The 280,654-nt window shown below is 40.5% G+C and overlaps 2 protein-coding genes, 1 non-coding gene and 1 pseudogene across 3 annotated transcripts; 2 read left to right on the top strand and 2 right to left on the bottom strand.

Moving 5' to 3' along the window:
- Positions 1 to 4,202: 4,202 nt before the first annotated feature.
- On the bottom strand, positions 4,203 to 45,303 carry RNF2 (ring finger protein 2). Its single transcript, XM_068986113.1, has 7 exons — positions 45,259 to 45,303; positions 13,317 to 13,405; positions 10,543 to 10,703; positions 9,720 to 9,935; positions 7,251 to 7,523; positions 6,266 to 6,437; positions 4,203 to 5,997 (listed from the first exon to the last, which is right to left on the bottom strand). Exons 2-7 carry the CDS (start codon positions 13,401 to 13,403, stop codon positions 5,896 to 5,898), a joined length of 1,011 nt encoding a protein of 336 aa, XP_068842214.1. The 5' UTR covers positions 13,404 to 13,405; positions 45,259 to 45,303; the 3' UTR covers positions 4,203 to 5,895.
- A 6,851-nt stretch (positions 45,304 to 52,154) lies between these two features.
- On the top strand, positions 52,155 to 100,673 carry LOC138090293 (small ribosomal subunit protein eS4, X isoform-like; annotated as a pseudogene).
- On the bottom strand, positions 63,215 to 63,323 carry LOC138090944 (U6 spliceosomal RNA). The gene has a single exon (XR_011145912.1). It is a non-coding gene; the product is annotated as a U6 spliceosomal RNA (small nuclear RNA).
- A 9,203-nt stretch (positions 100,674 to 109,876) lies between the features above and the next one.
- Positions 109,877 to 279,247, top strand: NIBAN1 (niban apoptosis regulator 1). Its single transcript, XM_068986341.1, has 15 exons — positions 109,877 to 109,989; positions 183,326 to 183,456; positions 188,440 to 188,571; positions 196,023 to 196,137; positions 200,179 to 200,346; positions 253,472 to 253,587; positions 259,910 to 260,014; positions 260,337 to 260,499; positions 265,734 to 265,921; positions 268,806 to 268,967; positions 270,294 to 270,404; positions 272,152 to 272,259; positions 276,009 to 276,120; positions 278,082 to 279,031; positions 279,062 to 279,247. Exons 1-15 carry the CDS (start codon positions 109,935 to 109,937, stop codon positions 279,245 to 279,247), a joined length of 2,802 nt encoding a protein of 933 aa, XP_068842442.1. The 5' UTR covers positions 109,877 to 109,934.
- Positions 279,248 to 280,654: the final 1,407 nt, after the last annotated feature.

Below are 280,654 nucleotides of genomic sequence, written 5' to 3'. Positions count from 1 at the left end.
GCCCCCTGCATTGGGAACATGGAGTCTTAGCCACTGGACAATCAAAAAGTCCCTACCATCCTTCATGTTTCATTACGTAGTTAACTTTACCAGCGCTATTTATGTGGATTCAACTTACTAACGTCCTTTCATTTCTGCCTGAAGGATTCTTCAGTATTTCCTATAAGGTAGGCAGGTCTGCTACTGACAGATTTGCTCTGTTTTTGTGTGTGACCATCTTAGTTTCTTTCATTTTTGAGGAGTAATTTTGCTGCATAGAGAATTTTAGGTTGACTCTTTTCTTGCAGAGCCTCTGGGCCTCCATGACTTTCCCATGAGAAGCAAGCTGTTAATCTTATTAAAGAGTCCTCATATGTGATCACTTTTCTCTTGCTGTTTCTCAAACCCTGTCTTATTTAGCACTAGTTAGGCTTCTCATGGGGTCGCAAAGAGTCGGACACGACTCAGCGACTGGACTGAACTGAACTGAACTGAGGCTTCTCAGATACCCAATTCTTTTTTGTAAAATTCTGAAGTTTGGGGCAATTATTTCTCCAAATATACGGTAACCTCTTTTCTTCTCTCCTTCTGCTAAGTCACTTCAGTCGTGTCAAGACTCTGTGCGACCCCATAGACGGCAGCCCACCAGGCTCCCCCGTCCCTGGGATTCTCCAGGCAAGAATATTGGAGTGGGTTGCCATTTCCTTCTCTCCTTCTAGGACCCCATTATGCTATTATACTTGATAGTGTCCCTGGGATCTCTGCAGTTTTCCCCCTTTATTCGTTTAAATTTTATTTCATATTGCAATATAGCTGATTTACAATACTGTGTTTCTATTCCTTTTTTTCTGATTTGGCTACTCTCAAGTAATACCTCTGTTCAAATTTGTTAAATATTTCTAGCAGTTCAAATCTGCTTTTGAGGGACTCTGTGGAATTTATTTCACCTGTTATAGTTTTCCAATCCAGGATTTCTATTTGCTTCTTTTATCATAATTTCTTTTTATTGTTATTTATTTGGAGCAAGATTATTCTCAAATTTAGCTTTTAAGACATGGTTTCTTCTAGTTCTCTGAACAAGCTTTTAAAGGCTAACAAAATTTTACTTAATAAATTCAACACCTGGGCTTTGTCCCAGACACTTTCTTTGCAAGTCTTGTAAATTTTTTTGAGAACTAAACATTAAAAATAATATAACATGCCAACTCTGAACCCAGAATCCCTTCCCCTCCTCAGGTTTTGCTGGGTTAGAACTTCTTGGACTGACTCTGTAAAGCCTGCATTTTTTTGCTGTGTGTGACTGTTTTATTCTGTTTTGCTAGCTTAAATGTGAATGATCTTTGCTCAGTCGTGTCCAACTCTTTGCAACCCCAAGGACGATAGCCTGCCAGGCTCCTCCGTTCATGAAATTCTCCAGGCAAGAAAACTGGAGTGGGTTGCCATTTCTTTCTTCATTTTGTTAGCTTAGAGGTCAGCTAATGATTGGACAGCAATGTTCTTTAATGCCTTTAAACAGTTAACTCTCCCAATCTTGAAGAAGTGCTCTTTGAAACTGTTGGGCTATGCCTTTAACACTTCAACATGCAGTTTACAACTCTGCCTTAGCTTTCACTTCCTACTTACAGAGCCTCAAGTTCTGTCACAGATTAGATTAATGCTTTCATTTTTCTTTTGGGTATGCATACATCTTATCCATGCAGCCTTCTAGATTCCCAGGAATATGCTGGAACTTTTCAAACCCCTCTACAGGCACAACTTTTTTTTTTTTTTGGTCAGCATCTGTTTAGCCTCAACTGTTATCACAGCCTCAAGCAGCTTCTATGGTAAACAGGCTAAAGATACAGATGTTTGCACAGAGTGAGTGGAGTCAGGTCAAATAAAGACAAAACTCTTAAGAACACAGAGCTTTTCAGTGAGGTCAGGTCAAATAGTGACAATTCTCTAGAGTGGGCTTTTTGTGGTGCTTCAAGTTCCCTCCAGTGGTTTAAGAGGCTGCTGGTTTTAACAGTTGCAAGGTTGCTCATTTTCAAAGCTGACCTGGAACTGAGGAAAGATGGACAGGGAAATTTAAAATGTTACAAACCATGTTGTTACAGTTTCTGTTGAATAAATGCTTTTTAGACTACTGGAAGCTTTTTGTTTTGTTTTTTTTTTAGAGTTCTGACAAAGCTGATTTTGACAACTTTTAGTGTTATCACTGTTTTCATGAACAACATTTTCAGCAGTCCTTACTCCATTAATTCAGAAGTTATCAAGGAAGCCATTTTTATAGTTACCACGATGGAACACTAGTTACTTTTCCTTTCTAATAATTATGTTTCTAAGATTAGTAAACCAAGTATTTCTAAGTAGAAATGTGGTGGGAATTTAAAAGAGATCTTTTCTCATTTGGCATTTCAATTATTTCATGTTTAGTTCTCCAAGTTGAGAGTCCTAAGGTACAAGTGAAATATTGTCATTCCCAGTGTTCAGAAGACTTAAAACGATAATGTAAAACTAATTACAAAGGTACAATAATCAAAACAGAGTGGTACTGGCAAAAGAAAAGTCATACAGACCAATGGAATACAAGCCCATAAATAAACCATGCTATATGTATGGTCAATTGATTTTCATTAACTGAAAATTAATTAAGGCTGCCAAGACAATTCAGTGGAGAAAAGGCAATCTTTTCAACAAATGGTGCTGGGGAAACTTCATATCCAAATGCAAACAAAGCTGATTTCTTATCTTTTGCCATATATAAAACTCAAGATGGAAAAAAAGACCTAAACTCTTGGAGGAATATCTTCATGATACTAGATTTGGCAATGCATTCTTATACATGATACCAAAGCACAGGCAAGAAATAGAAAAATTGGAACTTATCAAAATTAAAAACTTTTGTATATCACAGGACACTTCTGAAAGAGGGAAAAGCCAGCCCACAGAATGGGAGAAAATATATGAGTAAATCATATATCTGATGACAGATTAATATCCAGACTATATTAAGAACTTCTACAACACACACAAACAATCCAATTAAAAATGGGCAAAAGACTTAAATCGGTATTTCTCCATAGAGGATATACAAATGGCCAGTAAGCATGTGAAAATATGCTTAGCATCACAAGCCATTAGGGAAATGCAACTCAAAAACACAATGAAATAACACTTTATACCCATAAGCACAGCTACTGAAAGCAAAAACGGCAAGTGTTAGTGAAGAAGTGGAGAGAGTAGAATCCTTCTGTATTGCTGGTGGGATTGTAAAATGGTGCAGCCATTGTGGAAAAGTCTGAGGTTCCTCAAAAAATTAAATATAGAATTAACGTATGATTCAGCAACTTCACTCTTAAGTGTATACCCAAAAGAACTTAAAGAACTCAAACAGATACTTGTACAAAAATGGTCACAGCAGCAGCATTCACAATAGCAAAAAGTTTCCATCAATCTAAGTACCCATCAACACATGGGATACAGTGGAATATTATTCAGCCATAAAAAGGAATGGAATTCTGATATATGCTACAACTTGGATGAACCTTAAAACCATTATGTTATGAAACATTAAGACACAAAGGACAAATGCTGCAAATGCAACATGATTCCACATATATAACATGCCTAAAATAGTCAAATTCAAAGAAAAATAGAGTTTACCTGGGGTATATCACTTATCAGGTGCAGTTTCTGATTGGGAAGATAGTTCCAGAAACAGATAGTGGTGATGGTTAAACAACACTCTGAATGTATCTTAATGTCATTCAATTGTACGGTTAAAGTGATAAATTAGGTTATATATAGTTTAGCATAATATTAATAAATTTTAAAATGATAATGTACAATCCAAAGTCTCATTTCTCAGTTGAGAAGGTGGTTATAGAAGTTACTTGGATAATACTTTATGAAACACTCATAGTTAATAGTATGTTTAACAGTACCCACCCTCCAGCACACACAAACATACATACACATACACACACACACACAACACTATACACTCAGTGCTCTATCAAACACCTGTAATTATATTTTGCAAAGGATTACACATCCAGTAAATTCACTAATGATGCAAAGAATTTATATCCTCCCATACTGATGGATAAAAACACATACATTCTCTGAGCACAAAGCTTATATTCACAAATAACTTTTTGCTTAAAGACAAATGTCAATAATCACAATGGAAATTTAGTTGTTTAATGCAACCACTAATCTAATATCACCAATAAAATCTAAGCAGTTATATCACAAAACCAGGGTTATATTCAGTGGACATGCATTAATAATCTATACAATTTAACATTACACCAGAAAAGGAACTGAATACAAAATTTTCCTTGATATTTGGTGGTTTTCAAACTTCATGGCACAGATTACCAAAAAAAAAAAAAATTGTAAAAACAGATTTTAAATATTTTCCAAAAAATGGTAAAAAATTGAACAAGCCTTTAAGTTTTCATATTGGGGTGAATATTTAAAACATCAAGCTGGCCCCGATCTGTCAAAAATGACAGGTAAATATTTACAACGACTAGATAGGCTTTCAGTTACAATGGTATTGGAGGGTAACTTTCCCCTGGTAAAAACCTTTTATGGTTAATTTCCCAATGCAAACATGTTTTCATAAATACTGTGATAATATAAACTTGGAAACATACCTGAAATCAGGACAGGGACAAAAAAACACAACACAAGTCAATCTTATTTCTGACCTGTAATCATAAAGCCTTTTGGGTCCAAACACCACACACTGTCCTTCATTATAAAACTAAATTAAGAAGAGTAGAATGACTTTTACCATTCTGGCTGACATTCTTCTACAGAATTATCTTTTACTACACATCAAGGCAGGGTTCAAGCTCCATTAGCTTGCTTCTCTAGATACAGTGTAATTAGCAGAGCACCAAATTTATAAACTGATATGGCAACCCAAAATGCTAAACACACTTTTCAAACAGAAGCAAATTTTCCCTATTGTTAGTTCTATGTGCCATGTTATTTTTGAAACTTATGCAGCTACCAATAAGAAAAGAATTAGGGAAGCTCTGAACATATCTTGTACTTTTCATCAAGGCTAAAGTGCAAAATATCTCCATGTCTCTGGTATTTTAATAGGAAAAAACATACACATAATAAAGGAAATGAGGTGACAATAAAATACAAAGAAAAAGATTTCTTAAAATACACCCTTGCAAAACTACATAAGAACAATTAAATTTTTCTTTCTTCAATGAAATCTGTGAATGAACCAAGTTCTCACAGAACTTGAGACCTTGTTTGGTTCTCTTTCCCAGGATCAGAAATTCCAAATTTAGAGGGACAAAAATGGAAGAAAATAACATTGCATGACAATGGACACTAAGTTCATAAAGAACTTTTCTTTAAAAATGAGATATTATGGAAGAAAATACCATGAAAATAATAATCCTATGAGAATTGTTTTTTAAGCACAGTAAATTTGAGCCTTGGTCTTCATGAAGATACTACAGCTTATATAGAAAACTATAAATATACAAGACTCCAGGAAAAAAAGTCAAAATACATATTTGACATTCTGTAGGCCTAAAAAACTTTTGAAGGGAGGGAGAAAGATGGCCAACTGAATCTTCACTCAAGAATACAGAACTAAGAAAAATTCCTGGGTCAAAAGCTCCAAGATGCTCCAAATGGAACCACACTTTGTGAAAACATACAATTTAGATATACTTTTTAAAGGAAAGAAAAAGTACTGAATAATTGCAGTTTCTTCCAAAAAGGAGATCTTAAATTAAGGGGAAAAGATTCTAATAGTGTAAACGAATCTGGCTCAGAAAGAAAACTGAATAACATATCCAATGTTCTGTCCATAAAAGTAATGACGGTACATCTTTAATATTAAAGAAATAGGCTATAAAAAAGTTCATTCTCAGAACTGGTTTCAGTAAAATCTCATTTGTGCTCCTTTGTGGGTGCATAATAAAGTTCCATGGGTTTGTTCACCTTCCAGTATTTCTCACTGACCAATTCCAAAGAAAAAGAGCCATTTAACACCTAAAACAAAAAAGAAACAATTATGAAAACTACTCCGAGTACAAAATAGTGAGATGGAACTACATTAAAGTCCATCTGAAAAAAAACTTAGGATAAACTTGTTGTCATTTATACCATTCATAAAAGAAAAATGGATATATCAAGTTAACTACTCTGCTGCAATTTCTCTTCAGTCTACGCACCATTTTATTAGGCCCCACCCCACAACTTGCCACTCAGATGCTCAATGTGCCCCCAATATCAACAGCCTATTATTTTAAATACTTACAGTGAACTGGCCACTGGCTGTTGCTATGTAAATGGTATACTGCTTCTCACTGGCCGTATCAAGGTTCATCTGGTTTGATTCTCCTTTGCTTCGAAGTTCTTCTAAAGCTAACCTCACAGCCAGATACTTGGATAAGTGATCAACAGTGGCATTACCTGAAGTCTTTATGTATCTGGAAAAACAAATCATTAAAACCTTAATTTCTAGATTAATGATAAAAATGTATGTAAATTATAAAACACATTTCCAAAAAGCCATACAAAATGAAAATATCTCAATTATTGACAAAATAATATCAGAAATTAATTCCTCTATTATCTAAAAATTTCCTACTGAAAGGTACAGAAGAGAGAAAGGTACAAGCTCACATCAACCAGGCCATGAAAGCTCTACCTACCTCACCATCCATAATATATGACATAAAATAACAAAAATCAAATAGAAATACACACTGTACAAAGAGGAAAAAAAGAACATACCACTCAACCCCAATAATCAGTTCTGAATGTACAGCAGCAAGAATACTAAGAATATAAGCAAATTTCTTCTTGTCTAAGAATTAATTTTAGGTTTTTCAGAATGAGCGTTAAGGGCTAATTTTCAGATGTTTTTTAAAGCATGGTGTATCATTCACTCACTCACTCAACCTGATGCGTATCTGTACTTAATGGCAGGTAGTGTGCTCTCTGGAGAGAGAGAATAAAGCAGCCATGCTGGCCAGCCAAAAATTTTAGAGCATTATTGTTAAGACATTTAAATGATCCTTTCTCCTCCTCTGCCTAGGAGGGTCATTCCTTTCAGATATGCATCTATAGACGGCAAGCACATGAGGAATAAAAACAACAATGCAGGCAGCTAAACTATCCAGCTGGCCTCTGGCAACAATGGGATGACAAATATCACCCTTACTTCTTACCTGAAATTGCTTTCTAACTCCAAAGTAAACATTCTAAATTCAGATAATCTGAAACTAACCCACACTTACCTTGTCTGTGCACTGTCATCTTTTTCCATAAGTGTGGGATGAGGCCTGAACACTAATTCAATTTCACTAGCGCCGTCCATTACTGGGTCAATTGCCACTGTTGCATTATTATTATCAAGCTCAAGCCCGGAATCATCAGATGTTTTGGTCCGTTTGTTACTAGGTCCTGCTTCCTGATTGCTATGCGTGGACGCATTACTACAGTGAGAACTGTCTCCATTGTCTTCTGCTCCACTACCATTCTCAATCTGTTGTTTCTTACCTCGCTGTAATCTAGTTAAGAGGAAAATAACACAAAAACAGGTTGCATCAAATTTACATGTAGGCCTTCTCCATGCATCAAGTTAGAAGTACATTTATTGAAGTTACTAAATTCTAAGTTCCCTGGTAGCCTAGAGGTTAGGGTTCCAGACTTATTGCTGTGGCCTGGGTTCAACCCTTGGAATTGGGGAATTGAGATCTGGAAGCCATGTGGACCAAAAAAAAAAACAAACACCTAAATTCTAAAAACATCTTAGTAACTGAATTTGCTCCAAGTTGAATAACGGCATCTATTTCCCACATGTCCCTGAAAAGTTTAGGGAAACATACACAGGCAAACATTTGAACAAATTTAACAAATATTTACATTCACTGAAAAAATTTCTTTTTTGATTATAGGGACTACTGGCAAATACTTACTTACATTTGGAGACTTTTCTTATGAGATTTTAAATCAAAAGAAAGGTATGATTCAGATATGTAAGCACTCTCTGCCTGTTGACCTCACCCAAAGTCAGCTAATGCAATGCAAAATTATTCTAATACAAAAGATGAGATATCTAAATACAGAGCATGAATACAGAAGCGTCTCTCTAACAAGCTCAAATACTATACACTGGTAATTGGGCAAGGCGCTTGATGTACACCTTATTTATTCATCAAAACAACCGTCAAGGCAGTTAACAATACTCATTTTATAAGTGGGGTGGAAAATGCAAACTTAGCTGACACCTGAAAAAATAGTGTGTGCCATGCAGATTATCTAGAAGAGGTTCCTGAAAGACAGAACAGTAAGTATAAAGGCGCCAAGGCAGAAACAAGCTTGCTAAGTCTGAAAAACACCGAAGAAGCATTAATAATGTTGTTAACAACTGAACAAAGCTTCTGTCACATACTCCCACCACTAGAAATGTTCAAGCAAAATCGAAAGTCTATCCATAAAGGATTTCACAAAGAGGATTCTTTCTCCAGGTAGAAGACTGAAGGTCTGCATTTCAGAATCACTTCTAGAACCTTTAAATATGAATGCCTATTCCCCAATCAAAGATTTTTATTTACTTAGCCTGAAGTGATAACTTTGAGGCTCTAGGATTCAAAAACTTCCCAAGTGATTCTGATGTTCAGCCAAGGTGAAAGCCGCTAGACTGGGACGTGGCTTTGGAAAGTCCTGACTCTCCCTGAGGCCTAAACATGTAAGGAGATGTCAGAGCAGAAAAAAGAATGGGGGTGAGGAAAGTGCTCAGACTGTATAGGGCTTTGGAAGCTACCATTAAGGTCTTTTAGCCCGACTATGAAGAGAAGATATTAGAGGCCTCAAAGCAAAGGAGAACTTCGACCTGACTTTCACCTTATCATTCTGTCTGCTATGCTTTGAATAGATGGTATGGCGATAAGCATGGAAAGTAGAAAGACCAATCAGGAGGCTACTTCAATACTTCAAACGAAAGACAGTGGCTGCTTATACCAACGTGGATGTATTATGGGAAAAGCTAAAAATATATTTACTTGCAGACTGGTATACAGACTGGGAAAAAAGGAGAGAGATTAAAAGTAACCCCAAAATGTTTGGCTAAAGCAAGTGTGATGATGGTGTTGCCATCAACTGAAACAGGCCAAGAAAGAAGAGAAGTAGGGGGTGAAAAGCGACAATGCAGTACTGAACATGTTAGGTGTGGAGACAAGAAACAGCTAACGACATACAAAGGGAACCAGGAGAATACGATCTCTTGAGAGACAAGGAAAGAAAACCAATCAAAGAGAAAAGAGAAATTAACTGTGTAAAATATTAAGTGAGATGAGATCTCAGAATCAGCGACTCCATTTTTCCACATGGAGGTCAATGATAACCTTGACAAGGGTGATATGAGGAGTGGGGGGTAAACCCTGACTGGGGGAGTTCAAAATGGGAAGAAACTGGAGATGGTGAGCACAGACAACTCTTATGAAGAGAAGAAGAGAAGTACAGCGGTGAGTGGAGACAGAAGTGGGTATTATGAGAGGTTTTTGTTTTGTTTTTATGATTCTACTTTAAAAGGAATCCCCTATTACCCCAGGAGACATATATTATACCTGCATGAAAAACTAATTACACAGAACTACTGTTGGTTACTGCATTTTATCTTTTTCAAAATGGAAGGCGGTAAGTAAATTCAGTCTTTAATAAAACACTCAGAAAAGCGGCCACCCTCTCTGCCTTCTCGCCCGTACCTGTTCATAGCCTGAATCTTCAGTCCCTCCTCAATACTGTGGCTGAGGGCCTGCTGATTATTGTGCTTGTTGATCCTGGCTAATACTCTTTCTTGATGAGCTTCATACTCATCACGACTTGGATAAATTTTGCTGATGAGTGCATCGAAGTTTGGGTCTGGTCTTAGTGATCTTTTGGAAACTAGCTTTTTCCGACAGGTAGGGCATTCTTTATTGCTAAATAAAAAGAGGGAAAAGAAAATATAAGTAATGCCAGTATCTTTGGGCTGAAGACAAAAATAGCCAGCTTCCAGATTAGTATCATCTTTTCCCAATACCTTTACTAAGTCACAGAAATTTAAACTGATTAACCTGACTTTCCTTGAATATCTGACTAGTGGCTATAAGCACGATCTTTGAAACCTGAGATACTCTCTACTACTTGCCAGTAGAGAAAAATCTAAATAGTTCCTTATGATAATTTATATATAACCATTTTAGAAATGAAAATCTAGTCTTTCCTAATATAAAGTTCCCCTTTCTGATATCCATGCCATATAAGGAGAAAACTATCCATTAATACATATTCATGTTATCAATTATTTTATTGAAATAGCTTTCATCAGGATATTATTTTATATACGTAAGAAGTAGAAAAACCATGGTTTCAAACTTTGTAATTTCCTCAAAATAAAAACTCATCCTGAAAAGCTTCTACAATTATATAAAACCAACTGTTTCAAAACAAAGATTCTCTAACAATTACAACCTAGACTTAACATAAAGCACTAGAATATGGTCCTCACATAATGTAAATACCTAGGTGTCACTCATTTTAACATACCCACTTCTGAGGGCTGTGATAATGCAGTCTGCACAAAAACGATGTAAGCACTCTTTTGTAGTCATGGTGTTCTTCAACATATCCAAACAAATTGGGCACATTAATTCACTGTGTAGACTTCGAGGTGAAACCACAATTTCTAAGCCATCTGTTATTGCCTCCTGTAAAAACATCACTTTAAAATTAAATGCTAATTTTTTTAAAAAAATTATGGACAAGTTCAAACATATAAGAATACAGAAAAGACAAAAATGAACACCTGTGTAGCCATCATCCAGTCACCATCACTGTCAATTCACAACCAATCTTGTTTTATCTATAATCTCCGTCAACTTCCCTCAGCCCCAGCACCAAAGCATTATATAAATCTGTTATCATAATGTTAAAGATAGCTTATCGTATATTTAAAAGATAACTAATGGTACATTAGCCTGGCGTAATTTTAAAATAGCACTAAATATGGAGTCAGATGGCTTAGGTTCTAGTTCAACAACTAGTTCTGCAACTCTAAATATTTTAACATTATCTTCTTACCTGCAAAATGAGGACGTTGAAGCTAAAGGAACCCTAAAAATTCTTCCATCTGCGAAAGTGTACCATTTTGATAATAAACTATATATTTCATGCCATCCATTAAAAGATTTTAAAATATGAATTTAAATATTCTCTATGCACAGTTCAACAGGATTTTGCTTTAAAATCACTTTTTAAACCTTGAAAAATCTTGATCCACAGAGCAGTTTTGTACCAAGTGGTCAGGTTGTCAGGCTAACCTACAAACTGATTTAAACTATAGCATATCTGTCTGAAGTAACAGGTATTAGTATTTCTAACTGTCATGACTAAAACTGTTATCAGTGAGAAATGCACTTGGAGTTCCAATGTAGAATTCAGGCCACATCTCCCAAAGGCACAGATCAGCGACTCCTACTTTCTGCATCACTACCACTACCTACCCTTCCCACAAGGCGGCACTGAGAACAAAGGCACCAATACAGGCTCCTGTGGATTGAGGGAAGAGGTAGTTAGTGGCCATGAAGAGGAGGATGCAGGTAGAAATGAGGGCTTCCAACAGGGTTACTGACACTTCCTATTTCCACTGGCTCTCCATCATATTTGTGTTTTCTCTTTGGGGTCAAAGATTGATGACTCCACAAGAAAAGACAATGAAACTGTAGATACTGTCCCTTATCAAGTATCTATTTCAACCTTTAATATGTACACAAACTTTTGACTTAGGAATTATAACCTCCATTTTATGAATCACACAGGGTATGATGATGACCCAGCTAGTAATCAAGCCTGTCCCCCTTGGCCTCTTGAAAACTTGCCTAGCAAAATCCCAAGCCTGGATAAACCATCCATCTAGGTTTGCATTCCTATACCTGTGTATCTGTGTAGCAATGCAGAGGGGAAAGGGGGAGGGATCACACAACCAGACTGGTATCAGTAAAAACTCACTTTTCTTTTCACTACAGTGTTTTTCACACCTTTTCTTCTATCTGCAGACCTTCTATCATGTAAACGTTAAACAGATTACCTTACTTCATTAAAAGAGAGCTCTCATTTTCTCTCTACCTGATCTTTATGAGGCATCTTCCTCGTTCTTATTACAGGAAGAAAGTACATCACTTCCTATCAAATGTACGTTCCTTTCTACCTTCTCAAGCATACTCCCCTTTCAATTATTCTGTCTGCTCTCAGACTTCAGCAATCTCTCCCTCCTCACTAAATCAATCTGGATTAACATAGGCTTGCTGCAGTGAAACGTGAACCTTAGAGCTGTGTACAGAGGGAGCTGGGGTGAGAGTAGTTCCACTTCTCACTAACAAAATTTAAAACTTCCTGATTCTACGTTCCCCTCAAGTTTTCACTCATTTCGGCATCTCTGCACAGCCAAACTTCTCTAAAGCATTACCTATTCACCTTCACCTCCCCTCCTCCCTCTTTAACACAGCACAACCTACTCAAGGGAATTTTTTCTTCTCAAGGGTTACCAACTATATACTGCCAACTCGAACATTCACTCTTGTAATCCTCATCTTACTCATCCTCTCAGTAGCACTGAACACAATAGCTGCATCCTCCTTGAAACACTCTGTCCTCTTTTTTATCTCCTCTCCTCATCTCCCATTTTTCCTTCCATTTCTCTGGCTGTTCCTTCTCAGCCTCCTTTCCTATTACTTAATTTCTAAATGCTGAAGCTCCTCTGGATGAAGTTCTGAGCCTTCTGCTCATCTCTCTCTAGGTAATCTGGCATTCCTGTGCTCAAAATGCACTGACAAGTCCTGAAACTTTATATTTAGCCCAGACCCCTAGGTAGCATTTCTGCTTGTCTTACAGGCATTTCAAACTTTCAGACTTCAGTTTTAAGTTTTATCTCCTTCAAACTTGTTCCTCTCCCAGTCTTTCCCGTCTTCACCTTCTCTAAATAGTCTTCCCTAGTTACCCTGTTATTATTACAGCATTGAGGAACTTTCCTATATATAACTTCTCATATGTGTAATTTACTTGCTTGATGTCTCAACTTCCTGAGCTGATGCCACATCTGTTTTATTCACCACTTTACCTAGTCCCTAATTTAGGACCTGGTACACAATAGGCACTCAAATTATTTCTTCAATGAATGGTCAACCAACATACACAAAAATTAGGACTATTTTGTATATAAATGTATTATTACGGTTATGGTCTTTCAAATCTTCATTTTCTAAAAATATATTCCAGTTTTCATATGTCTCATATTTTCCCTAAATTATCTTGGTCTACATTACCTGAGGTGTTCGTTGTAGTTCATATAAACTGAGCTCCCATGTTTTGCTTAATGGCTGAGTTCCATTTGTCTGCACAGCCTGAGACATTGCTGGGAATAAAGAGGAGAGAAAAATAATTTTAGTATCTGAAAGGGAAGTAAATCTCAAAACTAATTTTTAGACATTTAAATCCTGACAATAATAGTAAAAAAAAAAAAAAGTTACACACTGGTTCAAGAATGGAAATGAAGAAAAGCTCAAGAATATTTCCATTTATAAATACAAGATACTTGACACCAAGAGGCTATCACTGATCTCTGAACATCTAACAGCCTGCATACAGAGAATGCTTCATTATTACTCATGTATAGAAAGTCCTCTTCACCCAAGATAGCAAGTATCTTTCTGAAACTAGTGGTCAGGGAATTTAGAACTAAGTCAGGAAAATGTCAAGACTTTCAGCATGGCCAGCTGATTCAATTTTTCCCAAAGACACAGAATCTGCCTTCTAAGCGCTTTAAGCCCCGGCCATCCTGCCTCTGCTCTCACAGCTCCACTCATGGAAACTCCCTTCAGCTTATACTTCAGAAAGCTCCTCCTAGTGGTGAGTCCAAAACTGCTAGCTACCCACCCCTACAGCTTGCCCTCTAGAGGCAAGCTGATTTAAGTCGAGCCATTTTTCCACACAACAGTCTTTCAAACATTTGGATACTGTTATCACATCCCACCTGATTTTTCTCTACTTCTGGCTGAATGTCCTAGTTCCTCCTAGTGCTCACCATTTGATACAATTTCAAGGTCTCCTTGAGTTCTAATTATTTAATGGAACACTAAGGGAGGGAGAGTGGTCCAGCAGACAGTGAGAAGGAAAAATATCACACTTGCCTAAAGACACAACTTTATCACAGTACGCCATATACTCTACACTGGCACATAAACAATGAAGGACATGATCTGTATCCAGGATGCTGAATTTCCCACTTTTAGCAGGTAACCATTTTAAAGTATCTGCTCAAGACTCCACCTAATGAGCAATTAACTCAACTTTGTTGTGATAAGTAAAAGCACTTCACTGAACTTTAACCTCAATTCTGCTGCTGCTGCTAAGTCACTTCAATCGTGTCCAACTGTGCGATCCCATAGACGGCAGCCCATCAGGCTCCCCCATCCCTGGGATTCTCCAGGCAAGAACACTGGAGTGGGTTGCCATTTCCTTCTCCAATGCATGAAAGTGAAAAGTGAAAGTGAAGTTGCTCAGTCGTGTCCGACTCTTAGCGACCCCATGGACTGCAGCCCACCAGGCTCCTCTGTCCATGGGATTTTCCAGGCAAAGAGTACTGGAGTGGGGTGCCATTCTAGTCCCCTCTAAAATTCAATACACATTGTCTCATTGACAGAAAGCTACATTTCCACATGAAGTTTCTCCTTTGTCCAAGCAAAAATGTGAAATGTTCAAATTTTTCAAATTTGAGTGAATCATGGATTTTGTTTATAATTTTGAGGCTGTCCACTGAGTCTACCCTAAAGACTTGTTCATTTGGCTTACTGGAACTAGTGGACTCCCAAACAAGCAAAAGCCTTTTGTCCTTGAACTAAAATTATCATTCAGGTCCTGTATGATCCCTGATCAGTGTCCCCAACAGTAATCTGAAATCTCAGCAATTTTTCTCAGCTATTATAGCTGAGTTGCACAGTCACTAGACTAGCTGAGTTTGTTAATTCTATTATTAGTATCCTGTGGTTCTTTAAGTATCTCCCTGAATGCTTTAACTCCATTCTCTGAGAATCATAAATTGAAAGAATTTTGTGAAAGAAACTTCTCCTTGATGAAATACTGTCTTTTCTGTATCATTCAATCTTCAGAGGATGAAATGATGGCACAGGCTCTACTAACTGCTATGTAGTTAAACTTTAGCAGCCAACGGATACAACAGACCCAAGAGACCAGTGTCTGCTCTCTGGAGCAACAAACTTTGCTATAAGCCTCTCTAAAATCTTTCATAGGAGATATCTAAGAGACATCACTTTGTTTAATGGAGGAGGCCTTTCTTCATTTCTGTACTTGGGGACTAAGGTTAACATTTCTGTACTTTAGGGACTAAATCATGTTTTCTAGCCACCACTTTATGGGCTTCCCAGGCGGCTCAGTGGTAAAGAATCCGGGTGTCAACGCAAGAGACAAAGGTTTGTTCCCTGGGTAGGGAAGAACCACTGGAGAAGAAAACAGCAGCCAACTCCGGTATTCCTGCCTGGGAAGTCCCATGGACAGAGAGCCTGGTGGGCTACAGTCCACAGCGTCACCAAGAGTGGGACACGACTTAGCAACTAAACAATAAGAACCCACCACTTTATGAGCATTGCTTGATCTTACTATATGCAGTGTGTGTTATCAATACAACTAAAACAAGCTCTAGAAAAGAAAGGAGAAAAAGTACCAAATATACGACAGCCAGTCTTTCTGACTGGTATGCTGAAGCCTTAAAATTAAACTTGGACTTCAAAGCAGCATGGCTTTAAAGACTCTCTAGCAAAGAAAAAAGCATTCAGATTATCTGAAACCTGCCGTCCTTATGCACCCAACATTATGTTTTGGCATCACCACCTTTTATACTCTCTGTTCCCCTTTACTGCCTCCCCTGAAATTCCAAATGAACTACCTTTTCCTCAAGGTTTTCCCCAAGAAAACAACCAATGACCCATACCCACTTAAGACTGCTACAATGGTAGATAAACCAATGGAAACTAAAGTAAGGTACAGTTCAGGTTAACAGTCATAATAAAAAACTTTCCAAAACCGTAAGGCAGAGAGACTAATGGCTGCTACTGGATTTCATTCTGTTAAGACACCGTTTGTCCAGGAATCCCAGGCTTATATTAATGACTCCATTTACTTGTAGCCTCTCAGATGAATAAGTGTTGAAAACTGGCTGGAAAAACAGAAAAAAAATAAAGTACAAAACACTCCACAGGAGACTAGGGAATGCAAGGGACTAGAAAAAGCAAGAAAACAAGAGTGATACACAGGCCTTTTCTGATGCCTTTCCTTTAAAAGTCAGACTAAAATTCAAGGTTGTGAGCAAGGAATGGAACAATAAATAGGAAACAAAAGAAACTGGCATCAAGGTGTGCAACCTGTATTGTGGGACAGGCTCAACAGATAATGTAAAAAGAATCTGTCCTTCTTTTTCTTAACAGGCTAACATCTAAAGTACAGGATTAAAAAAAAAAAAGGACTGGAAATTTGCAAATTTCCATAATTTCCAACACAGCAGTTGAAAATGTGAGAAGACCTTTAGAAAACTGACAAAGTACAAACTAAAACAAACATATGATACTTCAGATTAAAAAACCAGAGATCCTTTAGCCTCTAAGTTTCAAGGACCTATTCGTAAAGATACTGACAGATACAGCAATCAGAAAAAATTAGTGGAAGAGGCACTGCTCCATATTAGCAAATAAAGGGTATATGTGGGGTGGGGTCGGGTGGGATGTGTGTGTGTAAAGAACAACAGCCTCAAACCTACCAAGGATGCAGCTCTGAAGCTGACTCTGGAATTCACTGAACTCAAGGTAAACTGCCTTTAAATACAGCTTCCCTGTGAACACATGTGCCACGTTTCTACCATAAACTCTATAATAACACAATGAATCTATCAGAGAACTAAAACTACTAAGACAGGAGGAATTTCTCAGAACTCTAAATCCCAATGCATGTCCCAACACTGTTACCCTGGGGTCAACTATAAACAGAACACTCCTTTCATCTGTCTGTAAAATGCTCCCCCAGCAAACTAATAGGAACTGTCAAATAAAATATTCTCCTAAGGCCTTTTTCTAGAGATATCAGTTCTGCTGAACATAGCCAAATTTTATCTGATTTGGGTATTTGTATACTTGTGGCAACTAAGATTTAGAAAGTAAACCACAAGTTAGTTGTAGTTCCAAAACATCACAGTATCATTTAGAAAACCAGGATCAATATGACTTTTGAAAATTTTCCAGTCTTTCTGTTTGAATCTGTATTACAATCAATCATAAGTTCCCTGGTAACTAGTCTTAAATGCTATGGCATGGATACCATCTTACCAGATAACACAGTAGGTGTTACAAAAAAAAAAGAAAAAGAAAAGGATACAATCTTGCTGATTACCAAAACCACTATCTCATTTTTTTTCTTTTTTAAATTATGAAAGTATCACAATTACAGGAGATTTGGAAAATACAGAACAAGGTTACATATGGTTCCACTATATATTAAATTATTTTTTAAGTAGATTAAGATTTTTTAGTTGGAGTTTCAATATCAAACTCTCAAAATTAACAGAATGAATATAAAGAGAAGTAGAAGGATACAGCAGACCTGAAAATCACTATGAGAACCAATTCAACATAATTAAGATTTCTACAGTTTGCACACAACAGTGGGATACAAGTTCTATTTAAGTTCCCAGACAATAAACTAGGAGGCATTGGAAGATATCCATGGACATAAAACAAAGTGCAAAAATTTCATGGTCTAATGGTACTGAAACAGAGTCTGTTCTCTTATCACTGTGGAATTATGTTAGAAATCAGTATTGAAAGACATTTGAAAATAACCCACGTATTTCCAAGTGCAATGTGACATTTACCAAGAGAGATTTTTGACTTTGCCACTGAAAGCCTCAATAAAAGTTAGAAGTCCAAGAAAACACAGAGGGTGTATCTCAATTTTTGAGAACATGTCAGCAGTGCAGATATCGACAATGTTTAGTCACATCTCCTGTGATCTGGCCGAGGGTCAAAAGGGGATCTGAGATGAAAACTTCCTTTGACTCAAAACAATCCACATATACAGAGGGTAACTATAAATTCTACTTTGGCCTAAAGCACATGAACTACATGTATTCAGGAAGCTCAAATTCCCACTTTTGGCAGTTACACAGACAAGCTCCCCAGAACTAGTTCCTCTTTGCTTTTAGGTCAATATATATTTTTTCACTTAAATTTAACCTAAATTCTATCCTTCCCCAAATCATATACAAACTTTCCCCTTCTCGGTTTAGTGACAAGTTGCATTTCTGTCTGCAGCTCATTCCTGCCCAAGCCAGGAACAACATTTAGCTTGCTTTTCAGGTGAGAATGAATTGTGACTTTGACGACTGGTATTTGGGAGTCATCTAGGTATTCATACTACTGACATATACACAGAGCAAAGAAAGAGAAAAGGAGTAAGAAGGGATAGCCTAGATAAAAACTACAGTCTGAAAGACTGGAAAGCAGAGCTGAAGCCCGTGAAGGAGGGAAGCGAGGTGTCAGACAAAGTAGATTCTTTCCAGCGATAGGAGATGATTACTGCCCGAAGATCCTTGCCACAAAACAGAAGATCTAGGTCTACCCATGGCCCAACCCCCACCTAAATGACACTTCTGAATAAGAAAAGAGAGACCCAAAACAGAAATGTTTCTTGCACAAAGTAGATACTCAAAGTTGTGATGCGAATATTAGCATTACAGTTCAGACAAGATAATTTTAGCAGTGACAGAAACAAAACAAATCCTGAGAAAAGATCTAGTCACAGTTAAATGTTGAGAGTTCACAGCTTCAATAACCAAAGGGAAAATATCAATAGTATATTCAGAACGTTCTTTGAAGGACCATGAGTATCTGGCTTTCATGCTGACTTTCCACACTGTCACATATGGCAGATCACAAAGTCCTTTTGTGGACACTCAATGTCGTTTCAAAAGCTTTTTCAATACAACAACCTCAAGATGATTGGATGGCATCACCAACTCCATGCACAAGAGTTTGAGCAAACTCTGGTAGATGGAGAAGGACAGGGAACCTAGTGTGCTGCAGTCCATGGGGTGGCAAAGAGGTGGACACGACTGAGCGACTGAAAACCACCACTCAACATGTGACTCAGTTCAGTTCAGTCGCTCAGTCATGTCCGACTCTTTTGTGACTCCATGGACTACAGCACAGCAGGCTTCCCTGTCCTTTACAGAGCCTCAGAGCTTGCTCCAACTCATATCCATCAGGTCGGTAATGCCATCCAACCATCTGATCCTCTGCTGTCCCCTTCTCCTCCCACCTTCAATCTTTCCCAGCACCAGGGTCTTTTCAAATGAGTCAGTTCTTTGCACCAGGTGGCCCAAGTATTGGGAGTTTCAGCTTCAGCATCACTCCTTCCAATAAATATTCAGGACCGATTTCCTTTAGGATGGACTGGTTGGATTTCCTTGCAGTCCAAGGGACTCTCAAGAGTCTTCTCCAACACCACAGTTCAAAAGCATCAATTCTTTAGTGCTCAGCTTTCTGTACAGTCCAACTCTCACATCCATACATGACCACTGGAAAAACCATAGCTTTGACTAGATGGACCTTTGTCAGTTACATCTCTGCTTTTTAATACGCTGTCTAGGTTGGTCATAGCTTTTCTTCCAAGGAGCAAGTGTCTTTAATTTCATGGCTGCAGCCACCATCTGCAGTGGTTCTGGAGCCCAAGCAAATAAAGGCTGTCACTGTTTCACTGTTTCCCCATCTATTTGCCATGAAGGGATGGGACTGGATGCCATGACCTTAGTTTTTTTGCATGTTGAGTTTTTCTCAACACTACTACTAAAAGTAGTTTTTCTCAGAGGCCACTACTAAATGCCTTTTTGCAACAAGTGACTACCGCATAAAGAAAAGGGCAGAGAAGGGAAAAGAGATGAAAACTCCTATGCATTCTACACAAAGAGGTTTACGAGCTTATCTTTCTCTTTTCAAAAAAATAAGAAAAAAGGCTAAGACTTTCATCTCCAGTTTTGCATGTAAAGCTGAACAGACTGAAAAATCGACTACTCTTCCAGGACCCATAAGTGAGGGGAGGACAGACGGATCCCGATTGTCCCCAAACTGGAGAGACAGAGACTGGGGAATCTCAACACCGCACCTGCAGGAGGAACCAGTGTCGGGGGGAAACGCTGAACTGTACCTGAAAAAGCCTTGCAGTATGCCGAGTGCGGACAAGTCTGAGAGTTAAAAACTTCAGGAGGACCTAGTCACAGGGAGGGGAGCCCCCCAAATAATGTCACATTTGCCTCTAGAACCCCAAACAGATTCCCACAACAATTATCAGAGAAAATTCCCCTCATGCTTCCAGCAGAGAGAGAGGGAAAGGAAACCATTTTAAAATATGCCAGAGCACTCTAGTTCTTAACAAAGCCTGCCCTCAGAGAAAACTAGGTAACCAGAACCTAACCTGCTGGGCTATTATAAGAACCTAAGTGACCTGGGGAAGGGAAATAACCAACTCCAGTCCATTCTAGTCATCCTGTCCCACCTAAAAGGGGTTTAAAAAATTTAAAAAAACACCCATTAGTGAAGTTCACAGTCCAGAGGAATAGATTCTGAGACCAATTATAAGAGTACAGAACCATCACTTTCCCCCAACACCTCACCAGCACACTACTAAAGGCCTTTTTCCAACAGTTGCTTTTACCCAGTACAACATTTAAGCATGCTGGCGATAGAAAAAATTACAAGGCATACCAAATGACAAAAACATAATCTGAGAAACAAAGCATCAGAACTAGACATGGCAAGGATACTGGAATTATCAGACAAGAAAAAAAAAAGACATAAGAAAATTTAAAAGATAAGCCAACTGACAAAGAAAATATTTGCAACATACATAATAAACAAAGGTCAAAATCCATAATATGTAACAGATCCTGCCCTAAGTCAATTTAAAAGACAACTCAATATAGGCAAAATGATGAATGGGTAATTAACGGGAATTACCAGTGGCCAACAAAATTAAATCATGCTTAACTTCACTACAAATCATTAAACTGCAAATCAAGACAATGTTATCTATATATGCTCTATTTTTTGGCTGTAACGCTGACAACAATTAAGATGATTGATAATACTGTTAGAAAAGGTGTGCAGAAACAGGAGTTCTCAAATCACTGGAAGTGTACAGTGGCATGGTTTTGGGGACAGAATAATCTGGCTATTAAATTTTTATCATTCTGACACAAAGAATTTGGTTGCTAAAACATGTCTTGCAATTCAGGCTTTAGGAAAAGTGAAAAATTTTTTTAAATGAATACAAAAATTAGTTTTCAGGACAAAAGTATATTAATCCCCAACTTAGAAATTAAAATTACTAAAGTTTTTTCCATTAAAAATATATTATACTTATGTGTCTATATTACTGGAAAATGTGTACTTGTGTACTAATTCAATTACATTATGGATTTGTCTTTTGGAGACTCATCTAGGGACTTCAGACACTAATCATAACATCGTTGGGTTTCCCTGGTAGCTCAGTGGTAAAGAATCCACCTGCAACGCAGGAGTGCGAGTTCAATCCCTGGGTCAGGAAGATCCCCTGGAGAAGGAAACAGCAAGCCACTCCAATATTCTTGCCTGGGAAATCCCATGGACAGAGGAGCCTGGCAGGCTACAGTCCATGGGGTCGCAAAGAGTCAGACACGACTTGAGCAACTAAATACACACGAACACACACGTTGTGTATAACATGTGTGTAACATGGCTGCACATATTCACTTAGTAGTACCTGGCAAACAAAGTAATGTAAAGGCTCTCCAAAGTGTCTTTTTATTCCACCCCATCTGTAACCCTCAAACTGGTCGAGGGGAGTATTAAAAAACCATATACAAAAAAAAAAAAACCACATGGACATTGTTACTGTTTAGTCGCTGAGTCATTTCCGACTCTTTTATGGTCCATGGACTATAGCCTGCCAGGTTCTCTGTCCATGGGATTTCCTAGGCAAGAAATACTGGAGTGGGTTGCCATTTTTCTCCTTCAGAGGATCTTCCTGACCCAGGGACTGTACCCACATTCCCTGCATCTCCCGCAGTGCAGGTGGATTCTTTACCACTGAGCCACCTGGGAAGCCCCTATAGACATTAAATGTGGCAAAGAGCAGGCTTCATATGAAAAAAAAAACAGAGGACAATACTAATACAGGTTCCATTCAATTCTTTGAGACTTCCAAAACCCTCAAATTCCTTGACTAGGCTACATATTTGCTCCCAAGATCATTCTCTGGCTCCCTTAGAAGGAAAACAAATCCACTAAACCAAAAATCCCTCAAGCATAAAGTCAGCAAACTCTATACTTTAGGGATATCCTTGTTATAGTAAAATAAATGAGACACCTAGAAAGCACAGTGTTCTTTGGAACTGGATCAGCTTGAGTTTCCATCCTAATGCTAGCAGTTACTGGCTATGGACCCATGGGCAAACACTCAAGGCTTCATCTTTTAATCTGCAAAGTGACAAGTCTTTTCAGGGTCATTGGTAAAGCTGAATGAGATGGTCATAATAAAATGTGTGGCATTTTATAAATGATAAGTCATAAAACTGAAAAGAGATAATTTTCTTTGTTTTAATAAATAGGAAATATTATTTCTTAGGCTCCCAATAGGTGAAGTACAAGGGGAAAAAATGATTTAGACACCAACATTAAAAATCAAAAACTTTACATAGCCCCCTTTTAAAAATAATTATTATTTTTGAAAAGACATGTTCATGGGGTTCTCATTCCCATCACTTCATGGCAAATAGAAAGGGAAAAAGTGGAAGCAGTGATAGATTTTATTTTCTTGGGCTCAAAAATCACTGAGGATGGTGACTGCAGCCACAAAATTAAAAAGACACTCCTTGGAAGGAAAGCTATGACTAACCTACACAGTGTATTAAGAAGCAGAGATGTCACTTTGTTGACAAAGGTCCATTGAGTCAAAGCTATGGTTTTTCCAGTAGTCATGTACAAATATGCGAGTTGGACCATAAAAAAGGCTGAGCACCAAAGAACTGATGCTTTTGCTGGAGAAGACTACCGAGAGTCCCTTCGGACTGCAAGGGGATCAAACCAGTCAATCCTAAAGGAAATCAATCAACCTTGAATAGTCATTGGAAGGACTGATGCTGAAGCGCCAATACTTTGGCCACCTGATGCAAAGAGCTAACTTGTTGGAAAAGACCTGGATGCTGGGAAAGCTAGAAGGCGCGGGGAAAGGGGGCGGCAGAGGATAAGATGATTACATAGCATAAAATGGACAGGAATTTTGAGCAAACTCTGGAAGACAGTGAAGGACAGGGGAGCCTGGTGTTCTGCAGTCCATGGGGTCACAAACTGAACAACAACAAAGGAATGTAAGAATGCTTCAGCATGTGCCTTGTGTGATTAAAAAATTTTTTAATCAACTGACAGGCTTATTTGCTCTCAAGAATTTAAGGCCTTTTCTATAACAAACAGAAGTTACCAAAAAGGGCAGATGTGTCGTTGTCTATTGCTAGTAACCTGTATGTAGATGAATACTAAGAGTAGTTTCTGGAAGCTTAACGGAAAAAAAGAAGTTATTAGAAACATTTCTGGCTCAAATCGCACTAGAAACTTGTGGATTTTTTTTATAGAAGGGGGGCACTAGATGGCATAAAAAAAGAGCATCTTAAACCACAGCTTTGAATAACATATAGACATTCAAATGCATGTTTCCTGAATTATCCTTCTCTTTCCCAAACACATATATAATCTTTGAGAAGGTGAAGATACTATAGGCCAGGTATACCGGTGTCTGATCATTTATGATATAGGGCTAAAGTGCAGAGAACCGATACAATCTTCATGCTTGGGCACACTCCCAGTAAACCAGTCTCAAGTCTCGAAGACTCCCTGGCACAGCTGGGTCATAAAAACTCCTAACTCCATTCTCAATAAGAGTCTCAAGTGCACATTTTCTGTAGCATGGGTGAAAGAATTCTTATTAAATAGCAGATGCACAGGCAAAAGGGCTGACATTGTATCAAAATTTTCGGAGTCTAAACTGTACTCTTACCAAAGTGGAGCTATAGAACAGCCACCAGGGAGATTCCAGAATGAATAAAAACTCTTCTCCCCTAAAGGAGCTTCTAATATAATATATTTTGAGCTAAACCTCAGAGTTTTGTGCCTAAAAATGCTTACCAGTTGCTTTAATCATAAAAATTGCCTGGTCTTTTCAGAGTATCTGAAATAGAACTAGTCTAAGGAGTTCTGCTCCTTGCCTCTTCCAGCTTGGAGTAACTGCTGGTGTTTCTTGACCTGTGGCCACATCATTCCAATCTTTGCCTCTGTGGTCATACCGCCTCCTCTTCTAAATGTAAACTCTCTGTTGCTCTCTTATAAAGACACATGTAATTAACATTTAGAACCCACTCAGACAACCCAGGGTAATCTCCTTGTATCAAAATCTTTAACTTAATGACATCTACAAAGACTCCTCCCCTCTAAAAAAGTAACATTACAGATTTCAGGGGTTTGGATGTAGATATCTTTTTTTGGGGAGGGGGGGCAGGGGAGGGGTCCATTTTTTAGCCTACCAGGATTGCCAAAGGTAAAAGTTACTATATAATCAACCCCTCACAGACAACACTTATATCTTTATTCTGTATGTGATTTAAGGTTTTTTTAAAAAAAACGGTGAACCATATATCAGTAAACACAATCACTTTTAAAGTACTTCAGTTCAGTTCAGTCGCTCAGTCGTGTCCGACTCTTCGCGACCCCATGAATCGCAGCACGCCAGGCCTCCCTGTCCATCACCAACTCCACGTCCATCGAGTCCGTGATGCCATCCAGCCATCTCATCCTCTGTTGTTCCCTTCTCCTCCTGCCCCCAGTCCCTCCCAGCATCAAAGTCTTTTCCAATGAGTCAACTCTTCGCATGAGGTGGCCAAAGTACTGCAGTTTCAGCTTTAGCATCATTCCTTCCAAAGAAATCCCAGGGTTGATCTCCTTCAGAATGGACTGGTTGGATCTCCTTGCAGTCCAAGGGACTCTCAAGAGTCTTCTCCAACACCACAGTTCAAAAGCATCAATTCTTCGGCGCTCAGTCTTCTTCACAGTCCAACTCTCACTTAGATTATCCCATTTTCCTAGAAAGCATCTTTCTTTCTTCATTTGCTTGAGATCCCTACCAGTATGAAACAAAACTATGAAACTCTTTTTCCCCCTATATTAAGAAACTTATCTTTTTCTTCCATGGTTATTGCCATCTTTGAACATAAAGTAAATAAAGGTCACATCAAAATTAACTATCCCAATCTTTAGCATTTTTCTCTTCCTCTTGCATTTCATTATACAACATGGGAATGAACAAACAATTTGTTTCTTAATTAAAACACTGCTTGCTCAAAGGATACAGGTGTTAAAAGAATTTAGAAATTTATTCAAGACTAGACAAACCATGGAGCAATAATAAATTCTGAGTAAGCAATCCAACTGCCATCATAACACTGCCTGCAGTAAGCATCACCTCATAAAAACCACTCACAGCATTTTAATCTAAAGCTACAGCTGTAAGACAGATACTGATTTCTGTAAGCTTCTAAAAATGCAAAGAAAGTGTTCTTTATTGGAAAAGTTGTTTTTGGATTCAACATCTGGAATAAAAAGCTAAATTACTTTCAGTAACCCAACAGCTATATTTAAAAAGAAAAAATAATCAATTCCTATTTGGATTATATCTGCTCACACTATGGAACATAGAGCAGGAACCTTTCAAAGGTGATTTACCACATCTTCATTATCCAGTCTTAATTTAAGTTTCTGAGTACTGTTGGTAACAGACTTAACATTTTTTCGTCTCTATGTAAAACTAACTTATTGTCACAGGAAAAATAAATGCTTTAAGATATTTTTAAAGCATTTAAAATGCAGATCTAGATAATTTAGTGTAATCTGTGCCCTCCTATGATACTTCTCATTACTATCTCACCTCCTCTAACATTACTCCTTCAGTTTCCGCGCCCCTACAGATACTTTCTTAATAGCCCAAGTCAGTCTTTGCCCAAGTCAGTCTTTCCCCAAGACTTCAGAATGCATCAAGGGTTATTATCAGCCAACACCAGTTATATGAGCAGCAGCCTTGTTTTCATTCTGTCCCTTTGTGTATCCATCTGAGACATTTTGAGCTGTGATATTAGAGAAGACACCTGGGAGTCCCATCAACAGCAAGGAGATCAAACCTGTCAATTATAAAGGAAATCAACCCTGGATATTCATTGGAAGGACTGATGCTGAAGCTCCAATACGTTGGCCACCTGATGCAAAGAGCCAATTCGTTAGAAGAGATGCTGATGCTAGGAAAGACTGAAGGCAGGAGAAGGGGACGACAGATGAGATGGTTGGATGGCATCACCGACTCAATGGACATGAGTATGAGTAAGCTCCAGGAGTTTGTGATGGACAGGGAAGCCTGGCATGCTGCAGTCCTTGGGGTCACAAAGAGTCGGACACAACTCAGCAACTGAACTTAACTAATCACAGGGGTGGGCTTCCTAGGTGACTCAGCAGTAAAGAGTCCACATGCCAATGTAAGAGACACAGATTCGATCCCTAAGTCAGGAGGACCCCCTGGAGAAGGAAACGGCAACCCACTACAGTATTCTTGCATGGGAAATCCCATGGACAGAAGAGCCTGGTGGGCTACAGTCCATAGGGTCATAAAAGAGTGAGACACGACTGAGCAACTAAACAATAATCAGAAGCGTCCTTAAAAAAAGAGAAGGCAATGTGATGGAAGCAGAGATATAAATCAAAGAAAGAAATCTGAAGATGCTATACTGCTGGCTTGACAATGGAGGAAGAATTTGTGAGCCCAAGGGCTGAAGGTACAGTAGCCTCTGGTAGGCTGCAGTCCGTGGGGTCACTGAGAGTTGGACACGACTCAGTGACTTCACTTTCCACTTTCATGCATTGGAGAAGGAGATGGCAACCCACTCCAGTGTTCTTGCCTGGAGAATCCCAGGGACGGCGGAGCCTGGTGGGCTGCTGTCTATAGGGTCGCACAGAGTCGGACACGACTGAAGCAACTTAGCAGCAGCAGCAGAAGCTAAAGAAGAAAAGGAACATGAATTCTCCCCTAAAGCCTCCAGAAGGAACACAGCCCTGTCAACACCTTGATTCCGCAAGACCCACTGTGAACTTCTGGCTGTCAGAACTGTAAGCTAACAAACTTGTGTTATTTTTTAAGCCACCATATTGTGGTAATTTATCATCACAGCAGTAGGGAAGTAATATACCACCTGAACCCAAATTATCAAGAGAAAGCCAAAGGAGAGTGGGATAAAGTGAAAAAAATATGAATTTTAGTTAACTTGTCCAACAGTCTTATCTTCTGCTAGAAGAAAATTAATGCACTCACAGGAAAAATAATCTTAATCTAGAGATGCAGTTCTCAAATCTGGCTCCATACAGGAACCACCTGGAGAGCTTTAACACAATTCTGATACCAAGGTTCCATTTCAGACGACCTGAATTATCACCTCTGGGGCTCTTGGTGTAGTTAGAAAGACAGCCACAAGGTTTTTATGAATAGCCAGGGTGGAGAACCCACTGTTCTAGCTAAAGATTAGTTTTTAGTGATCCAAGGAAACTTCTGAGGTTTCCAAATGGTACAAGTTCCTGAAATTGTCCCCCATAAAGATGTGGCTCACCATTCATTAAATATATGTTTTGTTGACTTTATATCTGACAGTAAGAAGTTGCCTAGGCAAATTCCTAAAGGCAAAATTACTTGCTCAAATGGCAGGTAATTTTTTTTATTCAGACAAATACTGCTAAATTGCTCGACCACCGTACCCTTCTACCAATTAAGAATCAGCAACACTTTGTTTAAAACCCTGCCCAATTTGATAGATGGAAAATAATATTTCATTGTTGTTTTCATTTGCAAGCTTCAACCATGAGTGAAACTGAGTACATTTTCATAGCTTTACTGGCCATTTTGGGGGCTCTGTCAATTACTTATTCATATTCATTTCTATTAGTTTTTTAAAAGGTAATTTGTAAGAACCTTCTCTGCTAAGGAAATCGACCTTTTGCCTGTCACGACTGTTAAATATTTCCCCCCAGTTTATTGTCTTTTGCCTTCGGCTTCTTTAAGCCACAGATTTTATTTTTTATATCTTTAATGTATTTCTCTTTCCCTCTATGGCTTCTTTGGACAGCTAACCCATACTCTAAGATTATAAACAACATCAACCATACACCCATACTTTATTCTAATACTTCCAGAACTTCCTATTTTACAATGGGACCTTTTCCCCTCCACCCGCCCCTCACTGTCCAGGTATCATTTACAGTTTAGTTCATCTCTTCTCCATAACTTCCATTGATGGAAGTTATCATGCTTTTAACTTAAAGATGGAAAAGGGGGGGGGAATGTAATGTAATATATAATGTAATATGTATGTGTGTGTACATGAAAAACTCTGACATAAAAGCTTAACACACTTTTTACATAGTCAACAATAAATATAACGCCTAATTCAGGTACAAAGAGTTTACAAACTCCCGTAAGGTTACGGAAAATGAAAGCAAGTATTAGGCACAGTGTCGATTCCTTTCCCCTCTCCAAAGCAACACAACTGTCACCCGGCTGACTTCCTCACAAGCCTTGAGGAATAAAGGCCCCCAGCAGTTCTTTCCTGTGGTTGTCCTCATTCTTGCAAAATACTTGTCGCCACTAGGTGGAGACAATTTTATAATAGGAAGATTGGTTACTGAAACCGGAGTAGCCATAAATTTTCTACAAATATACAGAAACAGTAAAGAAGGTCAGCTTTCAATTTTTGGGTAAACTACAGCTAGTCATTTTAACTGAGGATCCAGTTTCCCTATTTGTAAATTTAAGAATTTATATTAAGTAATACCAAGAGCCCCCTTAGCCCTAATATTTTATAGATCAAAGGCTTTCCTAAATGTCCTTTCCCCAATGGCTCGGCAGTAAAGAATCTGCCTGCCTATGCAGGAGACACAGGAGATGCAGGTTTGATCCCCGAGTCGGGAAGATCCCCTGGAGGAGGAAATGGCAACCCATCCAGTATTCTTGCCTACCAAATCCCATGGACAGAGAAGCCTGGAGGGCTACAGTCCAGAGGGTCATGAAGAGTCAGACTCAACTGAGCAACTAAGTATGTCCTCTTGGGCTAAGAAGGTATTCTACTTCCAGCAACTTCTTTCAACTTGAAAATGTCACCAACCAAAACCAGTCATTTCCTCCAATCTTTTTTTTCAAAGCTGACAAAAAGAGGTGTGTTGTGTATTAAAGTCCACACATCTAACATTCCAGATCATATACAAGGCTTTCTGCACTTCCTCCTATATGCTTCTCCACATCCATCTGGCATGCCTGCACACATATTTTAAACAATGAGCTAGCTATAGATTTTCTTCTGAACTGGTATCTGTGCTATAAGTTGTACATCTGGAGGGGTTTCTTTGCTTTTTCCCTCGTATTATTTCTTTTCTTCTTTGCTCCATTTGGTCAAAACCTTCCATTTTGTTATTTCCTGAATTCTTAGTTGTCTGCCCTCTGACAAGACATTCCCTGCACTTGCACTTCAGCTCCTGGTTCTCATCTGCCCATCTAGATTTTGTAACCCTTCCAAAATTGTATCAACCTCTGCTTGCCTAAGGGGTTCCCAGTCAGCTGCTTCATCCAATTATTGAATCTAGTGAACTACTGGCCAACTACTGATTTACTTAGCTCTCAAACTCAGGCACAATCTAGGTTCTCACCCCCGAACATGCACCAACTCTACCACAAACTGACCACATTCATAGAGAAGGATTAATTTTCATTCTCCCCATGCTTCAAGATCAAGAGACACACCGTACACTGTTAATTTCCTGAGCACAGCAGAAAAATTCTGAGTTCTTAAGTTGAGCAAGAGGAGCTGCCAACTTCATTTCACATCCCCACCCAGATTACAAGAAACTGTAAACAGAGCAACATATTGACGTGTGTGAACAGCTCACTACTGACTGTGGACTACGCTCTATGCCGTCAGCATACATGACTGGCTCTCAATAAAAGCCTGCAGGTTTAACGGCAGAAACAGATCAGTATTTCTATCTCTGAGAGGAAGATGTGAAACACAAGGAAAGCATAAAGCAAAGCCTGAAGATTTACAGATGCTTATCAATAATGGCAAAGCTAAAAAGAGACTAACAACTAATGACTTTTAGTCCAAAACCCCACGTGCCAGAATAGATGTTTAACAACTTTTGAAAAGTGGTATACCTCCTTCTCTTGGGAGGAGAATTGCCCATCAAGTGCAGATTCCTGCCGGAAGGAGCAGAGATGCTGCTGAACACACTTCAGCAAGTGACAACACACGAGGTAACAGCAACGTTCCCTACGTCACAGAAAATAGACCAACAGGGTCTACACTTCTCACAAGGGCATACTTTGTTGAAAAATTAACCTGCAGTAAGGGACTGACACAGAAACTTAAAAATCACATTGAGAAAGAGAAGAGAGAAAGCCGAAGGCTGATGCCTCCACATTCTCCCAACAGCAACTGGAATAACCCTTTCAGAAAACAGCTAGGCAATTCATTTCCAGAGATACAAAACATTCATAATCTTTCACCCAGTAATCCCAGTCCGAGGAAATAACACTATTAATAACAACAGATAACATTTATATTTATCACCCTATATGAAATCTTTCTTCATCCTAACAACCCTATGAAACATGTACTATTAATTCCTTCACTTAATAAATCAAGCCGAAATATAAACAACTAAATAAACAAGCAAGCAACTAGCTTAAAGTCTGCAGTGTCAGAGTAAACACTCAAAACTCAGGTTTGCCTGACTAAGAAGGCCATGCCCTTAACTACCACACCAATTATTATTCCTACTGCAACAGTAAAAACGCTGTCAGCACAGACACATGTTGCATCATCAACAATGGGAAATTTTTTCGATCATTAAAAATAACAATTAGTCATACTCTATGAAATGATCAGTAATACTTATAAGGCAAAGAGATGAAAGAGACAAATAACTGGTAGTTGTGCTACAATTTGTTGTTGAGTTGATTAGTCGTGTCTGACTTTTTTTGCAACCCCACAGACTAGTCCGCCAGGCTTCTCTGTCCATGGGATTTTCCAGGCAAGAATACTGGAGTGGGTGGCCATTTCCTTCTCCAGGGGACCTTCCCAACCCAGGGATGGAACCCGGGTCTCCTGCATCTCCTGTATTGGCAGGTGGATTCTTTACTACTGCGCCATCAGGGAAGCCCTGTGCTACAATTACAGCTACGTAAAAGTTAACCTTTTAGAAGGCAGCATGGAGTTGTCAGGAGTCTGTGGAGAGGGTTTCCGTCCATTTTCCAACTCCTACTACTATTATGACCAAAATACAACAGGCATAGGTTTGAACAGTTTTAAAACAATAGATTAGAGGAGTAAAGAATGTGTTTCTGGTGTCGCTTTGGCACACAGGGTAGACTTTCTCTTGCAGAAAAGCAACTATTATGGAAAACAGTGGCAGGTAGACTGGGATTTAGGAGACCTCAATTCTCATTGTGGGTTCTTGATACAACTTCAAAATGTAAACTGATCTCTCTTCTGCCCTTATCTCCTGGTTTCTGCAACTTGCATAAAAAAAAAAAAAGTTTAAAACTGGCAAAAAGCAGAGCCTGCAGTTTCAAAGGCTGGAGTCTTAGAAGAAAAAAGAAACCAGAAATTTTAAGGATAGAAAGCTGTGTTACAGCTCTAATAAATATAAAGATTAGCATAATCCCTAGATTCATGAAAGCAGCAAAAATTTGGCATAGCTCAAATATACCAGAAATCAACATGACTTTGAACAAGTCAATATACAGCTTTTAATCTCTTTATCTATAAAATGAGCATGTTTTAGGAAATACATACTTATTTTCAATGTCCATTAGGGCAGAGTTTCTTACTCGCAATTAAAAAATATACTCAAATTTGTATATATTAAAAACGTATAGACACATATGTCTACTAGGGTAAAGCTACTTATTATCAATTAGCCTTCAAAAATCTTTATGTGGGTTCTTCAAATAACCAATATTAAGAAGAGAAAACCATAATACTGCTATAAAAAAAGAAGAACTTAAGTAGCTAAAGCAGCAAAACTCATTGTCTCCTAAGGAAAATTTATCCTATATTAAACAATAAATGGAAAGGAAAACTAACATTAATTTGATACAACAGACACTGTTTTCGGGCACTTTTTAAAAATAGCTTTCCCTCTACCTCTACTTTTTAAACAAAATCCTGTAAGTTCATGGCCCTTGCTTAATTTTTCTAAGTCTATATGCCCCTTGAGAATCTGATGAAAGCTAGGAATTCTTATCTTGGGGGAGGGAATACAAAGATAAAAAAAAACACACATACAAAATTTCAGTATTCATGGATCCTTAAGAGATACCTAGACTGAAGGCCAAGAACACTTGCTCCACACTGTCTAAGAGCTCCAAATCTGAAACAAGGAAACAGAAGTTACTGTCTCTTCTCAGCTTTCTTCAGCTATACTACACAACAAGCTGTTGCCAACAATGATGCATTTATTCTAAGCAAAAATAAACAAACAGGACCTAATCAAACTTACAAGCTTTTGCACAGCAAAAGAAACCATAAACAAAATGAAAAGACAATCTACAGAATGGCAGAAAATATTTCCAAATGATGTGACTGACAAGGGATGACATTCCAAAACATACAAATAGCTCATACAGCTAAACCACAACAAAAACCAAACAACCCAATTGAAAAATAGGAAAATTACTGAAATACATTTTTCCAAAGAAGATATACAGATGGCCAACAACCATATAGAAAGATGCTTAACATCACAAATTAATAGAGAAACGCAAATCAAAACTATGTAAGGCACTGTGTTACTCCAGCCAGAATGGCCATGATCGAAGTAAATGCCTAACAAATGCTGAAGAGGATGTAGAGAAAGGGGAACTTTCCTACACTCTTGGTGGGAATGCAGGCTGGTGCAGCCATCATGGAGAACGGGATGGTGGTTCCTCAGAAAACTTAAAATTGAGTTGCCATATGATCCAGCAATCCCAGTTCTGGGCACATATCCAGACAAAACTGTAATTTGAAATGATACATGCACCCCTAAATTCACAGCAGCATTGCTTACAATAGCCAAGACATGGAAGCAAACTGTCTATAACAGGTGAATGGATAAAGAAGATGCGGTGCATATATGCAGTTGACTACTACTCAGCCATAAAAAGGACCTAAATAATGCCATTTGCAGCAACACAGATAGACCTAGAGACTCGTACTAAACGAAGGCAAGTCAGAAAGACAAAGATCCATACGGTATCACTTGTATGTGTAATCTACAATATGACACAAATGCACCTATCGGTAATACAGAAACAGGTGTGACAAAGAGACCTGTGGTTGCCAAGGGGGGAGGGGTGTAAGGGAGGGAAGGACTAGGAATTTGGGATTAGCGCATGCAAACTGGTATATACAGCATGGATAAACAAGGTCCTACTGCATGGCACAGGGAACTATATTCAATATCCTGTGATAAACCATATGGTAAGGAATGTACGCACATTAACTGAATCACTTTGCTGTACAGTAGAAAATAACACAACACTGTAAATTAACTGTGTGTTGCTGTGTGCTGTACTCAGTTGCTCAGTCGTGTCCAATTTTTTGCAAACCCGTGGACTGTAGCCAGCCAGGCTCCTCTGTCCGTGGAATCTTTCAGGCAAGTATGCTGGAGTGGGTTCCCATTTCCTACCCCAGGGGATCTTCCTGACCCAGGGATCGAACCTGTGTCTCCCGCACTGGCAGGCAAATTCTTTAATACTGCACTACCAGGAAGGCCCTTAATCAACTATACTTCAATTAAAAAAAAAAAAAAAAAAAAAAAGACAGGTTTGTTCTTACAAAGATAAACCATGGAGACACTAGGTGCTACTTGTTAAATACGTCCATCTGGCTGCCACAATGAACACTGTACTTCCCTACCATCAACATCAGTACAAAGCTAAAAGGAATCTTAGAATCCAACCACAAGGAAATGAATAAATTACACCATGGTACATCCACTTGAAATATCACACAATCATCAAAAATGTTATCAAGTTGATTATGGATTAGAAAATATTAGTAATATCTAAAGATAGATTTTAAAATACACATAAATTTAGACTTATATAAAAAACAGTTAAAACTATGTTTTAAAAAGCCCAAGTCAGTCAGATCAGTCAGTCAGCTAGTTCAGTCACGCAGTCATGTCCGACTCTTTGTGACTCCATGAATCATAGCATGCCAGGCCTCCCTGTCCATCACCAACTCCCGGAGTTCACCCAAACTCATGTCCATTAAGTCGGTGATGCCATCCAGCCATCTCATCCTCTGACGACCCCTTCTCCTCCTGCCCCCAATCCCTCCCAGCATCAGAGTCTTTTCCAATGAGTCAGCTCTTCCTATCAGGTAGCCAAAGTACTGACGTTTCAGCTTCAACATCAGTCCTTCCACTGAATGCCCAGGACTGATCCCTTTAGGATGGACTGGCTGGATCTCCTTACAGTCCAAGAAGACCCTCAAGAGTCTTCTCCAACACCACAGTTCAAAAGCATCAATTCTTCAGCACTCAGCTTTCTTCACAGTCCAACTCTCACATCCATATATGACCACTGGAAAAACCATGGCCTTGACTAGATGGACCTTTGTTGGCAAAGTAAAGTCTCTGCTTTTGAATATGCTATCTAGGTTGGTCATAACTTTTCTTCCAAGGAGTAAGCGTCTTTTAATTTCATGGCTGCAATCACCATCTGCAGTGATTCTGGAGCCCAAAAAAAATAAAGTCTGACACTGTTTCCACTGTTTCCCCATCTATTTCCAATGAAGTGATGGGACCAGATGCCATGATCTTTGTTTTTCTGAATGTTGAACTTTAAGCCAACTTTTTCACTCTCCTCTTTCACTTTCATCAAGAGGCTTTTTAGTTCCTCTTCACTTTCTGCCATAAGGGTGGTGTCATCTGCATATCTGAGATTATTGATATTTCTCCCAGCAATCTTGATTCCAGCTTGTGCTTCCTCCAGCCCAGCGTTTCTCATGATGTACTCTGCATATAAGTTAAATAAGCAGGGTGACAATATACAGCCTTGACGTACTCCTTTTCCTATTTGGAACCAGTCTCTTGTTCCATGTCCAGTTCTAACTGTTGCTTCCTGACCTGCACATAGGTTTCTCAAGAGGCATGTCAGGTGGTCTGGTATTCCCATCTCTTTCAGAATTTCCACAGTTTATTGTGATCCACACAGTCAAAGGCTTTGGCATAGTCAATAAAGCAGAAATAGATGGTTTTCTGGAACTCTCTTGCTTTTTCAGCTATCCAACAGATGTTAGCAATTTGATCTCTGGTTCCTCTGCCTTTTCTAAAACCAGCTTGAACATATGGAAGTTCACAGTTCACGTTTTGCTGAAGCCTGGCTTGGAGAATTTTGAGCATTACTTTACTAGCGTGTGAGATGAGTGCAATTGTGCGGTAGTTGGAGCATTCTTTGGCGTTGCCTTTCTTTGGGATTGGGAAGAAAACTGACCTTTTCCAGTCCTGTGGCCACTGCTGAGTTTTCCAAATCTGCTGGCATATTGACTGCAGCACATTCACAGCATCATCATTTAGGATTTGAAATAGCTCAACCAGAATTTCATCACCTCCACAAGCTTTGTTCATAGTGATGCTTCCTAAGGCCCATTTGACCTCAAATTCCAGGATGTCTGGCTCTAGGTGAGTGATCACACCATCGTTATTATCTGGGGCATGAAGACCTTTTTTGTACAGTTCTTCTGTGTATTCTTGCCACATCTTTTTAATATCTTCTGCTTCTGTTAGGTCCATACCATTTCTATCTTTTCTGAGCCCATCTTTGCATGAAATGTTCCCTTGGTATCTCTACTTTTCCTGAAGAGATCTCTAGTCTTTTCCATTCTGTTGTTTTCCTCTATTTCTTTGCACTGATAGCTGAGGAAGGCTTTCTTATCTCTCCTTGCTATTCTTTGGAACTCTGCATTCAGATGCTTATATCTTTCCTCTTCTCCTTTGCTTTTCACTTCTCTGCTTTGCACAGAAGTGTGGCAGCCAAGAGGAGCTACCCCACGCCCAAGGTCAGGGGCGGCAACCCAAAGCGGCAGGCTGCGACGGACCAGGAGTGGCGAGAGGACATCTGAGGTCAGGGACAGCAGCCAAGAGGAGCTACCCCACGTCCGAGGTCAGGGGTGGCAGCTGAGATGAGCTACCCCATGTCCGAGGTCAGGGGCGGCAGCCAAGACGAGCTACCCCATGTCCGAGGTCAAAGGCAGCAGCCTAGACAAGCTACCCCACGCCCGAGGTCAGGGGCGGCGGCCGAGAGGAGCAACCCCATGTCCAAGGAGCTGCGGCTGCGTGGGCACAGGAGGGCTGAGAGGAGCTACTCCACGTTCAAGGTCAGAAGGGGCGACCTCGTCCAAGTTAAGGAGCAGTGGCTGCGCTTTCCTGGAGCAGCTGTGAAGAGATACCCACGTCCAAGGTAAGAGAAACCCAGGTACGATGGTAAGTGTTGCGAGAGGGCATCAGAGGGCAGACACACTGAAACTATAATCACAGAAAACTAGTCAATATCATCACACAGACCACAGCCTTGTCTAAGTCAATGAAACTAAGCCATGCCGTGTGGGGCGACCCAAGACCGATGGGTCATCGTGGAGAGGTCTGACAGAATGTGGTCCACTGGAGAAGGGAATGGCAAACCACTTCAGTATTCTTGCCTTGAGAACCCCATGAACAGTATGAAAAGGCAAAATGATAGGATACTGAAAGAGGAACTCCCCAGGTCAGTAGGTGCCCAATATGCTACTGGAGATGACTGGAGAAAGAACTCCAAAAAGAATGAAGGGATGGAGCCAAAGCAAAAACAACACCCAGCTGTGGACGCGACTGGTGATAAAAGCAAGGTCCGATGCTGTAAAGAGCAATATTGCATGGGAACCCGGAATGTTAGGTCCATGAATCAAGGCAAATTGGAAGTGGTCAAACAGGAGATGGCAAGAGTGAACGTCGACACTCTAGGAATTAGCGAACTAAAATGGACTGGAATGGGTGAATTTAACTCAGATGACCATTATATCTACTACTGTGGGCAGGAATCCCTTAGGAGAAATGGAGTAGCCATCACGGTCAACAAAAGAGTCCGAAACGCATTACTTGGATGCAATCTCAAAAACGACAGAATGATCTCTGTTCGTTTCCAAGGCAAACCATTCAATATCACAGTGATCCAAGCCTATGCCCCAACCAGTAACGCTGAAGAAGCTGAGGTTGAATGGTTCTATGAAGACCTACAAGACCTTTTAGAACTAACACCCAAAAAAGATGTCCTTTTCATTATAGGGGACTGGAATGCAAAAGTAGGAAGTCAAGAAACACCTGGAGTAACAGGCAAATTTGGCCTTGGATTGCAGAATGAAGCAGGGCAAAGGCTAATAGAGTTTTCCCAAGAGAATGCACCAGTCACAGCAAACATCCTCTTCCAACAACACAAGAGAAGACTCTACACATGGGCATCACCAGATACTCAACACCGAAATCAGATTGATTATATTCTTTGCAGCCAAAGGTGGAGAAGCTCTATACAGTCAGCAAAAACAAGACCAGGAGCTGACTGTGGCTCAGATCATGAACTCCTTATTGCCAAATTCAGACTTAAACTGAAGAAAGCAGGGAACACCACTATACCATTCCAGCATGACCTAAATCAAATCCCTTAAGATTATACAGTGGAAGTGAGAAATAGATTTAAGGGACTAGATCTGATAGACAGAGTGCCTGATGAACTACGGACGGAGGTTCCTGACACTGTACAGGAGACAGGGATCAAGATCATCCCCAAGGGAAAGAAATCCAAAAAAGCAAAATGGCTGTCTGAGGAGGGCTTACTGTGAAAAAAAGAAAAGTGAAAAAGCCCAAAGCTAAAATTTATTTCCAAGGGGAAATACATCAAAATTTAACAGCAATTAAAATTGAATACTGAAAGCATGATTTTTCTAGTTCTTAAATTATCCAATATTAAAAAAATTTTTTTAATAAACTGGCAACTGAAAATTACTATATCGGTTAAAAAGACAACTTAATAACATCGATTTTTCCCCACTGTCAGCTCTTAATTACTTTTAAAAGGACTGAGCAACATATTGCACATAGGAATTAAAACTAAAAACAACCTATTTAAGAAGTGAATGACAGCTTATGTACTCTGTGAAACTTTAAAGGTTTCAGAATAAAATTAATTGACATTAATAATCATGTTACTTAAATTACAAAACTATAACATTAGTTTTTCAAAAGTTATAGAGACTTCTGGGGAAAAAATATTACCGGAGACTAAACTATGGTTTCCATGGTGGCTCAGATGGTAAAGCATCTGCTCGCAATGCAGGAGACCCAGGTTCAATCCCCAGGTCAGGAAGATCCCCTGGAGAAGGAAATGGCAACCCACTCCAGTTCTCTTGCCTGAACAAGTCCATGGACAGAGGGGCCTGGTGGGCTACAGTCCATGGGATCACAAAAGTCAGACACGCCTGAGCGACTTCACTTTTTTTTAAACTATGATAAATTATGACTAGTTAACTCAAATTAGTAAATGAGACCCACCTCTAAAGACAAATGAAATCGATTACAACATTAGTAAAAGAGAAATTTAGTCTTGCTATTTTAGACAATACTCAACCAGCAATATCCTAGAGTCTTCAACATGTTACCATTACTTTACAATTTGGAAGAGGAAATATTCCTAGAGGTCAGCACCTCACAAAAAATTTAAAAGCTATAAAAAAAATCTTTCCACTAATTCAACAAGGCATGTTTTCTTCACAAATATGTCAATTAAAACTTTTAAGATCAAGGATAAGAGGGTAAGTTCATTAAAACTGAACAACAGATATAATTTCTAATCCTGCTAAATGTATTTTTAAAAGTACAGATTTTTCTCTAAGTGATATTATAAAACAGTATAAATAAAATAAAAATAGGTAGTTTCCAGTAAAAATAGTAATAGCATCTATTTCTTCTACTCCCTCAGGCCCGTCATTTAAACAATCTGTGAAGTGGTAGTTTTGGTCCTAGGTGTATAAATTTCGGGTCTCGTCTCATAAGATATTTAGTCCTGCTGAAAAGAAATTAATGAAGCACACTGACCTTAACAGACAGTTACTTGAGATTGAGAATACTACACAATCGACCAGACTTGGGGAAAGTAGGGTTACAGGACATCCACAATTCCTCCTACACCCCATATTTTCACTCTAACAACCTTATTTTAAATATGGAGACTCAAAAACTTGAAAGGAGACACACAACTATTCCCAAGACCCATGTCAGAGATCACTCACTCTTTCTCTTTCAAGATCCACGCCACAGATCAATCTCTGTCTCTGTCTTAACATACATCCTTTTATATTTACAATGCTGTTTGCTGTTTGCCCCTTTTTACCTACCTCTTATATCTTTACAAATAACCTCCAAGTTCAATGGGGATGCAACTTTTTTATTATTTTTTTTATAGAAAAGAAAATAGGCCAAGATGCTTGCTAGTAGTGGAACCAGACCTAGAAACCAAGTCTCCTGCCTTCAATTCTAAAGCCCCTTCTTCCATGCACAACACTACCCCTCTGTAATACAGCAAAGCCTTCCATAAAACATTTGGCTGGTTTCCAAGACAGCCGTCCCAGGCTGAATTAACCTCTATATAGTAAATAGTATAAATAGTGAGGGTTTAATGCAATTACTGGCATAGAGGCATACATCTTTTTATAAGTGAAAAATCAGTTGGTTTTAAGTTAAATCAACATAGTCTGTGTATGGTGGGGCAAACAAGAAGAATACTCCTAAAAACAAGTCAAAATGAAGTATACAGATCTGCACATCTTACAATAGCTAACAGAGGCAGCATAATCAACACAGGGAGCAGATAAAAAGAAAACAGTGGACAACTAAAAAGAACAATGTGAAAAGAAACTGCATGATGCTTTTATTTTTAGGAAATAAAATGAGGAGCTTGTCTTTTCTTCCTCCCTCCATCCCGAAATAATGGAAATTTTAGAACATATATTAGGCTATAAAATAATAAGAGAAGTAGAAGAGGATTTTATTTAGTAGCCATCAAACGAAATCCCTACCAAAATGGCTGGCTCTGCAATATAACACATCAAAAATCCAAAGTCCTATTTCTAGTTCAGCTGCTGGTAGTATACAGCTTATATGAACCAATTATTTTAAGCTTTCAATTCTCAAATCTATAAAATCATAACACTCTAGCCAAACTATTTGCTCATGACCTTGGAAAGAGGAAACAATGTCTACAAAGGTAATGAGCAATACTTTAATCCCCATTATCCACTGCAAAAATGACTATTTCTCAAACGTCTTCTAGGTGTGAAGTACTAAGCTAGGCTAAAAGTGCAGAGAAAATGTTGGTCTTTATAATCTAAAAAAATAAAGCAAAGAGAAATACTTAACTAAAGACAATAACTGCATGATAAAATTAAGGCATCTCAGAGAAATGGCTTTCACAGGACATCAAACAGAATGAACTTGGGTTTGATCAAGACACCAAACAAAAAGAGTGGTCATTAGGTTTAGCTGGGAAAAGAGGCAAGAAGGCTGCTTGTCCTCTGGATTCCCAAAGCACATCATTTATGTATTACTGCATTTAACACTCTGTACAGTAGTTTGTCATCTCCGCTTAGACTGTAAATTCCTCAAGGACAGAGACTTTATTCAGTTCACTTTTATATTCCTAACCCCTAGCAGAGGATCTGGCACACAGAAGATAATCAGTAAATGTTTTTTAAACAGGCGAGGTAAGGACAGGATTCCCTATCTAAATTATTTTAATCTCTATTACTTGTGCAGGTCATTTACTCCTTGTCTCTCAACTCCAAAATCACCACTCCAGACTGCTCTGTGGTGCTGGGCTGAGACTGTGCAACTGTATTTCACCAATCTTCTGCCACGGGAGGTCCGTGTTAGGCTTTGCCAATTGAGGTAAGAAAGCAATAAAAGGGCTGAGGGGACCTCCTTCTAGTCACTGGCAGCAACAACTGGTTCCAGCCTCCAGCTTCTTTCGGTATTCCCCAGAACTAGCCTAATCAGCAGCTGCACAAGGCTGACCTCAGAAGTTCAGAACTAGGCCAACAGAACCTCTTTCCTGAGCTCTTTGACTGATCACTATGATGTTCTCTTTCTGCTCTTACATTCATCTAACCATCTCCCTGTATTAAAGGCCATCTGTTCAAACTCCTATTGAACTTTCTATTTTGCCTATTGGACACTAATATCCTGTTCTAACGGCTCTCCTCTGAGATATCTTGCTGCTTTATTAAAGGGGAAAGTAAAGGAATTTTGAAATTATTCCTACAGATAAAATATATTTGAGAAAGAATAATGCCAAACCCCTTAAATTTGTGTCTGTTACGTTGCAACACACATATCGCTTAACTTCTGCAATTTAAACTATCCAGCATGCAAAGAAACACAAAAAAAAGAGAGAGAGGAAATGAGAAATACTTAAACAGTTCAGGCTATTCCAAGCACACCCCCTACGTTCTCTCAGTAGAACACAGGCATCCTAGAAAAAATGAGAATACAGCGGCTCTGCGACTCCTCAGTGGTCTCAGTTCCCAAAAGCCTCTCCTAGTTATGAGCATGACGACATGCTGAATGTGACTCTTAAATTTTAAGGATTTTCTTTTTTTTGCTGTATTCAACATGGCCCATAGTGCAAGCTGACTACTTCATCTAGTGTTCAACAAAAGAAACAGCAATCTGTTCCAAAACTAACGCTGAACTGAACTTACTGGTATATTCTTCCCATCCTGAGAGATTTCAAGCATAATTTTTTATTATATGTGATTTTCATTTTACACATTGGCTTTAGCAGCAAACTTTTTCATAAAATACAACTCCATGCTACAGCAGAGACACAGAAAAAAATCAGTCCTGCGGGAGAGCCCCAAATCAACACAACTGTTGAAAACAAATGACCAAAATGCTTTGATATTTTTATATGGTTTGTTACTTCATTTAATAAGATGTCCTCACTAGATAATTTAATCTGAGATTAATTTCAAAATAATTTTTCATTACTGTACTTAATAAACTGAATTTTTAAAATTAGGACAAAATGGCAGATAGTAGAAAAAAGGCAAAGTCAAGCAATAAGAATCTTTCTCAGAATTCTTAGTAATGTATTTATATAGCTCCTGAGCATCCAAAAAAAGTATCACTAGGCCCAGACATATTAGTCCACCTCAGCTGCCTAATAACCATAAGACAAAAGAGAAGTTAAAAAAATTTTAAACTTGAAAGTTCCACTGGAATTCCTCCACATAGCATACAAAGAGAGTGGGCCACCTGCTTACTTAGCACCTAGCTCCTGCCTATGGACATAATAACACTAGTTGCTACTTAACTGCCAAAAGTTTTGTTACCACAGTCAGTCAGTCTATGTAAAATCAACCAAGCTCTATGCCTAACAAGGGACACCAGAGGACCTGTTTGACACATTTGGTAGAAAATATGAAAAATCTGACAGGGGAACAGACAGGATATCTCAACCTACAGAGAATGAGCAGGGTAAATTTTACTGTACCTCTGTACTCAAATTATATCAGGATCTACTCATTTCAATGCAAACAGTCATTCAATACATTACTATAATAGCTTATTGATATAAGGTTTCATAGATAAAAAAAAATAGGAAATTAAATAACTAGTGTCTGACAACAATGTCTTCCACAACATGTCTAACAAATAACACCAATTAAAAATCAAATGTAGATCTGTATACCGGCAGTCTATATAATCATAGTGTTTTTCCTTTTTTAAAAACTGTAAACTGTGATGCATTGTCTAGTTTCCCCAGATTTAACAAGCAAGTGGATACAAAATTCTGAATGCTTTAAATCATATCAGAAACACAGCCATGATTTTAATAAAGTGCTTTTTAATGTTAGCTCACTTCTCTCGCTGGAAGGAATTATGCTTCTGTGCTAATGTATAGAAATGAAACTGTCACTGAAACATCTGGTTATATATTATTCATTAGACATATATCACCTTTACTCCAAAGACTGCATAATATAAACACAAACCACGAATAAATCAAGTTAAAGAGATAGACCTGACACCACATGCTGAAGGTCAGTGATAGACAAATGAAATTCCAAAGATGTTTGCTGACCTGCTCCATATTTCTCTCCTCACAAACCTGGGAGTTAGCAGTCTGAGAGTTCCAACAGGCAGAGGAAAAACTCAAAATTCTCAGTATGTTGAATGTCTGCATTGTCTACATTATGTTAATGGTTCTAATTTAAAATTTTTCTATGCAGCACATTTGAGAACCATCAGCATATTTTTCTAATACTCAAGCCCACTAGCCAGCCTATTCTGGCAGCTGTCCTTCATAAATTCTTCATTTCACTCTCACACCTACTATAATTAACCTCAAATGTGTATTCCACAAAGGTACCTGAAAAAAATATCACCAATCCTTAGAAAAAGGGGCCATATTTGCTGCGCTAGCCTTGGAAAATGAAGTCTTACATACCCATTGTTTTATTAAAAATTACATTAAACGTACAAACGATTTTTTAAAAATACCTGTTGATTGTGACAAGTAGAAATTTTAGGGGGAAAAGCCAATAACTAAGAGTCATATTGCTGCCATTTAAATTCTTGATAAATCAAAGGATGAAATAACCACTTTAAAAACACAAGTTCTACTACCAATCTGAGTTATTAAAATATTCAAAAACTACACTCTTTTGCAAGTGAGGAAAGTAGATTCTCTGCCAATTACACTAAGTATTCTAGCCGATCGTCGTGGAACTACCAAAAGTAGATTATGCAATGCAAATCACACATAATTAGTTTTCAACATAATTCTCAGTCTAAAACACTGAAATCATGTCTCAGTTTTTTTAATTTTTAAAAGAAATAAAGCATATTACGAAAAGGCCGAATGCAAACCTATCCTGCTCAACGCAAACCTATCTTTACACACCTCCGAGGAAGCTGACATTCTCAAACCATTTAACCACGTTAAAGGCACACATTCTCAAAAACTTCGGAGACCCAGGCAGTAGAAACCCAAAAAAGGTTTCAAGGAGATAAGCCTGTAACTGGTCGTCGGGTCCCCCCAAAATAATCGGAATGAACCTCAAAGTTTTAGCTCAATTTTTTTACTAACAGTAGCTCTGGGCGCAGGGAGACGGCTTCACTAGAAGGGAAACGATCCTGACAACCCGGACGAGGGCTCCCTGGCGACACTTGGGGCCAAAGCCCTCGGTGTGCACGACCGGGTTCAAAATGCGAAGCTTCCATCAGGAACAAACCCAGACGCCCCCTCCCCCCACGACTCCTCCGGGGCACCCTCGCGGGTTTGAGAGCGCAGCAACAGATACTCCCGAGCAGCACGCAGCACTCCAGGAATGTTTTCACCAGGAGGGGTCTCCCCGCCGCCTACAGGGAACCCCGACGCCCAGGAGCGCCTCGACACGCCAACCCCGACTCTAGCACCCCGGGGGGAGAGCGGGCTCGGCACACAAAGCGCCCCTACCCCACCCTCACTGCGCGGACACACACACCACACACACCCCCGGCCGCGAGGGGGAAGCCCGAGGGGGGGAGACCCTGCATTCCGCGCGGTTCGTCTCCGGAGAGGGGCCGCGGAGAGGCTGGGGGGCCCCCCGGCCCGGGGAGCCGACGGGGTGCCGCAGCGCAGCCCCGGCCTCCGCGCAGAGCGAGCGGCGGGCGGTTCGCACGAAGGAAGGAATCCCCGCGCTTCGCCCACGGGGGGTCCTCCTCAAGTCGGACTCCCACCCCCGCCAAGACCCTCGAAGAAACGGGAACAATGAGAAGCCGCCTTCCCCCGCCATCCCCGCCCCGAGAGCGGCCGGGGGCGGCGGCGCCATCTCCTCTCACACCCCCGCGGATACACACACCCGCCCCCCCTCAGCCCCGGCCCCGGCGCGGCCGTCAGCGGCCCGCAGCCCCGCCGAGCTGACGCGCGGCCGAGCCCGCCGCGCCCGCGCCCCCTCGCCTCCCCGCGCGTCCCGCGCCTCACCGACTCCTGCCCCAACCCGGGGCTCCGCGCGCCGCGGCCGGAGCGAGACTCGGGCACAAGCCGCCGGCGCCGCCGCACAATATGGCGAGCCTCGGCTTCCGCAATGGAGCTCGGGAAATACAACAGGGGCCGCTCAATATTCATGAGAGACCGAGGGGAAGCCGGCTTGGCCGGCACGGCGGGGAGGGCGGGAAGGAGCGGGCGGGCGGGCGAGGGGGCGGAGGCGCGGGACGGGGACGTGCACGGCGCGGGGAGGCCCGCGGCGCGAGGGGAGGGGGCGCCGCCGCGTGCTGCCGGGAGCGCCCGAGCCGCCGCCCCGCCCCGGGCCGCCCGGCCCCGCCCCCCGGCGCCCTCCGCGGGGCGACGCGGCCCCCGGGCAACGCCCGGATGACGGCGGCGCCACCTCGTTCTCGGCGTTCTCTCTCCTTGAGCTCTCCTGCCCCTGCCTGCGCCCCTCACTGCGCCTCCCTGGCCCGCTGCTGGGGTTCGCGCTCGGACTCCTGCTGTCGCCCTGACTGCCTCCTGTTCTTACCCCCATCCCACCCGGTAGACGTCCTCGTCAGGCTTTCACCTCTAGAACTTCACCTGAACTTCGGCACTCTGCCTTCCCCCACCCCACAGCCACGCTGACACACACTTTCCGTCCTTGCAGAGTGAACCAGCAAGACCCAATTCTAGGGAAAACGACCTTCAATGCTAAGCGTATATTCTTGGACGTCTGTAAGCGTTCTGGTTCTCATCGGCTTACTTACCTTGCGGCTGTTTCCATCCTGCCTCAGCCCCTCCCAGTATGAGCTTTTGAGTTTGAGAATAAGTGATAGATGTAATAGATGTGGTCGTTACCTAAAACACAACCAATTAGTCTACCACCAAGTGTATAAAATGTGAACAGATTAAGCTACAAACAAATAACTGAAAGAGTTCCTGATCGCAAGAGGTACTATTGGTGAGGTGATCTGTTCTCTTGAAAAATAACAATTTCAGGTAGTAAACTGAAGGCACTTGGGACACAAAGGAAGGGAGTGCACTGAGAATTGGGCAAACTAGGTTTTAGCCTCCAGTGTGTCTCTTAACTGTGTGACTTAACTAAAGTACATAATTGTTCTGGACTTTACTTTCCTCATTTGCAGAATGAGAGGATTGTGTTGAATGATTCTTAGGTCCCTGCTAGCTTTTGAACTCTCTAAACTCTCTACAAGCAATGCCAAATAAATGATATGAATTTACATAAGATTTTGGGGAAAGAAAAGGATCGATTCTATCTAGTGTGTTAGTGGAGATTTCCTGAGGAGCTTGGAGTTGAGTAAGACTGTGAGGGATAGCTTTGGATAGGTAGAAAGAAGACAGGCGTTAAAATATTTAAGACAACAGCGTCATTTGCCCTACCTAACAATCCATTAAGATAAACAAGAGCAAAACCAGAGACTTAAAACTTTCACTTACTATCTAAGGAAGAAATGACAATTCTCAGACTCTACAAGCCCTTCAAGGTTAAGCTGTTTTTCCAATGTGGAACAAAAAAAAAGAAAAGAAAATCAGGAATGCTCCTGCCTCTCCCTTCCTGTAAGGGTCCACTTTCTAGAGAGAATGCAGTTGCAGAAGTGTCTCCCTTCTTGGTTCACAACTGCATGTGACATCGCATTAATGCTGTTCATAATTCAGAACGTTTTACTCTAGTGAAAATGCATATGAAACTAACGTGGGGAGGTATGATTTTAAGAAAAAACTCTTTTAAAAAAGCACAGGAATTTTATGGATAAAAGCTAAAACTGTACTTTTGAAAGATTGACAAGAGAATTAGTAGAAAAATGGAAAAGTTATGGGATATCTGGATTAAATGTGATTAACAAGCTATAGACCTCAGGCTAGCATCCTTAATTTGAAAGACACTACTGACAGATTAATGGAGCTCGTATTATCTATTTTATCTCTTCCTCAAAAACTTGGACTGAGAGTGTTATGGATGTCCCCTGACTACATTAATCAGGGAAGGCTATGTTATGGTACAGCAGCAGTCATCTCATCTCCCAAATCTTCATGCCTTAGCACACCAAAAGTTTATTGCTTGTTCATGCTTCTTGTGAATGGGGCTTATTCTATTCCAGTCACTCCAGAAACCAGATTGGCAGAGGGGTCACCCAGAACACAGCAACTGAGTCTCTGCGACAGAGGAAGAAAGTGACTGAAGAATCCCTATGAACTTTTCACATCCTTAGGTTGGGAAGCAAATGTCATGGCCAAAACTAGTTACGTCGCCTTCTCCATCTTCACAGGGCCTGAGTCCTTAAACTGAGGCTGAACCGAGTTCAGGAAAGGTGGTGATATCTGTGAACAATACTAATGTCAGTCATCCTGAGCCCACCAGTTCTGTTTCTAGATATTATGAAAAAGCTCTACGTTTTATTTCATAACACTGGCTCTCTTGAATGCCTTCAAGAAAGGTATGTTTTCAAAAAAAGAAAAAAAACCTCACTGTACTTGTTAAGAGTTGACTATCATATAAACAGAATGCACTTTTCATCTTTCCCCCCCTTTTTTAAATTGTATTGTACATGAAATCAATGTCAAGTCCACAGTCAGTCTATCAATAGTGATTTGACATATCCAGCCTACATTCTTTTTGCTATTTTTTGACACGACGTGAGGGTCACCACTCTCTAAAACATTTCCTATTAACACTCTACCCTCTTGTTAAAGTAGTAATTATGTTTCAACCAGGAAGACACTAAATTAATACTATATAATACAAGTATTTAAGGTGGATGACTAGATGATTTCTAGTTAGAAAGTTCCTTTTCCCTCAAAACTTTAAAAGTAGTACCATGTTAATCACATGGTGAATTGGGTAGACATCTCTGATCATAAAAATCACCTCTTTCCTGGTTTTCTGTTATGATGATACTACAAAATGAGATTAGTTCAGCTTGGTCAACTTTTGTTGAGCATATACTATGTGCTAATACTTTGCAAAGTTCTTGTATCCTAGTTATATTAAGATAACTAGGATACAAGTTCCTTGGGAGCAGAAATCTTGTTTATAAGAAAAAAAGTGTATACCTAGTACGATGTTTGGCATATAGTAGATGCTGAATAAATAGGCATTAAGAGAATGAAAGACTGGGAATCTTTGATCCCAGTGTGTATATGAAGTAGAATAGTTCATATGATCTTGGTATGTCTCACTTTACTGCATAAGAGCAGATATTTTTTTTATCAGAATTGCATTTAGTCCCCTAGAGGCTTTCTCTACTTAGACAGTTTGTCTTAAATGGAAATTCATGCCTGCCTATTCTATATCCACCCCATGGATTTCTTTTCAGCTGTGCTCCAGATATCTAATTGTTACCTGCTTATCTGAGATGAAGATTGCAGTCCATCAGCACTTTGTTAATAAGAAGCTATAGGGACTTCCCTGGTGGTCCAGTGGTTAAGAATACACCTTGCATTGCAGGAGATGTGGGTTCAATCCCTGGTCAGGGAACTAAGATTGCACATGCTGCAGAGCAACTAAGCCCCTGAGCTGCAGTACTGAGCCCAGGTGTCACAACTAGAGTCTGAATGCAACAAAGATCCCACATGGTGCAACAAAGACCTAACACATGCAGATAAGTAAATTCTTATAAAAAATATGTGCTTGATTGCACATGTTTTTTAAAAGAAGATTGTATATATATATAAGCTATGATATATATATATCACAGTTTATCAAACACTTTTACAGTCATTGTTTCACTGACTCTTCTGAACAATTCTCTAAGGTATTCCTACTTCACGGAAGAGGGAAATGTCACTTCTGTGGTTAACTAACTCTCCCAAACATTGAGCTCATAGCAGAGCTGAGACTCAAACCTGGGCATCTGACTCCAAGTCCAGGCTACACTCCCTGATGCCACCTATGCCTTCCCTCTCTGTGCTACATACACAGCTCCAGCATTTTTCTTCTTTCTAACAGGTAAGCAGGCTGAGACAAACACCTCCACAGATGTGCTCTCAACACTAGTGTTTATTCCTAGTGTTTAATCATCAGTGTGGTTCATTTTAAAGAAGCTAGAGACAATGCTATATATAATAGATGCTATATATAATAGTGTATGAACCTGACCTGTTGACAGAAAATCATCAGGTTTTGTTTCTGTATTCTTAGAAAAGTTACATAAGAAAACAAAACTGAAAGGTAGGTTAAAGGACTGGAATATATTGGGATTTAATCACTATAAGAAAACAAAAACAAAACCTGAATCTGCTTGCCAGTGCAGGATATGCAAGAGATACTGCTTGGATCCCTGGGTCAGGAAGATCCCCTGGAGGAGGGCATGGCAACCTACTCCAGTATTCTTACCTGAAGAATCCCATGGACAGAGGAACTTGGCAGACAACAGTCCTGCTGCTGCTGCTGCTAAGTCGCTTCAGTCATGTCCGACTCTGTGCGACCCCACAGACGGCAGCACACCAGGCTCCTTGTCCCTGGGATTCTCCAGGCAAGAACACTGGAGTGGGTTGCCAGTTCCTTTTCCAGTGCATGGAAGCGAAAAGTGAAAGTGAAGTTGCTCAGTCGTGTCCAACTCTTCGAGACCCCATGGACTGTAGCCTACCAGGCTCCTCCGTCCATGTGATTCTCCTGGCAAGAGTACTAGAGTGGGGTGCCATTGCCTTCTCCCAGCAACAGTCCACGAGGCGCAAAGACTCAGACACAACTGAGCAACTCAGCACACACACACACATACATATTTATAATATAATTTTCAAGGGATTCCCTGGTGGCTTAGAAGTAAAGAATTAGCCTGCTAATGCAAGAGACGCCTGTTCAGTCCCTGAGTTGGTTAGATCCCCTGGAGAAGGAAATGGCAACGCACTCCAGTATTCTTGGCTGAGAAATCCCATGGACACCACCACCACCACCACCATAATTGTCAAACTACATCTACCAGCATCTTTATTTGTCACCTTTTCGATTTGTTGTGCTTTCTTTGAAAGGGTGAAATTAAGTAGGAACGTTGTAGGAAGGCCTAAAGAGACCTGTAATTCAAGGTGGCTTCAGGAAGCAGGCAACTCGAGATTTACTACCTCTTCAGCTGAAAAAATATAGCTCTAGCCACAAGCTTTAGTGAAGTTTTATTTGTATTTCAACATAGTGCATTTCTTTTTGTGACACTTCCCTTGGTGTTTTAGTTCATTGTTCCTTTTTATATTCCCAAGACAATCAAAATAATTGGTGCTACTCTTAACTGTTCAGCTTAGAGTTAAACAGATTAAATGAGATGGGCTAGTTAAGCTTTGGGGGAGAACTAAATACTATTGCTATTTCCCTCCTATGGAGACTTGGAATGGTATTTTATATGTCCCAGATGTGGCCACATTCTGCCTAACATCTGTTAGTGCATTTTATTAAAATAATGAACTAGCATGTGTTTGAAAAGTAAAAAGAATGAATAAAAGTTTTCATTCTGATGCAGCTTGACTAGCCAACTGTTTCTTTGTAGTTAATAATGGAGGGTACTTTTGTGATATCCAACTTGATATGTAAAATAAAGTGTGATTTAATAATTACTGGCTTTAGTTTTCTAATATGAAGTAAGTTTATTCTATTCAAACAAACTTTGTAAGTTTTTTTCCTTTCAAAATGTTTACTGAAAGTGGTGAAAACTGTGCCTTGACGTTGATCTGGGAACACCAAGAATAATCCTGGAAACGAACAAGGAATAGATATTAAGATCAAAACTTAGAACTAAAATGGATATTTCTCTGGAAAAGAAGGCTGAAAGAGCCCAAGGGGAAAAGTACAGATGGAAAGTACGAAATATTTAAATCAAGTTACAGCTTGTTCAAACTGCCCTTGTGGATATTTTAATTTTTCCCACTTAAAACAAGCCACGGAAGAATAGTTTTTGTGGGGTGAGAGAGTGAAGGGTAAAGACCCCTCTTATCTAACACATTTCTTGGAGATGTTTTTTAGTAAAGAATTTAAAAGAACTGCTAAATCCCAAGCAGACAAAGAAAATGTCTTTTTATTTTCGACTACTTCAAGATGTAGAAAACTCTGCAGTATCCATCTGCTGAATCATTAGCATTTTATACTCCACAAAAGTAAACCATTTACATATGCATAAAAGAACATACTGAAGTAGGTTATAATTCAGGTAAATATGAAAACCATTCTGGTCAACCAAGAATACCAAGGTTTTATTCAGGAAGAGATATTTTCTAAAGGTTTTAGTCTATAGAAAAATATTTGTTTTATGTTTCATAAACAGTGTATTGAAGAACTGTTAACTTACAGTATTATTTTCATTTCAGGTGTACAACATGGTGTTTTGATGTTTTTATAGACTGCATACCATATATATTATAAAATATTGATTTATTCCCAGTGTTGTACAATGCATCTCTGTGACTTATTTATAACTACTAGCTTGTACCTCTTAATTCTTTTACTTGTTCTGCCCATTCCCCACCCCTACCTCTCTGGAAACCCCTAGTTTGCTCTATCTGTGAGTCTGTTACTTCCCTGGTGGCTTAGACGGTAAAGTGTCTGTCTACAATGTGGGAGACCTGGGTTCGATCCCTGGGTCGGGAAGATCCCCTGGAGAAGGAAATGGCATACTCCAGTACTATTGCTTGGGAAAATCCCATGGACAGAGGAACCTGGTAGGCTACAGTCTATGGGGTCGCAAAGAGTCGGACACGACTGAGCAATTTCACTTCACTTCCTAAAATTTGAAAGACTACTCTGGGCCTGAGCTCAAAGTACATCTCAAAGGACAGCTGTCCTTTCTTCTACCTGATCTAGTTCCTAGCTATATGTCAGCCTATTCATTTCTTGACTTGTCTCTTTAATTAGACTTGGCCATATTGTCATCCCAGCCTTTAGCATGTGGCTTGACACATAGTGAATACAAATGACATTACAGGAAGATGTCACGAATATAGCCTATAGACACTATGTCATTCATAGTGTGGAAAAAAGGCCATCTCTGTCAACAGATACAGAAGATAGAGAGCTCTTTAGTGGAAAAGAACAGAGAAGCAGTGAGTTTTCTATCTTTGGAACTGAATACCCGAGGAATGATCTTGAGTAGGAATGTCATGATATTGTTGCAACTATTCAAAGAAAAATGATGGCCAACAGGAAAGCTTGTTATTGGTGGCCTTTCAAGTCAAACTGCATTAGGATGTAGATTTTAAAGTCTTGTCAAAACATAGTAACATTCCATACCAAGAGTAAAAATTTAAAATGCTATATTTTAATCCTAAATTCCCACTGGAACATGAAGTTTGTTGTTCTATTCAGTTGCTAAGTCATGTCCAAATCTTTACAACCCCATGGACTGCAGCATGCCAGGCTTCCCTGTCCTCCTTCACTATCTCCCAGAGTTTGCTCAGATTCAAGTCCATCGAGTCAGTGATGCCATCCAACCGTCTCATCCTTTGTCATCCCCTTCTTCTCCTGCCCTCAATCTTTCTGAGCACCAGGGTCTTCCAATGAGTCAGCTCTTCGCGTCAGGTGGCCAAAGTATTGGAAGTTTGTGAAGTCTGACTAGTTCTCAAACCACATTTAGTGTCTCTCTCTCCCATTTACTTGCTTAGATTAGCAGTGTGCACGTATGTCCTCTCCCACACTGCAGAGTGAAAGTAGTAGGAGGGCAAAATGTCATTATTCATCTTTCAGCACCAGTCATTATTCACACTTGACACAATGTAATATATATATTGTGCTCAAGCTCGGTCACTCAGTCATGTCCGACTCTTGGTGACCCCATGGACCGTAACCTGCCACCCTCCTCTATCCATGGGATTCTCCAGGCAAGAGTATTCAAGTGTGTAGCCATTCTTTTTTTTTCCAGGGGATCTTCCCAACCCAGGGATTGAACCCTGGTATCCTGCATCTCCTTCTCCCAGAGTAAGGAAATGGCAACCCACTCCAGTATTCTTGCCTGGGAGAATCCCATGGACAGAGGAGCCTGCTGGGCTACAGTCCACGGGGTCGCAGAGTTGGACACGACTGAGCAACTATCACTCACTCCCTCACTCCTGCTTTGCTGCCAGATTCTTTACCATCTGGGCCACCAGGAAGCAATGAGGTAAAGAAAATAATTGCTCTAGATCAGGCATCATCAACAAACAGGAAAACAGAACTTGGAAATTCTTTACTTTGTTTCTAGAGATCTAGTAGTATCAGTCTCAGTCATGTCTGATTCTTTTGCGACCCCTGTGGACTGTAGCCCACTAGCCTCCTCTGTCCATGGATTCCCCAAGCAAGAAAACTGGAGTGAGTTGCCATTTCCTTCTCCAGGGGATCTTCCCTACCCAGGTATCGAACCTGTGTCTCCTGTGTTGGCAGACAGATTCTTTATCACTCTGCCACCTGGAAAGTCCCATCTAGTAGTACAGTAGCCTTGAAACTCAGGGTTTCAAATGGCTATTACTACACCTCAGTCTGTAGTTCCTTAAACATGACTAACCCTTCCTAGTAATAATTTAAGCCAAACAGAGACCACTCAAGGCTTATAGAGCCCTCAAATAGCAACTCTTTAAAAGAGTTTAGGACCTGATTATCTTGGGATTCTCTTCTCCTCCTGCTAAATTATATCCCATGGTCTCTAGGGCAAATATCAGGTGTTGTTTGCTAATTAGAATCTGTAGTGCCCCCTTAAGAGATTCCTACTGATTTAGCATGTGATTTCAGGAAGCAATTACAAATTATAAGCTGAAAATCAAATATTTGAATTTTCCATCTCGTGTGTCTCTATTCCAGGAAAATTTCACCCCAAACTCTTTGTGCTGTGCTAAGTTACTTCAGTCGTGTCTGACTCTTTGTGACCCCATGGACCATAGCCTGCAAAGCTCCTCAGTTTGTAGGATTCTCCAGGCAAGAATACTGGAGTGGGTTGCCATTTCCTTCTCCCTCAGACTCTGTAAGATCACCCTATAGTAAAAAGTTTGGGCAGTATGTTAGGGTGGGTTCAGGAGACTTGACCTTCCTCCAACTATGGCTCAGATGACCCAAGAGGTCATAGCAAAAATTCTAGCCACTGAAGTTGGGGTAAAATGAGGATGGGGTTGTGCAGAAACAGAAGGACTCAGAGACAGACTGGAAGATACAGGTTGTTTCTCCAAAATGGTTGAATGCCCAGAACTGGAGCAAGAAATAGTACGCAAGAAGGAAGAAGTCCAGGAAAGCAAGGCTTAGGATAAGTTTAAAGGGGTGCAAGGCACCCATCTGAAAGTTGAATCACACTGTCTGAATTCAAGAATGTCAAGAATAGCTATCTCTTTGTCTCTTTCAGGGAGAAGAATGACATGTAAGGTGAGAAATAAGGGCAACATGGCTTACATGAGATTGAGGCTGGAAAGGGACACCCTGACCCCACTTCCTCAGGTTGAAAGTGGGTCTCTGAAGACACATGCACAACAGAATCGTTGAGTAAGGGTCATGAGAAGCAGGGGGGCGGTTAGGAAATTTAGACACGTGGACCCAAGCAGTGCACTGAAATTGGAAAAACCTCAGGAGATAGACGAGAAGAATCAGAGAGTGAGTTTAAAAGAGCCAGGGACAACGAGAGCTGAGCATATGATGATTGATTTTCTCTGTGTTCTGACCCTCTCTAGATCAGTCTTTCTTGCAGCTTCTAATCATCACCCCAAAGTTTTGGAATGTCCCAGGCTTTAGTCTTAGGACCTTGTTTCCTGTTAAATTATATCCCCTCCCTGGGTGATTCCTATTCAGTCACATGGCTCTAAGTAGTACCCATACTGACAATTCCCAGTTTTCTCCAAACTTATAAATTTCTGTAAGCTTCCAGAAATTAAGGAACCTCTCCAAGTTTATGTCCACCCCTGACCCCACTTCAGCCTCTCCATTTGGATGTCTAATGGTCATCTCAAATATAAAACACCTGAACTGTGACTTCATCTTTGAAATTGTAAACAAAGAAAAACATGTGATTGTTAACTGTCCTTTTTTTTGTAGCTGTAATGTCTATATTGCTCTACTAGACTCAGTTAAATGAAATTCTTCTCTCTAGTTACTTAATATCATCTAAATAACTCAAATTTAAAATGAATGTTTCCCATATATGTACATATATGTTCATTTATACATTCCCTTAGCAATAGCCTACAGTTAACCAGACTCAGTAATTCTAAGATACATGAGACATAGACCCTATCCTCAAAGAACCCAGCATCTAGTGGGGGAGATGGACACATACCAAACGTGGTGAGACTGATAAACCCCACAGAAAAAATTCTTCCCTGACAGTCATTATTAATTACACACTATGGAACAGCATCTCTCATAAGGCTCCATTCTTGGCAATGTTCGCTTTAGTTCTAGAAATTAGAAGACATGTAGGTAAAGTCACACTGTGCTAATAAACAACAACCTCATCAAAATTTGTACATGTTAGATACTGTGCTAGGGCTTCCCTTGTGGCTCAGCTGATAAAGAATTCGCCTGCAATGCAGGACACCTGGGTTTGATCCCTGGGTTGGGAAGATACCCTGGAGAAGGGAAAGGCCACCCACAACAGTATTCTGGCCTGGAGAATTCCATGGACTGTATAGTCCATGGGGTCGCAAAGAGTCAGACACAACTGAACGAATTTCACACTCGGACACACTAGGGCTTCCCAGGTGGCTTTAGTGGTAAAGAATCCGACCTGCCAATATAGGAAAGGCAAGAGATGCGAGTTCGATCCCTGGGTCAGAAAGATCTGAAGTAGAAGATGGCAACCCACTCTAGTATTCTTGCCTGGAAAATTCTATGGAAAGAGGAGCCTAGCGGGCCACAGTCCACGGGGCTTCAAAGAGTCAGATGCAACTGAGCATATAATAAGAGATACTGTGCTAAGTAAGGTGGCTCAGCACTAAAGAATCCTCCTGCAATGCAGGAGCCAGGAGTTTGACACCTGGGTTTGGAAGATCCCCTGGAGGAGGGCCTGTCAACCCACTCCAGTATTCTTGCCAGGAGAATCCCATGGATCAAGGAGTCTAGGGGGCTACAGTCCATGGGGTCACAAAGAGTCCAACACAACTGAGGTGATCTAGCATGCATGCACTGTGCTAAGCATTTTATAAGCATCATCTCAGTTAATCTTTACAACAACCCTATGAGGAAGTTACTACCATCATTACTACCATTTTATGGATCAGAAAATAGAAATTTAGGAAGTTCTCTTGTGGCTTAGGTTCCAGGCTTTCACTGCCATGGCCCAGGTTCAATCCTTGGTCAGGGAACTAAGATCCTGCAAATGACACAGCATGGCAAAAAAAAAAAAAAAGAGAGAAAATAGAAGTTAAAGCATTTTAATACTTGCCTAAGTCATCTTAAGCAATACGGTGGGCAAATTCATGCCCTTAACCACTAATTTAAACTGCCCTGTCACAAGTGGTAGTCCTGCTTTAACTAATAAAAATAGGGATACTTTTTAAAAAATTGTGTATTAAAATAAGCGAATAGATGCATGAATAATCCAAACAGTGAATATCCATTACACTTTAGTAGTAATCCTGAATTATTAAATGGTATTGGATAAAAAGGACTATAGCATAGGAAGTTGTGAAAGGGTGGGTTCAGTTTTTCAAAGCTCATAAAGACACAGCAGCAGCAATGATGGCTCATTTCAAGTTTTCCACTGATTGCATTTGGAGACAAGTTCTTAGTTCTAAAGCACATTCTGTATGAGCTAAGAATGGAAAAATCATCAGACTTGCAAAGGCTAAAAGAATAGAAGCCAAAGCCCTATGGGAATACAATCTTCCAAATTTATTATCTGTTAGGCATTGATTTATCACATATGGCAGGAATTTAAACCAGATGTGTACTTCATGGAGGAGGCCATCCCATGACAGACAGAGGAGAGGAATGTGACCTCAGCTTAAAAGTAAAGAATCAGAACTCATAGGTGATTCAGAAGTTTCCTTTTATGCTAGTCATATAATAGAATAAAAGCTCTCCAATCATCTTTTCAAATTAACTGCGACTTCACTTCTTAATCTGGAAGTTGTTGAAACTTCTGGCTTTTGAAATGCAGTTATTTTCATTGAAATGCAATTATATTTGAAAAATATTTCAAAGATCTAAGATTTTCTGAGTATCTTTTACTTAATCTAAAGCAAAACATCCTTGAAAAATACAGCTCTGGTATGTAAATATGAATATTTACTGATCCCCATTGTCTCTTTTTCCATCTTGAATTTCAGATATCACATTTCAATAGCTAGAATTCAATAACACATCTTTGTCTGACATCTGCTTTTTTTAACTGAAGTTATAAAAAAAAAGTCTATTCTTTCAAGTCACATTTAAGTACTGAAAGTAATTTCATTTTAAGGATCTGTATCTAAGGGAAAAAGATTATTTTCTACATTAGCATAACATATTTAAAAAGTTATACAATCTTCCTATTTTTCAAAACTTTAAAATTATTAGTAAAGAAAAGATTTCTCATAATAAGTGTTTGAGTTTGGAAACAGTCTTAGAACAAAAAGTACTTAATAGAAAATTTGTAGTCATTGCTCTAGTGTGAGGGGAAATTATCTTGAAAATCATTAGCTAAGCAAAGGTGCTTTTCTCAAAAACACTTGTGATTTAGTTTTCAGTTTATTTTTGCTATTCGTTTAGGTGGTCAGATAAAAGTTTTAAAAGTAATTAATCAATTTAGAATTTAGTTTCTATCACAGGACAATTGATCATACTGGAGAGACATCCACACATGCACCTCATACATTTATATTGACCACTGCTGCTGCTGCTGCTGCTGCTGCTGCTTCTGCTGCTGCTGCTGCTGCTAAGTCGCTTCAGTTGTGTCCGACTCTGTGCGACCCCATAGACAGCAGCCCACCAGGCTCCTCGTCCCTGGGATTCTCCAGGCGAGAACACTGGAGTGGGGTGCCATTGCCTTCTCCGATATTGACCACTAACGAGAGATAATTTGCTCAAAGTTAGAGTGCTCATTGAGAGTTGAAGAAAAGCAGAGAAGGAAGGTCCCTCTCTGTAAAAAGTTATGGTAGGAAACCAAACACATGCCTAGAAGAAGCTACTTGAATGTCTAATTGTATGGCTATAAACTTTTAAAACAATTTCTTCATTTAACTTTCCTCACATGTGTACTGAGCCCTCACTGTGTTCTGTATACTCTTTGAGGGGAAAGAAAATGAAAAAGATGTGTATATGATATGTCTTGCTTAACAAGCCTAAGGTCACATTTCTTTCTTAAGGAGGTTAAAGTGACAGGCAATGAAATACAATATTCATTAAGTGTACAATTGGATGAGTTTTAACAAATGTAGGTGGTGGTGGTGGTCTAGTTGCTAAGTCTATAAAGAAAGCTGAGCGTAGAAGAATTGATGCTTTTGAACATGGTGTTGGAGAAGACTCTTGAGAGGCCCTTGGAGTGCAAGGAGATCCAACCAGTCCATCCTAAAGGAAATCAGTCCTGGGTGTTCACTGGAAGAACTGATGTTGAAGCTGAAGCTCCAATACTTTGGCCACCTGTTGTGAAGAAATGACTCATTTGAAAAGACCCTCATTCTGGGAAAGATTGAGGGCAGGAGAAGGGAATGACAGAGGATGAGATGGTTGGATGGCATCACCGACTCAATGGACATGAGTTTGGGTAAACTCCGAGAGTTGGTGATGGACAGGGAGGCCTGGAGTGCTGCAGTTCATGGGGTTGCAAAAAGTCGGATACAACTGAGTAACTGGATTGAATTGAACATGTCCAACTATTGTGACCCCATGGACCATAGCCCGCCACGTTCTACTGTCCATGGGATTCTCCAGGCAAGAACACTGGAGTGGGTTGCCTTTTCCTTCTCCAGGGGATCTTCCTGACCCAGGGATTGAACCCAGGTCTCTGCACTGCAGACAGATTCTTTACCATCTGACCTATGAGGGAGCTTAACCAGCACTCCAATCAAGTTATAAGATAATTTCATTGCCCCTAAAAAATTCCTTTATGTCTTCCTTCAATCTATTTCCCTTCCCAAATAAACAATCACATTCTCATTTCTTAGAGAAGGAAACGGCAACCCACTCCAGTATTCTTGCCTAGAGAATCCTATGGACAGAAGCCTGGTGGGCCGCTGTCCATACGGTCGCATAGAGTTGGACACAACTGAAGCGACTTAGCATATGCATGCATTGGAGAGGGAAATGGCAACCCGCTCCAGTATTCTTGCCTGGAGAATCCCAGGGACAGGGGAGCCTGATGGGATGCTGTCTATGGGGTAGCACAGAATCAGACACAACTGAAGCGACTTAGCAGCAGCAGTAGCAGCATTCTCATTTCTATCACCATGCTTTTAAAGTCACATAAATGGAATTACACATCACACCCACTAAAATAAAGAATTATACAATATGTATTCTTTTGGGGTGTCCCTGGTGGCTCAGCTGGTAAAGAATCTGCCTGTACTTCGGGACACCTGGGTTCAATCCCTGGGTTGGGAAGATCCCTTGCAGAAGAGAATGGCTACCCACCCCAAATCTGGACTGGAGAATTCAGTCAAGGGGGTTGCAAAGAGTTGGACACAACTAAGCGACTTACATTTCACTTCACTGATTCTTTTACTCTGTGCAGTGTTTTAGAGATTTATCCATGTTGTTAGTAGTTCATTTCCATTTTATTACTGAATAATATTTCTGTATACAAATATAAAACTTCTTTTCAAAACTTCATAATCTTGTTGATGGACATCTGTATATGCTTTCAGTTTTTGGAATAAAGCTGTTCTTAACGCTCTTGGTCAGGTTTTTGTGAAGTGATAATATCCTTCTTTTGGATAAACTAGGGTTGGAATTGCAGGGTCATTAGGTAGTTGTACAGTTTTAAAAGATCCCAAACAATTTTCTGTGGGGATCACAATAAACTGGAAAATTCTGAAAGAGATGGGAATACCAGACCACCTGACCTGCCTCTTGAGAAACCTATACGCAGGTCAGGAAGCAACAGTTAGAACTGGACATGGAACAACAGACAGGTTCCAAATAGGAAAAGGAGTATGTCAAGGCTGTATATTGTCCCCCTGCTTATTTAACTTCTATGCAGAGTACATCATGAGAAATGCTGGGCTGGATGAAACACAACCTGGAATCAAGATTGGCGGGAGAAATATCAATAAGCTCAAATATGCAGATGACACCCTTATGGCAGAAAGTGAAGAGGAACTAAAGATCCTCTTGATGAAAGTGAAAGAGGAGAGTGAAAACGTTGGCTTAAAGCTCAACATTCAGAAAACGAAGATCATGGCATCCAGTCCTATCACTTCATGGGAAATAGATGGGGAAACAGTGGAAACAGTGGCTGACTTTATTTTTGGGGGGTCCAAAATCACTGTAGATGGTGATTGCAACCATGAAATTAAGACGCTTATTCCTTGGAAGGAAAGTTATGACCAACCTAGAGAGCATATTGAAAAGCAGAGACATTACTTTGCCAACAAAGTCCTGTCTAGTCAAGGCTATGGTTTTTCCAGTAGTCGTGTATGGATGTGAGAGTTGGACTATAAAGAAAGCTGAGCACTAAAGAAACTGATGCTTTTGAACTGTGGTGTTGGAGAAGACTCTTGAGACTCCCTTGGACTGCAAGGAGATCCAACCAGTCCATCCTAAAGCAGATCAGTCCTGGGTGTTCATTGGAGGGACTGATGTTGAAGCTGAAACTCCAATACTTTGGCCACCTGATGCAAAGAGCTGACTCATTTGAAAAGACCCTGATGCTGGGAAAGATTGAGGGCAGAAGGAGAAAGGGATGACATAGAATAAGGTGGTTGGATGGCATCACCGACTCGATGGACATGGGTTTGGATGGACTCCAGGAGTTGGTGATGGACAGGGAGGCCTGGCATGCTGCGGTTCATGGGGTTGTAAAGAGCTGGACACTACTGAGCGACTGAACTGAACTGAACTGAACTGAAATAGTTTTCCAAAGCTGTATCACTTTATACTCCTTTGAGTAACGTATGAGTGTTACACTTCTACCACATACTTGCCAGCAACTGGTGTTGTCAGTCTTTAGATTTAGCCGTTTTAGTGGATGTGATGTAGAATTTCAATGCAATTTTAATTAATATTTCCCTGATGATTAATGATATTAGATATCTTTTCACAAGCTTACTGGCCACTTGTATGCCTACTTTTGTGAAATGTCTATTCAAGTCTTTTGCCCATTTTAAATTGGGTTTTATTTTTTGTTTGTAGGAGGCCTTTACATATAATGGTATAATTATATACATTCTTTATTGGATATATGTATAAGAATATTCTCTCTCAGTTTATGGCTTGAATTTTTAAGACTTTATTTTTTAGAACAGTTTAGAAACAAAACTGAGCAGAAAGTATAGAGAATTATACCTCATGTCACTACATATGCACAGCCTCCCTCACTATCAACATTCTGCACCCCAAGTCCGTGGTTTACATTAGGGTTTTCTCTTGGTGTTGTACATGCAAGGGGTTTAGACATGCAGCCACCGCTATAACGTCTTACAGAGTAGTTTCAAAGCTCTAAAACTCCTCTGCTGGTGCTAAGTCACTTCAGTCATGTCCGACTCTGTGCGACCCCATAGACAGCAGCCTACCAGGCTCCCCCATCCCTGGGATTCTCCAGGCAAGAACTCTGGAGTGGGTTGCCATTTCCTTCTCCAAAAACTCCTCTATGCTCTGCCTATTCATCCCTCTCTCCCCTGAACCCCTGACAATCGCTGATCTTTCTACTGTTTTTGGAGTTTTGGCTTTTCCAGAATGTCATATAGTTGGAATCAATTAGTATGTAGCCTTTTCAGACTGGCTACTTTCACTTAGTAATATGCATTTAAGATTCCTCTGTGTCTTTTCATGGCTTGAAAGCTCATATTTTTAGTGCTGAGTAATATTCCACAATTTATCCATTCATCTACCAAAGGAAATCTTGGTTGCCTCCAAGTTTTGGCAATTATGAATAAAGCTTCTATAAACATCCATATACATCCATATATATAACTTTTCAGCATATTTGGGTGAACACCAAGGAGTGCAATTGTTGTATCACACAATAAAAATATGTTTGGGCAGGTACTTGCATGTTTAGTCTTATCCAGCTCTTTGCAACACTATAGCCTGCAGCCCATCAATCTCCATGTCCATGGAATTTTCCAGGCAAGAATACTGGAGTGGGTTGCCATTTCCCCCTCCAAGATCTTCCTGACCCAGGGTTTGAACCCACATCTTCTGTGTCTCCAGCATTGGCAGGCAGATTCTTCAGTACTGAGCCACCTGAGAAGATATGTTTAGTTTCATGAGAAACTGCCAAACTATCTTCCAAAGTCTGCATCATTTTGTATTCCCACCAACAATGAATGAGAGTTTCTGTTGCTCCTCATGCTCACCAGCCTTTGGTTGCTGTTAGTGTGTTATGTTTGGGCCATTCTTTTATTTTTTTGAATTGGAGGATAATTGCTTTACAATGTTGTGGTGGTTTCTTGGGCCATTCTAATGGATGTGTAGTGATATCTCATTGTTGTTTTAATTTGTAGTTGGCTAATAATGTATACTCCAGGAGTTGGTGATGGACAGGGAGGCCTGGTGTGCTGCAGTCCATGGGGTCACAAAAAGTTGGACACAACTGAGCAACTGAACTGAGCTGAATGATGTATGCTACTGCTGCTAAGTCGCTTCAGTCATGTCTGACCCTGTGTGACCCCAGATGGCAGCCCACCAGGCTCGCCCGTCCCTGGGATTCTCCAGGCAAGAACACTAGAGTGGGATTGATCATATTTTTCATATGCTTATTTGCCATGTGTATATCTTCTTGGATGAGATAGTGGTCGGTTTATTTAATTAGATTGTTCTAATTAAAAGAATTTGGTATATGTGTGTACACATTGTGAATAAATTAACACTATCAAGCTAATTAACATATCTATCACTTACTGTTTTTTTGTGTGTGTGGTAAGAATACTTAAAAGCAACTGTCTTAAAAATACGCACCGCTTCTTGAATTCACACATTATCCTTGTGTGAAGGCTGTGCTAGTCTTCTCTGTATCATTCTAATTTCAGTATACAAGACATTGAAATGAGTGCTCAAGATTTCTTTTTTTCCATACATTTTTTCCAAGTGTTGCAACACTATTTGTTTAACTAACTTTCCTATCCCACTGAATTGATTTGGCACCATTGTAAATATTCAATTAAATGTATATGTTGGGTCTATTTTTTATTTCACTATACTGTTTTACACACAGACACACACATTTTATGACTGTGTTGTGTAATCTAGGCTGAATTTCTTATTATATTTTTATTATAATTTATCCAATTTTAAAATTCAATTAAAAAGAAACTGAAACAAAAACATTTTAATGGGTCCATAAAAGCACTGTGGGCCTTGGGCACTGTGTACTGTGCCTGAGAATAATTGGTTGTGGTGGGGATAAAGCTAGCACCTGTAGCCATGCCAGGAATGAAGCACAGGGGCCTGTGAAATTTCTTTGTGAGCACAGGCTGGGCTTGCAGCCCCTGAAAGCATCGGTTTTCTGGTAGCCTGTGATAGGTTACTTTTAATACAGTATTTTCCTCATGGTATCCCTGACCCTTCAGTAAAGTCTTGTAAATATTGAGATCCTGACTTAGTTGGTCTATGGGGAATGAAGGAAAATGTCTTTATCAGTCAGGGTTCTTGGTTGCAAGCAACAGAAGCTGACTTTGGCTGACTGAGTGGAAAAGAAGTTTTATGAAAAGGTATGAGGTAGTTCACAGAATGGTTGGAATGATTGGAACATTAGACTCAAGGCTAAACTTTTAGGAAGAATGCCCAAAACCACATTCCATGAGCAGGTCTAATGAGGAAAATATTGCCACCACTAAGCACTAGAAGTTACAGTTTACCCCACTGGAATTCTATGCCAGGAAAGCAGTTATCCTGCTATCGCTCTAGTCATTAGCCCCAGTGTATTATTTGTGCCGAGAATTCAATCTTGCAGCCCCTGTACTGCTAGTACAGAGTGAGAGGTTGAATGTTTCATCAATAATTACGTAAAAACACTTTGTCACATATCAGACCAACCATAAGGTCTGAAAAGCAGAAAGTGAGAATAGGGAATTTTCCATTTCTTGAGAATTCCTCAAGAAAAAAAATATTGCATAATACATGCACTCAAGAAGCTCAGTTTTCTGAAAGAGAAACATATTCACAGCTACTAGTAAAGCCATTCTCTTTAATAGAAATGAAAAGCTGTGGGAGAAGAGAGGAAAAGACAATTTCAAACAAGGAGTGTTTGAGTCTTAGATCTTGAAGAAGAAGCAGGATTTTGGTTAGCAGAAAATGATACATTCTAGGATAGAGGGAACCAAAATAAGCCAAGTTCAACTACAGAGTGTATTTGAGAAACTCTGTGAAAGTCAAAATCATTCAGTCATGACTCTTTGCAACCCCATGGAATATACAGTCCATGGAATTCTCCAGGCCAGAATATGGGAGTACAGTAGCCGTTCCCTTCACCAGGGGATCTTCCCAACCCAGGGATCAAACCCAGGTCTCCCACATTGCAGGCAGATTCTTTACCAGCTGAGCCACAGGGGAAGCCCAAGGAATTCTTAAGTGTTTGCTATGAGTGGTGGAGAGGCTGTGTGGTGAGATGGAAGGCTGAAGAGGTAGATGACTATTATAGCCTGTGAGCCTTACTTGAATATGAGCTCCAGAGTTCAATTTTCACTCTGGAAACCCATTGGAAGGTTTTGAAAAACAAGAAGGAATATGGTACTCAACTTCATCACTGTGCTTGAGATGGATTAATTATCCTAGATTAGAGGAGTACTAAGAGACTCTGGGGAAGTGATTCAAGAGTTATGTGGACTTTGGACTAGCTTATTCCAAGGTGCTTTCTGACCACAGGACTTGATCACTGGAGACAGAAAGGCAAGGAGATAGCAAAGAGTGACAAAAAGTACTTCAGGAATAAGGTAATAAGAACCTGGACCTGGTGGCAATAGAGGGAGTGGAAAAGAATACAGACATTTGAGAGGCATATTAGAGAAAGAAAACCTGTGTTAGTGTCAAACTGAACATGAGAGTGAGAGGAAGGAGTCCAAAAATTCTCTAGGATCTTGAGTACAACAGAATCCTCAAAGTTCAGGAAGAGCTGTGGGCCTGAAGTCACTGGATTCACTTGGATACTTCTGAAAAGAAAATCTGTTGAGCTCTGTTTTATTAAAACAGCTTAAAAAAAAAACTAGTGGGGAAGTGGGGAATTATTTGATTCTCCAGGAAGCTTGTCTTTCCTCAACAGATGGAGTTGTAAAGCTTGAACTTGGTCTGGGGCCAACCCTCTTCTACAGCAATTAAACCGAGCAAGACACATAACCATAAACTTGACTTGAACCGGGAATGTCACCCTTAAGTTCTACGTGTGAGCACTCAGTCATGTCCGACTCTTTGTGGCCCCATGGACTGTAGCCTGCCAGACTCCACTGCCCATGGAATTTTCCAGGCAAGAATACTGAAGTGTGTAGCCATTTCCTACTCCAGAGAATTTTCCCAAACTAGGAATCAAACTCACATCTCTTCTGCCTTCTGCATTGGCAGGCGGGTTCTTTACCTGTAGCACCACTTGGGAGCCTTAGTGTTTAGTTTTGTTCCCCCAGAAGATTTTACCCTAGATTTTGATGTTGATTTGATGTTGATTTAGATGTTGATTTTGTCCTTAAAATCACCAATTCTCTCTTTTTATAAGACTACCATTTTTCACATCTTCAGCCTGGAGGAATACTAGTATCAAAAAGTGAAGGTCAGAAAAAAGATCAAGAATTTTATCTCAGATGAGTTGAGTGTGAATTAAAGGCAAGAAAACTAAGTGCAATTTTCCAGCAGTAGGTAAAAAACACAGATCTGAGCTCAAAATGGAAATTGGAAATAGAGGTACAGATAGAAAGCCCTGGTCAAGAGCTGAGAGTTAAACTTGCTGGAGGTTCCAATGGACAGTGGATATACTGAGAGTCAGAGGGCTCTGCTCTGTAACTTGGAGCTTGGTCACTTTCATGCAGTGTGGAGAGGAAGTAAGAGTGAATGGATCCAAGAGCAAAAGAGGAGGTGAAGACAGATGAAAGAAAATCCAAGAGACTGTGGGTTCGATCCCTGGTTGGGAAGATCTTCTGGAGAAGGGCATGAAAACCCATTCCAGTATTCTTGCCTGGAGAATCCCATGGACAGAGAAACCTAGTGGGCTACAGTCCATAGTGTGGCGAAGGGTCGGACACGACTGAAGCAACTTAGCACAATGCATGTAGCCTCATGAAAGCAAGGGAAACACCCTCTTCCAAAAAAAGAGGGTGACAATCTATATTGGTTAAAGTTTTTTAAGTTTAAAGGGTTTGTCTAAAGGGAGGCCAAAAGAAAAACAAAAGATAGTACAGAATTTAATTAGGCAGGAAGGAGATTCTTACCAGGTCACAGTAACAATTAAGGCGATTGCTTGTTTAAAAGAAAAAAAAAATCTGAAGGCATATCCTCTGTCTGCTGGGATCTTCAGCAACTCTAACTCTCAGTGTCTGACCAAGACTTTCCAATCTGTATTTCTTTTTCTAGCTTGCTTTCTGATTTCATTCTGTTTTCTGTCTACTTACTAGGTTGGAAGAAAATGGGCAGACAGGAGAATACCCATCACTGCAATAAAGGGTTCAGAAAATTGTCCTACATTAATCATCTCTGATAGACCTAAGTCTATACTTTTCTTGCTGTAACACAGATGAGGACCTTGCCATTTCAGTATTATATTGAGACAGAACCTCTTTATCGTGGATTGTCTTGAGCATTATAGGAAATAACATAATCATATGACATGATGCCTGCCCTCAAAATGCTTATCATCTAGTGGGAGAGAAGAGATTGATATTCTTCAAACAATGCATGTCGCTTGTAAGATTGTAGATGATTGATTTGGCTTAAAATTCTATGAAACCAAAGTAAAAATGGTGGGTAATAGGCAGCATCTAGTGATCAGCCATCGTTTTCTTGTGTTCCATCACCAATTCAGTTCAGTTCAGTTCAGTCGCTTAGTCGTGTCCAACTCTTTGGAACCCCATGAACTGCAGCATGCCAGGCCTCCCTGTCCATCACCAACTCCCAGAGTTCACCCAAACCCATGTCCATTGAGTCGGTGATGCCATCCAACCATCTCATCCTCTGTTATCCCCTTCTCCTCCTGCCCTCAATCTTTCCCAGCATCAGGGTCTTTTCAAATGAGTCAGGTCTTTGCATCAGGTGGCCGAAGTATTGGAGTTTCAGCTTCAACATCAGTCCTTCCAATGAACATATGGATGGACTGGTTGTATCTCCTTGCAGTCCACGGGACTCTCAAGAGTCTTCTCCAACACCACAGTTCAAAAGCATCAATTTCTTCGGTGCTCAGCTTTGTTTATAGTCCAACTCTCACATCCATACATGACTACTGGAAAAACCATAGCCTTGACTAGACGGAACTTTGTTGACAAAGTAGGTGTTTTTTTTTTTTGACCCGCACCACTCATCTACTTCTGCTTCATTGACTATGCCAAAGCCTTTGACTGTGTGGATCACAATAAACTGTGGAAAATTCTGAAAGAGATGGGAATATCAGACCACTTGACCTGCCTCTTGAGAAACCTGTATGCAGGTCAGGAAGCAACAGTTAGAACTGGACATGGAACAACAGACTGGTTCCAAATAGGAAAAGGAGTATGTCAAGCCTGTATATTGTCACTCTGCTTGTTTAACTTATATGCAGAGTACATCATGAGAAACACTGGGCTGGATGAAGCACAAGCTGGAATCAAGACTGCCGGGAGAAATATCAATAACATCAGATATGCAGATGATACCATTATGGCAGAAAGTGAAGAGGAACTAAAAATCCTCTTGATGAAAGTGAAAGAGGAGAATGAAAAATTTGGCTTAAAGCTCAACATTCAGAAAATGAAGATCATGGCATCTGTTCCCATTACTTCATGGCAAATAGATGGGTAAACAGTGGAAACAGTGTCCGATTTTAATTTTTTGGGCTCCAAAATCACTGCAGATGGTGATTGCAGCCATGAAATTAAAAGACGCTTACACCTTGGAAGAAAAGTTTTGACCAACCTAGACAGCATATTCAAAAACAGAGACATTACTTTGCCAACAAAGGTCCATCTAGTCAAGGCTATGGTTTTTCCAGTAGTCATGTATGGACGTGAGTGTCGGACTGTGAAGAAAGCTGAGTGCTGAAGAACTGATGCTTTTGAAGACTCTTGAGAGTCCCTTGGACTGCAAGGAGATCCAACCAGTCCACTCTAAAGGAGATCAGTCCTGGGTATTCTTTGTAAGGAATGATGCTAAAGCTGAAACTCCAGTACTTTGGCCACCACATGCCAAGAGTTGACTCATTGGAAAAGACTCTCTGATGCTGGGAGGGGTTGGGGGCAGGAGGAGAAGGGGACAACAGAGGATGAGATGGCTGGATGGCATCACCAACTCGATGGACGTGAGTTTGAGTGAACTCCGGGAGTTGGTGATGGACAGGGAGGCCTGGCCTGCTGCAGTCCAAGGGGTCGCAAAGAGTCAGACATGACTGAGCAACTGAACTGAAATTGGTATGTGGGGTCTTGGCATGTGGGGTCATAGTTCCCGACCAGAGAAGCCCCCTGCAGTGGAAGCACATAGTTTCATCCACGGGACCACCAGAGAAGTCCATCGTGAGTATGCAGTATGGTTTCAGATTCCCTGGAGAATTCTGTCAGCGAAAGTGCTGTCTTGAAATTGCGTTGTAAAGTATTCAGACCCATTTCAAATGTAATACATGTTATTATTGCTGTGATTACACCCCTACAAGCTCCTGACCACCACCACTCCCATTCCAAATTTCCTCTTTGGAAAAAGCAGCTCTGGTAATAATTATCATTTGGCCAGTAACCATTTCTGTACCTTTTCTTTCACCTTTAAATAGGTTTTGGCTTGTTGTTTGAATATTATTAACAATCTGTGAAACAGACCCTGCTTTAATTTTGACTCTTGAATCATACTGTAATGTGATTTTAATTTAACCATTAAATGGCAACCCATTCCAGTGTTCTTGCCTGGAGAATCCCAGGGACAGGGGAGCCTGGTGGGCTGCCGCCTATGGGGTCGCACAGAGTCAGACACGACTGAAGCGACTCAGCAGCAGCAGCAGCTTTTCAGTCTAAATACACGTTTACCTCACAATAATAGGTGATACCATCTCTTCATAGGCATATGCTTTTATTAAAGTTCTCTGTTGTTGAAAGTACCATCTTTTTGTGGGGAACTATGTAGCAACAGCTGGGCTTGTATTTGGGGGGGATGAAGGGAATGATATAGTTCCTCCTTAGCTTATTATAATTAGAGATATTTGTGTGAAAATAGAATCTCTGTTGCCTAAGTGTTGCTCAGCTCCTGCTGATCAGTTCTCACTCATAGGCATCTTCCTTTGTGGTATAATAGTTAGTTGCTGTGGAGATGATTATCCTGTCATGGAGAAAAGAGACTTATGAATTTAAATGAAGAACGAGCAGCAGGAGCAAAAGAACTATGCCAAAAGCTAGCATTTCATCCAATTTAATTTTCTCTTGCCTTTTAAATATATATTATATCATACAGTTGGATATATCAACTTAAATACTACAGTTTCGGGATTAATTATGAATAATGACAGAAGGAAAATTTAAAAGAAAGGCAAAATATAATGCTAGACATTATATTACACATTACATGTAACATTACATGTTACACAGAGGCTAGAAGGTGCTCAAGTTAAAGCAAACTTGAAATAATAACCATATACTATTGGGCTTCCCAAGTGGTAAAGAATCCTCCTGCCAATGCATGAGACCCAGAAGACGTGGTTTTGATCCCTGGGTCAGGAAGATCCCATGGAGGAGAAAATGGCAACCACTCCAGCATTCTTGCTTGGAAAATTCCATGGACAGAGGAGCCTAGCGGGCTATAGTCCATAGGGTTGCAAAGAGTTGGACAACTGAGCAAATGAACATGGTTTAGATAAACAAACTATTTGAATGGTTCTATTGCAGCATCAAAAACTACTTTTCATGAGTTGCTGAAGTAATTTACACATCATTCAACAAGTAGGAAGCAGAATGTTGAAACAGAAAGAGAACAGACTTTGTATGAAGAAGGCCTGGATGGAAGTCATTGATTTTTGGCAGGCCACTTGACCTTCTTTGAACTTTATCAATTTAAGCAACTATGAAATTGGGATAAATTTGTAGAGTTATTTCCTGGGCTGTTCATCTGGTATGGACTCATATAGCTGTGTACAGCCAATGTCTGTTCTGATTGGTCATTTCATTCATTCTGATAGGGCCCATTCTGTAATAATATTTAATTGGTTATTAAATATTCTGAATGTCATCTATGTTAGTCAGGACAGGGAAGACTATGCTGCAGCTACAAATTTTTGAATCTAAGTGGTTTAACACAATTAAATTATATTTTTTGCTCTCATTGATTCCAGTATGGATGTGGCAGCCCTCCCTCTTATGACTAACAGCTTTCAATCCAAGGATTTTATAGCAGAAGAGGAATGGAGGAGGCGTACTGGCTTTTAACTTCATTGGCCCCTAAAGAGACATGTTTTTTCTACTTAGTGTATTGGACAGAACTAGTCACATGGCCCTAACCTATCTGCAAGGGAGGATGGGAAATGCAAAGGCTATGGAATCATTGGTGAGCAATGTCTTTGCCACATCACCCTGTTTTGTGAGGATTAGATGAAATAATGTATATAAAGGATTTACAGTTGTACCTGAAGAGGCAGGTCAGACCACACAGGCTGACTCAGGTTTAAAGCTTGCTTTGAATGACGAGTGGGTTGAGATTATTTTCATTTTTACCTGTAACCAACAAAGAAGCAGAAAAAAGCATACACTAGAAATTGATCAAGAATACAGGGTAGCACATGTTGAATGCAGCACGCCAGTGTCTCCATCTGCCTTGTTCCTTATGAAAGCTTGTCTCATGTTCAGCTCATGTCTCAGCAGCCCGGGTTGGGGAGGAATTTTCCAGGTCAGAAGAGCCCAGAATAGAGGTTTTGCTACCTCTCCACTGTTTCAGGATGGGCTGGACTGTGGTGATGTGAGGAGTGTTGGGACAAGTTAACAAGTAAAGGTTCACTCTGTTAGCACAGAGGGATTTAATACTGAGTTATAGTTGCCTATTACATAATTTATTCCCTACCTACTGTATCTTTGAGATTGCATTAATCAAAATTTTCCAAGTTCATACTTTCTCTAAGGTAGAATTATAGTGGATGTTACAGGGGGATGCTAAAGAAAAAGAAATTCTAGTCTCTTCTCATAAGGAATTTATAATCTAGGAGGTTAAATCACTATCAGTCAAAAAAAAGTCAACTCAATAAAAGGCAAAACTATACCTATGAAAGAAAGACAGTTTTCAGATAGGGCAACATAAGATTCAAAGATATAGAGAGCAAACTAGTGGTTACCAGTGGGGAGAGGGAAGCAGGAGAAAGAGAAAGAGAAGGGTCAATGTAGGGCTGGAGAACTTTTAAAAAAAGGGTTATTATGGGATTATATGAAATCATGTGTATGAAACTTTTGAAGATTGGAAAGCACTATAGAATTTAAATAATTTTCCACTAAAAATATTTTAGAAATAAAAATAGGGCAGCATATAGTAAGATTGATTTAGAGGTACAAATGACAAAAAAGGAGAGAATAATTACTAGGAAAGTTAGTAGAAGTCAGGCAGCATTAATTCTTCATGGACAATTAAAGAATATTTCAGTTTAAGTTCAGGTACCAAAGCTAGGATGTACAAAGAATTTCAGATCACTTTTAATTACAAAACTGGCCTTGGAGGCTGAAGAAGTTCCAGCCCAGTTGCTATGGATTAGATTTCACCAGAAGTAGCTTGTATGTTGGAGAAGGAAATGGCAACCCACTCCAGTGTTCTTGCCTGGAGAATCCCAGGGATGGGGGAGCCTGGTGGGCTGCCGTCTATAGGGTCACACAGAGTCGAACATGACTGAAGCGACTTAGCAGCAGCAGCAGCTTGTATGTTGTGGGAATGTAATGTACATGTGATATACCCTGAAGCTTCCCAGAAATCCCGAAGAAGACTGGGGAGACAAACCTGAGGTCTTGCCTAGAGAGGGGCTAGTGAGAAAAAAAGTTGCATATTAATATAACATATCAGTAGATTATAGCAATATTTATAGTACAATTGCAATCATTTTCTGCATATAGTTCAAATTTTAATACTATGTTGTAAGCATTTCGCCATATTCTGAAATAATATTTTAATATTTGTAATGGACAGAAAAAACATTTCTCAAGTGTTAGATAATGTGCTGTTGAGAAGCATACATTCTTTCATTTAATTTTTATATCTACATGTGCTGTGCTGTGCTTAGTCATGTCCGACTCTGTGACCCCATGGACTGTAGCCTACCAGGCTCCTCTGTCCATGGGGATTCTCCAGGCAATACTGGAGTGGGTTGCCATGCCCTCCTCCAGATCTTCTCAACATAGGGATCGAACCCAGGTTTCCTGCATTGCAGGCAGATTCTTTACCCTCTTAGCCACCAGGGAAGCCTACTTTATCACCATTTAACATACGAAAAATATGAGGCTAGAAGATATAAAAGTCATACAGCAAGTATCTGCTTGAGTCACCATCAAATCTTAGTATGACTGATCTGAAAACCTACCCTCTAACTAACATATTATACTGCCTTTTCTACTGTCAATGTGCTATCAGTGAATAAATAAATCCCTTTTTAAACTTCAATGTGTATGTGCTAAGTTGCTTCAGCTGTGTCCGATTCTTCATGAGCTTGGAGCAGGAAGCTCAAACCCAGGTTTCCTGCACTGCAGGCAGATTCTTTATCATCTGAGCCACCAGGGAAGCCCAAGAATACTGGAGTGGGTAGTCTATCTCTTCTCCAGGTAATCTTCCCGACTCAGGAATCGAACTGGGGCCTCCTGCATTGCAGGCAGAATCTTTAGCAGCTGAGCTACCAGGGAAGCCCCCTAGGTCCTTCCATGTTGTCTCAAATGGCAACATTTCGTTGTTTTTTTAATGGGTGAGTAATATTCCATCATAGGCTTCCCAGGTGGCTCAATGGATAAAGAATCTGCCTGCAATGCAGGAGATGTGGGAGACATGAGTTTGATTCCTGAGTGGGGAAGATTCCCTGGAAAAGGGCATGGCAACCCACTCCAGTATTCTTGCCTGGAGAATCCCATGGATAGAGGAGCCTGATGGGTACAGATCATGGGGTCGCAAAGAGTCACACATGGCTGAAGCAACTGAGCATGCAGGCACCCACTATATTCCTCTGTATACGTATATACCATATCTTCTTTATCTATTCATCTCCTGATGGACACTTAGGTTGCTTCCACATCTTGGCTGTGATAAATAAGGCTGTAATAAACATAAGGATGCGTATATTTTTTGAATTAGTGTTTTCATTGTTTTTGGAAAAACCTAGGAGCAGAGTTGTTGGATTTTATGGTAGTTCTATTTTTAATTTTTTGAGGAAACTATGTATTGTTTTCCACAGTGGCCGCACCAATTTACAGGGCACACCAACAATGCACAAGGGTTCCCCTTTTTCCACCTTCTTGCCAACACTTTTAATTTATTTATTACTCTTTGATAAGAGCCATTCTGACAGGTGAGAGGGAGCATCTCACCATGGTTTTGATTTGCATTTTTCTGGTGGTTAGTGATGTGAAGCATTTTTTCATGTGCCTGTTGGCCATTTGTGTGTCTGTTTTTGGAAAAACATCTATTCACATCTTCTGCTTACTTTTTTTTAAACCAATGATATATCACTTTTATTTATTAAAAAACTTTTATTGGAGTAGAGTTGATTTATGATATTGTGTTCATTACAGCTGTAAGGTGAATCAATTATACATATATATATCCACTCTTTTTAATATTCTTTTCCCATACAGCTCTGCCTACTTTTTAATGGGGTCGTTTGTTTTCCTGATGTTGAGTTGTATGACTCTTTGTATATTTTGGAAATTAATCCCATATCAGATATATTATTTGCAAATATCTTCTTCCATTCAGTAGATGGCCTTTCTGTTTTGTTGACAGTTTCTTTTTGTTGTGCAAAAGCCTTTTAGTTTGATGTAATCCCATTTGTTTATTTTTGCTGTTGTTTTTCTTGCCTAAGGAGACATATCCACCCAAATACATTTTCCCCCCGAATATTATTAAGATATCAAGATCAATATCAGAGATTGTGCTATTTTTTATTTTAGGAGTTTTATGATTTAAGTCTTTAATCCATTTGAATTTATTTCTGTGCATGGTGTGAGAGAGTAGTCCACTTTGATTATTTTGCATATAGCTGTCACATTTCCCAACACTATTTATTGAAGAGACTATCTTTTCCACAGCTATCTTTTCCACACTGTATATTCTTTGTTATAAATTGCTTATATAAATGTGGGTACATTTCTGGGCTCTCTATCCTATTCCACTGATCTTTGTGTCTGTTTTTGTAACAGTATCATACTGTTTTGGTGACTAGCTTTGTATTATAGCTTGATATAAAGAAGCATGATACTTCCAGCTTTGTTCTCCTTTCTTGTTTGTATTGGCTATTCAGGTCTTTTGTGTCTCCATACAAATTTTAGAATTATTTGTTCTAGTTCTGTGAAAAGTTTCATTGGTGTTTTGATAGATTTTGCATTGAACCTGTAGATTTCTTTGGGTAATATGGTCTTTTTAACAATATTAGTTCTTCTAACCCAAGAGCATGGAAATGCTCTCTCCAACTATTTGCTTCATCTTAAATTTCCTTCATCAGTGTCTTATAGTTTTTGGAATACAGGATTTTTACCTTTTCAGTTAGGTTTATTCCTAGGTCTTTTATTCTTTTTGATGAGACTGTACATGGAATTTTTTAATGTAAACTGACTCTCTTGCCTATTTACTTAAAATTCTTTTCCCCCCAGTTTTATTGAGAAACCATTGACATACTGTATAAGTTTACTTATAAGTAAACTTATAAGTTCACTGTATAAGTTTAAGGCACTCAGCAGGATAGTTCTATTTATATATATATAATGAGATAATTACCACAATAGAGTCAGCTAACATTCATCTTCTCGTACAGATACAATAAAAAGGAGAGAAAGAAGGAAAAAGATGAAAAGGAAAAAAAGTTTCTCTTTGTGATGAGAATTCATAGAATTACTCTCTTGACAACGTTCCTTCATAACATACAGCAGTGCTAGCGATAGCTGTCAATGTCATGTTGTACATTATATCTCTAGTACTTATTTATCTTATGAATGGGAGTTTTTACCCTTTGACCACCTTCTGCCAATCTCCCCTCCCCTCACCCCCTGCCTCTGGTAAACAGTGTTCAGGATTGGGAACTCAGATACACCCATGGCGGATTCATGTTGATGTATGGCAAAACCAATGCAGTATTGTAAAGTAAAATAAAGTAAAAAAAAAAAAAAGTATACAACAAAGCAAAAATGTGATTTTTCTTAATAATAATTGTTAATAAATAAAATTTTAAAAATATTTTGTGTATTTATTTATGGTTTCAGAGAAATAAAAACCTGCCAGGATTTAGTAAATAATGTCTAGAAAATATGTATAGCTCACAATAAAGAAGTAAGTTTATTAGGTGAAAAGCAATTTAAATGTTTCTTGGATGTATTAAAATTACTTGAAACTAGTGGCACTTTTTTGGTTAATAGTGCAATGCTACCTTAACTGTATCTGTTCAACACACTGAGGCACAGTATCTACGAGAGAGCTACCTGAATTCCTAATTTTGGATAAAAACACCCAAAGAACAATGTGTGTAGAATGTGAAAATTAGTAGTACATGACAAAATTTTATTATATTAAGGGCATAGGTTTGAGTCAGAAAAAACAATATTGAATTTATAACAAGTTCTGTCACTTCCTAGCTATTTAGTTTGAGGGTGAGGGGGCAGTTGCTTAACCTCCTTCAGTGTCATTTCCTAAATTATAAAATAGGGATGCTTATATTCACCTGCCACCGGATCATAAGACTTAAAGGAAAATATACACTAAAATGACTACACATAATACATAGCTAATAAGTGTTACCTACTTTATCATCCAGCATGTTCTTGGTAGATAGACTAGTCATTCCAGACTCATCATAATTTGCTTACTTACAACAAGTTGTCATTTTCACTGAGGGTACTAATTAGGTGTGAAGAAAACAATCTGTAGTTTGGGGTTTTCAGCTAATAGTAATACAAGCTAGTCTCTAGAGAAGGAAAAAGAAAACAGAGACTAAAGGTGAAGGCAGTAGAATGGGCAGTAGAATAAAAAATAACTTTTAGAGAATTTTCAGGAAATTAATTGTTTCAAGGTTGACATTTAGATACGGGCAGGGAATTTTGTGCTTTGGGTGGACACGGTTTAGCACTAAACCCTTTAATGTATTTTAATAGCCTCATAATCTCTTAAATAGCTATATGAATTTTATTTTTACATATTTTATGCAGCAAAATAAATCATCATTCAAGTGCTTTTCAATGTGTGAAGTAATGGACTTTTTAATTGCCACTAGTAAATGTCCTTAATTTAGTGAAATCTCTCCCCTGTCTGTTGATAATTTTGCTCTTTGATAAGGCAGAGAATATTTATTTGCTTGCTGGTCATCATCTTTTATAAGCACGGTGATAAGGGATTCAAGAATGACATGCAAATAGATATATATGGAGATTTATACGAGCTGTATCAGGTGAAAAATTCTCTTTCTAAGTGGCACTTGAATTTATCTTATGGAGGGAATTGTCTTACTTTAAGAAATACTTCAATCAACTGCTTAGGGTAAAATGTGAGAATCTCAACAGAGTCAGCAGAAGACATGAGAACAAAAGAGGTACAATACTGCTTAGTATGGGAAAGATGATGTCCAGAGAAGCTAGGAGAAGAGAGGCTGAGGAAGGCAAGTGGATGGCTTGCCAAGTCATCTGTTTGCTAACTGATGCTTATTGAACTTGGGCACCTATCCTCCAGAGACTGGGAGATAGGGGTTATATCTTTTCTGATGACTACATTTCAGAGAGATGGCTCCCAGGTGCATGAAAGACACATTCTTGAGTGTAGAAGACAGATCTCAAAGAGACAGGGAAAGAATTTACATTGTAAGTCCTTTTTTTTTTTTTTTAAGTGAAGTCGCTCAGTCGTGTCCAACTCTTTGCGACCCCATGGGCTGTAGCCTACCAGGCTCCTCTGTTGCAAGTCCTTTTAAAAAGTAAATGCTCTATGGCAGAAATCACAACACTGTAAAAATGGAAAAAAAAAAAAAAGTAAAAAGAGCCCACTCATTGGAGAAGACCTTGATGCTGGGAAAGATTGAAGGCAGGAGGAGAAGGGGATGACAGAGAATGATGGGTGGCATCACCAACTCAATGGACATGAGTTTGAGCAAGCTCCAGGAGATGGTGGAGGACGGGAAAGCCTGGAGTGCTGCAGTCTATGGGGCCGCAAAGAGTAGGAAACGACTGAGGGACTGAACGACAACGGGTGGCTCAGTGGTAAAGAATCCACCTGCCACGCAGGAGACTTGCATTTGATCCCTGGGTCAGGAATATCCCTTGAAGAAGGAATAACTACCCACTCCGGTATTCTTGCCTGGGAAATCCCATGGACAGAGGAGCCTGGCAGGCTACAGTCCATGGGGTCTCAAAAGAGTTGAACACGACTTAGTGACTAAACAACAACAACAACAATCCCTATCTCAGGGCAGGATGACCCTAGCTGACATATTTTATGTATGTAAAGCATTCCTACCTTTGATTAAACTTCGTAGTTAACACTTCAGCATATTAGTAGAGTTATTGGGAGAAAGAATCCTCTTAAATTAGTATGCTTACACAATTAAATTTTGCCTTAATTCTCTGCAGTATTTTATGAATTTGCCCATGTCTTTTAAACTTTCAAGTTTTTGGCATAAAGTTCTTCATAATATTACCTTATTAATTTTTATTATTTACAAAGTCACAATTGGCCTTTATTTCACAAAGTTTCTAGCCTTTAGAAGAGTTTTTTGTACAATTTTTGCTTAATGATGCTATTTAAAGAGAAAATAGACAAATGCACAAATTATGTCCTTGAAGCTACTTCTTTAACTTTGAGGAAATGTAAAGGTAGAAAAGTATTAGTTCCAGAGCCTGAGGAGTACATTTATTTATGTATATATTTATTAAATACTTACTTATTTATTTGGCTGTACCATGTCTCAGATGTGGCATGTGGAAATAGTCTGTCTTCGTTGTAGCTTGCAGGTTCTTTTAGTTGCAGCAGGCGGGATCTAGTTCTCCAACCAGGGATTGAACCTGGGGCCCTTGCATTGGGAGTGCAGAGTCTTAGCCTTTGAACCACCAGGGAAGTCCCAACAGTACACTTATATCACCTGAACTTAGATTTTCCCATTTGGTTGGATACATATTACACCAAAGTGAGTTTCTGAATTATCTGTTGCCTTGCTTTGGTAGAATAATTTTATTAACTTTCTAATGTCTGTAGTAACCATAATTGTGTCTGCTTTTCCATCCTGATATGCTTATTTGTTCTTTCTTAACCCATATCAATAGATGTGTATCAATTTTTTTTTCCAACAAATATATGACTTTGTTGATACTATTATATTTTATTTTGTATTTCCTTATTTTTTCCTTATATTTACTTTATTATGTTCTCCCTTCTCCTTGTTTGGGTTTATTTTGCTGAAATTTTTTCCAACATCTTGAGAAGTCTGCTTAGTTCATACATTTTCAGCAATTTAAATTTTATAATTTTTTCAATTAAATCTATAAATTTTCTTTTGGAAACTTAGAAGTATCCTCTAAGTTTTGGTTCATGGCATTTAAAAATTTCCATATCTATTTCTTTTTTGACCCATGAGTTATTTAGAAGTATATTTCTTAATTGCCAGTTATCATTTTAAATTATTGATTTCTAGCATAGCCATATATGATTTCAGTCTTTTGAAATTCATGAAGTAAAGTGAAGTCTCTCAGTCGTGTCCGATTGTTTGCGACCCCGTGGACTGTGGCCTACCAGGCTCCTCCGTCCATGGGATTCTCCAGGCAAGAATACTGGAGTGGGTTGCCATTTCCTTCTCCAGGGGATCTTCCCAACCCAGGGATCGAACCCAGGTCTCCCGCATTGGAGGCAGACGCTTTAACCTCTGAGCCACCAGGGAAGCCATGATGACTTGCTTTATGGCCCAGTATAGGAGAATATTTGTAAATGTTTCTTGTGTCTTAGAAAAATATTGGGTTAGCCAAAAGTGTGTCCTGGCTTTTCACCATAACATAGTATGGAAAAACCTGAACACACTTTTTGGTGAACCCAATAACAGGTAGTTGATGGTTGTTGGGTCCAGTGTTCTGTACATGGCAATTACATTTTATTTGTTAATGTTATTCAGATCTTCCATCAGTTCAGTTCAGTTGCTCAGCTGTGTCCGACTCTTTGTGACCCCATAGACTGCAGCAGGCCAGGCTTCCATGTCCATCACCAACCCCTGGAGCTTACTCAAACTCACATCCCTTGAGTTGGTGATGCCATCCAAACATCTCATCCTCTGTCGTCTCCTTCTCCTCCTGCCTTCAATCTTTCCCAGCATCATTTGCATCAGATCGCCAAAGTATTGGAGTTTCTGCTTCAGTGTCAGTCCTTCCAATGAATATTCAGGACTGATTTCCTTTAGGATTGACTGGTTGGATCTCCTTGCCATTCAAGGGCCACTCAAGAGTTTTCTCCAACACCACAGTTCAATAGCATCAATTCTTTGGTGCTCAGCTTTCTTTATAGTCCAATTCTCACATCCATACATGGCTACTGGAAAAACCATAGCCTTGACTAGATGGACCTTGGTTGGCAAAGTAATGTCTTTGCTTTTTAATATGCTCTCTAGGTTGGTCATAACTTTTCTTCCAAGGAGTAAATATCTTTTAATTTCATGGCTGCAGTCACCATCTGCAGTGATTTTGGAGCCCAAAAAATAAAGTCTGTCACTGTTTCCACTGTTTCCCCATCTATTTCCCATGAAGTGATGGGACCAGATGCCATGATCTTCCTTTTCTGAATGTTGAGCTTTAAGCCAACTTTTTCATTCTCCTCTTTCACTTTCATCAAGAGGCTCTTTAGTTCTTCTTCACTTTCTGCCATAAGGATGGTGTCATCTGCATATCTGAGGTTGTTGATATTTCTCCTGGCAATATTGATTCCAGCTTGTGCTTCTTCCAGCCTAGCATTTCTCATGAGGTACTCTGCATATAAGTTGAATAAGCAGGGTGACAATATACAGCCTTGACATACTCCTTTCCCTATTTGGAAGCAATCTGTTGTTCCATGTCCAGTTCTAACTGTTGCTTCTTGACCTGAATACAGATTTCTCAAGAGGCAGGTCGGGTGGTCTGGTATTCCCATCTCTTTCAGAATTTTCCACAGTTTATTGTGATCCACACAGTCAAAGGCTTTGGCATAGTCAATAAAGCAGAAGTAGATGTTTTTCTGGAACTCTCTTGCTTTTTCCATGATCCAACAGATGTTGGCAATTTGATATCTGGTTCCTCTGCCTTTTCTAAAACCAGCTTGAACATCTGGAAGTTCACGATTCATGTACTGTTAAGCCTGGCTTGGAGAATTTTGATCATTACTTTGCTAGCGTGTGAGATGAGTGCAATTGTGTGGTTGTTTGAGCATTCTTTGGCCTTGCCTCTCTTTGGGATTGGAATGAAATTAACCTTTTCCAGTCCTGTGGCCACAGCTGAGTTTTCCAAGTTTGCTGGCATACTGAATGTGGCACTTTCACAGCATCATCTTTTAGGATTTGAAACAGCTCAACTGGAATTCCATCACCTCCACTAACTTTGTTTGTAGTGATTCTTCCTAAGGCCTGCTTGACTTCACATTCCGGGATGTCTGGCTCTAGGTGAGTGATCACACCATCATGGTTATCTGGGTCATCAAGATCTTCTTGCCACCTCTTTTTAATATCTTCTGATTCTGTTAGGTCCATAGCATTGCTGTCCTTTATTGAGCCCATCTTTGCATGAAATGTTCCCTTGGTATCTCTAATTTTCTTGAAGAGATCTCTAGTATTTCCCATTATATTGTTTTCCTCTATTTCTTTGCAATGATCACTGAGGAATGCTTTCTTATCTCTCCTTGATATTCTTTGGGATTCTGCATTCAAATAAGTATATATTTCCTTTTCTCCTTTGCCTTTAGCTTCCCTTCTTTTCTCAGTATTTATAAGGCCTCTTCAGACAACCATTTTGCCTTTTTGCATTTCTTTTTCTTGGGGATGGTCTTGATCACTGCCTCCTGTACAATGCCGCAAACCTCTGTCCATAGTTCTTCAGGCACTCTGTCTATCAGATCTAATCCCTTGAATCTATTTCTCACTTCCACTGTACAATCATAAAGGATTTGACTTAGGTCATACCTGAATGGTCTAGTGGTTTTCCCTACTTTCTTCAATTTAAGTCTGAATTTGGCGAAAAGGAGTTCATGATCTGAGCCACAGTCAGCTCCTGGTCTTGTTTTTGCTGACTATATAGAGCTTCTCCACCTTTGACTGCAAAGGGTATAATCAATATGATTTTGGTGTTGACCATCTGGTGATGTCCATGTACACAGTCTTCTCTTGTGTTGTTGGAAGAGGGTGCTTGCTAGGACCAAGTGTGTTCTCTTCAGAAAACTCTATTAGCCTTTGCTCTGCTTCATTCTGTACTTCAAGGCCAAATTTGCTTTGGGGTATTAGTTCTAGAAGGCCTTGTAGGTCTTCATAGAACCATTCAACCTCAGCTTCTTTAGCATTACTGATGAGGGCATAAACGGATTCCCGTGATATTGAATGGTTTGCCTTGGAAATGAACAGAGATCATTCTGTTGTTTTTGAGATTGCATCCAAGTACTGCATTTCGGACTCTATTGTTGACCATGATGGCTACTCCATTTCTCCTAAGGGATTCCTGCCCACAGTAGTAGATCTGAGTTAAATTCACCCATCCCAGTCCATTTTAGTTCGCTAATTCCTAGAATGTCGACGTTCACTCTTGCCATCTCCTGTTTGACCACTTCCAATTTGCCTTAATTCATGGACCTAACATTCCAGGTTCCTATGCAATATTGCTCTTTATAGCTTTGGACCTTGCTTCCATCACCAGTCACCTCCACAACTGGGTGTTGTTTTTGCTTTGGCTCCATCTCCTCATTCTTTCTGGAGTTCTTTCTCCACTGATCTCCAGTAGCATATTGGGCAACTACTGATCTGGGGAGTTCATCTTTCAGTGTCATATCTTTTTGCCTTTTCATACTGTTCATGGAGTTCTCAAGGCAAGAATACTGAAGTGGTTTGCCATTCCCTTCCCCAGTGGATCACATTTTGTCAGAACTCTCCACCATGACCTGTCCACCTTGGGTGGCCCTACACGACATGGCTCATAGTTTCACTGAGTTAGACAAGGTTGTGGTCCATGTGATTAGATTGGTTAGTTTCCTGTGATGGTGGTTTCCAGTCTGTCTGCCCTCTGATGGAGAAGGTTAAGATGCTTATAGAAGCTTCCTGATGGGATAGACTGACTGAGGGGGAAACTGGGTCTTGTTCTGTTGGGTGGGGCCATGTTCAGTAAATCTTTAATCCAATTTTCTGTTGATGGGTGGGGCTGTGTTCCCTCCCTGCAGTTTACCTGGGGCCAAACTATGGTGGAGGTAATGAAAATAATGGCAACCTCCTTCAAAAGATCCCATGCATGTACTGCTACACTCAGTGCCCCCAGCCCTGCAGCAGGCCACCACTGACCCACACCTCCGCTGGAGACTCCCGGACACTCACAGGCAAGTCTGGGTCAGTCCTTCTGTGAAAGTGAAAGTGAAGTCGCTCAGTTGTGTTCGACTCTTTGCAACCCCATGGACTATAGCCTATGAGGTTCTTCCGTCCAAGGGATTTTCCAGGCAAGAATACTGGTGTGGATGGCCATTTCCTTCTCCAGGCAATCTTCCCAACCCAGGGATTGAACCTGGGTCTCCCGCATTGTAGGCAGAGGCTTCACTATCTGAGCCACCAGGGACAGTATTCCTTTTTATAGTCTACTATAATTCTTTGGCTTCATTTCCCAGCAAAATTGGTAAATTTGTGGATTCAGAAGCTCGGTGATCACATTTGCTGTGTGACAAATTTACGTTATTTGACATAAATGTTATATAAGAAGAAATTTAACTCTTAACCAATAATGTAATAATATGAGTGATGAAATATTTATAATGTTCATCTATAAGAATTAAACGGAGAAGGCGATGGCACCCCACTCCAGTACTCTTGCCTGGAAAACGCCATGGACAGAGGAGCCTGGTAGGCTGCGGTCCATGGGATCGCGAATAGTCGGACACGACTGAGCGACTTCCCTTTCACTTTTCACTTTCATGCATTGAAGAAGGAAATGGTAACCCACTCCAGTGTTCTTGCCTGGAGAATCCCAGGGACGGGGGAGCCTGGTGGGCTGCCGTCTATGGGGTCACACAGAGTCGGACACGACTGAAGTGACTTAGCAGCAGCAGCAGGATAACTTTTTTGGAGTATTAGAAATTGCATTGCTAACTTTTAAGCTTTGGGGGTAAAAATATTAACAGGGGGGTAACCAGGAGTGATACATAGGTGCCCCAATTATCTGGCGTAGATATTTGGAGAATATGGCCCTGTACATTCTGATTCATTTTTCTTCAATTATTTATTTCATTTGAATTCACTCTCATTGTGTCTTTCCAGTCTTAGCACTTTTCAATGAAGCTGCCCTACTCATACAAAGCTTCTGTTAATAGAACTTAGCCTCTGATGTTAGCTTCTGAGTATTTCACTCATTCTATCTGCATATTCCTCTTTCACCTGGCTTGAGCTGCCCTTCAGCTCCTCTCTCTAACTTTGCTTGATGACCTGTTTTTTTAATGTTCTTCTCTGACTCATGCACTTTACTTTTCTTTAGATAGTAACTGTGAGTCAGACATCCTGGAATGTGAAGTCAAGTGGGACTTAGAAAGCATCACTATGAACAAAGCTAGTGGAGGTCATGGAATTCCAGTTGAGCTATTTCAAATCCTGAAAGATGATGCTCTGAAAATGCTGCACTCAATATGCCAGCAAATTTGGAAAACTCAGCAGTGGCCACAGGACTGGAAAAGGTCAGTTTGCATCCCAATCCCAAAGAAAGGCAACGCCAAAGAATGCTCAAACTACCGCACAATTGTACTAATCTCACACGCTAGTAAAGTAATGCTCAAAATTCTCCAAGCCAGGCTTCAGCAATACGTGAACCATGAATTTCCAGATGTTCAAGCTGGTTTTAGAAAAGGCAGAGGAACCAGGGATCAAATTGCCAACATCTGTTGGATCATGGAAAAAGCAAGAGAGTTCCAGAAAAACATCTATTTCTGCTTTATTGACTATGCCAAAACCTTTAACTGTGTGGATCACAATAAACTGTGGAAAATTCTGAAAGAGATTGGAATACCAGACCACCTGACCTGCCTCTTGAGAAACCTATATGTAGGTCAGGAAGCAACTGTTAGAACTGGACATGGAACAACAGACTGGTTCCAAATAGGAAAAGGAGTATGTCAAGGCCATATATTGTCACCCTGCTTATTTAACTTCTATGCAGAGTACATCATGAGAAACACTGAGCTGGAAGAAACACAAGCTGGAATCAAGATTGCCGGGAGAAATATCAATAACCTCATATATGTAGATGACACCACCCTTATGGCAGAAAGTGAAGAGGAACTAAAAAGCCTCTTGATGAAAGTGAAAGAGGAGAGTGAAAAAGTTGGCTTAAAGCTCAACATTCAGAAAACAAAGATCATGGCATCCGGTCCCATCCCTTCATGAGAAATAGATGGGGATACAGTGGAAACAGTGTCAGACTTTATTTTTTTGGGCCCCAAAATCACTGCAGATGGTGACAGCAGCCATGAAATTAAAAGACACTTACTCCTTGGAAGAAAAGTTGTGACCAACATAGATAGCATATTCAAAAACAGAGACATTACTTTGCCAACAAGGGTCCATCTAGTCAAGGCTATGGTTTTTCCAGTGGTCATGTATGGATGTGAGAGTTGGACTGTGAAGAAAGCTGAGCACCGAAGAACTGATGCTTTTGAACTGTGGTGTTGGAGAAGACTCTTGAGAGTCCCTTGGACTGCAAGGAGATCCAACAAGTCCATTCTGAAGGAGATCAGCCCTGGGATTTCTTTGGAAGGAATGATGCTAAAGCTGAAACTCCAGTACTTTGGCCACCTCATCCGAAGAGTTGACTCATTGGAAAAGACTCTGATGCTGGGAGGGATTGGGGGCAGGAGGAGAATGGGACGTCAGAGGATGAGATGGCTGGATGTCTTCACCGACTTGATGGACGTGAGTCTGAGTGAACTCCGGGAGTTGGTGATGGACAGGGAGGCCTGGCACGCTGCGATTCATGGGGTCGCAAAGAGTCAGACATGACTGAGCGACTGAACTGAACTGAACTGTGAGTCACAGCTCCCACCCGACCCCTTACCCCTCCCCCCAGGGCCTGTGGAACTGTTCAGACAGAACTAATTCCCACCAGGCCTTCCCATCAGAAGAGGGGAATATTGTGTTGGGTTCATGCATCAGTCCAGATACACTTTGCTCCCTGGTTCTCGGATGAAGATATCCCTAGCAACCTCCAACCTCCGTATGTCTGTCTGCCCTACCACAGAGTTCATAGTTCATCATGGTTTTTGCACTTGACTTTCAGTTCTGGCCTCTCAGTTGATTTATCTCCTTTCTTTCTCCCTCTGACAAGCCCCAGTGGGTAAGCCTTAATAATAACCCTAGTATGCCCTTAATGACTATTCTCTCTGCTTCTATTTCCTGATTTTTAAAAAGGCACAACATATAAAATGGCGCAGTGGGTAAAGAATCAGCTCCTCTGATGCAGGAGACACAGGAGACCCAGGTTCGATTCCTGGATCGGGAATACCCCCTGGAGAAGGAAATGGCAACCCACTCCAGTATTCTTGCATGGAAAATCCCATGGACGGAGGAGCCTGGTGGGCTAAAGAGTCAGACATAAGTGCGCATACAAACTCAAAATATATAAAAAGGAATGAAGCATGAATGAAACTTGAGACAATGCTAAGTGAAATAAATAAGACACAAAGGGACAATATTGTATGATTCCAGTTATATGTGGTACATAGAGCAGTTAAATTTAGAGACAAAGTCATCTAGAAGTTATCAGGGGCTTGGGTTAGGGGCAATGGAGAATTATTACATAAAGGTTATAAGGTTTCTGTTTGGAGTAATGAAAAAGTTTCAGAAATAGCTGTAATGGTTTGCGTAGTGTGGTAGACGTAATTAATGCCACTAACCTGTGCACTTAACAGTGGTTAATATGGTGTGTTTTGTGTCATATATAATTTGCCACATTAAAACCAAACAGCACAATAATAGCTCTTTGACCTTTTGCAGCATCCTGCAGGGCTGTTCTTTTCGTCTGCCTCTGAAATATTAGGATTCAGCAGCTTTGGTCCTTGGTCTCGCTTATCATCATCCGGCCCTCTTCCTCTGGGGAATCTCATTTAGTTTGCTAATGAGGACTAAACCTATATTTTTAGCCTAATCTCTCTCCCAAGTGGCAGACCTGGGTTATTGTGATTACTCAAAATTTCCACCTGGACATTCCAATAGCTCTTCAATCTCATCATTCCCCTATTCAGCTCATCTTCTTCCTCCCAAAGCAGTTCGTCCTGTCTGTCTCCAGCCTTCTGTTTTCTACAACCATGTTTCCCAAACCAAACATCCAGGTGTCTTCCCCTTTCCCCCATTTCCAGGCTCTCAGTAACTCCTATCTTTCTTACTTTACCTTGTGCAATGCCCCACTACATACCCTACAGCAAAGTTAGGCTGCTAGTCTGGCCCTAACTTGAAGTCTGTGCCTTTGGAAATCTCCTGCCTGGAGAGATTTGATCCTTTTTCTCTTCACTCTCAAATGACGCGCCCTGTCTACCTCAAGAGCTGGGTGAAAGTTCACCTTCTTTGAAAGGCTCTTACCTTCTCTTTGCAATCTCTCTCTCTTTAGTGCAGTCATTCTTCTGTCTTTCCTGCCTACGGAAAGTTTTCTCCCAAATCAGCGTAAATGAAATCATTTCACAAAGCACGTTGCAATACATTGCAATTGTTTGTTTACATGTCTGACAGTCTCCTCCACGAGACTCTAATGTTTGTTGATGGGGGAGCTGTGTCCAACTCCCAGCCAGGACTCTGGTCCATGATAGGTGCTCCTTAAAGACCTACGGTGTCTCCCTATATAAACTTGAAAGAATTAGACATTTTTTCTTTTACTTTTCAACATGCTTTTGTTAAAAAAAAATATTCTTTCAATATGGACCATTCTTAAAGCATCCACTGAATTTGCCATAACACCGCTTCACCTTCGAGACAGATGGGACCACAGCTCCCCAACCAGGGATTGAACCTATATTCCCCAGAAGATGAAGACCCAACCACTGAACTGCCAGGGAAGTCCCAAATGCATGTTTTCAACACTTGAGATTCAAACACTTTTCAGAAAAGTCTGTTCACTTTGTGCTTTATTCTCTCTTTTCTGTTCCATATTGCTAAGTGACTGTCCCCTAATTGCTCAGAGCATTGCGGTGTTTTCCTCCAATTATTTTTTTGTTTTTTTTTTTGGTGTGTGTGGCTGCTCCAGTTACTTTCCTGATAGTTCTTATTTCATATTTTAGTGATTTTAAACTTAGTAAAGTTTGAAAGCTTAGGGGCACGTCTAAAGACGGATATCATAATACAATCTGGATAAAACCTAAGGAGTGAAAGAAAAATCCTATGGTATCCCTAAAAGTAGTGCTTCAGAGTGTTTAAATAAATCACATGTGTTTTAGAAATTAAAATGACCTGCAATTAATTCTACTTTTTAAAAATGATGGGTCTTTTTATACTATAATTAGAGACTGTAGGACTTCAAAGCAGATTTGGAATTAACGTTTCTGAATAAATGTTAGCCAGTAAGAGACTCAGACTCCTCATTATTTCAGTCTTCTTAATACTAGTTTATTTTTGATCTGTTGCAAATAGCATAGCTTCTATATCAGTCACAATCCTCCAGAGAAACACAACTTATCAATATATATTAGAACTGGAAATGAATTATATATTAAAACCCATATGTTTTTCCAGTAGTCATGTATGGATGTGAGAATTGGACTATAAAGAAAGCTGAGCACCGAAGAATTGATGCTTTTGAACTGTGGTGTTGGAGAAGACTCTTGAGAGTCCCTTGGAGTGCAAGGAGATCCAACCAGTCCATCCTAAAGGAGATCAGTCCTGGGTATTCACTGGAAGGACTGATGTTGAAGCTGAAACTCCAATACTTTGGCCACCTGATGAGAAGAGCTGACTCATTTGAAAAGACCCTGATGCTGGGAAAGATTGAGGGCAGGAGGAGAAGGGGATGACAAAGGATGAGATGGTTGGATGGCATCACTGACTCGATGGACATGAGTTTGAGCAAGCTCTGGGAGCTGGTAATGGACAGGGAAGCCTGGCGTGCTGCAGTCCATGGGGTTGCAAAGAGTTGAACAAGACTGAGCAACTGAAGTAAACTGAACTGATCTACCTGGAGATAGAGTCTGCAGGTTAGGGGTCAGTCTGACAAGACTATCTGTCCCCACCCCCTAGTTTAGATGCCCATCTCAAGTCTAGGTTGTTACCTGTACTTCTGACCAACTAGCTGAAAATCAAAGGTTCCCTCTACTCTCTTCTTGGGTTGAATTAGTTTGCCAGAGTGTCTCACAGAAACAATTTACTTACCAGATCATTGGTAGATGATAAAAGGGTACCAATCAGGAATAGCCAGAAGGCAGGCATGTGGTAAGGGCACAAATCTTCCATGCCCTGTTCGAGCACCAGTCTTCCAGCCCCTGCAAACTCTCTGAACCCGGTCTATTTGGGTTTTCATGGAAACTTCGCTACATAGGTATGGCTAATTAAATCGTTGGCCAATGGCAACTGGTTCAACCTCCAGCCCCTCTCCCCTTGTGGCTGGCTTTCCCTGGCAACCAACCCCCCTTGCCTCGCACCCTCTCCACTCATTAACATAAAAAAGACATTTTTATCGTTCTCACATTTATGAAATTTCAGGGGTTTTAGGAGCTCTGTACCAGAAATGGGGATGAAGACCAAATATATATTTCTTATTATAATTTACAATGCCACAGTCCCCATATGAATATTTCACTCCCAAAGCTTAAAAGATATCAGTGTAACTTCTGATTAAACAGAAAGTATTTAGGGAATTCCCTGGCTGTCCAGTGGTTAGGATTTGGTGCTTTTACTATGTGGCCAGGGTTCAATCCCTGGTTGGGGAACTAAAATCCCATAAGCCTCATGGTGCTGCTAAAAATGCAAATAAATTTTTGAATGTTTTGATTCTTACAGCTGAGCATTATGAATGTTCTTCTCCCAAATTACTTTACATTTATGTAAATAAATATAAAGATATTTAATTTTAAGGAATTGATTATGGGGACTGGTATGTCTAAAACTCACAGGGCAGGCCAGCAGCTTGGTAATCCTGAAAAGATTTCTATATTAGTCTTGACTCAGAATTCCTTCCTTTCCAGAAATCCTTAATTTTTGCTGTTAAGGCTTTTAGTTATTTGAATGAGGCCCATCCACTTCATTGAGAGTAATCTCCTTTACTTTATCCCTGGGTGGGGAAGATCTGCTGGAAGAGGGCATGACAACCCACTCCAGTTTTCTTGCCTGGAGAATCCCATGGACAGGGAAGCCTGGCGGGCTATAGTCCATAGAGTCACAGAGCTGGACACAAGTGAAGCAACTTACATGCATGCGTGCACTGATTATAGATGTTAATTACATTTACAGAACACCTCCACAGCAATATTTAGACCATTTGACCAAACATCTGGATACCATAGCCTAGCCAAATTGACACTTAAAATTTAATCATCAGCTACCCTAGTGGTTATATTCATCAGCAAGAGATGATAAAAAGCAATAGTATAATCATTCACTGTGTCTCTTAATTTCCCCCACAAAATGTCTAGATAGTAAGTCAAAGAGAAATCTACCAAGCTAAGTCCTAGTGGAATTCCAGACTACTTTGTTGCAAGTACCTTTTGAGCAGCTATCTTAGAGCTATATATTTTTACTTTAAAAGTGATCAGAAATGTGTATAGTGGTATGGCTGTATTATTTTAATCTTACCCTACAGTTTGGCTTCCAAGTTAGAACATTTGCTTGAGAAAGATACTGTAGTTAATTCTGAAATTAGATAGGCAGAGTTCAGGCTATTGAGCTATAGATGGAATGTTTTAGGATTGGCTAATTTCTATGATTGAATAGTTTGTGTACCTCCTTTAGAATATAACCCCTTTCTTATCTACAAAGTAGGCATAACATTTACCTCATTATTGTTGAGAGGTTTAAACAATGTATTGAAGTGTCTAATACAGTACCTCATACACAGTAGGTAGTCCATAAATGTTTTCTTCACTTGTCCTACAATAGTTTTCAGAACTGCAACCAGAGAGAATCTCTAAGCAACGTGAACTCATTGAGCTCAGGAACTGGATAAGAAGACGAAACCTCTTTCTTTGTTGCTGAACTTTCCATGAACCTTAGCATCTCACTCACTTTCTTTTGACTGTGCAAGGCTGCAGAAGTAGAAAGAGGATTACTTTCCCTCCATTTTCTCTCATGAACACAAGTATGAATTCATTCATTTGTCCATTCATTCAACAACCCTTTACTGAATGCCTTTATGCTCCAGGCATCGTGGCAGGTACCGGGGATATGACAGTGATCACTTACTGTGGTCTTTGTTCTTCAGGGGCTCACAGGAGATGATAGGGTGACCAGAACTGCTGACACGCAAAAAACAGCATGGAAAGAGGTAGGTTCAGGGTTCTACTGATAGTTTCATATTTGATTGTGGAAAGGATAATGCTGTTGTCAGCAAGCATTTTGTAAATAATATTTTACAGCTTAAGAAAAACACAACATAGTGAAAGAGAGAAAATGAGAACAATAGATGATGAAAAAAATGTCTTAATGAGAAAATATTTGCCAGCTATTAGTGTTGGCATTTTTATTATCCATCCATCATGTTCCATTTGTTAAATGGACCAGTTTAAATTACTTACATTTCACAGAATAACAAAATTAAGACTTAGGAGAACAGTTTTTGCTTTAAAATTTCTGCTGCTTTGATATTCACAGCAAATTAGAAATGATGCTCATTACCCTTTGGTGTGGCCTTATTCTGGGTCCAGCATTGGGCTAAGCAGTTCAAGCATTCTGTCCTTCAGTTCTCAAAATGATCCCCATCTTGGAAAATAGGAAAGCTAAAGCACAGAGAAGTTAAGTAGATTACTTAAGATTGCTGGTGGAATCAGAGTTTGAACCCAGAAAGCCTGACTTCAGAACTCTCTGAACTACCTATCTTATAGGGAATCAAAAAAAAAAAAAGTCCTAAAACGCTGAGATATTATTATGAATATATATGCAGTCATATTTTATTTTATTAAAAAAGTAGGCAATGCTCTTACATGATTCAAAAATTTAAAGGCATAAAAGGATATCAAAAAGCAGAGAGACATTACTTTGCCAACCAAGGTCTGTGTCTAGTCAAGGCTCTGGTTTTTCCAGTAGTCATGTATGGATGTGAGAGTTGGACTATAAAGAAAACTTAGTGTTAAAGAATTGATGCTTTTGAACTGTGGTGTTGGAGAAGACTCTTGAGAGTCCCTTGGACGGCAAGAAGATCCAACCAGGCCATCCTAAAGGAAATCAGTCCTAAATATTCATTGGAAGGACTGATGTTGAAGCTGAAACTCCAATAGTTTGGCCACCTGATGCAAAGAACTGACTCATTTGAAAAGACCCTGATGCTGGGAAAGATTGAAGGTGGGAGGAGAAGGGGCTGACAGAGGATGAGATGGTGGGATGGCATCACTGACTCAATGGACATGAGTTTGAGTAAACTCTGGGAGCTGGTGACTGACAGGGAGGCCTGGCATGCTGCAGTTCATGGGTTTGCAAAGAGTCGGACAAGACTGAGTGACTGAATTGAACTGAACTGAAAAGGATATGTAGTAAAAAAGCTCTCTCCTGATCTCATCTGTCAACTACCTACTCCCCCTGCTCCGAAAGACAACCAATAAACTTGTATATATTATCAGTTTTTCTCTTTTTACGTAAATTGTAGGCTACTATGTGACCCATTTCATATCTTTCTTCCCCCCCTTAAAAATGTGTCCTAGAGATCTTTCTCTTTTTTTAAACATAAACTGATTTCTGTTTCTCTTTTAACCTTTGCCTAGTTTTCTATGGCATAAATGTCCCATGTGAGCTCATGCATGTTTAGTTGCTAAGTGGTGTCTGACTCTTTGCCACCCTATGGACTGTAGCCCGCCAGGCTCCTCTGTCTGATGCTTTGTCCAGTACTTTTAAAATTACAGTTTCATTTATATGAAGTTGACTTTGCATAAAGTTTGAGCTTTATTTTATTTTTTCCAGATGGCTACCTGTTGCTCCAATAAAATACTCAAAAACATCTGCAACAGTCAGCACAGTTACACTTACACAACAAGAAATCTGAGGTAGGGCTGTTCCAGAGTTGACGGTATCAGTGGTTCAACGTGATTTCTAGGACCCAGATTCCCTTCACATTTTCCATGTGTTGACTGACTTTCCTCCTTTATTCAAACAAAAAATTGAGGGCTTTGTCTCTTCTATATTGTCCTCAAGACACGCTTAGCGCTATAAGAATCCCATTTAATTAGATAAAAGACATTTTTGTACCATTGAACATAACAGATTTGCAGAATATTTTTCATGCTGCAAATTAACTGAAGTAGGAGTCACCTCTATCAACGGTTTCAGTTATCGTGTCCAATACAAGAAATATGACATTATTTTCTATTGGAGGCTATGTGGTTATACTCCAGAATGGGATTTGAGAAAATTGAATACAACTCTGATAGAACTGGCCAAGAACTGCCTCAACTCCTTACCAAATCTTGCAGCCCACCGGCATCTGAAACTCAGCATCTGCATTTCCCTTGAGTCATAGTGGGTAAAGCATCCTTGCCCCAGTCAAGTGCAAAGGCCAGTTCTTTCACACAGCTGTGTATCTTCAGTTATCCCCTTGCACTTATGTATCATCAGATTCTTTCTACGGCATTGTCTGCACTAGCCGTCTAATCTCTCTCTCTCTCTCCTCCATCCCCCACCAATCACCACTCCATTTATCTTCCCCACTCAACAGAAAAATTTCTGAAAGCCATGTTTAGCTTGCTTCCTTTTTGTCCTGCCTCTCATTCTTGCCATAATGCACTTCAGTCAGGCTTTCATTCCTCCATTCTCCCAACCCCACATCTATAAGAGACAGTTCCTGTTAAGGTTGGTTGTGTAGATGTCCATGAAGCCAAACTCATCTGATTTTCCCCTGACTGGTCTGAGAGCTCTTTCTTAGCATCTTTTCTGGCTCCTTCTCCTCCAGCAGACCTCTTGCAAGCCTCTGTGTTTTCAACCTTACTCTTCCCTATTGCCATGGCTTTAAGTATCATCTCTTCACAAACGACTTTCAAATCCATACCTCTTTTCCGGACCTCTGTCTTGAGTTCTAGACTTATTTATCCAACTACCTTTCAGCATTTCCTTATAAGTGTTTAATAAAAATGTCAAACTTAACATGTCTGTTCGTTGTTCAGTCGTGCCTGATTCTTTGCGACCCCATGGGCTGTAGCCTGCCAGGCTCCTCTGTCCATGGAATTTTCCAGGCAAGAATACTAGAGTGGGTTGCCATTTCCTACTTCAGGCGATCGTCCAGACCCAGGGATTGAACCCACATCTCCTGGATCTTCTGCATTGCAGGCATATTCTTTATGGTCTGAGCCACCAGGGAAGCCCTTGACATATCTAAAGCAGAACTAATTATTTCTCCCTTCCTCCCAGTTTATTCTTCCCACGGTCATGGTCATCTACCATCTTCATCTTCATTTGTCCAACTGCCCACAAGCAATCATCAAGTCCTGCAGTACTTACAAAGTATGTCTTGAGTCTGGCTACTGCTCCCTTCTTCACTGCTACACCCTTGCCCAAGTGACCACCATCTAGCCTGAACTACTAAGACAATGTTCCAATCAGTCCCAGCTTCCTGTCTTTTTCAGTCTGATCCTTTCTCCATATACCAGTCTCAGTGATTTTTCTTTTTTTCATTAATCTTATTTTTTCCTTCAATTTTTGTTTTTTAAATGTTAATTAATTTTTAAAAATTGGAGTCTACTTGCTTTACAATGTTGCTTTAGTTTCTACTGTACAGCAAAATGAATCCCCTATACATATACATATATCCCCTCTTTTTTGGATTTCCTTCCCATTTAGGTCACCACAAAGCACTGAGTAGAGTTCCCTGAGCTATATAGTAGGTTCTCATGAGTTATCTACTTTATACACAGTCTCAATAGTGTATATAGGTCAATCCCAACTTCTCAGTTCACCCCCCTAGTTGTCCATACATTTGCTGTCTATGTCTTTGTCTCTATTTGTGCTTTACAAACAGGTTCATCTACACCATTTTTCTAGATTCTGCATATATATGTTAATATACGGTATTTGTTTTTCTCTTTCTAACTTCACTCCGTGTGACAAGGTTTAGGTTCCATCCATGTCACTGCAAATGGCTAAAATGAAAATTAGATTATGTGACTTCTCTCCACAAAACTTATATTGGGGTCTCATCACCCTCTGTAATAAAACCCAACTTCTTCTCTTCCTGATACACAGGGTTCTACAGGGTGTGGTATTTGCCCACCAAACCTCATCTCTGTTCATTTCCTGCCCTTTTCATTCCAGCAGAAGCACTATGGCTGTTTTTCTTTCCAATCAAGCACACCAAGCTTGTTTCCATGTTAGAACCTTTGCACCTGCGCTTGGAATCCTCTTCCTCTATTTTGCATACATGTGTCCTCATCACTCATGGCTTGGCTCAAATGAGAATTCTTAGAGATTCTGTGCTGAGTAATATACTAAATCAGCTGTGTCTTTCCCCATGTTCTGTTATTCTCCACCACAATATTCTATACTAGCATTTTATAGCATCACTTATAAGGAACGGAAATCTCATTTACTCACTGATCACTCAGTCATCACTCTGAATGTAAACTCTTGATGTCAGAGCCTCAGGCTGTCTTATACTCTGCTGTATTCCCATTATCTGAAACAGTTCCAAATATTCATCAGCAGTGAATACTCCATAAATGTTTGTTAACTGATTAATTACCCCATGTTTGTTCTGAACAAACATTTACCTCTTCTGATCTCAGTTCCTTCAATATTAAAATGAGGAAGCCTGGAGAAGAGAATACCTGAAATTCCTTCTGGATCAGTCTGATAACCTACAGTAATTACAGGAAAAATCTTGTTGCATCAAAGATTTGTATCTACTGAAGAGCATCATTCATTCATTCAACAAGCTCTTTTTGAGTGCTGACCATAAGCCTGGGACTGTTCCAGGCATCGGAGGCCAAGTCATAGCCATCAAGGTTCTAGCACATAAGTCTCAACAGACAAACAGAAAACCTATAACATTAATGCTATCCTTGTTTTCCATTTGCTTTTCTACTGATATTTTCACAACAGTCTTCTTGGTACTGCTTAGTTTATCAACACTGGGCTCCCTCTTACCATGGTTAATTTCCAAGACTTCTAGGATTAACTGACATAATTTATGTGGCTATAACTTTAATAGCACCATGTAAAACATAGCCATTAAGGCTGCAGAACTCCTGCCAATCTGACTTAGCTCTAATCCAAACTCTGCCATACTTCCAAATTTAATTGCAGCCCGACTTACACTAAAATTTAAAATTTTATGAATCTAATTTTTTTAAAAATTAGATCAATAAGGAACTAAAATTGTAAACATTCAGGTAGTAACACGTACAGGACTGCTAATTCTCTTGCCAATATTTGAGACAGATGACTTTAAATTTGAATTGGAATTAGTGTACATAGAGAGCCAATCATTAATCAAGTGTCTAGAATGAAAATAAATCACTTTTAAACATGACTGTAGAGAATGAAAAATGATTAAGAAAAGTAAAGCAAATTATTATATATTGTGCTAACTGCCATTTGTTGGCATAGGCTACAAATCACTCATAGAAAGCAATGTCTACTTATATTTGTTTTAATCATTTATATAAAGAGATTTAGTATAGCTACAGAATGTTTTAATCTTGCATACAAGTACTATATGTAAAGCAATATATATTGGTCAAAATGTTTTTGGTTGGAAAGGAAGACAGAAACCCAATTCAAACTTAACAAAAAAAGGGGGGGTGGTATTATTTACTGTTTCATGTAACTGGGAAAGCCAGAACTCAACTAATAGAATGTCATCAGAGAACTCTTTTGTTTCAATCAGAGGCTCTCTTTCTGGTGAACAAATGTTCACTAGCTGCTTTATTGACTATGCCAAAGCCTTTGACTGTGTGGATCACAATAAACTGTGGAAATTCTGAAAGAGATGGGAATTCAGATCACCTGACCTGCCTTTTGAGAAACCTGTATGCAGGTCAGGAAGCAGCAGTTAGAACTGGACATGGAACAACAGACTGGTTCCAAATAGGAAAAGGAGTATGTCAAGGCTGTATATTGTCACCCTGCTTATTTAACTTCTATGCAGAGTACATCATGAGAAACGCTGGGCTGGAGGAAGCACAAGCTGGAATCAAGATTGCTGGGAGAAATATCAATAACCTCAGATATGCAGATGACACCATTCTTATGGCAGAAAGTGAAGAAGAGCTAAAGAGCCTCTTGATGAAAGTGAAAGAGAAGAGTGAAAAAGTTGGCTTAAAGCTCAATATTCAGAAAACTAGATCATGGCATCTGGTCCCATCACTTCATGGGAAATAGATGGGGAAACAGTGGAAACAGTGGCTGACTTTATTTTTCTGGGCTTCAAAATCACTGCAGATGGTGACAGCAGCCATGAAATTAAAAGATGCTTACTCTTTGGAAGGAAAGTTATGACCAACCTAGATAGCATATTCAAAAGCAGAGACATTACTTTGCCAACAAAGGCCCGTCTAGTCAAGGCTATGGTTTTTCCAGTGGTCATGTAAGAATATGAGAGTTTGACTATAAAGAAAGCTGAGTGCCAAAGAATTGATGCTTTTGAACTGTGGTGTTGGAGAAGACTCTTGAGAGTCCCTTGGACTTCAAGGAGATCCAACCAGTCCATCCTAAAGGAGATCAGTCCTGGGTGTTCATTGGAAGGACTGATGCTGAAGCTGAAACTCCAATACTTTGGCCACTTGATGTGAAGAGCTGACTCATTTGAAAAGACCCTGATTCTGGGAAAGATTGAGGGCAGGAGGAGAAAGGGATGACAGAGGATGAGATGGCTGGATGGCATCATCGACTCGATGGACATGGGTTTGGGTGGACTCCGGGAGTTGGTGACGGACAGGGAGGCCTGGCATGCTGCGATTCATGGGGTCACAAAGAGTCAGACATAACTGAGCCACTGAACTGAACTGAACAGAGCAGCTCAAGATTCATGACTTACCAGTTTATCAGCCCAAGGGGAAAGGGAGCAGTTATTTTCCTTTAAAAATGTTTTATTAATGCATTGGCTCCTCGTGGCTGCCTGGGCTGCTCTCTGGTCGCGTTGCCTGGGTCTCTATAGCTTCTCTTGTTGCAGAGCACAGGCTCCAGGGCATGTGGACTTCAGCAGCGGCAGCTCCTGGGCTCTAGGGTCCAGGCTCAATGTTTGTGGTGCATGAGCTTAGTTGCTCCACAGAACGCTGGATCTCCCTGGATCAGGGATCGAACCTGTCTCTCCTGCACTGGTAGGTGGATTCTCCACCACTGAGCCACTGGGGCAACCCAACAGTTCTTTTTCAGTAGCTACAATAGAGAAATCCTGGGCAAGATTCTAACTGGCCCAGTTTGGAAGCAGACTAACAAAATGTATTTCAAAGGCCCTCACACTCTTTCTTCTTCAGAACTGTTATTCTTACAGTGAGCTAATGTTGGCTAAATTTTAGGAGAATGTAATCTGATTAAATTGATCCACCTTAAGGTGTTTAAAAGTGATAGCTTTATCATTTACAACTTAAATGAAATGATAACTGGTGCAATGTCAAAATAAGAAAAGGAATTTAAGGCAGTGTGGATGAAGACAGTTTTAACTGGGTTCAAAAAATTATGCCAGTGTGGAAGAATACCTTCTTTCAAACATAAGGCATAGAAATCTGGACATCTCTGTCCTACTCACACTATTTGTGAGAGCAGAGTATTGGGAAGATGCTGTGAGAAGGATCTGTCCTTGGTTCAGGCAATAAAGGATACATTGTCTGTAGAGAACAAAAAAGCAATAATAGAACTAAGTCAGCTCTTTTTCCTGCCCAGTGCCTAGAGCAGCCACAGCTTGTGCTCCCGAGAAGCACCTGAAGCCCACATCAGCTCCAAAGCTTTCAATGCCGGATAAACTGAGTGGTGTGTTTGCTCCTCGTCCATCTACCATACCATCTACAGACTCAAGTATGCCCCAATAGGAGATGAAATAGAGAAGATCCGTATGCAGAATTTCATTAAGAGTGATAGCAGGAAACTATAAGCAAGGTGAAAAGACAGCCTTCTGAATGGGAGAAAATAATAGCAAATGAAGCAACTGACAAACAACTAATCTCAAAAATATACAAGCAACTTATGCAGCTCAATTCCAGAAAAATAAATGACCCAATCAAAAAATGGGCCAAAGAACTAAATAGACATTTCTCCAAAGAAGACGTACAGATGGCTAACAAACACATGAAAAGATGCTCAACATCACTCATTATCAGAGAAATGCAAATCAAAACCACAATGAGGTACCACTTCACACCAGTCAGAATGGCTGCGATCCAAAAATCTGCAAGCAATAAATGCTGGAGAGGGTGTGGAGAAAAGGGAACCCTCCTACACTGTTGGTGGGAATGCAAACTAGTACAGCCACTATGGAGAACAGTGTGGAGATTCCTTAAAAAATTGCAAATAGAACTACCTTATGACCCAGCAATCCCACTGCTGGGCATACACACTGAGGAAACCAGAATTGAAAGAGACACATGTACCCCAATGTTCATCGCAGCACTGTTTATAATAGCCAGGACATGGAAACAACCTAGATGTCCATCAGCAGATGAATGGATAAGAAAGCTGTGGTACATATACACAATGGAGTATTACTCAGCCGTTAAAAAGAATTCATTTGAATCAGTTCTGATGAGATGGATGAAACTGGAGCCGATTATACAGAGTGAAGTAAGCCAGAAAGAAAAACACCAATACAGTATACTAACACATATATATGGAATTTAGAAAGATGGCAATGACGACCCTGTATGCAAGACAGGAAAAAAGACACAGCTGTGTATAAAGGACTTTTGGACTCAGAGGGAGAGGGAGAGGGTGGGATGATTTTGGAGAATGGCATTCTATCATGTATACTATCATGTAAGAATTGAATCGCCAGTACATGTCTGACGCAGGATACAGCTTGCTTGGGGTTGGTGCATGGGGATGACCCACTGAGATGTTATGGGGAGGGAGGGGAGGGGGGTTCATGTTTGGGAACACATGTAAGAATTAAAGATTTTAAAATTTTAAAAAAAAATGAAAAAAATAAAAATAAATAAATAAATAAATAAATTAAAATTAAAATTAAAAAAAATGGGACAAAAAAAAAAAAAAAAGAGTGATAGCAAGGTCTGCACCAACATAACTTACCCTGCTGGTTTTATGGATGTCATCAGCGCTTATAAAACTGGAGAGAATTTTCACCTGATCTATGACACCAGTGGTTGCTTTGCTGTTCATTGTATTACACCTGAGGAGGCAAGGTACAAGCTAGGCACAGTGGGAAAGATCTTTGTGGGGACAAAAGGAATCCCTTATCTGGTGACCCATAATGCTTGCACCATCCGCTACCCTCGATTCCCTCATCAAGGTGAATGACACCATTCAAATTGACTTGGAGACTGGAAAGAGTACTGATTTAATCAAATTTGACACTGGTGCATGGTGACTGGAGGTGCTAACCTGAGAAGAACTGGTGTGGTCACCAATCAGGAGAGACATCCTGGTTCTTTCAATGTAGTTCATGTGAAAGATGCCAGTGGCCACAGCTTTGCCACCTGGTTCTCAAAAATTTTCATTACTGGCAAAGGCAACAAACCATGGGACTCCCTTCCCTGTGGAAAGGGTATCTGCCTTACCATTGCTGAGGAGAGAGGCAAGAGACTAGAAGCCAAATAGAGCAGTGGATAAAATGATCCCTGGGTGACATGACTGGAAAAGTCTTTGTACTTAGTTAAAGATAATACCACATTAAAAAAAAATGGCTAAGTCATTTTGGTCTTCCCTGGTGGCTCAGACGGTAAAGAGTCTGCCTGTAATGCAGAAGACCTGGGTTCGATCCCTGGGTCGGGAAGAGCCCCTGGAGGAGGGCATGCAACCCACTATTCTTGCCTGGACAATCCCATGGACAGAGGAGCCTGGCAGGCTACAGTCCATGGGGTTGCAAACAGCGGGACATGACTGAGTGGCTAACACTAAGTCAGCTTGCATTTTTGTATTATCATGTATAGGGATTCTAAACAATTTCAGTGATGTAATATCCATCCCCACCTTGATGGAGCAGCCCCACTGTTACGGCATCTCCCTGGAGTTGCTTGTCAATACCTCCTCCCATCTCCCGATTTAAGCACGCTGCAATGGAAGTCAAAGCGCTGGCATATTGCTTTTCACAACTATTGCTACCCGACTAGGAGAATTAATGCATTGTATAGAAAAGAGGGAACTGAGACTGCAAAAGGAAATAATCAAGAGATTATGCTTTACAAAATGGATTATAATTAATGTCAAACTGTGTGTTATAAGCAGTTAGTATAAGCTCGTAATATAAAATAATTGAATTAGTCCCCCAAATAAATTCAACAGAAAAGTCTGTTCTGGAAGAGTAATTCATTTGTCAGCTGAGCAAAAGAAGCTTAGAAGCAATAGCTGAATAATGCCAAATGACTGTTAAACTAATTTAAAGGCAAGCATGTGAATTTGATTTGGACCAGAGTCTCTGTCATTTCCTTCATTTTCATATAGCCCCAGCCCAGCACGGAGTATCATAGCTGGTCCAGCAGGTGGCACTCTTCTCTTTGTGCACTTGTACTAAACTAACCATTTGTACAAGTACAAGGTAGTCTTGCCTTCAGAAGAACCCTATAATCTGTTTATCTATGGCAATAATACAGTCATAGATTTTTGCAAGAGTAACTATGCTGGTCTATTCTTTGTCAGTTGTCTTTCTTAAATCAATCTGCTCTTCCCCAGTAGCATATTAGACACCTTCTAACCTGGGGCGCTCATCTTTCAATGTCATACCTTTTTACCTTTGCAAACTGTTCATGGCATTGTCACAGAAAGAATACTGGATTGGTTTGCCATTTCCTCCTCCCTTTGTCAGAACTCTTCATTATGACCTCTTCATCTTTGGTGACCCTGCCCAGCATGGCTCATAGCGTCACTGAGTTATGCAAGTGCCTTCAACCACAACAAGGCTGTGATCCATGAAGGGGCTGAAATCAAAGACTTGTTTTATTATAGTACATGGACTGGGACTGACGGGAGAGGGTGGATATAGCGGGCAACACTGCCCTGACTAGCATCGTATGTCCATCCTGATAGCTATGAATGTGCTAAAGGTGCCACCACATTGCATCATGGTTTTCCTGATACCACCCATCAGCTCCTGACCCCATATTCTGACCCTGAGAAGGGAAAAGATGCTGAAGAGTACCCCAACCACCATGCCCACAGCTCAACCCTTCACAAAACCCATCTTCATGAGGTGGAAGTAACATGGCTGGAACTGTGCTCAGGGATCCGAGGCCAGCAGCATCTCACTTGTGGCCTTGGTTGCTTTTGGTCTTTGTTAGATTTGAAGACTGGTACATACACGTCTAATTGCCCTATTGGGTCTAGAGTTTGTCATCCTTAGTTTCAAGCCTTTGTCAGTTTCTGTTAAAATACTTTGACTTCTACTCTATGTCTAAGGTCTCACACTGTGCTGGAGATCTACATACAGTTGAGATGATTCATATTTGAAAAGCACATTGAACCGAAGGAATCTTTATAAACTTAAAAAAAGAAGACTTTTTCTAATAAAAATTCCACACATCCTTGGACCTTTTGAAACTTCCCCTCAAGAATCACTGATGAGGAGGAGTTGGATTCCATCTTCTACATATGCTCTCTATTTCAACCAGCTCCATTTTCTACAGTTTGTACCATGAAAACGTCTTTTTTTTTCAAATATACAACTAAAATATAATAGGCACATTGCTTTCCCTTTCAAAATCTGTCCTGATGCCCTGCCTCCTGGAAAGTGTGATTCATTGTACACAAATCAAAGGTGCTAAAATAAGCACAAGAATAAAAAGAATTAACATTATTATGTTAATAAAGCCCATTTTCATTTATTACCTTTTTTCATGCTTGCTTCATTCATTTAGAGATTGTGAAATATATGCTGAACATGTTAGTATTGTGTATTATGTATATAGTCTGATCTCATTTAATTTTCACAGATACTCATTCTGAAGAAAAGAAATATAAAGATTAGAAAATTTAAGCTATTTCCCCAAATCATGAGGCAAGTCAATGTCAGAATGGTGACTGGAGATTCTAAACCTTGTACCTCTGGAAAAGACAGACCATATTAGAGTACTGAAACAATCTTGCTAGTAAGTGTAGGAGCTTCATTTAAAAAAGAAACAAAAAATTGTTCATAAAATGACTTTCAGTAGTTAACTCTATTTTGTACAACAACCTATGAGAGTTTTGTTGATAAAGTTGGGCATTCTTTAGAAATTATACAAAGAAAAGAGGAGAAAAGAGTGCTAAGGAAAGATAGGAGAGGTTCAGAGACAAATTTAATTAATTTTACAGTTTGCCTACAGTTAGTACAACCTTCAAAGATTATTCAAGGGAGAATATAAGGAAATGTGTTTTACTGTGGGGAAGAATCCCTTAGAAGAAACGAAGTAGCCATCATAGTCAACAAAAGAGTTTGAAATGCAATACTTGGATGCAATCTCAAAAACTACAGAATGACCTCTGTTCGTTTCCAAGGCAAACCATTCAATATCACAGTAATCCAGGTCTATGCCCTGACCAGTAGTGCTGAAGAAGCTGAAGTTGAACAGCTCTATGAAGACCTACAAGATCTTCTAGGATTAACACTCAAAAAAGATGTCCTCTTCATTATAAGGGACTGGAATGTAAAAGTAGGAAGTCAAGAGATACCTGGAGTAACAGGCAAGTTTGGGCTTGGAGTACGGAATGAAGCAGGGCAAAGGCTAATAGAGTTTTGCCAAGAGAACACACTGGTCATAGCAAACACCCTCTTCTAACAACACAAGAGAAGACTCTATACATGGATGTCACCAGATGGTCAACACTGAAATCAGATGGGTACATTCTTTGCAGCCAACGATGGAGAAGCTCTATACAGTCAGCAAACACAAGACCGGGAGCTGTCTGTGGCTCAGATCATGAACTCCTTATTGCCAAATTCAGACTTAAATTGAAGAAAGTAGGGAAAACCACTAGACCATTCAGGTATGACCTAAATCAAATCCTTTATGATTATACAGTGGAAGTGAGAAATAGATTTAAGGGACTAGATCTGACAGACAGAGTGCCTGAAGAACTATGGTTGGAAGTTTGTGACATTGTACAGGAGACAGGGATCAAGACTATCCCCAAGAAAAAGAAATGCAAAAAGGCAAAATGGCTGTCTGAGGAAGCCTTTCAAATAGCTGAGAAAAGAAGGGAAGCTAAAGGCAAAGGAGAAAAGGAAATATATACCTATTTGAATGCAGAATTCCAAAGAATATCAAGGAGAAATAAGAAACCCTTCCTCAGCGATCATTGCAAAGAAATATAGGAAAACAATAGAATGGGAAAGACTAGAGATCTCTTTAAGAAAATTAGAGATACCAAGGGAACTTTTCATGCAAAGATGGGCACAATAAAGAACAGATGCTATGGACCTAACAGAAGCAGAATATATTAAGAAGAGGTAGCAAGAATACACAGAAGAACTATACAAAAAAGATGTTCATGACCCAGATAATCACGATGGTGTGATCACTCACCTAGAGCTGGACATCCTGGAATGTGAAGTCAAGTGGGCCTTAGGTAGCATCAGTATGAACAAAGTTAGTGGAAGGGATGGAATTCCAGTTGAGCTATTTCAAATCCTAAAAGATGATGCTGTGAATGTGCTGCACTCAATATGCCAGCAAATTTGGAAAACTCAGTAGTGGCCACAGAACTGGAAAAGATGTTTACATTCCAATTGCAAAGAAAGGCAATGCCAAAGAGTGCTCAAACTACTGCACAATTGCACTCATCTCACACGCTAGCAAAGTAATGCTCAAATTCTCCAAGCCAGGCTTCAACAGAATGTGAACTGTGAACTTCCAGATGTTCAAGCTGGGTTTAGAAAAGGCAGAGGAATCACAGATCAAATTGCCAACATCTGCTGTATCATTGAAAAAGCAAGAGAGTTCCAGAAAGACATCTGCCTCTGCTTTATTGTGGAGAAGGAAATGGCAACTCATTCCAGTACTCTTGCCTGGAGAACCCCATGGACAGAAGAGCCTGGTAGGTTACAGTCCATGGGGTCACAAAGAGTTGGACACGACTGAGTGACTTCACTTTCTGCTTTATTGACTAATGCCAAAGCCTTTGACTGTATGGGTCACAACAAACTGGAAAATTCTTACAGAGATGGGAATACCAGACCACCTTACCTGCTTCCTGAAAAATCTGTATGTAGGTCAAGAAGCAACAGTTAGAACTGGACATGGAACAGCAGACTGGTTCCAAATAGGGAAAGGAGTACCTCAAGGCTGTATATTGTCACCCTGCTTATATAACTTATATGCAGAATGCTGCTGCTGCTGCTGCTGCTACTGCTGCTAAATGGCTTCAGTTGTGTCTGACTCTGTGTGACCCCATAGAAGGCAGCCCACCAGGCTTCCCCGTCCCTGGGATTCTCCAGGCAAGAACACTGGAGTGGGTTGCCATTTCCTTCTCCAATGAGTCAAAGTGAAAAGTGAAAGTGAAGTCACTCAGTCGTGTCTGACTCATAGCAACCCCATGAATTGCAGCCTACCAGGCTCCTCCGTGCATGGGATTGTCCAGGCAAGAGTACTGGAGTGGGTTGCCATTGCCTTCTCCTATATGCAGAATACATCATGCAAAATGCCGGGCAGGATGAGGCACAAGCTGGAATGAAGATTGCCAGGAGAAATATCAATAACCTCATATATGCAGATGACACCACCCTTGTGGCTGAAAGCGAAGAAGAATTTGCCTCTTGATGAAAGTGAAAGAGGAGAGTGAAAAAGTTGGTTAAAAACTCAGCATTCAGAAAATTAAGATTATGGCATCTGGTCCCATCACCTCATGGCAAATAGACTGGGAAACAATGACAGACTTTATTTTGGGGGGCTCCAAAATCACTGCAGATGGTGTCTGTAGCCATGAAATTAAAAAATGCTTGTTCCTTGGAAGAAAAGCTGTGACCAACCTAGACACCACATTAAAAAGCAGAAACATTACTTTGCCAAGAAAAGTCCATCTGTCAAAGCTATGACTTTTCCAGTAGTCATATGCATGTGAGAGTTGGACTATACATAAAGCTGAGTGCCAAAGAATTGATGCTTTTGAACTGTGGTGTTGGAGAAGACTCTTGAGAGTCCCTTGGACTGCAAGGAGATCCAATCAGTCCATCCTAAAGGAAATCAGTCCTGAATATTCATTGGAAGGACTGATGCTGAAGCTGAAACTCCCAATACTTGGGCCACCTGATGCGGGGAGCTGACTCATTTGAAAAGACCTTGATGCTGGGAAAGATTGAAGGTGGGAGGAGAATGGGACGACAGAGGATGAGATGGTTGGATGGCATCACTGAGTTGATGGGCATGAGTTTGAGCAAGCTCTGGGAGTTGGTGATGGACAGGGAAGCCTGGTGTGCTGCAGTCCATGGGGTCTCAAAGAGTGAGAGAACTGAACTGAACTACTGAAGCAAAATGTATTTAATATGCAGGGTGTGTTACAGTATATTGGTCAAATGAGAATGCGACAAACAAGAGGTTCATAATTCTATGACATGCAAAGGAATCCCAAAACATACATACATTTTCGAGGTGCGAGATGTCTATTAAACTAATTGTTCCTTTAAAAAAAAAGATACTTAATGTGAATTATATTTCAATAAAGATGTTCAAAAGGTAACCATTTTCAGTATGTGAAATTTACTTGAAAGAAATGATCTTTAAGAGTATTTTAAGCCCCCAAATATTGATGCAGTACAAAAACTAACATTTCAAAGGAAATTTCCTAAACTAGCTGATTTGAATCACATGAAATTGAATCTGGTTCAAAAAGCTATCAAATTGCTTGGAGACTCATTTTTAGTGTGTGATTAATAAAATGATTCCCACTTAGGATTTGCAAATATTAAATACTATGACTAAAATAATGAATTCCTTAATTTTTTTCTGTAAACTGATTAGGGAAAAAGAGCTTTATTTGTTTTGGGAAAAAAGGGAACAGAAGTTCTTGCTTAATATAATATCAATGATTTTCAAGGTCCAATTAAAATCTACTTTCTCTAGAAAATTGCCTCTCTGACCACTGTTGTCCTTACTAATAATAAAAATCCTAATTTCCATTTACTGAACACTTACTGTGTTCCTAGGGATAGGTTAAGTACTTCACAAACCCAATAAAATTTAATTTTGTCTATACTATGAGGTAAGTGTTATTAACTCTGTTTAACGAATAAGGAGACTAAGACAGGTAAGTTAAGAAACTTGACCCGGCCACATGTTCAGGTCAGGTTCCAGGCTGGAACTGCCTGGTTATAAATCTTAATAACTACACCATACAAAATCCTTCCGTGTACCTTGTTCATTTTGTGAATGCTACAAATGAGCAAAGAATGATAAATCAGTATAATCAGTCTTTTCTCAGTGTATTCCCAAACAAGAGGTGACAAGCTAAAACTCTACTCTGACAGGAGATCCAAACTAGTTCTCTTTAATAAGAATAACAGCATTCTGAGGTATAATTATATCAATTTGTATAATGAAAGGAATTACTTTTCTGAGAAGAATGATATGATATGATACACTTACTGTGTATCATATGATACATTTAAAGTGTATCGTATGATACCCTTAACACTGAAAGCTGACTAGAATATTGAGAAAAGAGTTGAAGACTGAATAGGTCAAATCACTGAATAGCTGGAAATGCTCTTGATCCACTGAGATCACAGCTTCCATTGATTGCAGATTCTTATATTTTATATCTCATTCCTTCACTTATTCAAGAGTTATCTATTGAGCACCTGCTATGTGCTAGGCGCTGTTCTAGGCATCGAACATATTATCAGAGAACATAAAAATCCCTGCCCTTAAGAAAGAAAAAAACAGCAACAACAGCATCAACAAAGACAATCTCTGACCTCATGGAATTTCCATTTCAGTGGGGAAAGCCAGAAAGAAACATATGTCAGATGATGCTGGTTGATATGAATAGGGGAAGAGGAAGAGGGATGAAGCCCGGTGTTTAAACAGGGGGTTAAGGAAAGCATCTCTGATATATTAGGATTTAAGTAGAGATTGAATGAAGTGAGACAGTTGGAAGGGAAGCCATGCGAATTATCTGAGGGAGGAGAGAGCTAGGTGAAGAGAGAGCATGTGCAAAAAAGGCCCTGAGCTTGGTGTGCCCTAGCAGAGCGAAAAGGCCAGTAGGGCTGGAAGGGGAGGGAGAGTGGGTGGTAGGTGAGGGCAGAGAGGAAGTCGGGGCTTGTGTCAGTGACAGACTTTGTGGCTTTTCTCTGAAGGAGACAGACCAGTTAGGGGGCATGTGTAATTATCCAGGTGAGAAATGATGGGGTTGATAGCTGTGGAGAGGATGAGAAATGGTTGGACACTGGATTTATTTTGGAAGTCGATTTGAAAGGATTTACTGACGAACTGGAACTGGAACGTAAGATGTGAGAGACTGGGGGTGAGGTATGAGAAATCTTTGCGTTAGAATGCTAGATAAGTAACTTTGGAGAGAAAAAAGTCCCCCTCAGGGCTGGTTCTTGTGTGAACAGATCGTTTGACCTTGAAGGTTAAGTCAGCAGGAGTCACTAAAATCTGACTGCTAAGAATAGGGAGAGATGAGTGGTGACCCTTCTACCAAGCTGGTTCTTGTTTGGGAGGAGCTGCCAAGCTAAACAGTGCTTGTGGGAAAAGAACAAGTGCCCTTTCTAATGAACTATTTCTAGTTTGTCAAGGAAAGGAAGGGAATCTAAAGATCCCAACAGCAGATTTTGATCAAATCTCAATAAGTTGCTGGACTGTGAGCCTATTGTAGGATCCAAACTTAGGTTCTCTCTATTTTTTTTTTATTTCTCTCTTTTTTCCCTTCATCCTCCACTCCCTCCTTGGCTCAACTTCTTTTTTTAAAATTTTTATTGGCCATATAGTTGATTTACAATGTTGTGTTAGTTTCAGGTGTACAATAAAGTGTATCAGTTTTACAGGTACATGTATTCACTATTGTTTATAGATTCTTTTCTCATATAGAGCACTGAGGAGAGTTCCCTGTGCTATACAGTGGGTTCTTGTTAGTTACCTTTTAAGTACATAGTCGTGTGTGTGTCAGTGCCAATCTCCCAACCCCCTCCCTCATCCATCTGCTCTGTGTGTGTGTGTGTGTGTGTGTGTGTGTGTGTGAGAGTGAAAGTCGCTCAGTTATGTCTGACTCTTTGCAGCCCCATGGACTGTACAGTCCATGGAATTCTCCAGGCCAGAATACTGGAGTGGGTAACCTTTCCCTTCTCCGGGGATCTTCCCCTGGATCCATCCCCTGAAAGGATCCATCCCCTATCCCCTGGTGACTTTAAGTTTGTTGACTTCATTTGGGATTCTACTTTTGTTTTGTAAATACGTCCATATAAACCCTTAAATTGAATTAGCTGCCTCCTAGATTTTGCATGTCTAACAGGTTCTTAGGTGATGCTCCAGAACTGTTGCTTCTGGTACCAAAGGGCAGGGCGTCAAAGCAAGGGGCCCTTGACCTCCACCTCCTGAGAGGTGAGGAGGAAGGTTCCACCTTCAGAGGTGTCCGGTCACCAGGGAAACTGTCCTCTGACCCCAAGGTGAAAATAAGAAGCCAGCGAAGAGAAGAAAAGTCCTTCCAGACCCGACATCCCCTCGAGCTCACCAGTGGAGCGAGGGCGGGAAGACAGCTCCGGGCCGGCCCACAGATCCTTAGAGGGCGCGGACCCGGAGGAGGCGCCCCGGCAGGCCGCGCCTCTCGGAGGAAGTTTGCCCTTTAATTGCAGAGCCCGGATCGCCGTCGCACCAACTTCCAGGAGCTGGCAGCGGGCGCCGACGGGAGTGTCCGTCTCTCCCGCACGGGCAGCCGCGGCGCTCCGCATCCTCCGGCACCGTCACCATGGGCGGCTCGGCCTCCAGCCAGCTGGACGAGAGCAAGTGCGCCTACATCCGAGGTACGCCCGCCGGGGGCTTCCCGGGAGCGCGACGGGTCCGCCCGGAGCCTGGGGCCAGGCTGGGCGCCCGGGCACAGGTCCGGGAGCGGGTAACTCGCGCGGTACCCGCCGCGCTCCCACCCTCCACGGCCGGCTCAAGAGCTGCGGGCGCGCGGATGACCCGGGCGCACCGCCCCTCCCCAGCCAGGCGGGTCCCCCAGCCAGGCGGGTCCCAGCGCCGGAGGGCAGCTCGCCGGAGCGCCCAGGTCGGGGTGGGGTGCGCGGGTCCAGGGCGCATAGGCTCGGGATGCTTCGGACGCGCCGCCGGACGGTTGGGAAACGCAGGTGCCGGCTGCGGGGAGGGGGACCACCCCCCTTGTTTCCGCCACACCGCGGTCTTCCGTGTCAGTTCTGCACACCCCAACCCCCGCCCCCCGCGCAGCAACACCTCGCCCCCCTGTACCTGGCGTGGCACACAGTTCTGAGCCCTTTGTGAACTTGCCGAAAAGAGAACAGGGGGGATACCCCTCGCTTCTAGAGATTTCCCTGGGGATTCCCGGCCTCTTGCGCTGAATTCCCCTCCTGGTGATATTGGCCGGGTTTTGCAAAACGCAGCGTCGGCCACAGCTTCACTTGAGCTTCATAATGTCACTTGCGGGATGGTTTCATCAGAGGCAGCGAGCCAGTGTCATTCCCCTCCCAGGTTTCCCTTCCCGGAGGGGAGGCGAGGGGCGAGGGGCGAGGGGCGAGGGGGGCGGGGGGCGGGCAGGCAAAAGAGGAACACGCGTGTTGTGTAACCGTGACTGAAGTTGTAGACGGAGAGAAACTCACTTGAGCGACTTTCAGGGAAACAGTGATACAGTAGAATGTGAGGCAGAAGAAAATAAAACCCAAACTGAGCTGAAACTGCAGAAAATCATGACTCTTTATCTCCTGGGTGAAATTGGCCTCTTTCTCTTCCCTCCCCCACAAACCTTGCCGACCACCACTACCTAACAGTTGGTTAGCTCGTGAATTTATGTTTTTCTGGCTTTAGAAATACCTGCTAAACTAGTATTATACTCTAGGTTTTATCCTAATTCTGTTTAAAAAAAAATTAAGTTCTTTCTGATAACCTCTTTCTGGCCCCTGAACCATTTCCTAAGAGGGAAGGATTTAGTTAGTATGCTTATTCCGTATTTGCTTGCAGTTACCACAACATTGAAAACCGCTTAAAACGGATATCAAATCAGGGCACGTGAGAGCAATTTAATTGATTTTCCAGACTTCTGCTCTGCTGCTTTCAGAGGTAGATGATCACCAACAGCCCATACTGTCAGGGAGCAAAACTTGGCCAAGTATTCCTTTGCTGTTTATTTAACATGTGGGAAAAGATGGATGATTTATTTATATTAGAAGAAAAAAGCTAAACTAAGTGTGCCTTAGTCTTAAAATTTGGCTACAGGCTTATTGTTGATATCAGTGTGTAGGGGACTGAAAGAACAATGTAATAGTACATTGTGAGAAGGGGCTTGCATTTAGTTATTAGCAAAATAGGTTTATGGCATTTATTTTATAAAACTGTATTTCATTGAAAAGCTTAGAAACACATAAAGTTGTAGCATGGCCATCTATAGCAATCATTAGAAGTCCAGCCATATGAGGGGTTAACTTGCTTGAAGAAGACTTCATGGTTACCACGGTTATTGTTGCTGATGCTAGCATTGTACTCATGTGATAAGAAAATGTGTTACCTTTTTCATTCTGAAATCAAATTATTACACATACAAAAATATGAGATAGCTCATGTACAGGAAGGATTGGTAATAAATGTGTTCTGAATGTATTAAAACTGTAACAGATGCGTGACGGTCATTACATCCTCTGGTCTTGTTTGTTCTCTTACATCTCATTATTTGTCTGGGAGGGCACTTTCAAAATATGTAGGGGTGGAGGCAAGAGAAGAGTTAAAGTTAGAATACCTCCAGAGAAAATGAGAAGTCTCCTCATTCGAGAATACTGGTCTTGCCAAAAAGAGAAAACAGCACTGGAAAAATGCATGGTGTTGTGAATTGTTAGTGCATGAGCAAAAGAAGGTCATGAGGCTGTGATTTCCTGACAGTTTTGAAGCCCCAGATCCCTGAAAAAAAACCATAACCCTGTCTTCACTGCTTTGCTCATCCTTTAGCCCATAAATATTCTCAAGGTTTGATTTAATCGTAAGCAGAACAATTGAAAATATGATGGTAAAGTTTAAACACAATTTTATAACCTGTTTCTCATAAAGTAGCTGCCAGTGAAATAGTATGGATTTGAAAGCTCCTGTAGCTGAGACAATAACTTTCCTTCAAGCTTAATAAACTTTGCCAACATGGAGGATAACTAGTCAATACATTTGCAGTGAATTTTGTGAACTTAATCTTGTACGTGTTGAGAGCAGCTCTATTTTAGTAGGCTGATGATTCTGAATCAGCACTAGCTTCTCAGCAAATCATTTAACAGCTGCCACTTCATTTGTGTGCCTCAAAACTTTGTGTTAATAGTGATCTCTGTCACACAGATATTTCAAAAGTAATTTATTTCTTAGGATTTAGTCAACCTCTAGGTAAAGGGATGTCAGAAGTGTTAAAGGTGTTACTTTGTCTCTAAAGATGTTAGTTTTGAAAATTACTGATTGGCTCATGTTTCTTAAGGACAGAATACATTTTGAGGATAGTGTCTATAAGTCTTTTGAGTAACGTCTCTTGATAAAATGATGCTATTCATAAATAATACTAAGATCAATTTGTAATCACATGGGTGGTATCATCTGTTAGCCTTCAGAAATGCTTTTTAGTATGACCTAAATGGGTTTTTCTTTAAGGAAAAAGAAAGCTCATATAATGCAGGCATCAGTGATCATTTTAGGGCACTTTTTTCTTTTACTGGCTTGTTTTCTTTTCCTTTCAAACTTTTGGTATGCCTAAAAGTGAACTACCGCTCCAAAAACAGTGTTTTCCTGTTAAGGCAATGATTTTGTTTCCTTAAAAAAATTGCTGTTGAATTGTTAATGAATCGAAAGAAAACAAACTTGAAAACTCTCCCACATATGTCCCGTGGAGGGCCAGAAAAGCACTGGAAATTCAGTACTGTAGCTGAGAACTGAAGGCTACATGGGTTCTTGCTGGGGGAGGACACTTCCAGGCCTGGCAGCAGCAGATAGTCAGGAAAACTGACTTCTTATTGCGTCGTCAGCCACACTGAACCTGTAAAGTGGCTTCTTCTGAAATGCTCATAAAGGATCTGATGCTTATAAAGTAAGAAGTGAGTTTCAACTTAAAAACAACATGTATTTCTCTCAGGGAAATTTTCTCCTATTTATACCATAAGGGCTAACTCAGCTGAAATGGGAAATTCATGCTGATTGTAGTGTCTGGAGTGAAAAGTCTGCCTCAGTGAATGGACACTAGGAAGTCTGTGGTCTATGCAACCTAGATTTATAGTTACTAGTCTACACATTTGCTTTTTCTTCACTTGTAGTTTGTTGGTAGGAGATGGGTATAAGAACTGGTCTGATCTTAGAGACCAGTTTATCTCTAGTAATAGTACAGCTGACCCTTGAACAACATGAAGGTTAAGGGTGCAGACCCTCTGTGCTGTCGAAAATCTGCGTATAACTTATAGTAGGTCCTTAATAACTGCGTGGATCCACATCCCTAGATTCAGTCAACTGAGGATCGTGTAGAGCTATAGTATTTACTATTGAAAAAAGTAGGTGGAGCCACAGAATTCAAACCTGTGTTGTTCAAAGGTCAACTGTATGGAACTTTGGGATACAGAATGTGGTAGACACCATTAGGTGCCACCCCAACATCCTTTCCCCATTCCTCTTCAATAACAGAACCCCACTTTTGTTGGGGTACTGAACCTCTGTGCAGCCCTCTGTTTCAGAGAGGTTAGCCCCACTTATGGCTTCTGAGAGGTGGGTGCTGATGGGTCCCTGCCTATCATGCTGTGTCTTCTTGTCAGTGACCGCAGTTGACCCTTGTACAACACGGGTTTGAACTCATGGGTAAGATTTGTTTTCCATAGTAAATGCTACAGTACTCCATGGTTCACAGTTGGTTGAATCTGAGCATGTGGAACCAGAGGTATGGAGGAACTGCTGATACCAAGGAATGCATATATGGAGGGCCAACTGTGTGGAGGGTGGGCACCCCTCACACCCATTCCCCCCCCCCACCACCATGATATTCAAGGGTCAGCTGTGTACAAAGCATGGGATTGTGATGAAATCTGGCCACTGAGACTTGAAGGGAACTTTGCCAGCTGCTTCTAAGAAAATTTTCTTCCCTTTTCAAAAGGGGACAGAGGGAAGAGATACATCCTTCCTCCTCTTCTTTTGGATTTTGTTGCATCTGAAATATGATGCCTAGAACTGCTGTTTGTGTCTTGAGGAGCAGGAAGGGAGCTAGCTTAAGACAGGCGACACGTGGAGCTGTGCCAGGCGGAGGCAGCCTCAGAGAGGAGAAGTTGGAGCCCAACAAACCTCACTGACTGCCTGCCCTACTTTTGGGTACTTCTTGTTATGAGAGATACCAGTTGGGCTGGTAGAGACTGCTAGTTATCCCCTAACATAATATTCTCTTGCTTTTTAAAATGGTGGAAGCTCCAAGTATTAGCTGGCCACATGAACTCCTAGAATAAAGACACTTAGTTGGCGTCTGCTTTACAACTAGATAGGGTCATGTAGCTGAGTTCTGGCTAATGGGATGTAGGCAGAAGTATTGTATGTGATCCCCAGAAAGGGGGATCTTAAAAGTAAAGGGTGTGCCTTTCTTTCTGTTGTCCTCCATGCTGCTGGCTAGATTGTGAACGTGACTGGAGAAGCCGTCTTGGACTATGGGGTGTTCTTTAAGAAGGAATTCATGCAAAGTGAAGTGGACAAAAGGAGCCCAGGTCCTGAGGATTTCATGTAGTAGAACTTCCATACCAGCCTTGGACTACTTACCTCTGGACCATAATAAGGGAGAGAGAAACTCTGTCTTACTTAAACCAGTGTTCCCTGTGCTATTGATGTTATTCACAGTCAAACTCTTTCTAACTAATATAACTGTCTTCTGTTATGGCCCAAAGCATATTAGCCAGTACACTAAGTATAGCACCTTCCTAGATCCTCTGTAAGAAAAAATAATCTAAATAGAGTAGGAAGTAGGTAAGAATTATAGCATGAGTATTTGTCTCAGTCCTAATTTGTAGAAATGAATGAGTTTGCCTAAGAAGTGAGGAATTGCAGTGCCTCAGGTGGAAATAGCAGGGATGGGAGAAAAGGAGAGGACCCAGTATAAATAATGCAAAAATGTGTATTGATTATATACATCTAAATTATATCTTAATTTTAAAAATACCAATCTACTAATGAAGCAACTGAACTGAATGAAGCTGGCAGGAGTTTTGCATTAAGAAAACTATTGCAGATTGGGAATTTCTGGTGGCAACGATTACTTTCTGCTACCTTTAGTCTTTGTGAATGGAAATCAAGACTTTAAGAATTTAATGTGAATTGTTTCTTAATCTAAGAAATCTCATTAAAAATAAGGACACTTGGCTCAGACAAACTGTTTTCTCCTGTACTTGTGGAAGAAAGAGTGGTCTTGCCTCTTGAGTCCCAATTCACGCTTTGATGAATTCATAGAGTCAGATGCTAAATCAAGATCTGGTCTTGATGAAACACATTTTTCTCCTGTGGACATTTGCTATGAGAGAACCACTTCCTCAAGAGTGCTTTAGTAATAGAAACTCCTAGAATGACGATAATGATTTTAAAATTTTATTTATTTATTTTGTGTAATAGTAATTCCTACGATGGCCATAGTGATTTTCATTTATTTATCTTGCTGTGGACTATTGAACTGATTATGGTTTTACTCTGTTATTCTTTGGGATAATTATCTGAACTGGATTCCCAGGTAAGAAGTACAATAGCAGGAGCACAATTTGTGACAGTAGTTTCTAATTCAATCAAAGTAAATGGACTGTAAAAGTTTTACAGAATATTTTATGTGCTGTATGGCAGTGAAATTTGATCCCTTAACCAGAAATTTTATTTTATTTTCTTTTGTCAGTGAGGCTAGCTAACACCATTTTAAGAAAAAAGATACCTACAGCAATTTGCCTTGTGAAATGGAAAATGAAGTCAGAGGTGACGATAAGAATGAAAAGGAAGACAAGAGAACAAAAGAGCACAATTCATCTGCTACAATCTGTTTTAAAGCACTTTAGTAAAATGTGACACGAGAGCTAAAATTCTAACAGTTCCAAACTAAAACACACACACACACACACACACACACACACACACACACACACACACAATCCCAAATGTAATACACATTTTCTCCTTTGAAGCTGGAAAACTCATTTTAAAAAGGGACCAGCAAGTTGCTGCCAGTAAGAAAATGCAAGCCAGTTTATAAAAGTGCCTCTTTTTTTTGCACTATATGTTTTTTTCTCACAGGAGTGAAGAGAAGATTTATATATGAAAGAAATTAATTCATTTTTACAAATTGCAAGATCTAAGATCCAAAGAAGTTTATATTTCTCTGCTTGATGTGTTTGGATGTTGCTGTGGATAGATTAGAATAAATCAAAAGTTTTAAACTAAGAGCCTTGAGTGCTTTTTAAAAAGTCCATAGTCTAAAAATAAATAAATAAAAAGTCCACAGTCCAGAGAAATTTTGGAAGAAGAGTAAAGGTCTCTCTGCCAAACCATGGGGATTTTTTTCTTTTTCTTAAAACCATTTTTATTTAAAAATAAAACATAGGCTCCAAAACCATGTAAACAAATGCATAGCTTAGTACATCATTATAAGGTGAATATCCTGTAGCCATTACCCAGGTTAAGAAATGGAAAGAGCTTCAGAAGCCATCCCAGAAGCCTCCCCTCTGTAATCTCCAAAAAAAAAAAAAAAAAAAACTACTCCCAGAGATTGTTGTTCAGTCCTAAAGATACTGGTCTCACCAGCAGGGTCCTGAATTTTAAAATGCTAGGTCAGTATGTAAAATAGATAGCTAGTGGGAAGCTGCTGTATAACACAGGGAGCCCAGCCTGCCGCTCTGTGATGACCTAGAGGGACAGGATGGGGTGGGGAGGAGGGAGGCTCCAGAGTGAGGGGATATATATGTGTAGTTATGACTGATTCATGTTGTTGTACAGCAGAAACCAATACAACGTGACTCTGTAAAGCAATTATCTTCAAATTTAAAAAAAAAATGAAGTCATTCCCCATGGTCAGATTCTCCATCCTAATTACAGCTGCCTCATGGATTGACAGCTGACTGTTGACAGCACAGTTCCTTCAACAGAAGAAAAATCAAGGTTGATTTTTGAGGAGGGTAGACAAATTTTTTTTTTATTATTATTTACATACCTCATCTGAGAGACAAATGAATAGATCTCATGATTGAAAATACTATTTAAAAGTTTCCAAATTGTGGAACAGAGAATCATTCTCCTTTATGGTCTAAGGATATATTCTGCCCCTAGTGCCAAATAAAATTGAATAGAACTAGCTAGTTTTTTTTTACTAAAAAAATAAAGTGCTAGGTCACAGTTTGCAAGAAAGCAAAGACCAGAGCTTTTTATGGCTTAGCCTTGGAACAGCACAGTATTACTCTGCCATATTCTATTGGTTAAAGCAAATCTCAGGGCCAGTTCAGATGTAGAGGAAGGAACTCCACAAAGTCATGAATACCATGAGTTGTGATTCCTTAGGGGCTGCCAATATAACAAACGACAACACTAGTCATCCAAGATTGTATAGTAATGACTTCCTCACATTTCGTATAGTTTTATCACCCAACAATGTATTTTTAAACACTATAGTTTAGTCTTGCCCATTATAAAAATCTCTCCTGTGGTCATGTATGGATGTGAGAGTTGGACTGTGAAGAAGGCTGAGCGCCAAAGAATTGATGCTTTTGAACTGTGGTATTGGAGAAGACTCTTGAGACTCCCTTGGACTGCAAGGAGATCCAACCAGTCCATTCTGAAGGAGATCAGCCCTGGGATTTCTTTAGAAGGAATGATGCTAAAGCTGAAGCTCCAGTACTTTGGCCACCTCATGTGAAGAGTTGACTCATTGGAAAAGACTCTGATGCTGGGAGGGATTGGGGGCAGGAGGAGAAGGGGACGACAGAGGATGAGATGGCTGGATGGCATCATGGCATCACGGACTCGATGGACGTGTCTGAGTGAACTCCGGGAGATGGTGATGGACAGGGAGGCCTGGTGTGCTGCGATTCATGGGGTCGCAGAGAGTCAGACACGACTGAGCGACTGAACTGAACTGAAATGAAGTTTACTTTAAGCTGCAGGTTTCCCTTACGTCTCTAATTTTTACTTGCAAATAATGTATTGACAGATCTGGACTATTGGACATGTACTTTTCCCACAGTCTGGAAATTGTTCATGGTGCCGTTCCATACATTTCTCCTATATTTTCTGCAAATTGACAGAGGGATATTGAGATGTGATCAGGTTGAGAATTAATACTTTTGTCAAGGCTGTAGGTGGTGCTGTGTTCTTCATTTGGAGGTGCCTAACATTTGGCTGTCTCTTTTGGTGATGTTAGCAGACTCAGCTGGTAAAGAATCCACCTGCAATGCAGGAGACTCTGGTTCGATTCTTGGGTTGGGAAGATCTGCTGGAGAAGGGAAAGGCTACCCACTCCAGTATTCTTGGACTTCCCTTGTGGTTCAGCGGGTAAAGAATCTACCCACAATGCGGAAGACCTGTGTTTGATCCCTGGGTTGGGAAGATCCCCTGGAGAAGGGAAAGGCTACCCCCTGCAGTATTCTGGCCTGGAGAATTCCATGGACTGCATAGTCCATGGGGTCGCAAAGAGTCGAACACGACTGAGTCACTTTCATTTTCACTTAGCAGTTATTGATGCTCATTGCTGAGACCCATTAATATCTCTGGGATTGAAGAATGGTGATGTTCTAATTATGTAATTTTGTTTTCATTTATTGGCTTGACCAATTTTATGTAGTGCTACTTTTCTTATTTACTATTTGGTGACCTCATATGATAGTTCACATAGGAAAGGCAGAATAAAAAACTTTACCCTTTCATTTTATTTAACAGTTTTCAAAATAATTTTGGGTTTCCTATCATCCTCTGAAGATTATTAATTAATTTGAAAAATATTATGAACTCATGAGCTTGTTGTAATTCTTATCCTTACTGAAAATTCTTATCCTTATTGAAAATTCCCATCACTGGCAATGAAAGCCTTTTCAGGTTGACTCCTGAGTCCTTTTGAAATTACCCTGCTAGTGTTTGATAGCTTTCTTGTCTTCTGGTAGGTCAAAATGTTCTTGGTTCATCATGTTTATTTCCTATCCCATACTTGCAATAGGCAATGTCTAAAAGAATCCCTGATTTCTCTTAGTGGAAAATGGTATTTAAGAAGACAGTTTTTGGGCCTACAGAGGCCAACTAGGTTGGCCATTGTTTCTGGACCATTTTAATAGAACTATGAAAAAAAATTTGTATCTCCCTACATTATATTTTTGTCTCCTTTTTCTTTGTTCTCAAAGTCACAATAGATAATGGAATTAAATACCTTCAAATTCTACATTATCCCACTTAATACATGCAACTGTATGAGACAATAATGTGACTATTACCACCATCAACTATGATTGCAGAAAACTGTTGAACAAACTGTTTTACAAATTAGTAGGGAGGCACAAGAGGGAGGTGATAGATGTATAATTATGGCTGATTTGCGTTGTTGTATGGCAGAAACCAACACAACATTGTAAAGCAATTTTTCTCCAATTAAAAAATAAATTGAAAAGAATTAGTAACAAAAGTTTTATACTTGCCATCACAATTCTCCAATTTTATTTTATTATTTTGCTGTGTCAGAACATATAACTATTACATTATATTCTTTTTTCTTATTTACTTCTTGTTTTCCAAGTAAATGTTACTTAATTCATTACTCCTTATGCTGATGTCTGTTTGGAATTTGAAGCTCATTATCTAGTAGATTTCTCAAGTAGAGCTCTTTGGGACATAAAGAAGCATGAAGATAGGACTAATTTAGCAGCTCCGTGATATCATCAAAAGTCAGCTATTTTTGTCTTTCTGCTCTCTGTGGGTTAGCACTCCTACTGTTGAAAGATGACTAGAGTAGCGAAAGATACCACATTCTTAAGTAAATCAATGTCCCAGAGGCTGAGAATAGGACTATCTATTCTTTTCGTCGCTTTATAAGAGCAAACTTTCTCCAGCTTCCCATAGCAGACTTCCCTTGATATGTGACCCACTGATCAGAACTGGGTCACGCATTCTTTCCTAAGCCATCACTGGTAATAGTATGGAATTATCATGATTTTGATAGAGTAATCCAGAATCACCCCTGGCTGGGGCCAGGCCCTATCTTCTCTGAACCCTGTGGCTATAGCGACACCTGAACAAAATCAGGCTCACTTGGCAAGGAAGAAGCATGAATGGCTATTATGTGGTAAGTAAACAACATTACAAGTTTTGATAAATGTTATGAATGGAATAAAAAGTGTAGTGAGATTGGAAAACTGATGGTAGGGCAAGGAGATGAGATACTCTGAAGATATAGTGCTCAGCAGGATAAGGAAGAATATTTTGAGCATAGAAAACAGTGTATAGAAAGGGAAGGAGAAAAAGAAACTTGAACAAACTGAAGAAAGGGTGGCATGGGTGGAGTGTAGTGAGCAAGTGAGAGAGTGTTTGGTGGAGGGGGTCCTCATAGCACTCATTACCAACCAACATTTTAATAAAATGTGTTTGCTAGTTTTTTAATGCCTGCCTATCACCGACTTTCACCTTCATGAGAACAGGGTCTTTGTTTTGAGAGATCAGTGTCTGATACATGGTTTGTTACCAATAAATATTTGCTTAATAAATGAATGAAAGGAGAAAAAAATTTAAACTATAGTGGATACCCTAAAAAATAAGAGAAGTATTGAGTTTGGAAAACAAGTACAGGTTGCAAGGCAATGCAAGAAATGACGATAGTAGAATAAGAAATATCTCTTGGAAATTAAAAATCTAATGATCAAGAAATTCAGAAATCCAGTTGTTGCTTTGGAAAACAAAGTTGAGAAAGTTTTGCAAAAATAGAACAAAAAGATCAAAAGATAGGAAATAGAAGAAGCAATGTTAAAAAATATTTAAAAATTAAAGAGTCAATTAAAAAATTTCAGTGTCTGACTCTGAAGCTCTCAGAAATAGAGAACAAAGAAAATGCAGAGGAGAAAATGAGCAGAGAAGTAATATAAGACCATTTTCTAGAACAGACGATCACGTGTATCTGATTTTATAGAGTCAAACAGTTCCTGGAGGTCATCCAGATCTAGAAATAGTTTACATCCCCATCATCCCAAATAGAAGGACATTAGAAAAACAACAATAGCAACAAAATGTAAGAGAAAGATCTTGTAATGCATAGAGCATTGTGTGGGGTCCTCAGTAGTGTGTGTGTGTGTGTGTGTGTGTGTGTGTGTGTGTGTTTTATTCGCTTAGTTGTGTCCCCCGTAGACTATAGCCCGCCAGGATCCTCTGCCCATGGGAATTCTCCAGGCAAGAATACTGGAGTGGGTTGCCATTTCCTTCTCCAAGTCCTAAGTAGTAGTGAACAGAAATTAACTTTAAGCTCTAACACTGGTCTGAACCTGCTCTAATTTAAAAAAAAAAATGTGAAAGCAAACCTCAGAAGGATCAAACTGATCCTAAGTAACTTAACTGCATGCCTGAACAAAGTCCAATATTCCTGATAGGAATACAGTAAAATATATATTCAACAATGTAAAATTCACAATACCCAACATCTGATAAAAAATTACCAGGCAAATGAAAAAACAGGAAATGATCATAACTCAAAGGGAAAAAAATTATCAATAGAAACAGATTTAGGAATTACAGACATGATGAAATCAGCAGACAATGGTGTTAAGACAGTTTTTTAAATAAATATGTTCCATGTGCTAAAGTAGAGGAAAATAACACAATGAGGAGAGAAATAGAACACAGAAATAATTCTTGTCTCTAGGAAAGAGCAATATGAATACTGCATTTTTGGGTCTGTTGGAACAGCTGTTGGAGAATGTAGTTGTACTACCTGCTACCAACATTCTCAGTAGGTTTGGGAGAAGAGTGGAGCAGATCTTCATGAAGAATTGCTGAGATGGGGCTTGTCTGGGGCCAGGACAGATGAGCAGGATTGACTGAGAAATAAAACTGTGGATGTTCTTTCCAAAAGGCCATTGTTAGTGGCAGTCTTGTACCATTACCTTGGGGGTTCACACAGGACAACGCACAGTTTCTAGGACTAGCTTAAGGATTCGTAAGTTTTCCCAATTTGGATTGAAGATGCTTGTTTTTAAGATTATTTCCTACGTAGGTCATGCTGAGTGAGTTAGATAGGTATGTCTGAATAATTCGTCTGTGCTCAGTTGCTTCATTTGTGTCCGATTCTTTGCAGCTCCATGACTGTAGCCTCTGTCCGTGGGATTCTCCAGGCAAGAATGCTGGAGTGGGTTGCCATTGCCTCCTCCAGGGGATCTTCCCGACCCAGGGATCAAATCTGCATCTCCTGGGTCTCCTGCCTTGCAGGTGGATTCTTTTACTGCAGAACCACCGGTGAAGCCTGAATAATGGTCTAAACAAAACAGACATAGTTAGAATAAAGGTAAATTTCACTCACAACATTAATAATATTGTACAATATCTGAAGTAAGTGATCACACTAGTCAATCCTGAAGGAAATTGGTTCTGAATATTCATTGGAAGAACTGATACTGAAGCTGAAGCTTCAATACTTTGGCCACTTGATGAGAAGAACTGACTCTTGGAAAAGATCCTGATGCTGGGAAAGACTGAAGGCAGGAGAAGGGGACAGACAGAGAATGAGATGGTTGGATGACATCACCAACTTGATGGACATGAGTTTGAGCAAGCTCTGGGAGTTGGTGATGGACAGGGAAACCTGGTGTGCTACAGTCCACAGGGTCACAAAGAATGGGACATGATTGAGGGACTGAATTGAATATCTGGAGTATAAATATTTCCAACTGTTTCATTATAACGAGGGATTAAATTAGTAACATTAATTGAAATGTACTCAGTGGTAAAGAATCTGCCTGCCAATGCAGGAGTTGCGAGTTTGATCCCTAGCTCGGGAAGATCCCTTGGAGAAGGAAATGGCAACCCACTCCAGTAATTTTGCCTGGGAGATCCCATGGACAGAGGAGCCTGGCAGGCTACAGTCTAGGGAGACGCAAAGAGTTGGACATGACTGAGCGACTAACCAACAGCAACAATTTAGATTGAAAGCAGCTAAGAATTTTGGAGCATAAGTAAGACCTGTGCATTCAATTGGGATATCAATTCTTAACTAAAAATGATAACTCCTGGCCTGAGGAGTGATAATAACGGTAACAGCAACGTTAAACACTAACATGTATTGAGTGCCTACTCTTTGACAGACAGGTGAATTTCTCAGAGAATAAGCAACAGAATATCAAATGTTCTTCCAGAAACTGCGGTCCTGGTCCACATAGCTTTTTCTTGTCCACATAGCTCCTTTCTGATGAAAAGGAGCATCAGCTTGATAAGATTTGAACAGTGAGTTATTCACTTTATTCATTTCTAGTTTTATTTTTATTTAGTTGCTTATTTTTGATTGTGCTGGGTCTTCATTGCTGTGCGGACTTTCCTCTGGTTGTGGTGATAGGGGGCTACTCCCTGGCTATGGTGCACGGGCTTCTCATTGTGGCAGCCTCTCTGGCTGCAGAGCGGGGGCTCTAGGACTCTTGGGCTTCAGCAGTGGTGGTACTTAGGCTCAGTAGTTAATGGCTCCCAGGCTCTGGAGCACAGGCTCCGTGATCATGGCACACGGGCTTAGTTACTCTTCAGCAAGTGGGATCTTCCTGGACCAGGGATTGAACCCATGTCTCCTTCACTGGCCAGTGGCTTCTACCACCAAGCCACCAAGGAAGCCCAACTTACTTATTTTAAAATGAGATTGAAACATTTACTAAATCCTTGATTCCATAGCTTAATTCTAAATGATTTGATTGTATTTTGAAGTGAATATTTTCAGTAGATGAGATTTTAAGTAGCTTAATCCAGGAAGTAAAATTTGTCTGCATGTTAGCAAACATAATAGGGAATTTATAAATAAGTGAAAGCAGGCATAGTAGGTCACTTTAACTTTAATAAAACGGTACCTTTAAACAACTTCTTCATTATAAAATAGGATACATTTGGAAAATAAGACACAAAAGACTCATAAAGGAAGATTTTAAATTAGAAAAACAAGCATGATAATCTCCTGAGGATTTGCGGAGTCCAAGGCTGGATTCTCTGTGCATTTTGGGTCTGATAACTGGCTGTGCTCCGTTTCTCATGTGGGGACAGCAGCAATGCTCAGTGAAATAAAAGGAGTTCAGACATGAAGTTCATATAATTCTGGGATTTCCCCGTCCTACTGTCAATTTGTTTTTACTATCAGAAACAGTATCAGGCTTTCCCAGCGTAAATAATTGGCTTTCAGACACTGCTGAATAATACCTATCTCACACATTTGTTCTGTAGACTAATTAATGTTTCAGAGTGTTTAAACACAATGCCTCTACAGAAGCAATGGCATTATAATTTGTTGGGACACTCTAGTATTGTAATTAGTGCTAATTAGATACTTTTCAACAGCTTGTGGAATGTACAAATTGTTGCACCTAAGGTATTCTGCTTTATTTATTCGTTATGAAAAAGTCAGACTGGATGGTTTAAATAGGAGCCTTCAAGCAATTATTCTCAAGATTCTGCATACATCCTTCCCCTCCAGCCGGGGGGTGTCAATAGCAAGACACCTTTCTAGGAACTGTTATGGGGAGAGCAGTTCACACAGGCTGCAAGCCCGAGTCTGGGCAGCCCTTCTAACTCAGAGTTCAGTGCTATTGTATTGGTAGTTGAAAATCAGCCATTGTAGGTCTTTCTTTTTTTTTTTTGAGAGTTTACCAGCACATCATTGCCAGTGCCCGTCTCTTCAGTGCATGGAATCTGGTTGCAGTTGTAACCAACTGGCATTGGCCTGAAGCCACGTTTCAGTTGTACACTACAGTAGGCTAATTGCTGAGTTCTTCTCACATATCAGTGACTTGACGTGATAATGATTTATTTCTCACTCATTACACAATCCAATATGATTCAGTGTGGGATAGAGAAGGGAGTTAGGGTCATTCAAGGACCCAGACTCTCTCCCTTTAGTGCGTTGTCCCATGGAGCCTTTTGGCAGTCTGTTGAAATCTGTGGACCTCCTTCTCATAGTAACGTTTTTAAATTAAAAAAAAATACATAGGGTTACAAGGGAAACCAATTTTATTGAAACACAGATATCAACATATATTAAAAACCTGTGACATAATAATATATGTGCTTCTTTATTAATGCATTCAATGATAAGGTCCCGTGGAGGGTCTGATAACCACTGTCACATTGATGAAGTGCTATTGTACGATGTGCAGTTAATGAAATGTGCCAGGAAGAATGTGTGATCTCTGGTGAGGGTGAGGTCACAAGCTCTGTTAAATTCTGCTGTGGTTTGCCTACATTCATAATTGAAGGAAATGATGAATTCGAGTTGGAAGTTAATAAAAGTAAAGATGTTATTTCCCCCCATTCCACTTTTGGACTCCCTGAATTCTATCCGAAGATCCCATAAAGATCCATAGACCTCAGATTAGGAACCCCTGATCTAGTGACTCCTCTATTCTTACGACCACAGAGACCTTAACTAAACACACTGCATATGTCTGTATATAAGAGAAAAGAGACAGTGTTGAATTAGGGGCAAACATTTTATTGACTAGGCCTGGAGGTGGCAGACATCATTTCTGTCCAACCCTTGAAATTCCATGTGACCCGGCTTCCTTCTGTATCCTTCCATTTGGCGATTACCATAAAAAGTCTTATCACTTTGTTGATCATCTCTTCCCTAACATCTCCTTAATATGTTGACCCTAAGGTTTTAATGAATAGTTTTTCTACTTTAAATGTAATCTCACTTTGAAGGTAAGCTATATCTTAAAGGTAAGAAAAATTCAAGCCCTCTAAACTTGATTATTGACTACTTGAAATACCTCTAATCCAAATAAAGATATGATGGAGGTATAAAATATGTATCAAGTTTTGAAGATTTAGTAGAAAAAGGAAATAATGTAAAATATCTCATTAATATTATTTAATAGCAATTACACATTGAAGTAATATGATTTTGATCCTGTTGGATTAAATACATATGTAAATAAAACACATTCAGTTCAGTTCAGTCACTCAGTCGTGTCCGACTCTTTGCGACCCCATGAATCACAGCACGCCAGGCCTCCCTGTCCATCACCAACTCCCGGAGTTCACTCAAACTCGCGTCCATCGAGTCGGTGATGCCATCCAGCCATCTCATCCTCTGTCGTCCCCTTCTCCTCCTGGCCCTAATCCCTCCCAGCATCAGAGTCTTTTCCAATGAGTCAGCTCTTCAGATGAGGTGGCCAAAGTACTGGAGTTTCAGCTTTAGCGTCATTCCTTCCAAAGAACACTCAGGACTGATCTCCACATTAACTACAAATAAAACAAAATTAATGCAGTCTGTTTAAAAATTTTAATGTGCTTCTAGGAAACTTTAAATTATGTTTGAGGCTCATGTCTATGGCTCATATAATTCTTTTAGGCACCTGCTCTTGAATAAAGACTGGTGGAAGATTCATAGAGCTGCAAGGGATCTTAGAGATAAACATCTAATCCAGTCACCTCATTGTGATCTGAGAGACTGTTGCTCCTGTTTGTATAGCTAGCAATGACAGATGTAGGACTGGAACTCAGGTCTCCACACTTCTGGTACAGAGCTGTTTTCATCAAGTCCATGTTATTTCTATCAAACTGAACCAAACCCCAAATCTCTAAGCTTTAAGTTTGAAGACCATAACAGAAAACACTCTAATTCAGAGTTATACATAAAATCCTGAAAATGGCAAGTTTTTCCTTTGAACCTGATGTATTATTCAGCCTCAGGTTCAAAACTTAAGTACAACTTCCTCCTGCTACTGAAGAATCACAGACACAGGTGGGCAGACAGAATGACTTCCTCCTTCATGAACACAGATAAAAGAGGCTGTGAGATCGTTCCTCCCCCTGTACGTCTGTCTCTTGAATGGTTAAGCTTATAAAGAAATGCTACACTCTTGTATCTTCTGGATTTTATCTTAAAGAAGTGGAAACATGTGGAACCCTAATGCTTAACATGATCACCCCTTTCTCCCAGCCAGGAGGAGCACAGTGGAGAGCAATTAAAAGAACTAAACGGTGGGCTTCGTTTTCTTTTCTCCCATTTTCTCTTCTTGGCTCCTGCTATGGACTCTAGAGCCAAATTTAAGAGGATGTCTGGAATCTTTACTGACTTTTTCGTTCCAGAATATTCCTTCCCATGGATTTCTTTCTCTCCTCCAACTCACTCTTCCTCTATGATGCACCAAGTTTCATAGGATCACATTTGGGCTATTATGTATTTAAATAATATTTAAGATAAAAGGTTAGACAAAAACCCCTTATCTTAAATGATGTATTGCCAATACATCATTTTTCCCCCTTTTAAGAGTTTTAAATAATGTAAGTGCTTCTTAAAAAAAATTCTTTGTTTATATTGGCTGCTCTGGGTCCTCATTGCTGAGTGAACTTTCTCTAGCTGTGGTGTCCAGGCTTTTCATCATGGTGGCCTCTCTTGTTGTGCAGAATGGGCTCTGGGCGCAAGGTTTCAGTACCTCTGACTTAAGGGCTTAGTTGCTCTGTGGCGTGTGGGATCTTCCTGGACCAGGGATCAAACCCATGTCCCTGCATTAGCAGGTGGATTCTTTACCATTGAGCCACTGGGCAAGTCCTGTAAGTGCTTCTTGAAGCACATAATTTGTCATTGCAGTTGAAATAACATAGTTGCCTTACTCAACACTCTTTGGAAAGTGTTATATGTCACCTAGACTCTGGGATGTCCCATTTTCTCTGGAGTTACATTTTTCTGCATTTTCAGTAATCTCTAGAATTCTAAGTTCCAGAAGAGCCATAAAGAATGCCTCCTCTTGACCCATGACAACTCTGTGACCCGTTTACCAGCACGTCTCCTGTTTTGGCATTTCTTCTCTTCAGTATTGTTCTTTGGCACTTCCATGAGAAATGCTTGAGGCATACCATAACTACTTTGCTTATTTCAGATCATTACAGTTATTAACATCAATGGATGTCTGAAAAAGAGAGCACAAACACTTAGTGTCCCTTTATGGTTTTCATGAAAATATTTGATGCCTTGAGATCTGTTGAGGACTAAACTCATCACTTCTCTAAGGATATTTTTTTCAATTTTGCATTGTGAATTAAAAGGAGAAATATGTATATATATTGCAAATGAGTGTAAGATGTTTGAGTTTGTAATAAAACATTTCAAAATGGTATTTATAATATGTATCTGTCCCATTTTCAGAAAAGTGGGCAAAATAAAATGAATCTACAGAGCAGATAAATCCTTTTAAAGCTTTCATCATACATGTTACCTCTGCAGCTTTCTTGATTCAACAGAACATTGGCTCTGTAGGTTGACTACTCAAGTTCAGGTACTGACCTGTCACTTGCTAGCTGTGCAAGCTTTTATTTTTTTTAATATAAATTTATTTATTTTAATTGGAGGCTAATTACAATATTGTATTAGTTTTGCCATACATCAACATGAATCCACCACGGGTGTACACATGTTCCCCATCCTGAACCCCCCTCCCACCTCCCTCCCCATACCATCCCTCTGGGTCATCCCAGTGCAGCAGCCCCGAGCATCTAGTATCCTGCATTGAACCTGGACTGGTGATTCGTTTCTTATATGATATTATACATGTTTCAATGCCATTCTCCCAAATCATCCCACCCTCTCCCTCTCCCACAGAGTCCAAAAGACTGTTCTATACACCGGTGTCTCTTTTGCTGTCTCGCATACAGGGTTATCGTTACCTTCTTTCTAAATTCCATATATATGCCTTAGTATACTGTATTGGTGTTTTTCTTTCTGGCTTACTTCACTTTGTATAACAGGCTCCAGTTTCATCCACCTTGTTAGAACTGATTCAAATGTATTCTTCTTAATGGCTGAGTAATATTCCATTTTGTATATGTACCACAGCTTTTAAAGTTCTCGAACATCGCAAAGAATCAGACATAACTGAGCATGCACGCACACAACCTCCACTGACCCTCGTGTCTTCACCTGTAAAATGGGGATCATAGTACTGCCTCAGGTGGCGGTCGTAAGGGTTTCCTGTACTGATCCTTGTGAAGTACTTAACCTTGCTAGGGACTTGGACTCTCAACTGTTAGCTGTTCATTCACTTACAACAGTTTTATTTATTCTAAAACCAAAGTAAAAGATTTTAGATAAATTGTACATTATATAAAGTCCTTTCCCTTTTTAAAAAAATATAAATTTATTTATTTTAATTGGAGGCTAATTACTTTACAATATTGTAGTGGTTTTGCCATACACTGACATGAATCCACCACAGGTGTACATGTGTTCCCCATCCTGAACCCCCCTCCCACCCCTTTCTCTTAAAATTCTTAGTTGGTTTGAACCAGAACTGAACTGATACACATTTTCTGTTCATGCAGTCGAGACTACAGCATGTTCCAAACTTGGTAGAGAGCATGGGCTTTAGGGATAAGTGCGTGACACTCAGCACAGAAAAACTTGCTTAAGCAAGCCCTGGTTCTAACACTTACCATCTGACTTTGGCCTTGTCTTTAGGCCTCAGTTTTCTTATTAGTGAAACAAGTCATTTAATTGATTGTCTCTCTATAGAACCTTACTTAGGATGAACTTATAAAACGTCATTGCACAGATCTATTTTTTATGGTGAGGCATTCATTACGTATCTTTCCTTTTAGTCATCAAATAAAATGTACCCTGCTTCATGAGTTGAGATGAATGAAACAAACTAAACTGCTCTTGAGGGACTTTATTTATTTAATTAAACTTAGAAGAATATTTTTATTAATTAACTTTCTGACTTTTTAATATATCGTTTTCTCTGTATACTTTTCCTGAGTACTTACATAAAGTGAAATGCACAGACTTTAAGGGTGTAGCTTGATGAGTTTTTGCTTAGACATCTTTGTAAACATAACTCATCAAAATGGGCATTTCTAGCCTCTCAGAGAGAACACCTGTTATATACAATGCCTTTATATCTCTAAGGTTATTACTGTTGTGAGAATAATAAGCTCAGAATCACGTTGGCTAGTTTCTCTGATTCATATAATCAACAGTGGAGTCTTATAGACTTTTCTCAGATAAGGCCTCTTCCAAATATCTCTTCTTTTCCATTCTCCCTGCCATCCTCCCAATTAGAGCCTCATTGCCTCATACCTAGAACACAGACTTTCTTCCTCCTTGAGGGACTTTATCATGGAAGTATTGGTGGAAAAATAAACCTAATAAATAGTAAGATGGCATGTGGTAATGAGTATTTTGAAGAAATAGAAGAGCAGAAAAGAGGAGATTGTGATGAGGGCTGCTACTTCAGATAAGGGGTCAGGGACACCCTCTACGACATTTGCATGAAGTGCTAGAGCGGGATACGGGAAGGTCTGGGGGCAGGTACATCCTGGGCAGGGGAAGAGCAAGTTGGAAAGCTCTGAATGTGGAAAGGAGCTTATCCTTTCTTAGGAACAGCAGGAAAGCCAGTGTGGTTAGAGAGGAAAGAGCAATGGAAGGTGGGGGCAGAGAGGTAGGGAGGGTCATATCACAGAGGGACTTAGAGGCTCTGCTAAGGATTTGGGCTTTTACTCTGAAAGAAAAGAGAAACCATGGGGAGTTTTGAGCAGAAGAATGAAATAACCTGATTTCTCTGACTGCTTTGTGGAGAACAGATTGTAAGAAGGAAGTGGGAGAAAGCTGGAGGTTACTTAGGAGGCTAGATCTGTGATCCAGGTCAGGGAAGCCTTGGACCAGGGGGTAGCTGGAGGTTGTGAGAAGTGGTTGGATTATAAATACATATTGAAGATAGAGCTGCCAGGATTTGCTGATCAGGTCTATGGAATCAGAGGGAAGAAAAGTGCTTCAAGGACAACTCCAAGTATTCTGACCTGAGCAACATAGAGAATGGAGTTGCAACTTACTGAAACAGAGAAGTTTGGGAAAAACACATTTTGAGAGTGAAGGGTTAGTTTTTAGACATGATAAGTTTGAGATCCAAGTGGAGATATCAGACAATTGACATCTCTAATAATAACTGCTGTTCATTTATTTTAAAATTTTTATTGGAGTATAGTGGATTTATAGTGTGTGTCAGTTTTAGGTGAGGGAATCAGTTATATACATGTATATATGTGAAAGTGAAAGTCACTCAATTGTGTCCAACTCTTTGTGACCCAATGGACTATACAGTTCATGGAATTCTCCAGGCCAGAATACTGGAGTGGGTAGCCTTTCCCTTCTTCAGGGGATCTTCCCAACCCACAGATCAAACCCAGGTCTCCCGCATTGCAGGCAGATTCTTTACCAGCTGAGCCACCAGGGAAGCCGAAGAGTACTTGAGTGGGTAGTCTGTCTCTTCTCCAGCGGATCTTCCCAACCCAAGAATCAAACCAGGGTCTCCTGCATTGCAGGCGGATTCTTTACCAACTGAGCTATCAAGGAAGCCCATGAATATATCTCCACTCTATTTTAGATTCTTTTCCCATATAGGTCATTATATAGGGACTAGTGTTCCCTGTGCTATACAGTTGGTCCATATTAGATATCTTTTTATATATAATAATGTGTATATGTTAATCCCAATCTCCTAATTTATTCCTCCCTGTCCCTTATCCCCATGGTAACCATAAATTTGTTTTCTACATCTATGACTCTGTTTCTGTTTTGTAAACCTTTAATTACCTGACAGCCTCTGTGTTAGGAACCTTCACAAGTTATCTCATTTAAATCCTCAAAGTAGCTTTCTGAGATAGGTACTATTATCATGCTTCCTTTGCAGATGGTAAGACTTCAAAGACTCAGGCAGATTATGACTGTGGTTATGGCCACATGTATATTAAGTAGCGGATGGTATTCCCTCTGAAATCAAGGTCCTGCTGTTAACACCATCACTGTATTGCCATGTGAGGAAGAGGCTGGGCGTCAGAGTAACCTAGCTGAGTTCCATCAGTTGCCTCATCTTTTTGTCTTAATTCTCATGGATACGTTGAAGGTTGTTGAACTCTGGTCAGAAATATCATTTATTATTTAGGAGCAGAAAGATGCTGATGATATGTATTTGCAATGTATTTTACCTCTGAGGATTACAAATAATTTTTAGTGCCGAATACTATAATTTCAGGAGAGCAGTAAGAACTGTCATCTAATGTAATTATTGTTTTCAAAGGAAATAAGCTTGGATGGTGATCTACGTCCATTATTGTCCTCTTTTACAGCTGAACTCGGAATTTGGCCATGAATTTTCCTTTATGGCATATCCTAATCTGAAACCAGCTTCTTATTTGTGATGCTACGGAGCAAGTGAAGTTTTTCTGTCTATATATCATGATAGCCTTTAGATGAACAAGCAGACATATAATCATGATGTTCTCATTTGCATAAGCATCTCCCTGACAGGTCATCAGATATCTTTATTGTTCTCGGGTACATTTCATGGACTGCTGAAGGCATGCATAATCATCTCTAGTAATTCATCTTCTTACCTAGTTTAATGGCCCCTAGTATATATCGGGAGAAAGATGGAGTGAAAAGTCAGTGTGTCCACGGCCTGCCTTCTTAAGGATGTGGAGTAAATTATAGTGGTGGATAAATTACATTAGCTCTTTCTCATTATTCAGTTATCTTTTGCAAATTTCATCTTATTAGGCTAAACAATGCTTCAGTTCAGTTCAGTCGCTCAGTCGTGTCCGACTCTTTGCGACCCCATGAATCGCAGCACGCCAGGCCAATGCTAGATGACCTAAAAAAAAATTTGTGCACTTTTTCACCAACAGGCTCAGATTCCTTGTTTAGCATCAAGCTAACTGATGGTCAATCATGAGACCATCAACTTTAAATCAGGGAAGACTCCTCTGCACTCAAGATGGATCTAATATACTCCCTCGAGTTGGGGGTGAGGTCCCTTACCTTTATAACCATTGATTTAAAATAACTATCTGGGAAATCAAGCAGGTGGAAAAATGATTGTCTTCAATGAGTTGTTTTAAGTAATCACTCCATTGAATTATCTCTTATTGCTTCTTTTTTGGCCTCTACTCTGTTATGATGATGGCAGTCGAGATGGCGATGGTTGCTGTTTGTTGGTTGCAAGAGCCTTACGTATGGGCTGGTCTGTGGCAGAGCAGAGATCCAAGCTCAGTTATACATAATTTTCTGTAAATATGATCATCCCTAATTTCCAGATTAGGAACTGAGGCTAAAATTCTAACTTGTGATTTTATACTTGAATATGTACAATTCATGCCCCTTAGAATCATCCTAGTTCATTTTTTAAAAATTTATCTTTATTGGTGTACAGTTGCTGTGCAGGGTTGTGTTAGTTTCTACTGTATGGCAAATGAATCAGCTGTATGTATACATATATCCCCTCTTTTTTGGATTTCCTTCGCATTTAGGTCACCACAGAGCACTAAGTAGGGTTCTGAGCTATCCAGTAGGTTCTCACTAGTTATTTATTCAGAGTTTCAATAGTGTGATATATGTCCATCCCAGCCTCCCAATTCATCCCTCTGGTTCAGTTTTGATAGTTACTCTGAAGGACAGCATTATGACAAGACTGAGAACTGCTTTGTTTTGAGAGGAAGTACAGTGTGCCATCTCTCTAGATTGTATTTTGTATGCAAATCTGTATACTGCTAGTCCATATTATGTCACAAACAATTCTCTTATCACCAAATGTTCTTCTAAATGTTTTTCTAAAGCTTGTTTTGTTGGCTGTGGATGATACCAGCTTCTGTAAATTATAGCCTATAATTTATTTAACCATTCTCCTTGTATTGAATGTTCAACTTTTTATTATTTTTGTTTTTTATCATTTTCAAATTTTTGTTATTAAACATAATTTTAGTGAGCATCCTAACACCTGAATATTTACATTTAGGTCTCAATCTGTCTATGTTTTATCCTAACCTGTTAAAATCAGAGGTCGTGATAGAACTATGTAGGAACTCCTATCATTTCTCCCTTGGAATCACTATCTGTGATTGTGTAGACAGAATTACAGACTGTGTGGACTGGAAGGTGCTACTCAACCCTCTTTCAGAGTCTCTCACCCCAGTGTCTTGGCTCTAATTTCTTTTGAGTCTTTTGGAGTCTGCCTTCCTGAAGGCTAGTTTTTATCATCATATTTTCAACCACCCACTACCTGGCTATCAAAAGGGCCAGGACAAGAGCTTTTATCTGTTGCTGTTGGAATGGAGTTGGACTATTAATCAAAAAGACAGTTAAAATAGAAAATCATAAAAAGATACATGTAATTTGAATAGTATTTTAACTTAAAATATATTAATTAAACAAATATATTCAGTCACCAATCTTTGACATAGGGCAAAGGGTTTTTTTTGTACCATCTATAATTCTGTGTCATTTACTATTTTTGTAATTTTCAGTTTTGATTTTTTTTTTTGAGTTGGGCAAAGTGCAGATGGTGATTGCAGCTATGAAATTAAAAGATGCTTACTCCTTGGAAGGAAAGTTATGACCAACCTAGACAGCATATTCAAAAGCAAGAGACATTACTTTGTCAACAAAGGTCCGTCTAGTCAATGCTATGGTTTTTCTAGTAGTCATGTATGGATGTGAGAGTTGGACTATAAAGAAAGCTAAGTGCCAAAGAATTGACCCTTTTGAACTGTGGTGTTGGAGAAGACTCTTGAGAGTCCCTTGGACTGCAAGGAGATCCAACCAGTCTATCCTAAAGGAGATCAGTCCTGAGTGTTCATTGGAAGGACTGATGCTGAAGCTGAAACTCCAGTACTTTGGCCACTTGATGCGAAGAGCTGACTCATTTGAAAAGACCCTGATGCTGGGAAATATTAAGGGCAGGAGGAGAAGGGGATGACAGAGGATGAAATGGTTGGATGGCATCACTGACTCAATGGACATGGGTTTGGGTGGACTCCAGAAATTGGTGATGGACAGGGAGGCCTGGCGTGCTGTGGTTCATGGGTCGCAAAGAGTCGGACACGACTAAGCAACTGAACTGAACTGAACTCAAAGTCTTATAAAGAAATCTGATCACAAAATCTATCTAAGTCTGTTTTTTTTTGTGTGGTTTTTAAGTTTTCAAACAATGTTTACTGTTGAATTGCTTTAACTTAACAACAATTCTGTTTAGAACTCAATCAGAATTTACCAGAACATTTCACTTTGTTAACAATTCTTTCTTTTTGTGCTAATATGTAGTCAGTTTGTATAATATTTAATTTATTGGTCCACAATATCCAGTACAACTGGCACAATAGGTTTGGTAGGAAATACAACAGATGTTTGCTAAGTACATGGCTTGGCAGGTGAGTGGAGGTACTAGAGGGTCGTCTGTCAAACCTGAGCCTTGAGACTCTTTGTATCAGCAAGTGTGTTTTACAAAGATAGTGAAAAATCTTGGGTGAGTAAAGGACAGTTAAGAGGGCTTTACCATGTGCTACAGTGGCATCATAGCTTTCACTCTAGGCTCATTATTTCACTTCACTAGCTGATATCTTGGTTGTTTAGAATGAGATTCAAGTAGCTTCCCAGGTTGCTCAGTGGTTAAGAATCTGCTTGCAGTGCAGGAGCCGCAGGAGATGTGGGTTCGATTCCTGGGTCAGGAAGATCCCCTGGAGAAGGGCATGACAATCCACTCCAGTATTCTTGCCTGGAAAATCCCATGGACAGAAGAGCATGGTGGGCTGTAGTCCATGGGGTCACACAGTCGGACATGACTGAAGGGACTAAGCACGCATAGCAATGTCCCTGGTTACTGCTTCTCTTTACAGAAAAATTAAGCTACTATTCAGTACAGGCAGCAACTTGTCAGACATTCTGTTTTCAGTTTAGAGTCGTCAGTCAAATATTTGGGAAGTTGACGTTTCCCATCACAACTGTTTTGTGCCTCTGTTGCCAGCATTGTAAACTAAATTAGGAACATATCATCCTTTTCTTCCATTTGGCCAGATAATCTGTTAATATGAATTTCATCAGCAAGATATCTTTCCATCTCATTTAACCCTCATTTGAATGCTTCTTCATTATCCTTACCACCTAGATGGATGAGTTTTCACACAGATAGGTGATTTTTTTGGCACCCTTCCTTACAAATATTTCCTTGAAATACCACCAACTCCCAGTAATTATTATAAAGTAGTATTTACCATCTTATTTTTCAGTTGTCAAGCTCTGTACTGGTCCTTTAAAACTATGAGACCCTTGACAGTGTTATTTTGGAAGTTTTTCCCAATTATTTTCCTATAGGAGTCTCGTGGCACCTCCTGAACTATTCTGCATTTTCCCATGACATGATTAGAGACCTCTGGTTACTGGTTTTATGATTTTGCATGAATATTGCTTTCTTCTTTCTTTCATATTCAATTTAAAGGCCACCTAATACCACCTAACCTGCCTCTTGAGAAATCTGTATGCAGGTCAGGAAGCAACAGTTAGAACTGGACATGGAACAACAGACTGGTTCCAAATAGGAAAAGGAGTACGTCAAGGCTGTATATTGTCACCCTGCTTATTTAACTTATATGCAGAGTACATCATGAGAAGCGCTGGACTGGAAGAAACACAAGCTGGAATCAAGATTGCTGGGAGAAATATCAATAACCTCATATATGCAGATGATACCACCCTTATGGCAGAAAGTGAAGAGGAGCTAAAAAGCCTCTTGATGAAAGTGAAAGTGGAGAGTGAAAAAGTTGGCTTAAAGCTCAACATTCAGAAAATGAAGATCATGGCATCCGGTCCCATCACTTCATGGGAAACAGATGGGGAAACAGTGGAAACAGTGTCAGACTTTACTTTTTTGGGCTCCAAAATCACCGCAGATGGTGACTGCAGCCATGAAATTAAAAGACGCTTACTCCTTGGAAGAAAAGTTATGACCAACCTAGACAGCATATTCAAAAGTAGGGACATTACTTTGCCGAATAAGGTCTGTCTAGTCAAGGCTATGGTTTTTCCAGTGGTCATGTATGGATGTGAGAGTTGGACTGTGAAGAAGGCTGAGCGCCGAGGAATTGATGCTTTTGAACTGTGGTGTTGGAGGAGACTCTTGAGAGTCCCTTGGACTGAAAGGAGATCCAACCAGTCCATTCTGAAGGAGATCAGCCCTGGGATTTCTTTGGAGGGAATAATGCTGAAGCTGAAGCTCCAGTACTTTGGCCACCTCATGCGAAGAGTTGACTCCTTGGAAAAGACTGATGCTAGGAGGGACTGGGGGCAGTAGAAGGGGATGACCAAGGATGGGATGGCTGGATGGCATCACGGACTTGATGGACATTAGTCTGAGTGAACTCCGGGAGATGGTGATGGACAGGGAGGCCTGGCGTGCTGCGATTCATGGGGTTGCAAAGAGTCGGACACGACTGAGCGACTGAACTGAACTGAATAGTCTCCAAAACTTTCTTCCTTGAAGTGTACTCCAACCCTACCCAAAGATCATCATGGTACTACATGAAGTCATCAAACAGAAAATGACATATTGTTTGCCAGTAATCTCTTCCTAGTAAGTTCACTTCCTCAGTGTTCCCACTTTTCCAAAGTCCTAATCATTGAGAGGAAGGGGTGAGGAAATCCCACATTGTGCTCCTGTGTCTTTTAGTCTGCAGCCTGGGACTTCTTAGATGCTAAAGATGCTCCTTCTGTCTTCTAGCTTTCATTCCCATGAAGATCCAAGGACTGAATCCCCATTAGTGGGGTTAAGCATGTTTCAGTAGACTATTATATTTTCAGAACTAGTCACCAGAGAGATGGACAGCAAGCAAGACTGCCGAGGTCTTATCTGCACAGAGCCCTTAATACCCCTGACAAGGAGTGGTGACCGTCACTCACCCTTTTCCTCCCAGATTTCTTTACTCTAGTGCTGCTTGGGTATCTTCTGGATGTGACTCCTTGATTCTGCATGTACACAAAGAAAAAAACAAGCAGTGTCTGTAGAGGTAATTATGTAGAGGTTGCTGTACAATGTGGCAGGCATAAATGTAGTATATGATTTTTCCATATTTCTTTTTGGAATTTCATCCTACCCTCTCTACCTCTCTTTTTTCTGTGATAAATTTAAAATCTTGAGCTTTCTTTTTCCATTTGGGGTATAGTCTTCCACAATGAACTATACTCTTTTATCACCCACAGTGCTTAATATAGTGTGCTAGATGATTCAGCATTTAATCAAGAGTTTTAAAGGTAATTAACTCATAAGGATCCCATTAATTATATGAGCAAAGATTTTGGAATCCACATTTGAACTGTAATTTGCAGTTGCTAGGTTATTTGTTTTGACTTGCTATGTTGTATTTCCTTAGCACGTTGCAGATATTCAAGTCTTAAGATATCTGGTCAACTCTGAACAGCATGGATGATTTTTTTTTTTCTGTGTAATTCACCGTTAAGATTTGCTAGCTTCATTAATAAACTTCAACTACAACCTCTTTCTTTTTATTAAGAATGGTGTTGATGCATCTGGTATATTAAAGTTGCAATGATGGGGTGCCTGTATTAATTCCCTCACCATTTAAAAATTGAATTTCAGTTCAGTTCATTGCTCAGTCATGTCCGACTCTTTGTGATCCCATGGACTGCAGCATGCTAGGCTTCCCTGTCCATCAGCAACTCCCAGAGCTTGCTCAAACTCATGTGCATCGAGTTGGAGATTCCATCCAATTGTCTCATACTCTGTCATCCCCTTCTCCTCTCTTAAATTTAAATTTGAAGACTTAAAATTGAATTTAAGTCTGAACTAAAATATTAATAAAATTTAGATGTAATCTCCTCTTTTCCTGTACTCCTTCAGGACAAGACTATTATTTTTGCATTTGTGGGCCAATGCAGGCTTCCCATAAAACTCATTCTGATCTAATTTTATAACTGAGACTATTCATCTTGCTAGCTTCAGAAGGATTCTTCTCAGACATCTAAATCAGAATGCCTTGACTTGAAGCCGGGGAATTTGGAGATTCAGGATTTTGTGTCCATATACCTTTATTCTGGTATCCAAAACCTACAGCATTCTGTTAAAGGGGCCTATGACCCCCAAAGCGTAACCATTTTTCTAGACAATTAGATGACAACCGAAAGTATCACTTTCTCTCCAAAAGAAGCAAAACAGCTCACATTCTCATTGATGTCCTTATCCTCACATGTTTCTTTTTCCTGTTCTGGGTTGAGAATTTTTCTAAAACATCACTGATTTTCAAGTCCCATGGAGGAGCCTTTTTCATGTTTGGTGTGGCAAATCACAAGGCCTGGTTGTTTTGTTAGTGTGTCGAGTTGCAACGTTGGCATGTGAGAGTTGGCTCCCACCAGTCATTGCCTTTGTGCTACATGTGGACAGCTAGTCAGCCATGTCAGTGGACAGCATCCAGGAGAAACATGATTCCTTTTAAAATGGCACTTTTAAACATACTTTCACTCCACATATGTATGAGATTAAAGCTTTCCCAAGAGGGGAGGGAGGCCCGAGAGGGGGGGATATATGTATAATTATGGTTGATTCTTGTTGTTGTATGGCAGAAAGTAACACAACATTGTAAAGCGATCATCCTCCAATTAAAAAAAAAAACTTACCCATAATTTGTAAAGATTTTAAGGCTTCTGTCTCTTTCATTTGTCTTTTTCCTGCTGTGCTACAGATTTTCTCTAAAGCTAAGTGTTATATTTTATAACCTGCAAAATATATCTCCTTTTTAAAGCTGAAAACAGCCAAGTGGACTTTAAAGAGCATAACTTTCATGCACACAGGAAGTGGAAAGAGACAGTGATTACTATGCTCTATTTATGATAGTTTACTATTTCATTTCTTGGCCTACACAGCTTTCATGATGAACTCCATCGGCTCCCTGAGAAAGTATTCTACAGATCAATAATTTTTGTGTATTTGAATCAGTGACAACTCAGGGACCTCAGGGAACTTGAAATTGTACTACTTAATTTGTTTTTGTGAACTTCAGGCTCTGTCTTATACTATGCATTGTCTACGTGTAGTTTCCGTAATTGGGCTGTGAACTGCGGGAAGCTGAGTCAAGACTGGTCCTCTATTTCAACATCATTATGTCTCAGCTGTCTCTGTATCTTTCCCTATTAAAAAATTTAAGTTAAAAACTTCCCATTTCTCCTGAGAACTGTGAACATTGTTCTTAAAGAAGACTCCCATGCTCTCTGTACTTCCCTGTTCAAGCAGCTGATACTTTAATTTCAGATGTGACTGTCATCACATACACTCGTTTAAATCTTTCTAGGTCTTAGAGACACAATTCACGGAGGGACTAATATCTTTACACAGCCTCTTTCTTAAAGAGAATTGGGAAGACAAGACCTGAATAAGGTGTGAGGAGGTCAGAGAGCTACAAAATGAATGGTTGAAGATTTGCTACAAATTAGGGCAAGTATAGTCTCCTCCATCTCCCAGCAGTAGATATGAAGCCAAATTATAGATGCCTCTCTGAGGATGTTGCAAGAACATGATAATAGACACGAATCTACGATTTTGGCCTGGGACATAGGGAAGCACTTCTAATTGGTTTTCAGTAACTACAATAAAGTAACTACTACTATAAGATGTATGTGTTACATCCCCACCCCCATCTGAATTCAGGAGGTCCATGGACTCTCTCCCAGATTCTTTAAATAAAAGTGTTGACATTTTAGATGTTTAACTTTCCTAATCTAGAACAAGACTTGTTGGCATTGAGAGGGAAAGGAATGCCAAAAAGCTTCAGCTGGTTTCAGTTTACTTGCCTCGATTTCTTCTTTTCTTTAAATTCTCCTTTTTCTTTTCCCTACTTCTGTTTGCCAAATCCCAGAGTAGCTTGAGTATTGTTGTAAGTGATGTCCAGAGTCAATAAAATGTTTACCACATTTTCCATAATGTGAACCAGGAAATAAATAATTGGAACACAGAAAGGGTAGACTGAAGAGGGTGCCTTTTCTGTTGTACAGCAGCAGGAAATGTAGGAAGTAACCCACTCAACTCATCTCAAGCGGAGTGAGTGACAAAATGTTGATGATTTCACTGTATTTTCCATTGAAATAGAGCCTTCTCACATTTTTGCAAAGATCATTTATTTTGTCTGTTAACTGAGCATGCAGAGTGTCCTTGAGTATTTTTACTCATAGAACTAACGAGGACAAGTTAAAAAAAATTATTGTACAAATATTTCGCTAAACTTGCTTGCCAAATGCCTGCTGCAATAATAAGCTAATACGATCCTTATTACTGTCACAGGGCCTTAAGACAATAGTAGTCCTCTTGCTGCATGGGTCGCTTCAGTCGAGTCCGACTCTTTGAGACCCCATGGACTGTAGCCCACCAGGCTCCTCTGTCTGTGGGAACTCTCCAGGCAAGAACACTGGAGTGGCTTGCCATGTCCTCCTCAGTCCTCTTGCTAGCCCACTACTAAAATAAACTGCTGCTGCTGCTGCTAAGTCGCTTCAGTCGTGTCCGACTCTGTGCGACCCCAGAGATGGCAGCCCACCAGGCTCCCCCGTCCCTGGGATTCTCCAGGCAAGAACACTGGAGTGGGTTGCCATTTCCTTCTCCAATGCATGAAAGTGAAAAGTGAAAGGGAAGTCGCTCAGTTGTGTCCGACTTTTCATGACCCCATGGACTGCAGCCTACCAGGCTCCTCTGTCCATGGGACAGCAAGAGTACTGGAGTGGGGTGTCATTGCCTTCTCCAACTAAAATAAACTAGAGGATACCAAATTTATACTAATTAGGATCCTGTATAGCTTTCACTGTGTTTTCATCAGGAAACAATTGGAAAGCAATACATTATAAATTGTTTTTTTCTTTTCCCCCATATTTTTAAGCTTCTTGGTGCTGAGTTAGTATGGTGAGGGTTCTGTGGTATTATGTGACTTGAGGAACTTTCAAAGTTCCAAGTCACTGCCGAGTCTGAAAAGGTAAATTTGGAAAAATGTATTCACTACAATGCTTCCTTGCCACCATTCGCAATTGCTGATTTCTTCAAAACCAGGTGTTCTGGAGTGGATGGGGGAATTCTTGTTTCATCTCTGAGGTCCAGCCACAGTTCTGTTGGGCCAGCAGAAAGAAGGGCTGTTCTAGTAATCCAGGGTCTTTGGCTTCTGGGATCTGTTGTCATAATGGTCTCTGAATGGCCACTTAGCTACACTGTCCTTTTTCAGGGCAAGGGGAGTCTGCTTTTCACCCCAAGTCACCTAGGACCAGATCTTCTCATCCATTCTCTCATCCTCTCTACCTGGAGCCTTTGCCTCCGCACTGGTTTCTTCTTGTCTTGGAAACAGCGAAAGCCCTTCCTGTGTCTCACATTCTGTTATCGCCATCTTTACCCTCACCACCAGGAACTCCTTCCTTTGACCTTTTGAGTTGTTATATCTTGAGCTGCCAGCCCCTTTCTCTCTTTTCCTTCACCATCCACCTTTTTGTTCAAGTGTAGGATTTTATATTCATTACTTTCTTATTCACCCTAAGGTTTCTCCCCTGATTCTTTCAGTTGCCAAATGCTTGCTGCAGTAGTAAGTTAATACGATCTTTTTTACCCTGTATTCCTCTCCCCACCTTCACTTGTCTGCTAAAACTACTACTTTCACATTATCAGTGACCTCTATTCATGAAATCCATTTTGTTGGTCTTCCTTTTCTTGTTCTCCACTGTTGAGATAATTGCTTTCATAGGAATCTTTTCCTCCTTGGTTGCCATGAACAAGGCTGTCGTATGGTTTTCTTCCCTCCCTAGCCAGTTCCCATCTTGCACCATCCTCGTTTTTTCTTTCTTCTCCAAATTGGAACATACGAGATTATTCCAGGCTCTAGTGTGTCTTTTTCTGTTCTTCGTTGTCTTCTACCTCTTGATATCACTCTGTGTACACAACTCTTAAATTGATTTTCTTCTGAGTGCCAATCTGAATCACCATCAGCTTATTTGATATTTTCTCCTGAAGATCTTCTTGAGACACTCCCCGAATCAGATAACAGCCACAGAAAATTTTAATTTATTTAGCATTTTCCAAGTGCTATGCGAGAGTCTGGAACTACAGCGATAAATAGGATATATCCCTTCCCATCAGAGATTTATACTCTAGAGGCAGAGACAGTTCTAAGCATGTGATAAAAGCACTTATTGAGCATTGACCTTGGTAGGTTTGGCTCTAAGCCCTTGATATAATTTATCCCGTGTCAGTTCAGTTCAGTTCAGTTCAGTTCAGTCGCTCAGTCGTGTCCGACTCTTTGGGACCCCATGAATCGCAGCACGCCAGGCCTCCCTGTCCATCACCAACTCCCAGAGTTCACTCAGACTCACGTCCATCGAGTCCGTGATGCCATCTAGCCATCTCATCCTCTGTTGTCCCCTTTTCCTCCTGCCCCCAATCCCTCCCAGCATCAGAGTCTTTTCCAATGAGTCAACTCTTCTCATGAGGTGGCCAAAGTACTGGAGTTTCAGCTTTAGCATCATTCCTTCCAAAGAAATCCCAGGGCTGATCTTCTTCAGAATGGACTGGTTGGATTATCCTGTGTAATGCTAACCAATTCTATAGTGATCTCCATTTCACAGATAAGGAAATCAAAGCACAGAAAACCTGAGGAATTTACCCAAAGTCCTTTGAATGTCAAGTGGCAAAACTGGGGAACTTAAAAACAGGCAGTCTTCCGAGACCCAGCCTCTTCTCTAAACCCTTAGCTCAGCATGCCATAGGGACCTCATTGTACCTGTCTTTTAACCTCCCGTGTCTTTGGGGTCTCTGGCACAGTTATGTATGTGCAGTTCTTGTATAAATAAAATTAAATCTGATTTTCTCCCATTAAAAACAAAACATAAAACCAGGCAGTCATTCTTAAATAATACCTGATATATGCACTTAAAATGTGTTTGGAGGGTCCTTCTGAGTTAAAAAGGAAATTTTAAATTCTAGCTAAAACTGTCAGAGAAGGCTTCCTAGAGGAAGTAACATTTGAATGAGACCAGCAGAAGGAGAAAGGAAGGAGGGAAGGCATTTTAAGGCAAAGTCGCCTCAGTGGGAAAGAACAGGCTGTCTCGGGGGAACTGAAAGAACTAGGGGAGAAACCCTGGGCTTCTTACATTTGGCCTCTTTGTTTATGTGGCTCTCTCAGCCAGAGAGTTTTTTTCTCCCTTCATCTCGGCCTTCAGTTATTTGCTCCGAAAGGATAACTCTCTTTTGAACTTTCAGAGCCCCGTCTATGGCACTTGTGGGCTGCTCAGTGTGTTCTGCCTTGTACAGAACATGCTGTATCTCACCTTTCCCTCAGCATTGGATTGCGTTCTTCATTAGTTCTGGGGCTTCTCATACGCTTGCATATCATAGCCACTCAATACACCACAACTGAATATTGAATGAATGTTGATAAGTGCAAGAAAAGTAAAATTACTAGAGAAGTAAAAATAATCCATAATTCTTGCCAGGTGTAATGGTGATCAGTTTAGTTCAGGAGTGAATTAGCCAATGGATGTTTGATAATGTAACCTACTCCCAGTAACTTGGTTTAGCTGCTGAAGCTAGCTTTTAAGGATACGATTTAACCACTGGCTGTGGGATGTTGGTCATGATTACGGGGGTGAACTCTAAAATTCTACCTATAATTCTGTGTTTACATTTGGCATCTATAGCTTCTCAGCACTCTGTAATTCCCATCAGTGAAAAGAATGCTTTAACTGGAGAATTCCATCAGAATAATAAAATTTTCTGAAGAGAAAGCTTAATGGGTTTTAAAAATACATTTATAGTGGCTTCATGCTGTCAAAACAACCACTTGAAAGCTGAAAAGTATGTTCAACATACTTTTGTATTTATATCTCACTCTGAATTTCTTCTTTGATTCAAAAGAAAGATTTCATTTGATTTTATTAGAAAGAAAACATAAAGAGGTGGAGACAGAGATGCAGATGTCACTTGAGAATCTTGGAGTCATCCTTATCTCCTGCCTTGCTGTTACTTGTCACAGACAGTCCCCTAAAACTCTACCTCCAAAAGGTCTTAATAGTCCTCCTCTCTTACCCTCTTCCATGTTACTGCCCAGCTTCAAGTCTTTATGAACTTTTGCCAGGATTATCACACCAAGTTGTAACCGATCTTCCCAGCTCATTTTTGTGTACCCCAAACCACCCTTGACATGTCTGCAGAAATCCGAGCATGTCCCTTCCCCCTTTGAAGGTCTCCAGTGACCCCTTGTGAACCTCATAACTGACTCCTGCCCACCCTCTTGTGACTTTCTTTCTAGTTACCTTGAACTTAAAAAATTTTTTTAGCCTCTGTCTGGACTGACCTGACAAACCTTTATGTGCATGCTATTTCATTTCAAGTCTTACCTCTTTGTCAGGCTTCCCCAGTTCCCTCAGGCCACTTAGATGCTCCTTGCACCTTGCCATATATATATGTGTGTGTGTGTGTGTGTGTGTGTGTGTGTGTGTGTGTGTTTGTGTGTATATATATTACTATTTAGTTCTCACAACAGCTGTTTAAAGTGAGCAGTCTTTGTTTCTATCTTACAGGTAAAAAAAGTGAGGCTCAAAAAGCTTATGTAATTTGCCTAAGGTCCCAGAGTAAGGCAGTCAGTGGTGAGCTGAGATTTGAATCCAATTCTTTCTGTTTCCAGAACCTGAGCTCTTTCTGCAGTGTGTTACTCAGTTACTGTAGCTTCCCCTGGCACCTGTATCTATTTTCATTCTGGCATTCATCACGTTTACTATGTTGACAATTCTCTATATCTGCTATGTTCACTGGGGGCACCAGCCCATCTTTCATCTTTGTATCTCCAAGGATAAGCTCAGTGTCTGGATCATGGTAGGCAGTTAAGAAATATTTATTGAGAGAATGAATGAAACAACATGAAAAACCGATATATAAATTTCAACTATCTGTGAAGGAAAACATGACTTGGTCTTTTCTGTATGTGGAGAAGCAGAAGAAAGGGAAGGCTGATAAGGGCCAGTCACTAGAGTAGAAGGGTTACTGGAGGCCAACAGAAGGGTTGTGCAATGTCCAGAACCATCTTAGGAAGGATTTAAGAATCAGTTGCTAAAAGAAGTCAGGAATGAATACCTAGATAATTTTATTAGATTTTTTGAATGTCTATACTGCCTAACATGCTTCCTTAGATGAACTTACAACTAATTCTTACAGAAAAATGTGCCTCTGCAAGTAACACAGGGGTGTAGGAGGATTAGAAATGGGGTAGATAAGAGTCCTGCCGTGTGGCATCATATGAGACCATTGGTTTCTTTATTTGAAAATATTTTTATGTTAACTGTGAGAGTGACTGACTTTTGGTAACATGGTATAGGAGACTGAAGAATATCCCTCCGAGAAGGTATCAGGTCCTAACTCCTGAAATCTGTAAATGTTCATTTATTTAGAAAAGAGTCTTTGCCAGATGTGATTAAAGGTCTTAAGATGAGGTGATTAAATGCAATCACATGTATCTTGATGAGAGAAGCAGAGGGCGATTACACATACACATGAAGGCGATGTGCATATTGAACCAGAGTTTTTTAAAAATAATCTTTTAAAAGTAATTAATTTTTGGCTGCATTGGGTCTTCGTTGCTGTGCGCAGGCTTTCTCTAGTTGCGGCAAGCAGGGGCTACCCTCTAGTTGCGGCATGCGGGCTTTTCGTTGTGGTGGCCTCTCTTGTGGAGTACAGGCTCTAGGGCATGCGGGCTTCAGGAGTTGTGGCGTGTGGGCTCAGCAGTTGCAGCTCCCAGGCTGTAAAGCACAGGCTCAATAGTTGTGGTGCACGGTGGGGCTTAGTTTCTCCATGGCATGTGGAATCTTCCCAGACCAGGGTCAAACCTGTGTGTCCTGCACTGGCTGGATTCTTTACCAGTGAGCCACCAGGGAAGCCCCTGAGGCAGTGTTCTAAGTGATGAAGCCACAAACTGAGGAATGCCGGCAGCTACCAGAATCTGATAGAGGCTGGATCAAATTCTCCCTGAGAGCCTGAGAGGGAGCGTGGCATTGCCAAGCGAGGGGGGCTACTGCAGCTTCATTTTGGCCCAGTGCTGGTTTTAGGCTTCCGGCCTCTAGAACTGTGAGAGAACAAGTTTCGGTTGTTTTGAGCAAAGAATACTTTTCTGTTATTTAAAGTGTGTGGTAATTTAAGGGGTTGACCCAGCGTGGGTACCAGGTTTTACACAGGATTTATGTTGACTTGCCACATGTTGAATTCTAAGAACAAGTCTCTGCTAAGCTGCTAAGTCACTTCAGTCGTGTCCAACTCTGTGCGACCCCATAGATGGCAGCCCACCGGGCTCCGCCGTCCCTGGGATTCTCCAGGCAAGAATACTGGAGTGGGTTGCCATTTCTTTCTCCAATGCATGAAAGTGAAAAGAAAAAGTGAAGTCATTCAGTCTCTTAGCGACCCCACGGACTGCAGGCTACCAGGCTCCTCCATCCATGGGATTTTCCAGGCGGGATTTCCCGCCTGGCAAAAATAGTGGAGTGGGTTGCCATACTAGGTTTCTATGACTAAATTGCTTTCATTGGTTTAATTGTTGTTGTTCAGTTGCTCAGTCATGTCCAATACTTTGCAATCGCATGGACTGCAGCATGCCAGGCTTCCCTGTCCTTCACCATCTCTTGGAACAAACTCACGTTCATTGAGCTGGTGATGCTATGCAGCCATCTCATCCTCTGTCGTTCCCTTCTCCTCCTGCCCTCAATCTTTCCCAGCATCAGGGCCTTTTCTAATGAGTTGGTTCTTTGCATCAGGTAGCCAAAGTATTGAAGCTTCAGCTTCTGCATGAGTCCTTCCAATGAATATTCAGGGTTGATTTCCTGTAGGATTGACTGGTTTAATCTCTTTGCAGTACATGGGACTCTCAAGAGTCTTCTCCAACACCACAGTTCAAAAGCATCAATTCTTTGGCACTCAGCCTTCTTTATGGTCCAACTCTCACATCCATACATGACTGCTGGAAAAACCGTAGCTCTGACTGTGTGGACCTTTGTCAGCAAAGTAATGTCTCAGCTTTTTAATATGTTGTCTAGATTTGTCATACCTTTTCTTCCAAAGAGCAAGTGTCTTTTAATTTCATGGCTGCAGTCACCATCTGCAGTGAGTCTGGAGACCCAAAAAATAAAGTCTGTCACTGTTTCCTTTGTTTCCCCATCTATTTGCCATGAAGTGATGGGACCGCATGCCATTATCTTAGTTTTTTGAATGTTGAGTTTTAAGCCAACTTTTTCACCCTCCTCTTTTACCTTCATCAAGAGGCTCTTTAGTTCTTCTTCACTTTCTGCCATAAGGGTGGTGTCATCTGCATATCTGAGGTTATTGATATTTTCTCCTAGCAATCTTAATTCCAGTTTGTGCTTCATCCAGCCCAGAATTTCACGTGACATACTCTGCATATAAGTTAAATAAGCAGGGTGACAATATACAGCCTTGATGTGCTCCTTTCCCTATTTGGAACCAGTCTATTGTTCCATGTCCAATTCTAACTGTTGCCTCCTGACCTGCATACAGGTTTCTCAAGAGGCAGGTCAGGTGGTGTGGTATTCCCATCTCTTAGAGAATTTTCCACAGTTTATTGTGATCCACACAGTCAAAGGCTTTAGAGTTGCCAGTGACGCAGATGTTCTTCTGGAATTCTCTTGCTTTTTCCATGATCCAGTGGATGTTGGCAGTTTGATCTCTGGTTCTCTCTGCTGTTTCTAAATCCAGCTTGAATATCTGGAAGTTTTTCATTCACATACTGTTGAAACCTAGCTTGGAGAATTTTGATAATTACTTTGCTAGCGTGTGAGATGAGTGCAATTGTGCAGTAGTTTGAACATTCTTTGGCATTGCCTTTCTTTGAGATTGGAATGAAAACTGATCTTTTCCAGTCCTGTGGCCACTGCTGAGTTTTCCAAATTTGCTAGCATGTTGAGTGCAGTACTTTCACAGCATCATCTTTTAGGACTTGAAATTGTTCAACTGGAATTCCATCACCTCCACTAGCTTTGTTCGTAGTACTGCTTCCTAAGGCCCACTTGACTTTGCACTTTGTCTCTAGGTCAGTGATCACACCATTGTGGTTATCTGGGTTAGGAAGATCTTTTTTTGTATAGTTCTTCTGTATATTCTTGCCACCTCTTTTTAATATCTTATGCTTTTGTTAGGTCCATACTGTTTCTGTCCTTTATTGTGCCCATCTTTGCATGAAATGTTCTCTGATGTCTCTTTCTTAGTCTTTCCCATTCTATTGTTTTCCTCTTTTTCTTTGCACTGTTCACTTAGGAAGGCTTTCTTATCTCTCCTTGCTATTCTTTGGGAACTCTGCATTCAGATGGGTTTATCTTCCTTTTCTCCTTTGCCTTTTGCTTCTCTTCTTTTCTCAGCTATTTGTAAGGCCTCTTCAGACAACTGTTTTGCCATTTGGCATTTCTTTTTCTTGGGGGTGGTTTTGATCACTGCCTCCTGTACAACGTAATAAGCCTCCATCCATAGTTCTTCAGGAATTCTGTCTATCAGATCTAATCCCTTGAATCTATTTGTCACTTTCACTGTATACTCATAAGGGATTTGATTTAGGTCATACCTGAATGGCCTAGTGGTTTTTCCTACTTTCTTCAATTTAAATCTGAATTTGGCAATAAGGAGTTTATGATCTGAGCCACAGTCAGCTCCTGGTCTTGTTTTTGCTGGCAGTATAGAGCTTCTCCATCTTTAACTGCAAAGAATATAATCAGTCTGATTTTGGTATTGACCATCTGGTGATGTCCATGTGTAGAGTCATCTCTTGTGATCTTTTTTGTTGTTTTTTCTTCTTTTATTAACTTATTTATTTGTGATTGGAGGACAATTGCTTTACAGTGTTGTGTTGGTTTCTGCCATACAACAATGTTAATCAGCCATAGGTGTATATATATAATGTCCCCTCCCTCTTGAACACCCTCCAACCTTCCATCCCATATCACCCTCTAGGTTGTCACAGAGCACTAAGTTTGAGCTCCCTGCATCGTCCAGCATATTCCACTGTCTAATAATAGGTCATTTAAAAAAACTGTTAAGTTTGTAAAAGTTTGCTTTTACAGAAGCCATAGGAAAACTAGGAAACTAGTATACACTGGGAAGTGTAATAAACATGAGACCCCATAAACGGAGAGTGCCCTTGCATCACTCTCCATCCTGCTTCCATTGGAAAGCATTCTACTTTCACTTCCAGGGGATCTAAAGTGAGGAGTGTCTGCCTCCAGAGCTTCTGGACTTGGTGACCCTCTAGCAGTTCCTTTGTCTCCCATGATTCTCTGATCCCACTATCCATCACAGTTCCAGCAAGGCATATATGTATTTCTTTGGACTGCATATATGGCTTTCACTGCCTGGTGATGGAATGTGGGCACAAAACTATATTTAGATGAGGTCTGTTACAAGTGGGCAAGCTCATGTTACTTAATTAGTTTAGCATAAGCATAAATCTTTAAAGGGACTCAACTTTGCCTTGCTTTTGTGTCTGTCACAAGACTAGGTTTGATTAGATAATTTGATTTGATTACTACTACGGTTCCTTCCGGCTGTAAAATGCTGCCGGTCTCTCCCTTGTCTACATTTGCTTTTAACCGTGAGCCTGTAGGTGTTTCTCACTGTGTAGCTTCTTCTACCTCTTGACCCAAGATGAGCTCTCAGAGTAACTTAAGATATCTCTCAACTACTTAACGTTCCTAGAGAAGGAAGATTATTTTTCTTTCTGGATCTCAAGTCCCAGTCAAGGCTTGAAAACCCCTTAGCTCTTGACTAATTTCATGTCCTTGGATTCACACCTTGGAATTTATTCAACTAATCTCTTTGGTCCCCAGAATCTACCTTTAACTTAGCATCTGTGAACAGAGCTTAATGAGGCCAGTCTGATTTCTTGAAAACTTTCTTCTCTTATTCACACTTTTTTCTTTTAATACTTTTCTAGCATGTTGTTACATTAGACCTTCCAGTCTCAGTCAGGTCCACATAGATTATTTTCCCTTTTGTGAATGAATGATTTCCCCACACGCACTCTGAGATTCTCCACAATTCTCATCTATCCTCTCATTCCAACTTCTGTTAAGGGTTTGGTACTTCTTTACTTCACACAATGTCAGTTGGTCTCAGACCTTCATCTTTGCATTATTGTGAATCATCATTCACCAGGAATTTGGGAACACAATTTTCTTTGTAAACACAGTTTGAGCAGCTGCAAGCCAGATATTTCATAGAGTGTCAAATTGTAAATTAGAATGAGATTCAATTCTTGTTTTAAGATTTTATTGTAATAGAAAAGGTGAGCTGACTCAAAAATAATAAGATCAAGTGACTGCTACTGAAATATTGATTGAAATAGTGCCAGATACAAAAGTCAATAGAACCTAATAGGACCCTTGCCATGAAAGTGAGTTTATGAGCATCAGTTTTTTTTCACATGACCAGTATGTCTGTGGTGACTCTATTTAGTGAGTCTGTTACATGTATTACATGATGTAAATGCATGTGCCAGTGCCCAGTGTTATCCCTGGTACAGAGCAGGAGCTCAGTAAGAGATTGTTGAATTGAAATAATACTAGAGAAGAGGACTTAGAGGAGTGTTTGAGTGGATCCAAAAGGGCTTTGTGGAAGATGCAGCATTTACTATAGGTCAGAATGGTGATTCTGCAGGGGAAGAACCTTCCAAATTACTCTTTTTATCCTTAGTGTTCTACAATTAGACTGTGCTTCATACATATTGAATGAATGGACTTTGAGGGATGTGCAGGAATCTGGAGGGTTGAGTTGCACTTGGAGAAAGGACATTCCAGACCGAGGGCACAGCATGGACGTGAGCAGGTGCAGCTCTTGCTGAAAGAGCAATAATTTGATCAGAGTGTAGGAAAGTAGCAGAAGTAGAGGAAAATGCAAGCTGGGAACATTATGTGGGTCTTTAAAGGGTTTCCAGTGTTCTTGGAGACCCGGGTTCGATCTCTGGGTCGGAAAGATCCCCTGGAGAAGGGAATGGCAACCCACTCCAGTATTCTTGCCTGAAGAATCTCAGGGACAGAAGAGCCTGGCGGGCTACAGTTCTTGGGATCACAAAGAGTCAGATACAACTGAGCAACTAACAGTGTTAGAGTGGGGAGTTGTACTTAATTCAGACGCTCTTTTTTTAAACAAAACATTTTTTAAAATTGTTTATTTTGGGCTGCACTGGGTCTCTGTTGGTGCCCATGGGCTTTCTCTAGCTGCAGTGAGCTGGAGCGAGTCTTTGTCGTGGTCCAGGGGCTTCTCATTGTGGCGGCTTCTCTTGCTGCAGAGCATGGGCTCTAGAGCTCAAGCTTCAACAGCTGTGGCTCATGGGCTCTAAATTGTGGGCTTCAGTAGCTGTGGTGCACGGGTTCAGCTGCTCTGCGGATTGTGGGGTCTTCCTGGACCAGAGATGGAACCCATGTCCCCTGCATTGGCAGGTGGGTTCTTAACCACTGGACCACCAGGGACGTCCCACATTCACTCTAGTTACTCTTTAACCTCTCTGTCTCCAGTCAAATTTGGGGGAAGGGATATTTTTTTGTCACGCTTTCTTGGTTATTGAAAATTCACCATTATAATTGTCAACTGTCGTGCTTCTGCTTTTTGTTGGCACGGTTATAAGTAGTCTTTAGTAGAGATAAAGGGAAACAATTTCTGTATGTTAAAGAAAACAGATATAAAGAGACCGGTACGAGAAAGGAATAGAGAAGCAGTTAAGATTTTTTTTTTATTATGTTCAAACTTTGTCTTTCCTTAAATACTCTGCTAAACTTTAATAACTTTAAAGCTTTTAAAAAATCATAAATTCAAATCAGAGAAGCCAAATTCTTTCCCCTACATGGAAGAATTCATGATGTTTGGATGAATTGGCACTCTGCTTATAACCAGCAATCAAGGAATCAAATGTATATAAACCTATGATTTTCCCGATATTCTAGATTGTTTCAAGGAATTAAGTAAAGCAGTTTATAGCTTGCGTCAGCCATGTCCATAGCTTATTTCATAATTAGATGTTATGTTTCAAATAGTAGTGTCTCCCAGAGAGGTAGTATTGATGCACAGAAACAGCCAGGAGTGTACTGAGGTCCCCGAAGGAGGGGAGCACCATGGAGCGGGTGCTGAAGACAAACCTGACTATGTTATCTCATTGCTTTGCATCTGATCTCACTTGTAAGTGCAGAACTATTGTGGGTACCATCATGAAAGAAGGTGCTGCCCATTATGGTTAGTGGTCATTGTGTACTACACATGATTTGGCCAAACTGAGTTATCATTGCTTGGACATTTCTTGCATCTCTTTTGAAATATTTGGCACTTCCTCCTGCTTTCAGTTGTATTTCTTGGCATGTGGTGGACAGTCCTTTGCCCGAGTCTTTGTAACAACATGCAATTCAACTTCCTTCACCTCTTGTTTAAATCTCATTTAAAAATCTGAGCATTGCTTTGCAATAAGATAAGGAATTATGGTCACTTTCCCAAAGATAAATATTTATTTTACTGACATAAAATTTATCCTCCAACTCCATTTCCATAGCTTTCTTTTTATACAATGACTTTTTTGTTTTGATGTCAAATCAATATAATCTGTTAAAAATGCCAATAAAAATGCCTATTAAATTCAATGCCAACTATCAACAAAGTTCAGTTAAAGGGACAGTCATACCGGTGTGAACAGGTATGACCAAGTCTGTGCACATGCAATCATGCTATGATAGCGTCTTCATGGAAGGCAATCATAAGACCCCGTTGATTATAAAACACAGTCTCAGTTTAGAGATGTTAAAATACAAAGAGACTGTACATTTTAGGAGTAATGAAATACACTTACTTTAAAACATGCCAGGGCCCAGTCTATCTCTTACTGAAGTATTGCCTCTATCACTAAAGACTAAATTAGTTAAGCCACATCCTTTGTGGTTCTGGTTTCTTGAAATGTACTAACACATGTCCCAACTATAATGTGCCTTTGGTGACTGCAGTCATCTTACCAAAGGCTCTTCCAGGAGGGAGGCTGAAGCCCTGAGTACTCATGCTCCTGAACTCTCTTTCCCAAGCTGATAGGCATGTTTGCATTTGTTCTCTTCCACCCATATTATGCACCAGTTAGGAGTTTGTTTAATGGATGATTTCATGCTTCTGTCTGACTTCTCATCTGATTTACTTCTTTTTTCTTCTTTTTATTTTTTTAATTGAAGGATAATTGCTTTACAGAATGTTGTTGTTTTCTGTCAAACCTCAACATGAATCAGCCATAGCTATACATATATCCCCTCCCTTTGGAACCTCCCTCCCATCTCCCTCCCCATCCCACCCCTCCCAGTTGATACAGAGCCCCTGTTTGAGTTCCCTGAGACATACAGCAAATTCCCATTGGCTATCTATTTTACATAGAGTAATGTAAGTTTCCACGTTACTCTCTCCATATGTCTCACCCTCTCCTCCCCTCTCCCCGTGTCCATTAGTCTGTTCTCTATGTCTGTTTCTCCACTGCTGCCCTGAAAATAAATTCCTTGGTACTGTCGTTCTAGATTCCATATATATGTGTTAGTATATGATATTTATCTTTCTCTTTCTGACTTACTTCACTCTGTATAATAGGCTCTAGGTTCATCCACCTCATTAAAACTACATCAAATGTGTTCTTTTTATGGCTGAGTAATATTCCATCGTGTATATGTACCACAACTTCTTTATCCATTCATCTGTCGATGGACATCTAGATTGCTTCCATGTTCTAGCTACTGTAAATAGTGCTGCAATGAACATTGGGGTACATGTGTCTTTTTCAATTTTGGTTTCCTCAGGGTATATGTCTAGGAGTGGGATTGCTGGGTTGTGGTGGTTTTATTGCTAGTTTTTTTGAGGATTCTCCCTACCGTCTTCCGTAGTGGCTCTATCAATTTACATTCTCACCAACAGTGCAAGAGGGTTCCCTTTTCTCCACATTTCTCTCCAGCATTTATTGTTTGTAGACTTTTTGATGATGGCCATTCTGACTGACGTGAGGCGATATCTCATGATTAATTTCCGGAAGGTCTTATTTACTAAAGCATGTCTTTTCATAGACACACAGGAAAGCATGTGTTGAAATCATGTAATTTGCTCTCCTTGGGTCAGTTTAATTCATACTACTCTGAACATGCTCATTTCAGGCATCACTGTACTACGGATCACACCCCACAATAGATAAGTGGGAAACCTGCCCGAAGAACCCAAAGAAATCAATCTGTCAGTCTCTCTATCATCCAGGCCGAAGGTTGATAGATACATCTGTTTTAGCAGCTTCACTTTGAATTGAACAGATTCCAAACTTTCCTGTCAGTACTCTCCCTAGAGTTTAACCTCTGAAAATGATTATTTCATTGCTGGTTATTTGAAAGATGAATAGATCTGAGTTTTACCCTAGCCATTTTTCTCCAGTCTCTTACTGGTAAAAGAGTTACTGAGTAGGAAGTTGTGAAAGAGGATCAAGAAAAGCCTAGTAAACAGAAAGTCCTGAAAAGTCTGTGAGAGATGATGTGTAAGGAAAACACAGTAGTGGCTTTTCTTTCTGGCAGCCAAGGTCACCGAAGCACAGAGCAGACGGCTGCAGTTTAAAACTGGGTACACTGATCCTGTGCATGTTCTCCTGGGGTGGAAGGGTCCTGGATTCCTGTTTTTGATCTTATGTCTGTTACTATCTCTGGAGGGTGTTTCTGTTCTCATCTGCTTGCTGCACGTGGGCTTATGGCTGATTAGATGATGACATGTGATCATGTTTAAAGCACCAAGTGCAATGTACAACAAAAGTTAGACAAATCTTCCTAATACTTACATTTCATGATAATCTAATCTATCCAGTACACGCTCACATTTTTGACTAAACGTTCATGGAGCTGATACGATTAACCAGCCTTTGCTTTTTTTATATTAAGAAAACTCCCAAAATGTAAATTTAAGTGTAAAAGCTATTTGGTAGAGAAAAAGACTTACTTTCAGAAGGAAATTCTTAAGTCAGTGAGATTTCTTAGAAACAAAATGAGTGCTTTAAAACTTTATTATTTCTTCTTTGAAAAGAAATCTTCGAGGAAGTTGCTGTTTACAAACAATATTGGCATAGACTCTCTTTTCAAACTTTTAGAAGCCAGATTTACTAAATCCCAGTAAGTCAAAGGACAACACTGTTTGGAATCATTTAAAATTTTGATTTTAGAGTACTTGAACATTTGAATGGGAATAAATGTTATTATTTGTTAGGTAGATGCCCTGAATTTTTTTTTAAATTGGGTCTTTGGGGGTGATAAAAATATTTTATATCATGTGGTAGTTGTATGATTATAAACATTTGTCAAAACTCACTGAATTGTACTTTTAAACTTGATGACTTTTATGGTATGTAAATTATGTTTCAAAAGTGCTGACCAAAAAAATATTTTGGTAATTTCAAGAAAGGGAGTTTCTATGGATAAACTATGACACCAAGGTCATAGATGGCAACAGAAATGATTTATTTTAATCAGAAGTCAAATGTAATGAAACTAGTAAGAAAAATGATTTTACATATTTATTATATTTCCCAGTATGCTTGAGTTCTTTCCCCAGTGACATTGTAATCATTTGTATGTCTAGAGGTGAAGTGGAATGGGAATGAGAGAGTGGGTGGTAGGTGTGCCTCACAGAAAAGGAAAAAGAATGAAGAAGGTGATTCGGTAGAAACTGGGGACAATTATTCCTTCTGCTTCTTTCAATTCACTTACTGTTATTATGTGTATATAATAAACATTTGATATATTTTGAAAGAATCATGTGTTAAAATTGTAATATTGAAGAAACAGTTAAGCAAAAATTGCTATTATTATATAACTACTGGTTCTTTAAAATTGGTTCTACATGCTTAAAATAACCTGAGTGCAAAATCATAGCTTAGCTAAATCAATCGCTTATTTCAGCTGTATAAGTGCTCTTGAAAATGATGGCTGAATTGATGCTGTTTGAGAGATCACTATTGATTACTACTCCTCTTAAGGTGATTGAATTGATTATGCCATGCTTTGTCAATTAATGGAACACCCATTTACCTTAATTTTCAACTGCTAATTTAATAATATGTAATGGTTTTATTTGGGCAATTGTGTGCTCTCTAATCTGTTTTTATTTAGACCTTAACTAAGCAGGATGGACAGGGAGGCCTGGTGTGCTGTGGTTCATGGGGTCGCAAAGAGTCGGACACGACTGAGCAACTGAACTGAACTGAAGCAGGTTATTACTTTGTACTGTCTCTCTGGAGGAAGTTTTCTTTCTTACCCATTTAAAAATAAAATATACCTACCAAGCATGGCTCTTTATAAAAATAGATGGAAAAAAATTCATCCGTGGGCTTGTTATTCAGTGATAATCGCTGCTATTGTTTTAGTCATTTCTTTCAGTCTTTTGTCCCCCTCTGCCCAACCGGGATTTTTGTTTGTTTTGGTTTCGAGTTTTTACTTCTCTGTGAACTCTCTATGTAAAACTCTATGTTCATTTTCTGGTGATTGTTTACTTTTATAACATGCATTTTTGCATGCTAGTTCTGTTCACAAATGTATTTTTAGTGGTTACATTCAATTTAAAATATACTATACTTTGGGCTTCTCTTGTGGCTCAGCTGGTAAATAATCCGCCTGCAATTTGGGAGACCTGGGTTCAATCCCTGGGTTGGGAAGAGCCTCTGAAGAAAAGAAGGGCTACCTATTGCAGTATTCTGGCCTGCAGAATTCCATGGATTGTATAGTCCATGGGGGTCACAAAGAGTCGAACATGACTGAGCGACTTTCACTTCACATACTTTACTTCCCTGATGGTTCCACTTTCTTAAACTGTATTATGCATAATTAGTTTGATAAATCCATTGCTTTTGTTTTTTTTAAGATTTTTTTTTTTTTTTTGGATGTGGACCATTTTAAAGCTTTCATTAAATTTGTTACAACATTGCTTCTGTTTCATGTTTTGGTTTTTTGGCTCTCAGGCATGTGAGATCTTAGCTCCCCAACCAGGGATGGAACCCTCACCCCACTACTGAAGGTGAAGTCCCAACCACTGAATGGCTAGGAAAGTGCCACATTGCTTTTTGATGGAAGGAATTTTTATTTGCTTCAACTTTTATATTATAACTTTAAAGCAGCAGATAAGCTACCAAACTGTATAACAATTAAGATTTAAGTTCAAACAACTGAATTTTAAATAATCCCAGATGATTATATAACCAAAAAGAAGTGTTCTTAATTACACTTTTAAAATATTTCCTTTAGATTTTTAATGATTTGCATACATTTTAGTGGCAAACTTAGAAGGTCTTATGTATAATACACCTTCTATCTTCTTGATGTCTCTTGATTTGCTTCTTATTTTAAGTGGCCATAAAAATCTAATATGTTGTATTATTTGCCTTTGTGATAATCTAGCCTTGGGCTTTGAGATTCTGTCTTAAGATGAGGCCCTTGATTTACCATTTTTACACATCTTGTGGGTTTCCTACTCCTTAGTCCACTCCAGTTGACAGCTCAAAACCACTTCCTCTTTGAAGTTTGCCTCATTTCCTGTCCATTCATTTCCCTGGCTTTGGTTGGCAGGTGTTATTTATTTAAAACCTTAACAACAAATATATATAGATTTTTTTTTTTCTGGCCCTGGGTAACTGAGACAAGACTTTCATCTCTTTCCCTCCTAAAGGAAGTTCCTTCAATCTGGAAATTATTTTGATTATGTTTGGTTAAAAAACTTTTTGGGGGGTTATTGTTTAGTGGTGTTTTATTTGTTTGTTTATCTGGAGATTTTTAAAGGGCCTGAGACTCATAGACAGCATTGTGTGTACAGATATATTTTGTACTCATTACCTAGGATGTTTGTAGAATTTCCCCCTCCCCAGGGAGTCAATATGCAGCTGTTCTTTATTTCTCACCTGTTGCCATTGCCCAAATATAGACAAGCCCAAAGCACCATAGAAACCCTTCATGGAAAACAGCAGGGCAGATGTCAGAGGAACTCACTTCTTTTCTTCCTAAAGGTCTCTCTTTTAAAATTATTTCCACAATAAATTTGAGTTTGTTTTTCCAAGAAGCTGTGAATTTCTAATATTCATGCTGTTTAAACTTGATCCCCCTCCCCCCTCTCTTTCATATTCAGTTCAGTTCAGTTCAGTCGCTCAGTCGTGTCTGACTCTTTGTGACCCCATGGACTGCCGCGTGCCAGTCTTCCCTGTCCTTTATTATCTCCTGGAGTTTGCTCAAACTCATGTCCACTGAGTCAATGACACCATCCAACCATCTCATCCTCTGTTGCCTCCTTCTCCTCCTACCCTCAGTCTTTCCCAGCATCAAGGGTCTTTAGGACTAGCCAAAAAGTTCATTCGTGTTTTTCTCTAAGAACTTTCAAAAAAACCCCAACGAACTTTTTGGCCAACCCAATATTTTGGTGCCACCCAAGCATAGTCTTAATGTAAATTTCCGCGTCACAACTTTCTTTGTAAATGTGTAGCTTTCTTTGATGATTTGTTCCCAGTGGAACAGCAGTCTTCAGATCAGATTTGGGGAAAAAGAATAAAATGCTCCTCTGTGAGTTCCTCTTCTGGAGCCCCAGGCTGCTGGGAGCAAATGAGATGAATTCATCAGGAGGTCACCACAGTTCAGTATGTACCAGCTATCTAAACACTTAAGATTACTGATTTTTTTTACAATTTGTCTCATACTAAATCCTTACATAGCTAAACAGTTTGGTTTCAGATGACTCTTTCTGACAAATTATTATTTAGTGAAGGCTTCCTGGTTCTCTAATGAAGGAAAAATAAACCCATAGCATGTAAGAAAGAGAACAGTTTTGGAATGGCACTTTCTAAAGAATTCTAGAGGTACTTACAAGTCTAAATGTTGGTGTGAATATTCCATTTGTTTGCCAAATTAATTTTCTACCTGCTTTTTCCTTAGTGTTATGGTGGTGGATGTTGGGAAGATGGGCAGAAAGTGCATTCAATATAAAGCTAATATTTACAGTATCAATTCCCCAGATATTTGTTGAGGCATACTACATGCCTGGTAGTAACTTCTCTAGGTTCTCAGGGCTTTTCACTGAGCTGCTGTGCTGGTGAGAGAGGAAAAAATGAAAGTGAAAGTTGTTCAGTTGTGTCCAACTCTTTGTGACCCCATGGATTATACAGTCCATTGAATTCTCCAGGCCAGAATACTGGAGGGGGTAGCCTTTCCCTTCTCCAGGGGATCTTCCCAACCCAGGGATCGAACCCAGGTCTCCCAGATTGCAGGTGGATTCTTTACCAACTGAGCTATGAGGGAAGCCTGGTGAGAGAGGGGATAACTACACTACAGTGTGCTACAGTGGCAAAGGGCAAACTGGGGGTTCAGGTTGGGCTGTAAATATGCAAGAGGGAGAAATTAATTCCGACTGAAGTGGTAGATGAAGGGAAGTCAGGAGAAACTTCAGGGTATGTTTCCAGTTTGACTTTGAGGATGTTTGGGAGTGTGGACCTACGGGTAAGAGCAAATGGTTGAGATACAGGGTCAGAGTTACACATGCCCCAGCAACAGTGCAGAGCATGGTGTGGCCAGGGCATGCTGTGCTCTGTGGATAGAAGACAGCCTGGAGAGGTGGGCTGGGGACAACTTGAGAAGAGCCTGAAGAGCCCAAGATAGTTTATACCAGGGGAGGGATCTGATCAGTCATGCGCTTTTCATGATGTTGCCTTTGCTGGTGGTGTGAAGCACAGATCTGAAAAAGGAGAGGTCAGAGGGAGGAAACAAGATAGGAAACCAGGAATTGTTCTTGCCAGAGATGAGAGTCTGGATAATCCTTGATAGGAGGGCTGAAATTGAGAGCAATTTCTGAGATCAAAGGGGCAGGATTTGATGTCTGTGACACCAAAGAGGGAAAAGATGACTGAGATTTCTACTGCAGGCACCCAGGTTGTGGCGGATCTGTTAAGTGAGAGAGGAAGCAAATTTGAAGTGCCTCTGCCAACATCCACGTGGTATGTTTAGGAGGAGACAGCTGGAAATATATAGCAGTGTTCAGGAGAGGGTGGGATGATGGACACGCACATGGGAGTCATCAAGATGTGTATGTAGCCTGTGGGTTGGGGTTGTGTTTCTAAGGGGGGAAGTGGCTGAGAAGGACATAAGAGGTGATAGATCTGGAAGCGGATTTTTTTGCTTTGGTTTGTTTTTGTTTCAGGACTTGAACACATTTGTGGGCTTAGAGGTAAAAACCAGTGGAGGGGAAGATAATGACAATCCAAGAAAAAGTTTATGGGGTAAGAGTTTGAAGGAAGAAGTTGGGAATGTCTTCCTTTGAGACAGGCAGGCAGGAAGAAAGTATATTTGACAATGAGATGAACTTGAAAGTGGATAGGAGAGAATTAACACGTGTTATCTCTGTTTTCTTAAAAGAGGAAGTCTGAGAGTAAAGGAAATTGGAGGAGGGAGTAAGGATTACTGATGAAGAGGCAACAGCTGCTGTGGAGAGCAGACGAGGCAATGGTGGTGGTGGTGGTGGTTTAGTTGCTCAGTCGTGTCTGACTCTTGCGACCCTGTGGACTGTAGCCTGCCAGGCTCCTCTGCTGTGGAATTCTCCAGGCAAGAATGCTGGAGTGGGTTGCCATTTCCTTCTCCAGGGGATCTCCCTGACCCAGGGACTGACCCTGAGTCTCCTGCATCGCAGGCAGATTCTTTACCAACTGAGATATGAGGGAAGCCCCGAAGAGGCAATACCACTGATAAGAAAAGGTTTGCTGAATAGTAATGGGTCCAAACCAGACCGGAGCTCATTTTTTGTGTGCTGAAGCTGAATGTGCATGGCTTTGTGATGTCCTCTGTACTGCTGGGAAGCCTGCAAGAAGCAGCCAGGAAAATGGGCAGAAGAGTTGATCCAGGGCTGCACATGGATGAGGCAGACTGTTGAAGTTAGTTAGGGGTAAGGAAATGAAAGATACTCTTGACTGTGGGATTAGAGTGGTATTCCAGAGCTCCAGGACAGGTGCAGGAAGCTGAGCTTGGAGGCAGCTAGAGGTTGGGAGAATCCAGAGGGGCAAGAGCCTGAGGGGCCAGAGGTGAATAGTAAAATATTCAGTTTAAAGGAAAAAAAGAGAAGGACTTCCCTGGCAGTCCAGTGGTTAAGATTTCACCTTCCAATGCAGGGGGAGCATGGGTTTAGTCTCTTGTTGGGAGCTAAGATCCCACATGCTTTGAGGCCCAAAAAACCAAAAACAAGAAAAGCCTAATCCCATAACACATAAGCAATATTATAGCACAGTCAATAAAGATTTTAAAAATGGTCCACATCAAGAAATAAAAGAGAGAGAGAGAAGAGCATGAATGAGGAAGAAGGAGGAGAGGCTGTTGTGGGCAAAGGTGCAGTGTTTTCACCCTTACCCAGTTCATTTCTATGTTCATTCATTCGGGAAAAATATCTATTTTTGTTATTATTATACAAAATATTTATATTTTATTATATTAGATGGAACAAAAAACCTCCAACCTTGGAAATTAAATATTTTGCTTAAAAAAATTCCTTATTTTAAAGTTTTAGACCAGATTATATCTACTTTATTTGGTTTTTAACATAAATCAATTATTTAAAAGGGATAAAGAAGAATTAATGAATTGTTCTACACTTTTTCTCATAGCTAGGTTTTCTTCCATCTACTGTAGTAGTAGAAGTTGAAATTTGCAGTTAGCCCAATGCTGTAATATACACATTACAATAAAATGAAATTTAAAACGGAAATTCAAGTGAAGTTCCCAACCTGAGTTTCTTTTAGTTTTACACATATATATTTATTTACCTCGTCGTAGCTTTCTTCTTTCCCTAATTACCATCTTTTATTCCCGTTTCCATGTCTCCGCTGTAAAGCAGACACAAAGGAATCTATTTATGAGATTCCAGATCAGTTTGCTTGATGAGAAGAACCCACAGAGTCAGTACAGACATGTTTATTAGCTTATGATGTTTCTGCTTCTACAAGTACCAAACTTTTCTGTACTGTTTGTATCTTTTATTAGGAGAGCTTCAAGTACTCTAAAAGAATGTCATTATGTTCTCTTAAGGAACGTAAATGAGCAGATTAATTCCACATATGCAACTTGGGAATGCTCACAGATTTCTGGAACTATATTGAAATTTCAGAATTCCCTGTGGTGGTTATATAATGTACTCCTTGAAGCGGCAGCAGATCTAGGACTGAACTAGAATGCAACCCATTTGCCAAAAAGCCATCTTTTAATCCTACTGAGATCCTTCTTTTCTCTATTTCATGAAGTTAACAGCTTTGACATTAAAGAAGCTTTTTGTTATAAAAGATTTTTCTTTCTGCTTCTCTCCCCATCCCTGTTTTTTTGCATCTGTTTTGCAAGTTATCTGGGTGTGATAATGACACATTTAATAGTTTTCTCTTACCTCCCTATTCCAACTTCCTCCACCAAATTCCAAAATAATTTAGCTCATCAAATAAAATCAAGATTATCCAGCCTTAAAGCAATCCATTAAGAGATCTTTGGCTTATATTGTTCTAGTCCTTTCTTTTTATTTTTTTAATAGAGAAAATTGCATGTGACTACTTTAAAAAAAAAAAACGGTGGTTAGAGTTACATAATATAAAACATGCTATTTTAACCATGTTTAACTGTGCAGTTCAGTGGCACCAAGTACATTCACGTGGCTGTGCAACTCCCACGATCATCCCTCTCCCGAATCTTACCTTTCTAAACTGACACTCCATCCCCATTAAACTCCCGGTCTCAATTACCCTTCCGCAACACCTGCCCCCAGGCATCTCCCAATGTACTTTCTGACTCATGAATTTGGCTATTCTAGGCACCTTGTGTAATCTGTTCCTTTCCATGACAACAGACAAAGGAAAACTGATAAAGTGCCCTCAGCCTTCTGGAATATCCCCCACCCCTAGAAGCACTGCACTGTCTTACCATATGTCAGAGAGCTTTGAACTGGGGACTGTAGGGGAGGGGGGAAAAAACAACTCTCCTCTACAAATTCAGCGGCTGAATTTGTGATTGAAAGTACAAAATCTCTAGCTTTTTCTTGAGTACATTCCGATTCAGTAGGTCTGAGGTAGGAAATTGAATTTTTTAAAAAAAAAATCAGGCAGCCGAAGAGAATCCTATGATCAGAGAGATGAAGGAAAACACTGAGATAGGTGGTTTTTATCCCCCTTTTGAGATGAAGATATGAAGGTTTTCTAGAGTTACGCTACTCCGCATGGTAGTCACTAGCCATGGTTGTTAAAGTTAACTACAAGTCACTGAAATATTCTTCAGTTTCTCCGTCACACTAGCCACACATTTCAAGTAATCAACAGCCTCATGTGACTAGTAGCTATTGTACTACATAGAGCAGAGGTAGGATATCTTCATCATGGCAATATTGTCTATTCAATGAGACTGCCCCAGAGATAAAGTAACTTGCCTACGATCATATAATGAATAAGTTATGCAACCAAATTAATGGGTATTTGGATGCACACCTCTCAGAATTTTTGACCACTGTAAGTCCAGCCTCGTTCAGGAGGATCTGCTCAAGGGAGAGGTTTGAGGATCTGCTCAATGTGGAGACTGAGCCAGCTTTCTCCAGAGGTATCTGAAACCCCAGAAGTTTCTCATTTTGGGTGTTGGTTCTGAAACCAAATGAGCCCTCTGAGTGGTTGGTGTAAAACCTCAAATGGTGACATAGTTGGGGGACTGCGGACAGATGACAGCCACTAATATGACTGCACAGTAAGTCAAATTTGCATCCATGGGAGCAGTCCACCTCTGATCTACACTCAGTCAACCACAGAAGGCTATCTTGTCCAAGAGAGAATCTCCTTTTAAAATGTTTCCCTTTTGCCAAGTGGAAATAACAGTTTCTCTTCTCATATCTAGACAGTCCTTCATGTACTCCACATGCTTCAATTATAAGTCAGTGATTTGGATTTAGGAAATGATTTGGATTGTTTGTTCTTTTTGTAGAAACAATGTTATAACTGTTAGCTTAGTTACTAGCTGGCCAGCAAAAATCTGCAATGATGCAAAGAAATGATGCACCTAAATAGTAATAAGGAAGTAAAATGCTGTTAGTTGTATATGACTGCCATTTACCACTCTTCTTTTGTGAGATTATACAATGTACATTCTAATATACATTCTTTCTTTTAAAATTTACTTATTTTTAATTGAAGGTTAATTGTTTTACATGTCGTGCTGGTTTCTGCCATACATCAACACAAATCAGGCATGGGTATACAGATATTCCCCCACTCTTGATGCTCCCTCCCACCTCCCACCCTCTGATATACATTCTTGCACAAAAGGCACATATGCAATGATTCTTCAGCACATTGCGTATACTAGACAGAGGAAACTAAGTATCAACAGTAGAGGACTCAATAAACCCATGGTTCTAAACTTCACTGTGCATCAGATTTACTTGGAGGACTTCCCAAAACACAGGTTGCTGAGCCCCACTTCCAGAATTTCTGATTCAGTAGGTCTGGGCTGGTCCTGAGATCTGCATTTCTAACGAGTTTTTAGTGATGCTGATGAGGCTGGTTTAGGGCCCACACTTCAAGAACCATCTAACTAAACTGGTTCATCCATATAATGGAATACCGTGTGCTGTGCTGTGCTTAGTTGCTCAGTCGTGTCTGACTCTTCATGACCCCACGGGCTGTAGCCTGCCAAGCTTCTCTGTTGATGGAATTCTCCAGGCCAGAATATTGGAGTAGGTAGCCTTTTCCTTCTCCAGGGGATCTTCCTAACCCAGGGATTGAACCCAGGTCTCCCACATTGCAGGCGGATGCTTTACCATCTGAGCTTCCAGAAAAGCCCATGCACAGGTTTAAAAAAGGAATAAGGAATGAGGACACTTTCTGGGTACCAGTATTGAAAAGTTTTCAGTATATGCTGTTAAATGAAAAGCAAGTTTCAAAACAGTATATAAATATGCTACACTGCATATTTATAACATTTGTGTAATAAATAGTTAAAAATATATACATACATACATGCACAGGAAAGATGTATTAGAAACTAGTAAAAGTTATTGCATTTAAGAGATAGGCAGAAATGGAATGGACAAGAATGAGGTGGGAGGAATATATCTCAAAGTATACCTCTTTTTATTTTGTTTTTGAACTACTTGAATATTGTCATTCATTGTTCAGTTGCTAAGTTATATCTGACTCTTTGAGACCCCATGGACTGCAGCACATCAGGCTTCCTTATCCTTCGCTACCTCCCAGAGTTTGCTCAAACTCATGTCCATTGAGTCGATGATGCTATCTAACCATCTCATCCTCTGCCGACCCCTTTTTCCTCTTGCCCTTAATCTTTCCCATTTTGAATACTTGAATATTACCTATTTAATTAAACACAATTAAAAATAAAAAGAATGAAAGATAAATCATTCAAGGCCAATGATTCCCAACAGGGGCTAGAAGAGCCATTTCACAATTTTTAATGGCATTTTTTCAAATATTTGCTACTAATTATTGAGGGCTTATAATGTACCAGGCACTTTGCCAGGTGTTTCACATGAATTATTCCTTTGATTCTTAGAATTCTGTTTCTGAGATGTGCAGGATTCAAAACAACTCAGTTTCGACTTTCTCCTGAACTATAAGCATTTCTTCTCTGCCATAACGTCCACATCTGTAAAATAGGTATATAAGTTAATAACATAGGTATATAATTCAATAACAAAGGGTTTAGGATGCTAACTATTATTATTTCCTTAGTGCTAGTATACTTTGAAACATGGCTTTAGCTCTTCCCGTACACGTCCATCAGAACCTTGCTATCATACATTCTGCCCTTAGGTGGGGGAGCAAAGATCCCTTCTATGGGGCTTCCCTGGTGGCTCATAGGTTAAAGCGTTTGCCTGCAATGTGGGAGACCTGGGTTCAATCCCTGGGTTGGGAAGATTCCCTGGAGAAGGCAAGGGCACCCCACTCCAGTATTCTCGCCTGGAGGAGCCTGGTAGGCTGCAGTCCATGGGGTCACAAAGAGTCGGACACGACTGAGCAACTTCACTTCACTTGTGGGTCTCTCCAGGCTCAAGGATCTCATTTTGGGAGATATCTAGCTGTACAACAGCAGAGCCCTACACCTCCATATAGTGTCTAATGTAGTGGAAAGTTTGTAGCTGATAAATTCTCACCGTCTCTACTCACCGAAAACCTAAAAACTCTTAAAGGGTCCAATCAAATATTCCTCCTTCATGAAGCTAGAAACCATGTTTTTGATGCTTTTCTTTTAATGCTCCTCATTGCCTTATGTCATAGTCATTTGAATATAACTATGGGTGCTCCTTAGCAGCAGCAGCAGCTCCTGGAGAAGGAAATAGCTCCTACTCTGGTATTCTTGGCTGGGAAATCCCATGGACAGAGGAGCGTGGTGGGTTGCAGTCCATGGAGTTGCAAGAGTTGGACACGGCTTAATGTCTAAACAACAACAACAGCAACAACACCTGTCATTTCTTTCTTCTAGGTTGTATGCTCCTTGACCTCATGGACTCTTGCTTGACCTTAAGAGTTGTTGAACTTGGAAAGGACCTTAAATGTAAAAGGAGCTAATTATTTGTTGGATTGCATTGGAGAGGCAATTGCGAGAGTAAAATGCAATTACTCTTTAGCCTGCTTTGGCATTAGCACCACAACATCTACCCCCTTTTTTTGAAGTTACTCTGCTTTTCAGATTTTGTTTTCATCTATTATCTGCCAGCCCCCCATATCATATTATTCTATTAAAATAGAATAATTAGGAGAAAGCACTGTATATTGTAGTATTGATATTTCTAGTGTATTGAATACCTATTTATTTCCATGGAAACTGCTTTCAACCCCAAATTTTTCTAGATCTCTTAATTAAGAAAAGAATACATTGCAGTGGCTGCAAAAATTATTTTTAAATGAAGAGTTTTGAGAAAATGTACAGGGATTCAAACTGAATAACACTAATTTAATGAACTCTTAATGAATCACAAATCTTAGGGTTTTAATTTGATAATGAACTAATTATAGGTGGGGTGAAAATGCAAACAAACCCAATTTACTCTATCCATATATTTTCCAGATCTGTTGAACAGGAACATAAAAACATTTTCTAAACTGATATAGCTCATTTGATTTGATTCCCACATAGAATTTAAATGTGACTTCATGTTGGGATTTAATCACCTTTAGAGTGTGAACTGTACGTGAAGTGTGAATGAGAATTTTTAAACTTTTGGCAGAAGATATGATTGAGTATATAGAAAATCCAAGATAATTTAAAGATAAATTAATTAAAGAGTTTAAAATAGTTCCTGGATATAGGTCAAACATATAAAAGTTGAGCTAGTAATAACCAATTAGAAAATGTATAAGAAAAAAGATTCTATTCATTAAATAGCAAGAAAAATCTATATGAAATTGGGATTTAGAAATAAATCTAACAAAGATGTGCAAAAAATTTTATGAATAAAAGTGACAAAATATTATCAAAGAACATTGAAGAAGACTTGAATAAATGAAGAATTATGCCATGCTAATGAGTGGGAACAGAGCTTCTGCCTAGGATATGAGGTGTCTAGTCAAGGTCCTGCATCCCAGGAAAGAACAGCTTTCTTGTAGGGATGCTAGGGCCTTCCCTGGTGGCTTAGTTGGTAAAGAATCCACCTGCAATGCAGGAGACTCAGGTTCGATCCCCGGTCGGGAAGATCCCCTGGCGAAGGAGATGGCTAGAATACTGGAGTGGATACTCCAGTGAGTACTCCAGTATTAGGCCTAGTAAATCCCATGGACAGAGGAGCCTGGTGGGGTACAGTCCATGGGGTCGCAAAGAATCTGACACAACTAAACAATAACAGCAAATAGAGAAGAGACAAGAGGAACAAGAGAAACTTTGTTGAAGACTTTTCAAATGTCCTACAGATGATGAGGTTGGTCCATAGCTGTACCTTTTAACCTTGATTTGGTACAAAACAGATTCTTAGTCAGTAGACAAGAAGATCTACCTAATTAGTGCATTTCCCAGGAAGCTCTACGGTATTAGCCAGCAGAGACAGCAGCTTTAATTGAGACAGTGATACCACTTAATTGGAACACCTTAATGAGATTAAGGGGTACTCAGATAAGGTCAACTTGTTTTCCCTGTGCCCAGAGCTTTGCTGGATCTCTGCCTTCTGGCTGGCAACCCCTGCCAATTGGATATAGCTGAGCCAAATGCTTTTACTGTCCTTCGTAAATCACTTAAGGGAATATTTTAAATACAGACTCCATATATTTCAGAGAGTATTCTGAAACACATTGGCATGCAGATTCTACTGATAAATTAAGAACTCATTACACTGAAGCCCTAGATATTTGCGTTGCTTTTAACAGGTTGACCCAACAGTTTAATAGACATTAAATGAAATAAATTGATAATTGTGCTGTGACTCAATAATGTATTTCAATCGATTATATCTATATTAGTCAGGGTGAGAGAGAGAGACAGGAGAGATGTTTTAAATAAGGAATTTGACTCACTGCGATTCTGGAGGCTAACAGGGTCCCAAGGTCTGAGGTCAGAGAACCAGAGCTGATGGTGGAGCTCCAGTCTGAAAGTCAGTCTTGAGAGCCAGGAAGAGGTGATGTTTCAGTGTAAGGCCAGGGGCTGGCAAAGACCAGTGTCCCAGCTCAAGACCATCAGGCTGGAGGAAATTGCCTCTTACTCAGCCTTTTTGTTCTATTCAGGTCTTTAACTGAATGGATGAGGCCCACTCACATTGGGGAGGACAGTGCGCATGACTCAGTTTAGTATTTATACAAATACTAACCTCACCCAGAAGCACTCACAAAGGCACCCTCCTGAATGATGTTTGAACATATACCTGGACATCTTACAGCCCACTAAAGCTGACACATAAAGTTAACCATAACCGCATCTTTTTACCTCAATTTAAGATCATTTCACAAAGCTTCACGACAATGTGGTTTTTAATACAAAAGGGTACAAACATTCCTCCATTAGTCAAAATGAAATGCTTGAATTCCTCCATAAAAATCACTGTAGTATTATTAGAGAGAAAAACTCTGCTAAGAACATTGACAAAGATTTTTGTAAATTTTCATGTGTGCTATTACTTACTAGTTTTGTGATCATGGGTCAGTTAATTTCTTGATCTGAAAATAGGAAAAGGTTGGAAATGACCGTTATGATCCCATGCACCTCTAGAAGTCTGTAACCTTTGGTCTTTTCATCCATGTATGGAAGTCGAAATGTGGTTGACCTTGGCATGTCTGTACTACTGTCCAGATGAACTCAAATTCCTTTTGTTGGGTAAAAGGTAGTCTCAGTTAATCTACAGTTTTATGTCATATTTCATCCCTTTGGTGCATGTAATGCTAGTTTAGAACAAGTGAATTACCCGTGAGGCTTGGCCTCCAAGCAGAACTAATTTTATAAGGTTCTACCATGTTTATTGAGAAACGCTGGACTGGAAGAAACACAATCTGGAATCAAGATTGCTGGGAGAAATATCAATAACCTTAGATATGCAGATAATACCACCCTTATGGCAGAAAGTGAAAAGGAACTAAAAAGCCTCTTGATGAAAGTGAAAGTGGAGAGTGAAAAAGTTGGCTTAAAGCTCAACATTCAGAAAATGAAGATCATGGCATCCGGTCCCATCACTTCATGGGAAATGGATGGGGAGACAGTGGAAACAGTGTCAGACTTTATTTTTTTGGGGGTCCAAAATCACTGCAGATGGTGACTGCAGCCATGAAATTAAAAGACACTTACTCCTTGGAAGAAAAGTTATGACCAACCTAGATAGCATATTCAAAAGCAGAGACATTACTTTGCCGACTAAGGTCCGTCTAGTCAAGGCTATGGTTTTTCCAGTAGTCATGTATGGATGTGAGAGTTGGACTGTGAAGAAGGCTGAGTGCCGAGGAATTGATGCTTTTGAACTGTGGTGTTGGAGAAGGCTCTTGAGAGTCCCTTGGACTTCAAGGAGATCCAACCAGTCCATTCTGGAGGAGAGCAACCCTGGGATTTCTTTGGAAGGAATGATGCTGAAGCTGAAACTCCAGTACTTTGGCCACCTCATGCGAAGTGTTGACTCATTGGAAAAGATTCTGATGCTGGGAGGGACTGGGGGCAGGAGAAGAAGGGGGCAACAGAGGATGAGATGGCTGGATGGCATCACTGACTCAATGGACGTGAGTCTGAGTGAACTCCGGGAGTTGGTGATGGACAGTGAGGCCTGGCATGCTGCGATTCATGGGGTCGCAAAGAGTCGGACACAACTGAGCGACTGAACTGAACTGAACTGAACTGAACCACGTTTATTAAGCACCATGAGAACTCACTTTATGGAAGAGCAATTCCCATAGAAAAATGGGTGATTTAAATAACCTAGTACTAAAAAGATAAAACCTGGTGCCATCTCAATAGTACTGTTGGGGTTTTTGGTGGAGTTTTTCTGTTTCTGTTTTTAGAGCATCACATGCAATAGCTTTCAGTTAATTTTTCACTGGTGTACATCACTCAAGAATTTTCAAATTTAGTGATTAACTGATATACTGGCTGGCAATTGTTAGGTTGGCAAAAAAGCAAAATTGGAAGTGTTTGAGCTATCATCAAGAAAATTGTATTCAGAGGACCCAATGCTTGACTGAATCAAGTGGACAGGAGTCAGAACCATTTTGGCAGTTTTGAAATTCACGTGAGGTTAAGAAAGAGCATGGTAAAATAATTTTCCATAATGAGTACTTTATCTGCCTTGTAAATAGTTTCAAAAAGTCATGAATGTTGAAAATGTTGAAGAGTTTGCAAAGTTTTGCCGAACTTTCCCAAACCTACCAAGGCCACCTTTAATTTTCTAGCAGAGTCCACTCCTTATTGTTACCTATCTTTTCAGACTAACAAAACGCAAGTGTATCTGTGTCTCAGACATAGTTTTCTACCATCTTATTTTACATTATTGGCATAGATTCTTGAAGAGAAGTTAAATCTGTAACAGAAGGCATTTCAGGCAAAAATCATTCTGTGCAGGAAGAAGAAAAGTGGAATAAAATAAAAAATAAAGGACATAGTTAGGAAAATAAAACAGAATCTGGACGAGACACCAGAGAACCTTCTGGAAGGGGAATCGCTTAGTGATTCCTAAGCTTGTTGCCTGGTTAAAGTCTGGCCTGACTTCTTTTAATGTGCATGCTGTGTTTATTTGTATGGTTGAAGTCTCAAAGAAACTATTATTTTTAGGATTTTGGAATAATCTGAGAGCCTCTGATAAGATATGTGCATAAAATTAATAACCATAATTAGACTCAAAGGGAGCAAAGGGAATTTTCACTTTTTTGGTTCCTGCAGTTTAATTTTATATTTTCTTTAGGGTTGTTTAATGGGTGAAATATTAGTATTCTTCCTAAATTCATAATTTTGTGATGCTTTCTGAAAAAGTAGCTGGGTCAGATTGGCTTAGTATTCTTTTTCACACTCTTTCCTCTCCTTTTTGTTAAAAAAAAAAAAAAATAGCCAATCTGCAACTTCCTTAGGGGAGATTAGATAGTTTAGAGAAGTGGCAAAATAAACAAGATTTGTTCTCATCAAATGTGTCATGAAGAAATTGGAGGCATGCTGTGAAGTAATGGGAAAATAATCTTGAAAATTTCCAAGAGCTTTTCCCAAATCAAATGGAAGAAAATTTAAAGTTATCGTCCATCTAATTATGGTTAAAAAAAAAATGTGCTTAAAGTATGGGCATATATTTATTTTTCTAACACTATGATTGGTTTCTTTCTCTAAAAAAGAGGAGACCAGACTTAAGATCCTACAGGTTCTCGAAAGCTATTCTCTGGAATAGCTGACTACAATAGGGTTTTTATTTTTCCATAGAGTAAGGTAGTGGGCGATTGTAACTTTTAAAATGGTAGTGTTAAGGGCTTCCCTGGTGGCTCAGATGGTAAAGCATCTGCCTGCAATGCAGGAGACCCAGGTTCAATCCCTGAGTTAGAAAGATACTCTGGAGAAGGAAATCGCAACCCACTCCAGTATTCTTGCCTGAAAAATTCCATGGACAGAGGAACCTGGTGGGCTAGAGTCCGTGAGGTCGCAAAGAGTCAGACATGACTGAGCGACTTCACTTTCACTTTCCTCCCATAGATAGCCCCTCTCATTTCTCTCATACTAACCTGTTGAGGTATTGTTCTACTAAATAGTATTGTTCTATTAACTATACAGTGCACATGGAAACCTTAATTTAGTTCAGTGGCTGTGATCATTTGTAAAAAATACTGCTTTCACTTCTGCCTCACCAACTGGTGTTGGTGCCTGACCCCTTATCCAGCATCTGTTTATACATGTGGATTCATTGAATGCCCTTAATGGGCTAAGCTTTGTGGCCATATTAAAGAAATGGTGCGGGCTTTTAGAATAGGGATTGGGAAAAAAAAAAGTGAGAGTCTTTAATAATCCAAGGGCAAGTACACTGAGAATTTAGAATTTCTATGAGTGTCAGTTTTGGAAATGAGGAAACTGTTCTATTATTTTTTCCTAAGTACATCTGCTTTCTATCCATAGTCCAGGGAGGGTCCTAGCAAGACTCATATGTTTAATATAAGCTCTTGAGAATGCAAATATGTGTTTCTCTTCTGAATACCTGCAGTGAATCACAGAGAACTTAAGTTAGTTTATGTGTCTCATTTCTAACTCAGAGTAGAGTTTCTGCCAGGTAGGGTACAGGGACCTGCTGGCATCAACGCTCCCCGTGAAGAATTTTTGTATTAGAGTCTAAGAAAACCTTTCACTCAAGTTCCAATAATAAATGTGCTTAAAAGATAAAACGTCATTTAGTTCCATTATGGAGAATCCAATTTATCCCAATTCTCTAAGGCATTTCCTAGAAGAAACAGAGAGTCCTTGGGCATTATTCTGTGTAATTAGCTTTTTGCACCTTGCATTGTGAATTGGGATTTCTGATTTCTTCACCCTACAGTGCAAAGTGATAGTGCTTAGAAACCTGAAACTAAAGCAGATGTTATAACTCATTAGTATTTTAAACTTTTATAATCTGAGAAACTCTGGGGCAAATACTAGATATTATTATACTCTGTTTTATAAATATTAAAAATATTTTATTTTCAGAGGGACTTTTCTCATTCTCCCAAATTAATCTTCACCTGAAACCTCAACAGATCTTACAAAAGTTTGCCAAAGGCCTAGTTAACCCTTTTCTCATTCCTGAATTTGCCTCAGTTTCCAGGAAACAGCCACCTTGTTCACAGGAACTTATTATTATTATTTTTTAATTTCTGTATTTTTCTGTTTCAAGTAACAATAGAAATGTAACACTGAAAATTGTGATTTGGGAGGGTAATATAGAAAAACCAAAGGTGAAATGTTAAGTAAATAAAACTAAATGCAAAACATTACAATCTTAACTATTTAAAAAATAATTGAAAAAAGGTAAGAAGGAGATATAGCAAAAGTAATGTTTGGAATTTCTGTATCTTACTGTAACTCCTGAGCTACTTTTCCCAAAGTAATTGAAACAGGATGGAATATGAATATTTCAGAGAAGGTATTTTAATATACCATATTTGTTTTGATCCTGGGAATGATGGAGGAACTAGGAATAATCCACAAGAAACAATTATCTTTCAAGGAAGAAAGCTATTGATAAAGGGTAGAATTGAGATAAACTACTTCAAGACTAGAATGTTGATAAAGAACCTTCTAGAATGAGAATATATACAGATCTGTCAGGCTCTTCAGACTTCATAAAAGTTTTATCTAGGCCCTTGTATATTTCCCATCTCTATAAACTGGTCAAGAAAAACACAAAAACCAAGAAGAGCTTTTGTTTTCACGTAATTCCCCATATATAATTTCAGGGACAAAACTGATCTAAAAGCTTAAACAGAATTAACCCATAAGAGCCAGATTTTAAACAAAAGAATTATGCTATGAGAGTGCAGTTTTTAAAAGTCGCTTGATTCTTTTAAACGAATATATCATTATATATGGTTGATATAATGAATATATCACCAACAAAAAACCCTTACAGAAGGACAGGATTTATTAAACGTAATCTGCACTGAAGTCATAAGCACTATCTTTCTCTTCAGTCATTTTATCCAAGAGGAAGATGGTGTAGACTGCTCAGCTGCTTGAAACTCCTCAGGTAGTGCCTTGAGGGCCTCTTCAGGAGGGGACGTGTCTGAGCCTTTTTTTAATCACCTTCCTCGTCAACACTTTCCTGGTCAGTGTTGACATCTTCATAATCCTTCCCCTGCTCCTGCTTCTGCTCTTTCTGTTTCAGCAGTCCTTCACGTATGTCCTTTTCCTCTGTGACTCCATTGACCAGACCCAACAACTGGAAAAGGTTGCTGCTGGCTAACCGAGGGCCCCTCATGGATTGTATGCTGTGTAAGAGTACGTGTGTGTTTGTGTGTGTGTGCGTGCATGTGTGTGTGTGCATGCATGCGTGTGTGTGTTCAGTCATGTGCAACTCTTTGCAATCCCATGGAGCCCTGCCAGGCTCCTCTGTCCATGAGATTTCCTAGGCAAGAACACTGGAATAGGTGGCTGTTTCCTACTCCAGGTTACCTTCCTGACCCAGGAAGCTTGTGTGAGAATACATATTTTTAATAACAAGTAGTCAAACTGAGAACTGGACCTTACTCCTTTCTCAGGGTACTGGCATAGATTTCATGATTATGATGCACTGTAATTTACTTTTCTCAAATATTTACTTAGCTATTCTTTCATTCATTCAACAAATATTTGCTGAGTACACAAATAAAAGTATATACTTGGAGGAGAGATAAGCTATATTTAAACAGCTGTAGCAAAAGTGGTGTATTTTTGGGAGAATACAAAAGAAGGTGAGTGTTTCCAGCTGGGGAGAGCCAGAAATTTTTCTTCTTGGGTTGGGCTTGCCACCTGGGCTTGAAGTAAGGGAGAAAGGAGGGGTGAAGGCATGGCCATGTACTGGGGATGAGAAGCGTTAGTTTGAGTAGGAGAGGTGGGAAGTAAAAGAGAGCTGGAGCCAGATCACAGGGCCTTTGGTGCCAGTCTCGGTGGTTACTCTTCTAGGCAATGGGGAACTGTTGAAGGTTTTTACAAAGGAATTAACACGGTCTTGCAACAACATGTCAAATGAAACTTGTCAAGCCAGGATACAGAGGATTATGGCCTATGACTATGAGGTGTGCCCCTTAAGGCTTTCAAAAGAGTTGCCTGGGAAAATTAAAGGCAAGACTTGGTTCTGAAGGACAGTTCCCTACTTTAATATTTGGGCCTTGACAACTCATGTCAGCTTTCTCTTGAATGGGACCATGGTGGCCAGATAGGATTCAGCCTCTCCTGTTCTGTTCCATCGACTCCAGACTCATTCTGGCCACTTCCCAGCATCTTGCCTTTTGCAATAGGGACCAAGCTTTGGCTATTTCCTGTAATCCTCCAGGATCTATGTATTAGCAGTGGCATTTCCCCCCACCCCACTCTGGTTTTGACTCTTTTATTCCTCTTTTAGAACTAAGAGCTACAAAAGTTTTTTTGTCTGTTTGTTTTTTGCTGTGCTGGGATCTTGAGATAGAGCAGATTAAGACACTGGTACAGTGTTTTTGCAATATAATAAAGACTTGATTGAAGGTGTGGTGGTTGGGATGGGGAAAAGGAGGTGGATTCAAGAAATACTATGGAAATAGAAGTGACAAGATCTGATGACTGAATATGGGAGCGAGGAAAAGGAATCAAATAATAGTGCTGAGTTTTGAACCTGTATGAATTCAGATGCTTTTAAAAGGGCCAGAAGATACTTTTCTTACTTTTACAAAGTTGAACTGAAGCTAAGTGTTGTGGACAGAGCTCTCATGGAGGTTTCTTTTAACTTCAGTGATGATTACCCTGAAGGGTATTAAGACCAGCCTGGTCAAGTAAATTGTACCAGCCCAAGGCCCAGCACAGGCTGTAATACTTAAGTAGGATTAAAAGAAATATGCCTGTGCCCGAAATGCTGGTACAAGAAAATGTGGAAGAAACCCTTTGCAGTTCTAGTTATATTATTGAGTAACTTCCTTTTAGAGAAATACCTGGCAGTGTGTTTCAAAACCAATTTAGGCAAGAGAATATGATACTAAATTGCAGAGGGTGGAGAGGAAGGTAATTCAATACTCAAGAATCTTGAGAACTGTGGAAACAAGCTGGGTTAAGCAGAAATTATTTTGTGTGGCACCTGTGGGCTGATCCACTTATTTGAATCCCCTTATGATGGGATATTAAATAATAGTAATAATAGTCAAAATTTATTGAGTATCTAAAGTGTCTGATACTGCTCTAGGTACTTTTTAGCCTGCAGAACATCCCATTGAATACTTATAAAGCACTGTGAAAATGAGTGTCTTATAATCCCCATTTTATAGGTGACAAAATTGAGGCTCACACATTTTTCACAGAACTAGAAGAAATAATCCTAAAATTCATATGGAACCATAAAAGACCCAGAATTACCAAGGCAATCCTAGACAAAAAAGAAAAAATCAGGAGGCATAACCCTCCAAGACTTCAGAAAATACTACTAAGCTACAGTAATCAAAACAGTGTGGTATTAGAACAGAAACAGACAAATGACTCAATGGAGCAGAATAGAGAGTCCAGAAAGAAACTCACATGCCTACGGTCAGTTAAGTTTTGACAAAGGGGGCAAGAATATACACTAGGGAAAAGATAGTTTCTTCATCAGGTGGTGCTGGGAAAATTGGACTGCTGCATGTAAATCAGTGGAGTTAGAACACACCCTCTCACCATTCACAAAAATCAAACTCAAAATAGCTGAAGACTTAAACATAAGACATGGCACCCTAAAACTACTGGAAGAGAACATAGGCAAAACCTTCTCTGACATAAATCATACCAATGTTTTCTTGCACTCAGTTGCTCAGTTGTGTCCGACTCTGTAAGTCCAACTGTAGCCCACCAGGCTCCTCTGTCCATGGAATTTTCTAGGCAAGAATACTGGAGTGGGTTGCTAATTTCTTCTCCAGGGGATCTTCTGGACCCAGGGATTGAACCAGTGTCTCTTGTGTCTCCTGCATTGGCAGGCAGACTCTTTACCACTGTGCCACCTGGGAAGCCCCAAAGCAATACAAATAAAACCAAAAATAAACAAACAGGACCTAATCAAAGTTTCAAACCTTTGCACAGCAAAGGAAACCATAAACAAAAGCAAAAAGACAACCTACAGAATGGGAGAAAATATTTCAAATGATGCAACTGACAAGTGTTTAATTTCTAAAATATACAAATAGCTCATACAATTCAACAATGAGAAAACAGACAGTCTTACCCCAAAATGGGCAGAAGACCTAAATAAGCATTTCTCTAAAGAAGACATACAGATGGCCAATAGACACATGAAGATACTCAACATTTCTCTAATTATTAGAGAAATGCAAATCAAAACTACAAAGAGGTGCCACCTCACACCAGTCAGAATGACCATTGTTAAACAGTCTACAAATAACAAATGCTTGAGAGGATGTGGAGATAAAGGGAACCCTCCTATATACTGTTGGTGGGAATATAAGTTAGTGTAGCCACCGTGGGTCCATTGACAGATGAATGGATAAAAATACAGTACGGCTATATGATGGAGTATTACTCAGCCATTAAAAAGAAATAATGTCATTTGCTGCAAAATGGATGGACCTAGGGATTATCATGCTAGGTGAAATAAATCAGAAAGAGGAAGACAAATAACATACAATATCACTTATATGTGAAATCTAAAATAAGACAAGTGAACCTATTTATGAAATGGAAGCAGAATCACAGACGTAGAGTAGTGATTGGTGGTTGCCAAGGGGAAGGTGCTTGGGAAAGGGATGGAGTGGGAGGTCGGGGTTAATAGATGTAGTCTTTTATATATGGAAAGAATAAGCTGTAAGGTCCTACTGTAGGGCAGACAGAACTATGTTCAATATCCTATGATAAACCAAAATGGAAAAAAAATAAAAAGAATGTATGCAGCCATGAAATTAAAAGATGCTCCTTGGAAGGAAAGCTATGACAAACCCAGACAGTGTATTTAAAAACAAAGACATCACTTTGCCGACAAAGGCCCATATAGTCAAAGCTATGGTTTTTCCAGTAGTCATGTATAGAAGTGAGAGTTGGACATAAAGAAGGCTGAGCACCAAAGAATTGATGCTTTCCAGTTGTTGTGATGGAGAGGACTCTTGAGAGTCCCTTAGACAGGAAGGAGATCACACTGGTCAGTCCTAAGTGAAATCAGTCCTGAACATTCACTGAAAGGACTGATGCTGAAGTTGAAGCTCCAATACTGTGGCCACCTGATGTCAAGAGCAAACTCACTGGAAAAGACCCCGATGCTGGGAAAGATTGAAGGCAAAAGGTGAAGAGGGTGGCAGAGGATGAGATGGCTAGATGGCATTAGTGACTCGGACATGAATTTGAGCAAACTCCGGAAGATAGTGAAACACTGGGAAGCCTGGCATGGTGCAGTCCATGAGGTTGCAAAAAGTTGGACATGACTTAGTGACTGAACAGCTCAACAACAGTATATGTATAACTGAATCACTTTTCTGTACAGCAATAATCGACATTGTAAATAAACTAAATTTCAATTAAAAAAAATTTAGGCTCAGAGCGGGAAACTCAGTGTAATACATATACTAACTTGCCTTTTCACTTTGGCTCATTAAGGCTAATGTTTGATTTAGTTGATTTTAATTCAGGTTGCACTGAGAGCCTCTTACATGCTAGTAAGTGTTCCTAAAACATCTGTGAAAATGTAGGTTATGTTTGTCCTGAGCTTTCAGTGAGTAGGATAGTGGTTTTGTAAGCAACAGGGCAGGTCCTAGTTAAAGAGTTACGGTAGACAACTTGCTTTTGACTTCTTCATTCCTTGGTTCGGCTTAAGGACCTTCCCCGGGTGGTTAGCTTGAGTTCTTCATCATCAATATAATTACTAGGGATTACTGAGCCCTTTCTATGTGCCAGATGCAGTGCTGAGCACTTCACTGTGTTATTTCATGTAATTACAACCACACTGTGAGATTGTTACTCTTGTTTTTAAATCGAAGTATAGTTGATTTACAATGTTACATTAGTTTCAGGTGTTCAGTAAAGTGATTCAGTATTTTTGCAGATTATATTCCATTATAGGTTATTATAAGATAATGGGTATAATTCACTCTGCTATACAGTATATCCTTGTTGCCTATCTATTTTACATATAGTGGTTTGTATCTATTAATTCCATACCCCTAATTTGTCATTTCTCTTTCCCTCTCTCCTTTGACAACCACAAGCTTGTGTTTTATATCTGTGAGTCTATTTCTGTTTTGCATATACATTCATCTGTGTTACTTTTTAGATTCCACATATAAGTGGTATCATAGAGTATTTGTCAGCCTGACATTTCACTAAGCATAATATTCTCTAGTTCCAGATGCATTCTTACAAATGGCAATATTTCATGTTTAATGGTTGAGTAATATAACACCTCAATTCATGAGAATGCTACTCTTACTGGCTTCATTTTATACGAGGGGAAGAAACTGGTGTGAAATCTTACTACTAGTAAGTAGCAGAGATGCGATTCATCCCTTATCTAACTCCAGAATCCATCCTCCTAACTACAGTGTTATTTCACCCCAACTCTAGGCTTTTCCCAAATTGTCAAGATCCCTACACTGGGCATTCTTTTATTTAGGTTTAGATCAGCTGAATCTAAAATCTAGATACATTTTGGGAATAGCTTTTATTTTCCTCCTAGAATTTGTGATGTTATTAGCTGTTTTGTTCACATTTGGAGAGTCATTAGGTTAATTACCCTCGAAAGCTGTGATCCCTTTTTTATGAGTACTCCCTCCTTGGTCACTGCTGTGTGGATTGCACCATATGCAGATATTCAAGTCGCAGAAGCGTTTTTCTCCTGTGTTGGAAGGGAGCAGAGGCATTGTAGCATCTCAGTAGAAACAGAACATCCTTGAGGGAGGTTTGGTGATGTGGCAGGATATCAGGTTTCAAGGTTCTGTAGAACTCATCATACAATGACATCCATCTCCTTTTATTTAAATCCAAGTGCTTGCAAGCGTACAAAAATTCGCATCAGAAATTAACCAGCTGTTCTTCTGCTAGACTAAACAGTGGTTACTTGGACCTAATGGGCAGCTTTTGTTATTCATTTATACGTTTCAGTGAGGTGAGACATCCTCATTGTGGGAATTCTCAGAGATGCCCCACGCCTATACAAGGAAATTATAGACAAGTATATAGAATTTTCCTTCTTATGTACTGCATAAAAGCTAATAAAATAATGACCAATTAGATACTTAAAAGCCTGAGCATATGAGAGTATTATACAAATACTGATTAATAGTAATACCATAAACTCACAGAGCAAGGAAAAGCATGCCTGATTCAAATTATAGGAGCTTTTATTTGCATTTCTACAGAACCTATTATTAGTAGGTCTCAAAGCACCTTACAAGTAGTAATTATTAAAACTCATGAATACAACCAGAAAATGTCATTTTATTGAGGGACTAAGTGAGAATTCCCCTTTACCTCATATATATTATGAGACCTAAATGCCTGGACTACAGTAGGCCTTTCCGTATAGAGAGAATGAGTTTGAGCAAGCTCCGGGAGATGGTGAAGGACAGAGAAGTCTAGTGTCCTGCCGTCATGGGGTCACAGAGTTGGACATGACTGAGCGACTGAACAACAACTCATGCACTTGTGGGTGTTTGGGGCAATGACTCCATAGGCATAGAAGTTGGCAAGTGTGGATTCACAGTTCTCATATTGAGTATCTTTATCTATGTGGTAATAACCCTTCACTTAGTTTTGAAATTTTACATGCATAATAGCTCTAAACAAATGTTGCCTGTATGTTTTAATATTTCTCTGTTGACTATATCAAATTTGAAAACAAAAATTATACCAAGTTCCCATGAAAACATTTTAAAATATTTTGGAATATTATATCAGATTTACTTTTCTCAAACTAACATTTCATTCCAAGGACTAACAGCTGGTGAGCACAGTCAGTGGGACCTGTATTTATTTCTGTTCTCGGTGGGAAGTGCTTGAAACGTTGTGAGGATTTCTCATCTGCTTCAGAATGCTCCTTTGCCCTTCCTCGCCTATTTTTCCTTCTCCTTTCCTGCAGTTTGGTTGCCCAGGTTGGAAAAGCTCAAGAGCATTCCAGTGCCTAACTCTGCCTCTCCCTCCATCTCCAGTCCTCAACCTCCCCCCACCCCCCGTGCCCCTGACATGATTAATCTTCAGCTTTATTTTCTTCTGGTGCTGAGAGATCATATTGCAGTTATCAGTCTTAGTTGTCAGATAGCTGTACTTCCACGGTTATATTTCACTGTCATGTAGATTCCAAGAAAAGTGTGGACTAGTGAGCACCTTCTTTTATAGTTAGGACACTGGAGCCCAGAGAGAATGAGTGACACCCAAGGTCATACCGCTGGTTCACTTCTCTGTCTTCTAGAATTGGGACCAGAATTCAGCTCTCGAGATTCCTAAGCCAAAAGCTGCCCCATGGTAATTTTATAATTCTTTGAATCACAAAAAAACTTTTAGACCAGAGACATAGGAGCAAAACTAGAAGAAATAGTTTGTTGATTTTATCCAGGGCTGTGGGTCCGCAGGACTAAGTGGAGCCTCAGGATCTGGGGGGGAAAAAAATGGAGTGATGTGTGTCCAGAGCTGAAATGGTGGACCCTGGGACCGTGGCATTGCTGTGCAGGAGACGTTGAATGACTTAAAGTAGAGGATAACGAAGAGTGAGGTGAAGGGGAGGACAGGGTGAGGTGGCAGGGTGCTTGTAGAACTAGGAGGATGGTTGCGTTTATGGTCATGACGATGGGCTGTTATATAAAGTGGAGCAAGTTGCTTACTGGATAGATGGTCCTCGGGGACCTTGAAGTCACTCAGGGTGATGCCAGAAGGGAGGAATCAATAAAGACATCCAAGTTCTCAGGAACGGTGGGGAAATAACAAATCCCTAGAAAGCAGAGGTGTGGGGAAGCTTGAAGGGGTATTTATAGAATTATGGAGAGATGTCTATTCTGTGACAGATGATACATTTCTAAATTCTAATTTTCATATTTTTTCAGGGAAAACTGAGGCAGCCATCAAAAACTTCAGTCCCTACTACAGTCGGCAGTACTCTGTGGCTTTCTGCAACCATGTACGCAGTGAAGTAGAACAGCAAAGAGATTTAACATCACAGTTTTTGAAGACCAAGGTAACCCATGGACATTTGGTTTCCATATTTCTCCCACTAAGAATGGTTTATAGCTCATGATATTTCTGAAATAAACAATAATTTGTGTGACAGTTTAAAAAATCTGTTCTCAAATCATGCTCAAAAAACTATTTGCCTGGAAGTTAGAACATAGGATTTCTTGTTGATGGTACAATCCATATGAAAAAGAAAACAAGCATGATTTCAATTTTATTATCTTTTTCCACACTGATGCTTTGATGTCAGGAAATCTGACTTGCTCTGATGAAGTTCAGTACAAAAAAAGTCATAATTTCAATGCCTCATACTTCTGGCATTTTTATTTTGGTCATTGATCAAATGTGATTTTATCTTCTAAACTGTAGTTTATTCTTTCTCCTTTGCGCCATTATAATAATTATCCACAGCCTAAACAGATATTTATTAATACTATTTGCCAGGCCCTGGGGCTTCCCAGGTGGCGCTAGTGGTAAAGAGCCTGCCTGCCAATGCAGGAGACAAGAGACATGGGTTCGGGAAGATGCCCTGGAGGAGGGCATGGCAGCCCACTTCAGTATTTTTGCCTGGAGAATCTCATGGACAGAAGAGCCTGGCAGGCTACAGTCCATAGGGTTGCAAAGAATCAGACATGACTGAAGCAACTTAGCATGCATGTTTGCTCGCCAAGCCCTATCCTAAGTACTGGAGAGCAAGAGAAGTTTTCTGCTTTCCTGTTAATATTCAAATAGAAGAAAGACAATAAATAAATAAATGAATATCAGGTGATATCAGGTAATAAGAAATGCTATCAAGTAAAATAAAGCAGGAGTCATGAATATTTCAGAGAAGCCTTTTGTGGAGATGACATTTGAGCAGAAACTAGAGTGAAATAAAAGAATAGGCTGTGTGAGTATCTGTGGAAAGAGTGTTCTAAGCACATGGAACAAAATTGCAAAGATTTTGCTGCAGTTAAAAGCGCAGCAGGAAGGCTGGTGTGTCGAGAGCCATGTGAGCAAGGGAGGAGAGTTGAAAAAGGAATACAGAGTGACTGATAGAAGCCAGATCATATAGGGCCAGAGACCACAATAAGGGTTTTTATTTTAAGTGCGATGGGAAGTTATTGGAGAGTATGGAATACAGAGTGACTTAGAATTTTAAGGGATCTCCCTGGGTTTTCTGTAGAGATAGACTACAGGGCGGGATATGAGAGGGAACTGGAAACTGGCAAGCAAGACACTGTAGCAGTCCAAGAGAAGGATGATGGCAGATTGGACTAGGGTGGTGATGGGAGTTCTGAGAAGACTCCAAGTCAGAGCTGACTGAACTTGCGGATGGGTTGGATATGAGAGAACAGAAGAAGAGAGAAATTAGTGATGACAGCTTTCAGCCTGAGCAAATCAGCAGTTGGGCTTGTCTTTTACTCAGGAGAGTCAGAAGTGAATGGGGGTCCTGAGTTCACGTTTGTCCATGTTATGTTTAAGATACTTTTTTGACATGCACCTGTGGAAACATTGAAATAGATAGTTAAATGCTCTGATTTGGAGCTTAGTGGAGAGGTTGAGGCTAGAGAATAGAAATTTGGGATTTCTTAGCTTCTAACATCTAACCTGCCTCTTGAGAAATCTGTATGCAGGTCAGGAAGCAACAGTTAGAACTGGACATGGAACAACAGACTGGTTCCAAATAGGAAAAGGAGTACGTCAAGGCTGTATATTGTCACCCTGCTTCTTTAACTTCTATGCAGAGTACATCATGAGAAACGCTGGACTGGAAGAAATACAAGCTGGAATCGAGATTGCTGGGAGAAATATCAATAACCTCAGCTATGCAGATGACACCACCCTTATGGCAGAAAGTGAAGAGGAACTAAAAAGCCTCTTGATGAAAGTGAAAGTGGAGAGTGAAAAAGTTAGCTTAAAGCTCAACATTCAGAAAACGAAGATCATGGCATCCGGTCCCTTCACTTCATGGGAAACAGATGGGGAAACAGTGGAAACAGTGTCAGACTTTATTTTTTTGGGCTCCAAAATCACTGCAGATGGTGACTGCAGCCACGAAATTAAAAGATGCTGACTCCTTGGAAGAAAAGTCATGACCAACCTAGATAGCATATGCAAAAGCAGAGACATTACTTTGCCGACTAAGGCCCGTCTAGTCAAGGCTATGGTTTTCCTGTGGTCATGTATGGATGTGAGAGTTGGACTGTGAAGAAGGCTGAGTGCTGAAGAATTGATGCTTTTGAACTGTGGTGTTGGAGAAGACTCTTGAGAGTCCCCTGGACTGCAAGGAGATCCAACCAATCCATTCTGAAGGAGATTAGCCCTGGGATTTCTTTGGAAGGACTGATGCTAAAGTGGAAACTCCAGTACTTTGGCCACCTCATGCAAAGAGTTGACTCATTGGAAAAGACTCTGATGCTGGGAGGGATTGGGGGCAGGAGGAGAAGGGGACAACAGAGGATGAAATGGCTGGATGGCATCACTGACTCAATGGACGTGAGTCTGAGTGAACTCCGGGAGATGGTGATGGACAGGGAGGCCTGGCGTGCTGCGATTCATGGGGTCCCAAAGAGTCGGACACGACTGAGTGACTGAACTGAACTAAACTGGTATTAAAGTCATGGGACATAATCAAGGGAAAGTGTAAACAGAAAAGGAGAGGTTCTATGACCAAGTCCTGGCCCCTTCAACATTTGGAGATCAGAAAAAGGAGAAGATTCCAGCAAGATGGACTGATAAAAATAGCCTGTGGAGTAGGAAAAAAAAAAAAAAATCAGAGAAGTGCAATGTTCCTGAGACAAATAAAGAAGGGATTTCAAGAAAGGTTGAATGATAAATGGGTCCAATACTGCTGCAAGTTGACCAACAGATTTAGTGACATGGGTTTGCAGAGATAACGGATTGTCATTGCCATAAAACAGTTATTGAAAAAATTTAGGGAGTTTGATAAAAGTTAAAATTCTGGTCCACATCCCCAGAGATTCTTACATAATAAATCTAGGGTGAGCCATATTTTTAACAAGCATATCAGTTGATTTAAGTGGCCCAGTTTTAAGAAGCACTGTGTGTAACAACTATAAAGTTATGCTTATATATGGTTTCAGTCTCATTTAAAGAGGAGAGTGAGGGCCTCTTTTACATGTTAAGGAGTCCAGGTAGGAGAGTACCTCATCATCTGTCTCAATATCCTGAAACTTACCTTAGAAATTCCATCCCTGAATAGATTTTTAAAAAGATGAGTGTATCTATCTTCTCTGTATGCTTCGTGTAAATTTTGCTTGAAAGTGGAGAGACGTTTCTAAAGGGAATATGATTTTCTTTCATAAAGATACAGTTGGCTTACAATATTGTGTTAAAGGCACTACTGTTTTTTCTCTTTCTTAATTCATGTTTTAATTGGAAGAAAATTGCTTTACAGTGTTGTGTTGGTTTCTGCCGTACAACAATGTGAATCAGCCATAATTACACATATATCCCATTCGTCTTGAACCTCCGCCCCTTCCCCTCATCCCACCTCTCTGAGTCATCACAGAGCACCAGGTTGAGCTCCTTGTGTTATACAGCAGCTTCTCACCAGCTCTCTGTCTGGGGCTTCCCTGGTGGCTCATATGGTAAGGAATCTGCCTGCAGTGCAGGTGACCCTGTCAATCCCTGGGTCGGGAAGATCCCCTTTACACACGATAGTGAATATATGTTGATGCTACTTTCTCCATTCGTCCCACTCTCTCCCTCCCCCACTGTGCCCGCAAGTTCATTCTCTACATCTGTGTCTCCATTCCTTCCCTGAAAATCTGGTCATCAATTTTTCTAAATTCCATGAAAGAATGAATTTGAGTCAGTTCTAGTGAGGTGGATGAACCCAGAGCCTGTTTTATAGAGTGAAGTAAGTCAGAAAGAGAAGTGCTATAGTTTATGAATAACATAATTATAAAGTCAGTGACACGTGAAAGACAAGAAGCCCATTCTTATATTTTGAGATAATACATGAGGCAGGATGAGAATTATCCCTTACACAGTTAGCCCAATAGAGACCTGTCTAGGAACCTAACAGGGACTTCCCTAAAGCATATTTATCACCAGCATGCTGCTGCTGCTGCTAAATCACTTCAGTCATGTCCGACTCTGTGTGACCCCATAGACAGCAGCCCACCAGGCTCCCCCGTCCCTGGGATTCTCCAGGCAAGAACACTGGAGTGGGTTGCCATTTCCTTCTCCAATGCATGAAAGTGAAAAGTGAAAGTGAAGTCGCTCAGTCATGTCCGACCCTTGTCGACCCCATGGACTGCAGCCTTCCAGGCTACTCCATCCATGGGATTTTCCAGGCAGGAGTACTGGAGTGGGGTGCCATTGCCTTCTCCGTTATCACCAGCATAATTAATGTGAAATCCACAAACCTTTAAATTGAAGAGGTAGAATGAAGGTTTGCTGACTTACCTGCTTGTTCTTTAACCAGAGAGCAAGCATGATCTCTTTGAGGAGCTTGGAGGTAGGTTAAGTTTTATAGCCTGGGTCCCCAGAGCTTTGCGTTTGGGAAAACCACTGAGCATGAACTATTGAGGCAGCCACTGAAGGTTGACCATTAGGGGAACAGCCTGTGAATGCCCCTGTTTTTTCAGGAATTAACCCATACTCAGGATGCTGGGATAGATGTTTACAACTTACAGCTATCCGCCTCTCTCCCTCTCTTCCACAGAGTGTATGAAGAATTTAAGTACCACACATATGCAAGGCATAACCTTGCTACTATAATCCCTTCTCCCATATGCTTCTGTTCTTGGAGGATAATGGAGGGAATGCAGATTACAAAGTTATCAAGAAGATAAATATTTGCATTTGGTAGTAGGAATGGGAAATGTGGAGGGAAGTGGGGGAAACAACAATTTCCCGAGGATCTCAGCACAAGATAGTTTCCAAAAATATTCCTTGAAATACCGTGAATAGACAGTGATAGCAAGATATATGCCCTCTTTTGTCGTCATGGTTAATTGTATTCATCTTCTTTAAGCCGCCGCTGGAGCCTGGAACTGTTTTGTATGAAGGAGAACTGTCACAGTTTGCTGAAGACGTAAAGAAATGGAAAGAGAGATACGTTGTGGTTAAAAATGACTTTGCTGTGGAAAGCTACGAGAACAGAGAGGTAAGACATGCCTCATTGCTGCTGGCTCTTGCAGTACTCTTAAATGTTGTCTGGGTCGATTGGCATGCCCTGTTCTTTGAGACTGACTGATTCAACGAGTACTGACGGATTCAGGTATTCATTTCCATCAACAGATCCTTACTGTGGGTTATAGTAGGTTCTAGGCGTATTGCTGTAGAGCACACAGATGCTTGCAGTCTGGTGGGCAAGATAGACTTTGTACAAGTAATTACAAGTGAGTGTGAACATGGAAGGTTCTACTGAGTGACCAGTGCAGGAACCTTTTCCTGTAATCACTGGGCTTCGAGGTCTGTCCCAGCCACCTCCGACAGCTCTCCCTCTCTGCTCTGTGTCTCTGCATCTTCCCAGTCTTAAGCCTCCTGTGTCGCTGAAGAATTGTTTATTAAGATCGTGTTTGGATTTGCATGGGTTCCTAAAAATTCAGAACATTTCACACACTTTATTCCATTTATACTTATGGATTTTTTTCATTAGCTTTTCCCTGCTTATCTCATTCTTTTCCTTGTTTGTAAAATGTGGAGAACGCGAGGTAACTTACGTAAAGTGCCTAGCACCTGAGAGGACCTCAGATTGTATTGGCTCTCATGTCTTTCCCCATCAAAGGTGGTAATGTGGTATAGATGAAAGAACATCGGGCAGAGAATTTGGAAAACTAAAGTTGAGCTCTGGCCTCCATTAAACTAGAGTGTGAGACTGAATGATCACACTGATTCCTTCTAGATCTCATACGGTACACATATTCAGAGAATCAGTAGATAGATTCTCAAGTACCCTTTGAAATGGATAGTGACTATTTATGGATTAAAGGTAGTAACCAATTTAAAACTCTACTTTCTTGACTCTAAGTTCAAAACTAGTCAAGACATCCTCTACAGATACTCTGAGTAATCACCTCTGATGCTAAACCATTAGGAAGAGGCTTCAGGCTGACAATGTTTCCTTCCCATTTCTGATGGAAAACAGAAATAACATAGAATGCAGATGTATTATACCACTTCCCAGGCATACTTATACCACTTTCTTGGGTAGTCTTATTCTTTCTAGCCTTCATTAAGTTAATAGCTTCTTTGGTTTCTCTATTTTAGGATTTTATTCAACATTTGATTTGCTCTTTGAAGCAAATGATCAACACAGTGCAAATAATAATGATAATTACAACAAATCACTTTATATTTCATGTGTCCCACTTCTTCATCCTCTCAGGGAAGCTTAAGAAGAGGCAGTGTAGTGTAATGGTTGATATTTTGCACTTTGAACCACACCTTTACCAGTTTCTAGATATATGTGTCCTTGCATAAGTTATTCATCTCTGTGAACCTCAGTTTTCTCATCTGTAAAATGGTAAGCATGGTTCTTTCATCACGATGTTGTTGTGAGGATTGAACACATGAATGCACAGAAGCCCTTAGCATATGGCCAAATGCTAGCAGAGCCCAATATAGAGCAGTTGTTGGTATGACAGCTAGCTGATGTGGAGGAAACACTCATGAACTCACTCTTGTATTTATTAAAGTTTTCATCACATTTGGCACTAACTGAAGTTTCATTTTGAATCAAATTTTGTTTTTTTTTTCCCCTTTTCATTTTAAGGTTAAAACTTGCTCCCTTAGCTTACAATTTATGAACTATATTGCTTTCTTTGCTTTGCTCATCATTTTCAAGTGAACTTGTTCTGGTTGCTAAGATATGGTCACTGAGTTTGGTAATAACCAGTTTTTTTTTTAACTTGGAAAAAAATGCCCATGCAGTGTGCCATAGTTCCTCAAAGTTTTAATGATAGCCTGTTTATTAATTAAAAAAGGATTTTTTTTTAAAATTACACGTAAGATGGAAGTCCTGAGCGGTCCAGTGGTTAGGACTCTAGGCTTCCACTGTAGGACTGCAGGGGCCACGGGTTCAATCCCTGTTCAGGGAACTAAGATCCCGTATGTCACACAGTACAGCCAAAAAAAAAAAAAACTTAGACCTAAAAGTTATACATTAAATATCTATAAATTACCAATTCTTTTATCGAGAATCCAGTTTTGGCTGGTAATTGAATAGGGGAAAAAATGAGCATTCTTATCTTCATTCTCAATTCCTGCTTCCTGGGGCTGGATTCGTCACCTTCTCACCACTGGGTCATTGACAAGTTATTTAACCTCTTTGAGTTTCACTTTTCTCATTGATAAAATGGAAATAATGTCTAATTGACAATGCTGTTTTGAGGATTAAATGATATATAATGTTTTTAAAAACCTAGATTAGATAACACAGTTTAGATCTGAGGCCAGTCTGAATCAAACTGTTCCTAAACTTTCTCCAAATCAAGCCATTTTCAGTTCTTCTCTCTTTTGCTGTGGGTCCTGATATGCTTGAGTAGTTGATTAATGGTTCTTACAAGAATGAAAACAGCCTTCTTAGACATACAGGAGTTTGTTTTGTTTGGGTTTCTTCAATCACTATCTTATTGATGCAGAATATGTTATTGCTGCTCCAATTTTGTGGCTGTTATTAACATTATTTTAGGTATTCCCAAGAGAACCACCGTGCCAGACTTTAGGTCCCACAGTTTTATGGTTTCAGTTCTCAACTTGCTTGTGATTGTTAATCTCACAATTTTCCCTTAACTTATGCCCTCCCTTCAGAGCACATACTTACATTTTATCTTATCTGTATGTCTGCATGAGTATATCTGTTTAACCAAATACTTCACTGCTTTCATGATGCTTTGCAATCCTGTTATGTTTCCCAAACAGCAGAGTGTTTTGTCTGCTGACCAGAATTGTTCAGATGTCATGATATTATAATTCCATCCTAAACCATTTTACTGAAAAACAGCCTCATGTATGAGGGCAAGTGGTGGCATATTTTATCATTGTTACATTTTTATGCTTTTGGTAAAAATCCTTAGCAGCCATAATTGCACTTGTGTGTCCCACAGTCTCATTAGTCGTCAGTCTCCAAGTATTTTGTGCTGTAAATATCTGTATGTGTCATCATTTTTGTGGTTATTAGAATGATTCAGGTGCTAGCATCTGAAATGATAAGTGTAGTGCAGAATTTCTAGAAGTTACTGAGATTACATTTCTCTCCTTTGAGAGACATATCTACAGTGAATCTCCCTGAGATTAGAGACTCTGATTTATCATCTTGTGACCATTACACAAAAGTACTTAAGTACCCACCAGTAGCAAGTATGTAAACATTTTTTTCACCTTAGCTCCAGGAGGCACTGTGACCCATGTCAGGTCAAGTAAAGCTCTACCCTGACTGAAGCAATTGCTCTAGTCTAGAGCTGGTCATATGATCTTGCAAAAAAAAAAAAAAAAAAGCTACATTAATCAAAACAGCATGTTATTGGCACAAATCCAGACATATGGGTCAATGGAATAGAATAGAGAGGCCAGAAACAAACCCCCCACACTACAATCAATTAATCTTCAACAAAGGAGGAAAGAATATACAGTGGAGAAAAGACGGTTTCTTCAATTCTTTGTGACCCCATGGACTGTAGCATGCCAGGCTCCTCTGTTCTCTACTGTCTCCCAGAGTTGTCTCAAATTCATGTTCACTGAGTTGGTGATGCTATCTAACTATTTCATCCTCTGCCTCCCCCTTCTCATTTTGCCAGTATTCTTTCCCAGTCTTCTCATCTTTCCCAGTCTCAAGATCTTTTCAGATGAGTTGACTCTTAGTATCAGATGGCCAAGGTATTGGAGCTTCAGCGTCAGTATCAGTCCTTCCAATGAATATTCAGGGTTAATTTCCTTTAAGATTGACTGGTTTGATCTGCTTGCAGCTCAAGGCACTCTCAAGAGTCTTCTCCAGCACCATAATTTGAAAGCATGAATTCTTCAGTGTTCAGCCTTCTTTATGATCCAACTCTCACATCTGTGCATTACTACTGGAAAAACCATAGCTTTGACTATACAGACTTTTGTTGGCCAAGTGGTGTCTCTGCTTTTTTAATATGCTGTCTAGGTTTGTCATAACTTTCCTTCGAAGCAGCAAGTGTCTGAATTTCATGGTTGCAGTCACAGTCTGCAGTGATTTTGGAGCTCAAGAAAATAAAATCAGTCACTGCTTCCACTTACCCCTCTTTATTAATATTTGCCATGAAGTGATGAGACCAGATGCCATGATCTTAGTTTTTTGAATGTTGAGTTTCAAACCCACTTTTTCACTCTTTTCTTTCACCTTCATTAAAAGTCTCTTTAGTTCCTCTTCATTTCCTGCCATAGAGTGGCATCATCTGTATATCTGAGATTACTGATATTTCTCCCAGCAATCTTGATTCCAGCTTGTGCTTCAACCAGCTTGGCATTTCACAGGGTGTACTCTGCATATAAGTTAAATAAGCAGAGTGACAATATACAACTTTCTTGTACTCCTTTCCCAATTTGGAACCAGTCCATTGTTCCGTGTCTGGTTCTAAGTGTTGCTTCTTGACCTGCTGTACAGATTTCTCAGGAAGCAGGTCAGGTGGTCTGGTATTCCCATTTCTTGAAGAATTGTCCATAGTTTGTTGTGATCCATACAACCAAAGGCTTTAGCATAGTCAGTGAAGCAGAAGTAGATATTTTTCTGGAATTTTCTTGCTTTTTCTATTATCCAGTGAATGTTAGTAATTTGATCTTTGGTTCCTCTGCCTTTTTAAACCCACCTTGTAAATCTGGAAGTTCTCAGTTCATTTACTGCTGAAGCTGAACTTGAAGGATTTTGAGCATAACCTTACTAGCTTGTGAAATGAGCACAACTGTGCGGTAATTTGAACATTCTTTGGCATTGCCATTCTTTCAGGTTGGAATGAAATCTTTCCTTTTCCAGTTCTGTGGCCACTGCTGAGTTTTCCATATTTGCTGACATACTGAGTGCAGCACTATAACAGCATCATCTTTTAGGATTTGAAATAGCTCAGCTGGAATTCCATTACCTCCACTAGCGTTGTTATTAGTAATGCTTCTTAAGGCCCACGTTACGTCATACTCCAGGATGTCTGGCTCTAGGTGAGTGGCCACACCATCATGCTTATCCAGGTCTTTAAGATTGTTATTGTGTAGTTCTTCTGTGTATTCCTACCACTGCTTCTTGATATCTTCTGCTTCTGTTAGGTCCTTGCCATTTCTGTCCTTTATCGTGTCCACCCTTGCTTGAAATGCTCCCTTGATAACTGCAGTTTTCTTGACAAGGTCTCTAGTCTTTCCCATTCTATTGTTTTCATCTATTTCTTTGCATTGTTCACTTAAGAAGGCCTTCTTATCTCTCCTTGTTATTCTCTGGAACTCTGCATTCAGTTGGGTATGTTTTTCCCATTTTCCCTTGCCTTTCACTTCTCTTCTTTTCTCGGCTATTTGTAAGGCCTGCTTAGACAACCGTTTTGTCTTCTGACATTTCTCTTTCTTTGGAATGGCTTTAGTCACTGCCTCCTGTACAATGCTATGAACCTCTCTCTATGGTTCTTCAGGCACTCTGTCTGCCAGATTTAATCCCTTGAATCTATTTGTCACCTCCACTGTATGATCATAAAGGATTTGATTTAGCTCATACCTGAATGGTCTAGTGGTCATACCTGAATTTCCCTCATTTCTTCAATTTAACCCTGAATTTTGCAGTAAGGAGTTTATGACCTAAGCCACAGTCAGCTCCAGGTCTTGCTTTTTGCTGACTGTATAGAGCTTCTCCATCTCCAGCTGCAAAGAATATAATCAGCCTGATTTTGGTATTGACCATGTGTAGAGTGATGTCCATGTGTAGAGTTGTCTCTTTTGTTGTTGGAAGAGGGTGTTTGCTGTGACCAGTGTATTCTCTCGACAAAACTGTTAGCCTTTGCCATGCTTCATTTTGTACTCCAAAGCAACACTTGCCTGTTACTCCAGGTATCTCTTGACTTCCCTTTTTGCATCTCAATCCCCTATGATGAAAAGGAAATCTTTTTTGTTATTTATAAGGTTTGTAGGTCTTCATAGAACCATTTATCTTCTCCAGCATTAGTGGTTGGGGCATAGGCTTGGATTACTGTGTTGTTGTTGAATAGTTTGCCTTGGAAACAAACTGAGATCATTCTGTCATTTTCGAGATTGCACTGAAGTACTGCATTTTGGACTCTTGTTGACTACGATGGCTACTCTGTTTCTTCTAAGATTCTTGCCCACAGTAGTAGATATAATGGTCATCTGAGTTAAATTCACCTATTCCAGTCCAATTTAGTTCACTGATTCCTAATATATCAGTGTTCACTTTTGCTATCTCCTGCTTGACCATGTCCAGTTTACCTTAATCATGGACCTAACATTCCAGATTCCTATGCAATATTGTTCTTTACAGCATTGGATTTCAGTTTCACTATCAGATGCATCCAACACTGAGTGTCCTTTCTGCTTTGGCCCAGCCACTTCATTCTTTCTGGAGTTATTTCTCCACTCTTCTCCAGTAGCATATTGGACACCTTCAGACCTGGGGCTTCATCTTCCTGTGTCACGGTTTTTTGCCTTTTCATACTGTTCATGGGGTTCTCATGGCAAGAATACTGGAGTGGTTTGCCATTCCCTTCTCCAGTGAACTACCTCTTGTTAGAGCTCTCCACTATGACCTGTCCATCTTGGGTGGCCTTGCATGGCATGGCTCTTAGCTTTATTGAGTTATGCAAGTCTCTTTTCCATGACAAGACTGTGATCCATGAAATCAACTATACTTCAGTTTAAAAAAAAAGGGGGGGGGGAATTTAAGATTTAAATAAAAAAAAGGAAAAAAGGGCTGGGATTGGTTGACTCCTGACCTAAAATGCCCAGGGCACAGGCCCAGCTTCAGGTGCAGTTGGATTCATGGCTCCAGTGATATCAGAACTCAGTTTGCTCTTTCTTCCATCTGAAATCTTTGCCTTCATTCAGCCCAGCTTCCTTACCAGGCCCAAATCTCCATGGCCAGAAACCTTCAGACTTCTCCACAGTAACAAGATGGCAGCCCAGTGTCCTGTCCTCACCTCCTCTCAGAGCTGAGGCTTTCTGTCAGCCATACTTGCAGTCCTGAAGCTCACTATGATTGGATTGAATCAGGTCATGTGATCATTCCTGACCCAATCGCTGCATCCAGGATATAACCAGTGGAAACTGTAAGAACCTTTCTTGCTGACCCTAACACTCACTCTGATTGGACATGCTGAGGTCATGTGTCCTTCCCTGTCCCAATCACTGCAGCCAGAACATAGCCAGTGAAAAGTATAAGAGCCTTTCTTTCTTTTTTGGTCCTAGGGCAAGTCCTGATGTTTACTATGACAGAGGCTTCTGGTGCAAAATATAATTTTTGTATAAATGGCTCTTACTCAATGATATAGTGTGGGAATTTCTATCTCTGAGTGTATAGTGTCTGGGTTGTCTATTTCTAGTATTCCTGATATTTCCCAAAAATCCAATGAGGAAAACGTCCACTCATTTTTGCCTTTCCTTTCTTAGGCCTATCAGAAAGGAGCTCCCCCCAAAAGCCGAATTCTTCCAGCTGGTGGCAAGGTGCTAACCTCAGAAGATGAATACAATTTATTATCTGATCGGCATTTCCCAGACCCTATTGGTGAGTTACTGAGCATTCCTTCCCAAGACAAAATTCCTAAACATGTTCTGTTTGGTTAGACCAGTTCTTCTCAAGGGTGAGGGTGGGGGGATTTCACTCTTCAGGGACATTTGGCTATATCTGGAGATAGTTTTGGTCATCACAACATGGGAGGATGGTGCAATAGACATTTAATGAATAGAATCCAGTAATTATTGCTAAATATCCGACAATGCACTGAACTGTCTTTGACATTGAAGAATCATCTGGCATTAAATATCAATAGGCCAAGGTTGAGGAACCCTGGGCTAGACACACATTCTCCATAGGCAAATGGAAGATATAATTTCTCTAATTCAGGTAAACCTTGTACCACTTCTATTACTTTAAATCATATTTGGTAATACACGAGTCAGTCACTGTGTTTCTAGCATATAGAAAATGTACTGTTGGTCAGATATCTTGAGGCTTTGAAATAATTGCAAGCTTTACACAGGACAGCAAAAATAAATGTTTCGGGCCCAGTCTGTGAAATGTACAATCCCATCTTTCAGTAAAACCTGTCAGAAAACATTATTTTTCTAATTTTAGGATGATTTGCAATAAAATATCCTAAATCAACAAAATACTTTTAGTAGGCATTAGGCATTAGAGTAACTCTTAGTTACTGTGTAAAAAACCATTGCATTAATTAGCATATCTATAAATAATAGCTGAATACTGCTATAGAAAGAACATTGAACTGAGAATTCGAAGACTGAATTTTCATCTTGTTCTGTGATGCTTATCAAGCATTTTCCTTAGCCATTGCTGAACCTTTTTGAATTCTGTTTCTCCTGACTCTAGGGACTTGAAATTGAAAATCTAGAAGGTTATTACCAACTCTAACATACTTTCATTTTCATTCATTTCACTTTCTCCATGCCGAGAGTGTAAGGGATAATATACAGACCAAATAGAGCGTTTCATAGAGATTCATGAACTGTGGATAATGTAATAACTCCATTTGGCTTTGTGTAAATCAAAGCACACAATAATTACTTAGTTTCTTGAAGAGAGTCCTGGTTCTTATTAATAGGTGTAATCATTTCACTGGAATTTATGGGGGGAAATGTAAAATAATTTTATCAATTGTTATTTCAGTGCAGAATGCTTAGTGTAGTGTTTTTAATAATGCTATTATAGGATTAGTACATGAACCATAAACCTAGATTAACAAACTCTTACTAAGTAATTCAAGCTAAAACAACACTTTATGTGTACTATACGTATTATTATATTTTCTTTTAATGTCTACTTACGTGTTTTCTTGGCTCTGGAGCCGCCCCTAGAAATGGGGATACCAACATGTTGGCTCTTTAGAACCTCTTGAAAGAACTTTCCAATGAAATCCGTCAGAGCAGATAATACATTAATTGATTTATTGATGAGATCAAGTCAGAAGGAATGAAAAGGAATAAAAAACACAAGGCCTGGATGACTACTGCCACTTGACCCAGAACTTCAGACTGGGTATTTCAGTGACTCTTTAAATTGTATGTTGTGGCCTTCTCAGTTTTTAAAATAGAATGCTCTATAGGAGATCATTTGTGATATCCTTGTAACTCAACTCAGAAAAAATGCAGACTGGAAAAAATGGCATCTGGAAAATTATTGTAAGAGGTTAAGTGAGTTATAACTAGAGGACAATAGAAGTGAATTTTATGGGGCTTGCCAAAGCTTTGAAACGTAAAGGGTGAATATTGCTTTCAATTGTTTATACAATATTGTGACATCTTGGAAAGGACAAGGAGTGTTGTTTCACAAACTGTGATTGGTGTGTGATTCTAATTTTATTGAAAGGAATAAAGGCACCGTAAAGATTGGAGGAATTAACTTCACTTGAGCAAAAACACTAACGGGTTTATCAATATAGGTCTTTTTTACACAGTAGTTGGCCAAAACTCAGTGGCGTTGGCAAACCAAACTGCAGTGGAGGCTGGAAATGTAGTCTTTAGTCTATAATGGCACTTGCTAAACTAAAAATCAGGGATTTTATTAGAAAGAGGAGAGGATAGAAATGTATTACAGCCAGAGGTCTCTGCTACAGTATTTAATCATTTATTCATTTGTTGGCATTCGTATGCTGATTCATTCCTTGGTATTTTGCTTGGGACTGGTGAGCTCAAGATTGTGCTCACAACATGTTCAGCTTTATTAAAAGTTCAGAAATGGAACTCCCATGTATGCCCCAAGGAATCTATTCTATATCTAAACCAATCTCAGCTTGCCGGTAGCAGGAGTCTGTTCTGCAGCTTTCCTCATGGTTATGATCCATTTCTTGGTATGCCCAGTGCTTTCAGTTGCCTCTTAGTAGGTCCCTCTCCTCTTGCTTCCCTTGAGATAGTGCCCATTATGTGGGCAGGGAGCCCAGAATTCATTTTTCCTTCTGCTTGTTTTCCACGACTCTAGAAACAAGCTGGGGCTCATTTAAATGAATGCAATATCATAGAAATGGAATGCATGGAGAGGAATAAAGTTTAGACAGGAGATCTGAGTAATTGTATGGCTCAACTTGAGTTTCTTGGAATTGATTTTGAAGAAAGGGCTGAAAGTTCTATTGTTTAAGGCTTTAAAAATTTCCTAGGACCACATAACATATTTATTCATTTAACAAACTATAGTACAACGTCTACTGGGTTTGTATGCTATGAGTTGAGCATACAGAGATATGTACAATGGAGCCTCCACCCTCAAGGAGCTCCAGGGCAGTGGTTCTGCTTCTGGGGAGAATTAATTGGAGGTTGTTGTTGTTTAGTCGCTCAGTCGTGTCCAACTCTAGCCTGCCAGGTTCCTCTGTCCGTGGGATTCTCCAGGCAAGAATACTGGAGTGGATTGCCATTTCCTTCTCTTGGGGATCTTCCCGACCCGGGGATCAAACCTGCATCTCCTGCATTGGCAGGTGGATTCTTTAGCTCTGAGCCACCAGGGAAGCCCTAATTGGAGGTGGGGGATGTTTACCTCACTTTATGTCACTTACTCTGAGTGTGAGAACCAGACACAAACACAGATCATTACATTTTTGAGAAGACAAGGTAGGGAGCACCCTACTGTCTCTGGTGGCAGAGGGTGGTGCCAACAAAGGCATCCCAGAGGAGGTGGCTTTTGAACTGAGTTTCGAAGGATGAATGAGAGTTTTCTCTGCAGAAGTATGATAGAGGGAAAGGAGAAAAAAAGAAGCATGAACTGCAGAAGCAATACGCAAAGTCGTAGGAAGGATGACGATACCTCCCTCGGGAGAGCAGAGAAGAGAGTGGGGCAGAAACCAGCACAGAACAGGGTAAACACCAACACTTAAAGGGAGAGATGGAGAGAAGGGGCAGAGAAACCAATAAAAGTGAAAAGGGGCAGTGATGTTTAAAAAGCATGGAGAAGGTCACCCTCCTGGAAGTCAAGGGAAGAGAATGTTTTCAAAGGAAGGGGTAACTGGTGCAACAGATAATCCCTGATCAGGTTGAAAGGGTGGGTAATAAAGAAGAAGCCATAAGCCGGCAGTAAGGATGACATCAGTGACCCAGGCAGTTTGGTTTGGGAACTGGTGAAGAAGGAACAAGTTTAGGGTGAGAATAAGGGTTGATGGCATCAAAGCTGCAAATGCTGGTTTGGCAGTGATTGGGGGCTGGGGGTGGGAAGAGAGTGGAGAGCAGAGAGCAGAGCTGGTGAATCGGGAGCTGGTAGGGTGAGGGTCCAACAGGTGGACACAGTGGCAGCCGAGGAAAGACCCAACTCTCACTGTAGCTCATTCCAGATGAGGAAGCTGAGCTCGATTGTGTCTGATGGCCTCAGCCATCCCTGTGGATAGGAGATGAGGCCATCTGCTCGAGTGAGGCAGGTGAAGCTGGTGGCGGCGTGCAAGGGGAGCCTGGACTCTCCTTTTCCCCGACCCTGTGAAGACATTTCATACCACCTTTTCAGCCCATTGGTTGCCCCACAGCCTGAAGTAAGCTCTCACAGCCTGAAATAGGAATTTAAAATAAGACATAAACATTTTAAGATGTCTTGGTGTTTTCTGTGTTTCTTCAGCATCCAATGAGAAGGAGAACACGCAGCCCTTTGTGGTCCTGCCCAAGGAATTCCCAGTGTACCTGTGGCAACCCTTCCTCAGACACGGCTACTTCTGCTTCCAGGATGCCGCTGGCCAGAAGAAGCTCAGCGCTGTCCTGAGTGACTGCATCAGACATCTGAATCACGGTATGGCACAGCTGCCCGCTGGGCCCCGCTGGGCTGCCTTTTCTCGACTGGCCTGATCAGTCACCTATAGAATGATTTCTTGAGAGAGCCACAGATGGTGTTGCCTTGGGGAAGGAGAGGGAAGCTGAGTGAAGTGTGAGTTTTGTGCACAAAGAGCGCAGTCAATTTGCTAGCTGCTTAGTCTGGGCAGGATATGCTGTGTGTGTGTGCGTAGATCCTCAGTCATGTCCGACTCTGTGCGACAGCAGGGACTCTGTCCAATGGGATTCTCCAGGCAAGAATACTGCAGTAGGTTGCCATTTCCTCCTCCAGGGGATCTTCCCGACCCAGGAATTGAACCCTCGTCTCTTATGTCTACTGCGTTGGCAGGCAGGTTCTTTACCACTAGCGCCATCTGGGAAGCCCAGGGCAGCGGAGCCTCAGTGCAGCAGGATGTGGAGTAGGTGTCTGAGGGCCCGTGTAGGCAGAGCACCGTATTCATGCATACAATTTTGAGTATAATGCCTCATCCTCCTCTTCCGTCCTGATTGGCTTTGTAATATTTATTTTCATTATATTTATTTTTGGCTGTGTCTTTGTTACTGCACGTGGGCTTTCTCTAGTTGTGGTGAGCAGCTTCTCACTGCGGTGGCTCCTCTTGATGCAGAGCACAGACTCTAGGCACGTGGGCTTCAGGAGTTTCGGTGCTTGGACTTGGATTCTCCGTGGCATGTGGCATCTTCCTGGACCTGGGATTGAACCGGTGTCCCCTGAATTGCAAGGTGGATCCTTAACCACTGGACCACCAGGGAGGGCCCTGTCCTGACTTTTAAAAAATCTCAGTGACATCAAGAATGAACCAGTTGTCCCTAAGAAAATCCTAGCCTTATGACATTTCATTTTTCTCACTTTTATTTTCAAATTAGTTACTCAAAACTTTAGGATACATAAGAATCACCTGGAAAACTTGCTGAACAGATTTTTTTGGCTCCACCTACAGATATTTACTAGGTCTGTGGTGGGGCCCTGATTTTGCATTTCTAACAAACTGCCAAGGGATACTGATGCTGTTGGTCCACAGACCACACTTGGCATGGCATTGCTTCAGACTGTGTTGGCTCTATATACTGATTTAACTGTTATGTCTATAATAAAAAAGACTGCTCATTCTTGTATGTGGTATTCTTGAAAAGTTGATATGAATACTGTTTTTTCTGGACTCCATGAAGCCTTCTGTTACAGATGATTGAGCTGTTTGTCATTTGGCAGTTGGAAAGCTAACCAGTCAAATGTTATTGTGAGCTTACTCTGTGCCAGCCTCTCTTAAGGTATTAGGGACAGAGTAATGAACCATGCACATTCCCTTTCTCTGGGGTCTACATTCAGACGGGAAGGAGGGACAAACACTTGCACCAATTCAGAAGACAACTTGATGGTTGTCAAAGATATGTGTTAAAGGGTAACTAGAAGTTGTTGCACAGGGAAGAATGTAGAAGGCTGGTCAGAGGAGGCCCCTCTGGGCAGGTGACATTTGAGTTGAGTCACCTCATTCTTCTGTGTCTTTATTTCCTAATAAAGCGAATTGCATTGTACACTTTGGAGAAGGAAATGGCTGCTGCTGCTGCTGCTGCTGCTAAGTTGCTTCAGTCGTATCCGACTCTTAGCGACCCCATGGACTGCAGCCTTCCAGGCTCCTCCGTCCATGGGATTTTCCAGACAAGAGTACTGGAGTGGGTTGCCATTTGGCTACCAACTCCAATATTCTTGCTTGGAGAATCCCATGGACCGAGGAGCCTGGTGGGCTGCAGTCCGTGGGATCACAAAGAGTCAGACATGACTGAACAACTGAACACACACACGTATTGTACACTTAAAGTTCTGAGGTTTCCCTGAGAGTGTCAGTTCCACAGAGCAAAAGTTGCTAGTGATGCTTCTCAACCCGTTCTCGATTTTAGCTGGTGTAGTGATAGGAGGCTAATGGAAAAAGATAATGTCACTCTGTTTTGCTATAGCAACTCTGAGTAACATTTGTCATAACACTGGCTCATAACTCATTAGGGACTTTGTAGAAATGTTACCCTTATTGATATCTTGCCTTGTGTTTTTGATATTTTAGAGAGCAGAGACTTTCCCAGCACTGCCAGCACCATCTGACTCATCTTTTCAGTTCACCTGCCCCTCTGTGTGCAGGACCATGGTCTAGTAGGAACATGCCATGGGCACTGAACACAGAAGCCGTGAAATTTCACTCAGCAGAACATGTTCTCTACCCTGCCAAATGGGGCTGGCTTCATTCTCCCTTCATGTACATAATAGGAATTTCTCTGGGGAGGTTTTGGAAGCATTGTAAGCCTGCATTTAGAGTCCATTTATGGAAGATATCAGTCGATTCAAAACCCCACTCTGCTCTCCAGTATGTTATCAAAGGCACTGAGATAATGAGGTCCAGTCACGTGGCCCTAGTTCTTCTGTGTCACATTCCTCTGTCCAGAAAGCTCACTGAGGTTTTCTGCAGACTTGGCACGACTTGGCAGAACTTTCCCGTGGCTCCCGTCAGAACCAGAGACCATCAGAACATTGTAGAGAACTGTCCTGGATGGCCATGGGCCAATGAGCCCATGGAACTCTCCTTTCCTGCCTCTGTTTCTTTGTTTTTGACCACACAATGTACCACTCATCTTTACTGAGTCACTTTTTTTGGGTTTCAATCTCTCCCTGTTATTCATTGTAGGATCTGGAGTAAACCATTAAGAGATTTCACAAACTCCCAGTTAACCATTATTTTTTTCCATAATTACCCGAAGGGTTTAGAAATAGGTGTCAAATGAGTGCTGTAATAGGACCAGAAACCCTGAGGGGGCTGCGGAGAGCCTGCTGCCCTCCATCCCCAGGCAACTGGGCTCTGGGCTGTACGCTTGTATTGTTGATGGGCGCTCAGGCCAGCGCGTGCCACCGCTGAGAATTAGGTCTGAGATATCCTAGCATCTGACGCTGAGCTGCTATTGATCCATCCATTCACAGGTCCTTAGGGATCTTTCTTCCCTAGTTTTATTGAGATATAATTGACATATAGCATTGTTATTAGTTTCAGGTGTACAACGTAATGATTTAATATATGATCATTGTAAAATGATCAGCACAAGTTTAGTTAACACCTGTCACCTCAAGAGGTTAATAGCATTTTTTTCTTATGAGATCTTTTAAGATCTCTTCTCTTATCAATTTTGTAATACATGATACAGTATTGTTAATGATAGTCACCACGCTGTACAGTACATCCCCTGATTTTATTTTATAGCTGGAGGTTCATACATTTGACCCCCGTCTCCTCTGGCAACAACCAATCTGTTCTCTGTTTCTATGAGTTCAGTTTGTTTTTTTTACGATTCCACATGTAAGTGAGATTGTACAGTATTTGTTTCTCTCTGTCTGACTTATTTCACTTAGCATAATGCCCTCAGGAGATCTTTCAGGGAAGATCATCTCATTACCTTCATGGTAAGTTCCACCCAGGATTTCTGTCACTTGACATGGGCGTTGGGGCGGGGGGGGGGGGGGGCGTCCCAGGATATCTCCCACTGTGCTCAAATCCCACCACACAGCCCAAGCCACTTACCCTGGGAGTTCTGGGTTCAAACTGGTCTAGGTACCCATGTCCATTCATTCTGAATCTGGAACCACGTCTTCTGTTCCTCCTTATGGAGGGGGTTTGTCCATATTTAACCCTGACAAAGGGCCTGATTACACCCTGCTCTTGGACAATAAGGCTATATTCCAAGGCAGGTAAGGACAAGTAGAGAGCTCTCTGCTCCTCTTTCCTTCAAGAGACGGTGCTTCCTTTGTGTGCCTCAGAGATTATTTACATTCCTAAGGAGCACAGAGATGTGTGTGTATGTGTGTGTGCTTGTTGTTATTTTTTTAAATTTTTATTTATTTAAATACTTACATATTTGTTTATTTTTGGCTGCTTCAGGTCCTAGTTGCAGCGTGCAGGTTTCTCTCTAGCTGTGGAGTACAGGCTTAGTTGTCCCACAGCATGTGGGATATTAGTTCTCAGTCCAGGGATTGAACCCACAGCCCCTGCATTGAAAAGCAGGTTCTTAACATCTGGATCACCAGGGAAGCCTCTGTTGTTTTTATTTTTGACACTCTTTCATTGAGCAGGCATAAGAAGATTCCACAAGAGTGATCTTTAGCATCTCCCTCCAACACACTGGACTAAATATGAAGCCCATTGTGGGAGCGGGGAAGGGAAGGAGAAACTTCCCCTTTAGTTTTTTTGGCTGGCAGTTAACACAAGATCAATTAACGGTAGAAAACCAAATTTATAGCCTGTGGATGGGGAATTCACTTAAGTATGAAGAATTTCAAAGACAGCAAGATATGGTGAGATTTATATATATTCTGGACTATGGAGAAGGAAGTGGGGGGTCTGAAGCTTCAAAGGGAAGTAAGGTAATTCAGGGTTCTACCTTCATAGGAAGATAGAAGCGTTAATGTTTGGTGAACAAATGTTTGCTGGGCCATCCGAAGACAGTGAGACACATCCATCAACAGAGGGATGGATGAAGAGGATGTGGTACATACCTACAACAGAATACCATGCAGCCATCAAAAAGTGAAATAACACCATTTGCAGCAACATGGACTAGAGATTGTCATGCTGAGTAAGTCAGAGAAGCAGAAACGTGGTATATCTCTTTATATGCAGAATCTGAAAGGACATGAACAGATGGACTTATTTACAAAATAGAAACAAACAGACTCACAGAGAACAAACTTATGGTTGCCAGGGGCAAGGAAGGGGAGAAGGGACAGTTAGAGAGCTTGAGATGGACGTGTACACACACTGCTGTATTCAAAATGGATACCCACAAAGACCTACTGTACAGCGCAAGAAACTGCTCAGTGTTGTGCAGCAGCCTGGATGGGAGGGGAGTTTGGGGGAGAAAGGATACATGGATATATATGGCTGAGTCTTTTTGCTCTCCACCTAAAACTATCACAACAGTGTTAATCAGCTATCAGTTCAGTTCAGTTCAGTCGCTCAGTCGTGTCCTACTCTTTGCGACCCCATGAATCGCAGCACGCCAGGCCTCCCTGTCCATCACCATCTCCCAGAGTTCACTCAGACTCACATCCATTGAGTCAGTGATACCATCCAGCCATCTCATCCTCAGTCGTCCCCTTCTTCTCCTGCCCCCAATCCTTCCCAGCATCAGGGTCTTTTCTAATGAGTCAACTCTTCGCATGAGGTGGCCAAAGTACTGGAGTTTCCACTTTAGCATCATTCCTTCCAAAGAAATCCCAGGGTTGATCTCCTTCAGAATGGATTGGTTGGATCTCCTTGCAGTCCAAGGGACTCTCAAGAGTCTTCTCCAACACCACAGTTCAAAAGCATCAATTCTTCGGTGCTCAGCCTTCTTCACAGTCCAACTCTCACATCCATACATGACCACAGGAAAAACCATAGCCTTGACTAGATGGACCTTAGTTGGCAAAATAATGTCTCTGCTTTTGCATATGCTATCTAGGTTGGTCATAACTTTTCTTCCAAGGAGTAAGCGTCTTTTAATCTCATGGCTACAGTCACCATCTGCAGTGATTTGGAGCCCCCCAAAATAGTCTGCCAATGTTTCCACTGTTTTCCCCATCTACTTCCCATGAAGTGATGGGACCAGATGCCATGATCTTCATTTTCTGAATGGTGAGCTTAAAGCCTACTTTTTCACTCTCCTCTTTCACTTTCATCAAGAGGCTTTTTAGTTCCTGTTCACTTTCTGCCATAAGGGTGGTGTCATCTACATATCTGAGGTTATTGATATTTCTCCCAGCAATCTTGATTCCAGCTTGTGTTTCTTCCAGCTCAGTGTTTCTCATGATGTACTCTGCATAGAAGTTAAATAAGCAGGGTGACAATATACAGCCTTGATGTACTCCTTTTCCTATTTGGAACCAGTCTGTTGTTCCATGTCCAGTTCTAACTGTTGCTTCCTGACCTGCATATAGGTTTCTTAAGAGGCAGGTCAGGTGGTCTGGTATTCCCATCTCTTTCAGAATTTTCCACAGTTTATTGTGATCCACACAGTCAAAGGCTTTGGCATAGTCAATAAAGCAGAAATAGATGTTTTTCTGGAAATCATCTATACTCCAATACAAAATAAGAAGTTAAAAATGACCGTGGGACACAGAAGACTGATCAAAAAGCTTTGCTAGGTTTCTCTCTGTCTACTACACCTAATACTTTGCTATACTTATCTATGGTGATGTCTTCTTTCTAGGACAGTCCTCATACCTTAATTATTTTAGTCAGCAAAGGGGAAGTTAAGAGGCTCTTCCTGAGTCTTTTGGGGCTTTGATTGTTTTCAGCTCAAAATAGTCCTCATACTAGAGTGGCACAATTTGGGGTACCACTACGTAATCAGTCCCATTACATGACACGTGCCTAGAGCAATTGCTGTCCTCTGTCCTTTTGGAATTTTACTGCAGGGCTTTTTCCCAGATGGGAGAATTCTAGGGTTCTAAATGTCCACTGCTACAAAAATGGGTCTTACATAAAGCCAAGATGATCTAAGACAGTCCTGTTGTCCAAAATTCTATTCATAATTGTAGTTTGCAAAATATCATTGTAGTTACAGAGATGTTGTTATTGTTCAGTCACTCAGTCGTGTCTGACTCTTTGTGATCCCATGGATTGTGGCACACCAGTCTTCCCTGTCCTTCACCATCTTCCAGAGCTTGCTCAAACTCATGTCCATTGAGTTGGTGATGCCATCCAACCCTCTCATCCTCTATCGTTCCCTTCTCCTTCTGCCGTCTATCTTCTATTTGCCTTCTATCTTTCTCAGCATCAGGGTCTTGTAGTTACAGAGATGTAGTTAAAACTATTAGCATATATAAAGAGCTGTACACATGCAATGTGGAATAATGATCATTATCAATGTGAGTCTGTCCTTCCAGCTCAGGAAAATCATTCCTTGGCATAGGAATTTTCAGGAAGGGGGAAAAGTGTTCCTGGCAGGAGGAATAGGATTTGTTGGGACTGGAAAAGAGTCAAAGCATAGACTATTAGAGGAACTAAAAGAATTTCATGTGGCTGATGCTCAGAGAGGAGAGAGATGCCAAGTGAGGATGGAGAGATGGAGCCAGTCAAAAGGGCTGTGTGAAGCATATTACGGAATTTGCATTTGATTCAAGCACCAATTGGAAACCATTGAAAGGTTCCAAGCACAGAAGCAAGTCAGTCATATTTTCATGCTAGAAAGGTCACACACACTGGCTGTTGTGTGGGCAGTGGATGGAGGGTAGCCACTGGGATGCCAGGAGGCCACTTAGGCAGCTTTGGCAGGCAATAGATAGTGGTAGCTTGCACCAACGAGGTGACAGTTTAGGTGGCAAGAGGAGGCTGAATAAGAGAGATATCCAGAAGCAGAATCAACAGAACTTAAGGATAGATCATGTGCAGAGTGAGGCGATGGGAGAACCCAAGGAAGAGCTCCAGGTTTCTGCCTTTCTCTGAGATGGGCACCTTGTGTGAAAGAGGAGCAGCCTTTAGTGACTTCCCTGGTCAGCCAGTGGCTAAGACTCCACGCTCCCAGTGCAGGGGGCCTGGGTTCAACGCCTGGTTAGGCGATTAGATCCCACATGCCCCGATTGAAAGATCCCAAATCTTGCAACTAAGATCAAAGATCCTGTGTGCTGCAGCTAAGACACGGCACAGCCAAATTAATTAGTTAATTTAAAAAAAAAAGGAGGAGCAGTTTCCAGGGAAAGTTTGTTTTCAGTGCTGCAGGTGTTGAGCTGGGGAAGTCTAGGGACATCCAGGTGAGAGAGTCTTGTAGACGGATGCCCAGACAGAGCTGGACAGCAGGAGCACAGTCCCGAGTGCAGACATGGGGGAAGTCAGCAGCCTGCATGTGGTTATCAAAGCCACGACTAACCTTGGAGAGAGGATATAACTTTTAAGCTCCTAGAAGACAGAGGAGAAGCCGTTGGCTGAAGGCCTGGCATCTGGTACAGGCTCTGCAAATATATCCACCCTCCATCCTCAGGAATAGTTGCAAATATGACCATGGGGGGCAAAGTATGGGGAGCATGTTCAGGTAGCCTACAGATGTTTGCACCCCAAATCTGTAAACATTAATGCAGAATAGATGGGTGATCTTGTGTTAAATACTAACTTCACTCACTACATGGATCTGTGATTTTACCGTTGAACATTTAAGCAACATGTTCATTAGGAATACCAAGTCATGTGAAATTCAGTAACTCATTTAGGCTCTCTGACTCACCCACTCAATTGCCAATGTCTCTTCTGTAGTTTACTTCAAGTTCACTGCTACCAACCTGCTTTGGACTCATAAAAAAACATTCTAAGAGGCTTTCAGTTGATTTTCAATTACCTCCATCTCCTTTCACGTGTAATGGTCAGATGAATCATATTTAAACACAATTGTTTTTATTAAAAGCCTTCAGCAGCACTGCCATTTTAGAAAAAATGAAACACTTCATTCCAAAGAAACTGGTTGTGTATGCCTGATTTCCTCCTCTTCTCAAGTACAAGCTTCCTCTCCCCTAACCCTGCTGCCCTGCCTCACCCACCTGCTTTTAAGGGAAGCTTTACCCAGACATTTTGGACCTTCTCATACACCTGAAACATTCACTCCTCACCTCTTCACATTCTCTCTTGGTCCTTTAAGAACAAGCTTCAGACTGACCCCTGCCATGAAAGCCCCAAGAATAACTTTACTTGTGTCTGTTATCTGTTCCAGTGATTGGATGCGTATGGCATTCATTTTCATGTCTGGGTGTCCTAGTTCTCTAACTCTATTATAAATTCCTAAAGGTAAATCTTGTATCATCCTGTGCCCCTCTGTGTGCATGCATGCTAAGTTGCTTCAGTTATGTCTGACTCTGTGCAACCCTTTGAACTGTAGCCTGCCAGGCTCCTCTGTCCATGGGATTGTGCAGGCAAGAATACTGGAATGGGTTGCCATGCCCTCCTCCAGGGGATCTTCCCAACCCAAGGATCGAACCCATGTCTCTTATGTCTCCTTCATTGGTAGGTGGGTTCTTTACCACTACCTCCGCCTGGGAAGCCCTTGTGTCCTGAAGTGCTCAGGTAAATATCTTGTTTCATAAAATGGTTCAAAGACACCAGTGAATTAATAATGAAAGTAAATCTGATTTCAGAATTTGTATGATTTTAGAGATGACAATTATAAATGTGGTTTGGCCTAATTCATGAATATACTGGCATGAGTAAGTGAAAGAATTGTCAGTATAAAGCATAACAGACTTGAGTAATAAAGGAATCACACATTAGGGCATCAGCAGCAGAAGAAGGTGATGCTGGAACCAAGGTGCAATGCTGGCAAAGTTTTGTTCAACAGTCCTCTGCTGGCTTGAAGGACAGCCAGGACTGCCACTAAATAAACACCAGTTGCTGTCATCATAAAGAGGGCACAGTGGAATATCTGGGAAGCTTAGGGCCCCTGCATTGGAAAAGATAGTATTAATATATAAAAAGGTTCTTTCTTAATGAAGAGAACACAATTATGTAAAGACACTTCGCAAACTTCTGCTTTAACTCAGACTAATTCAATCACCTATTACATTTATGTCATCCAAGGGTGTGTGTAATGGAGTGAGTTAGGCTGAATGTGGAGCTGTAATTGTGATTAAACTTTGGAATCAGTTGCTGTCAGGGTTGTATGCCTTGAGCTCTTATCCCAGAAATCCCATGTCAAATCAAATGCCTGTGTTAGATTGGATTTTGACACTTTCACATTTTCAGTGTTCAATTAATGCTGCTGAATTAAATTGAATTTTAAAACAGAAAAGAGTCATATAATTCAAATTAGCTAGAGCAAATCCTTTTCGGTGTGTTTATTTGAACACCCATCACCACTTATGAAACAAGTTTATTACTTGAGGGACTAAGTGTTTGACATGGGCATCAATCAATTTCAACTGAAAATATACACTGAATTTTCTTTGTAATGTTTGAAAACATATTTCTGGATTTATGGCACATGCTTGTTTTTATATACACACATATCTATGAATTAGAGAATTCTAACTGTGCTTGGGGATCCTAAGTGGCTCAGTGGTAAAGAATCTGCCTGCCAGTGCAAGAGATGCTCGAGACGAGGCTTCCATTCCTGGGTCAGAAAGATCTCCTAGAGAAGGAAATGGCAACCCACTCCAGTGTTCTTGTCTGGGAAATCCCACAGACAGAGGAGCCTGGCATGCTATAGTCTATAGGGTCGTAAAGAGTTGGGCATGACTGAGCGACTGAGTACGCACACACGCAACGGTGCTTGCACTCTTTCGGACACTTTACTACAAATGAATGATGTTTGACTGGACATAAATAAAAGTACATTTTTTATAAACACCTCTTTGAATGCTTTTACTTACAAAAAGAATTTCACTGTCCACATTTGTTTCAATGCATTAAAACCTCTATGTGTTATAAGTAAAAATGTTTGCTAATTACTGAAGACATCAATTTCCAGTTTTCATAGACTGTCCCCAACAAAAGTTTTTAAAGGATTCTCTCTGCTTGGAGACTGGTCTCTCCTTGAGTTAGTTTAGTCTCTCCTTGAGTTAGTGTGTGCTCTTTGCCTCACACAGGTAATACTCAGCATATTCTAAATATGTGACATTCATATGTGAATGTCATTTTTTCTTAAGAAGTTATCATTTTCCCCTTTCTGACTCTTGTTTCAGAGAAGGCAATGGCACCCCACTCTAGTACTCTTGCCTGGAAAATCCCATGGGCGGAGGAACCTGGTGGGCTGCAGTCCATGGGGTCGTGAAGAGTCAGACACAACTGTGTGACTTCACTTTCACTTTTCACTTTCATGCATTGGAGAAGGAAATGGCAACCCACTCCAGTGTTCTTGCCTGGAGAATCCCCGGGATGGGGGAGCCTGGTGGGCTGCCGTCTATGGGGTCGCACAGAGTCGGACACGACTGAAGCGACTTAGCAGCAGCAGTGAGGACATAGGTTGGAATACTTTAAATGTAATAAATCTAAAATAAGCCAGACAGAGAAAGACAAATACTGCATAGTATCACTTATATGTGAAATCTAAAAAAAGTCAAAGGATAGAAACAGAGGAGAAAAGTGGTTGCCAGGGTTAGGGGAAATAAGGAGATGTTGGTAATAGGGTACAAAGTTTCAGTTATAAGATCGAAAGGGTCTGAGGACATAATGAAAACACGGTGACTGTAGTGATAACACTGTGCTGTGTAATGAAATTTACTAAAAGAGTAAAATTTAAATGTTCTCACTGCCCCCCCCAAGGATAAATACATGAGGTGATGAATGTGTTAATTAACAAGATGAGTGTAATCCTTTCACAATGTCTATGTACATTAAATCACCATGATGTACATTTTCAATGTCTCATAATTTTATGTCAACTCTATCTCAATAAAACTGAAATACTAGGTCTCAACATGTTTTATTCATATTATGTATACTTAAGAGATTTGGTTAAATTACTTGAACTTCTCAAAGAGTTGGAGCCAACTAACTTGTAGTGTCCAACTCTTTGCGACCCCATGGACTGTAGCCTGCCAGGCTCCTCCGTCCACAGAACTCTCCAGGCAGTAATACTGGAGTGGGTAACCATTTCCTTCTCCAGGGGATCTTTCTAACCTAGGAATCAAACCCAGATCTCCTGCATTGCAGGCAGATTCTTTACCGTCTGAGCTGCTTGGAATTAGTCCAGATTTAAGAGCTGGACCTGAAAAAACAGGTCTCCATCAGAGACCAGAATAAACAGAACTTCTCCTCTCAGCCACTGAGCATTTATCACCACCCATATATATATATATATATATATATAGTCTGTGGTTCATTTGCTGTCTAAAGCTATGTTGCCATTGAACTACTGTTGAATATTTTTTTTGGCCGGTCAAACACACACTATAGTTTCAGTGAAACCACAGATTCTTGCCTACCTTCCCCCTTCACTTCCAGTGAACTAAGTAGTTATTTTGTTATGAAAGTCTAAAAATTGTGCTATTATGATTGTTAAAGGCGACAAGTTGGAAGAATAATCAAAAAGATTAAGCAATCAGAGAGGTAAAGTGAATTCAAGCAAAAATTTTTTTGTCTGTGCTATTTGGATTGGATAAATTCCAAAATCACAGGGCAGTTTTTGATGTTATTATAACTGAAAGCTTAAATAGCCTTTCCGTTTTTTAACTTGTAGATGGAATGTGGTTAAGATTGAAACAGACTTCTTAAAATGACAGAGCAAATGGTATGATTGTTTTAATACGTGGCTAGAGCTTCCCTGGTGGCTCAGCTGGTAATGAATCAGCTTGCAATGCTGGGAGACCTGGGTTCGATCCCTGGGTTGGGAAGATCCCATGGAGAAGGGAACGGGCTACCCACTCCAGTATTCTGGCCTGGAGAATTCCGTGGGCTGCATAGTCCATGGGGTCACAGAGTCAGACACAACTGAGTGACTTTCACTTTCAATAGATAATCAGCATTACCAAAGAACTCTACCTGGCGTTTGTTCCAAATTTCTTTCATTATGTTTTTATGGCTTCGCAGACTCTTTGTTCCTGTGCTCGGGCTTTCTCTAGTTGCAGCGAGTGGGGACTGTTCTCTAGATGCGGTGCATGGGCGTCTCATTGTGGTGATTTCTCTTGTTGCTGTTTGTGGGCCCAAAAGCATGGGTTCAGTAGTTGTGGCCCAGGGGCAATTAGGCCCCGTAGAATCTTCCTGGACCAGGGATCAAACGGGTCCCCTGCATTGGGAGGCAGATTCTTGACCACTGGACCTCCAGGGAAGTCCCCAGATAACTTTAACAAATCAACATTCAGGAGAGCTTGGAGAAAATCCTCACCTATTGTTACAGAGTGGTGAGCGACAGTTGTCCTTCCCACCCTGTAAACAAACTTAGAGCATATGAAATGGAAGAGAACCATGCTAGGAGCTATTGTTCATTCTATTAGGTGTTTCAAATTTTTTAATTCAACACTGAGTAGCTATAAAAGAATGCTTATGAAACTTGCAGAAAATATAAAGAACATACAGTTACCTCTTATTTCTTAGGTGCCTCTCTCTGATCCTGTTACCTTCTTTTCCCTTTGAGAAAGCACCATCCTGGATTTTGTAGTTTTATTGCATATGTTTAATCATTTTGCATGTTTTTAGACTTAATCCCATGACATTTTAAGACATCTTCTTTCATGGCTTCTTTTTCCAATATTAAACTCCAGTGATTCACCCATGTTATTGCTTGTAGCTATATTTCATTTTCATTGCTGAATACATTCCATTATATTAATATGCCATAATTTCTAGTATCCATTTTGCTATTGATAGGCATTTGAGTTGCTCCCATTATTTATTATTAACAGTGCGACTGTGAACACTCTCTGCTGCTCGTTTGTAGAAATTTACTTTTGATTTGATTTACTAATGTCTTAAAGAATGTTCACATCTGTGTTAGGTGTATTTGACCTGTAATCTTCCTATTTTGCAATGACAGTTTTAGATTTTTCTACCAAGGTTATTCTTGCTTCAGGAAAGGAGTTAGAGACTGTTTCTATCTCTTCTTTTTTCCTTTTCTATATTCTGGAATAGTTTAAGACTGGAATTACTAGTGTATTTTTCTACTTGGTATAGCTTGCCCGTAAAACTTTTTAAATTTAGTGTTCTTTTTAGGGAGGGTTTTAAACTACTGACTTAGCTTTTTCAATTGTTGGAGGATTATTCAGTTTTTCTATTTGTTGCGTGAGTTTTAGTAGATTACAGTTTCCTAGGAATGTATCCATTTTGTTTATGATTTTAAAAAACTAGTGGCATATAGTTGTGTATAGTGTCATCATATTTTGAAAGAATACACTCACAATGCCTCCTTTATTTTCTGTACCATCTATACTTGTTCCCTCCTTATTTCTCATATTGCTTATTTATAGCTCCTCTCTTTTTTCTTGTCCAATCTTACTAGAAGGTTGTCAACTTTGTCAGCTTTTTCAAAAAACCAAAATTGGACTTTGCAGATTATTCTGTATCTGTTTACTTTTTTTAAAATCTCTGATGTTATCATTTAAAATTGCCTTTCTTCTGTTTCCTTGGGATTTATTTTGCTGGAGTTTTTTCCTCACCTGTACAATGAGTAGATGCTCAGTTCATTGGGATTGTTTTAAAATGCTTTGAGACTCTTTCCTTTAAAAAAAAAAAAAAAGGTAGGGGGGACCAAATTTTCCTTCTCTTGTGAGCCAGACTTAGTGACTCATTTCTCACAAATAGAAAGTGGCAAAAATGATAGTATGTGACTTCCAAGAATAGGTCACAAGAAAGAATAGCTTCTGCCTGGCTTTTTCTCTTCTGGATCACCCACTTGGGAGAACCTAGTCACCATGCAGTGAGAACACACAAGCAGCCCTCTGTGAAGGGCCACGTGGGGAGAAACTGAAGCCTCCTCCCAACAGCCAGCACCAATTTGCCGGCCAAGACCTTGCACGTGAATGCATTGTGGCCTTCAGATGATGTGACTGCAACCTTGTGAGACACCTCAAGCCAGAACCACGTAGCCATGCTTTCAAAATCCTGACCCACAAAAGCTATGAGAGAGGATAGATATTTATTGCTTTGGCTTACGCCATTAGCTCTTGGGATAATTTGTCTTGCAACAGTAGAAACTATTATAAAATACTCATTAATCACCAGCCCTTCTACCCTGACATAAGCATTTAGACGCTATAAATTCCCCTCTATATATTGTTTTAACTAAATCCCACAAATTTGGATAGACAGTGTTTTTCATTAAAATTAAGATTTAAATATTTTCTAATTTCCATTATCATTTCTTTTTTGACTTATGAGTTACTTAGAATTACATTTCTTAATTTCCAAATATATATTAGTGTATGCTGCTGCTAAGTCGCTTCAGTCATGTCTGACTCTGTGCAGCTCCATAGAAGGCAGTCTACCAGGCTCCACCTTCCCTGGAATTCTCAAGGCAAGAACAGTGGAGTGGGTTGCCATTTCCTTCTCCAATGCATGAAAGGGAAAAGTGAAAGTGAAGTCGCTCAGTCGTGTCTGACTCTTTGAGACCCCATGGACTGCAGCCTACCGGGCTCCTCCACCCATGGGATTTTCCAGGCAAGAGTACTGGAGTGGGTTGCCATTGGCTTCTCCAGTATTAGTGTATATTTATTATTTATTTCTAGTTTAACTGCACTGTAACAGAAAATATATGATATAATCCCTTAAAATTTGTTGCACCTTACTCTATGGCTCTGCATGTGGTCAATTTTTATGAAAGCTGCATAGATAATTGAAAAGAATATATATTTAACAGTTATATACACCCATTAGCTGAAGTGTGTCAATTACGTCATTCAAATCTGTATTTTTCCTCATTGTTTTTTATGCTAAATTTATCAGTTACTAAGAGAGGTGTGTTAAAATCTGCCACTATGGTGATAGATGGTTTTCATTTCTATTAACTGTTGAATTATATTTTGTTACATATTTTGTAATATATATATGTTATACACATATTTGTGTATATACACACAGCTAGATAAATACATGTTTGACATTGTTCTATCTTCCTAGTGTCTTTTATCTTTATGAAATGACTCATTTTATCTTTATTAATGCTTTCTTGCCTTCGATTTTATTTTGGCTGATATTAATGTAGCTACACTAACTTGCTTTTTCTTTAGTGCTTGCCTGGATATCCAATTAGTAAAAATACCAACATTTTAAATGGAGCACTCATTCTACTTATATCTACTGTAATTACTCATACAGACCTATCTTATTTTGTCTTTTCTATATAGCCCACCTTTTCTATTGCCTTTTCTCTACATGCTGGCCTTCTTCTGAATTATTGTCACTATACAGTAGATGTGTATATTCTAATTATATTTTGTTAGCTGCATAACTTCTCAAAGTCAAAAATTAATCAATATCCTTAATTTTGGCTCAAAAAATAGAGAATTTAAAACATTTTACCTCCATTAGCGCTCCCCCCACTCCCTACTCACTGATAGGCAGATATTGTTGACTTGAATTTTAATTCTATCTTTTTTATTTTAACCTTCCAATATATTATTGATACTACTTTTTACATTACTACTTTAATGTTTACTTTATCTTTATCACTGTTTGCTCATAATTTCTTTTTCTATCTCAGACCTTTCATCGGGGAGCATTTTCTTTCTTCCTAAAGTTTATCCTCCAGAAATTTCTTCAGTTTGGGTTCACATTTTCTTAGATTTTACTTATCAGAAAATATCATTATCTTATCCTTATTCTTAAAAGATGTTTTCACTACATATGAAATTCTGGTGTGGCAGTTATGCTTCTATTACCACACTGAATATTTTTTCCACTATCTTCTGGTTTCTATCGCTTAAGTTGAGAAATTTGCTATCAGCCTGATTGTTGTTCTTTTGAGAGTAATTTGGTTCCTTTCTTATTTTTTTTTTAAAAAGAAACCATCTCTTTGGTATTCTGTAGATTTATAAGAATGTGTCTTAGCTGTAATTTCTTGTTTATTTATATTGCATGAGATTTGTTGGTCTTCCTGAATCTGTGGGTTATTATTTAATCAATTTTGGAAAACTCTTAGCCATTATCTCTTCTTCTCTCTCATTCTCTGTTTATTCTCCTTTGAGAAATCTGATTAAATATAGAATATATATTCTTATTCTTATTCTCTTAACCTTTTATTCAATATTTTCCATCTCTTTTTTCTGAACAGTTTCTACAAATCTCTGTTCTCAGGTATATTTAATCAGCTTTTGTGCTGTGCTTAGTCATTCAGCTGTGTGTGACTCTTTGCGACCCATGGGGATTCTCCAAGCAAGAATACTGGAGTGGGTTGCCATGCCCTCCTCCAGGGGATCTTCTCAACCCAGGAACTGAATGCAGGTCTCCCACATTGCAGGTGGATTCTTTACTGTCTGAGCTACCAGGGAAGCCCATGTTTTTAATTTTCAGTTTGATTCTTTTTCTAATCTGAATTTCTTTCTGTTCACTCACATTGTCAATTGCTTCTTTTATTCTTAAATATGTTACACTTGGTATATTTTGTATTCTGTGGTCGCTAGTTCCAGAATCTAAGATCTAAGATCTTTATGGGTTGCATTCTGCTACCTCATTTCTCTTCGTTCTTGCTTGTGGCACCTTGTTAACTCATGTGCTTTGTGATTTTTGATGATAAGCTCATACTGCATTGAGGCCAACTGAAGGTGAAATCCTCTGGAGAGGATCTGTGTTACCTCTTACCAGATGCTTGAGGGCACTGCGCATATTTGGACCACTCAGCTAATGTGAATTTAGGCTCTAAAGGCTGTAGAGACATGCTTATGAATGTGATTTTTCATGAGGAATATTTATCTCCTTCACTTAATGCCCTGGTTTTAAAACAGGCAATTTTTCTTGTACTGGTCTAAGACCATTTGTCTGCAATTTAATTTAGTACCTTATATGGATTTGTTACCAATTCTTTTGAGTTGGGCCCCAGTGAGGGTCCTCCTGCTTGGTGTTGTTTGTGTTTGTGGCAATAGAATGATATTGAGTTCAGTTCAGAAGCAAAAGAAAACTTATTCTTTGAGTGAAGAATGGAAAAGCTTGTGCTCTAGAATTCACTTTCCTGGGCAGTCTCTTGGCCGAGTTGCCTTACACGGTTCTGTCTGTAGAGGGAGGAGGTGGAGTTCTTGCCAGTTGGCTATGCAGGTGTTTTTCAAATATTATGCCAGACAGAGAAAGGCAAGCGTGAATGGGAAAAATATACCTAACTAAATGCAGAGTTCCAGAGAATAGCAAGGAGAGATAAGGTGTTCTTAAATGAACAATGCAAAGAAAGAGGGGAAACCAGCAGAATGGGAAAGACTAGAGATCTTGTCAAGAACACTGGCTATATGAAGTGAGCATGTCATGCAAAGATGGGCACAATAAAGGGCAGAAATGGTAAGGACCTAACAGAAGCAAAAGAGATTATGAAGAGCTGGCAAGAATACACAGAAAAACTATACCTAAAAAATTAAAGAAGTCTTAGTGACTCAGATAACCATAACAGTCTGGTCATCCACCTAGAGCCAGACATCCTGGAGTGTAAACTCAAGTGGGCCTTAGGAAGCATTACTACAGACAGAGACAGTGGAGATAACAATTCCAGCTGAGCTATTTAAAATCCTAAAAGATGATGCTGTTAAAGAGGTGTACTCAATATGTCAGCAAGTATGGAAAACTCAGCAATGGCCACAGGACTGGAAGAGGTCAGTTTTCATTCCAGCCCCAAAGAAGGACAAGGCCAAAGAATATTCAAACTTCCATGTAATTGTGCTCATTTCACATGCTAGCAAGTTATGCTCAAAATTCTTTAAGCTAGTTAGGCTTCAGCACTACATGAAGTGAGAACATCTAGGTGTATAAGCTGGATTTAGAAAAGGCAGAGGAACCAGAGACCAAAATTTCTAACATTTGTTGGATCATGGAGAAAGCAAGGGAATCCCAGAAAAGCATCTACTTCTGTTTCATTGACTGTGCTAAAGCCTTTGACTTTGTGGATCATAGCCAACTGTGGAAAATTGTCAAGGAGATGAGCATACCAGGCCACCTTGCCTGTCTCCTGAGAAACCTGTATGTTGGTCAAGAAACAACAGTTAGAACCAGACATGAAACATCAGACTGGTTCAAAACTGGGAAAGGAGAATGAGAAGGCTATATATTGTCACCCTGATTATTTAACTTATGTGCAGAGTACATCATGTGAAATGCTGGGCTGAATGAAGTACAAGCTGGAATTAAGACTGCCAGGAGAAATATCAACAACCTCAGATATGCAGATGATAACACTCTAATGGCAGAAAGTGAAGAGCAACTAAAGATCCTCTTGATGAGGGTGAAAGAGGAGAGTGAAAAAGCTAACTTGAAACTCAGCATTAAAAAATGCAGATCATGGTGTCTAGTCCCACCGCTTCATGGCAAATAGAAGGGGAAAGAGTGAAAGCAGTGACAGACGATTTTCCTGGGCTCCAAAGTCACTGCAGGCAGCGACTGCAGCCATGAAATTAAAAGACACTTGCTTCATAGAAGGAAAGCTATGACAGCATATTAAAAAAAAAAAACCAGCATTAAACCTTGACAGCATATTAAAAAGCAGAGATATCACTTTACTGACAGAGGTCCATACAGTCAAAGCTATGGTTTTTCCAGTAGCATGCACAGATATGTATTGGACCATAAAGAAGGCTGAGTGATAAAGAGTTGATACTTTCATAATGTGGTGCTAGAGAAGACTCTTGAGAATCCCAGGATACTGCAAGGAGATCAAACCAGTCAATCCTATAGGGAAGCAACCCTGAAAAATCATTGAAAGGACTGATGTTGAAGTTGAAGATCCAATACTTTGGCCACCTGATGCGAAGAGCCGACTCATAGGAAAAGACCCTGATGCTGGGGAAGACTGAGGGTAAGAGGAGAAGGGGGCAGCAGAGAATGAGATGGTTGGATGGCATCACCAACTCGATGGACATGAGTTTGAGCAAGCTCTGGGAGATAGTGAAGGTCAGGGGAGCCTGGAGTGCTGCAGTGCATGGGGTTGCAAAGAGTTGGACACGACACAGTGACTGAACAACGATAGCAAATGCCAGACTGAAGTGCCAGGCAGAGCGTTTCCACACCAGGCTTGCCTCCGCTATCCTGGATTGCAGTGTCTTGTACAGAGCTTCTGCACACAGCCTGCCAAGCTGAGGTGTCGGGCTCAGCAGTTCTGCACTGGGAACTCTAATCCCAGGAGTTAGGCGCGAGGTGTCTGCACCCAGCCCCCTGTTGGCAAGTGACATTAGACTAAGCACAAAAGAAGACGTTAAACCTTAACTTACTGGCTAGATTCCATCTCATTTATCCCAAGGACCCCAGTGGGCTTTGCCAGTGACAGATTGGGCCTTTGTTTCTGGTACCCAGCATCCTGAGGCTGCAAAGAGAGTAGCTAAATGTCATTAGCTCAAAGATCGTGAAGGCATTAGGTCTACCAATGTCTTCACTTTTCTAAAAGTGGCTTCAAGTCTGGACTTACATTTTGGTGTTTTATATTAGTTTCCTAGGGCTGTTGTTGGGTTTTGTATTAGTTTGCTAAGGCTGATATAACAGAGTACCACTGACTGGGTGGCTTAAAACACCATCAATTGATTGTCTTATCATTCTGGAGGCAGGAAGATGTTGGAAGTGTTCATTTCTTCTGAGTGCTGTGAGGGAAGGATCTGTGAGAGAAGCCAGGCTTCTCTCCTTGGCTCAGAGAAGCATCGCCTCTATCTCTGCCTTGATCTTCACGTGGCATCCTCCCTATGTACATGTCTGTGTCCAAATATCCCCTTTATATAAGGACATCACTGTATTATTCTTGCCTGGAGAATCCCATGGACAGAGGAGCCTGGTGGGCTGCAGTCCATGGGGTCGCAGAGAGTCGGAGTAACTAAACACACGCACATCATTGTATGAGGGCTCAACCGACCCCAGAATGGCTTCATCTTAACTTACTTGTTCTACAATGACCTTCTTTCCAAACAAGGTCACTTTTTAAAATACTGAGGGTCAACTTCAACATACGAATTTGGAGGGATCAGAGTGTAACTCATAACAGATTCCTTACTTATTGCCAGCTCATCAAGGCATTTAAAAATATTATTTACAGTGTACTTTATCCAACGTATTTTTATTTTCAATCAGAGGAATGGTTACAATAGAGAGCCTACCGTATTGGTAGATACGAATAGATAAAATCTGAATGACCTTCAAAGGTAATTGTCACTAGTTTTACAAAGGCAGCTTCCATATTTTCCATTCATTCTGCAGCCATGTTGTATTGCCCTTAAGGTTCTGCAACAGCACATTCCCTTCTTTGCACTTGGAAAAGAGACTCAAAAGCTAACTCTGACATTTGGAATATTTTCAAGTTCTGGGGCCACTTCAGGAATCAGTGTTTTGGTCAACTCTAGGTTGAATGCTGTCTGCAACTATAGTACATATCAGCCATGATAATAATCATGAAGTCTTCAGTCAGCATGATTTAATTATACCTTACATGCTTCAGGTAAGATGACAGAGAAATGTGAACTACATCTTAGGAAGCCTTCCATTAAAAATAGTTCCAACCATTTCTGTATATAAAGGATCAAAAAGTCTCAGCTCTCTGAAAACTTAATCAGAAGCACTTATTGGTTTAGGGTTATCCAGAGACAAGGATTTTAAACCATGTTTTTCAAAATGTGGTCCCTGAATGTCCACTTGCCCTTGAATGACCTGATGTGTGGGGTCAGGGTGGTGAGCAGACTTAACATTTCAGATTCCCTGGCTTGACTCCCACACCTACTAAATGAGACTCTCTGAGAAAAGGAGCCCGGAAGTCTGTATTCTAAACCAGCATCCCTTCAAAGTTAGAGAATGATTACTGCCCAGGGTTTTCCTCTAAAATGTAAGGTATTTTGCTGTAAGCAACTCAGTGTTTATTTTTCTTAAATTACATTTCTGGTAGAGAGTTAGGATTTTTATAATATGAAATCAGTGTTTGAAGTGATATTCAACAAGCTGTTAAAAAACAGGGCATGACCACAGTGTGCTTAACATTTCTGTTACAACACTGAACAATTTACATGGTATTTTAGCTCGGGCACTACAACTTCATAGAATTTCCTTTCTGAAAATTATCTTCAATCTAACAGCAAGTACAGCTGTGATGTACTTTATTTATTTCCCCAGTTTTGCATTCCTAGTGTGAATCTTTTTCTTTTCTATTGAATTATCTAATTTTATGTAACAGCTCCCTCTGCCAAGCTTGTACCTTAAGTATGTATAGATGGATGATCTCCTTTAAAAGACGGACTCTTTCCCCTTCCGCCTGTGTCCTCTTCTAACTGTTGCATGGGAGGAAAAAACTTTTCTCCACCCTCTTACGGTCCCTGGCTGGGTCTGAATATTAGGCTAACAAAGACAGATCAACAGGAGAAAAGCTTATACATTTCTCTAATGTAAGTTTTAGATGACATGGGAGCCTTCACAAGGAAATGAAGACCTGAAGAAATGGTTAAACCTGAGTGTTTTTATGCTGAGTGTGATGAAGAATGGAAAGTCATGGAAAGATGTGATAGGTCAAAGAGTATGAGCTAAGTGCAGTAAACTGAGGCTTCCTTGATGGCTCATCAGTACAGGATCTACCTGCAGTGCAGGAGACATTGGAGACGCAGGTTCAATCCCTGGGTTGGGAAGATCCCCTGGAGGAGGAAACAGCAACCCACTCCAGTGTTCTTGCCTGGAGAATCCCATGGACAGAGAAGCCTGGTGGGCTATAGTGCATAGAGTCACAGAGAGTCGGACACAGCTGAGCACGCTTGCATGCAGCACACTGGGGGACCTAAGCAAGGTCTGTTTGTATGAATTCTTCTTGGTGTCCCTCTGTCTTCGGGTTGAGGAGACTCCTTCCTCTGTGTATAGGGAGGGCATCTCTCACAGTAGCAGAGGAATCTTGGGTTTTGAAAACTTGAGTTAACTTGGTACTGCCTTTAAATGTTGAGGGCTCCCTGAATGAGTTTGGGAGCAAAGTGAATCAAGATGTTTGCTTACAGGCGTAAACCCAGTGATCCTCCAACTTTGGTGGCATCAGAATCCCCTGGAAGGCCTGTTAAAACACGGATTGCTGGGCCCTAGCTCCAAAGTTTATGAATTAGCAGGTCTAAGAACTGAGTCCTAAGAATTTTCTTTTCTACCATGTTCCTGGATGGTACTGATATTTCTGGTCAATCAGACTTGATTAACCGTATTAACTCATTTAACTCTCAGAAGGGTCTTGTGAGGTGAACACCATTACCAGCAGACCTTCATTTTATAGATGAGGTTTCTGAGGCAGTCAGGAAGACAAGATTTTAAACTCAGGCAATCTGACTCCAAAGTTTTGCTCTATTACACCTGCTGGGCCATTGTGCCTTCTCAGTGAGCAAGCACTTATTAAGCCCCTGTTGTGTGCTCATTATTTGACTAGCTGCTGTTTGAAAAATCTAGTCCAATGCTTTATTCAGGCCCAGATGATTTGAGGATAGGCCCTTCTCACTGATCATGCCAGCACAGTTAATTTTGTATTATCTATCTGAGAGGGAAGTGAGCTGCTGTGCATTTGTTGAAACTCAGGTGACAATTAAGATACAGAAATTCAGTCTCTTCTCTGCCTTTTAAAAAACATGATTTACTTTTAATTGAAGGATAACTGCTCTTTTCTCCTTTTTAAATGAGAAATTGTGCCCTGACTGAGATGGGTGTTCTTGTAGCAAACTCTGTACTATAAAAATGCTCTTCCAAAATCAGTTTTCTTGGCTTATGCAAATATACAGCTGAGAATAATTTGGGGGTATACTGGGATATATTGCAGGGGTGAAAATGAAAATTCATGGTACTTCTGTATTACCATATCTGTATGCTTTAAGTACATAGCCTGTATATATATATATATATTTTTTTTTTCTTTTAACATTTTCTTATACTAGCTGGATTCCTGTATTGGTTTTGCTGAAGGGAAGTCCTGACTTGACCTGATTTTTTATTTTTTAGTGTTTTCTGTTGGAGACCACAAATTATGCTTCAAGTGACCACCATCTGCCTGTTAGTAGGACCTTCCTATTTTAAGGGGCTTAGAAAGGGAGTGAAAGAGAAGGAAGTTGGGGAGGAGCGTTGACATCATAATAGCCATTTTTGACCAAGCCACTAGCTTGGTCAAAGTTCCCTTTCCTGTGGGAGATCAGGATACAGTCTATCAAGCACCAACTGAGAAAAGAAAACTAAGAACTGAAACTTCTCTTCATTTGTGCTTCCCTATTCCTTCCCCAGTTTTCCATAGAAGGCAGAGGGTGGCACAAATGCCTGGTCTGGCGATAACCAATTTTCTTCTAGTTTTTTGCATCTATGCCAGGCATAAATGACACCTTAAATGACAAGGTAGGCAAAACTTGGAACAAAAGACCCCTTATTAAGTAACTACCATATCCAGAGCATTGTCTTAGATGCTGGGTGGGAGGAAACCAACCTCGAACATACAGCCGCTGCTTGTAAACAAGACTCCATTGTAGGGCTAGTCCATTCAATTGATAGTAGAGAGTTTGGGAATTAATTGTTTTCTTCCGACTCTCAAGGACAGGTGGAATAACAGAACTGGGAAGTAGACCAGGAACATCATTTTACTTCATTCCATCTCATCTCAAGTCAGCGCTTGCCCAACTTGAAGTGGTTTGGCTCCTGAGAATGTGGCGGATAGAAGCACCCACATGTGCTTCTCTCGGACATCTTAGCCATTGTCCTTTCCTTCCTGTGAGGAGGGTGATAGCTGAAGGTCTCTCCTCTTCTGTTATTTCCCACTGTTTAAGACATCTAATGAGATATTTTCAAGTTCTAAGAAGCAAAATCCTCTCCAGAAAGTTATAGACTCCTTTGGGTAATTGTAATGAGTCATTCTTGCCAAGAACATAGGTGGCTTGCATCCGCCTCACTCTTCTTATCAGAAGAAGCTTAACACACACAGAGTGAGCTGTACTTCCTGGCACTATGTGCCCTAGTCTGAAACCACAACATTGTGCAACAAGGCCATTCATTAAGGGCATGCACTCTTGCAGCTGGGCCACTTTTGACTAGTGTAGTGTAGTGTGTGTGTGTGTGTGTGTTGTGTGTTGTGTGGTGGGGACTACATCCCAGCGTTGTGGTTGGCCTTGCTGGCATTGCTCTCTTAGTGTAGGTGCTGAATTGTGTATCTTTTATGCAGATGCATGTCATCATATTTAGTGTTTGACTATAAAATAAATCAATTTACCTACATCTGTGCTGGCCAATGAGCAACATTAAAATGAAAAAGAAATTGAATTCTTATTGACAGAAACAAGTGCAAAACTTCTATTATTTCTTCTATAACAGATCTTGCAAACAAAATCTTCATAGGATTGCCAGAAAGTTCTAAGTATAATTAATATCATTCATTTTGTGTTAGGTTGATGGGTGTTTATAGTTGGGTTTGGTCATTATGAAATAAGTATACGGAAATTCCCAACATAGATGAGTAGACAGAGAAGGTGGTCTAAAGTTATCCCATTTTTGGTTCCTCTTCTGATTTCTAGATCCATATTTGGTGACTTTAAATGAACAGGGTACTACTCTACTCAAACATTTTTCCTTTACCAAGTTAGGACTCTAAGTCACTGTGCTCTAATTAAGATGTTCCTAGAAATGTGAATTTCATAATTGAAGAGAAGGGGCAGATTTGAAATTGAAATATTATAATAGGGAGCTAACAATTGGAAATAAATGGACTGTTACACATTATAATCTTGAAATTTTATTTCTTGTCTTCTTAACTTTCCTCCAAAGAACATATGCTAGAATTACAACACTGTTCTCACTGTCTCTTGCTTCTTTCTGCCTTAGAAATAAATCCCACACTAGTAGCTCCGTTGCGGATCCTTAGTTTTTGTGTTTTCCCTGGAAAGCCTTCCTTAATCTATCAGGGCCAGATGAAAACCCTTCTGATTTCCTTCTTTCTGTCTGTCCATCCATCTGTCCTTCCTTCTTTCCTCCCAGTATAACAACAATATAACATCATTGACTGCTTACTTGTCAGACTTCAAACGTTAGAAACTCCTGGAGGCTAGGCCAGTGCCTATCTACTAATGCATCTCAGTTCCAGCCCTGGGCCTGGGGTATATTAAGTAGGCACACATTTTCTTTCTTCCTTTTTTTTTTTTAAACTGAATGAATGATCTTAGGGAGGAGGTCATTAGTTGAAGTGTTTGAAATGATAAGAGTAGCTATTAAAGCTATATAGAATATTGGGAGGAGGGTCCTTTTGTTTGTATTAACAGCAAAGGCAATTTCCCTGTAAGCCTCAGCTTTCTTCCTTGACTTTCCACTTGACTGTGTGTTATTTGCTTATTTTCCATTTCTCCAAAAGTGTGTCACCTTTGCAACTTTTTCTCATACTCCTTATCACTTCGTATCATTCCTGTTTAGTCTTTATTCTTGGTATAGAAGAGTACTTTTGGCTTATTATTTGGATAATTGGTGAAAATCTATCTTACTAGTCACATTTCTGACTACTAAAACTGGCCAGGCAAAGTGAAATTTGTTGCATTATGTTATTATTTAAATTAATGGTTTTGCTGGTTGTGCCCCATTAAATATCCCTCCTTTTTGTTTAAAAAATTTGTTATTATTTTTGTACACCTGTTGTCATTTTGCATATAATCCTTTACAGTCATGTTAGTAATTGTAAATTTACCTTCACTTTTAAATGAGTAACTTAACAAAAGAAGAACACAAAGAATATTTCTTCACCTTCATAGACTTTCCCTCTCACATTGAATTGGCTTCTGAACCCTTATCCCATCCTGGAATAATGGAATAACTGCAATAATGCCTGCTATACCAAGCAGTGTACTGGGTGGTTGATATATGATCTTTCAGTCCCCATGATGATACTAAGAAGAATTACTTTTTAGCTGCATTTTGCAGATGAAGAAATTCATGGAAATTAAGAAACTCATTTAAGGTCACAAAGTTATTAAATAACTCACCCTGATTCACGCACAGATCTGTGTTCTTGCTGTGGCAGTGTACTAGAGTGTGTTCAGACAAGTGATGAAAAGACAAGGTCAGGAAACTAGGCTATATGATAAGAAAACTGGACAGGTGGCCTTGCAATGATTGAGGAAAGGAGAAAAGTCTTCAACTATCTTCTGTCACATAGGAGAAGGATCAAACATATTTTCTTTTGCTCCAAAAGACATGTGTTTCTTATAAATGTCAGCAGTCCAGATTCTGAACTGCAATTGCAGTTACTTGCTTCTAGTAGTTTTATTTAATTAAAAATAGACATTGAATCTATAATTCAAAATTACTAAAAATTAAACTTGAGCTCAGTGAAAGCCCCTGAGTAGCATCTATTACATGCATTTCTAAGTTTGCCATCACATTATTCTTCTACTAGAAGGAATGATCTGGAATGATCTTCCAGAATGATTGAGGTGAAGCCTCAAGTTTGTCTCATATCTGCCAGAATGAAAACAAAAATAATCTCATCTTTCTTCTTTTTATCCTTCTAAAAATAAGGTGGCAGTTGTTCCAAATGATGGGGTTCAGTTCAGTTCAGTCGCTCAGTCGTGTCCGACTCTTTGCGACCCCATGAATCGCAGCACGCCAGGCCTGCCTGTCCATCACCATCTCCTGGAGTTCACTCAGACTCACATCCGTCGAGTCTGTGATGCCATCCAGCCATCTCATCCTCGGTCATCCCCTTCTCCTCCTGCCCCCAATCCCTCCCAGCATCAGAGTCTTTTCCAATGAGTCAACTCTTCGCATGAGGTGGCCAAAATACTGGAGCTTCAGCTTCAGCATCATTCCCTCCAAAGAAATCCCAGGGCTGATCTCCTTCAGAATGGACTGGTTGGATCTCCTTGCAGTCCAAGGGACTCTCAAGAGTCTTTTCCAACACCACAGTTCAAAAGCATCAATTCTTCAGCGCTCAGCCTTCTTCACAGTCCAACTCTCACATCCATATATGACTACTGGAAAAACCATAGCCTTGACTAGACGGACCTTAGTCGGCAAAGTAATGTCTCTGCTTTTGAATATGCTATCTAGGTTGCAGGAAAGGGGAACTGGCTTAGTGCTCCAAGTCTTCATGAGGCAGAGGGCTTTGGGCAAGTCAACCAATAACACCTACAGTATTGTGGTGATAGGTGAGGGTCAGCCCCTAGACATGAAGTTCTTGGAGCTCCTTAGAGGAGGCTTATAATATTAACATAATAAAACCTGATGAGAGTTTGCATACCGACTAGGAAGTAGTGTGAAGAAGATCAAGAGATGCAGTGTTTCAGACTTAGGGAATGAACTTATGGTCCCCAGGAAGGAAGGATAGGGAGAAGGGATAGTTAGGGAGTTTGGGATGGACATGTATACACACTGCTATAGACTAAAATGGATAACCAACAAGTACCTACTGTTATAGCACAGGGAACTCTGCTCGATGTTATTTGGCAGCCTAGGTGGGAGGGGAGTTTGGAAGAGAATGGATACTTGTATATGTATGGCTAAGTCCCTTTGCTGCCCACCTGAAACTGTCATAACATTGTTCATCAGCTGTATGCCAATATAAAATAAAAATTAAAAAATAAAATAATAAAGTGGTAAAAAAAAAAAAAAAAAGAGAGAGAGAGAGAGTGTTAGCCAGACTGGTAGGTTGACTAATCACTTTCCATCACAATATAGTGGCTGTTGTTAACCGGGCAGAGGGAGAATTTAAGGCTAAACAGGCAGCACCAGGGAAAGGTCAGATTTTCTAATATTGTGTACTTTGACATGGCCAAATGTTGGTGTGGTACAAGGAAAGACCAGGTGGATCTTATCATTCTTTTCACTCCTCAAATGGTAGAATGACCTTTCAAAATGGGTGTCCTTACACCTACAGATTAAAAAAAGGTAAGAATTTGTTTTTCGATCATGTAAAAGCATGCTGGGACATTTTGATTTCTAATGGTACCATAAGACTGCACAAGGCTTGTCACAGTGGTGCTGGGGAAGGAGGCTTTCTGAAGCATGCTAATTCTACCCTGGAACACACAAGCAGGTGAAGTGTGAGAAGCTGCTATTGCCCTCCCTCCCTCCCTTTCTTTCGTCCTTCTTCTCTTTCTTGCCCCTTTCTTCCCTCCCTTCCTTCCTCCTTCCCTTCCTCCCTGCCCTCTTTCTGCTTCCCTTCCTTCGGCCAACAAATACTCACTGAGCATCTTTTTATGTCTTGAGCATTTGCTAGGTTCTGAGAATCCAGTGGGATACGAAATAGACATGACCCCCACCTTCCTAGATGTTATAAGCAAGTAATAACAAAGAAAAAAATTGAGATATGTGTGTATAAAAAGGTGCACCAGAACATTATAAGAGAAGGACTTGATTTAGCTTGGTCCAGAGGGAAAGATTCTCTGAAGGAGTAACATGGCAAATTAGCCTTGAAGAACACACACGTGGTCTAGAGCAAGATTTGGCAAGCTGTGACCTATAGGCCACCTTGGGCCACTATCTGTTTTCATGTAAAAACAGAGCCACACTGTTCGCCTAGGTATCCTGTGGCTGCTTTTGCAATACTCTGGTAGAGTGGCAATACTGTGGCAGAGACTATATGGCCTTCAAAGCCTAAAACATTTACTATTTTGTCTTTTACAGAAAAAGCTTGCTGACCACTTGTTTACAAAATACTTGAAAATAAGAGCTCTGATATTTAGTTTGACCCATGCATTTTCGAACAACGTGGGCCACAGGCCTTGCATGACTGAAACATTTGTGGGCACATTTTTTGGGGGGAACATGATGGTGTATGTCTCTTCATGAAGCAGGCTTTCAGCAAAAAACTTTATGAAACTGCATAATTCAAGTGGATTTTCTCTTCGTGGAGAGTGTTATGACATGGTGATATGGAATCATATTATTTTGAATTCAAATACTAGCTTCATCTTTTAGGAGCCCCTCTTAGGAGCTATGTTACTTACTTTTATTACTCTTCAATTTTCCATCAGTAAGAGAGAGGTACTTATAGTGCTGACCTCATGTAGTGAGTGTGAAAATCACATGAGATAATAATGTAAGAGAGTACTTAGTACAATGACGTACAGCAAATGCTGAATACATGTCATACATTATAACTGTTTTTAAGAGAGAAAAATATTTTCATAAAATAACATGTCAGTATTTGTAATGTCATCCCATAAACAGTGTTCACAGCTTTTCATCATTTTATTTTCTCTTCTAATAAAACACTTTTTTGTCATGATGACTGAGGATAAATGAAAGTGGTGACATTTAAGTCACAATTTTGCAATGTTTAAAGTTGATGTTACAATATTTTGAAATTTTCAGCAAGTCTACAAAATTAATTTTTTAAAAAACTCTGGGAATCTGAGGGAGTTACCTACTCTGTCAGCCTCACCTCCCTCTCCCAGTGGTACATTTAGGGCAGGTGTCCTTCCTACTGGGACTTCCTACTGGTGACTTCCTACTGGTGACTTCCTACTGGTGGTTCAGTCAGTAAAGAACCTCCATACAGTTCAGGAGACCCAACTCTGACCCCTGGGTCAGGAAGATTCCCCTGAAGAAGAAAATGGCAACCCACTCCAGTATTCTTGCCTGGAGAATCTCATGAACAGAGGAGCCTGGTGGGCTACAGCCTACGGGGTCACAAGAGTCAGACACGGCTTAGTGACTCAACTACCACACCACTTCCTGCTGAACTCCCCTGCTTATTGCCAACTGCCTGCAGCTTTTCACATCTGTGAATGCCCATCAAGGCGTATCATCCTTTTTGTTCCCTCTGCCCACAGTTCCAGCCTGTATTATTCCTGTAGCTATAATTCCAACCCCACCCGACACCACAGTTCTTAGGTTTAATTTCAACTGTTCTAGAAAGGGCCTGTTCTTGTAACCTTTTCTTGTTTTCTCTTTCTCTCTTTGTTATCTACAGTCCTTGTTCTGACCTGTCCACTGCCCTCACCCCCATCTCACCCTCATCCATTCTGCCCTAACTTTCTAGCTTTGGTTGCAATTCCTCATGCCTCTGATGTGTAGGGGCATGTGGGTGCTGATCAATGATCCTCTGAAAAGCTGTGAGGTGATGGGGGTGCAGCAGTGAAGGCTGATTGCCTTGTGTACACCCTGCTCAGCTGTCCCTTCACCTGCTCCGGGCCTTAGTTCCCAGATGAGCAGTGCTGGAGTTCTCACCATGCTCTTCAGGAGGCTGGCACCCAGCCCTTCCCTTACATGCCTATTTGGTGACCAGCACTCGTCCAACAGAAATTTAGTGAACATGGCAAAGTAAACCAGCAAATGTACCACAAGTGAGTGTGCTTACCCACCATGGTGATGGTTTCATAGCATCATAAAAATAAGCTTTGGCCTGATAACTTAGACAAGGAAACATTTTTAAAAAGAGAACGAGTAAAACAGAAATAGGGTAGTGGGATGTAGCCAGCTTCTGCTTTCTGACCGTCACTGGTTTATTTCTATAGGCTACATGGTTACCAGGGAAATGGAAACATAGACTTGTGTTCTTAGAGGCATCAGATGGTGATGCCAGGGCTGGAGAGAGCCTTGGTGATCATGTGCTCCACTGCCATTGTTTGATAGAGAAGGACACACGGAGGCTGGGTGCCTACCCCAGGATCACGTGGAGGAAAAGCAGCATTGATAAATGTGGGTGGGCAGAGGATCAATTTGCAGGCAGCAGGCAGTTTTAGTGAACTACATGATTTTGGGGGACAAATGTTTCCCCTTTTTTGTTTTATTTTAAGATTCTCTCATCTATTTGTCTACCCATATATAATATGTATATATACACATATTTTTTATAAATGCATAAATTGGGTCATATCATAAGTTCTAGGCTTTTTTGTTTGCTCTCTTCTTCCTATCCTCTTCATTTCTCTGTAAACCATATTAAAAACCCTGTATCATTCCATATTTTTTTCATATGCATACATACATTATAGGGTTTTTGTGGTCAGAGGTTTTTTTTAAATAAGACTATGTAATACATTCTTATATGCCTTTTTTTTTACTCAATAAGGCCTCATGGAAATCTATTCAAGTTACTTGACATAGTTATGATTCATTTGTTAAGGGCCATATGATATGTTATGGTATGTTATTGAACCATTCTTTTACTGATGGCCTTAACTTTGCTTCCTTGACCACTATAATCTATGGTTAAATAAATATCCTTGTGCATGAATCCTCATGTTCTTTTTTCTCTGAGGCAGTGTCCAGGAAGTAGGATTGCTAGGCTTAAAGCTAAATGTATTTTTAATTTAGTAAATACTGCCAGGTTAATCTTAAGATGAATTATAAAAATTCACATTTCTACAGTGCATGAGAGCACTCTTTTTCCTGCATCCCTGTCTCCAAAAGGCCTTTTTGCTCTTTTCCTGCTGTGTCAAGCTGATAGGGGAGGAGGGAATCTCCTTGAAACCTAGACTGCCCTTCTCGCTGAGGGTCGGACACGACTAAGCAACTTCACTTACACTTTTCACTTTCATGCACTGGAGAAGGAAATGGCAACCCACCCCAGTGTTCTTGCCTGGAGAATCCCAGGGACGGGGGAGCCTGGTGGGCTGCCGTCTATGGGGTCGCACAGAGTCGGACACGACTGAAGTGACTTAGCAGCAGTAGTAGTCGACTGCCCTTCCTTTGACTACCATTGAGTCCAGGCTTATTATCCAGTATTTATTGGCCTTCTTGATTTACTTTTATGTGAATCACCCATAGATGCCCTTTGACCATTTTCATTCATTCATGCATTCTTTTGTTCTCTACGCTCCACTCTCTATTTTTGTTATTTTCTTATAAGAGCTCTGTATATATATTAACTCTTTTCTGTCTCGTCATTTAAAACATTTCCCTTAAATTCATCATTTATTTGTTGTCATTAACTGATTATATTGTCATTAAGCTTTAATTATGATATACTTTGCCATACAAAGATATCTTATTTTTTTGCAGTCAGATATATCTACCTTTTTTTTTTTTTATGGCTTTTGGATTTTCTACCTTGGTTGAGATTTCCTCTGTCCCTGGATTGGATATGTAATTTTCCTTGATATATCTTAAAGTTTTTATATTGTTTTATTTTTAATGTTTAAGTCTCTGTGTGTACAAAGTTGCTTCAGTTGTGTCCAACTCTATTTGCCACCCTATGGACTGTTCCCTCCAGGGTCCTCTGTCCATGGGATTCTCCAGGCAGGAATACCAGAGCGAGTAGCCTTTTCCTTCTCCAAGGGATCTTCCCAACCCAGGGATCGAACTTGTCTCTCTTATGTCTCCTGCGCTAGCAGATGGGTTCTTTACCATAGCACCACTTAGGAAGCCTGTTTAAGTCTCTAGCTGTTTGAAAATCATGTATATGTATGTATATTAGTGAATAATCAATTGGGCTAGCACCATTTATTAAATCTAACCTTCCCCACTAAATAACTGAATAAGCTCCTATTTCTGTTATATAAAATTAAATATCTATATATACCTATAGATATATAAAATAATCTTTAGGTTATTTAAGTATTCTCTTTTATTTCCCATTGATCTATTCATTCCCATGTTAATGCAATTTTGATTCTATTACAGTAGATTTTTCTTGTATGTTCTTATATCTAATGAAATGTTTCCCCTTACAGTTCATTTATATTATATTTTTCTTGATTACTTTAGGCATATCGTCTTATTTGTGAATTCACATTCATTGTAGCTAATTATCCCCTAATGCCTACTGGGATTCCAATTGGAATCACATTAAATTATAAATTACTTTAGAAAGTGTTAATTTGTTACATGTCGTGTTCAGTGGAGGAGTTTAAAAACTCATTTTTGAACACCGGATTCACACTGATGGGGGTAGACTAGAGTGCTGTACAGCTGAACCTTGTTTTGTTGCGCTTTGCTTTGTTGCACTTTGCACCTATTGCATTTTTTACACCTTCAAGGTTTGTGGCTACACCGTGTCAAGCAAGTCTGTCAGCCCCATTTTTCCAACAGCATTTGCTCACTTCATGTCTCTGTCTCACATTTGAGTTATTCTTGCAGAATTTCAAGCTTCTTTATTATTATGGTTATGGTGATCTTTGATGTTACTATTGCAAAAAGATTACAACTTATGAAAGTCTCAGATGATGGTTAGGATTTCTTAGCAGTAAAATATTTTTTAATCAAGGTATATACATTTTTTAAGACATACAATTATTGCACACTTCATAGACTACAGTATATTGTAAACATACCTTTTATATGCACTGGGAAACCAAAGCATTCATGTGACTCCTTTAATGGGGTATTTGCTTTATTACAGTGGTCTGAAACTGAGCCACAATATCTCCAAGGTATGCCTGTAATGGGTGCTTTTCCTGCCGACTCGAGGCAGCGGTTAGGATCCTGAGTGAAGGACAGGAAGGAAAGCCGCTAGCTGCCGTAGACAAGCCACTGAGTGCCAGACTGTGTCCTCAGTCCTTTGCACGGACCTTGTACAGCACAACAGCATCTTGGTCACAGTCTGAAAAGCCGGCAGGCTCTTGGACTTCAAAGGCCACTACTTTGTACTCTCTCAGAAGCCTTTATAACCCCTTAATTTTATATCTGCACCTAACATAAATCTAAAGCCCTTTCTGCAGGTTGGTTTGAAGATTCTGTAACTCGGATATTTTAAAACAGGAAACGCTGTTTGGGGAGGACAGGTTGTATGGGCTCTATGTGTTGCCTCTTTGCTTTGGGTCATGCTCCTCTCTTTGCCTTGAACACCTTGCCACCGGACACTCCTTAACCGGTCCTCGTCCATTTAGCTCCCTGTTCCAGGAAAACAGTCCCATCCCAAACCAGAGAGACTCCTTTCCCTTCTTAACTCCGAGGGCCCTTTGCTTTCTCTGATAGCATTTATCACACCCTTTGTTGCCTTATGGATAATTCTTTTCTTTGTACCACTTTTACCAAATTAAGCATCGGCCTTGTGGCTGTTTGGGGTGCTGGGGATAGAGTGGTGAACAGATGCTGGAACTATCATTATTTCCTACACTAAACCAACTCTTGTTCCTTTCTATTCAGAGAATTCTTCACAGTGACTCATACATAGAACATGTTCAACCAGTGTTTGGTGAGAGAGTGAATAGGGATTAGGCCATGGGTGCAATGATTCTGGTTGAAATATGATTTTTCTTGGTTCTGCATCCATCAGTTACCACTTTTTTTCCTACTTTAAAATTTTTTAGAATATGCTGTATTTGTTGCTTTCCTTCCCAAATGTCCTTGGTCAAATTTTCCCTCATTTGCTACGATTGAAAAGTATTTTAGTCGCTTCAGTCATGTCCGACTCATTGTGACCCCATGGACTGTAGCCCTCCAGGCTCCTCTGTCCATGGAATTCTCCAGTTAGAATGTTAGAGTGGGTGGCCATTCCCTTCCCCAGGGGATCTTCCCAACCCAGGGATTGGGTCCAGGTCTCCCGCATTGCAGGCAGATTCTTTACCATCTGAGCCACCAGGGAAGCCCTTTGCAGGGTCATTTTTCATTAAATAAATAAACATCCCATACTATATTTTAGGTGCCATAGTAACCACTGGGGATAAAATAGGGATTAAAAATAAACTTACATCATTAAAATTGCTGTTTAAAAATGGAAGTTGGGTCTATTTTCTCAAGATAGCATGTAGGCACAGTAATTGTTAATCTAGAATTATGAGCTCTAACTTGTAAAACAGGTAAAATACATTTAATGTTTGATACCTATATTTAAATTGACAAGTGAGTGAGCATAACTGAATATTCTTGATTTGCGGACTCAGTGGTCATAATTAGAAAAAATACAGGAATAAATCAGAAATAATCAGTATTCCCAATCCTTGATCCTGAGGAGTAACAAACTTCTTGAAGAGTGAGTACTTCCAATATAACCCAATTTTCTTTTCTATTGTAATAAAATAAACATGTATTTTGGGCTTCCCAGGTGGTACTAGTGGTAAAGAGCCTGCCTGCCAGTGCAGGAGACATAAGAGACATGGGTTCTTCTGGGTTGGGAAGATCCCCTGGAGGAAGGCATGGCAACCCCCTCCAGTATTCTTGCCAGGAGAATCCCATGGACAGAGGAGCCTGGGTGGGCTGTGGTCCATAGGGTTGCAAAGAGTAGAACACAACTGAAGCAACTTAGCACACACACAAACATGTATTTTAAATTTAGACCTTTAATTGTCCTGCCCAGTTACTTACCGGTCAACTAGAAGCATGTGTCTAGATGAATACTTATACATTAATTTAATTAGAAACTGTGAATTTATGTTGATATTTATTTATTTGAAAAATATTTCTTGAGCACATACTAGGTGCCAAGCACTCTTCTAGTGACTCAAGATACAGAAATGAGCAAAACAAAGATTTCTGTTCTGTGACACTTATGTTCTAGCTAGGGACCAATGGTGGAGATGGGAAAGAATCCATAAATACAGTAAATAAGCAAGTTATAAAATATGATAATAGGTAATAGGTGCTATGGAAAAATAGGAATGATTAAGAGCGTTTAAGAGTGCTGAAAGTGAAGGAGTGAGGGCAGGCTGCAGTATAAAATATAGTTATATTAAATATGCACAGAATTAAACAAGGAGAACTACATCTAGCCTAAACCTAAGAAATGTCGAGCTGTAGAGTGCCATCAGAGGAGATTCAAAATGTAAGTGTGGGGTTGAAAAATAAAAACTGAAAAGAGTATTAGAAATAGTTGTATTACTCAGCTTAAAAGAAAAGGTCTGGGGAGACACAATAATGACCTTCCGATGGTATTTCCAACTCCACTGAAGATGCTACTTACAGAAATGTTCTCAATTGTGACATGAGGAATGCAGGTCACCCATGAGAGAGAACTGCCTGAGAACGACTCTTGTGTTCTCAAGTGTGATATATAGAAAGACTGAGAGAATGTCTTCTGAATGACTGAAACTTGATTAATTTTGACTTGTAAACCCATGCATGAAATGTACTAATTAGTAAATATTAGCCTTTACTATGATTAATAATGATCATAGATCTGGAATAATTTATGTGATGTTTCAGTTATTAAATAAACAATGCTACCCTTCTAGTAAAGAAATGAACTAGACATTAAAAGTCCACTCTAGTTCTGTGATTCCATCATGTCTTCCTTAGATGCTGGGAAAGATTGAGGGCAGGAGGAGGAGGAGGTGACAGAGGATGAGATGGTTGGATGGCATCCCCAGCTCAATGGACATGATGACCAAACTCCTGGAGATAGTGAAAGACAGGGAAGCCTGGCGTGCTGCAGTCCATGGGGTCACAAAGAGCCAGACACAACTTAGCGAGTGAGCAACAGCAACAGCACATCAACGTACGGAATAGGCACACGTGTCTCTCTCTCTCTCATGCATTCAGAAGCTTTGGTACTTCCAACACAGGAACTGAGGCTTTCTTTTTATTTCCTCTTTCTCTGTTTTACCATAAGGGAATTACATCATCGGGTCAATTCTTCCAAATATGTTCCATGAAATGAGTTAATTATATCACGTAATTGAAGTCTATAGCAACTCCTGAGATTGTCTACAATAGGAACTGGAGACACCTAAATCCATCAAGCATTTTAGCTGTTTTTTCTTTTTTGGTGCAACATAAGAGAAGGGTGAACAATTTGCTGCTACAAATATAGCAGATCGTTGCAAGGCTGTATCCTGTTTGGAAATGATCTCATCTAATATGTCCGTTGGTGGTTAGCCACGCTAAGCAGAAGTATTATGATATGGCTCTGTTGTTAGAGAACCCTTCAAGTTAAAGCCACAAGGATTCCTCACTGCCCATAGAGCAGGGATTATGAGTGAGATATATTGTCAAGGGTCTTTAACTCTAATCTTAATCCATATGAGACTTGTTGTAAGTCATCTTATTTCTTATTTTTGTGCATCATTGTGCTCCTAGGATGAACTGTCTATGTATGTAATGAGAAATTATAAAGTCAGGTTTCTTCCTTCTTTGTTGATTTAGAGTAGGAATATATCTGAGTATATCTCCTTTGTACTGATGCTGCTTGAATACAGATTGCGTGTGCCATGGTCTGCTCCCTTTTATTGTCTCCTTCCTCTGTCCCATTCAGATAAATAATAGAACTTAAACCATGAACATGCGGAGCCCTGCAGTCTAACATGATGACCACTGGCCACATATGGCCACTGATCACTTGAAATATTGATAGTCTGAAATAAAATGTGCTGAAAGTGTGAAATACTCACTACATTTCAAAAACTAAGTATGAGAAAAAAAAGAATGCAAGTTATATCATTAATAATTTTAAAAATAATTTTATAGTGATTACATGTTTTGGATATATTGGTTTAAATAAAATATATTATTAATCTTAGCCCCCCTTTCTTTTTACTTTTATGATATGGCTACTATAAAATTTTAAAATTGCATATGTGGCTTTCATTATATTTCTACTGCGCAGCATTGGTCTAGTCTCTTTGCCCTCCCGCTTTCCTTTCTCATACCTTCTCTTGAGGCTTTAAAACCAGTATTGATTACTTTCTGCAGCCCAGGGAAAGATTAGCTGCTTGGTGTGTGTACACATGTGTGCATACATGTGAGTGTGTGTGGGGGGGTGGTAGGGCTGGATAAGGAACAAAGGAAGGAAAGAGAAGGGAGCTGTTTGAACCAACATCAGTTTGAGATGCCATCACTTAAAGTGAAAGTGAAAGTTGCTCGGTCGTGTCCTACTCTCTGGGACCCCATGGACTGTACAGTCCAAGGAATTCTCCAGGCCAGAATAATGGAGTGGATAGCCTTTCTCTTCTCCAGGGGATCTTCCCCACCCAGGGATCGACCCAGGTCCCCTGCATTGCAGGGGGATTCTCTACCAGCTGAGCCGCAGCCACGAGGGAAGCCCAAGTGAGGAAGGGAGACTAGCAGAGCACAGTTTAGTTCCCCGCCAGGCAACTTTGTTCTCGGTTTCATGGTCCTTTCTGGTGATCAAGGTCTTCTCCTAGTGTTCAGCCTGTGTTCTGTGAGAACTGTTGCATCTGTAATGTTATTTCTTTAAAAAACAATTTATTCATTTTTGGCTGCACTGGGTCTTTGCTGCTTTGCATGGTCTTCCTCTAGTCGCATTGATGGGGGCTACTCTTCGGTGTGGTGCACGGGCTTCTCATTGCTGTGGCTTCACTTGTTGCAGAGCAGAGGCTCTGGGTGCACGGGTTTCAGTAGTTGTGGTACACAGCTCGTGGGCTCTAGGGATTCAGTAGTTACCGTAAATGGGCTTAGTTGCTCCTTGGCTTGTGGAATCTTTCCGGACCTGGGATTGAACCCCTGTCCCCTGCATTAGCAGGCAGATTCTTATCCACTGTGCCACCAGGTTTAAGTCCTGTAGATATATTTCTGATGCATCTATGGAAAGAGATGCACTCCACGTCCACCTGCTCTTCTGCCGTCTTGGGACTACTCTTTTTGCTTTTTAAATCTGTTCTTTGTTTTAACAGAAGTTGAATCACTGGGACAACAAACTCTTCTGAATTCAAATGTAGATATACAAAGTGCAGAAGCAAACACAGTTTTAAGAATTATCATTGTCATTGCTTTCCTTAATCAACAAAGATAATTAAGAACTGACCTATATCCCAGTTGATTGTTCTGATTTGGATAAAGGATATAATGTTTTGTTCGGTAGCATTTCATGAAAGAAATTTCTGGCTGAGACAGAATCTTTTAATGATCTTATAGTTTATACTTAAATAAACACCCGAACTAGTATAGTGTTCTTGGAGAGCTGGAAGATTTTGTAAATCGAGATGCTTTTGATAAAAGTTCAGAGATATCAGGCAGGTTCTACTTTCTCAAGGAAGAAGAAGGATGTTTTAGAGACCAAGCCCATAATGACTTAAGCTAATGATTCTACATGAGACAAATCAGTTTAACTATAATCTTGTTATAGATCATGAAATGGCAAACCAGTATTTTCACTGTTTTATTGGCTTAATTAGTTAAATAGCCCAGGTGGTGAGCTCAGTGGTAATAACCAAACACTGAACCGTTATTTAGGTTAGTGAAAGAGGGAAGGTGAGGATCCAGAAACTTAGACCAGAACTAGCCAATAGAGAATGTAGTGAAAGCCACACATGTAATTTAATATCTTCTAATAGCTCAGAGAAAGATGCATTACTTGCGAGACAGAGAGAAGGTGTAATGGGAAGATGAGGATAAAGTGGTCTCACAGCTGGAACTGTATATCCCCAGGTTGGAACACTGTCATGGAAAGCACTCTCCGAATGTTGATAAACGAACTGTACTTGTGGCTTATCATAGGATTACACTGTTTCATAGCTGAAAAAGGAGACCCGACAGCCTCTCATTTCAAGTGAGATGAATTAGGCTGAAAGGAGCAAAAAGTAACTCACCTCAAGCCCCGTAGCCAAACTGGCAGAAGTAGAAATAGCCACCCAGTTTGGATTCCGTTTAGGGAGTTGTCCTCACCATTCTATGCTGCCTCTGAATTATTGAGTCCTTCGGTCCTTTGTCCCTTGGTCTGTTCAAAAGAGCGTGTGGGGGCCAGGCACTGTGCTGTTAGGGTATGGTGACGAATGTGGCAGTCCTCGTCCTCAAGGACAGTATGTCATCCTGTGATGCTGTTCAGCTTTCATGGCAAACAGAGGATGGTAATAACACTCTAAAGAGTATTTGTGACAAGCTCAAAGGGCTCTGAGAGGTAAGAGTTTTCTCTCCATTTATGAAGAGAAAACGCTTGAAGGAGTCAGCGGAGACCCGAGTGAACCACACTAAACAGTATGATTCAGGAGAGGACAAAAAGCATGATCTCTTCTGCTGAAATCACACTGAAAGCTGCTTGATGGGCTGCCTGAGGAGCCAGGCTCGAGTTCCACCCATCCTGAGGGAGAGAAAGGCTGTTCCATGCATGTCAGTTAAATTTTCTCTATAGACACTTCATTATGGACCCTGAATGTTGGGATCATGGAACGTGCCACGATTTGGCAGCTGCTCTGAGAATTTAAGAAACAAACTGCCACAGGACTCTTTGGGCTCTGGAGAGGCCATATTGTTCATGGTCAAGAGAGGACTGGTGAAAGAAGCAAACAAACAATCAAAAAAGTCACTCGATCAGCAGGTATCTTCCTAAGGATAATAATACAACATTTCATGAAGTTTGAGTCACAAAGTTCCCATAACTCATTTCCCATTTCCTACGCATCCCTTTCTGGTCATTGCTCCTATGGGTGTGTATATTGCTTAATCAGGCTGTGTATGTGATTTTTATAATCTGGGGTTAGCAATTAAAATTTTCCCCAAACTGCTTTTCTACAATGTGTCTAAGTCATCGTAATTGTTATTTTAGTGACTGCATAATATTCCATTCACTAATCCTATCATGTTTTGCTTAAACTCATCATTAGCCAAGTTATTAAACAAGCTGCTCCTTGGTATTTACTGATAATTATTGAGAACGTGTAAGAGTTTTCATAATAAAAACATGTATTTGTGTGGCTTGTCGCTAAGTTGGACCCAACTCTTTTGTGACCCCATGGACGGTAGCCTGCCAGGCTCCTCTGTCCACGGGATTTCCCAGGCAAGAATGCTGAAGTGGGTTGCCACTTTCCTACTCCAGGGAATCTTCCCAACCCAGGGATTGAACCCACGTCTCCTGCATTGGCAAGCAGATTCTGTACCACTGAGCCACCAGGAAAGCCCCAAAACACATTTACCCTAAGTATAAAGCCACATTCAGTGGGTCATTTAGTGGGATGGTATATGCTGCTATAGAGTCATAGGCCTTCAGCCTCCCCAATAGCAAGATGCTTTCAAAGGGTTTCTTGGTTTAATTTTGCAAAATTGATATGTATCATGGGCTCAGCTAACCCAGAAATGAAAAAGAACTCTGTTGGCAGCACTGTCCTTTCTTGTAATAGGTCAGGAATGTGGACACTGTTTTTATTGGTACATGACTGCTGAAGTTCTTAGTTTTCATAAAATGATCTGGTCCCTAAGAATCTGAGGACTAAATTATATACTGACCCTCACCAAACATGAGGAGACCGTGGATTAGCTAGGCTCCCCTTCTTTAATTTTTAAATGGAGGGTAATTGCTTTACAATGTTGTGCTGGTTTCTGCTATGCAATAATGTAAATCTACCATTTCCCCTCCCTCTGGAACCTCCCTCCTACCTCCCCCCACCCTTCTAGGTTGTCACAAAGCCCCAAGTGGAGCTCCTTGTTGGGCTCAACTTCTTAATCAGGACCAGATAATGGGTTCCAGAAGTCTGTGACTGCCATCCGTACTTCTTAGGAAGGAAATGGAGCATGGGTCAACTTCGTTTTTTAGGTCTTTGGGAAAATGTTATATTTTCCCAAATATCTCAGGAAACTGAGATATTTTATCCTCCATAAAAGCAGTTACAACTTCTCTTAGAACTTTTAAGTAAGGTTAGGTCCCTTTTGATACTGAGTCTGTATGGGAGCAAAGAATTTTTTTCTGCCTATTATTTTAGCTTTCATTTGATGACCTGATAAAATGAGTTATGTATTCATCTGACCTTGGGCAAGGACTTAAACTTCTTTAATTTTCAGTTTTTTCCATTTTCTACCTGGGAATGATTACATCTGGCTTGTCTGTCTCATGAAATTGCTGTGAGAATCAAATGAGATGTAAACCGTAACATCTTCTGACAAGTGCAAGGTGGAAGCTGTTATTAATCACTGGTGATGATTAATGATGATGATAAAATTCCCCAGATAACATCATTAGGCAGCAGTACACTCTGTGGATGTGTCAAGCTAGGATGCTAGCTAACACCAGTGATTTGTTCCCTAATGTAAAGCTCTTCCTTTATCTGTAGAAAGATGCTTCTACAGATGTGAGTAAGACTAGGCAAGGTGTTCTGAACTCACAATGTCATCCATAGAATCAGCCAGGAAGAATTCCTCTAGTATTTTGGGGTGCTGCAGTGACAAAGTATACCAAGACCCAGGTGTAAACAGTTTGCTGTTATCTAGTCACTAAGTCGTGTCTGACTCTTCTGCGACCCCATGGACTGCCAGAACTCCTCTGTCCATGGGATTTCCCAGGCAAGAATACTGGAGTGAGTTGCCATTTCCTTATCCAAGGGCTCTTCCCGACCCAGGGACTGAACCTGCATCTCCTGCATTGGCAGGTGATTTTTTACACCGTGCCAACAGGGAAGCCCATGTAAACAGCTGTTTCCAGGAATAAGAGAAAGTGTCATCAAAAATGAAAGACAAGTTGTGGCTAGAGAAGCATCTTCCCCAAGCATCTGAATACTCAAGTTTAGGTTTTGCCTGCAGGGATTAAGCCATACAACTCCCCACAGTATCGGTGAGGGGCACCTGACCCCGTTTCCATGGTCTGAGCTGAAAGATTACCTGAGTGTGTGCACAGTCAGAACAGCCTGTAAGCAAGCATTATATGGTGTACTCTTTTAAAATTCACATTTTAAAGAGGAAATTAGGTTTCACTTGTTTTGCTTAGATTTGGGGGGATGTAATTATTTTTTCCTCCTAAGGCATTTCAGCATCATCTCCACAAACAGTCATTAGAAGATTGGGAAACAGTTCCACACTCACTGTTTTAGAACTACAGCTCTCACCCGTCTAAAGCCGTAGATGCTTGCCCTGGGCAGAGAGGAAATGACTGATTTTGTCTTTGTTCTCTTGGTCTGATTCTGTTCAGCTGTCTTAGATACACAGGATGATAGACGAACTCTTTCAGGGCCATGGGAGGCATATTCAATGAACCTAGCTTCGAGGCGTAGAGTATCTTCCCAGTATTTGCAAAAAATGAACTGTTGTCTCCTCCCTTATCAGGAGTTTAATTATACCATCCTCATCTTGGTAAGAGATGAGAGCATAGGTCATTTTTATTTCTTTAAGTGTTAAAAAATTAAGATAAAGAAAGTGAGATCATATACGCTAAAGAAGGCTGCCACAGAAGATATAGCCCACATAGCCACTGAGTTTCAAAAAAGAGGAAAATGAGGTTCAACTAGGATTGCATCTGATGATTTATGTCCAGACAATGATAACTGCTTCTGAAATGAATGGGGGTTCCCCTCCATGGGTAGAGTTCCAGTCATGTGAGATGATGTCCTTACGAACCTAAAGTGGCTCCTTATCCACATACCTTTGGTAAATCTTCATCATAGTACTGTTTTTATACATCGCCTTGAGTAAGTAGAAAGGTTTCATTTGTATTAAGTGAGCAAGCAGTTGACAAAGGGGATTATTTTTTTTTTGTTTTATTTATTTTTAATCGAAGGATAATTGCTTTACAGTATTGTGTTGGTTTGTACAAGACATCAGCATGAATCAGCCACAGGTTTACCCATGACCAACAGGGACATTTCTTAATCTGACAATGAGAGAAAGCCATCATCAAAACACTAAGCATTCAGGAGCCACAACCTTCCACTGTATCTCTTGCTTCTATGTAATTTGCTTTCTCAAAATCTGGTTGGCAAACCACCTGCAACAGAATCACCTGAAGAGCTTGTTTAAATTCAGATTCCTGGGTGCAATCCCACACCTGCTAAATTGGAATCTCTGGGGCAAGGTCAAGAATCATATTTTTAATAAGCACTTGAGGTGATTCTTCTGTTTGAGAACACTCCCTTCATGTTGGGTAAAGAAATGGTTCTCAAGAAAGTGTGCCCTGGACCTGCAGCAGCAGCCTCATCTGGGAGCTCATTCAGTCAGTTCAGTCACTCAGTCGTGTCTGACTCTTTGCAACCCCATGGATTGCAGCACACTAAGCTTCCCTGTCCATCACCAATTTCCGGAGCTTGCTCAGACTCATGTCCCTCGAGTTGGTGATGCCATCCAACCATCTCATCCTCTGTTGTCCCCTTCTCCTCCCTTCAACCTTTCCCAGCATCAGGATGTTTTCCAGTGAGCCAGTTCTTTGCATCAGTGGCCAAAGTATTGGAGTTTCAGCTTCAGCATCAGTCCTTTCAATGAGTATTCAGAACTGATTTCACAGTATGAAAAGGGAGCTCGAGAGAAATGCAAATTCTGGGGCCCTAGAGCAGACCTGCTGAATCAGAGACTCTGGGGTGGGGCCCAACAGTCAGTTCAGCAAGCTCTCCAGGGGATTCTGATGCTCAACAAAGTCTGAGAAGCACTGAGATTAATATATCCATTTCCTTCAGAAGCTCTTTACAATAGTAGGGGAAAGACTTACTAAGAGAATCTGATTCATTTGCAATGCTTGGTTTTTGTTTGTAATCAAGAAATCTCAGTTTAGAAGGAACTTTATAGAGAGACTTAGTCCAGCCCTCTCTCTGGTATTTGAAACCCTCTTTCCCTCCTTTTCTCCCTTCCTCTCTTCCTTCCTTCCCTCATTTCTTTTCCCTCTTTCTTTTCCTCTCTGATGTGCCAAACACTCGACCAGGTATTGAGGGTGCAGTGATGAATGCAAAGAGCAGTCTCTTGTCCTCTTAGAGTTCACAGTCTTGGAAAAAAGGCCTATTTAAATAATTACACTAGCAACTATGAAATTTTAATTGTTCTAAGTGCTATGGTGAGGAGGTACACGATGAGAGATTTAAGCAAGTCTGTACACCATCTGCATTGGAGAAGGAAATGGCAACCCACTCCAGTGTTCTTGCCTGGAGAATCTCAGGGATGGGGGAGCCTGGTGGGCTGCCATCTCTGGGGTCTCACAGAGTCGGACACGACTGAAGCGACTTAGCAGCAGCAGCAGCAGTACACCGTCTGCAGGGTAACTCAGCCCCAATCGAGCACTTCATCTTGAAACTTTTGACAACTTACTGGAGCCTATTTCACTCTAAGATAAATCTAAATGTTAGAAATTTTGACTCAGAGTACTGAGTCAAACTCTGCCACACTCTACTTTGGACCATGCTATCCTGACTCTAGTATCTGGAATCTACACAGAACAAACCCAGCCTTCTTGTACACTGCAGATCTCACAGAACATGATTTCATCCCTCTAGGTTTTTTCTTGCCAAGGCTGTGAAATTCCTCATTTACTTGGTCTTCTTTAGAAGTACTCCACCTTTTTTTCTTTATTTTTAACATTTTTAAAAGATATTGTATTGCTCAGCATGAGCTGGAAGTAGGAGTGTATCTTAGAATCTATCTGTAACCGTCATTGTCTTTGACATATTCCACAGTCCTGTTGTCCAGCCTCACCTGCTCTGTGTTTCACTGAATCACACCACTGACTTGCACTGAGCTCACAGTTAAGTGAAACCCTAGGGTTACCTAACTATCTCTAGCTGTCTGTCTGTATATTACCTTTTCCAAGTAATTGAAAATCTTTTCCTCTAGGGTGTCAATAACATCAGCCCTTTAACCAGCACCCATCATTTAGGCTGTTTCACTGCCTCATTATATTTATTTGCATTATCAACTAATCCAAGTTTCTTCAGTGTGTCAGTCAAAATTATGCAAAACTCTTAATATTTGCCTTGCTAAAATCTAGATACAGGATGTCTCCAAAGCCAATGGTAGGTATTCTACCAAAGTAATATGTCTGTCTAAAGGAAATGAGGTTAGTTTGTCTTCGCTTATTTTAGTAATCACCACTTCCTTTTCTGTGTTAATAGTCTTATAATATTAATTAACAAGTCAAAAATTCATGAGATGCACCCCTTTTAGCTGGATGAGGAATGCAGTTTTTCTGTGTGGTTAAGACATTCTATCAAAACAAAGGAAACGCCTTCTTTCTTTCCTTAGTTTAAGAGGTCTTTTATATACTTAGGACTTCCCTGGTGGCTCAGATGGTAAAGCATCTGCCTACAACACAGGAGACGCAGGTTCGATCCCTGGGTTGGGAAGATCCCCTGGAGAAGGAAATGGCAATCCACTCCAGTACTATTGCCTGGAAAATCCCATGGACAGAGGAGCCTGGTAAGCTACAGTCCATGGGGTCGCAAAGAGTCGGATGCGACTGAGCGACTTCACTTTTATATCCTCAGGGTGAGTTCTTGTATTAATATCTTTTGTAAAGTAGTTTCACCTAGAGTAACACCATTATAATTCATCCTGGGGTCCCTGGATCTTCAGGATACATACACTCCTTCTTGGCTTATTCCTCTTCTCTTTCTAGGAGGTCTGTGCTCACTAACACAGGTATGATTTGGCCAGTAGATGTAGATGAACATTTTAGTCTGGCAGTTTACAAAATATGATTTAGGGATTTCTGATTAATCCCAGGGCTAGGTCTCATAAGAGTTATTATTTACAATTTGGTAATAAATATTTGCTTAAGTTGGTCATGAATAAATAAGTTTTTTAATAAAAATAAAGACTTTTATTACTATTTTATTGGGACAGATATCATTCATTTTTAATTCCAATGAGGGGGTTTTATTCTGTTTTAATAATCCATATCACATTATAGCCCTCAAGCCACTCACTAATTAAATGAATGTTTTGGACTAACTGATCCCTAAGGTATAGTCAAACTCTAGAATTATATGATTCTAAACTTTGAGGTGGAAATAAAATTTTAAATAGTTCTTAAGTTAAGCCACAACACACACACACACGTGCACACACACACACACACACACACACATACACAACCTGTGCAAGTAAAACTAATGAAATCTGAATAAGGTGGCTAGATTGCATCAATGTCAATTTCCTGCCTGTGACATTGCAACATAGTTCTTACAAGATATTCCATTAGGGAAAACTGGGTGAGAATATATTGAATCTCTCTGTATTGTTTCTTATAAAAATGTGAATCTATGATTATAGCAAAATAACAAGTTAAAAAAAATAAAACCAGAGAGTGTTATGACAGGATATTGGAAGCAAAGAGGCCTTGCTTGTCTATCTACTAGTTTAAATAGATTCGCTAACCTTTCTGAAACTCAGTTTCTTTGTCAGCCTTAAAGTGGGAATATGAATTCCTACCTAATGGGATAATTGGAAGAATTATAGGAGATAGTGTGTGTAAACATCTCCTATGGTTCATACTCCATGACAGAATTCAAGAAATGTTGGTTCCTTTCCCCCAGTGCTGCTTCCCTGCTCGGGAAAAGAAACTAGGACAAAACAGCTTTGCGGCAGCTCTCCTAAAAAAAGACGACATATGACCTGGAGCTGAAGACAGTTTAGAAGTGTACATTAGTGAGACGAGCCCCATAGCAGTGGAGTGAGTAATGCCGTTACATAACTTGCACAAATCACCAGGCAGATTGGCTAACATGGCTTGGCACAGTTTACTGATGAAATAAAATAACAAGGCAGCTTCCAAACCCAGCCCGAGTCAGGGAGTCCCAACATAGCAGCCAGAGTCAAAATCCAGAATGACTGCATAGGCCTTGGAGCTTTGGCGTTTCAGTGGACTCAGACGTGCAGTAAATCTGTGTAAGTGGAAAAAACAAAAGCGATTTCTCTCTGGCTGGCCCCTTGAATAATTGTCCCCTTGGGGCCTAGAGGAGCTTTCTTTCCCTTGCAAAAATTCAGAATCATGTCTCCCAAATATGAGTTTTCCATGCAGCTGCACAGATGAGAGCTAGGAAGAGACTAAGGAAAATAGCCGTATCTTAGCCCTGAGGATGTGATTGTCGACTGAATGACCAAGATGTGTCTCCCATCTGTCTCCTAAAATGCTGAGAGTCTCGCAGGCCTCTGTCCTCACCCTTGATCTGATGAATGTTTTTGTCAGTGAGTTGGATAGAAACGTAGAAGGTAAGCCCACCAAGTTTTCAGATGATACTGGGGTAAATGGGAATCTAGGGACAGAATTACAATTTTTTTTAATGATTTTGGCAGGCTCTGGGGCACTAACTCATCATAGCAAGTTGTAATTTAATCAGGGTAGTGTTAAAGCCTGCACTCCAAAATCAAAAGCAGAAATACAGGTTAGAAAAGGCTTAGATTGACAAGGGTGTTATACGAAAAAGTTGTAGGGATTTTATTGGACTACAAAAAAAGGTATGAGCCAAAAGTATGGTGTGATTGATGAAAAAAAGGTTAGGGACCAGAAAAAGGAACATAATCTTTCTACTTTACATAATTTGTGCTGGTTAGACAATATTCTTTGTAGTGTATTCAATCATGGTCTAAATTTAAGAACTATATTGATAGATTCAAAATGGTCACTAAGGGAAGGAAGGAAAAAGGAGGGCCAACTTCTAAAAAGAATCCCTAAGTTATATTGTTTAAAAGACGATTGCAGGAAAATGAGAATACTCAGCTATCTTTTAGCTACCATGTGGAAGAAGAGTAAACTTGTCTATTTTTCTCTGAAAGGCAGAAGCAGGATTAATGAGAGTTCGTGGAAACAGATTTTGGCTCAGCAGAAGGAAAAATTTTCAAATAATTACAACAGTTCAGTGACAAAAAAAAAAAAAAAAAGGACTATTTCATTACATTGTGAGCTTCCTGTCACTGGAAATAGTCAAGCTAAGGCTGGATGAGTGTCTGTCATGAATTCTGAAGGCTCCCAGCACTGAACAAGAGCTTGGGGTGGGTGACCTTTGAGATCACTTCTAACTCTCTAAGTCTATGATTTAAGTGAGCATGAATGCCAAGGCTGCTTGTGACATGCCAGAGGCACTTTTTCAACTCTTGGCTCTGATTCTGACCAGCTGTGTGACCTTCAGCTAAGAAATTAACCATTTCTTCTTCCAGTTTCCTTGTCCATAAAATGAAGGAGCTTAAGTTCTCAGCACATCTGTGTCGTTGATCAGCATCCTCTTAACTACAGCATGCTGGAAAAGTTGAGTTTGAGTTGATGCCTGCCATCTTTGTGAGTCATCTTGCAGGAAGAAGGCTGAAAGACCAAAAGCCATTGTTGATCCTGGGGGCCATTGAACTAACTCTCAATTTCTTGTTGGCAGGAGAGTGGGTGATTGTGATCCTGGAATTTGTTCCCATGGGATCTGTGGCAGGAAGTTGATTAAATAACTGATAATCTGGTTTCTTTCAAACACCTGTACATTCTGGCTGAGTTCAGCAATGCCTCAGCAAGCAGCTTAGAAGAAATGAATATCATATGACTCTTGCAATGTAGCTCTGTCCTTTACAAAGCAAACCTTTGTTCTTTATTTCCTTAATGATCTGGCAGTTTCTGTTGAACTTTGTTTATAATCATGAGAACCAGTATCCATAAAGCAACTTATTATGTGGCAGGTACTATTTTAAAAGTTTTATATAAATTAATTTAATCACTTTATAAGCTAAAAATCTAACGATGAAATCAGTAATTAGACCCTTTGTACCATATGGAAAAAGAGTAGTTAAAATCCGATCTAAGTCTGGCTTAATGGTAGAGTCCAAAAAGGAGATTCATGTCCTTATTCTTTTAAATTTTATTACTGCTGTTCAATGAATATAATTTCCTTTATGGTCCATTTGATTACTAATACTTTTCTTCTCTGCCTATATTAAGGTGCTCCATCCTACACCATTACGACATTCTAACTCTTCTGTTTCTTCTTTGACTTCTCTCTGACTCCACATCTTGCCTTCAAATCTCATTTCTTCAGTTATGTTTTCCGAAGATCTTTGAAAAATCAACCATCAGTGGGAGTATCATAGTTTTTTTATATATAGATAGATAGATATACATGGTATTTACAGGATTTCAGATTCTTCCTTTGGTTACTTGGATCAGTTTGAGAAGAAATAAGTAAATTTATGCTTCTTATAAGGACCTGAAGAACTTAAACCTCATTCATAGGCTCACGGGTCTGGCAATTCATCTAAGTACCACATTTTCTTCCATCTCTTTGTTTCCTTAGGCTGGAAATGAAAACAGCTGTTAAAAATAAGAGCTCATGAGTCAGTTTTGAATCTCAATGTAGTAATTACAGTTTCCATCTCAGTTGGTATAGTTCCTCCCAGTGTACTGAGTCCCATATCACAGCCCCTTGTTGTCAATTTTATACCAAAATCTTAATTTGTGTTTTCCAAACCTCGGTTAAACACTAAATCAATTGCCAAACCAAGAAAAAATAATAACAAAGAAGAAAATGCTTCCATTTAAAAACCTGATTCTTGGGACCTGCCCTTTTTCTGAATTAGATTGTAACCAGTCTTTCTGTTGATATTAAAATGTCAGTTACTGTTCCACATTTTTGAATGTGGACCTTCTGGGCGTCATGGTATCCTCATTGTGAAGAATTTTGCTCATCCTCTTATAGAGGCTATTCCTTGAGTTGTAGTTTCTCTTTTCCAAGTTCCTGAGGCTTATGACCTAGTAAGTCAGTCTTGAAAGAGTCATCTACAATCTATTAATTGATTGTCCCCCTTTGAAGCAGATTGATCCTCTAAATTTAGGTTCTTTCTGCATAGTCCCTGAATCAACCACTGAGTCACTGACTGAGCAATCCCATTGGCTAAAGCGTTGAAGGTCCCCCCAGCAAATCAGCTGCCTTCAGCTGACCAATCTAACATCACTCTGTGAATACAGATCCTATGCTCTGGGCAAAAGAACTTTGTGTCCTACTGGGGAGAAGCAGAAGATAGGATACTTGGCCCTTTCAGTCACTTCACTTTGCCTACTTTATTTCCCTTTCCTAAGTTTTGATTTCTTTATTGTTAGATTATTTCTAAAATTCACTTTCTTGCTAATATTCCTATAATTTGGTTATCACTGTATCCTCCATGAGGGAGTTTTGTGTGTTGAAAATTCTCTGGGTTAGTTTGGGCTGCTCTAACAAATATCATACTCTTGGAAGTCCAAGACCAAGGCAGTGGTAGATCTGGTGTCTGGTGAAAGAGAGAGACGAAGGAGAGCGAGGGAGTAAGACTTTTCTTTTTTTTAAATTGGAATATAGTTGCCTTATAGTACTGTGTTAGTTTCTGCTGTACAACAAAGCAAATCAGCGATACATATGCGTATATCCCCTCCCACTTGAACCTCCCTGCCCACCCACATCCCACGCCTCTAGGCCACCATAGAGCACTGAGCTGAGCTCCCTGAGGTATACAGCAGGTTCCCACTAGCTATCTTTTGACATATGGTAGTGTATATATGTCAGTCCCAATCTCCCAGTGCATCCAGCCCCTCTTCCCCCTCGCCTCATGCCCACATGTCTGTTTTCCATGTCTGTGTCTCTATTTCTGCCCTGCCAATAAGGAGATGGCAACCCACTCCATATGCTTACCAGGAAATACCCTGGATAGAGGAGCCTGGAAGGCTACATTCCATGGGGTTGCAAGGAATTGGATACAACTTAGCAACTAAACAACAACAATCATTTTTCTAGATTCCACAAAAATGTGTTAATATATGATATTTGTTTTTCTCTTTCTGACTTACTTCACTCTGTGTGACAGACTCTAGGTCCATCCAGGTCTCTGCAAATGACCCAGTTTTGTTCCTTTTTATGGCTGACTAATATTCCATTGTATATTATGTATACGGGTTCTACGTCCACTATAAGGGATCTACCCCTTTGTGACCTAATTACCTCCCAAAGCCTCCATCTCTAACTATCACATTTTGGGGATTGGGATTTTAATATATGAATTTCAGGAGACACAAACATTCAGTCCATAGCAGAAATTGAGCATATTTGCATGCATGGAGTGATTTGTGGAATTCTGGGAAGGCCATTCATCACACTTAAAAACCCTGTACCATTAGGTATCTATTCCTTTGTGGTAGGATATTACCTCTCAGATGTAATACCTTTTAAAAATCCAATGTGTTTTGAAAGGCAAACCCCAAAACTAATATGTGAGGTAGAGTAGTATGGTGCTTTGAAGTAGGTTCTTGAATCCGCCTGCCCAAGTTCATTTCCTTATTGGTGTATGATCTTAGGCCATTCACTGACCTCTGTGCTTTCAGTCTCCTCATCTGCAAACTAGAGATGATAGTAACACTCACCTCAGAGGGTTTTGTGAGATTTCACTGACATATGTAACATACCTAGCAGTAACACTTTCTTACCACATGTTTTAACAATTACTATCCTTCATTTGCAAAAATCAGCCTCTTATATTAATGTCCTTTTGACAAAAAGTTGATATCAGTTGATACTTTGTTTGGGGAACTAGGAGGGTGTACCTTGGATACATGAGGCACTTTAAGGAATAGTCTGCTTTACTGAGGTGTTATAGTTGGTGGCATAAAGCCACTAGAGCCTGGATGTCTGAAGGAAACATTTACAAGAGAGATAAATGGGGATGGATAAATGGTCATAACCAGCATGTCTAGTCACTGATAGAGTTAATCAGCTGGTATAATGAGGAAGTCATGTGATATACACCTGAAAGCTTGTTTTCATTTACGCAAATGACCCTTTGAGTTTTTTGTTGTTGTTGTTTTCTCTTTTTTAAATATTGATTTATTTATTTGACTGTGCTGGGTCTTAGTTGCAGCACATGGGATCTAGTTCCCTGACCAGGGATGGTACCCCGACCCCCTGTATTGAGCATGGAGTCTTAGCCACTAGACCACCAGGCATGTCCCTACCTGCAAATGAACTTTGAATTCAGTACTTAACTTTTTTGTGTCTCAATATTCAGGTAATGGTCTCTGAACCACGGAAGAATATTAAATTAAGAATTTTTTCTTTACTAAATGCCCTTGCCTCTTTCTTTTAGATTACATGAAGCAGACAACATTTGAAGCCCAAGCCTTTTTGGAAGCTGTTCAATTCTTTCGACAGGAGAAAGGACACTATGGCTCGTGGGAAATGGTCACTGGGGATGAAGTCCAGGTAACATGGGGCTCAGAATTTTGGATCCTGTTCTCTAAGTGGTAGGAGGTCAGGATCATAATAAACTATCAAACAAAAAAAAAATTGCAGGCATGGAAGATGTGGTTCCATAGGCCATTTCTCTCATTGTCTAGAAGCATTTGATCAGCAAGCTCTTGGGCACTCTAAGGACCTCCAGACTGGGCACTCCAGACCTCCAGACCCGCAGCAGGGCAGCCCAGACAACTGCAACTGCAGTGGAAGAGCCACTTCCAATTTCTTTCCAGAAAAAGCATATTCTCTCAAGTGACCTGTGCTTCGAGACTAGCAGCAAATGTGAGCAGTGTGGCATAGTGCAAAGTTTGTGGTGGGACTTTAAGTCAGCAGATTTGGGTTAAAGCCTGCCAAGTTATTTAACTTCTCTGTTTTAGGTTACTCCTCTGAAAAAATAGGAATGATAATGTTTGCCTGACAGGGTTGCAAATAGCTGTCTTCGTCTATGGAATGATTTATAAATGAAGTAATTAAAGGATACCAAATTTGAAAGCATTAGTTTTCTAGATGTTTCATTTCCCTTTTCTAGTGCTCTATCTCCTGTGGTCCAGGTCCGTAGTTTCCCATGACCTTGATTAAATGTCAATCAGAGGCTGAGTGGTAGGTTGGTTTGGTACCAGGTACATTGTTATAGATCTCCAAGGAAACTATGTTTCGTGATGTGACCCCATCCCCCATGAGGACACCAATCACAGGCTGACTCAGCCAGGAAGAAGAGGCCGGGTGTGGACATTATTTAGTTAGAAGCGCAGAGGGTCCAAGGATGCTCTTTTTTAACTTCCCCTCATAGCCCAGAATGCCTCTTTTGGGGGCCAGTGAAATTTGTTATTAGGGAACAGTATTTGGAAGATGCCAGATGGTATCTTGCTTTTATATGGTCATTAAATATCTAAAGCTAGAAACATTTTCTTTATTGTTTTAACATATGATGCGGAACCTCCTCCTCTTCTGTCTCCTTCTCCTCTTTCTTCCTCCTCCTCCTCCTCCCTCTTCTTTTTCTTCGGTAGATTTTAAACTCATTTATTTCCCATTCTGAGACTTACTCAAGAACTTTAGTCAATTATTGATTTCTCATATTTGGAGGAAGCACATCCGTTTATAGATTCAAGTTAAATAGTTACTTAGCTCCTTGAGTTAAGGTAAGGTACTTGTTTAATCTGTTTTTTCTTTCATTTGAAATCTTATATCAGCTCACATTCCTTCACTATCCCATGGAAAGCAGGTACCTAATAATTCTTTTCTGAGAGTTGAGTATTGAGTTTGGGTGTTTTTTTTTTGCAGGGGGGAGGGTGATGGGGGTGGGCGGGATTGACTTTCCGCTCTTTGCCTTGGGCTGATACGTGTGAATTGCTTTAAGGTGCGAGAGAGTGAAATGACTCATGCCTTGCCATTCTGGTGAGGCGAGACATACCTAGAAGCATCCAGAGAGCAAGGCAGCCTTAGAGGTGTATGTGGGACCATGTGTGGTCTGTACATATATGGACATCATAAAGCATTAGCAGCAGTCATAGGAAGGTGCTATATGGAATCTAGAAACATGGTACCGATGATCCTATTTGCAGGTCAGCAAAGGAGACACAGACATAAAGAACAGACTTTTCAACACAGTGGGGAAAGAATAGGGTGGATGACTTGAGAGGGTAGCCTTGAAACATATACACTAATATATGTAAAATAGAGAGACAGTTGGAATTTGCTGTATGACTCAGGGAGCTCAAACTGGGGCTCTGTGACAACCTAGGGGGTGGGAAGCGGTAGGAGGTGGGAGAGAGGGAGGGGACATATGTATACTTATGGCTGATTCATGTTGATGTATGGCAGGAACCAACACGGTATTGTAAAGTAATTATCTTCCAATTAATTAAAAAATACCTTAAAGGGGAAAATGAAACAGAAGAAATCAGTAAATGCTTTTGCTCCTCCAGGAATCTGAGTTTCTTTCGTAAAGTCACAACCTCATAAAATGTGAGCACTGGAAGGGCATTTCAGGATTATTCGTCCAATACCCTCCAGGCGGGAGAAAGAACGTTCAGAGAAGTTGGCCCAAGTCACAAAACCAGTCTGTGACCGAAATGCATTTTGAGCCATGTTAGGTGAACCTTGAAGAAGCTGCTGAAAGGAAATAACTTTCAAGACTTTTCCTGTGTGAGGCCTGGTGAGGGTAAACTTCATCTTAACCATTACACATGGAACCGAAGCAACGTCTATCCTAAGACTCACAGAAAAAACAGGTCAAGGTCCCAAAGAAGCTACCAAGTAGTTAAAGAGAAGGGCATAGCATGACTGAGTTTGAGAATATGACATCTTTTGTTTAAAGCACTGAATTTATTTGCATTTTTTTCATGTCTGCTAAGAACTTAATCATAACATTATCCTAACCCCTTCTACCCTTGGAGACTGTATTCAGAAGATTTTCAGCAATGCTACGTTATTATCTTCATAGTAATGACTCATACAGCAAGTATGGCATGCCCTCGTGCTGATGGTTATTTTAGGCAAGTGTCCAGGCAAAGCAAATATCTTAGAATAATTTGCCTGACGGATTATTAAGGTGAAAATATTTGTACCCCAGTAAAAGCATCAGTATATTTTCTACTTGTCAATTAAAAATGTATCAAATGAAGTCATGAGGGAAAGCATTTTGGAAAATGTAAATACAAGTTATGTGATTTATTTTTTATTTGCTTTTAAATTAACCAGATGGGCTAAGAGAACAGCTCAAAATTCCCACACATCAGGGTGGTTTCAAGACCAGAAAGCTATCCACATTTTTCCCTTGTCCATATGTTCACGTCGTCTTTTTCTGGTGACCTCGAATGTGACCCACTTTAAATGGATTATTTCACAGTTGGTTGCTCAGTAACATGAAAGGCACGAGGCCAACAGCCTGGTCAGACCATGGAGTCAGCCTCAGTAAAGAGGGCAGTATTGCTGGGCCTCACACCTTCCGCACAGCTGCAGCATATGGAAGGTAAATGTAGTGTGGCCTTCATGGAATGCAGCTGAAGCTCCAACACTTTGGCCACCTGATGTGAAGAACTGACTCCTTAGAAAAGACCCTGATGCTGGGAAGGATGGAGGACATGAAGAGAAGAGGGTGACAGAAGATGAGATGGTTGGATGGCATCATTGACTCAATGGACATGAGTTTGAGCAAGCTCCAGGAGATGGTGAAGAATAGGGAAGCCTGGCGTGCTGCAGTCCATGGGGTCATAAAAAGTCAGACACGACTGAGCAACTGCACAGCAACCGCTCAGGGAGTGAGCCTGGGATTGCTGCTTTCCATCAACCTAATGGTGTGTTTGGTTTCTTATATGTATGATGGAATTTTAAAATCTCCCAGTTAAATTCCAGCAGTTAAATGTACACACACGCCCTTTCTTTTAAAAGCACAGGAAATATTTTTAGGTTCCTTATGGTAAAACTCAGTGGGTTCTATTCTGAAGAAAGAAGGTTGGGGAACCCCTTCATTAATATGATTCGTTTTTATTAAATTAACTGCTTTCTCCCTGCTAGCCCCAGGGCTCTGGACCCTGCTCATGGAGGGCTGACCAAGGTAGGGAATCCAGAGCAGGTCCTGGGCTGGGGAGGAGCAGTTCACAGTCAGAGAGGGCTGGGGCTGACAGACACAGAAAAAAGATGAACTGTTGGGAGGAGACAGAGTTGGCTGTTGCCTGCCCAAGGGCTATTCCCTAATCTCACACTCCCCGCCCCTCCTTCTCCATCAACCCACTCTCATCCCCCTTCTTTTTTTTTCCAGACATATTTCCTTTCCAATCCCTTAAGTTATAAAATAGAACCAAATTTCTTGGAACATTGTATGGGAAAGACTAAAAGCAAACTACAAGCCCACCCAAATGGAGCATTTTTTGTCTTTGGACTGTGTAACATTTTCATCTTCAAATCTTCACACTTATGCTCAGATTCGAGCCAATCTCTGCAAAAGGATGGATTTGGATAATTATTATGATTCTTGAATTTAATGCTTTTGAACTAAGACAATATTTCCCATTGATTTTAAGTTCTGGCTTTAGTCTCCTTAGGCTCTTAGCTCATGCTCCCAATGCCAATACTTTCGTCACTCTTGGGCAGGTGTGTTCCAACAAGAGTTTACTCCACTGGGCAAAATAAGGTTCATGAATTATTAATTATGTACTTGAACCCAGTGTGGGCACTTGCTGATTTCTATGGGATTTACACATGTCGGGATTCTCTTTAACTCCTCAAAAATCCTCACAAATGGCATCACTGACTCGATGGACATGAGTTTGAGCAAACTCCGGGGATTGGTGATGAACAGGGAAGCCTGGCATGCTGTAGCCCATGGGGTCCCAAAGAGTCAGACATGACTGAGTGACTGAACTGAACTGACCTCTTGACTGCTCCCCAGATAATGGTTAAGAAAGGTTGAAACATCCCCGGCAGTGAATTACTAGGACTAGTGGAAATCCTACCCCTGTTCCAGTCATGGTCACAGATGATGGAACTCCCCTGGCTGCACTGACTCCCAGCCTTCTCTCCTAGGAACTCACAGACCTAGGCAGACTGAGCGACTCACCCACCTCCACCCTGGGAGTGTTCCTGTTCAGTGCATCTAGACTGTTACAGCCCGTGTAAACAGAGCTATTTTGAAAGGCAAACTTTGGTGAGCTCATGAGTATTTCCACTAGCATGAGGCTGACCAGTGACCTTAAAGAAAGTCTTCCTCAAATCTTAATTTGAGTGTTTATGAGCAGGTCAATTATTTTGGACAAATATTTTTTTCAATTCACAGAGCAGATGTCAAATGATTCTCTACCATGATTCTGCTTGCCTCCTTTTCCCAAGTCACTCTTGTTCTGAATCTTGGGCTGCAGCCTGGTATTGAAAGCTGAGCTGTGAGCCCCAAAACTCACGGCAGACCTAAATCTAAACAACAGAACGGTTCCAATTCCGTGGGGGAATATAAAGAAGAAAGGCCAGTGTTACGTGGGGCCTTATGTGCAGACAGGTAAATCACTGTTCATATTGAAAAGAAACACTTCCATTGAGCCAAGCAAAGTTTTAGGAAAGACTTGGGAACAATTTAAAAAAAAAATACTCTGAAAACTGTAGACACTCCGTCTCCCATATTCTCATCCCACCAGTGTCCAGTTGTTCCAAAGTATTTGTTACTCCCTTCTTTTTCTAAACTTTAAAGAAGATGGAGATGGGATTCAGGGTGCAGTAGGGACAAAGAGCATGAAGATCCCAGAGAAGTTCAAGAGGAAACAATGGTTTCAGAGGATACAGACAAGGATTCAAGCTGCCAAAACCAAGCCTTACTCCCTTCACAGTTTTGCTAAGGATACCCTTATCCATAATTGATGTTTCCCCTCTTATCCTAAATGCATTCGATTGTTCTATTTCAAATAGTAGAGGTTCAAGTTGAAGAATTTGTCCTTTCCAGCAGGAAAATGTCAGCAGGCGTGACTGTTCCCTGCAGATATTTAGAACATTTACCCTCTATGACTCTTCCTAGAGATTTCTGAGGTCTCAGACCCAGAGTTAAACTATTAACTTAACAGATTTCATGGAGTGCAGGACAATCTTAGGTAGCCTGGACAGTCAGTCAGTTCAGTCACTCAGTCGTGTCCGACTCTTTGAGACCCCATGGACGGCAGCACGCCAGGCTTCTCTGTCCCTTACCAACTCCCGGAGTTTGCTCAAACTCATGTCCATTGAGTCAGTGATGCCATGCAATCATCTCATCCTCTGTCATCCCCTTCTCCTCCTGCCTGCAATCTTTCCCAGCATCAGGGTCTTTTCCAATGAGTTCATTTTTATGTATCAGGTGGCCAAAATATTGGAGCTTCAGCATCAGTCCTTCCAATGAATATTCAGGACAGGGGTGGCCAGTTATGACACCTTCAGCTGGCCTGATGCGCAGATTTAAGTGTTACCAACTAAACTAGCTCTGAGGCTTTCTTCTTCCTCTTTTTTTTTGTTTTTTCACTTAAGCATTTTTTTTAATTCGAGTATAGCTGCTTTACAACATTGTGTTATTTTCTGCCGTACAGCAAAGTGAATCAGCTATTTCTATACATATATCTCCTCTTTTTTAGATTTCCTTCCCATATAGGTTTATAGGTTACCACAGAGTATTGAGCAGAGTTCCCCGTGCTCTACAGTAGGTTCTCATTAGTTACCTATTTTATATGTAGTGGTATATATATGTCAGTCCCAATCTCCCAATTCATCCCACCCCTCACTTCCACCTTGGCAAGCAGGAATAGAGACACAGATAGAGTGGCTGTCTTCCTCTCGGCAGATCCTGAGTAACCTGGTGATGGAGGAGCTCATGCCAACCCTTCAGACAGACATCCTGCCTAGAATGAAGGGGAAGAAGAACGACAGGAAGAGGGCCTGGTTTGGGGTGAGCAATGATTCTGCTCTGCCAGCTCTGCTGCTCAAAATGAACATTCCCTTCCCTTCTCTTCTTAAGGTCTTGTTTTTCTTTTTTTTTTTTTTTTTTTAAGACGTAATTCCTTCCCTGGGTGGAGAACTGCCCAGTCTGCTCAGTCTCATATACATCAGGACTAATCCAAACAAACTCACACTTTGAAAGAAAAATTAGAATGTGCACACAGTTTTGTTTATGTTGCGATCATCTGTGATTAACCTGCCCTCCCGTGCTTGACTCTGTCAGGCTCTGACACATGACAGAGCCCCAATTTGTGTGCTGTTCTCTGTTGCAGCTCCTCGAAGAGGCCTACCACCTGGTTCAGCATCGAGTTTCAGAAGGATTAAGTGCCTTGAAGGAGGAGTGCAGGGCTCTGACGAAGGGCCTGGAAGGAACCATCCGTTCAGACATGGATCAGATTGTGAACTCAAAGAACTTCTTAATTGGAAAGATCAAAGGTCAGTGGAGATAATGCCTGCTCCTATGGGCTAGATAAGCTGTGCATTTAAAGCTCTTCCACAGGGTGAGACGTCCCAGGTGGCACTAGTGGTAAAAAACCCTTCTGCCAGGAGGGCACAGCAACCCACTCTAGCATTCTTGCCTTGAGAAGCGCATGGACAGGGGAGCCTGGTGGGCTACAATCCATAGGGTTGCACAGAGTCGGACACTACTGAAGTGACTTAGCATGTACATGGTGAGAATTCATAGCTTCAGAGGAGAATTAAACTGAGGGACTTTGGGAGAAAGTGGTAGTACTTGTAATAGGAGCATGCTAGTGGTGCTGTTAAGGGTCTGGACCTCCCCATGGAAACTTCAGTGACACAGACTGGAGGAAACGGTGCCTCTTGCCTGTAGTGGTGCCTGTATGTCCTGATTCTGTACCTCTTACACCAAATTGTAATGGCTCTGCCCTGCCCTCCACCTGCTGTAAGCTCTTAAAGAGTAGGGCCATGCCGCCCCAGTTCACTCAGGCATTCCCTGTGCTTAGTACCGTGTCTGGTATATGCAGACTCACAGTGAATATCCAAATCAGTGAATAATGGATGGATTTTCCTTTAATAAGAAAAAAAGCTTTTGGGTTAGAGTCAATAAATCTAGATCTTCCTCCACTTATCATGGGGTTACAAGCCAATAAACTCATCATAATTGAAATGCATGCATTTAATACGCTTGACCTACCCAATATCATAGCTTAGCCTAGTTACCTTAAACATGCTCAGAACACTTATATCAGCATATAGTTGGGAAAAATCACCTAACACAAGGTCTGTTTTATTATAAAGTATTGAATAGCTCATGTAATTTATTGAATAGTGTATTGAAGGGGAAAAACAAAAAGGTTTGTCTGGGTACAGAATGGCTGTCAGTGAATTGGTTGTTTATGCCTGTGATCCTGTGCCTGATGGGAGCTGTGGCTGTTAACCCTGCCCAGCATCCCAAAAAGAGCATCGTACTGCATCTCACCTGCTCCAGAAAAGATCAGATTTCAAAATCTGAAGTAGTTTCCCTGGTGGCCCAGACAGTAAAGAATCTGCCTGCAATGCAAGAGACCCAGGTTTGATCCCCGGGTGAGGAAGATCCCCTAGAGAAAGGAATGGCAACCCACTCCAGTATTCTTGCCTGGGAAATCCCATAGATAGAGGAGCCTGGTGGGCTACAGTACGTGGGGTCACAAAGAGTCCGATACAACTGAGCAACTAACACTTCTGCTGAACGGGTAATGCTTTCTTCACCTCATTGTAAACTTGAAAGCTTGAAAGTTGAATTGGGGACCATCTGTGGCCCCAGCTCTAATGTCAGCTGGGTATGTGGGTTCAGGGAGGTCACTCAACTTCTGTGTGCCTTGGTGCCCTCCTCTTGAAATCGCAAGGGCCCATGAGATCAGGGTCTGCATACTGAGGCTCTTGGGTCAAATCCAGCCTGCCACTATTTTTATAAATTACATTTTACTGGAAGATGGCTGTGCCCACTCCTTTCTGTATTGTCTGTGGCTGCTTTGGCACTGCAGGAGCATAGCTGAGTTGTTAGAACTGAGATCTTACGGGCAGCAAAGCTGAAAATGTTCCTGACCTGGACCTTGACAGAGAAAAGCTTGCCTCTTTCCTCACAGGAGGCTTTAGATGGCCTCTAAAAAATTCCACAGAATAAAATTCTATGGTTCTGCCTCCTACATACCCCAGAGCACACCACACTGAACATCATTTTAGAGGGAAGCATGCTGGCTTATCTGTGATTGTTTATCAGCAATTTTCTTAGGTAGTCAGTTTTCAAATTATTCACTCAGTCATTCGTTCAAAAGACATTCACTAAGTGCTTTCTGAGCAAGGCAATGCAGCTTTAGCAGCGAACAGGGAAGATCTAGTTCCTGTGTTCAAGAGATGTGGAACCTAATGGGATTTTCCACTTGGAGGATTATCCTCTACACTTCAGGCTCTGTCCATACTGCAGCCTAGCTCACTCTGAGCTCTTCTAACAAGTCCTCCTGAGAGGAGGTTGCAGGAGGCATAACTAGAGCCAAGGCGTGTGCGTCTGAATCTATTGTTTATCTGTTCATGCGATGTCTTCTCCAGCCAGATAAAAATTAACTTCAGACTGTTTTCTGGTTCCTATTACCCAGGTCTCTTATTCCTTTATTAGCACGACTGATCTGGAGTTGACTGTATGTTGAAATGCTTTATACAACTTAAAATGGCCAACACTAAACTGCCACGGCCAAATACATTCCTGTTACTGGAGCTGAGCTGAGCCTAATGGCGGCCATTCTCTTGGCCTGAATTAAATGAGTCTCTCTTTCTCTCTTGCCTAAATCCCTTCACATAAGATGGAAAAATATTCTGCTCTGGACTGGTTTTAGTTTCCTAAAGGAAACCTTGAAAGGAAGTCATGATCAGGTCTTTTAAAAATGGAATATCAGAAACATTTTCACCAGGCCTCTTGTTCTTCCCCTTTAAAACAAGAAAGTGCACATCGGACTGCATTGATAAAGGGGCTTTGGATTTCAAAAAACTTGGGGAGTATTAAAGTAGCTTTCTCTCCATTTCCTCCCATATGATTCTTGGCTTAAATTCTGCTGCACAAATACCAAATCATTTAATAAGCATTTATCCTGCCCCTGCTGAATACAAGGGCTATGAGGCACCTAGGAAGAAGAGAAGAGAATAAAAGTCACATCACAGACACCAAAACAGAAGGAAAAAAATATGGTAAATGCCAGAAAAGAGGCAAGAACAGAGGGCACAATGATTCCCAGGCAGGAACCATTTCAGCTTCAAAAAAAGTCATGTGGGCCCCTCAAAATGAGAGGAATGTTTTAATGTCAGTTAATTGGAAAGGATGATATTATTCACAGGTACAGTAAGAGCTGACAGTTTCTGAGTCCTTCCAGAGGATCACACACAGTTCTGAGCATTTTGAACACAGTGAACTCTTTTAATCCACCCCATAACCTTCAGAGTAATTACTATTATGAGCCCCATTTTACAGATAAGAAAACTGAAGTAGAGATGAAGTAATTTGCCTGAGATTCCAAAGGTAGAGTAGGAAACAGACCAACCCCACCCCGCAGCTCCAGGGTTTCTCTCTTCATCACTCTGCTCAACTGAATTAATGTACAGCTCATGAATTAATGTGTCACAACACATGATTCATCTCTGCATCCCTGAAAAATAGCAGAGCATACTTGTGTGGGATGTAAAATTTATTTGATCGTAGGGAAACACCAGTAGACCGTAGTTCAGGAAGCTGGGTGGTGGTTCAGGGCATTAGGTATTCCGAGTGGGTGAATTTGAACTTGGCCTTGAAGAGATGAGTAGGATGTTTATAAACAGAAGTGGAGGAAGGAAGGCAGAGGTGGAAGGAATGCTGGATAAAGGCACAGAGAGGGGGGCTGGAGCCCACGGTGGTACATAGGCAAGGGGAGGTCTGGCAGAGAGGAGTATGGCCACCCACGACCCCTCCCCGTGCCCATCTCTGCCCCCACCCAGCAGGGCATACCAGCCAACTACTAAATCTTTACTATATATTAGCTATGACCATGATTGCTCTGAAATTTCAATTAGACACTTTTCACATAGTTCTTCTCCCAGAGTTAATTTATAAATAATTCATTTATCCTCCTAGCAAACAATTTTGCATTTTGGTATCAAGTAAGTTAGTTATTTTTAGGAGTCGTAGATTGTTTCATTGAATTATACAATAGAAAGGTTTTTTTTTCCCCCCTAGTAATTCTATGACCTGGTTAATATTTTCTATCTCAAATATTTATAAGTACATAATATCAATAGTATTGGTCATATCAGATTTTCAGAGTAAGAGGCAGTCTGATCCTTTGTAACCCTGTGAAAGATTTCTGCAAATTGAAGTGAGAATGTGGCCATTCTTCTCACCATAAGCAAGTTATTTGCCAATAGAAAATAAGAAGTCTATTTGAATTGTAAATCTGGATCTGAAAGTTAGGGTGTGGCCTTGGTGGAATCATCTGACATCTCCTGGCCTCCTTCCCCATCCGTAGGATGAGGACCTGGACATCAAGATGAATCTGTACTTCCCTTCTCAGTTGTATGGCCCTGTGACAAGGCTCGGTGGCTTACCGAGCTCCACAAAACTAGCCTTTCATCCACAGCGCGAGCTCAAGCCTTTTCCAGTTCAGATATCCTTTACTGCCACAGTGCTTCCCAACCTGGCTAATCATGAGAACTGCTTCAACACTTAAAACAAACAAACAAACGAAAAACCAGATTTCCACGGCCTATCCAGACGTACTGGATCAGAATCTTTACTATGGTCCTCTTCTAAATCGAAGAGCAGTGTTTCCTCTGGGAAGTAAGAGTATGGTTACATTGTTTAAATCCTTTTCTAAATTTATTTTAATTGGCAGGGAATTACTTTACAATATTGTGATGGCTTTTGCCATACATCAGCATGAATCAGCCATGGGCATACATGTGTCCCCTCCCTCCTGAACCTTTACACTCAGTTCAGTCGCTCAGTCGTGTCCGACTCTTTGTGACCCCATGAATCGCAGCACGCCAGGCCTCCCTGTCCATCTCCAACTGAACCTTTTAGTCCCTTTTTATGATTTTCTGTACTCTTTATATTTTTGTCACTTAGTTTTTCATCCTTGGTTATCAGGAATAATAGCATGTTTTTAAAAATTGGGTGTGGGGATGGGAGGTGGTGTGGCAAACCGATTGGAATTTGTTTCCATTTTGCCTAAAAAGAAACCATACTTGAATTTTTTAAAAGGCACTTGAGGAGAGGGGAGGAAAATTGAATTAGATCAACTGATTAACTCTTAGAAAAATGAATTAAAAACCTAGTAAATGTGTTTTCAGAAGACAAACTATGAATTTATAATGGTGATGATTGATAGGAAATAGATGAGTCATTAACATTTTCACTTTTTTGTATTAAGCATTGTCTATTCATAAGGACTAAGCAGAAAAATGTATTTAATCCTAGGGCAGAGGTGATCTTGGGGAGGGGTTTCTCTCTGTTCGCGTTCTCAAGGAGAGATTCTCTTTGATGGTTTTCCATTCTGGTGAGTGCTGGCACAGGACACACTGTGTTGCCTGCTTGAGCTGGCGTTGCTGTTGAGTGTCTCTGTGGGGCACTGTCCAGCCTGGCCTGGCTCCAGTGCCTCTGAATCCAGTCTTGCCATCACTCACAGTTTCCTGGCTATTTCCCACTTCAGCGATGGTGGCTCAGCCAGCGGAGAGAAGCTGTGCAGAGAGTGTGCAGCCGTTCCTGGGGTCCATTCTGGAGGAGCTGATGGGACCTGTAAGCTCGGGATTCAGTGAACTGCGCTCACTCTTTGAAAAAGAAGTGGATGAACTTAGCCAGAGCTTTCAGACCACCAAAGACAGTGCCCAGCTAAAGGAGGTAGGGTATGAAGCGAAGGAGTGGAGTGTGAATGGTCTTTTTGTGAGTCTTTGTCTCCATTCATCTTTCTTTTTTCTCTCCTATCTCTCTCCTGTCTTTTCTTCTTCCCTGCCTTCCATTCATCTGCCTTTCCATCTGTTCATCTAGTCTTTCTGTCATTCATTCATCCACATTATTCATTCATTCATTCATCCATCCATCTACTTGATTTCCTTTATTAATGGTTTTCATGTTACAAAAATAATAACATGCTTGTAATAACTTAAACAGTATACAAAGATACTTACACAAAGGCAAAATTAATCGCCATCGCTCACACCCACCTAATTCTAGCCCACCCCCAACTCCTAAAGTATCTCCACTTCTAACTCCTTGAATTAACCCATATAAATAGCTTAGTATGTGTTCTCACATGCTTTGTCCTTGCCTGTACAAATATATACACATATAACCTCATTTATATACGTTTTGTGTTTTGATTGATTTGCTTCCAAAAGCATGACAAAAACGAGTGTTTCTCAAAGTATGTTCCTGGGACTAGTATCATCATCCTCCTTATATGACTGCTAAAAATGCAGATTCTCAGGCCTCACCCATGAACTATCAGATCAGAAACCCTGGGGTAGGGCCCAGCAGCAGTCTGGTTCAACAAGACCTCCAGAGGACTCGCTGTATCCTAAAGTGACAGACATAACTGGGCAGCTTTATTTTACACTTGCTGTATCATGATGAACATCCCTACAAGTCAAGCCGGTGGATAAAACCAAAAAAAAAAAAAAAAACCACCTTAATTTTTTTATGCATACATACATGAAATTATATATAAACAAGATCATTTGTTAGTATTTTGGGGTTTCTCATGGTAGCCTTTCTAAAACCTAACTTTCCCTCCTTCCCCATATCCCCTCCTCCCACTCAAGCAACTAGTGTGAATAACTCAGCATATGCTATTCTGTGCTTTTCTCCATGTTCATAGAGCATATAAAACACATATTTTGTGGGATATGTTTTTTTAGGTTGTTTGCTCTTAGAAAAATGGGATTATATTATGTATATATTGCTTTGCTTTTCTGTTTTCTTATTCAAAAATACCTCATGAAACTGTTTTTAAGTTAATGTTCTAGTTCTAGTTCATTTTTTGTAACAGCTGCATAATACTTCATGTACCAATATACCATGATTTATTCAACCCTCCAAATGTTGCTAGCACCAGGAACAAAGCTGCAATAAATAACCTTGTAACATATATTCATTTACTTTGAAGCTTTTATTTATATGGGATCTGATTCCTAGGACAGGATTGCTAGATTGAAAGGTGGGGATTTTTCTCATGTTAACTGATGTTTCCATTGACATCCCCCAAAAAGGATTTAGATTTTACATTTCCACCAATTGTACATGATAAAGGACTTTCTTTTCATCAGCCTTAGGGAATCACTTGTTCAACTTTTTGCCAGTCTTACAGGAGCAAAGTGGTAACTGATTTTTCCTCTCCTGTCTGTTTAATTGCTATTTTAAAAAATAGACACATTGCAAATTATGTGACAAGGGGCAAGTTTGACAGCATGGTTTTGGTCATTAATTCTACTTCAGTGGAGTTCTCTAGAACTCATTTCTTAAGGGAGTAATATTTTCCTCTTAATAAGCACCATGAAAGTGGGCCCTTGTTAAATTTTTCATTAGAGAAATCTACAAATCTAGATTTATCTCTTTTCTGTGACCTGAAACTCAGACAGCAAGTACATCCTGTCTGTTCACAGTTATCCCATTAGTCCCTGGTTCTCCCTAGGCCTGTGTTTTCAGCATGCTTCATTCTGTTTTCTCTTTCTCCACCCACCCTCTTGTTTATTCTAGAACTCCAAAATTCAGTTTTTTAAATCGCTTTTAAATAGGCTTGGAAAATAGGATGCACTCAGTTGGTGAAATCACTCATAGTGTAAGTATATGTTGGTAATACTTAAAGTCTTTAGCAGGTGAGGTCTATTGCTGTCCTCTTGCTGGAAATTGCATGGCCTCATTGATCAAGCTATCTCTTATATAGACTAGAGGATGGGGAACCTCAGTTTTTAAAACTGGATACCTCTTCCAGGCCATGCTTCTTTCTATCTCACTCCCTCCCCATACCCCCACCCCCCATCTACTAGCAGAGGGAAGCCCTTGGGCACAGACAGAGCCTCAGAGAGCTCCAGGGACTCTGGCTTTACTCTTAGAGTCCAGGAGTCCAGGGGGCATCTTGATTTCCCTGGGATTTTCTTAGAGGGATGTCTCTCATGAAACAAGGCTCTGGAGGCTTGCAAGCCCAACAGCAGTTCTACATGCCAAAGAGACTTCCTGAACCCTTGAGCTCTGGAAGTGGGTACTTGGAGTCCATCAAGAGCTTGACAAGACTGGAGTCCCATGGAATGCATCCCTGGGTGTGTCCGTTGTCCAGTTGGTTCTTCTCCCTGTCTCCATCCTAGCAAGAGAGCTGTCCTAGGGACCCATCAAAGGAGGGAAATAAGACAATGAAGATATCACAGATACAGGGATCTGAGAAGTGGTTAATTCTAATAACATATGTTTGATTGTTTAGAATTTATGTAATAGTCATGTAATGGGCTTCCCAGGTGGTACAGTGGTAAAGAATCTGCCTGCCAATGCAGGAGGCACAAGAGATGCAGGTTCAATCCCTGGGTCAGGAAGATTCCCTGAAGGAGGAAATGGCAGCCCACTGCAGTATTCTTGCCTGGAAAATTCCATGGACAGAGGAGCCTGGTGAGCTACAGTCCATGGAGCCGCTAGGAATCAGATATGACTGAGCAATTCAGCACACACGTACACAATAGTGACGTAATATAGTTCCTAGGTCTGAAGGTGTGTCATTTTCCCCTCCATCAAAATTCAGCATCTAGAGCAGCTTATGAATCTTCCACTGGATTCCGTGAAGATGGAGCCTTGTTATAATAAAGTCAACCTGCTTCAGGAGCACCTTCAGGATCTCAAGAGCCGCTTCAGGTTCCCCCACATCGATCTGGTGGTCCAGAGGACACAGAACTACATGCAAGAGGTAGGGGTGGCGGGGTCATCTGTGGTGGAAGAGGATGGGGCTGCAGAGAATCAAGCGCAGCAAATGAGACAGGTGTGCTGGCGTAGCTGGGGAAACGGGGCCCATTTCTTTAGCCATCATGTTGAGTGACGACGTCTTTTGTCCTGTTCCAACTGGCTCCATTTTTTCCACACTGATGAGCATCATAGAGAAGAAATGTCTCAGGGAAATAGAGTAGCATTAATTGATAATTACCTGATTTTTCAAGTCAGTGCTATTAATGTTGGCTTCACGTTGGAATCATCTGGGGCACTTTTAAGAAATACTGATGTCTGGGCCACACTCCCAGTGATTTTGATATCTATTTTTTTGTAATTAAAAAGACTTCTCCCACTCCCATTCCTACTGCATTTAATTTGCAGCCAGAATGGAGAACCACTAGCTTGAATCAATTCCGTAATCTAGTTAAAAGTAAATCAGTCACTCAATCACAATTTTAAATTTGGATTTCTTGAGTCTACGTCATAGATTCCTTTTCCTTCCAATAAAGAACTTTTTCTTTAGAAACAGGGATGAATAGTAACAGATTCGTTCCATATTCTAACGCTTTCTAAGTGAAGGAAGGGTGGGATCACTGAAGCCATAAGAGCACAATTGTACTTCACAACTATTCCTGGGGAGCTTCCTGTGGGCTGGACAGTGTGCCAGACCCCACTTCAGGGAGCTAGTAGTGAGATAGACTCTTAGATAAATTCACTTCGGCGTTGAAAGTGCTGAGAGGAAAGCTATTGTGTTCAGATCACAGGCTAGGGGAAGAAAGGAGCTTTTTTTTTTTTTTTTTTCCTTAAAAGTTATAGGCAGGATTAAGTGGCACATTTTATTTATTATCTAACCTCTGAGTTGTGAAGGATTAAAGATGAATGAGGAGCAAAATTGGCCAACGGCTTAACTGAAGTTCCTTTGACAGCACTGGACTATGGTGAAATGGATACAGGCATAAGCGCACAGAATAAGAAATCAGAACCACTTCCATTTCCTAACCCATGCATGTGACAGTCACGGGCTCCACTGAGCCTTGACCCTGTCTCCTTTGATCCATACATCTGTACATACATGTACACATACAGGGACAGGTGTGTGTTTCCCAGCTTCCTACTGACCTCACTGTGGTTATGGGGTTATGCATTTCACAGACCACACAGTGGACTGAGGACTTGTTGCCCTGGGTCACCCCCAGGGTCCATCTCTGATGGTCATGCCCTCCTTTCTCTCCAAGCTGACTTTGACCTGAGGGTGGCAATCCCAGCTTCTGACTGCCCTCTGTTTCTGTGTTGCTTTGGCTTCTAGCTGATGGAGAATGCAGTATTCACTTTTGAGCAGTTGCTTTCCCCACATCTCCAAGGAGAGGCCTCCAAAACCACAGTCGCCATTGAGAAGGTTAAGCTCCGAGTCTTAAAGGTAAAATTGTTCTCTCACTTGCGGGAAGCATGAAGCAAGACCGTGACTCGTTTCTTTTGTTATGTGGAAAATATCAAGTTCTCTGTTTTGACTTGCCTCCCCCTTTAAAAATAGTGCCGGGTCCTTTCTCCCTGATAACCGGGGACAATCATCTCACAGCCGTTCGCCTTCGACTGTCGTGCCTATTCTGCCATCTAGTGGCTACTTTAGGGACCACAGGTTCTCAGCATCTGGTCACCAGCCAGAAGTGCCATGTCTTAAGGCTTACTTACATAGCAATTGGACTTGATACTGACTCTCCACTATAAGCAAAGAATTGTGATAGGTATTGCATGGAATAGGAAACTATAAAACACACACTCTCTTTCTTCCGAGTTTGCAATACAGTAAAACCCATTTAAATTAACAGTTTTTAGAAAAATCAAAACCTCATGGCAAACGAACTACTTCAAGGAAAGGACAGCTGCTGTGTGAAACTGTTTTAAATGTGCGTCATGCATCAGTGTATATCAAAATAGTTGTAATAATAGGAGCTTGCATATATAGAGGGCATATCTTTAAACTTATCCTGTTTCATTTGATCCTCACAAGAACTTGACTTACGTAAGCTTAACAGGCTACTTGAGCTTTGAACTAAAACTATCCCTAAACTTAGTCCACTAATTTTTTATGACCTACTTTCCCTAAGCAGAGCTTTGGAACGGAAGATCAAAGTTTCACAGAGCCTAGGAGGTAGTCCCTGAATTTCAGACCTGGTCTTAATACCTCACAGGCAGTAGGAAACTCTGGCAACCAAATCATTGAGATTAAAAGCAATAATTGCCATGGTAACACACAAAATAATGAACTTGCCATTGAGAAAGAAAAGATAGTATCAAGGTCAATGCCCCCCCCCCAACCATGGCAACACAATTTTTAACTCTCAGGACAGTCCATCTCTTCTCTGGACACTTTAAACCACAAGAACATACTTCCCACTGCTAAGTCAAATTTCTCACCACTGAGAATTCTAGTTCTACACTCTTTTCTCATGCCCTTCTTCCACATGGTAGTCTTTGGTTGTTTGAATAGAGCTATGATTCTACCCCAAGTTATCTCTGGCATAAATCTCTTTAACCATCCTTTGTTTGGCCTGACCATTCTGCACATATCCCTGTGACTATGCTCCAGTTTGTCTGTGCCCTTTCCCTGAACCCCCTTTAAAATCAAACCTGGGTCTCTAGAGTTGGCTGTTCCATGAGTCAATAGGACATCCTCTTTCCTATTCTAGATACTGAACTTCTTTGTTGAACATACCACAGTGCTAATGTAGCTGTGAGCCAGACACTGTCTTCTTTGGCAGAAATCATTGCAACCTACCAATCCCGCCTTCAGGATGTAGAGTGAAGGAAGGAGGTGATCAGGGCTCCCAGGCACCAACCCAAGACAGGGGTGATGAAGTTTTAACCCATCCCCTAGTTTTGTCTTCAATTTTATAACACTCTGCTTTGATCTTAGCTCAGTTTTTGTATCTGTAAGAGGGATGGCGGAGATGGGTTATTATCAGTCGTAACCTCTACCTGCAATGTGAGAGAACTGCATAGAAAGATCTCTGAAACCTTGGAACACCACTAGGGTCCTCAGAAATTAGGACAGGAGGGTGGAGGTGGGAAGGGAGACGAAGTGAGTTGCTGAGTTTTTTGTTTACACAAAATTTAACAGGTTGTAATGTTGTATTTAGCATACGTTTCTATCTCTGTACCGACAGCAATATGATTATGACAGCAGCACCATCCGGAAGAGGATATTTCAAGAGGCGCTCGTTCAAATCACACTTCCTACCCTGCAGAAGGCACTGGCATCCGTGTGCAAACCAGTAAGGAGATGGGTTACTCCAGAACCTGCTTTTGTTGCCTTTGAAGTTCAAGTAAATTTTTTTGGTCATGATGCACTTACAAGCAGTAGATGACCAGGGAGGGGTCAACACACTTTTCCTATAAGTGGTCAGGTGGCAAATATTTTAGGCTTCATGGCCATATTATTTCTGTTGCAAGCACACAGTTCTGCCGTGATAGCACAAATGCAGCCATAGATGACCCATAAACAGATGTGCAGTCTGTGTTCCAATAAAACTTTATTTACAAAGGCAAGCAGCTGTCTGGATTTGCCAACCCTTGGACAAGACAGAATCTCAAAGAGTAGTGATCTGAGTTTGAAACAAGTTAAGGGTTACAATAGAGTGCCTACGGATTGTTCCTCATTATGGTATGACACCCCCCACCCCCACCCACCCACCATAGGCCCAACACAGCCTCTGAAACTTGACCACTCCATCCAGGAAAAGACCTTAAGTCACAAAATTTCAGAAGGATATTTGTAATTTCAGTAATATTTGCTTACTGAAGTCAAAGAAACTAAAACCATCTAAAGCTTCTATGGACACTAGGCAGCTAGTGACAGCCACGCTTGTGAAGGTGTGACTAGGTCACACCTTCAGCGCAGGGTCGTAAGTGAGCCAACTAAGGAGCCCAGGTCAAGACCTGGGTTCAAGTCCCAGCTCCTCCACATATCAGCTCTGGGGCCTTGGGCAAGACCCTTTTCCTCTCTCTTGGCCTAGATTTCATCTAGAAAATGGAGGTAATAATACTTTGCAGTATCCTTCTTAAGACTGAGAAGACCAGGGTGACACGGTGACCATTTGATGAGTGCTTGCCACATGCTCAGCACTTTGTATGGATTGTCTTGTTGATCCTCATGACAACCCTGTGAGCAGGTACTGTGTATGTCCTCATTGCACAAATGAGGAGACCTGAGGGGTTAGGTAATGGGACCAAGGTCACAGAGCTGGCATCCACCAGAGTTTGAAGTCAGCTCGCACTCATTGGTAACATGGGATGCGCTCAGTAAATGGTATTTACTACTCGTTTTTCTGCTGCTTCATGATCTGCAAGCTGGGACCTTTGCAAGGCTGGCTCCCTCTTGGCACAAATATTAAAGAGCTTTTTAGAATTTAAAAAGGGCTTTTTTGCAGCTTAGAGAGTCTCCAAACATGGAACATTAAAGTCCAGTGCATGAGTTATTTTATTGCAGAAATTTCCTTGATCATTCTTATATTCTGTACATATTGTTTTTCTTCAGAAAGCCAGAGGCATACCAAGTACCTGGCACTTACTTCTGAGGGTAAATTTCTTAGAAAAGGTTTGATCAAGTCAGGGCAGTAAAGAATCTACCTATATGACTGTCTCTTGCCTATATGATTTTCCATCTTATGGCTGGAAAAGTCCAGCCATTCAAAGAATGACTCGGTCCACTTGGACATGTCTGCATGCAGACGTTCTGTGTAAGGTATTTTTGTTTTTGAATCCCAAAGGCAATGTGGGGGCCTTGGAGCCACGTCCTCCCACGAGAGGAGAAGAGTTAAAAAAAAAAGAAAAGCCTCTCTTTCTGTCTGCTCCTCTCTCTCCAGCCATCTGCAGTTATACCAAATCTCTCAGAGGCGCTTGTGATTTTTAATCAAGAGAGACCAGTTTGGAGAGAAATTGAGGCCTGGCATTTTCAGTAATGAGGAATATTGTATCAGTATCAAGAAATTTAAAAACATCTGGATTTACAGAGTAGGTGAACTAGGGGAGCATTTGCTTCAGGCAAAGATTCTTTAGTTTACTAGAGTGTATTTCCCTTGGTTCTAAGATCTGCGGTACTTAACCCAGGCTGCACATTAGAATTGCCTAGGGAGATTTTTTTTTTTTAATTCCAACTTAACAGATCCAGGGAATTAATATGTGTCACAATTCAGTCAATTCAATATAGAAAACCTGTTTTGTAAAGTTGTGCATGTCACAACAGGATAAGTGCCCCTCGGAATGATTCTTTTCCACACAATTACTTAGCTGGTTGAAAGTTCAAAGGCCTGCTGTTTATTCGGCAAACATGTATAAGCATGATCCAGGCACGTGCCCAGCCAGTGTCCCTGTTTTGTCCTGGGCTTCACAGCCTAGAGACAGCAGACAGGCTCAGCGCGCACTTTGCGATGAGCATGGCAGGAGCTTTGTGGGGAAGAGAGGTGGCTGAGTTTGGAAGAGGGTGCCCAGCTCTGCCTATGGGGACGGAGAGGACTTCCCAGCGCCATGTTTTCTCCCCGTCCCGAGGGATGAATAACAGGGAACTAAGGAGTGGAAGATCACGTGGGGAGATGAAAGACACAAACCTCGTTTTGCAGAGGAAGAGAGAGGCACAGAGCCGTGAGCTGGCTTGCCCAGGGTCCCACAGCCAGTCCAGGGCAGTGCACAGTCCCTGAGCTGTGCTCTGCCCACGTGGCACTTACCTGTGTGTCAGTCTTATCTCACAGACCCTCTCAGGGTCATGGAAGCGCATGTCTCTTTAATCCTGTGGCCTTCCCTAGGGTGGGTAGAGAGGGGTCCCATTATTACCCACTGGGATCCGGTCCTGGGCTACAGACCCCCCTGTCCTGGCTCTGAGAGTCTGAATGGGGTGGCTTCTGATGGCCTGCTGTAAATCTCCTCCCTCCAGACAAAAGCCATCGAATCCCACTGCTAAGACCTGGCTTTCTAAGAGCCAGGGGTCAGGAGCCCCCATCCTGCACTATCAGGTGCAGGCATTATGGAGTTAATCCCAAGGATATGACTTGGCTCATTTTGATCCCTTCCTTGACCTCATGCCGATAAAAGGCAAGCCACCTGGAGACCCTTGGAAAGCAGGAAGTGTTAAAGGATTTTGTGTGATGCCTGGATTGTCTTAGAATCATGGAGTTTCAGGCCCAGTTGGAGGGAAAGGGGAGACTGTTTCTCAAGAGTCTGTGACTAGGGATTCTCCACACCTGAGAATGAGACGCATCCTAAGAGTTAAACATATATCTACTCTAGGACACAGCAATCTCACTTCTAGGTATACCCTCAAGCAGCCCCTAAATCCACAAAATCATACACAAGAATGTCAATAACAATTATGTTCATAACAGTCAATATCCAGCAGTAGGAATATAGATGAACAGTTTTAGCTCGTCCGTATGATGAGTGCCATTCATCAATAAAAACACATGAACTACTGATACATGCAGCACATGGATGAATCTCCAAACACAAACACAGAACAAGAGTGCAGGGTTCCATTTACATAAAGTTAAATAACAAGAAAAACTAACCTAGTGTGATAGGCACAACATCAGAGCTTAATCTCTTGGTGAGCAGTCTAGACTGGAAAAAGGTATAGGGGTGATGGGAATGTTCACCTTGATCTGGGTTATGGTTATCTGAGTATATTTTTATGTTTGAAGTTGTTGAGCTCTACTTTTAAAACGTGTGCATTTTTCTCGGTATTTCTTACACCTTAGTAAAGTACTGTTGGCATTAAAAAAGAAGAAAAAAAATGGAAATGTCCAGACCCACTGACAAGGCCTTGAGATCATCAGGGTCTCTGGTGTCTGCCCCCCTCGAAGGGCATAGCGCGTGAATCCAGTCCAGGGCATGGTGTCAGGGCGAGAGGAAGCAGGTGACCAATGCTTCACACTCCAAGGGGAACAAGAGGGACAGCTGTCCTTTCCAGAGCTCCTCTGCAAACTGGTGTCTCATGTGTTGTCCCTTTATCTTCTTATCTCTCCTTCTCCAGGAGCTTCAGAAATATGAGCAGTACATCTTTGCAGATCACACCAATATGATCCATGTTGAAAATGTCTACGAGGAGATTTTACATCAGATCCTCCTAGACGAAAGTCTGAAAGGTATGGAAGGTTTCCCTGGTGCTGGAGAAAGCTCTAGATAGAGGGGCACACCCCTGACGGGGACCCCACAGGGCCAGCTAGGTTTTGTCCACAGGAATGAAAGGGGAAGAGGAAATTGACACCAAGAGCTGGGAAGACAGGACAAGGGACCAAAGAAGCGAGGGCTGCTGACCTCCACTGAGCGGTCGCGATTTGGCTCACACTCCACTGGCCCATTAGATATTATTTTGCTTTCAATCCAAATAAGAACTTTGTGGACTGGGAATTTTAAGTTTCTTTTTTCAGATGAGAAAACTAAGGTTAGAGAGATTAATCTAGGATGTCTCATGAACAGCTGGCCTCCTCCGGCTGTTCCAGACAGAACAAAGGAAAAAGAGCTCTTCTTGGCCACAGGCTTACAACGCCTCCCCAGCCTGGAGCAGGTGATTCAGCAGCGGGGCTTCCCAGCTGTTCTGCCCTCTCAGCACATTCCTCACCTCCACTCAGCCAGACAGAATACACTGGGCTGTGACTCCATCCTTGGCGAGTCCCATTAGGACTCTGGCTCCCAGTATCCCGTGGAATCAGGCCCTGCTCAGGATAGGAGTGTAGATAGGAAAACTTTGATAGAAATGCACAGGAGAGGGCTGTCCCTAAAACTATAGACTTGAAACATATCTGGTCTCCACAAAGAAAGCTGGCCAAGCACAAGCCCCAGGTCAAAGTAGCTCATCCAGTGAGACGAGGAATACAAAGATGTCATCTCAGTATCTGCACGGAAAGAGGCGCTCAGTCAAGGCCGCTGCCAGGCCACCACAGCACCCTTGGGCGAATTAGGGAAAAAGCTCTCTTCCTCCAGACAGCAGACTGCTCTCTGTCAAAAAATTGTCACGATATACTGGTTTGGTTTGAGCAGGACATGCTGCTGCAGCCTGCTGGAAAATTACTCTGCTGAATACACAGATCTGTGATGTGAATGGTATCCCCTTGGGTGTGAGATTGTTGGGCACTGTACAGCCTACACAGCCAGAGGTAGAGGCTGACTGTCAAAAACGTCAGCTGCTGGTTGTTGTTATTTTTTAAAATTAATTTTTACTGGAGGATGGTTGCTTTACAGTGTGTGTTAGTTCCTGCCGTACAGCAAAATGAATCAGCCGTGCATTGACACGCATTCCCTCCCTTTTAGAGTTCCTTCCCATGCAGGTCACTGCAGCACGGGTAAGTAGAATTCCCTGTGCTGTGCAGTTGGCCAACAAACAAAAGATAAGATGCCCAATTGCTATGTGAATTATGCTAATTATTAGAGAACTCCAAATCAAAGCTACAATAAGGTATCACCTCACTCTGACCTGAATGGCCATCATTAAAAAAAACCTACAAACAATAAATTCTGGAAAGGATGTGGAGGAAATGGTTGTTATTATTGATTTTACTCCTCTTGGGGCCTCTAGGACTGAGCTGGATGGACAGAGGCCTTTAGTTTGGACACTGCAGGTCATAAGGTTCTCTCTGCAGGCTCAGTACTAAGGACACATTCAGGACTGTTCTGAGTGTAAAAGCAGAGAAAATAAGGGCCTGTCCCACCCTAAAGGAGTGTCAGTCGAAGTAGACACACTGCAGCTGCACATACTAGCAGCTAATGAGATGTGGGGGGTGCTCCAAGGGTGATACCAATGATGGTAGTAGATTTGACCTCTTTCAAACCCAAGGCCATGTTTTATTCATTCATCTTTGGATTGTGCTGTTTGAATAAATGAATGAGTGAACATTACAGAGGTCCAGGGTTTGGAATGAGCCTGTAAGCTCTGGTCTTCAGGGAAGGCTTCCTGAAAGAGGGTTAGATGTAAGCTGTAATTTGAAATTGGGAAATTCAGATGGTTAGAAAAGCTGAGAGGGAAGTTTAGCTTCTGGATAGAATCAGAAATTCCAGATTAATCAGGGCAAGGTTTTAACATTATGTTTTGCTTTCTGGTATCTCTCAGTGATAAAGGAGGCTGCTATCCTGAAGAAACACAATTTGTTTGAAGACAACATGGCCTTGCCCAGTGAAAGCGTGTCCAGCCTCACTGATCTTAAAACTCCTGCGGGGTCAAACCAGGCCAGCCCTGCCAGGAGAGCCTCAGCCGTTCTCCCCGGAGTTTCAGAGAGTGAGATCCTGAGTAATGAGGTGTTCCAGGAGGCAGGGGAGATGAAACAGCCAGAGGTCCCTAGTCCACTGGCCAGAGAAGAAGGCCTTTCCCTCCCTGTGTCCAGCCCTCCCCCAGATGGGGACACGCAGGTCATCGATTCAAGTATAGATGGCCCGGTTGTGAATCTGGTGGCTATAGAGGTGACAGCAGGCGCCCTGGGCACGCACTTGTCACAGCTGGAGTTGGAAGAGACTCCTGAGGGCCGAGGAACCACCCAGGAAGACACAGAGCCCAGCTCTGCCTCAGGCTCCTTGAAGGAGCTCAGAAATTTGCTGACGGTGACCGCTGAAGTACCAGAGGAGTCCACTGTGCTCGAGGTTGAGAAAGATACACATGAGGAGGCCCTTGTTCCCCAAGATACTGAAAAAGAAGAAGAAGCAACCCAAATTGACACAGAGGCCAGTCAAGCATCTGCCTCAGGTCAGGACAACTGTGAAGAAAGTGAAGTCAGCGAGGGGGAGGCCCGTGGTCCAGCTCCCAAGGCCGAGGCCAGCGGGGTGGAGCTGGGAGAATTTCCAGATGCTCAGCCAGCCTGCGGGGGGCTCAGTGAGGGGGCCCGGGGCCCAGACCCCACAGAGGAGCCGGGAGAGGTGGGAGAGCCCGCTGAGAGCAAGCTCACAGAGGGTGCTTCCGGACTAGGCGCCCTGGAAGGAGGAGGGCCCGTGTGCTCTGTGGAGGCTGAGGCTGTGCCCCTAGAAGCTTGCGTGTTCTGCTCTGACCCCATCAGCCCCAGGGAGAGCCAGGTTTCTGTGGAAGAAGAGGCGGAGAGCCAGGTTTCTGTGGAAGAAGAGGCGGTGGGCGGGAGCTGCAGCGCAGCCCAGCCTGCCACCAGCGAGGATGCCCAGGAGAGGAAGGCCGACCCCGTTCACGAGTGTCAGTGGGTGGTGGAGAACGTCGCCAACATCGATACCCTAGATTCGCAGAGAGAAGACCCCCCAGAGCCCCCTTCAGAGGAGTGAAAGGGACAACGTGGCCAAAGTCCTTCTTGGAACAAACTCAGCCCAAAGGGGGAGGGGGGTGGGTGCCTGTGAGTTGTTACCAAAAAAAAAAAAAAAAAGCCATGAAGTACTTCTTTAATTTGTACCATGAACTAGAGGGAATTGCGCACGGGGCAGGAGCGCTGAGGCCAGCCTTTGTGGAATGGAACTGTCCTCCCATGAATTATGGCTTTAGCATTTGAGTAAGAATTACAAAGGGAATGGCGTGTATCGGGGTGGGGTGAGAGGCAGCTGAGGAGCCCAGGGTGGGACGGGGCTGCAGGGAAGGAGAGGAGACAGCTGGGCACCCTGCACATTCTCTTCTAATGCACTTTAAGGCTTCTTCATGCCCGGCTGCAGGAAAGGGAGATGGTGAGCTCCGGCCCCTCCCGCCTGCTGTGTGCAGCCCACAGAGCCAGAGCGATCAGCCTGAGACATCTCAGGAAGGCTGAGCGGAAACAGAGCAAGACTGTGGTCTGGGGGGCTGGCTGGGACTCTTACTAATGCCGCGATCAATTTCCTACTAATTAATCTTGTTAATTCTTATTAATTAATCACTTTTTGGAGAACATCAGATGAGGCAAGGAAATTTCTTTGGCATGTTTAAGGCTGAAAGCCTTCCAAATTAGCCTTAGACTGTGCAGAGAAAGAGCTTAGCTAAATTATCAAGCATAAAGCCGACCAATTAAACATTATTTGAACAGCTATTCTACGACACATGCTGTGTTAGGCATAGTAACAAAAAAGAACAAAAGAAAAAAAAGAAAGATTAGGTGCTTGTCTAGCATAAATGAAAGGATCCAAAGGAATTTAATCTGAAAGAAAAAAAATATATACTGATTTTCAAAATATGACAACTTTCTTTCTTTGCATTGGAACAGTCCTGATTTATTCCCAGGAGGGAATAAAGTGAATAAATGAATAAAAGAAGAAAGAAAAGAGGGAAGTAAAAGGGAGAGAGAAAGGAAGAAAGAGAGAAACCAAGCTATAAATCATTAAGTTCCAAAGATATTACCAACAATGGAAATTATTTGCTCAGTTGTTTAGCAAATTGAGTCTTGTTATGTCCCAGGCACTGATACTGTGGTGAAAATGGCTCTCTTCCTTTCTCTCAGAACTTATTTTAATGGAAATAGATGGCAATACATCTTCTGAATGGATCATGACCTTTACCTGTGAGTGTTAAGGTGGAATGAACTTTCTTACCAAAGATTAAAAAGATATATTCTCTTGTCCTTCAGAAAAATACCAGATGATTTTCTAAAAGCTTTAGTCCCAGGTCTACATCTTGAAATTTCCTTCTACAAATTTTAAAATTAGATCTCAACATATTATCCTAAGAGCTTGTTTTGATTATCATCAGCAAGTAGTTAATATCAGTTGTTTTTT

Source organism: Capricornis sumatraensis, chromosome 14 (assembly GCF_032405125.1).
Source record: "Capricornis sumatraensis isolate serow.1 chromosome 14, serow.2, whole genome shotgun sequence".
Lineage (NCBI taxonomy): Eukaryota > Metazoa > Chordata > Mammalia > Artiodactyla > Bovidae > Capricornis > Capricornis sumatraensis.
Note: the sequence above shows the minus strand (reverse complement) of the source record. Positions and strands in the feature narration are given on the sequence as shown.

What these genes read in the sequence shown, in the direction of transcription:
- RNF2 (XM_068986113.1), bottom strand. Translation starts at nt 13,403, where the DNA reads ATGTCTCAGGCTGTGCAGACAAATGGAACTCAGCCATTAAGCAAAACA. An exon ending in AACTACAACGAACACCTCAG is followed by an intron (nt 10,704 to 13,316) that starts GTAATGTAGACC and finishes ATGTTTTTACAG; the next exon opens with GAGGCAATAACAGATGGCTT. An exon ending in GATGACAGTGCACAGACAAG is followed by an intron (nt 6,438 to 7,250) that starts GTAAGTGTGGGT and finishes TTGTTTTTCCAG; the next exon opens with ATACATAAAGACTTCAGGTA.
- NIBAN1 (XM_068986341.1), top strand. Translation starts at nt 109,935, where the DNA reads ATGGGCGGCTCGGCCTCCAGCCAGCTGGACGAGAGCAAGTGCGCCTAC. An exon ending in ACAGTGCCCAGCTAAAGGAG is followed by an intron (nt 265,922 to 268,805) that starts GTAGGGTATGAA and finishes ATCAAAATTCAG; the next exon opens with CATCTAGAGCAGCTTATGAA. An exon ending in TTAAGCTCCGAGTCTTAAAG is followed by an intron (nt 270,405 to 272,151) that starts GTAAAATTGTTC and finishes CTGTACCGACAG; the next exon opens with CAATATGATTATGACAGCAG.